Source organism: Phalacrocorax aristotelis, chromosome 4 (genome assembly GCF_949628215.1).
Source record: "Phalacrocorax aristotelis chromosome 4, bGulAri2.1, whole genome shotgun sequence".
Classification (NCBI taxonomy): domain Eukaryota; kingdom Metazoa; phylum Chordata; class Aves; order Suliformes; family Phalacrocoracidae; genus Phalacrocorax; species Phalacrocorax aristotelis.
Window position 1 is genome coordinate 70,066,534 of NC_134279.1, and position 243,793 is coordinate 70,310,326.

Below are 243,793 nucleotides of genomic sequence, written 5' to 3' on the forward strand. Positions count from 1 at the left end.
GTGAGTGGGAGAAGCAAAGGGAAAGGACTACTTCCTAATGATGTAGCCCACAATTACCCTTTTGTTACAAGGGCACATTGCTGGTTCATGTTCAATTTGGTGCCCACCAGGATCTCCAGGTCCTTTTCTACAAAGCTGCTTTCCAGCCTCTTGGCGTCCAGTGTGCAGGACTTGTACAACAGGCCAAAACTGTTACTGCCAGTATCAACCCTTGAAGTACCTCACCAATATCTGACCTCCAACCGGACTTCATGCTGCTACTCACAATCTCTTGAGCCTGGCATTTCATCCAGTTTTCGATCCACCTCACTGTTCACTTCTCTAGTCTGTACTTCAGTTTGTCTTTAATGGTATTATGGGAAACAGTGTTGAAAGCCTTTCTGAAGTTGAGATAAACAACATCCATTGCCCTTCCCTCATCCACCATGCTCATCATCTGGTTGGTTAAGCACGATTTTCCCCTTTATAAGTCCATAGCAACAACATCCATTCACCTTCTTGCCTTTCATATGTTTGGAAATGGTTTTCAGGAGGACTTGCTCAGGGATGGAGGTGAGGTTGACCAGCCTGCAATTCCCCAAATACTTCTTACCTTACTCCAGGACAGGAGTGGCCTTTTCTTTCTTCCAGTCCTTGGGAACCTCACACAGTCGCCATGTCCTTGCAAAGGACACGGCCATTGCAGAATGGCCTCACAATTGCATCAACCCTTGGCACTCCTGAGTGAAATCTGTCAGGTCCCGTGGTCTTGTGTAAGTCCAGATTGTTTAAAAGTTCATTACATGACCCTTGTCTACCCAGGGTAAGTTTTCTTTGCTCCAGACTTTTCTACTGGTCTCTGGGGCCTGGGATTTCTGAAGGCTGATCTTATCAGTAAAGATGGAGGTGAAAAAGGTAGTGAGTACCTTTGCTATGGCTTTTGCCACTAACTTCCCTTCCCTTTTCAGCAGTGGTTCCACGCTCCTGTGGAATGCAGGTCCATGTACCTGTAGAAACTCTTAGAGATTCAACTCCAGGCGGGCTTTGGCTTGCCTAACCCTGTGTTAACATACTCAGACCGTGTTCCTGTATTTCTCCTGGGTCTTCTAACCCTGATTATACCTCATGTGAGCTTTCTTTTTATATTAGAGTTTTGTCAGGAGCTCCTTGGTGAACTATGCAGGCTTTTGAGTGCTCTTGCTTTAGCGTCAGTAAAGGCATCCTCTTTGAAAAGCATGGAGCACAGGGAATGTGATGTCATGAGGAAGAGACTTACTATCTGCAACTTCCATAATATAATAGGATATTTATAAACTGCATTTTTGGAGGTTTGATTTATGGGAAGTGACTAAAATGATAAATGAACAGAGTTTCTATGAGGTGCACTGTTTTCTGCACATTTGGGACAAATTTATCTCTTAGAGTTCATGTGTCTTCCAGCAAATATAAATTAAACCCAGCAATAAACTTTTCATACTCCAGACTTACAGAGACAAAGCTGATCCTCTTGCCTTCTTGTATTACAGCAATCTTCCTCCAATTTATCCAAAACTATCTTCAGCATCAAGTAGCATCAAAATGTGTCTGGCTATTGTTAATAATAAGTCCTGAGTCAGCTGTAGAGAGGCAGATTTCAAAATCAATGAAGCTAAGTGGAATGGAGAAGAGAAAAATAGTCCACACAGCAGCTTTCTGACTTTGCAATCTCACTTGCTGAGTAGAAGTCATAAATTTGTGGACAGATGAAAAGCAAAAATGGTGAAATGCCAAAAGCTTGATTGTGAAGCCTGTTTGAATCAATCAGCACACAGTGTCTTAAGGGGGATCCTAAGTGTACAAAACACCTAAGATGAAAAGTGTGAGTTATTGTTGCCAGCGTCACTGATCTCACTGTAAATGTGCTGTTAAAACTTACATTGTAGTCAGCCAGTTTCAAAAGTTGATAGCTGTGTTTCTGCTGGGACTTTTTTTTGGTCCAGCTCAATGACTCAGATGCTGAGACACAGTGTCTGTTTTCCAGATTGAAGCAGTGAACAAGGGTTACTCATAGCTTAACAAATCAACTTGCTTCAAATAGCAATAACAAAAGGCTACCTAGGTATTTTCTTCCCCGTGCAGACTCCATGCATAAGTTTTAGCATGGTGCCAACTCATGCAAGAGTGTGCATGATAGGGAAGTGCAGGATGTTTGTGGGTGTATCTCCTGCTGCAGGTCTCCTTTTGAGTTTAGAGCCCTCTGAGATGGCATGGTCCCCACCACAGCATTGTGCTGTGGCTGTTCATCTTCTCTGTGATGAAACAGTACATCTGTATCCAGGTATCTGTGATCATCAGAGTCAAGGAACCAACAAGTTGCAACACAGAAATGCTCTTGGAAAACAGCATGCCCAAAATTGGGTGCATCTTAGGTCTGATCACTACCTATGAGCAAGGATTGTTGCAGTTTGGCCCAACTGAACATAGTGGATGATTTAAGGAAATTTCAGCACTCTGACACAGTGCAGAAAAGGGTAGAATTGAACCTCCGCTTTGGGGAAATGAAGAGACCCCAAGTTTCTTTTCTCATCTCCATGCCAGCAAGAGAAGAAAGTTGGAAGAGAAGTATTGTCCCTGCTCACATCAGATTTTACAGCTGAAGGTAATAGAACCAAATCACCATCAATGCCCAATGAGAACAGGCAATGTAAACTGCATGGCATAAAGGTATTTTACAGCACATGACTAGGTACTGAGCCTGGACCTAGGCTTTGGGTAATCTTTCAGCATAGCTGACACATGGATAGTTCAGTGGGGTTTTTATTTATTTTTCCTTTCATATGTTTCTTTTCAAAGGATTCCACAATGAATGCATCCTGCAATGCATCTAGTCCTACAGCAATTGCACTATGGCAGAACATACCACTAACTGCGCTGCATATTTGTGTAAAATCCTGGTGTTGACTATTCTACATAGTTGCATAAGAGGAAACATTACCACCTGCTAGAGCTTCCCATTTACTCGTATCAATAATTTGATCTGATCTGTACCCTGGACTCTTGATAATACCCGCCGACAGTGAGTAAGAATCCCACCTAAAATACTAGTATTTGTAACACTACAGTTAACACTTCTTGAAAATGTTGGTTCCTTTCCCTCATTTTTAAATTAGAATTGTGAACTCTGATCCTGATAGGCCTTTTGACTTTCACCAGTTGTTCAGTGGTGTTATTGTATGAAATTTCATTTGACTGCCCAGGTAGAAGGGAAAAGAGGTGTGTGCCCTTGTTGTAAAGGTTGATGTTTGACTGTACACATGCAAAGTGCATGGAGGCACTTGTATCATACAGTCTCAGTGGTGGTGGTTGCAGAATTGGCTTTTAAAGACATTAATAACAAATCACTGTGCTTTCAGAGATGTGGGTTAAACAGTTTGTTAATGTTCTGCAGGATTTCAACATTTTTTTTGGAATCCACGACTGTTCTGAAGTTATTGTTTGCTGCTGAATTGTGGATTGTATTATTTCCAAAAAGCAATTTGTGAAGCATATTTTGCTGTGACCATCAGGTCTTTGCTTCTCAATATCATGTGTCCCATATAATCCACTGGGAGATATATATTGCAGAGAATAGACTGGCCTTTCATTGGCATGACGAGAGCTTTAATAGGGAGGAAATATTTTTTCAAACCTGTTCTGGCATATGTAATGAGAGTCCATTTTAAATTTGGACCACAAATCTAGCTTTGGTCAAAAGCTTCCCAGGCACAATGAAATAGTAATCCATTTGATTGCTGTGTAAAATGCTGGTTGGCAGTAAATACAAGAGCCACTCCTAGACTATGTGAGGACATGTGGCTAAAGGCAGTGCTTAGAGTGCTGGAGAAGTAGGCTCAAAAGGCATATGCTTTATTTTTGGCACTGTCACCAATCTGTTTTCTGATCCTAGGCAGGCTGTTTATGCCACAGTGTTTATACATAGATACTAAAAACTGCATTGAAATAACTAAATAAGCAGTCTGATTTAGAAGCATCAATGCCTAAATTTAATAATGTCTTTCTGAGTTGTCAGAGGTATTATGAGTTGTAATTAATGTACATAAAACACCTAACCATCTTTTCTTTACCTGTCTACATCTTTACCCAGATTTTTATGTCATGCTGGTGAAAGATTCTAAGTTGAAGGTAATTATTATATGTATGAAGAGAAGACAGAGAAAGCCTAATAGCATAATTACCCTTATCAATAGATATTTTTGAGAGCAACTCTCTGTTGTCCTCCTCTGAAGACAGTGATGATTAGAAATTATTTTATTTGCATAATTTCTCTTCTGAATAAGACTGTTCTGTGAGGATTTAAGTGATAAAATGCCATTACAGGAGACTGGAGGAAGTGTGATGCATTTGCAGTTGATTGAGGAAAACAGTTTTGCAGAAACTGAACCACCTCTCTTGAACAAAGGTGCAGGATGCTCTTGCCTGGCTCTTCTTCCTTTCCATCCCCATTCTTTTCCCTCTGTTTAGCCAAAGTGGCTAAAAACTTTTGACACTGAAGATCATGGCAAAAAGGCAAGGTTTATATTAGGTTTATCTTAGGCAACTGGATAAGCCCATTTGTTCTTACAAGTGCTGAGCAGTGCATTGGGGGCTCGGAGAGGAGGAAGATGTGGCTCTGACCTTCTGCTTGCTCTTTGTGGCCACGGTGGAAGTTTGCTTAGCCTTGCCCCTCCTGCAGAGTGTCATGTTGTGTCATTCTTCCTTTTCCTGTATAACTTCATGACATTTTCTACCTTTGATGCAGGGGATTTGAGGGTCGGCATATGTACCCCAGGTTGCTAGTAGTTTGGTCATAGACTTTCTTCTAGTGCCCACACACAGCTTGGCAAAACTTAGGCTGCAGGCTCCTAGGACTTCTCCAGCATTACACTTTCAGATCCGTAATAAAAATGAGACAGTACTGTTTGAAAAGCATAAAAGTGCTGAGTGAAAAAAGGTGCTACATAAATGCAACTGTCTGCTGTACCCCCAGAAGTGACTGTGGCTTAGCCCACCTATGAACTGCACTAGTCAGTCATGGGCCAAGCCCAGGCTGTGCAACCCAGTGTTGTGAAAAGGCTGAAAATAAGATACTCATGGCATGCTTTAGTCTAGAACTGAATTCCTAGGTCTTAAAAAAAAAATGATGCCTTGTTATTAAAATTTCAGAGGACACTAAGGCAAGCAATACAATTTACAGCAATTAAAAGACAAACAGAACTGCTTGGGGGCATAAAATGCAAATAATTCCCAGATGTACGGCTAGTGACTGGGGTTATAAACCCAGAGACAGCTCCTATTCACTAGAAGAGGGAGTACAGAACAGCCTCACTGTATTCCTTTGCTTTCTTGACCTGATGTCTGTGTTCTGATCAAAGAAAACTTTTTGATGAACAGCCTACTTTCCAAGCTCACATCTTTCTGTCTAACTGTCATAAGAAGGCAGCAACAGCGAAGCGCTTATTGGACCTCAGAGAACTCACAGGGGAGGAAAAAAGCTTAAATTCTGCAACTGTAGAAAAAGCGTTCTCTGTATTAAACAGTGGAAAACAAACAAAGTTGTGACCTCCAAATGATATTTTTTCCCTTCCTAGGTTATTAGAAGGACTTCTGTCTGACCTTGGTTTACTAAAAATTATGTTTGTGCTTCCCTTTCTCTCTCAATAGGAATAACACCTTTTTGACTCATTTACCCAGTACTTATCTAATGGGAAAGTCATATGGAAACTGGGCAACGCTGGGGTCTGTTCCTTGGACTACTTCAGGGATTGTGTTTTAATTCATTAATATGAAATGTCTTAACAAATGAAAGCATGGTTCTTCTCCCAGGAGAACAAGTGAACAGCTGCGCTCCAAAATCAGTCTTTTATTTATTTGCTCAGTGGTAGGAACATTTCCAGGTATTGAAACATGCCTGGCTATACTCAGAAATTGTTGTAACAGTTCTGTGCACAGTTTTGACCTGGGGCAGATGCCACTCTTCCAAACAAGCTTTGGATGTGGTCTGGGAGATAGCATGGACCAGAGAACATTGCCAAAAGGCAATCTGGCTGTAGCCACCCTTGTTAGGAAGGCAAGAGTTTAGCTGTTAAGTCATGTCAGGGAGTGCCAAAGAAAGGTGCAAAGGCATTTAATGTAGGGGTCTAAAAGTAACCTCTCATCCTCCGTTGTGTCATGGCTCAGTCTGGCAGGATTAGCAGCATGGGAGCTGGGACAGTGTCCTGGGAAGGAGGAGGTGTGGATCATTTTATATAGTCCATATGAATCTAAAAAAGGTGACTCCTCATTGTGTAGTCTATCCAAAACTTGTCACTGTCTCCAGTAGTCTTTATATCTACCTGCACAGCAAATGGAGCACCCATTGTATTTTAGTATCTGTTCCTTCCCGCCCCCCCCTCAAATGCTTTCTTCATTGGATGGTAGTGAGGCCAACTTGTACTCTAATTTTCTACATTCATCTTAAAATTTAAATAAAAAAGTGTAACAATATCTCCAGGTTCTTGGAGATTATTTTTTATTTGTAATCTACTTTGTCAGAACATTACTGATAAATATTCTTTGTACACTACTTGATATTGATAAAGCCTCAGCTGGATGTCTATATTTAACTTTGAGCACTGTACTTCAAAAAGGATGTGAACCAAGTGGATACAGGTACAAGAAAGGCCACAAGAAGGGTTACATTTTCTAGACCTCTGATCAATGAAGAAAGATTGAAAGAATTGGATTTATAGAGTAGGGAGAGAGACAGAAGCCTTCAAATGTACTAACATCTGCTGCAAAGACAAAAAAGAACAGACTGATCCCCATTTGTGTGACAAATAAGGCAGGAAGCAATGGGCTTAAATTCTGAGAAGGCAAACTGAGTACCAGGTAAAACTTTGTAACAAAAGGGGGGACTGGAGTGGATTGATTCTAACTGCTGTGGGCTTTCATCTTCCAGGCAAACTGCAGTCAGGAATGAACTGGGTTAGCCAGGCTAGTCTTGGACTCAAGGGATGCATTAAGAGTTCTCAAGCTTCTTTCTTGTTCTATGATTTTGGCTTTATTTCTCCTGTAAGGTTTGAGTATTAATGAGGTAATGTCAATGTATTTCAGTCTATTGCAAAACATCTTTGGAGATGTTTTTCTTTCCCCCTGTGTCTGTTCGGCCTCAAAATCCTCTTATCTGTCTGAAGACACCCTCCTCATGGACCTGTGAGCATGAAACAAGATTTCGGAGTATATATGTATGTATTTAGCTGTCTTCAAAAGATAGATATTTTAATTGGGTTTCTGTTCATTGCTATATTATTTATCTAAGGATATACATTTACCCTATGTTAAGGAAACATAGACTATGAATATCTTTTCATAACAATATCATGGCCTTTCTCTGCACACTGTGTCTGAATTGTCTGAATTTTGGCTTAGCTACCAACAGCTCCCTTGCAGACTGTTGTTGGTGGTTTTTTTTTGTTTTGTTTTGTTTTGTGTGGTTTTTTTTTTGTTTGGTTGGTTTTTTTTACTCTGGAAGGCTAACAGTAAAATCTTGGGTTTCTGGTGATAGCAAGCCTAAAAGAAAAGTGTGAATCCAAAAAGTTGCAGAAATAAAGTTGATGGAGGTTGTCCATTGTAATTTTCAATTGCATTGCCGTACACTCAAAAAATGATAACATTTTAATGTGGAAAAAAGTGCTGGTTAAAGTACAGTGGTTAAATGTTTGTAAGGTAACATTATTTTCAAGACCTTAACATTGCAGCAAATTTTTGGAAAAATCTCTGTCAGCATCCCATTAACTCAACCCACGGATGCCACAAACACAGGGAAAGGTGCAATTGACAAATGGGCACTCCCAAATCTGGTGTTTGGACAAACTAACACTCCACTCCAAAATGTAAAATATAAAAGATCAGATTCCTCCCCAGTGCTTCATTACAGTTTTTTCTTTGCTTAAAAAAAAAAGAAAAAAGGAATTCATAAGACCATATTTAATTTGTGCCCTATTAATTAGTAGTAAGTCACATGTTACCCAGTGGAACCTCGTCACCTTAAAGATCTAATTATGTGTTCAAAGGCCACCATCTTTCCTGACTTGGGGTAGTGGCTGGAGATTAGACATTTGCTAGCCCTCCTCCCTACCCTGGTTTCACCAAAAAACAATGTATAAGTGTATAAGTGACTAGAGTGCCTACTTAAGGAAAGCCCATGTGACTGAGACTCAGACAAAAGATATGGGAAAAGAGCTGGTTCCAGTAAAATTCATAATACAACTTTTTTTGCAAAATTGGAAATGAATGTCTTTGTATAATTTTGCAGAGGTAGCCCCCAAGACTATCCCCCAGTCCCCAAGGCATTCTGACTGCCTTAGGATTCCATATGATAATATAAGGGAGAGTCTAGCAGTCCTAGGACTGCTCTTTAGTGAGGCTTCTTGCAGTTTGAGAGAAGTCTGCTAAAGAAAACCTAGTCCTAGGATGACTGCTCCTTCCAACAAACCTCCTTAAACAGGTAAGAAAACAGAACAGATGTTTTGCTTTTCTATGATTCATCCCTAATGATCAAACTGAGTGCAGTTTCTTAATGATGTGCTTTTAGTAATATTCTGCAATAACTAGGCAAGATGCCAGTTGACAAATTACAACAAATATGTCCTTAATCCCTTCACAGTCTCCCTGTTGGCTGGGGCCCTAATGAGCATGGGCTGCTGTGTTGCAGGAATAAACGCTCAGCCGCATGAATGGCTCCACTGCTCCTTATATAGCTGGTATAATAGTAAATTAAAAAGTTGGTAAACCTACTGTGTTACTGAAAGGGAGAAGTGGATGATTTCTTCGTGAATTACAAGTGGATTAGATCTCTTCATTGGTGATTTTTTCCCCTGGACCATGACAACCTGGAAAAAGATGCTGTCCATAAAAAGAGTTCATCTAATCACAAATCTCATTAAGACAGTCTGAGTGACAGCAGGTTACTGTGAACTGAAAGAGCATAGCATTGCTTGCAGCACACTTTCCATTAAAAATTACATGTGAGAGGTGAAGAGAGTCACAGCATAAACCATAGGGAATATACTTGGTGTAAAAGCACACCAATGATGAGACAAATCCGATTCTTGGGAAAAAAAACAGTACAGCATCTGCAAATGGAGGATATGCTGTCCTTTCCAGTATGTACAGTCCCCAAAGCATCTAGTTACTTTTCTCAACAGGAGGAAATATATTTGGAAGGTTGTTGGGAACATTACCAGAGAAATCCAGTCTGGATTTAGGATCACGAGTTCTATCAAAATGGACTAGGGAAGGCTTATTTACTTCAATAAAGCAGGATAAAGAGGAGTTATGAGAAGATCCATAAGAAAATCCTCTTCAAATACTCAGTTTCAGAAAGTGAGTGGCCATGCGACAGGAAAGAAGCAGGGGCAGAAGTGCCATGATTATCTGCACAGACTTTACTCAAGGTCCAGTTTTAGGGACAGAGTTGTGTGGGCTTCTGTGGGAAAGGAAGCACGTCCTGCTCTGCAGTTTGCTTGCCAAATAACAATGCAATCTTTACAACAGGCCTGTGTTTGAAACCTGTGATATTTGGAGGTGGAAAAAAGCGCCAAGAATTAACAGCTTCTGCTGCCACCTTCCAGGCACATGTACTGCCTGGTCCCTGGCTTAGCTCTGCGAACACCATGGCCTGTGGTGATCATACCACACTTTCTTGCAAGGTATGTCCATGGCTGTATTTTTATAAAGGTATGAAAAACAGAGGCTGTGATGTGGTTTTGGTACTTGTATGGAAGTGTATAGGCCTTGGTGTTATCCCAGCGCGGCTTGGTCCTCCCAGTGGTGGCTGAGCCCCTGCTTAGGGGGAGGAAAAACTTGAATGTAGAGTCTGACAGCAAACGGTTCTACTCCACCTGCATTTCTCACTGAGCCAGGGAGCTGCCAATGCTTACACGCTCTCTGTGTGGGTATCAGGCTCCCTGCCAGAATGCTAATAGGTGCCTTTATTCCAGGATATGGCTGCTGCTGAAGGAATTGGCCTTGGGTATGTCCAGGTAATGCAGAAAAAATGGTATTGATATCTCTAGAGTGTGTAGGATCTTGTACAGAGGTTGCTGGCTTGGAGAGAAGTATCCTAAAAGGCAAACTAAGCAATGATTTTTCTGATAGTAGAGCTATCTGAACTGTTGCACATTTTTGAGTTCAGCGTGCTGCTAGATCAGATTGCTGAGCTTGCTACTGTCTCTACCAGATGCCTGTAGAGACACCTGAGTGGAACCCCTGTAAGATGCCTGTGGGCAGAACGGCTCATCTAGAGGATTAGTAAGGTTAGCACATGAGGACCTTCAGGAGAGAAATACAAATTCTGACAGGCACATTCCCTGAACGTACACTCAGAAAGGAAACAAACTGGAAAGGAAAGCATTTGTTTACTTTATTCCCTCTGTATTTCCCCTGGGTTCAGAGTTTCCCAACCTTATTCTGTGGTTCAGTGGGACAGTCAAATGTGCTATAGCTAAACTCAGATTAGTAATTTCTACAGACCAGAGTAATTCTAAAATAAAGACAACCCCTTTTTTCCCCCTTCACATTTTTTTCCTTTGATTTAATGTTATGATTGACTTATTTCTGTAACAGTTGTCAATTATTTTGGTTTATACCATCAGATATTCATGGGAATGACAGGATGATAAAGGAGCTGTGATTGTCCCGCAGCCCCATGATTACAGAAGATGGGGTTTTTATAAGACATGGTGAGACCACTGACCAAGTGACCAGGGCTGGCAGTGCTGCAGATGAATGACAAGCAAATGCTACACAGGAGAGAGAGGAACCACTTCCAGAGAGGAAAGGAATGGATTCTCTGGGGTAATAGCTGCTACTTCCAAGAACATGGGGAAGATTTTTTCTATTCTTGGCACCAAAGAGATGCTGGGTGTGAAGGTCCCATGTCCTGCAGATACTGGAACGACCCATGACTCTGGAACTATTATCTGGAAATTTTATTAATCTCAGTAGCTCCATACATGGGCTGTGTCTTAAAAATCTGTCCAAACTTTTAATAGGCTTTCTGAGCCACTGCCTCACAACTTACATTCTTATAACACAGAAACAGTATTTAAAAATAATTCCACTGATTTTGTCAAATTGTTTGCAGCACAGAAAAATTCTCCCAGTAGAAACTGACACATTGTCAAATCATGCAGACACAGCAAAGTTTGCATTGCTATGGAAACAAAGCTAAAGATGGCTTATGCTGTGAAAAACAACTTGCAAGTGACTGTGAAAAGTAACTTTGTAAGAATGACACCTTTTTGGCTAATCTTGAAAGACATGATGTAGCACAAGCATCTTGGGTTAGAAGGATGTTTTTATTTAGTTTTCCACAGAGACAGTTACTTTCACCTCTATTCTTACAAGTCTGACATCAAGAACTATTAGTATACATATACGAGCTATACACTTAAAGGGTTATCTGCCAGTACAGAATTACACTTCTCGTATCAAACACTTTAAGAAAAAACAAATATCGTCCCTTCCATGCCCATCTTTTAAAAGAAGAACTTCTAAGTCAGGAAAGGATAGAATATTGATCGTAATCTGTTTTCTTTATATGAATGTAGTTATTCATAAAAAGAGTAAAAAACATCTAGTATCTAATGTTTAAACAAAACATACCTTATACATTTGGCTAAGATGAATTAATCATACCTTGCCAAATTAAAAAAATGCTCTCTAACTGTAGTTTCCCTAGCAGCTCAGTAAGTATGCAAGGCATGCAGTTAATTTCCTGCCAAGGCTGAGAAAAATGGGTAGGTCTGAGATAATATTGCTAGTGTGCTTGAAAAAGATCTTTGTTGTTAACGTGGTAGTTGACCGTGTATACATATTTTGACGCTTCATCTTCTTGAAAATTCCCCAGGTGCAGCTTTCGGGTTGACTCCATTTTAGCTGTCAATGACGGAAGGCTCAGTGGGAGGTAGAATAGGACTTTCCAAAGCACTACAGTCATCAGTGAGGAACACCAAGTCCTGGCAAAACAAAAAAGAAGGCTAACATTTATAAAGGAGGAAGACACAAGTTAACACAATGTTGAGAAGCTCAGTCCCTGATCCAGTTTTGCTTGTCAGGGGACCGGGTGGCGACAGAGCAAGCTAAAAGCAGAGACTATGTCCTTGTTGGTGCATCTTGACCTACCCTTCTGCAGTACGAGATCATGATGGTGTACAGGCTCCGGGCTTTTTCCTTCAGCTCGCTCACTTCAAACACTCCCTCACATCTGGGGTAGGCCACAAAATCACGGAGTTTTGCCAACACACAGTAATTCTGCAAAGCACGCAAAAGAGGTATGTGTAACCCTGCACAAACACAGATTTATGTTTCTCATCCACCACTTACAAAATTCTTACTGCTTCTATGTGAACCTTGAATTCCTACCTCTATGTATGTGTAATCTATGTAACCTTTGGTTAGGCAAATTCACCTTCAATATTTCATAACAAAGATGTTTGGTCCAAATAAGTGCTCGGAAAGGTGCACAGACACAGTTTTGGTCTGCCAGCCTATTTCTCACATGATTTAGGAGGCAACAGTGTCAATACAATCACATCTGCTCCTGTAGTTGGTGGATTTACCTACAGAATAGGTGCATTGTCTCCCTTTGAAATGAGTACCTGATTTAGCTGGTGAACAGATTATCAAGATCTCACAGATATGATTCTTCTGTTCCCGTACAATAGGCAATTCTGTGAATGTCAGGCAAATTTTTTTCCAGAGTAATTTTTACTTTTCATTATCAAAATAAAACACAGTGAACATTAATTTCACAACATCCTTGTGAAGCAGGTAAATAAATATCCCAGCTTTTTCCTTAAAGCAAGGGAAACTGAGGCACTGGGCTCACTTTGTTTGGTCTTTGTACTGAAGGCAGGCACTGGCAACTCTGGAATTGGGATCCGGAGAGTTCTGACTTGCAAGACTTGACGGTGTTTGCCTATAGCAAAAAGTGTCAGACATCTCTTGGTTTGTCTGGTATTTTCTAATTTTTAGTTGCTCGATTGAGCACTGGGAAAAGAAGCCAAATATGCTGGATATCCCAAGGCAGAATACGATAACATAAACTTTGTGTGCAGGAGGCTACTTTAAAGTGTCTGTGATGGGAGATGACTACTGCTGTTTTTTCTCAGTATCACACGTCCATATCCTCAGCAATCCTTTTTCCTTCTGGGTTTGACAAATAGCTATTTAAACAGGAAAAGCCAGCAAGGCATTCCTGTACTTCTTTTTATTAAAGCTGCAGTGCCAGAAGCCACTCATGATATAAAATGAGGTAGATTTATTAAGTGAAGAAATTTATTCTGCAGTTATTTTAAACTATTATTCAAAGTTTTGTTGCACTTATTTAACTACTGAAAAGGCTCTGTCACAATGAATTAATAACGTACAAGTGGTAATCACTTCAAAGTATTGATTTCCTATTTTTTGAATTTTTAAACAAGTAAAATCTCAGAAGCTCCAGAGGGATTTTAATAAGGTTCAAAATGAGATTTTTTTTTTGGTCACTCATCTCTCTGCTTAATTAAGCTTTTGTTTCAAACCACTCTTCTGGGGTACAATCTTAAGAGTTATCCTCCCTTTCCATTAGCTGCTTTTACTGCAGAGGAGTAAGAAAAAAGTTTGAAAACTTACATGTATGTCCAGGTACAGCCTGGGCAGCATCTCCACACATGAGTCCTGCAGGAAAGAAAAAGACCTGTTGCAATTTTGTTTAGAGAGAAACTTGTGTCAAAAGCAAGCAACCCACAGCGCCTTTGCAGGAGCAGTTTTTAGGTAGACTCACCACAGCTTTGGAGGTCTGCAACTCCTTAAAGGACTCCGTGATTTCTTTGCTCAGAGACAAGGCCCTCGAGTAGCAAGTCGGAGGGGCTGCGTTGGCTAACAGGACAGCAGACAGCAGAGCAATCAGGCTCAGCAGCATCTTCTTTGTGGAGAGCTTGTCCAAAGGAGGAGGAAGGGAGGAAAAAAATCACCGTTAGTGGTTAGGCAGCTACTGGAAAGTATCAACGAGTAAGTTTGACAGGCCAGCCCCCAAATAAATAGTCTCCTGCATCAGTGGGGAAAAAAAAAAAGGCTGGGGGTGGTCCAAGCAGCAGCTTGCTGCTGTTTTAAATTTCCTGCCAACCTATGAGTCTGAGCTGCTAGAGCTTTCCTGCCCAGAGCAGGGAAAGGAGGGTATGAGCGTAACAAAAACAAACACTACTGGCACTTTTTATTCCAGAAAGAAAACAACCTAGTGAGCATCTCAAGCAACAGAAATATGTGTAAGAAACATCACAGCATTATCGAAGTGTTGTAGGTCTTGATCCTATATGTGCTTTAGTACATACTCCTCTTTCTTGAGAATGTAATGTACAGCTGTGGGACTATATAGGCTGCAGATAGAAAGAAATCTTTCCAGGACTGATGTCGTATGTTGGCAGTATCAATCAGACTTGCTTACCACCCTTAGCAGGTCTGAAAGGTTACCACTATAAAGGAAACCTCCCAGGTCTAGTATCATTTTCCCTTTTAACCTATGCAGATGCTCACAATTTCTTAATCAAAACAGTAGTGCTTGTTATGGCTGCTTGGGGAGACCTGTGTATTTACAAATTCATGGTTGCGAACAGAATGAACACATCTCTATATGGCTGTCATAAATGTATAAAAACTACTTTTCTTTCTGAGTTGAATTTATGAGGTTCTGTTCTTTTATTAGATTCCAGACGGAGCTAAGAAATCCAGATGCTGGGATGCAGGTGTGAGGCTGAACATATGTTGTTCTTACATGTTTATTGTCCTGTAAAATGGAGGTACCCTTGAACGAAGAACTGGTTATTTCACAAGTTATCCCCCTGCCCGCACTTTCAAATTCAGATTCTAGATGGGTATTAACCAAAATAGTAAAGTATCTGATGAAGTACTGCAATCCCCTGACATTGCAGTAGACCAGGAAGTTTCATCTGAATGTGGGAGGAGGGGAAATGACTGAAAACCTGTAAAAGAAAGGGGCTTCCCACCAGCCATTTTAGAGAGAAAATCAGAGTCTTGAAAACCATTTTTTTGGGAAAAGAAGTAATCTATGGGTTGCAGAGGACTGCCACTTAAACCTACCAAAACACCTGGAGGAAGCAGGGAAAGAGTGCTGCATATTACTGTCGTCTTATACATTTCTTTGCTTTCATAAAGAACAATTGATTTAGTAACATCATGTGCTCCTGAAGGTTAAAGTGGTAGATACTCAGAGAGGAAAGAAAAGTTGGGAGTGCTGCTTGTGGGGAATTTAGGACTGGCCTTGGCAAATGGGCTGCCTGGTCTTATTTTCAGGAAAAGGAGTTGCCTAGACAAGTGAACGAAGAGGCCAGAGGAAGACAAGAAACATTCTGAGATGTTCCCAAGCAGCTGGATCATAAATCTAAACACAGCTACCTAGTGCACGTCCAAGGAAGATGCTACTAACTGTGAGCCTTGATGGCAAAGAAACAGACTTCTAATCACCATCTCATTACTGTAAAGAGTAGCTGAGGGTAGGAGTGAAATATTATCCTTCTATCACATTCTTGTTTGGCAAGCTGCTAAAAAGTAGTTGCTCTGCCAGAAGAGGAGTCTTCTGAATAGCATAAATGCTCTCCCAGTACAAGAGGTCAACAACCCAGCTGCTGCTCAGGATGGCTTCAAAATGAAGCATTTGCTTTTTTTTTTTTTTTTTTTTTAAGTGCAAGCAATATTATCTTTCTTGGTATTTTACTTATATTAATCCTACAGTGATGACTCCATTTCAAACAACAATTAAATACTATGAATCATGCTCTAGAAGATAGATGTCAAAGTGACTGTGACAAATGTGGCCTCATGGCCACTCTTTGTCTGGCATGAAGAACTAGCAAAACAACTCTTCAGGGCCTGTGTCCTGGCCATATTCAGGCAGCTGAAAGCTATTTAAAGGTCTCTCTCTTTAGGATGGGATAATGATAAAGATGCCAACACAAATCTGGAATTACATTATGAACTGAGCTGTACTTTGGTTGCCTAGGCCCAGAGAGGCAAGCATGTAGCTTCCTATAGCCTAACACAATAGCCTGTCTTCCAAGTTGGGGTAAAAGTTCCATGCCACAGAAGCCTCAGCCAGTGGTCACATCTGAGGGAGCCTGGACTAAGTGCTGAATGCCACCTACTGCAGTCACAACCCTCAGCTCCAAGAAGACATCCAGAGGAGGAAAAGCCCAGCACTTGCATAGCGCTGAGGGCTTATGTTTTTTGCCCAAAAAGTGGAAGACCTGGAAATCATTTCATTCTCAGTTTCTGAAGGTGCAGGTCATTGTGTTGTATGGCCATGTTCTGAGTTAGTAACAAAGGGAAGGGGGAGGAAAGGACTGCCACCTGCCATTCATGCTTTTGTATTTGAAGTCTGCCTTGCCCACACTTGCAGCCTGCACACCCATGACTCTTGTCCTAAAAGGTGAGATTTGCTGAGCCCCACACACTTGCAGAGATGCTTTGCCATCGAAAGGCATGGGAAATGATCCACCCATTGAGTTTCTTCTGCAGAACAGGGAAAAACAATGACTTGCCGAGAAACCAAGCCCTTCCTGGCCCAGAAAGCAAAGCAAAGCCTGGATCCAGACCACACCAAAACATTTAACCATATTTAAAAAAAATAAAGACTCTCTGCTTTGTGAAGGGTCAAAATTGCTGAAGTAATTTGCTCTGAAGTTTTTGCTCAGCTGCAGTATTGCTGCCTTGTGGTTTCTCTTTGATCCCATATAAAGTACCTCAGGGAAAGCCACCTGTGATGGATGTCTACTCAAATAGTTAAAAAAATAAGCTACCCTCAGAAATACTAGGAAAAAAGGGCTTCTGTTTTTGGAAAAGAAGGACCAGAGTTTAATTTCCTCACCTAAATCTTCTCCTCCCTGGGCCAGATTACATGCATAGTTGACTCTGACCCAGATGGATATTTTCCAATGTCTACTAGCTCATCAGCACTTCTGCACATCTCAGCATGCAGAATATGCAACTCTGTTCAAAAAAGACAAATACTCTCTTCTCAGTTATTTTCTGTTTGTAGCTCATCAGCAAGATTATCCTTAGGCTCTGAGTACATTCAATTTATGGTCCAGATGTGAGGAAATAACTTCTTTTTCTCTAAGAAGCTCACTGGTGACTTCAGAAGAACTTGCTAGTGACACCAGGCACTGGGAGTCCTTTCAGTCTGAGGCACCTGACATGACTCTGAACCAGATACCTAGTTACCAAAGCTCTTGAAAACCCAGACTCTTTTTAGTGACTGCTTTTATCCAGTCACTTATGCAAAACTACTTATTAATTCTGGTGCATACCCTGCCTTGGGTGGAGATGGTCTTTAACAGGGAGACACAAGTTGTTCTTAACAAAGGTTAACGGCATCTTAGAGGCAATATTCAAAATAGACATGGAGATAGTCTTCAGAGCTACAGGAAGGGAAGGGGCAAAGATCAAAATATGTTGAATCCTCAGTCAAAACTCGCCTGAGGATTGCCTCTATGGAGAAGCTGCTATTTATAGCCCTTCCAGTCTGTGCGACAGTGCTCAGGCTGGCATTAGAAGGGAGCACAGTGGGAGCCTATCAGTACCACCATATTTACAGTGAACATCATGGCATGGACAGATCCACCGCACACATATCTTGACCGTACTCCTCAATTCAGTGAGCATATGAAGACTTCAAGTGTTCAGGTCACACCCTTTCTGAGTTTTGCGTCTACTCTTGAGGCTGATAATGTCACTACAGCCCCAAGTGATATTTACAGTGCATTTTTTTACTCTTTTATAAGGAATATTCCATAGCAAAAGCAGAAACATGGGCTGAGAGGAAACTTACAAGCCTATCATGACATAACTGTGTATATTTTTTTTTAAATTGAGCTATGTTGTCCTTTTGCTTCCAAGTTACTGAAAACTCAGACAATAATATTTTTCTAAAAGTCAAAGGGCTCACTATACAGGCAGAAATTCCTCCCATGTTTGAACAGTCTACCAGGGCCTCCAACAAGTTTTGACAAAAGCTCTTTTAAGTTGCTGACTTCCTAATACCAAAATCCATTTGTTCAATGAAAATGTTTATTTTAAAGTAGTTTGGGGCTGCCATGAGACACCTCATGAAATGAGCTTCTGAGTATATTGAAAAATAGGAAAAGAAAAGTAAAATGGTGCTTTACAGAGAAAGCCCTGTGTATTAAAGAAGCAAATCAAACCCCTGTGACTCAGTTGGCTGCTGTGGCAAAGGTGTCACTTCTTGCTTCAGAGCACAGCTAAACTGCCCTGCAAGCTTCCATCTCAGCACAAGGCTTGTTGGAAACCCTGGCATTTTGATTAAGGTCTTATCTGGTTTTTGTGTTTTTCCTCACTGTGCAACAATGCACTTTGCTGAGCCTGTTTGTTAGATGTCAGCACTGAATAGTGGGATAGGGGTTGTGCAGCCTCACACATTGTCCTGGGTCTTGGGGATGCTGGTGCACAAAGCTGCCGGGTGCCCCAGTACAGAAGGAAAGCCAGGTACAGCAGCACAGTGTGCCTGCATTTAAAGCTGGGGTAATCCAATGTGTATCCTTTCCTCTTTCAGGCTAGCAATAAGTCTCTGCTGGTGATCTGCATGTCTTGGCCAAGCTGTGGGCAATGGACAAGGTAAGTAGGACCTCAGGGCTGTCACTGGGCTGGTGTTGCAATGCTGTTTCCCCATGAGAGTTAAGAAAAAGTCTTTGTTTACTCAGTCGTACAGCCTTCTTTTTTCTACACTGCTGTTGTTATTTTTAAAAATTTGCATATATATTGAGGAAACAGATGTTACTGCTCAAAAGCCTGTTCTTAGATAAATGGTTATAGAGGCAGCTAAGCCATCTGGGTCAGAAAAAGAAACGAGATGGTCTGACATCTGGAGGTCTTTGCAGCATGAACCTGGCACTGGGCACTTTCCCTGTGGGAAAACATATGGAAATGGGGAGTCCTGTGGTCCAGAATGGGCCAGCAGCATTGGAGAACAGGAATAATTTACTTGTGCTGCCTCAGACCGGTGACTGGATCATTGACACTGGCTGTGCTTACCAGCCCTCTCTGCAGGGCAGGGGATCAGGCAGCAGGTTCCTGTGTCTGCAGGGGTGTATGGGGCTCAGCATGATGGCAGTGCCCAGGACAGCTCAGAGATGTCCATATGAGTGTCTGTCACTGCGGTGCAGACGTAGCCTGGCTTGTCTGTGTCTTGGCTGCTGTCTGTGTAATGGGGATAACGGTATTTCCCACGGATGCTGTGGGAACGCAGCCATCAACACCAGGGAGACGGGAGATTATGCGGTTCTAGCCCTGTCAGTGATACCCTTTTCAGTGACTGCAAGGCTTATTGATTCAAGTAATGCAGGATTTAGAGACTTAAGCCTTCACTGCCTTGCTAAGGAAAAGGCAATTTTACCTCAGAGTAACTCGCAGACTTCTCTGGTGAAATAGCAGGGTGCTTTCAGCCAGGTTCCCTGGCTGGGTGTAGGCATGGGCAGAGCTGCCTGCTTTCCTCCTGGTAGCACACAAGTGCCTTGTCTGCACTCCATATGGGCTTTGAGACCACTCACATGTGAGTTATCTTAAGGTAATCCCATTCTTTATTAACACTGAAGTCAGGGCCTCAATAACAAGGTTTTGGGGAGAGAACCCTGTTCAGGTTTAGACCAGTGCTCAGCAGTAAAAGCAAGTTATTCATGCTTTCCTGCCTTGCCCTTGCCCTTGCTCCCCCTCTCCCTCCACATGCACATGCAAATGTAGCAGATAGCTCCAGCCCTAATCATTGCTGGTTGGCTTCCCACCCTCCCTAATTACACTCCTGATGAAAAATGAGGGCAGCCAGCAAGGAATATATCAAAGGTGATACAAATAAATGTATTCATCCACCAAATTTGTCCCCGATACAGGCCTATGGGGGAATTCAAGGGGTGAAAAAATGCAAGGTCTGAGCTATCTGCTCTCAGAGGTTGTCCCTCCAAGGAGCTATTGTCTACGCGTGGTTAACCTGCAAGAAGATGAGGGACTTAATTTTCGAGGACTGGCATTCCTGCACCTTTCAGAAGCATTATGTCACTAAGAGAAAATAAATGGATGAGACTGAAAGTGCAGCTCTGTACAAAAGCCTGGTCCAAGCCAAACAGGAATCCAAAGAGACTTCTCTGCTGAACCATAGCCTGCACAGGAGCTTTTCAGTAGCTGCTTAGCATGCTAGCAGGCTCAGTTTTCTTTCTATTCTTGCCTAGAAACCTGCAAACGTCAAAGCTAATGTTGTTGTGTATATTTCTGGATAAAAACAACAGTTCTTCCAGCAGGCTAGCACAACTGTGAGGTAAAATAAATTCTCATCTCAGCTGGCTGAAAAGGTAAAGTACAGATCCATATAATACATCACATCTCCACAGTTCTATTTTCTTTCTATACACTGCTTTTCACATTTTATATTTAGGCATAGTGGAAGAAATCCTGCCATCACTGAATTCATTGACACAAGTCACAGACTCCTGCAGATCCACATTCTCACTCCAGATTAAAACCCACATTCAGTTCATTGGCCTCAGTAGCACAAAAGCCCTGAAGCCAAAGCAAGAGTAAATCGGATGCATTATTTCTTGTGTCTCACAGAAAGCATTACCTTTTGGAGTCCTGTCTGTTGGAGTCACAACACAGGTTTAAAGCTGTCTTTGCCAGAGCCCTAAAACCAAACGATGTGATATGTACCTTGTACAGGTGTAAATACTCTTCTATGGAAGAAAAATATATAAATAGGGTGGAATAGTTCATGGTCTGCTCTACTAGACAAAATGCAGAAGTGATGAAAATAAGTGGAGTTTAATTCATACACCAGAAGGCTGTGCTGCCATCCAGCGAGACCTGGACAGGCTGGAGAGCTGGGCCCAGGGGAACCTCATGAAATTCAACAAGAGCCAGTGTAGGGTCCTGCACCTGGGGAGGAACAACCCCAGGCACCAGTACAGGCTGGGGGCTGAACTACTGGAAAGTGGCTCTGCTGAGAAGGCCCTGGCAGTGCTGGTGGGCAGCAAGCTGACCCTGAGCCAGCACTGTGCCCTTGTGGCCAAGAAGGCCAACGGTATCCTGGGGTGCATTAAAAGGACCGTGGCCAGCAGGTCGAGAGAGGTTATCCTCCCCCTCTACTCTGCCCTAATGAGACCACATTTGGAGTGCTGTGTCCAGTTTTGGGCTCCCCAGTTTAAGAAAGACAGGGAACTTCCTGAGCAAGTCCAGCAGAGAGCTACCAAGATGATCAGGGGAGTGGAGCATCTCCCTTATGAGGAAAGACTGAGAGACCTGGGTTTGTTCAGCCTGGAGAAGAGAAGACTGAGGGGGGATTTCATCAATACCTATAAATATCTAAAGGGTGGGTGTCAAGAGGATGGGATCAGACTCTTTTTGGTGGTGCCCAATGACAGGCCAAGGGGCAATGGGCACAAACAGGAACACAGGAAGTTCATCTCAGTATGAGAAAAAACTCCTTTCCTGTGCGGGTGCCAGAGCAGGGGCACAGGCTGCCCAGGGAGGCTGTGGAGTCTCCTTCCCTGGAGACACTCAAACCCTGCCTGGATGTGTTCCTGTGCCCCCTGCTCTGGGTGTGCCTGCTCAGGCAGGGGGGTTGGACAAGGTGATCTCCAGAGGTCCCTTCCAACCCCTACCATTCTGTGATTCTGTGCTTCTGTTTAAGAAAATCAATAAACTTAATAATTACACTTTTGTTCTGTCATTCATTAAAGCTTTTCTGTTTTAAATCCTTCTGATAAAAATTAAAAAGGAAAAAGAATCTCCTTCTGGTTCTGAACTACATGTAATGAATTCCCAGATGACCAAGTGTCCCTACAAGTGTATTTTTAGTTTGTATTTGTTTAAGTTGGGTGACTAAGAAAAGAATTATTTGAAGATACATCAAATGTAGCTGCATACATGAACAGTATAGTGGATAGCTCTCTCTGGTAATAAGACTCTAGCTTGCAGGAGGTTGCCCTGCCATCCCAGCAGAGGCAGAGCAGAGGCAGTGTTGCCCCCATCCCTCTGCTAGGTTAGCGATAGCAATCAACAGGTAGTTTTGAGAACATTGGCAACGGCGAGGTGCCAAATGGGCCTGTCCTGCCTGCACAGCTGGTTCTCAGGCAGCTTCCCAGAGAGTGCCGGTGGTACGTTAACCCAGCCCACCTTGGCATGGGGTGCCCAGGGCAACTGTGCCGAAGTAGGGATGGGTGTTCATGGTCTTTGGCTGAATGAGAGGTGTGTCAGATACAATGGTGTCTTGGGGGACTTTCTAAGCAACAGGATGTCTACTTACTCTCATGGTTTTATAAAGTTTCTTTTTCCCCTTATAGTTACTCCTGAAAAGAAAGATAAATAATTATACATAACAGAGTCAACATTTCAGCTGGGTAATATACCAAAGAAAGCACCAGGGGATAGCACAAAGAGAAATATTTTGAGTGAAGAATCATCCCAGTTGCAGTGTTATGTCTTTCATGTGTAGAACAAACCGAGGTCTTTAATGTCCATACTTTTAATTTTGGACCATTTAGCTAATTTCCATTATAAAACTAATCAAATGAACATTTATTTTCCTCCTTTCTATTTGGCTTCATCTTTTCTTGTTTTGTTTTGTTTGTTTGTTTGCTTGATGTTTTAGAAGGGTTGTGGCTGGAGAAGTGAGAACTTGGCTTGATTTAAAATGTAAATGCAATTCTATCAATCTTCCCCTCCACTAATAGGCTGCCTGGGCATTTTAAGGGCATATAGTGAAAAGAAAACTGTGACTGCTAAAGAAAACCCACCCCCTGCTGTTTCTGTTCATATTTATTTCACAATCAGCCCATTGAAATGGTGTGATTCACACTCTGATGCCGTCGTTGTCTAGCTGGCAAAGTCACTGGTGAATTTAAAGAAGTTTCCCAAGCTGAAAACCAGGCAAACTGCATTTGGGGCAAAAAGCAATCTTATCAGCAATGAGAGGTAGTGAGTCACTGCAGTGATCTCTCTTGCTGAGAGCTGAGGCTACCCTTGCAAATGAGAAGCTCTCTTGAAATAAGAAGCCTCCTTCAAAAAACTGTGAGAAGTGTGTTGCTTTTGAAATGTAAAGTGCCCTTCTGATATACATATACATAGAGTATACAAGAGTAAAGTCATGCTAAAGTTTGCAGAGGCAATTTAAATATTCTTTGTTAAAACATTGTTCCTCAAATAAATAGCCCAAAAAGGGTAAAAGCATGTGTGAATGCACAAGAGGAAAAGAGGCTGCCCAATTCCCCAGTAATCTTGGGTAAATACTAAAGGAAAACCCTGTCTGTTTACCTTAAATTATCCAGAATTAACATATTCATCATCTACCTTATAACCAAGCAGTTTGTTTGAAATAATGACTTCCTGGTAATACAAAGACACATGACTGAAGCATTATCTTTATTATATTAATCATGATCTATCTTTGTGACAAGTATTACCATATCCTCTTCTACTGACATACTTAAAAGTTTAGGAGCCAGTATCAATATAGAAGATCAGAATAGCCTAGAGAAATAAATAAAGATCACTAGAGACTGGATTAATGGAAATAATTACATCCAATAATATGATGCATTTGGTTATGAGTTTTTGCATAGAATTTCTACTGTAATGCAAGAGCTCATCATACTGCAATGATAGATAATGGAAAAATGTGCTATATCTTTTACTACATATTTTCTCTTTAATCTTGGGATAAATATTAGCCATATAAATATGGCCAGAATTGCTACGAAAAAGGTGAATGTAATCTTAGGATGTGTCAGAGGAGTTGTAGCCAGCAGGGACAAGGAGATATTGACACAGGTGTAAAAGCAGGGATCTGCTCATCTGGCACATGACACACACTTTTTGTCACCCATGGTTGAGGAGGATGAATTCAGACTGCATGGGGTGCAGAAAGAACAGTGAGAATATTCAGTGAGTGGGAGAGAGGGGACAATGTGGGTATTTTCCCCTTCTACCTCCCTTTCCTTGTCATTCCAGTTACTTTTCCAACAGCTGGGTCCTTGTCCTGCTCTCCTGGCAAAGCTTGCTCTCGGCTCTGTGGCTCAGGGCACTCCAGCCCCATCACAGCCCGTTTTCCCATGGCTGTTACCAGGAAGTTCTGTAATAGGAGTGGAAAGGGAGGTGGTCCTGTAGACAACCTCTCTATGCGTATACATCCCAGTCACTCAGAGAACTAGAAAGCCAGGCGCACAAGAACTGCAGAGCCCAAGCAAGCTGGAAACTCTGCTTCTGTGCTGCTCTTTGGATTGGGCACTGCCTTGATTGCTGACCAGTACCCATCGCTTTGACTGATATGAGAATCAAAGCTGCAGAGGCATAGGACAATGGTCCATGGTTTTCTAGGGGACACCCTGCCTGAAATAGAGGTTGGAGGCCTTGGAGTCCAGCCCAGAGAAGGATGTGGTAATTCACTGGCCAGAGCAGTACAGTTGCCCCACCGGACCCTAGTCTGAATGCAGCATAGCATTAAAACTGATGTGCAGGCAGTACTGTGCAGCTACATGGTGCTCTCAGAAAGGCTGGGTTTGCTCCTGGAGAATGTAAAAAGCTCATGTACAGGCAGCACAGCAGCTGTCACACTATGAACAGCACTCAGAACGTCGACCTGTTTTATTCTTCAATTGTACGCTAACAAAAAAGGTTGGCATCAACTTTATTCAAATCAAAAAGATGCAGTTTCAATTCTTCCTATTGCATAATCTAGGTACATGAGCTTCTGTAATAAAACAATGCACCGGGTGGAGAATGATGGCATTGTCCACACCATTTTCTCTCTGACACCAAAGAGAAATGGAAGGAATAGAGGCAAAGAAACCAAACAACATTGAGGAACGTATCAAAGTGATCAAAGCAGACTCTTTGATTCTGCTTCACACATGCTTTTCAAAGAAGGGTTACATTTCCAAACACAGTGCGTCAGTTCTTGGTGCCAATAAACTGGCTCTATTTAGCTTTATACTGATAGCAGTAGAAAAAAAAATCTTTAGTGAGATGCATTTTCTAAGCCTTGCTATCAAGTGCTGAACTTGATAGGAAAAGGCTAAATGCATCTGTTGCTCTCTGAGGATGCTGAGTGCTCACTGAGAGAGACCCGGTGTCAGGCCTGAGTAGCCCTACAGAGGAATCAGCCTTTGCAAGCATGAGGGCAAGCTATAAGATGATCTTTTTGTTCATCTGTATTTAATACACCTCTTTGTTAACAGACCAAGCCCCAGGGGAAAAGAGCGACTTACAAAGAACGTGGGACATGTTTAAAAAATGATTTGGAAAAGGTGCCTGGTCATAGTCCTTTTATAGCTAGAAAATATTCATAATTTTCATGTATTTATCTCCCATTCTTTTCCCGAAGAAATAGGCAAGGTTTCAAGGCTCCTGATCTAAATGCACTGGAGTAAAATATTATTCTTTGATGTTATAATTTGACCATTAATGATGTCAAGCATGAATCTTCTCTTATACCCTTGCAGGACGTAATCCATTTCTGTCTTTCTAAAATCTGATTTTCTCTCTGTGCTGCAGCAACTGTAAAGCACAAGCTGCCCCCAGGGAGGTACTTTGTTTAGCTGTGCGGACACATTCCTCCAGGAAATATTGAAGCCAAACCGCACACACACATACGCACACACAGACACTGTGTTAGAAGAATTCAAACCTTGAACAGAAAACAAACCAGTACTGGGTCTACAGTCTGAACTTCAGTGCATGTTGAATTGTGTTTTTCACATTTTTCTTTGGTTTTACGAGCTGGGGCTGTGGACCAAGACAGGAATTTTCCAAACACAGAAAGCACTGCCCAAGGGCAGCCCAATATCCTCTGGCCATGTCAGAGCTAAAAAAAACATGGAAAAAATTTTGCGTATCCAGCACTTTCTTGTTTTTCTCATGTGTGAGACAGACATGGGCAGCGGCAATTGTCATAAGTCAGAATTTGCTGCAACACGAACATCCAGCATATGTCCATGGAGGAAAAATCATGCAAGGCAGGAGTTAAGGCATAGATGTATGCTTATTCTGTAATGCATTCTTTTCTTTTTGCTCACCGAAGATAGACCTATGAGAAGAGTCAAGCTCTATTTTCTTCTGGCACCAGCCTTGGCAGCTAGTGTCAGGAACAGGACAACAGATACAGTAACATGATTAAAACTGCCAGAGTCCGACCCTCACTTAGGATGTGGCTTCTGCCCTGAAATGGAGCTACTAGTAGGCCAGGGCCACTCTTAAACTGAATGACTTCCTAGTGCTTTCTTTTTTTAGATTTTTTTAACACATTTATTTATTAAGCAATCTTCTTTATATTGAACATTTATTTATCACACTTTATTTTTAATTAACTGTATTTATTTTGTGGGTTCTGACTGCAGGAAGGTAAGGCAACAGGGAATTGTGGGATGGATGCAGACAGCTTGGATGAGCAAACGTGAGACCAAACCATGAGAGATGCCTCTGCAACCAGCCCCAATGACGGGTGTCCCACCTCTGCTGCCCATGCAAAGCCCCTCATGTCAGTGGGCTCAGGGACTGTCCTTCTTGCTGCTCCTTCCATTACCAGCTACCCCAAGGGACAGCAGAGCAGAGGAAGAGCTGGAAGGTAGATGCTCCTGTCTTAAGTGGACAAAGAGCCCAAGAGGTCCCAGTGTTTGATGCTGGAGGGATACAGAAAAATGGCTGCACTCAGAGATAAAAACATCACAAGCCTTGCAATGGATTTTGCAGCTTGTTTTGCTCAGAGGCACTGCTGAGTAGGGACTAAGTTTCATAACTCTTTTAGGCAGTGTTGAACATGCCATCATTCCTTAGCGAATGATTCTAGTAATTAGAAAACAGATACTTTAAAACTAGGGTAAGAATAATGTAAATGAGGGTGTTTCTTTCCACTTTAGATTGTTCTGCTGCTTAAGCTGACATTAAACAGTAGGTGTGACAATTATATTCTTAGAAGAAATACAAGCTAATTTTCATTTAGACAGCTGATGCTGAAAGATTCTTCATATAGAACTGGTGGATAAATTGCTTGAATTTCCAGTGTAATACATGAAGGAGTTTCAGCTGTGTCAGAGATCAGCATTTGATGCTGACCTCTTTTTTAAAGAAAGCACTGGTTAAAAGAAGATGGTGTTCTTCTTGGAGGAAAACCCAAGATCCACATCTAGAAAAACTCTTAAGAACATGTGAATTTAAGCATACTATTGAATCCAGTAAGAGCAGTCTTCTACTTGAAACTGTGTGCACACGTGTGCCAACAGTATACATGGTAAGAAAAAAAATGCCCGGAAAAAGTTGTGGACAAATACTTGCGTGCAACTGCCTAGTCAAGTGAGCTACACTTTGGTTGACTCTGTGTTGGAGTTTTTTACTGCATAATTCAGAATCATCTTTAGTAAACCATGTGGCCTTTGGTCCTTCTGAAGCATAGATGCCTTAGGGAATGTAATGATATTTTGCTTTTTTTTTTTGTTTATTCATGCTTTATTTTCTTAATTCCTTTTGTCTTTTGACTCACAGCCTCCAGCAAGGAAACGAAGTCTACTGTTAATATAACTTGTGTTTGAAGCACAGAATAAGAAGCACTACATGTGATTATCTACTATGCTGCTGAGAGCTGGAGACTAATTTCCAGATGACATATGTTGTTAGCACTGCTATATGAATTACAGCTTAGGGGGCAAAGTCATAGATCAAGACTCTCACTGAGCTAGAAGCTGTGCAAACATGTGAAAAGATGATCTCTGAGTTGCAGAACTTTGCTATAACCTCTGCACACTTTCCTGTTCAACCTACTGCTGGTTTTCTCCCAAGATTGCTTCCTTACATCCATTAATAACAATGTATTTTCCTCGTCTGACAATAGCATGCCTCGCTTAATATTTGTTTCATGCAAACAATAAATGAAAAATGTCTGCATTAATATGTTGGATTCCTCACTGTTGTGTCTACAGGCATCAATAAATCATTCCCACTTGACACAGCAGATTTAGAAGGTAATCAAATTTCTCTCCTTTCCAAGGCACACTGTGTTCCTGAACACTACCATTTCTGGTGTTAACCATTCACACAGGCAGAGCACATACATACACCTGAAAAAGTCTGTATCTGTTTTGGGCACTGTTGTTGACAGGTTTGGGGGTTTTTGTGTACATGGGATGCTCAGGCTGGCCAGCTTTTCCTCCAACAGTCCTCCTTAGAAGAACAAACGTTGCTTTTGGAGTTTATTTTACCTGGCAACATTTAGGATGAATAGCACATTACCTGCGTCAGTCTTTCTGAACAGTTTCTCCTATTTGGGTCTAAACCTGAAAAGCAAATTCCTGCTTCTTATTACCACCTTGATACCAGGTCCAAAGAAGAGGCAGCTTTCACAGCACCAAGTGCAGAGCTTGGCTGTCCTGCTCCAGCTCGTATATTCAGCTTCAGAAGGCCTCAGCTCAGTCCCTCCTATTGGTGAGCTGTCATGTTATTGTCCATAATTCTCTAATGGAGGCTCCTTTAGCGTTGGCCAGACAAGTCCAATGCCAGCCACTGGACTGTGTGTACCACATGCTTGAGAGACGTTATCATCTCTGTGGTGGCTTCCATCTTGATGAAACTGAGGACTGAAAATGAAATATTGTGAGCTGGTGCCCTGCTGAGAGTTAAGATGAAAAGCCTGAGGGCACAGGGAAGCTGGAGAGCACAGAATGAACCATGGGTGAGCAGTCACGCTGCTAAATGACCAGCAAGTTCTGCACCGACATGAATTGAATAAAGCAAGTAAGCATGAGCTGTATGTTCAATGCTGCCTAAAGAAAATGCACTGTATTTTTGGCAAGAAATTGAATGATTGCACAAAATATAGGAAGAAACCACATTCAGATGTTTGTTAATTAATGTGTGTTAATATCTGTTCAGTAACTGAACATACCACAGCTCTTTAGGTTCAGGTAGCATGTAAAGCAAAAGTGAGAACAAATGGGTTGATTGCTTCGCTATATTTTACTCTGATTTTTATCATTCTAACCATTTTTCTTTTCCGTCTAATATTCAATTTCAAAAACAGCTTTTGAAGTACCTTTAATAACTGGGTTATATCCAGTGCTTTGGTAACTACACACAGGTATTTTGGTGAATAGGGTCTACATTCCAGGATGAATGTTGCTGGAGACTCAGTTTTCACTTGGTCAGTGCAATGTAGGAGCTGTATTCTGACTCCCCTGGACATGTTACCTTCCAAACAGTCCCTGTAGTACCCTTCTTAAAAAAACAGATGTTTTCTGGCCCATTAATTTTCAGCAATCCACTGAAACCAAGTTGCTTTGAAACCATTTAAGAAGCATGATTCCCAGGCATTTTGAAAAATGGTAGATTTTGAATGCTTTTATGCTGGATTTTGAGAGGTGACATTTTCTAGCATAATCACTAGTATTGTTCTTGTTAGTGTTTATGTAAGACAAGTGTATAAGGATCCCAGTGATATAGGAACTCCGTAGTTAGTGATCCAAAGGAATCAGAAGCAATGGGAAAAGAAGAGGAACAGAAAATATTATGTGGATAGTCAGTATTTATTTGCTCCCACATTGCTGCCATGCCGATGGGCCATAGCAGATCAACACGAGGTGGAGTGATTCGGCCCCTTGCACTCTTGCTGCTGCCCCGTTCTCGGTAGTTGACTCGGATGGAAACTGCCAGGACTCCTGCAAAATCCTCACTTGTGAGCACACTCGCAAATCCTTTTGCCTGGAACGAGTTCAACCTCCCTATGTGAGAAAAGGTCACTGTTGGGCTCGTAGCAGGAAGAGTTTATATAAACAACAAGCTTCACCACCAACATGATTTTACCTTAACATTTTCCCTTCTGTGTTTTTTGTCCCCCGCCAAGGGCTGTCGGTCGCTCTATTGAAGATTCCCGTAATTTCAGCAGTAAGCCACAGCAGGGTCCTTTCAATCAACAGCAGCACCGTCACAGCAAGCAACGCCAGTTGCATTTCCCTCCAAGCAAACACACTCTGACTTCATTCAGGCACACAAATGTGCTCCAAATCCCAAATCACCATCTCCCAGCCCAGCAAGACAAAGGCTGCAAACTGAGTTGAAACAAAACAGATAAGCAAGTTGAAACAACATCTTTCTGCAGAAAAACAACCCAAATATTTGCACTTTTCCTACCTGCAGGAATCTCTGTTCCCTCCCATGGTCCTGCTGCAGTGTTCCTCCTCTCCGGGCCCAGGGCCCAAGCCCTCTGGGTGGGAAACTTGATCCTCCTTTGACCAAATTTCTCATGTTTCTCAGGAGACATGAAGGGACTCAGACTTTTGGGAACCTTGGTACCAAATGAAAGAGTTCTGAAAAGCTGCCTTCAGTGATGTTAATCAGATTTTGGCTTCAGAGCAATGGAAGCAGGAACCATGTTTTCTTCAGCCTAATTTCTTTAATTTCCAGTTCTCCAGTTGCATCACTACTTTAGCCTCATTTTCCAGCTTGAAGGCACAATGGGGCTTTCGTTATAGAAAATTTACACATAAACAGAAGAATAGGTGCCACAGGTGACGGTTGCTACTGAACATTGGTGTTTGCTGAGCAATGAAGCCAGTTGTAACTTTCTACTCATAAATGTTTGCTGAGAAGCAGAAGAGACAATCTCTTTTATATGCACCCTGAAAAGAATCCTACTGGAAGCTGGTGCCATTTCTAGGGTTCTAGTGTGATTTATTATTGTCCATGAATGTCATCATTCTCACAAATACAGTGTAAAACTATTTTAAAATATTATCCTTAAAAGGAGGCAAAATCACAAGATTCATACAGAAATAACACATTACATTGTGTCATCAGTTGTGGAAAATACTTCCAAATAGAAGGCTGCACTGCTTTCCCTCCTCCATTCTTGTTTGTGGAAGAGTATGGAAAGATAAAAAAAGAAAGTCAGGAAAAATTTAATAGATTAATAGATTTCTATTTATTTAAAAGTTTAATTACTTCTAAATTTTAAAAGTAATTTTAAATGCATTTTAAAATGTTAAAATTAAGATGTTTTAAAATAAAAGCATAATTTAAATGTGAATTTAAACCTTGACAGTAGTTTCCTTCCTGAATTTAGATATGTCGTCACACAGTTTTCTCAGAGGAAAACAGTGCTATAATATCTGAATAAAGGACACATAGCAAAATGATGGGGAACGTCCCATAATAAGGACTTATGACAGCATCAAATCAATGGCATCTACAGGGCTGCAAATACTAGGGATCCTAGAAAACCATAGATGTGATGGGCATAACTGATTTTCCACTTCTGCTCTTACTAGTCTGTGTGGAAAGATTTCTTTCTCCTTCCTAACCAAGTATGACTATTCCAAACTGGGTGTCCAATTGTACTCTAACAAGAAAAAATTGCTGTTGCGAATGTATGTTATCCTGCAGGTTTACCTCCGGGAGCCAGGCTCATTTCTCACAGCTGACTGGTTGCTAAGGGCAGCTGATGTATACAGCTATAGCCTGCTCATTGCCGGCATGTATGCACTGTATTGAGGACTTTTAATAGGATGCCTCTCCTGCTACTCTTACACATTTTTCTGTTTGAACATGGCTTGAATGTAAATTCAGAAAGGCTGGACTGTAATATAGAATTAAATGCTGAGGTGTCTGTATATAACAGAGACTTTTCTCCACCAACTGCTTTTTCCATAAGCTATGTTTTTGGATTTTTTTTTTAAAGAAGGAAGAAAGAAAGCACAGGTGAATTTTACAAAAAGCCTAATGATATGTCCATGATATAAGGGCAGAAATTTCAGTAGGGAACAATAAAAGCATGAAACAGGGGCTATAGCCTTTCTAGAGGCCAGGCAGCCAGAAGCCTGGAGTCGTCTTCTGAACCCATATTAGCAATTGGTTCAGTGCCATGGGAGCAGACTGGAGTGGGCAAGTGCTGAGGCTCTAATGGTCACACTGTACATGTTTTGGGGTTTTTTTCACTTAGACCAGGTCAAGTCAGATGCCTTGGGCTGACTGCCCAGCACCAGTCGGGGTGCACTGAGTGTACTCCTCCAAGGCACCTTCTAGTTTGGATTAATCCCAAAGGAATACAGATTGTGTTCTGAGACTGCCCAGCACAATAAATTGACTGAACTGTGAGATTTGCTTTAGAAGTGCATTCCTGTGTCAAAACAAATCAGTAATGTAGCTGTAGCCAGTGCTGGGGGAAAAAAAAAAAAGGCATGCAGTCACAGTCCTAGGGGACATGTATGTTTGTCTGGGGCTTCTTTGTAGTAGTTTCAGTCTAGGGAGAGCCTAGAACTCAAAAGACAAATATACCTTCATGGAAAGCTTTATCAGTCTCTTTTTTTTACTTGAACTAATGCATGATCTGGGGGTAAAGGAGCTTAATTGGTTCATAGAAATATAGAGACTGGTGATGACTTTGGCCATATAACAACTTTCTGTCAGAAAACTGGGCTCTTGCATTAATTGCATATGATTCCAGTAATGCAATACCAATGAGGAGCAGAATGCTTTTCTGTGCTTATGCGTGACCAAATATAAATTACAAGGTGCCAGATGCAGAACTCCTGCTATTTTTCACAAGGTGCAATTACGTATCTTCAACTTTCCAAAGCCATGTGGCTCTCAAGCACCATTAGGTCTCACTCACAAAACACATTTAAACCTATCCCTCCTACTTTGTCTCTTCTACCACCCTATTGCACTGATTATGCTCCAGTATGCATATATTAAATGTATGTGCAGCATATCTCTTTATGAAATAAGGGCAAAGAGAGATGTGGTAAAATCTAAAGAACAGCAACAAACCAAACAGAGGCAAGTATACAGCCATTAGACATCTTTCCTTGAGCTGCAGTCTCATTCTTGTAGCTTTTCCTGAAAATTATCATACAGTGGTTATTTTCTACCCTATAAGCAATTAAGGTAGTGTAAAAATGTTAAAATTACTAATTTCAAGAACACTTAGAAAAGTTTGGATTCTCACCCCACTTCTTGAGCAGACACAGGGCAACCTTCAAATTCTCTCTATTGGTTCTGTAAATTTGAATGTGAAATTTTCCCCTTTTGCTGCAAACTTGAACAATTCATGAACACACCTATCAAGGCTTGAGTCTGTTTTTAGCAAACAGCTTGAATGAGTTATTCAGCAAATAATGTTTTTCCTTATTTTACAGATCCAATTAATTTTTATTTCCTTCAGGTGTCGCTTCTGTGAACAATTGATTTTTCTTTCTTTCATTGCTCAGCTACCTGTGTATAAAATCATTACGGCTCCTTGTACGAAGCTCAACTTGCATGACTTTATCTTGTTACCTTCAGCAGATTATTTCAGTTTTCAGACCATGAGCTTATGTTTTCTTATCTGTGAGATGAGAATATATGTCTTGAGCTGTTTTAGTGTTTTATGTCCAAATGAAAAAACAGAAAGTGTAGCTATACTCCTGAGAAGAAAAGAAACGAGAGCTGTAAGTCACTCTGGCACCCCTATTTGGTGTTTTGCCTTAATAGCCCAAGTGCAATAGCTCTGAAAGAGCAGCGTCTTAACTATTCTGCTAAATATTCTGCTCCTCATCACTTGAGCTGCTTTAGGAATTCTTGAAAGACACTCTGCAGGCTCGGAAAGATTGGGAAGTCTATAATTTTGCATCAATCAACGCTACTGATATATTACCAGTCACAATGAAAGGACGTGACAAAACACAATAGGACAAGCTATTAACGGAGAATCCCCAGAGCTCCAGATACAGCTATATTACATGAAGAGGGGAAGAAAAAAAATCATTAAGCAGTAAAGCTTATTAAACAGCTAAGACTGAGGGGAACATAAACCACACAAGGCCCATACAGGCTGTGAAAGAGAATGGCTGGGCTGTTACACTGAAGGATAATGGCTGCTCCTCCGAGCATCAGAGCACCCAGAGCAGGCTGCTCGAGGATGCACAGATCCAGCCTGACCTCCTTTGAGATGTTTACTGTGGAGAGGGGCAGGAGGTATGTTAGGTTACTGGCAGGACCTTGTAGCAGTTATGCTGGAAAACAGCCAATGCAACTGCTCAGGAGACATCCTGGGGCTGTACGTCTCTCACTTTGTCTTGTTTGGCCCTGTTCTCCAGCAACACTTACTCCTACAGACCTGTTGCTGGAACAAATTTGTCTCTCTAAAGAAAGTGAAGATACTTCAGATGCTTTTATTTGCCCCTTCCTTAAGTTGCAAGAACTGAAAAAAATATTTTGTACAGGAAAACACTTGATGGAAAGATGAAGTGTGCAATGGTGAACAGCAGGAGTGGGTCATGGGAATCCCTGGTCTCAGTTTCATGCCCAAGCTGAGCATCACCATGCTCAAACACATGATGTTGCAGTAAGTTGATTGCAACAAGGTCCCGTGGTCTCCAAAGTCTTTTGTCACATATGTGTTTTGATGCCTTCAACTGGTTTAGAGAGATATATTTCCAACATCCCAAATATAAAACTAAAGACTGTGACTAAAACCTGTAGAGGCAGAAAATATTTTGTCCATGCTTCCTGTTGATGTACCTGCATGCGGTAAAGACCAATCTCTTGCTTTTTTTTTTTTTTTTTAATCTCACATTGCTAAAGGGTTGACTCTGCTTCCATCACAGCTGTTTCACACCAAAGCATTGCCATTGACCTTAACAGGCATACACATGTCCTGGTTTTGGTGGGATAGAGTTAATTTTCTACACTGTAGCTGGTACAGTGCTGTGTTTTGGATTTAGTATGAGAATAATGTTGATAACACACCGATGTTTTAGATGTTGCTAAGTAGTGCTTGTACTGGTCAAGGACTTTTCCAGTCTCCCGTGCTCTGCCGGGCGCACAAGAAGCCGGGAGGGGAGGGGGCACAGCCAGGACAGCTGACCCAAACTGGCCAAAGGGATATTCCATACCATGTGACATCATGCCCAGTATATTGACTGGGGGGATTGGCTGGGGGAAGCCACAATCGCAGCTCAAGGACTGGCGCTGTTGATCAGCGGGTGGTGAGCAGTTGCAACACTTGTTCTTTGGTTGGTTCCCCTTCCCCGCCCTGGGTTTCGCCTCTCTTTCTCTTGTTTTTGTTATTTTCCTTTTTATTATATTATTATTGACATCATTGTTTTATTTTAATTATTAAACTGGTCCTATCTCAACCTATGAGTTTTCTCACTTTTGCTCTTCTGATTCTCTCCCCCATCCCACTGGGGTGGGGGGAGTGAGTGAGTGGCTCTGTGGGGCTTGGTTACTGACAGGGGCTAAACCACAACAACATGTAATCTTGCAGAGGGCTGACACCAGGTTTCTCAAATCCCAACCATAACCATTGTGTTTTGCTTTTTCATACCACAAACTCCAAATCTTTAGTCATACCAAAAAAGAAACTTACAAAAAACTTTCACAAGTTTTCCAAGTTATTTCTGTGCTGAGGGAAATACATAATGCATGCCACGTTGAATTCCACAGAAATGGGTAAAAGCTACAAGGGAACAAAATGCTCTCTATTTTGAAGTGATTTCTGCTGTATACTGCAGTGAAAATTGCTCAAGGTTTATCAATCTGAGATTTAGTGTAACAGTGTCAAATCACAAGATAGACATAATGGACCTGATCAGTCTGTGACTGAAGCCAATTGCAAAAGCATGACTTAGTAGTAATATGCCCAAACTGGGGCCAGTAATTCTGGAGTTTTAATTGTCCCTGATCTTGGATTCCAGCAACTTCGGTTTCTTTTCACTCCTTGAATGAACACAGGAAGCTGACTTCATTTCTACAGTCACATTTTCTGAGGGACTCCAGTGGGTTGGAGCCCCTGTTTCTAGAGCCAATGTTGTCTGGAATGGTGTTTGCTGTCCATATAGGTAATTTAATCTGTTTTGGTTACTTGGCTGATATCACAGTATTGTACAGATAAAGGGTGTATGATAAGTAAGACTAGAACTTAGCGAGAAGCCTGGACCCATAGCTACTGCAGTTTGGACCTGAATGGATTCAGTGTAGTGTGGAAATGACTCTCCCCTCTTTATCAGTTTAGGGTTCTGTACAAATAAATAGTTCTAGCTTCTCTCTAATATGCTACCCACACAGGTATACTCGCTCATGTTGCCCTTTATATCCAGCACATTTTATAGATGCTGTGATGAAGGCTTTCTGTGATTTCCCAAGTTCACTTGGGATCAAACACTTTCTTCCTCTCCTGAAACAAGGCTGCACGTGCAGCAGTTCCCTGAGTAAATGGCCATAGTTGTGCTGCATTCACACTGATGCAGTGCAAGTGAAGCAGCTGGCTGGCAGCCTGTTAAAAACCTCATTGAATGCTATTGGCCCCCCTGTAAAAAGGAGGATGGGAAAAGACACACTCGCAATCTAACCATGGGATTTGATTCTGCACAACCTGCCTATTCCATACTCCATAAACTTTTCTGATGGGAAAGGTAGAGCCTCTTTCATCCTCATGCAAACCCATGCCTGGATGACCCATACTGGGATTAGTTCAAAATATGTTTGAAACTGCATTGTGCCTTAAATTTGTGCCTTAAATTTATTCCTTGGGGATCAGAGGTAGGACTGTTGGGGAAGGAGTAGTTAGGAGAGCAGTTTGGGAAGCCAAACTAAACCACTGCCTTCCAGACTAAACCCCTGCCTTCCAGCAAGGTCATAATCCTGGCAAAGTAAAGGAAACTTTGATCCTTTTTCTTGGACCTTGGAGTATGCCAGTTAGACTCACTGCTGCTCATGGTAAACCTCAATAAAACTCCAGCTTTTTAACACTATATTGATAGAACCGTAGGAGAAACAGTTTCCTCCAAATTCATCCAGGGATGAAATAGGACTCAGTCAATTTGCACAGGCTCTGACCTTTCTTGGGAACAGTAAATACTTATGCCTGAAGAGTGACTAGAGAACTGTCAGTGTGTGAGTTTCAGGTTCTTGCCTCTTGCTGTCTTCTTTAGCAAGTGCTCCCAATGCGTAAATTCCCCAAAATACAAATACAAAAGGGCAGAGAGCCTGTTCCAACAGTGAACAATGGAAAGATCAAAGTTTTTTTCTGATTTCAGCATCTTCTGCCTTTTATTATTAGTGACCTGAAGAGGATGGTGGGGATCAGAGGTAGTTTGGAAAGACAGTTTCAACAGTTTTACTGCTGTCTAATCTGCCACATGGTAGCCATAGTGAGCTTACTGTGGTCCAGTGCAAAGTGAAAGAATAGAATAGAATAGAATAGAATAGAATAGAATAGAATAGAATAGAATACAATACAATACAATACAATACAATACAATAGAAAATTTCAGTTGGAAGAGACTTACAACGATCATCTAGTCCAACTGCCGAATGGGAAAAGGGTTGGCTTAAACCACAGAGCCTGTTGTCATGCTTGAACTGAGAACTTGACTAAAGCTGAAAGTTTCTAACTTACCCTGCTTGAACTTTCTCCTGGGAACAAATCTGACCACACCACTGGCAAGCACTTCTTGGTGAGTTGGAAAAACAGTAAGAATTGTGTTCCTCTCTCACTGATATGCCCTTTAAAAATCCCACTGCCTCTTGATGAACATGGTGTGCCCTACCCTTGTCTCCGCAATGGCAGGAAGAACACCCAACAGCAAATGTGACTTTTCTCAGGAAAGAAGCAAACAGAAGTAGCCAAGTCTGTGTGGGAACCCTATTGTTTTCCAAGGAAGGGATTATATTTAAGCCATCATCTTTCCTTTTAAAGTAGTCATAATCATAAAGATAAGAGATACCATTTTAATAACTTGTTTGTTAACTCCAGGGTAGTATTCAAACACAAAAATGTCAGTGTAAACACTCTGCAATTTACAAATATTAGCATATCAGCAGGGTATGCTTTGAAATCAAGAACTGTAAGGTCACTCTGTAAGTCTCATCAGAAACATTTTAATACAAAAGCTGTAATCACAGAATTGCTGCCTTTAAACTACTGAATTCCCTAAGGGAAGTTTCATAATGCAAAGGAGTGTAATCATGTTTGATTTTCTTTATTGCTAACTCTGCATGGAGATCTGAAAAAAAACCACTATTAATCTAAGCCAGACAACATAAGCTTTAAATGAAAATGTAAAACAGTATCATAAATTGAAGTTCATTCTGACTGCAGCTTCTCATTTACAAGGGATAAAAAAAAAAAATCTATCACACTGTCCTTTTTCCCCACCATGGTTTTGCACAGGCTATGCAGTGTTTACTTGCTAAAATTAAAATGTGTTTTTAAGGTTAGAACTTGGTTTATCTCAAGCAAAACCTGATTGCCTTTTAGGAGAACAGATAAGAATGAGATGTTGGATTTGGTTCTGGTCTTGCAAGACTTACAAACTCTGACTGCTTGTAGCTTAGAAATCTCTGTCCCAGAAGAGTAAATATTTAATTGTTCTTAAAATGTTCAGGCTTCAGAGAGCTTCACTGATATGCATGATGTTATGATTTAGAATTTCAGGCTTATTTCTGATTTACAAAAGCAATTGGAAAACCACATGAGTAATTGCTCCTGAAGAGTTGTGGCTAAATTTGGAGCAGATGCAGTGGAATTCAGGTTGTTCTGGGTAGCAGTAGAAAAAAAAAGATACTGAAGTTATGCGTCTGTTTAGAGTTTAGCATGTATTCAGTGTTGCAAAGGACAAAGAAGAGTCCAGGACCACGTGCATAGGCAGCCCATATATTCAAGGCCTTATATTACTCCTATCATAGGTAGTGGAAAATTGCCATTGGATTCCTTGAGCCTTTGCTGGGCCTTGAGCATGCATCTAGAGCTTTGATGGTCTCTGTTCCATTGGACACTATTGTGAAAACAGCATTTGATTTAGCTGCAGAAATGCTGATGCTCCTGGAATCTGGTGAGTGTGGTACAAACAAATCTTTGTTCAGAGCAAAGGCACTGCAGCAATTAATACATCGTATTGCCTTCAGAACAGCAAACCCAAAAATTCTTGTGAAATGATTCTTTTTTGGTGTATTTGAATAGAAAATGACTGTGAAAGATAATGTCTGTCACTATTCAGTGCAGGATTTATAGAGAAAAATAATGTTATCAAATCATAAATAATGAATGAATGGTTCATCAATACTTTATTAATGTATGTTAATTTTTCAGATCTCACATTAACACAGCATGCAGTTTGTCTTAACCTCCTAGGTATGCTGATGTTTAAACATAGCCAGGGTTTTTCACAAACCAAGGACAAATGAATCAAAAAGCTTTGATAATCCATACAGGAGTCAAAAAGACACGTCAGCCTAGTAGGTCTAATTAATGAATAGAGACAACTCATCGCTCTGTAAAGTATTAGAACTGTTTTGGTTCATGGTGGGCCTTGTCATATGAAATCATGAAAGACATCTCAAGAAGACTTGTTAGACTTCAGGTCTCTATAGACAGAGTCAGATGTAAAAAAGAAATAGAGACCTTGGAGATAGTTTTGAGTAATTTTTTTAATGAGTTTGTATTTTCCGCATGCAAAGCAATCCCAAACTGCTCCTGCTCATCCCATGTCTGTATTCTATGGATGTGTTTCTTGTGTGCGTAATGATCAGCCTGGCATTTTACTGTACTGGCAAACTAGTTCTTCTTCCCATTATTTGGAAGGTGACTTTAAAATACTTTCACATGAAGTGAAGCAATTACATTAATATGCGAGGCAGAGGTCAGTCTCTTCTCCCTAGTAACAAGCGATAGGATGAGAGGAAATGGCCTCAAGCTGCTCCAGGGGAAGTTTAGGTTGGATATTAGGAAAAACTTCTTCACCAAAAGGGTTGTCAGGCATTGGAACAGGCTGCCCGGGGAAGTGGATGAGTCTCCATCCCTGGGGGTATTTAAAAGAAGGGTAGACGTGGTGCTTGAGGATATGGTTTAGTGGTGGACTTGGCAGTGATAGGTTAGCAGTTGGACTCAATGATGTTAAGGGTCTTTTCCAACCTTAACAATTCTATGATTCTATGATGTAAGCCCTTTGCTCAGGAAGAAGGTAGCTCTTATCAGCTGAAATGTGTTAAAGTTTAAATGCAGTCCTCTTTTGCTAATGCAAAGGGAAACACATTGACATGAAGCACCATGTTGGCCAGCTTGCCCAAAAGAGAGCTGAAAGGCTATGATTTCTATGTGCTACTGCTGCCTTCTGACTGGAGGAACATAACCTCAGTAACGTGATATTGTTTCTGCTTTTGACTGGATGACTAAATTTTTGGATGGGTGAGTAACAAACAAAAGAATAACAAAGAGCAAGTGATGCTTTCCAGACTACATTTCAGATGAATAGTCATGGCCAACATTTTGAAAACTTCCCTATTTTGCAAATGCTTTCACATGTATATAGTGGCAACCCAAATAGTTTAAATAAGGGATATCAGCGGATGATATAATCTGTCCATGTCTACTTATGGAAAAATATCACTGTGCCTGAATTTATCAGCTCTCTGAGTTTGTAGGTGCTGCAAGCTCTGAGCTCTTAGCCACACACCACAGGTTCTTACCCATTGCGTTAAATTCTAACCAACCTCTCCCTGAAAGGTTATAGCAAGATTATATTGTCTTCAAAAACAGGTGATGTGAATAACTAAGGCAGGTAAAAGCCATTAGAAAAGAAACTGAAAGTTCTACTTTAGGTAGATTTTGTTCTTGGGCTTTTCTCAACAGCTTTATTGAAAGAAGGGTGGTAGATATTACAGGAGAACATTAGAGTCTTTCTGACTGTATATATGAAAATACATCTAACCTGGCTTCATGCTCCTATTCATTCTACCTCTTCTCCCCTTGTAACAGTGGAGAAGCCAAAAATGCAACCTCTGCTGGATTTTTCATCTGCAGGTTTCCCCCACAGGAACTGCAGAGTCTTTGACTTGGGTACAATAACAATGAAGGGTTTTTTTGTTCTTTAACCTGTTTCCCTTTGGAGAAAGTTTCACAAGTAATTGTTTCTACTTCACCTCACAAGTCTCTAACAGTAACATATTTGGAAGGGAGTGGGACAGCTATTTCTGTGTACAAATATCAATAGCAACTCTAGAAAGGCCTCACTACTCGCTGTGTAACAGGTAATTCATGTTATACCTTAACATTTCTGGTAGGTTTTCCCTAATGTAGTTTTACAGTGAAGTCATTTCAAGATACACACGTTGCGGTGTATGTATATATACACACACAGAGACATACATACATATATACATACGTATATATATTTAGCGCACATCCAGGCAACCCCAAAGCTCCTCCCTCCCTTCCGCCAGGCCCGCCGGGGGGCCGGCCCCGTCCCGCCGGCAGGTGGCGGTGTGGGGCCGGGCCGGACGCCCCGCCCCTTGGCCCCGCCCCCGGGCCCCTCCCCTTGGCCCCTCCCCCGGGCCCCGCCCCCGGGCCCCGCCCCCGGGCCCCCCGCCGGGCTCTGTCTCCCAGCGCTCCGGGAGAGGCCGCAGGGGAAAGAGAAAGGGGAGGGAATTTCTGTCTCTTTCTTCCTTCTCCCCCTTGTAAACTCGGCGATGTTCGGCCAGCTGGTCGCCCCCCTCCGCGCTGCCGGCGGTGAACCCCCAGTCGAGAGGCAAAAATAATCGTCTGGACCCGAGGCAGCGCTTACCCCTCCCAGTCCTTCACCCCCTCGGGTCCCGGGAGCCAGCCGGGGCCGGGGCCGGGGCCGGCCAGCTCCGCCGGGCGGCAGGAGCAGCTCCGTGCCCCCGTCAGACAGCGCCGCCGGGGCGGCGGGCAGCGCCGGGCGCGGGTGCCGGCTTCTGTGCCGGGGAGGGAGCGGGGGCTCCGCGCTCCCCAGCCGAGGTCTGGGAGGGGGGAAAAGCGGAGGGAGGATCCGCGAGGATCCAGGTAGATCCGGCTTTTACCGTTTACCAAGAGCCACCAGCAGCAGGACCTCCGCCTCCTCCCTCCCCCCCCTCCCTCCCCCCTCCCTCCTCCCCTAACTCCCTCCCTCCCCTGCCCCTCCGCGATGAGAGACCGGCCAAGTCGTTGCGCGCCAGCCAGCAGCGAGCTCTGCCAGCGGCGGGCGGATGGCTTTCATGTCGCAGGGTGACTGCTAGCCCTGCGGAAGCTCCCCCGGCCGGGCCGGGGCCGCGGCCGGGGAGGCGGCGGCGGCGGGCGGGCAGCTGCCCCGGCGCCGGGGTGCCCGCCGGCGCGCCCCGCGGGATGCTGGCGGCGGGGGATGCGGAGCCGGCCGCGGACTAAGATGGGGGGCAGCCACTCGCACAGGGCGCCCGTCTTCGACGAGAACGAGGACGGTGAGTGGGGAGCTGTCCGCGGTACCGCGCGCCGCGCCCGCCGCGCCCCGGGGCCGCCGGCAGCACCCCCGGCCCGGGCAGGCGCCGGCCGCCCCCGCTCCCCACGGCAGCCGTTCGCAATAGGTCCGCCAGCGGGCTCTCTGCCGTGGGGTGGGCTGCCCGGCGGAGGAGAGGGAGAGCCCACCGTTCTTTGGCCGATCGCGCCCATTGCGGGGGTATTTTGCTCTTAGCCGAGCTCATCTGAAGTCTAGCACGCCGTCGCTTGGGGTTTAAGCACATGGCAGGTAACTTCACAAAGGCATTTACGAACGGGCATCGTTTTGGACGTGAATGCCACCTTTTTTGTTTCCGTTTTTAGTTGACTTTTTGCCCACCTGCCTGTTTTCAATGGTGATGTCTCTCTCCGTCGGTATACTTCTTTCATCACCTTTACTTTCCGAAACTTTTTTCAGCTTCTTCTACTAGTCCGAGATTTTTCTCCCTGTCTAGATAATAGGTCATAGTGAAGTGTATCTTGTAAAGTTTTTGGAAGGCAATGGAAAAGTTTGCATAGAATATGGTGTTTCTTCCCGATTTATGCATTTCCTTGTCATATTCATATGTAGACCATATTTAACTGCAATTATGTGACTGTGTTTCAGTGACAGTCATTTTGCCTTTTGAAGCAAATGGAACACTGCACTCTTAGGAAGCCGATATTTTCATAGTATAACTAGAAGTGTTTTCAATGTTACTTATGGGATAGATGTTGTTGCCTGTCTAGATGACTGATGCTTAATTTTGAGTATATTCCTTTCCCAGTAGTTCCCAATATATTTTATTGGGGGTGTGTGTGTGATGGTGTATCAATAGACTATCACATTGTCTTGGCTTTCTGAGGTTCATAACAAATCAAAAACATGTATGCTCTTCCCTATATTTCAGAACACATGGAGCTACTTGTATTGTTTTGGCAATAGGGAGGAAATATATTAAACGCAGGTAAAATGCTTAAAAGGGTGAATACACATTTACTAGCATTTGAGACACCATTATCATTCCCTATTCCTTGACAAAGCTTGAAGAAGTATTTGATGAGGTTTGGCTTACAAGACTCCATCGTTTGTGTGGAGAACGGGACAGATTATTTACTCTTTGTGTATTGAGGTGCAATAGCTGTGATTTTCTTGTACTGATACAAAATTTCAGTCATTTACCATAGGTTATGCTATGTAAACAAGTGAGAGAGAAAGAACCCCCACACCCTTTCCACACCTCCCCCCCAGGTAAAATCTCGATCATGTCCAATTAGTCTTGTAAACCTTGAGGTAACTCACCAAGAAATACCCAAGAGTGAAAGCATGGTGCTAATCTTGTCTGCACACCCTAAGGTAAAAAACCAGCCATGCCCTTGCCTTTGTAAGACTTGTGATTGGGGTCTCTTGAGTTAGAAGTTTCCTTGAATTATTACCACTTTCTTTTTTGTTTTGTTTTCCATGAGGCAAGGCTGTGGTCAGTTTTTGAACAAAATGGTCAAAGTTCAATAGTAAATTACTGCAGAGAAGACTACATGCCACTTAGTTCTTTTTTCCCTCAGGAAAACATTTCTGTAATGCAGCCATTATTAATACCTAATTAAAAAAGCACATTAAGTATTTATGGATTTCTATTAGGTCATTATTTATTCTTTGACTGGTTTTGTTTTGGTTTGTTCTCATTCTTTTCCCATTATGAATATTCCTAACATAACCTCTTTTTCCCTCTTAAGATATTATGCTTAGCACAACCATCTAGTTCAGAAGAGTCCATTGCTTTTGAAACAATAACATATTTCCTATACTACTTACAAATTATTATTCAGGATGACATTTTTCCAAGTACCTAAATAATACAGGAAAATATCTCCTCTCTGAGAATGTATCTTACAAGGTTTAATCTAAAATCAAGCTGTATTTGGTATTCCCACTTGTAACTACAAGAGTCACTGTTTTCCACAATATTGGGCTCAATATGATAGTAAATAATTAAAAAAAACAAAAACCACAAACCCCACCCTCCCCACCCCCCCAAAAAAAACAAACCAGAAAAACACCAAAGACCGAAGGGGGAAGTATAGCAAGAGAAAGTAGATTTGTTTCTTGTGATGGTATAATTTTGCTCAAGAATGACAATGCTTATCAGTTCAAAGAGAACTGGAACAAATGAGTTGTGTATGAATATGTAGGCATAGTACAAACTAAGCTATTTAGTGTATTGTGTGTAAAGTCACAGCTGCCTCTTAAAATGAGAAAAATGAGCAGAAGAAAGTATTGTCATTTTATGTTTGTACGTATTAATGATGGATGTAGAATAAACCACAAATTTTGGAAGAATTTCAAAGCCATTTATTGCCACTTTGTAAATCACAGAAAAGGTTACTTATTCAGTGTACCACTTAACGAAGAAATATATGGAAGTAGTACGTGAGGAGCACCCAGGTACTGCCTGACAAGCCTATATAGTATCTGCTCTGGAGCTACAACTCATGCTTTCTCTCTAATGAGAATAGGTGCTGATCCATTGAGTAGATCTAAAAAGTATGAGTTGTATGTTGACTCCCCACTATGCTTAGGGTAATAAAAAATGAATCAGCCAGAAGGCTGGACTGCATGCTGTAAATCCCAGGTTATCGCAGGCAGCATAACACATCATTATCATACACTGGTCTTTCTAAAGGCCATAATACACAGCATTTTTAAACTAGCTATATTTGTTCTCTATGTTCTATTTTTGTTAGAAGGATCTTCCAGAACTTCACTCTTTGAATGGCTAGAAGCATCTGTTTCCCTGATTAAATGATTCCTAACCTATTTATAAGATTTATGTTTATTTCAACTTTTTGTTAGCTTAAGCAGCTGTCCACCCTCCATGATTACTCCAGTGCACTGATAGACAGCAAAAATGTCCCCTCTCAATCTTTGATTTGTAAGAAAACCTATTCTAGTTTTTTTCTTGTTTCTATTTTTTTTTCTTTCCCTGTGCCCCTCATCTGCATGCATTTGAACCTGCCTTGACTGCACACAGATAAGCCAAATTGCACACAGAATTGCAGGTGTGTGCTTGAAACACAGGACCTTGTGCTTGAAACGGTACTTCCTGATGTCTACTGGAAATAACTTTCCTGGTACAGCCTATAACTACATATGCCCTTTCCATGGACATATCACGTGGATAGTTCAGTCGCCCTGTGGTCAGTTAGTCCACCAGTTCAGTAATTTCCACTGAGGAGCTCCAACCTACAGCAGAAATTTTGGGTGTTCCTAGGTACGTGATCTTGTGTTTTGCATGACTGAATTTCGGTCCGTTTCTATTCTTCATACGCCCGAAGATGATCACCCACTTCTTTCCTTGTGACGCTCTGACTCTCCATTACTTTATCAATATTTTGTTTTATCACTACTCTCATCAGCTCCATGCCAGTTATCAAGGCCACTGAATATGTTGTGTAAATATTCAGCTGGGTCATTTCCAGACTTCATCTCCTTTGCTATTAACCCCCATCAGCCTCATAATTCCCATTCCAAAATAACATTTTTTCCTGTGATATCCACCTTGCATTTTGCCAGTTAATCTTCACCTTGTTCAGCTTTGCTTATACTTTCTTATATATCACTTCACTGAATTTAAGAAAAATGAAATCTAAGCCATCCTCACCATCTACAATATAAGTTTCTCATCAAGGAAAAGTATCTGGTTACTCTTGCGCAAACAGTTTCTGGTAAACCCATGCTGCATTTACCTCTTTTTTTCTTCTCAACCTAGGTTAAAGCGCAACAACAGCTGTAAAAATCCAGAGTCCTTTGTTTGCCTAGAGCTAAAGAAGCTCAATGGAAGAATGTGTTTCATTTCATTATTTTTATTTCTGTATGGGTTGCATAGACAGCTAGCTCTGGTGTAGCAGCATCACTACCTCTAATCAAAACTAGATGTTTAATGGCATGCAACTGTAACATTTTTTGCAGACATTTAGAAAGTATTTTCAAGCTAAATACTATGCTAATTGTGTAGTCAATTCAGCACTCAGGTAAAAGGAAAACAGTTTCATTTTGGTTAATACTGCTGAAGCAAAGGAATGTTGACTCTACTTTCAGTTTCCTATTCTCATAACAACTATCCTCTCCTGAATATGTGCATCCAGTACTAATATCAGGAGAGCAAAGGAGTGCACCTTTCCTCATGTTCAATAGCAATAAGTACACAAGAATGGCAATAGAAGGGTGAGGAGAATATTCCCCATTGGTAAATGTTATTTGAAAATTCTCAGTAAATATAATAAGTAACAAATATATTAGCAATAGCCTAGTGACTGTAAAGACTATTTTTCATGCTGGATTTGCTTGAATGTGCTCTGTTAAAACTTCAGGAATATTTAATATGCAAAAGAGAAATAGTAGAAAAGAGTCATTTAGAAAAGAGCTGACTCAGGAGAGATATGACTACTGCTATCAAATAGTAATAACATATTTGCCTATATTGTGGTGCAAGATACAGAGGAAGGGATAAGAAACAAAGGTGTTGGAGGCTAGGAGTTGGCCCTGTGAAGTGGTATGGCAGTTGTGTTTGATTATTCTGGGCTTAAAAGTCAGTTTTGCTACAGATACTTTAGAAACAAGTGCACTGAACTTTTGAAGAGCTTGTTTTTGTTTTTATAGTACGTGACTACACTTAAAGCAAATATGTATTTCCAAAGAACCTTTCACTGAGCATCCTGAAGCTATAGAGTTTGAACACTCCTTTGGGGAGGTCAGTGTGACATGCTGTGCCCCAGTACTGTAGCCTTTTATGAGGAAAATGAGGCATAGCAACATATCTTGGCTTATTTCTACATGGCCAGTCCCTGATTCACTGTAGTGCTTATGTATCTACTTAACTTCAAGGAAGTGCTGAAGTTCCACTTCTTTGCCTGAGTCATAAGGCTTCATTCTGCTCTAGTGTCATAACTACAGAGCTCAATGGAAATCTTATGTACTAGAGAATATAGCACCCATCATTTGGAGTTAAACTTTAAATTCCAAGTTGTAATTTAAAATTGATTTCTACCTCTCCTTTTTAGAAAAGCCTTCAGCTTAAATGAAGGATTTTAAGTTGTTGGCAAGTTGCAGAAAAAGTAATTATTAAATGATCAACTGCTGAAAAGACCATCTTGTACAAAAAGATTAAAAAAATAGATACAGATTCTAGCAAAAAGCCCTGCAATTAATGTGTTTCAGGTAGCTAAATTCAGCTAAATAGCTGAGTTTATATAAAGTGCAGTGGAAGATGAAGATCTATAAAGTGATATAGAGAAAAATTACACACAAGGGTTTCACTTGGAGCAAATTTAAAGCAATGGTTAAATGTCAAAATGAGTCAGATTCAGAACAGAGGATGCAGTGTCCACTTATTGTCAGTGATATGATAGTGCTCATCAGCCTCCCGCCACAAAGCTGTAATGGATAATGTCTGAGGCAGTCATATGCCAACTGCAAAGAGCTCGAACCACGAGGCTAATAACATATTATTTTTAAACTAATTGTTTCATAAAATATAGCCCTACAGAACCGTTAAATAAAGGGTTTGGAGTCTAAATACCTTTTGAGAGTGAAAGTAACAAATAGAGGGTGAGATTAAAATTTCTGCTGGATTTTTGGTTTGTTCATGCAATTTCTGTGGTGGGTTATGTAGCATTTTACTTTATACTTTGCAAAGATGAATATTCTGATTCCCTTTTAGAACTCTTTTGGGTAGGAATACCATGTTGTGACTTAAAAATGCTCTAAGGCAGTTCTGTGTCAAAAAATGGATAAAACACAGCTGTTGAAGTAATTTTTTTATGCTGGACATCAAGGTCTTAGATAAATAAGATCCAAACCATTGGGTTTTTATTTTATGTTTTATGACCATGTTGAAGTATATATAATTTTATTTTCCATTTATTGAACTTTAGACATGAAGTTGTCATTATGTGTACTACAAACATTTCAGAAACCCTATGCTAGTGTCTGTACAAACACAGAACAATAGCGATCAGTGTTGAACTTGCAGTTACAACATGGTAGGAGAATACAGACAGAAAGCAGAGCACAGAAGAACAATATGATAACTCCAGGATCTCACAGGGGTACCCACTGCCAAACTGTTGTCGAGAGTTTGCATAGTCTCTTCCAAAGGATGTTCAGAAGGAATATCATGGCATTGCAACCACCATCAGCCATTATCTTCCTGACTCAGTCTTCTTAAAGCTTTTGTACAACGTACACAAATAATGTGGACCTCTTCAGACACTAAACAATAATAGTTGATGAAGTTTAATACTAGATCACAGATTTTCCCTTTCTATAGGGACCTCTAAAGAAAAGCAGGATGAACCTGGCACTTCCATTTTATCTTCTTGCTCCCTCAAATGAGCCACATCTCTGTTTCCCCATCTGACTGTCCTATAAAAGTTGTGCCATATCTGATTTACCTCATACTCTCAGAGTTAAAACCAAGATTTCAAGGGACAGCTAAAGTATTTACCAATTTTACTTTACTTTACAGTCATCCAGATTCAACAAAATTTCTGCCAGCAATGGCTTAGAGATGGACCAGATGAATTTTCAAGATCCTTCCTAAACATATTTTCTAGCATTCCAAGATTTAATTTTCTCTTTTGGTGAAAACATCTTTGTCACGACCCCTGCCTTAAACAAAGGCATCATGTAAGTCTTTGCTGCTGCTTTTGTAACCTTCCAGAATTTACACAAGTGGCTGGCACCACACCTACCTCTAGGAGTGTTACGGAATATCTTGGTGGCTTCTTGTCTAGGAAGTGTAAGTGCTCAGGAGAGGTAGAATTTTACCCATGTTGCTATGTGTGTTATGTAGTGTGTCTGGATGTCACATAGGCTTTTTTGGGTAACTAAGTGTGAATAATTCAAAGCTAACCAAACATCAAACAAGATAAGCTTGGAGACTCCTATCCAAGATGAGGGAAAATTCTGAATATGAAATAAGGTACGAGAAAAAAAGATTATTTTATAAATCTCAACATCATTGCTTTTGCAATCACTCCTTTACAAATTCATAAATTGTCTTGCATCCCTGCCCACAGATGTTTCTTGCAGTGAAAAAGTAAGGCTCTGGTCCTTCTGCTGCGCTGTTGTGGTTTTCTGTGCCAAAAGAGTAGGCTTCCAGAGAGCTGGGTTCTGCAGGACTGGAGAGGCTGAATGGTGGAAAAAGCAGCATGCTGAAAAGTAAATCTTCATTTTCCCATTGACAAATGCTGCTCAAATGTACAGGGATTTTAAACTGGCTCTGCTCCTTAATATTGGCTTCACTTCCGGTAGAGTTCAAAAGATCAGTCCTTCACTGCTGGCAGGGAGATCATGAGGCTGGTTGCACTTACTCCTCCCTGTGGGAAGGCAGTTATTTGTGAACCCTGAGTAACATGCTGTCCAGTGAATGGAGGAAGTGCAGCCCAGAATTAAATATTGTACCTGACTGAATTACAAAATGACTGACAAAACCTTTGGAAGAAAGAGTAGTAAGAAATTATGATCTTGCTCATGGATACCCAAAGAAAGTAGGTCCTATCCTACCAGGACTGTCGCTGTACAGTAGCTTCTTAATGTGGGCATAAGAACAAAAAAGGCAGGGGTTTTGTTGGATAGGCACAAGACTTTTACTTTCTTCTAGCTTCCTCATTAAGCAGCAAGGCTGTGAAAGCAGGAGCAGAAACCTTCCTGATGCAAAACCTAGTGGGCAGTAACACCTGGGACCAAGCACTGAAGGCTGGAAAAAAGGAAAAGGTTGTCAAATTCATTTTGGAGGTTTCACAGTATTTCAACTTAGCTAGAGTGAGCTAATACTGAGATGTTGGGAAACGTGTGGAAGAGAAAAGATTGCTACTGAGATCAATCAGTATGGAGCAAAAATTTCTGAGAGCATATTCAAAGGAAAAGGACAATCTCAAGTTCAGCCTGGTAGTGGAGCTCCACAGTATCCTATGATGGGAAGACATGAGGGGGGAAGGGACAAAAAGTAGGGGACTTATTCACCAAACTTAGCAGGAGAGGCATGGACTTTCTAGAGAGGGAAGAGCAGCAGTAGTAAGCAGTGTGCACATCAGGGGACCAGATCTCTCTTGAGCACAGTTCTGGTTAATTTAATGAACTAGTTAAATCTATTGCCTTAAACTACATTACTTACTGCCTAATGTAAGTAATGTAAGCCTATGCTAAGCTGTTGCTGAATTTGCTGTTGTACTTGTGAACCCTGTACATACGTGAATATGTAAGCTTCCCTGCAACAGGAAAAAGTAAAAGATTTTTTATTCTGCAAAGATCAAAAACTTGTGTTAGCAATAAATGTTCTTCTTAACTAAATAATATTCTAAGTTTCCTTGGACTCAGCCACAATTTGACATGAGTAACAAGCGGAGGGTGTTTGCAGAAACAGAACAGGCAAATATCTTGATTTTCTCTCCTTTGGTTAAGGAAGAGCAAAGATGGTTTACTCTCAGGGGTTCAGTCTCTAATACATTAACTGTTTTGAAGAATAACACTGGCTTTTATTTGTCTGCATTTGATCCCAGAAAACTACTTCCTTTATGAGAAACACCTGTTCATATTACACAGTATCTGCAGATGAGCACTGACAAGGCCCAAGATGCCTACACCTTCTCAGTACAAGAGAAGGTTGAGCGTTAATATATTTATCAGGACCTAGAACTGATTCTCTTAATACAGTATGTCATGGAACATCCTTTGACTTAATTTTAAACTCTTAGAAATGAACATTATACTGTATAAATGATACATCATGTGTCTACAGTACGATGTTATACCATACACTTCAAGATCTTACTCTTTGTCTAATGTAGTAGGTGGGCTTTTACTGTACTTCCTCTATGCAAAGTTTTTGTTTTTTTATAGATACTAGTACTGTACCTTTATAAAACACAGATTTCTGGAGAAAAGAGGCACTTGTCGCTTCACTGGTGAGTACTAGCAGGCTTTCCCTTTCAGATTCCTCACTTACCAGAATCTAATAAATATAATGAAAGTGCAGCATGTGATATGTTTTCAGGTTGGGGAAAATCTTAGTGTTATATGTTGGCCTATTCCCTTAGGGAGTCAGCATTCACCTGAAGTGTCCAGCAACAAGGGACTTTAAGATTGTAACACAGAAATGAGGAATTTCTTCTTTTTGTTCCCAAATAAGTTATTTTCCACCCCATTAACCAGAAGACTTGTTTACACTGTAATCGTCTCTCACCTGATCAGTTTGACCTCATCTTTAGCTTCCTTAATTTTCACATTGACTCTCATCTACTTGTGTATTCTCATAAGTAAATGAAACAGTCTGAACAGACAAGCTAGGATTTGTGAGGCAATTGGACAGTTTTGGTTTTAACCACTCGAAACTTGAACTCTGTGAAAAATGTTCATAAAAATCTGATGTTTCTTCTTAAATCACCGCCTCAGTACTAGAGGCTGTCAGCTTTCTGTATTTTCCAAGCTGGCGTTCTTTGTCTGTCAGGAAACCTAGCAGTATGCAACCGAGGAAAGACTACTGGAGATTTGGCCCTTAGGCACATGGTTTAGTGGTGGACTTGATGATCTTAAAGATCTTGTCCAACCTAAATGAATCTGTGATTCTATGACTTCAGTTTATTTCACTTATATTTAGTCCATCAGGGTTCTTTTTTCAGTTTTGCATATGATTGGTTTCTGCTGTAACTAATGGAAGATTCTTTCTATCTATAACCAGTTTTTCTCCTACGCCCCTTTTCTATGATCTCTGTCACAGGTCTTGACAGAAGACTATCAAAATCTATAATACTTCTATCCTTAGAAATGTTGTACCCTGTTTTCTGACATGGCTACTAAGTGCAATATAGGCATATAATTTACTTTCATTCATTCCATAATTAAGACAAAGGCATTTTCCTTTTAAATTGAGGGAACCCTTCTTAGAAAGCATTACCAGAGTTGGTGGCAGCCTATTATACAGGTTTTTAAGACTTTAATGATAACTAAACACAGTTGAACAGTCTGACATTTACTTCCCAAATTTTATATCCCCAGAAATATTTTCTTCATAATATCATTTCTTAACATAAAAGTCTTCATTTTTAATTTCATTAATCCTTTTCTACCTTTTTCTATTTTGAGAATGTTTTTTTCAGATATGTTCATCAAACCTACCCTACAGTTTGTTTATCTGACTTGAATTGAAATATGAATTAAGTCTGTGCTCTTTAGCTTCCTACCTCTATCTGGCAATAATTTCTTGCTTTTGAGTTTATTTCCACTTTCCCCTTCATTTTCTCTCTCTCTTTTTTTTTTTTTTAATTATTTTAATTCCAGTTCTTTGAAGTTAGAAAACTTTTAAGTAAGTTCCTCAGCTGATGTTCTTTTCTGCCCTGTCATTTTTAGCTTGGTTTGATAGTAAATTAAATAGAGCACTGGCTTTGTCATTGTATTGCTGTTCTCTGTAAGAGAGACTGTTGTATTAGGTAAGATAAATATACTACCAGGCAATATATTGCAATGGACAAAAAATATTTTCCTTCTTTTTCTTACTTTTGCAGTGATAAGGAAACACCTGCTGTTCCTTATTTAAGATCTAAAAATGCAAACTGAGTTAATCCTTCCAGTAATTATTATTTTCCTTTTGATACTGTTCTGCCTCCCTCGCTGAGCGATGAAAACTGTTCTTAGCCACCCCGTTAAACAGACATGCAGTATAATCACAAAATCACCATTAACCTCCTGAGTGTCCTTCACACCTTTCTGAAACTATCCCCCTTTTGCCCCTGGATTGTTTTCACTTTATATTATGAAGATTGTTTTTATGCTTTTTGGGGTTAGGTTTAGATGAATCTTTGTCCAAGCTGTAAAGCCTGCAAATATTTTTAGGGCAACACCACATTAGGGCACTATGATCTGGTACACAGAGCTTGAAATCAAAGAACAAAAGCTAATTAAAACATCCTTTCTGAGAAGTAGGAAAAAGTTATTAAGTCCAACTTCATGTTTTAGCCTATGAAAACTACAGAGATATATATCCTCTCTTATATGCGGGGCATTGCTATAAAAAAAAGTTACCCTTTACTGAGATTGATTTGGGTATAATGGGAAGAACAGACTAGCCAGAAGTCTTCTGCAGCTTCATGAAATTCTTCTCTGCCCAGCCTTGACATGTGATTTTTCAGCAACAGGTTGCCAATTATGCCATTATTTCCTACTCTTTTCCAGCCCAGTGACGTATCTTTGAGGTCTTCTGCTTAAGTTTTTAAGATAAACTATTAAGCTAAATTGTTTTAATGTACAAATAATAATAGCAGATAAAAGTACATTAGGAAGATAAATACATTTTTAGTGTGAAATTCTCTGCAAAAGTCTCAATGTTGAAAGACTCTTGCAGTATCTATGATCTTCTGTTAAACAAAAATATCACCACTAAGTGTTGTGAGATTTTGCTGGAAAAGAGTCAGAGGGTAGAGAACTTTTCCCAGTAATCCAAACTTTCAGCAGGGCAATCCTCCTGTTCATTTGGAGTTAGGGAGCTCTCTACTGTTCATCTACTGAGAACAGCTAGAGAATAGCTGCCCGGGCAGCTGTAAATGTTGGCGGTGGGAGGCAGGATGTGCAAGTGGAGCTTGTCTGGTGGCTAGGCAAATTCTAGCTGTTGCTAGGATAGCATCTTCTCTCTGAATGGCGTTTCACAAGGCTTTTCTGAGAGTGAGGAGAGGTTATGTCTGCTGTTCAGAAAAGATTAAGTAATATGTGGCAGTGAAGAAATGCCATGTTTTCAGTGCTTTCAAGCACTTATGCTGAGTGCTGCCCTGACTTCAGACCTTTGGTTCTCCTAAGCCAGAAGCCATCACTCTATCTCACAGGTGTCAGAGGGAGCATACGCACGGATTGTAAAAGCATTAATAGAAAGCTACCCTTTTAGTGTAGTTGCTGTACCTTATGGAGAAAAGATACTGCTCGTGGCATTCAGTTTTCTCATTTTTTCTAGTGAGATGCAGAGGAGTTTGAATGCTTCCCTAAGCATACAAATGCTAATGAGTAACTACAGGGTCAGCTCTCAGCCTCCTAACCTTCCTCTGCTAGGTAGATCATATAAATCTTTTGATCCCCAGACATTTGTGGATCAATGGCATCCTGATGTTTCCAGTGACTGGATGACCTGGATGTTGTTAAGAACCTCCCTCAGAGCTACATTCTAATTTTGAAAAGGAAATAGAGCCCAACAGACCACCCAGGAAAGACTGCTGACTACTGTCACATGCAATATGTTTCTTCTAGTCTTTAGTCACATTAAGCTGATTTCTAGTCCTTTTTCCACCTGTATTTGTTGACTAACACAACAACAACAACAAAGGGTAGACCTGGTGGTGGGAAATGAATTTTTTTTTGCTATTTTGAAGGTTTTCCATTCTGTACTGTGAAGAAGCCAAGGCTGTTTAATATTCTTTTCATAAACAGCCGGAGGAAGCTCTGATATACTGATTTACCATTTTATCCTATTTAAGAAAATATAATACAGGTACACATATATTTTTAGAGAATAGTTCTCTTTGTCTTTCTTTCTTTCGATATACGTGGATATTTTTATACATACTTTACTCTCATCAAAACAGATCCAGTGTACGTGGTAGGGAACTCTAGAACTGAGTCACCAATATTCATTATTTTCATCTAACATCTATAATTAAACTTATTTGAGATTCTATTTCTGTGATTATACAGAATTCCTATAAGCATATTTAATACCACCAAATGTTTCAGGCATTAACACTAACAAACCTTCTGCTACATTGAGCAATTTTATCCGCTGCAGTTCACTATTTGTTTGTGCTTTGCAGCTAATAACTTCTGCTGTTAAAATTAGAATTTATGTTCTTTCCATTAGTATCTGTCAGCTACGTGCCCTCTACATCAAATTAATCGTTTTATTTATTCCTGTTGTGTGGTGATATAAGGTAAACCTTTATACGTTGTGACTTAGAAAGTCTATTGACCTACTGTTAATGCCAACCCCAGCCATAGTCTGGGAACTGTGGCTGGCCTGAAGTCATCCTCCTCCCCTCAGCCACCTCCTTGCCAGCTGACATGAAAGCCTAGAAATGGAGACAAGGTGGATTTGGTTTGTTTTGTGAGTGTACTTATGTTTGTTTTGTTCTAAGTCAGTCATGTTTCACTCCTAAACTTAGCAGGCGATAGATAAGGCAAAACCCCTGATTTCCTTATCCAGATTAACTGTTTTCAGCAGTGCATGGTCCTACCAGCTTTGGTGTAATTGCTTGTGACATGTGAAAAACAGTGGAAGCATTTTCCATAGGCAAGTAGTGCAATGATCAGAGAGTAAATCATCACCTTCATGTAAAAAACCTTTTGCAGTTAGGTGGCCATTGTATGCACAGCAGTCAATCCATCTTTTTCAGTCTGAGTACCAAAACTACCAATTCCATCATTAAACATTTACCTGTAAACCTTGAGGCGAAGAAGTTTGAGCTGCACTGCAATTCCACAAGTTCTTTATGAATTAAATATAGCTGTTACTATCAGGTCTTTTTTTCTGCCATTTCTATACACCTTGAAGGAAAAGTCACAAAAAGTGAAGTATCAAAATAGAAAGGTGTTTTAATGTTAACTAATAACTCAGGATATTGCTTCAAGTGATGTTGAAAAGCTGATCATGTTGGATCAACAAAATTTTGATCTTGAACATGTAGGTAAGAAAATCTTTGGGACAGCTGCTTTTACTCCAAAACGGCAGGCAAAGTGAAGTTATTCTTATGAAATTAATGATTCATACAGTGAAATAGTAAGAGTCACACCTAGAATCAAAAAAACAATCCCTGTTTGGCTCCAGAGAATTCAGAAAAACAGAACTGTAAAACTAGATCCAGGTCAGTCCCTCCGGAGCCTCAGAGGTTTGGATTTGAGGTTCCACCCCTAAAATGAATTTAGTTTTTTTAGAAGTATAACTTAGTTTTAAAAATTTACAAGACCTATGAGTAAGATGCAACTTGAGTGCTGAAGTACATAGTGAAAGTCATTTAACTTCAGAGGACGGATAACTATGGGTGGGCTAAAAGATGGGGCTGATGGAGGAGGTCAGCCCTCTTTAAAGTAAGTTGTTTCTTTTATTTAAACAGTCGATGGAAATCTGGTTAGTATAAAAGGCATCTAGCTTCTGATGGACTTTGAGGTGCTTCTTTGTGGCCAGACAGTAATGGATTACTTTCTTTAACTCTTTCTACTGGAGTGCTGGCACTTAAATGTACTCATTATATGTGCTGCTAATTTAATGAAGCGCTGCCTTTTTCCGTAATGAGAGGCAGATTTTCCTGTTTCTAGTCCCCATACTACCCTCAGCTACTGCTGTGCAGCCTTACAGTTGGATCCCACTGCTGTAAAACCATGGCCCAGGGAGTAGCTCTGGAAATGCCACTATTCATCAGGAGCGGGCAGGGTGCAGATCCCCTATCCCCAAGCCAGGTGAGCAGAGCAGGTCAGTGACAGTAAGTGGGGTCAGCCAAGATCCAGAGGGTAGTTGAGGTGCATGGCCAGGCAGAGACATACCTGCAATCTAGCTCAGGTGAGGACTGAGCTGAAGCGCAGGTCAGCAAAGACATGGCAGGTCCCAACCAGGCTCCTTGTGTCTCTTTCTCACACAGCTCTTTTCATAGCACCCTCATCCAGGCCTGAGCTGGAATGGGGCTCCTGAGCCCACGGGCAGCATGGTGGTGGTGTCGCAGCGGATGCTGGTCATGGTCAGCAAGGCCAGTTAGAGCCCTGAGAGATACAGGCTGTTTTTCAAGTTGATATTTGTGACTTTTTTTGATGAGGAAGAGCCATGAGGCATAAATGCCTGCACATCTTCAGAAATGATCCCTAAGTGTTCTTGAAATTCTTGCAATTTTGATACTATTTTCAAATCCCAAAAAGTAAACCAGACCTGAACAGCCAAATTCATAGCATGCAGGTTTGCCTGCTTCTCTTGAAAGGTTTTTCCTGGGGGAACATCACTGCTATCAAACTGATGAGCTTTAATCTTACGATGACAAATGAAAAACCTGCCTACTGCTCTGCACTTCAGGCACACTTCTGCTGCAAGTTAGAACTGTCATCATTCATATGAAGCTCATGGGGTTAGGGTTAAAACCACCAAATGGGAGGCAATCCCAGTTGAAGTGTGAATCTTTCGGAACATCTGGTGTCCTTTCTTGTCCCCAGTGTTTCATATGTAGTTGTGGTTAAAAATAGAAGAGAGAATTCTTCCAGTTCCAGTTTTGGAGATGGACCCCTCATCTCTTGGGATTTGAATTTAGAAAAAAAAAGAGGACAACAAATCACATTTTGTCTCAGTTTTTTGGGGTAAAATCCTATTCACATGGCTTCCTAACCTTCCATTAACATAACACCGAGACTCATTTTCTGATGTCCTACTGTGTAAGAGCAGTGGTCTCAGAGCCACTATCCAAAGAAACCTAAAGCAAAGAGGTTTCTTAGCATCCTCCTGGTATGTTTGGCATTATAGAGGCCTCCCCATGGATAATATTGACTGACGCCTCAGTGAGAATTTTGCTGGTAACTTCATTTAAAGAATTTCCCTTCACCTGAGGATCAGTCTGGTAAATTTTATTGTAGAAGAAAACTGTTTGGTCGACTGAAATTTGACATTTTATTCCCATAGCAGCTTCCCTCACAGAGCCTTCCAGTTCAGTTATTAATGAGGTTATTCTCACAGTAACTCTGAAAGAGGTGAATATTCCCACTTTCTAGCTGAAAGAGATGCTTCATAGTCTATTATATGTTTCCTGATCTCACGGGGAAGTCTATTACAGTTAAAGTGGAATTTAGACTTTCTGTATTTTAGCAATGCATTTTCTCAAGGATTATCTTTTCTGTTGGACATACCTGTCAACCTGTTTCTCCTTGCAATAGATTTCAGAGATTCTCTTTGTCAGTTCATTCATAAGAAATCAACATTTTCAGTCAGAAACCCTATTTTCTCAATAAAAGGCAGTTATGTTTTATCACTTACAAAAGGTCTTAAAGACACTTTACTTTTGAGCAGGTCCTGAAACTTTTCTTCTTATTTTCAATGTCAAGTTTACTCTTCTAAAGAGCTATGAACAGCATGAAGACTCACAAAGGCTTCCCTGCTATTTACTGGCTGTGATAAGGTCTAGTACATCAATTCAATTGTTCCTTGATGACTTTTGATGTTTCCAGTGTTGTCACTAAACTAATAGCTTTTCTGAACCAAATCTCTGTCCTGTCACAAAACAAAACTGTTTTCATAGCAACAAAAAGGGATCTTTAATTAAAATTTTCACTGATCTTAAAAAAATAAAAAATTCACTGACTTGTGAGTTTGTAATAGTAAAATTTCATAAATTGATGCTTTATAATAGGATACATGGATGAGTGATTAAGATGATATCAGAATTCCAATTACTTTCCACTAAAAGAGTTAGTCTATGTAAAATAAAACTTTCTACTAGAAAATATTTTACTTGAATGCTATATGCTAACAGAATGTAGATGCAGTTAAATCAGTTGCAAAGACCTTTTGTTATGGTAAACTAACCTGAAGATTTGACACAGCCCAACTAAATCCTAATGATTTCGATGTGGCAGTGAGATCAGGGTTACGGGCTTAAGTCAGTTGCAATTTTATCCAATGCATCAAACCTAATAATTTCAGTTCTTTATGTCACATAGATTCAGTGCCAACCTAACTGGAGAATCATGTGCTTTCTTGTGGCCAGTCACAATGAATCCTGTGCTCAAGAAGTGAACATCTCTACAGCACTGATGTGTAACTGTTTCCAACTACCACCAAATATTTTCTGGCCTTCAGGTTTGTGTGGTTACCCAGGCTTTGGCCATTGACAGACGCCAATGATGGCTACTTAGCAAAGGTGAGAATTTTTACATTTCAGTCCATCCTGACGAACATCTGATTCCTGATATATTTTTGTAGTGCTGAGTGATACACAAATATGCAAAATCTGTGATCTGTCATTGCAGGCTTTTCACAAGAATCTGTGGCTATTTGCTGTTTGTTGAAAAATAGTAGTAGATTTAGCATTGCAAATTCCCTGTGTTTGAAGTCCAATTATCTTTTTAGCTTAATGTATGGGTGACTAACCAGTCATCATAATAGAAGACTAATGAGATGTTAACAAGGTCTGCTTTAAAATAATGCTGCTGAAGGATTACACTAAACTGACCCACATGGAAATCAAGACCATCTAGGCTGATGGCCCATCATCAGCGCTCAAGTTCTTGCTCTCAGTCTATGGTACCATATTACTCTTTTCAGACAGATCAGGTCAGTGCCCCTCCACCTCCATGGGCATGGAAGTAGCATTTGAAGAATATCTTGTCTGTTGTTCCCCTGAAAGGGGTCAGCTCTGCATAGTTCTTTCTTCTTAGTCAGTCTGAGTCTTTTCCCCACTTTGAGCCTACACTGTGCTGTAGTTCTACCCCTTTCTGAACTTGTTTTTGCCATTTGGTTTAGATGATATCCCGGGGTAGGAATTATAAATTGAATTGCCTTTTTGCAGTATGAGCCTCCATTCATTCTTGCCACTATTGTATTTTGTCTCTTTTTCCTTTTAAACTCTTTCAGCTGCTGATATTTTAAATCTTAGGTACCTGTCAAGGGAGATTTGCCTTGGTTATTGCCTGTACCATTAGTCATCATTGGGATTTCTGAAGACCTTGCATGATCCCCAGAAAAGACAAGTAAAACATATCATCCTCTGTGCTAATTTTTGCAGCTCACATCATCAATGGTGATGCTAACCAGACAGTCATTCATTTCTGTTTTATACTGCACTGTCCATGAGGACACGCTATCGCTTGGGCTTGATCCCTTCTAGATTGTCCAGCTGACGTTTTGCAACAACAAAACACATTTCGTGTTCCTTGTATTTTCTGCCTAGCTCTGCCAGGTCTATTCAACCTTTTGGGTTTTTTTGTTTATTAATAAGAAACAGTTTAAAGTTCATTAGCTTATATGAGCAGCTTTGCCTTCAAATAAGAGAAGTTGTACTTTAGATTGTATTAGCTTAAATCTTTCTGGCACAGATTGTTTATTATTATACCTACTTATTTTCAGAAAGCTAATTGGTTGTCTTCCTGGGATTGTCATCTAAGCCAAAAGATCTCCTTTGCAGATCATTTTAATTTGTCTTTACCTTTATCACCTGTGCTCGCTTACACGTGAGGAGAAAATGCAAGTATTAGAGTCAGTATATTTTAATGGGACAGGGATCAGAATTTGATCTTTACTTTGATATATCACAATTTCTGTAGAAGTAAAATACATAAACTCTGTACTAAAAAGTACTGTAACTCCCTTGTGAAGGTGAATAACTCATTCTACTGCCCTTGAAACTAAACTTCTAACAAAACTAACCTTGTAGATTATCATAAGTTGTAATGATTAGCTTAATTCAATCTAAACATCCAGCCAGCCACCAAAAGGGGTGCTCCTGCTCTCCTTCCTGTTCCTGCTGTCTGCAATGTGCCAGAGGTGGTGTCCATGTGATTGTCTCACTTTCTTGTCAGGTTTTCAAAGAGCAAGTCTTTTACCTGGATGATCATGTGCTCTTGTCTTTGCATTACATGACAAGCATCATAAAGAAGGGCTAAAACACAGTGTGGTGAGGTGGTCTTAGAGAGAATTTTGTTGTGTGTGTAAGTTCTAAGGCATGTAAGTTAAGCTCCTGATGTTGGGAAATGTAAGTATTTTCTACTTCTTCTCATTATTAGGCTGTCTGAAAATAGAAGTCTTTCCTGTGAAAAGCTAAAAGCAAAATGAAAAGTAATATTTATTGAAAAGCTCTGATATCAGCAAAAAATGATCAGAAACGCACACACACTCCGCATGGACACAGATATAAAACAATAATAGCAAACCAAAGATTGTCATGAATCAATACGAAGAAATTTTTCATTTCAGCTGAGATCAGTGAACACCTTTTGATTTTGTAATTCTTTCACTTCTTTGACCAGTGGAAAAGAGGTAAAATGGAAAGCAGGCACAAAGCAAAAAGATGAGAAAGACCCCAAATCTAGGTAATTTTCTGTTTGCTTTCATTGGAGTTGAAATCAAATTCTTAATCAAAAGATCAGAACTTTCATGTTGCAGTGTATCCTTCAGATTGACATTATTTATATAAAATAATTTTTTTTTCTTCTTATATCTTCCTACATTTGCTCAAGAAAACCATGGCAGGGAAAAAACTTGTTTTTCAATTAGTTATTTTTCCAGCCACCTCAGAGTATCCGTGTATGTCTTTGAAACAGAGTAACCTGTCTGAAGATCACAGAGGCAGCACACTAAACTCTCCAATTATGATTTTTTATGGTTAAATTTTGGACTAGTTTTAAAAAGACATAAAGCCAAGAAAATTGACTTAATTTTTTAAATCTAATGCTCCCAAGAAGGACTGTGGGAGAGATATACAGTCACAAGAGCTCTTCTGAGCAGTACAATTAACTTATGTCAGTAAATACCTATTCATGCTCAATCCTTCAGAAAGGAACGGCTAATTTCATCAAATTGGTGTTAAAATTATTGTGGAGCAAAGCAACAGCCAAACATTCCCACACCTTCCACAGAACAATAGACTATTTCCACCCCCTCACCCCCTCACCCCCCACCCCCTCACCCCCCACCCCTACCCTGGGATAACAGTTAGCTCAGTCCCTGGAGCTTCTGGTGAAGCCCTTACTAAGGCTACCACAAGGCAACCTTTAAGCAGACTTTTGGCAAAAATAAATGATAGTGTTCTTAGATCAAAATCCTTGCAGTTTACAGCTGTAGGACTTGTTGTGCTGACTTCAATGGCTTGTTGACAGATCTCTGCTACCTGAAAATCCCTCCCAGTGGCTCACAAAAGATGACACCCTCATCCCTCAAAGCATCAGGATTACTTTTCTTAGTTTTGTTTTGGTGATGTATCTCAAATTTCTCAGAGAGGTCTTAAGATTGTAGGATGGCACTCAGTAGTTTCAGTTTAAACTTCTTTCAAAGAAAAGCTGTAATGATTTACAGCTTGTTCTACTTGCCCAAGGAGCAAACTTTGCTTTACAAGTTTCACGTAGCTGCTCGATATATCTTTCAGACTAGGTGTCTTTAATGGTAGTATGATTTTATTTTGCCTTATTATAGGTATAAACATCTCTGGAGAGAAATTTTTATTTAATCTTGGGTTCCAACACATTCTTGTTTACCAAGGAGTTGCAGTTTCCTTGTGAATGTAAAATCACATCGTCATTTCTTTTGCAGCATTTACAGAATAGCATTAGAAAAGGAATTACGTTCTTTTACAGAATCAAAAGGGAAGCAAAGTTTTGAGAATCAATCCTAGCACCTTCTTCTTTAGCAGCTTGGTTGTTTTCAAATGTTAGTTTTCTTTCGGATTTCAAATTTATTTCTGGTTGTGGTAACACATGCTTGTTTTTCTAACAGTGTAAGTAATTAACTGATTCACAAAATTCTTCTAGTCTGTTTTTATAGGATTTTGGAAAATGGTAGAGTGTTGTAGTTCTTTCCAGTATTCATTTTAGCTAACACATTCAGAAAATTCCCCAGCCGTTCAGGAAAGAAAACACTTTTAACAATACAGCGTGAGGTGGATCTCACTGAATACCATGTAGAACCCCATGATGTTGACGCTGCTTTTGATGAGCAAACTGTGTGTCATTTAAATATTCTGCAAATTTGATGTGTAGCTAAATTGCATGTGAAGTGCTACCTTGTAGGAGGATTAACATAAGGAAGTAAGAATTTCTGTAATGCACCACAGCAGATGTTATTTAGCCCACTCTTACCTATGGTATCAGATATTTATTGATAGAACCTAGAAATAAGAGAGTTATAAAATTATACTTTTCCAGCACCATAGTACTGAGGTTTTCTCTCCATTTCTGGCAATCAAGAGAAGAGGTTGCTTCCTCTTCATCATGTCTGAAAGGTGACATAGACGAAAGGTAACAAGGAACTTTGCCAGTTTGTTTTGTTTTTTTCTTTTACAGAAAAGTGTCAATTTCAGTAAAATTTCATTGACTTTTGGAACAGACTTTTCCAATGAATAATGTTATAATGGGCATTTAAACTTTTTGCCAAATCAAAATGCCATTTTTTTCCTTTACAAAAATTAAGCTTTATATTAGGAAAACAAAGCTGGTTTTGAAAGTTTGAATGGAATTCAAGTTTGCATTTTTAAACTGATTACATTTTGGCTCAATTCAAAGCTAGTCTACATTTCTGTGATATGACATTTCTTCAGAGGTGTTGGAATCTGTTACTCCTATTCTCTTCTACAGATCCAAGTCTTGCCCGTTTACATCTCCCATAATCCAGTACACCAACACCTCTGAGTGAACAAAGTGTGCATTACGCCAGTGCTATGGGTATACCTACATAATGGGAGATATAGTCCAGCCAATGACCTCATCTCACAGATGGACATAGTCATCATCACAGGGAAGCACAGCGTAGTACCGAACCACTGCGAAAGAAACCACTTCAGATCAATCAAGAAGTCTGAAATGAAAATCTTCTGATAATGCAGAAATGTTTCACTTTGATTGAGGAGACTGAAGTATATATTTCCATTTGTAAGATGGGCATTAGTCTGAACTTCTTTTGGAGTTGCAGCAGGGTGGAAGCTGATTATTGTTGTAATCTGCTTGTGATATTTTAAAATGGAAAAATTTGCATTGGTTCAAAATTAAATACTTTAATTCAATTGATAAAGTAGGAAAATTATATTTTCAAATCAATAGTCATAATTATTTTGCTCCATTAAGAGCCATATCTTTTTTTTTTTGAGTGTAAACTAATATTCAAGTATCAGAAGTTCCCAAGAGACAAGAATTATATTTTCCATACATTCAGTCTGCAAACATGATTAGACTGAAATGCATTCTAAAGTTCAAAGCAAAATTAGCTGAATTTAAATAAAATTTGTTTGTCATACAAAGATCTTCAATTCCTTCTAATTGCAGATGAACTCTGGATAATTATAAAAATTTATTAACATAATTAGAAACAGTTTACATTAAGAGTAAAACACTCATTAAACTTGAAGAATTCAGACATTGTAATGCAATTTAAATGCAAAGCCCCTAAATACAATGATAGAAAACACCATACTTCATCATTAATGAGATAAAACAGGCTCTGACCCTGATTTTTTTCTTGTCCTTCAGTTATGTAAGTCCTTTCTAACTAGCAGGTTCCTCAGTGAATTAATGTATGGGAATGTCCCATTCCGCTCAGAAGCCTAATAAAGCTATAGAGATTTTGTGTTCCGTGCTCACCTCAATGATATGCCTGGCTTTATAATTCTGTCAACAAAAATTCATTTCATACTTAATTTGAACAGTATCTTTCTTTACTACTGCATTTCCCATGAATAAAGCATGATGGAATGTGACTTCTTACGACTACCCTAACCATTTTATGCGCCTAAATCGAATTTTTAAGCACTATTCATGTTTGTCCTGTCTATATCCATTCAAGCTCATGACTCCATCATGAGTACTGAATTTATATGACTGTATCTGTTTGGTTATTCATCTTATGTGTTTTTGTGTGGAAGTACAGTACCAATTTTAACAAGCTTTGATCGCCACTGAGACATAGTTAGGTTCTGTCAGCACAGCCTCATGACTTTCTCTGAAAAAGGCTGGAGATTCTGAAAAGCAGACAGACATATAAAGAAGACTGCAGAGCTAGTTTGAAATTCTAATAGCAGTGCTGTCCAGTGAGTCTCAGGTCAAACCATACAGGCCAAATCTAGAAGGAAGATCTGATTTAGTTGTTACTCTCTTTTTCTGCTTCACACAGAAGCAGGAAGCATTTAAACATCCTGAAACAGACACGCAACATCTAAGACAGTGCTTAGACTTAAAGAAAAATCTAGTTTCTTGACTGATGGCCACATCATATTTCCTTGTCTGTTTTCTGTTGAGACCAGTGAGAACGAACCTGGATGTCTTACAAATAAGACTTTACTGTACACCTCCTAATGCCTCAGTAGTCATGTTCTGGTTTTGGCTACTGACAGAAAGCCCAGATAAATCAGTGGGAATCAGCTAAAGAAGGACAATGTCTGGATTTAGCTTTGGACGTTTATCAAGCTATTCCATTTTTTTTTTTAATTGAAAGGCCCCTGATTTTTTTTTCTATGATGCAAAGCGTGTGTATGCCCTTGCTTTTACCATGTTGGGTTGGATATTTGTTCTTGGAGATACAATAATCTTTCAGGTAATTGTTATTGAGTATATTTGGACTAGTCACATATACATGCTATAAATATTCCTTAGCTGCAGCAAGAACAACAGATGTCATTTCTATGTAGAATCCACCCAATATGCATATTGCCTCTTGAGCTAGATGTAATTTACGTTTGAACAAATGATGGGTAACATGAGAATATTTTAGATTAGCAAAACTACTTTTTTGCTAATCTTGCTAAAAAATTGCTAAAAAATATGAAAGAGTAGAAATTTTGTATTCTTGTGTGATGTCATAATTTAAGCACATCACAAACTGCATTGGTGTAACAGTTCATTTGGGTTTTTTTGGTTCAAATCACTGTACCACTCATGAATAATGCAGCAGAGGTGAATGCATATAGAAGATTTCATAGTTTTAATATATATAATTTTGTACATAATACTGGTTATTTTGCCAAAAAATAAAAATAGGCATTTCCAGTAAAACTATCCAGGCATTTCCCCTAAAACTATCCAGTGTTTTTGCAGTATGGTTGTAAAAACCCAATAGTACATATTTCATCTTTCTTTAGAAAGTTTTATATAAAATGTTCGCTCTATCAGTGCTCAGGCTGTTGGAAAGATGTGCCTGAGAAATGGTGTAATCTGAAGTGGGAGCCAGGTTCTGCTCTCAGCTCTGTGGCAACTTGATGTGTGGGGTGGGAGTCAATTACCTACCGATTTCTGTATCTCCACTTCCACAGCAGTGTACACTTTTCACACTTTGAAAATTGCTTTCAGTCTTTATAGTGGTTTTATAAAGCCCTATTACCTGAATTGGCTGTTGCTACTCTCCTGATTACCTGTGTGTCTGAGCACTAAACTACCTCCTATACCTAAGTTTACAGCTGCTTAGAAGTATAATGATTCACGTTTCTACAGACGGGGCAGAAGATATTGAAGCCCTTGCCTCAGGTCACATGAGAAGGGTATGGCAGAAGAGGGATTCCTGGGTCTAAGTTGGTGACAAACCACTGTGCCATCCTTCTAGATATTCCTGATATTTTTGAGCACACTGGTGTATTTGATCAAGTACCTGTAATGGCTAGGACAACTTTTTTTTTTTTTTTAACTTTTCCAGGCAAGCAGGGAACGACCTTTCATTCAGCTTGTGAATCCCATTACCATCATCCAAGCTTTTATTAGTTCAAACACAAACTACTGGAAAAGCTCTACATGGGGCTACTTCAAAACCATGTAAATAATCAAAATAAGGTATATACAAGGCACTTAAAGCTATTAATAGAGACTTGAAGCTGTGCAATGGAATTAATTTAAGATGTATCTGAGCGTGACTAAATTGAAAGAAACAAAATACTTTAATTTGTATGCGTATATCTCATTACTGAAAATAACAGGCATCAGTCACTGTAATACAGTTTCATGCAACAGATGCCATAAATGAGGATCTATTTTCTCCCTTAGTTAGCCAAATATCTGTTTTATTCCATAATCCTTCTCAGTTTTGAATTAATGGTGACTTTTTTAGGGGTGAAGGTGGGAGATTATAATACTTCTTGATTTTTCCAACTTGATGAATATCAGTGAAACTGAAAGGAAACTCCCTCATACTGTTGTTAATGCTCACAGTTTCATTCTGTGAATTTACCTGTACGAAATATTAGGTGATGACAATATAAACTAATCCTGATTTCTGAAAAATGTCCATACTCTAAGACTCAAATTCAGATCCGATGTCCAAGATCTCCAAAGTACAGTGTGGTAATAAAATGAAAGAAGTGCTAAAAAAGTTGGAAAATATTTTTTTTTCTCTTGCATAAAGAATACCAAGAAAGCTGTTTTCAAAAGAGTAATAGTCATATTACTGTTACTGAAGAAAGTGTCCTTCTGCCCAGCCACACCATTATCTCAGTGGGGCTTTGCACTAGAAAAATGTCATTAGCTACAACACCAGGCTCCACAAGAGTTAGACATGTCATGTTTTAGAGGACAAGAATACAGTACTTGTGATATCCTTGTAGCACAGAGGAAATGACAGTGTCTGATCTTGATGATATTTTAAACACTAGAAATGCCAGAGGTCATGGTGAGCTTTAATTCTCAGAATAAGTGGTGACCCTGTACTGTTGAATTTTCACAAAAAGAGAGAAAAACCACATACAGAACCTAAAAAAAAAAAAGTGTGATGAACAAAAAAAAGCCAAAAATTTGAGTGTGAGATTAAAAACACCTGAGGAAAACACCTGAGGAGAATGACTACAGTAATAATAAGGTGGCAGTAAACTTAGCTTGACCATTGACTGTTTATCAGGGCTGCAATGCTAATGTGACTTCTGCATGGCTGATCTGTTGCTGATGGGACTGTTGCTTAAAACATCTTAGTTTTACTCAGCTGAATTTGGTATTGGTCTCAGTTGCAAAGTATCCCTTTTATTATCCTTTCCTACCATCTCAAGGGAGGAGCTTCCCCATTTTTGAATCTACAATTTGTGAGTATGTTTGAATGATCAAAAGAGACCAAGTTGCCTCACCTTAGTGAATTAACCCTTTCCAGAAGAGCACAGTGGCTACAAGCCTAGCTCATTTCAAACGTAGGCTCAGTTGTGTTTACATACTTCCACAATCACTTAAAATTATCTTTCTTTTTTCTTGCACAAAACATGTTGCAATCATTGTACCTTGGTTTAAGAAAAGGCTTATGGGACAGTGAACTATAGAAAGAAAATGTTCTTTTTCCCTAATGAAGATCTGAAATTGTAACATCCCACTTTCTATGTGTTAAACATAAAAAAAGAGAAAATTTGACCAATAGTTGTGGGTGTGTTTTTTAACCACGTATTTGACTTACTAATAATCCATCTTAAATTCCATGGTCTAATGCCTCATTTAACCATTTGTTTCTTACAGAAGCCCAATTCAAAATTAAATCCAATTTAAAAAAAAAAAACCACAAACTCATTCTAGCCATTCAGAACAATAAATGCCATTAAAGAAGGAAGTACAGAGAAATAGAATAGAAATTATATGGACAACAAAAAAATGTCCTTCTCATACCTAAAAATAAATGCTTAATCTTAGTTTTACAAAAACAAAATAATTCATCAAACTGGTGTATTTAAAAACCAGACAGGCTTCAGGACAATAAGATAGTCAAGGCTTACTGAAATGTGGCTTGACCGAAATTTAGACAATTACAGACTTTCAACAGTTTTCCAGCTTTTTTCAGGAACTGACCTCATCTGAGTGATTGCAAAATAAAGAACAAACTCAAACTAAGCTTACTTTAAGGATCACGCTTCTTAAAAAATAGTAAAATATATAGGAAACATGAGAAGATTTGAAAGCAGGGGAGTGGACACCAGCATGCTGGAGGGAAAAATTGCTGAATTTTCCCTATCAAAGAAATGAATGAGATTAACACATGGTTTTGAACCTTTTCAGTGCTGTGTTGAATCCTTACTTAAACTTAAGGATCAACTTAAAGATCCCAGTCATTAAGGTCTCAAGTCCTCTGTTCAGGGGCATGCATGTGGGAGGGATGACCTGTGGGAGCAAAATATAAGTTGATGTAGGTCTGTGTGGAAGGTGGTTTTACTAAACTGACCATCTTGTCCATCACACCAGTATTGGACCAGCAAGAACTACAAGACAGTGCTACACTGGTAAAACTGGCGGGCGGAGGCCAGCTGCAGGTTGTTGACAGACAATCTTGCTTCTCAAACATCTGGGTAGTTCTAACTCCTATGTGATTCAGCACAAAATTTGTTTTCCAGTTTCCAAGCAGCTTATAAATCCTCTGCAAGGTTATGCATTTTCTTTTTAGTATCTAATTCTAAAACTGCTATATGCAGAATTACCATCTTTTTTTGCTAAAGACTAGAGTCTGCTGCTTTCAGCTGTCAGCTCTGGATTTGATTTAGACTCCAGCGATTACCAGGAAGGTGGTTGCTACAGCTGCACTAATAAAAGGAGCAACCATGTTTCCTTGAAAACAATGTAAGCAAGCATAAATAAACAAATACTTAAATATATTATAAGTGTCATTAATAGAGTAAATACGATATTACTGGAAGATGGAAAATAAGATCTTAGCCCTTTTCAGTGGCTTGATATCACACTTGCAACTTCCTACTCCATGCTTAGCTTCAGCTGATACAACTTCTTTTGACAGACATTTAAAGTATTATTGGTTTTACAGGATTTGCCTCTTCATGATGTGAGTCACATTTTTGTTGTATTTGTTCATGTTACCACATTTTTCCAGTGACAGCCTGTCTCCATAATGTTGCTGATTCTTGCTAGGCCAATAACAGGCACATAGATAGAGGTACATGACTAAAGGCAGGAACGTAAGAAAGTTTTAGTTTAAAAAAATCCTGTTAAGTTGCACTGAACTTTGTCGACTCTGGTTCACTGAGTTTAGCTTTAAGTGTGATTCTTTTCTGACAAGTGACTGTAAAAACTGTATCACACATTGTCATGTTTGTGTTTCACTGGCTCTGTATAAATTTTGTTCAGGTTGTTGGATTTTTTTTAAACCACCAGACCTACAAATGAACCAGAGATCTGAAGGACATGCTGTGTTCAGTCTCATGCAGCATCAACAATAATGGCGTTTATGAGAAATGAATTCTTTCACTCACTTTCACAGCAAACCACTTCAGTGTCTAGGGCAGACTGTGCTGTCAGATTTTCATGAAGAGGGATTAAATCCATTTTGCTGCCAAGCTAAAATGAAACATCCCCAAACAAACTTATGCCACATCTATGAAATAGTCTTATAGTATTAGCATTATGTATTGTATTAAGGTGGCAAAGTCTGGGGGGGGTGATCCTGCTAGCTCATCATGGGACAAGCTTCCATTGCTGTAACAGAAAACGGGAATTATTCTGCAGAGTGATTACTATAACAATACCATCCTTATATGACTACATATCTGTAAGCAGATTGTGTTACTTATCTGAATTATTCAGTACTCTTTTAACAGATGTTGATCTTTTGAGAATATGCTGAGCAGTTTTTGCTAATTGCTGTGTAATGCTAACTTACAGCTTGTTACTTCGTTAGGACAGAGGTATGTTTCTTTTTCAAGATATTGGGCACTGGAGGCATTTAACCAAGATGGGTTGATGAATGAAATTCACGGAGCATATTTTAAAGCAAACCTCCTCTTTCCTAGATATTAAATATGTTTGGTGTTTTAAGAGAAAAATTTAACAGCACATGGTAAAATGACATCACTTGGAAACACTGTCATTACTTTTCTTATCTGATTTCTGATTCTGACAGCACTCTACAAACTACTTTCCTTTTCTCCTTTGTTTTTCAGTTAACTTTGACCACTTTCAAATATTGCGGGCTATTGGGAAAGGGAGTTTTGGAAAGGTAAGAATTGATTTATGTTTAGCAGTTAAAAACCTAACAGAGAATTCTTTAATGTATTTCTGACGTGACTTGATTAGACTAAGGTAAAGAAACATAGGTTTTGTAGACTTTTGCTTCATAAAGACATCAGTTCATCAGTACAAAGTGAATGACTGTTCATTAAATTATTTCTATTACAATATATGCACTAAAATTAATTGAGTAAAAATTATTACAAAAATTAAATCTCCTCAATGAGGATCAGCAGAACTTAGAAATCTGTCCCCAAAACAAAACCAAAAACAAAATAGGAGCAGGCTACTTTTTTAGAGCACACTAGAGTGATCTTGTTCTTAAATCTCTGGACTTATTCGTGTCTTTAAAATAATTGCAGTATTTTAAAGGCTCTTTACATAGAGTCAATACACTTGGGACTGTATAAACTGACATACACCGTAATTATGATCATTGAGTAAATGTTTGTTCAATTCAACAGGCTTTTGCTGAAACAGAGAAGATTAATGGTTTGTTTACACATGAGTAGACGACCTTTCTTTCCTATGATAAAGGCTATAACAAGGTTTTAAATTTTAATGTTGGCAAATACAAGGCCATGCAGTCAGAGAAAATCATATTATAAAAATATTGGAAACCGTTACTTGTAGGAATACATTTGAAGGTGAAATATAACTTCAGTAACTGATCAAGCAATAGCTATCTAGATCTTTATTTAAATGATTCTTGCATATACGCCAGCTGAGTGCCAGTGAGCTTCTGTGGTTATGTATTAAGCACATACACAGGCTTTTGCCTGCTCTTGACCTACGCAGAAAATTACTTTCATTTTACAGAGGCCTGAAATACTTCTTGCAGCATGGTCCTTCACGGCATGGTCCTTATTCAGTTCAGTAGTTTCCAAGAGAAACCCTCTTTGAGGTCAATAGGAGAATATGTTGCTAGTGCAAAATGATATTCAAGAATCCCTTAAAAATCAGCATGGCTGGAGCTCTATGATTGTGATGGAATATCATGCCAAACTAAATAGAGGTCCAGGAGCAGAAGTTAGATCCACGATAACTAGTTAAAGATATATCCAAATCATGCTGGCCGTCTCAAAGATCACCTGCACCCCTCTTTCTTCAGAGCTTCCCCATTCACACCTCTACGGTTCCTGCCCTTCCAAAGGGGCCCTCACCCTTCCACATCATGCAGGAAAGTAAAACAAGCCTACATGCATTTTGAAGGCTTATTTGTTGATGTTTGATCCACACTTCTCCACAGCATTCAGGAAACTGGTGAATGTTTCTGATATTTCTAGAAACATCTGATTTTCTTGCAGGTTCATAGAGTGTTCTTCCAAACCTGTTTTGGTAATATGTATGGGTGAGAATAAATTCTCACAACTCTGAAAAAACATGTTTAATGCAAGAAAGGACTCATGCATAAGTCCTCTCTCAACTTAAATCCTTATTTTGCAGCTGACAATGCAACAGAAGAGTCCTTGGCATAGCAGGCTTATTTCCCCAAATGAATGCTAGCTTCTGACCAATTACCTCATTTCTTCCACAGACAGGGAATTAAAGAAAACCATTTCAAAATTACCTATTATACCATAGCCAAAAGCACAACATGGTAAATCTGTCACCATTTCAAGTGTCTTTCTCTCTGAGTCAATCTTGCCTTTATCATTCATTTAGAAGCCTTGTTGTTGGCAACTTTTCCTATTACTGTCCTTCTGGAAGTACCTAGCAGCAGAAAACATCAACAAATGATGCAAGACTTCTAATCCCTATTGACTCGCTCTTTACTGCTTGGGTCCTATTGTGCTCTAGCATCCTCCAGCATGTAACACCATGAACATGTTCGGTATCCTGCCTTCCTTAAACTGCCTTCTTCCTTTATAGCTGCTCTGTGGCCTTTTTTGTTTTCTGAGACCAGTAGGATGTTTTAAGACATGCTTTACTTTTTTATTTTATTACTGTTGGTTCTCTCTCTCTCAAATTACTGTAGTTGCTACAGCAACCTTAGGCCTCAGCAGGATATTAGCGCAGGAGGTATCTGATATGGCAGGGACTCCACACAGCTCAGCTCACTCTTGTGCAGAGCTCAAGGTGGTCCTCAGCACCTCACCTCTTCCATCAGGGCTGACTGCTTCAGCAGCTACACTCTGCCCCTCTCAGCTGGCTTCAGAAAGCAGCTCCCTGCCTTTTCCTTTGGCATTTTCAATTCACACTAGCAACATTTGCCGTTACAGAAATTCCTAGGCCATTTGGTATCAAATGCTTTGTATCTCAAGAGCTTGTCTTTTCTGAGAAGTGGCCACCTGTTTTAAGCATTTTAAGCCTTAGTACATGCTATTTCTTAGGGACATGCTAAGAGCAGGTGCAGTCCTGTACACACTGTAACATCTTCCCCAGAAAAAGTGAAGATACATTACAGCAGTTGTGAGGAGTGTAGGAAATGGGTGTGGAGAGAAGAGGAACAAGGAGCATGCTCCTGTTTCCTGAAACAACCAGGCTTGCTTCTCTCCTCTTGGAAAGGCATCCTTTCAGAGCTCAGGTTGTACCCTTGTGAGGACCAGATGAAGAAGGTGAGCTCTGAGCCGGCAGAGGACCACTGCAGTCACAGCTTCTGTGCAAGCAGCAGTTCATTTGTTCAAGCCAAGTGATGTGCAAGCTATGGCAGACTGGTGTGTGACCACTCACCGAATACTTGTCCCCCTCCTGGGCACATGTATACATACCCAGTGTATGTATCTGTACATACAGACACAGGTACAGACCTGTGAGCTGCTGCAAGGGTGACAGTGGTACCAAACCAAGGTATGTGGCACTCCTCCAGGGGTAGCTTTGCTGGCTTCAGAGACCTTGCTTTGCTAGGCAGATGAAGGTAGTGCTTTGCTTATGCGTTGGTGTCCTCATATGTAACAGGAACAAATTCATATATTTGGTTTTTATGCTTGGCATGTTCCAGCTATTAGTATTTCCAAATACATTTGAAGTGGGCCAGGTCAGAAATTTTGTCCAAGCAGCTTTTATTCCTATATTAAATATTTCCCTTCTCAGTCAATTCAGAAGTAGACACTTTAAAAGACTCAAACCAAAAATCCTGAACACTGGCCTAAGTATTTATTTCTTTATACCATGTAATAACTTAAAAATGCTCTGTCATGTTTAATCTGGCTAAATTTTTCCATTTTGCTATATGTAGGGCCATCATTCTTATGAAAAAAAATTATGGCAAAACTTTATATATTTGAAAATCACCCAATAAGTACAAAACTGACTAGGAGAGAAGTAGAAGAATTATCATTGTTCTTTACTGCAAGAGTAACCATATAATTGCAGGCTTACTGCCACAAAATAATTTGTATTCATGTGAAACAACTAGTTTTCAGGAATATTATACCAATTTTCTTCAAGTTCTTTGTTCATGGGAGCAGGTATATTGAACAATCTGACCTTAAATGAGATTCAAATTATAATATGAATGTACAAATTCTTTCTCCTGGTTGTCTAAGATGCTGAGACACAAGACGTGGTTCTGATTAATCTGGTTGTATAAAACAGTGATTTCCTCTGCTGAAGTAATTGAAATTACACTGGTGTAAAACAGATGGGAGCCCAGAATCACGTCTACACTGATCGAGAGTACTTTACTAAATAATATGCAAAATATTTCAGAAAAAATATGCTGCTATCCTAAAAGCAACATAATCCACAACTGCAGAATATTAATATTTTTTGACAGTATAAACACCTGTTTTTTAGCTTGAGTTAATATGAAAGAAGACTAAGCAGATGCTTGGTCCCTGCTCCAGCTGTTGTGGTTTGCTCAGGGGAATCTGGGAATGAATCCCCATTTCAATGAAATTCCCTGGCAGTATAAAGCCAAACTTATGACATGCATTCTCCAGCCTCTTTGTGTAAATCTTTCCAACTCTGCTTGTAGGCTGAGACTATGAGCATTAATTTTTCAGAGTATATGGGTAAGAACAGAAAAGGTAGCAATATTTCAGACACATGCTTCATAGCAGATTCGCCAGTTCCCACACTGAGTGTGAAATGTATAGCTGATTTCTGTCTTGTAGTCCCCTATGTCTAGGTGAGTGTCTTCTGCCCATGAAATGCCACAGATCCTCTCCTGGGGTGTAATTACTCATGGCAGCTATGGGTGCCCCATCTGATCTACTGACCTGACGTACTTGATGCATAAGATTATGACACAGGAGCAAGGCTGAGGTGTGCACTGCAGCTGTCAGCTCTCTGCTATCAGGGACTTTGCATAGAGCAGCTTTCTCTGGCTGCAGTTTTGCATCTCTCCTTTTTTATGACCTGTCATGAAACCACATCATGTAGTTCATCAGAAGCCTAAGTACTTATACACCAAGCTCAGACCAAAATGGCTTAATTGAAACTAAGTGCTCCTGCTCCCTGCTGTGTTTTGCAGCAAGTCAAACTTTTCAGCCATCCCCATCTTTTGTTCTGGGAAGACCTTCTCTGAAGCTAACTATGGCTTCTCAGCCTACACAGCATTATGCAGCTTTCTGCAGCAAACCATTAGCAAATTTTGCCAGTTTTTCTCAGCATAGCACTCACTTCACTTACCTAGGTCTGCAATAACCCATAGGGCACTTTTTTGTTGCCCATAGCAGTCTCAGTGGCTGTGTGACCTATTAATCTGGAGATTAAACTTGACCTGCAGGTGCTCTATTTTTTGCATGTGAAATCAGAGTAAATCCAAGAAGGCAGCTTAGAAGTGGACCATAGCATATGTCACTCCTGAAAAATGAAGTTTAGGCCCAAAGCTATTGGTTTTCTTCCCCTGGTTCTGAGGGAAAGTGGCTCCAAGTCACACTCTGGTCAAATTTCTTTTAACCTGAAAGTTTTGACGGCAATCCATTGTTACCTTCTCCCAGATATGAAAAAGATACAACCCTGTGATGACAGCTAAGACATGTAGAAAAACCCTCTTTAAAAAGGAATATTTTCACAAGAGACTTTAAAAAATAAACACCATGTAACTCCAAAGGAAATTAATGAGATTCATATTACTTACACTTAAAAATGTACAACACAGATGCCTACATTCAAGCTAGTCATCTACAGTCTCTTTTGGGGACTATAAAGAGAAGCCATCCCTCTAGAGTTGGTTCCCTGTACCTATTTAGACCCGTACCTTAGGGGGAGATGGATGTGCCTGTCCCTATCTGCTGACTATGAAGCCAGATAGTTGTTGAGTTCGTGACGCTTATATTTGGTTTGAAGCATCATCTATAGAGGCTGATGAAGCAGTTTGAGCAGGGCACTGTCTGGGCTTTGGTAAATGATATTCACAGAAAAATTGAAAGAGGATGTTTTAGTAATGTGAGCGTGACAGGCTTCCATACTGATACGTGTAAATAAGGTGATTCTTCACGGATTCATTAGTCATTGCAGAATTTGCTTGTTGAGGTGCCAGAGCACAAGTCTGTTGATATTTTAAAATGACTCCTTTGGAAAGAATTTAAACCATAAACAAAAAAACCCAATTTAAACATTTCCCGTTAAGACTGCACATGTGAGGAGACCTCAAGGGCATTTCTTTCCTTCCTGCAGTCGTGGAAAAGTTTCAGCCCATTGATGTCCTGCTCAGAAGAAGAGCTAACAGCCAGCAGGTAGAAATGCCAGGGAGGATCTCCACTATGATTCAGCGCTGTCGTAGCACTTTCCAGCGCTTTTCAGAATAACATCCATGTGGATGCAGCTTGCGTTTCCTGATTTTTTAGTAGGAAGTAGCTTTAGTCTTTTAATTAAAATCCTATTGGTTTTGAAACCATGTTAAAAGATGTGTGTAGGCACACATTACTAGAAAACATTCTGCTTTAAAGCTGTATGCTAGGCAAGCTTCTACTAACAACAGAAGGTGTGTTTCAGCTGTGCCAAATACCCTTGTCTTTACTGGCAGGTAAGAGAACTGGGTGCTTTCTGGAGTTACAGTAGTGTTTCAAAACCTGTTTATATTGCATATTTAGGTGCTGTATATGATCCTAGTTTGCTGCATTGGTCAACCCTGTAACTCTCAGCTGAGTAAAACCCCATTATCTCAGCAGTCTCACTAGTCAATGGTTCAATAGGGAGGCTTTTTATGTAATGGAATAGGAGACTTCTGCAAACCTCTCAGTCTTGGCCAAGTCTCATATGAAAATCCTGCTGCAAATTCATGTAAGTGAATGAAGTTCTGGACTTTGGTTCTGAACCAAAATCCATAAACATTGTACTTTGTAATGTGATTCACTAAACTGGAGTGTCCACATAATCTCAGAGAGGATGTTAAGAATTGCCCCTGCAAATTCTGCTTATACTTTTGAAGAACTTGTGGAATCTTGAACAATTCATTTCCATCCCTCCATTTCAGTTCAGCCCCACCTGCTACCCCTTCTTTCCCCAAAAGGCCAACCCCAGTTTCCCATTGTTCTACAGACGGGGCTCTTTCCTTATAAGAGTGAACCTTTAGTTAGCTTAAGGACACCACCAACACTTACTGTGTAACACCCCAAGACGGAAAGTGAAACAAAACTTCAGTACTCACCATTGTGTAACATTGATGGGCTTGAGACAAAACATTACCATCCATGTTCTACTTAATTAGCAGAACATCTCCTGATATTAGGAAAGGTAATTAGAAACACTGCTTAATATCACCTTATCATTATAAGTTAAAAGTACTCTATTAACTCCTCTCTCTGGAGTAGATTTGAGTTCAAGGACACACTTCATGGAAATAGAGTTGCAGAGAAATAAATGTGGTTTGGCTTCACTGGCTCAGTTCCTCTTGGAGGGACTGAAAAAAGGTTGGGGATGTAAAATATGCTGATGGTACACTCCTGGAGCCTTTCCTCTGTGGTTAAGAAATAAGTAACCACACAGTAGGTCTCTCTACGTTCCTCACCCTGGTGCTGGTGGTTTGACTCCAGGTCCAGAATCCAGATGACACCCTGTTAAAGTCAGAGGTTTCACCTGTGGGAAGTTGTCTTAGTTTCTCCAGATCGTTTCCGAATTTTGAGCATGCAATTTCCTTAAAATACAACTTGAAACCAAAGGATTTATTTTTGGTTGGCACCATGCTGTAATCTGATCAATGATCACTACTTTTATGTGTGTATACTATGTGTGCATACTATAATTTTACATGTGTATAATATGGGAGTATGTGTGCATGTGTGTACGTACATAAATATACATATAAAATAATAGTGCCCACACCAAGTGAATCCAGAGTACCCTTGAATTTAGACATTACTGTGTTTGATATCTAAACCAGATGCTTCCAGTACATAGCCTGTATATGTCCTGATGATGAAAAATTTTAATTAGAGCTTATCAGTATCAGTGGCTGTATCAGTAATATAAATGTTTCACCAAAATAATATTTTCAACTAATATTCTCCTGGCTGTGAAGACACCCTAGGAGTGTCACTTAAAAAAGTCCTGATCAATTAACAGGAAAAAACCTTCAGAGCAAAAGACTGCTGAAGATATAGTTTTGCTCTGTGTGTGTATGTAAGGCTGTTATGAAGACGAGATTTACACCAGCTTTGGGGATAAGACATATTTGGGGATGAGACGTATTTGGGGATGAGACGTATTTGGGGATGAGACGTATTTCTGTGTTGCCGGAAATCATATTTAAAATGATGGTTCTTAGATGTGGTGCTGGTGACACTCTCCAGCTTCATTCACAAGGTAAACTGCCATGACAAAAATCAGTCCAGACTTTACATGGGAGTTCTCTTGACTAAGATTTTCTTCCTGCATTTACAAAATTATTTGACTTTTTTTTTCAAAAAAGGAAAACAAAGCTAAAGCAAATAAATTTACTGCCAGAGACGAAATCATTGTAATGGTCTCCTGTGACTTCAAAAATATTATGATGAATCTCCGTACAAAAACTCTTATTCTTTTCAACAATGACTAAGGGAGCATAATTCTGATATTTATATGAAATATTGAGCCTTGTGAACATAGGCTATGTCTATGATGCAGTAGACAAGGTGTGTGTATTAACTTGCAGGAATGAGGACAGTGACTGTGCAGGTTCCTAGGCAGGAGGCAGTAATTTCTGTGACAATAAAATAGCCTGCAGTTCGGGCAATTGGAGTGTATTCCTCGCAGCTTTACCATGTAAATTCTCAGAGTTATGTCACTTTTCTTGATTCCCCATTTCTTCTTAGAGAGGGTTGAGCTGTTCTTTTGTTAATATATTAATTACAATTTATTAAAAAGAATCCTGCATAGCTGTAATGTTTCTGAAGGTGTTCCTAGGTTGTGGTGTCCAGACCTGGATTCTTGAAATATCATAAAAGTCTCCATTTTTTTTTTTGAAGTCACAACCGAGCTTCCTTTCCGTAGGTACCTAACTTTGTCTTTTACTTTGCTGTCAACTAGGTGTGCATTGTACAGAAGAGAGACACCAAGAAAATGTATGCCATGAAATATATGAATAAACAGAAGTGCATTGAGAGAGATGAAGTTCGAAATGTTTTCCGGGAGCTACAGATAATGCAAGGCCTGGAACATCCCTTCCTAGTCAATCTATGGTAAGCAAACCTTTAAAATTCTGTAAAGGATCTCTCATTTTCCACTTATTGCTGAATCAGTTCAGGCTATGGAAGGCTGGAAAGCTGAAAAGTATGAAAAAAATTTCTGGTGGTCTCTTTTTTTAAGGTATCTAGTTATTGCAGAGAGTTTTATTTTTAGTGAATATTTTAAAGATGCCCTTTTGCATTAGAATACTTACACAACACATTCACCTTTTCCTCTCTGGTTTGGTTTCTCTCCAGATTGTTACCGCAGTGTGTGGAAATCTGTTGTTTTATCCAGCTTCACAATTTTTTTTTTTTACTATACCTGGGCTAAACTTCTTTGGCAAGGCTGTGAAATAACAAACCCAATCATTCAGTTAAAAAATTTTCTAGCTGATTCAGAGAAAATTCAAAACTGAATTACTCTTTAAAAATGGCTACCATGGAATAAGAGAAAAACATCTTTTGTCACCTGGAATTTCTCTTATCTTCCCAGTGTTAGGCACTGCAGACCTCAGTCAGCTATGAGTGTGAGAAAATGTTGGTCAAGTAATGACTAGCTTTAAGTACACCACCAACATAAAATATTTTCTGGTTTTTAAGAAGTGATAGTAGTAATGGGATGCAGACTTTTCCTTCCTTAAGTAAAAATTACCTATATAATAAAAAAAAAAGGGGGACATAAACCATTATATGAAAATTGTCCATTTTATGAATAGCTGGATTGGCTGCAGGTGTCACAATGTAAACAGACCTTCTGTTTTGTGAGTTCTACCTGTCTTACCAGAGGTGAAAACCTCTAGTGAGGTTTTCACTAGAAAACCTACAGGTTTTTGCCCATCCTTTAGTTCACTCTTGACCTGTACAGGTGAAAAATTTCTTCTTGCCAGTTTAGCATCTTTCACGAACCAAAAGCCAAACTGTTTTCTGGCTTGAATTAACACAGCTTTAGTATAATTGCACCCACTAATACCAGCAAAGGGTTTGATCCAAAAATTCACTCAAAAAGGACCTAATAATAGATATATGTCTTCAGGTGTTCTCCACTTGACATGAATGCTCACACTTGAGCTAATCTAACGTCCTACGGAACGCTTAAAGAAAAATATATAGATATTGTGACTGTAATACAAAACATTCCCGGTATATTTTCCAAGGTTCCAGCAACGTGTATTCTCGTGATTTCTCTACCAAAAATGTGGTGTCTCTGTGCTTAAGAGCCTCTGGATTTTTCTTTCTTGTGTCTGTCCAATCTCTTTTGAACTCACACAAACTTTTGTTCTTTAACAAGGAGCAGCAAAGATTTCCACTGTGCTAGTCACTGTGAAGATACTATAGGTTAACATGATCTAAAAGATACTTCAGTAAATGTAACAATGCTGAAGAAATAAAGCTCAAATATTTATTGTGAAACAAAAAGTATGCTAGATTCCAGTTACTGAATTATAATAATCTAATGAATATTCTTTCTTGTTTTCTTTTTTTCATGCCAAAGATTAAACCTGAAATAAGCAATACCTTAAAATGTGTTGGATAGGATGATGATTTTTATTGTAAATAATTAATTTAGTTTTCTTGTGCTTCTGAGATACTGTCACAAGACCTCAGGACTCAAATATGTTATATGTGCATATGAGAAAGGTAGAAAATGACACAGAAATGTAGTACTCTAGAATTAACAAACCATTTCAGGCAAAAAGGACACTATTCAAGATGCCCCAGTGCACTAACATTCTATATTCAATGTCTCTAGCCATGTTTATAGCTTCTCTCCCATGTGAACCAGCCCCGTCCCAAATAGCTCCTGGGATAGTCCCAGAGTCACAGTCTCCCATGGATCAATGTGATGTGGCCAGTGCCCTTCGCAACAAGGATTTCCTAACAGCCACAAGCTGCTCTCTGCCAGCTGGCCTGAGTGCTTGGAAATGTTCCCCAGCATGTTTCATCTACTACAATAATCAGAGGGGCTAAATGTTAGTAGGATATCCTCCTCTAGAGACCTCCATCCTTCCTGTTAAAGCTGGGCAACTGTGTAGTCAAACGCCAGATACACGAGACTCTACTGAGATTCAGGGACTTGGACATAAGCAGAACTATAGGAATTTGTCCAAAAAATAATCTCATTGACACTTAGTATTTTCACCTGAAGTGTTCGCCTCAAACATTACACATTCAAATGTCTAGTGATTCACAGCCCTGATTACAGTGTGAGCTACTGAACTACTGGACAACCTATATTTCACCGTGGGCTAGCACAGCAAAGGAAAGTCTTAAAGCCAAGCCTCCCCACAATTAATCTAGCCTACCCCAAATAACTCATTTTTTTGTTACAGACCCATAATCACAAAATGGTAGGGGTTGGAAGGGACCTCTGGATGTCATCTCGTCCGACCCCCCTGCTTGAGCAGGCATACCCAGAGCAGGGGGCACAGGAACGCGTCCAGCTGGGTTTTGAATGTCTCCAGGGAAGGAGACTCCACAGCCTCCCTGGGCAGCCTGTGCCCCTGCTCTGGCACCCGCACAGGAAACAAGTTTGTTCTCACATTTAAGATGAACTTCCTGTGTTCCTGTTTGTGCCCATTGTCCCTTGGCCTGCCATTGGGCACCACCAGAAAGAGTCTGATCCCATCCTCTTGACACCCACCCTTTAGATATTTAAAAGTAGCAGTAAGATCCCCCTCAGTCTTCTCTTCTCCAGGCTGAACAAACACATGTCTCTCAGTCTTTCCTCATAAGGGAGATGCTCCAGTCCCCTGATCATCTTCGTAGCTCTCCACTGGACTTGCTCAAGAAGTTGCCTGTCCTTCTTAAACTGGGGGGCCCAGAACTGGACACAGTACTCCAGATGTGGTCTCATTAGGGCAGAGTAGAGGGGGAGGATAAACTGTCTCGACCTGCTGGCCACACTCCTTTTAATGCACCCCAGGATACCGTTGGCCTTCTTGGCCACAAGGGCATGGTGCTGGCTCAGGGTCAGCTTGCTGCCCACCAGCACTGCCAGGGCCTTCTCAGCAGAGCCACTTTGCAGTAGTTCAGCCCCCAGCCTGTACTGGTGCCTGGGGTTGTTCCTCCCCAGGTGCAGGACCCTACACTTGCTTGTGTTTCATGAGGTTCCCCTGGGCCCAGCTCTCCAGCCTGTCCAGGTCTCGCTGGATGGCAGCACAGCCTTCTGGTGTATCAGCCACTCCTCCCAGCTTGGTATCATCAGTGAACTTGCTGAGGGTACACTCTGTCCCTTTGTCCAGGTCATTGATGACTATATTGAACAGGACTGGACCCAGCACAGACCCCTGGGGAACACCACTAGTGACAGGCCTCCAACCAGTCTCTGTCCTGTTGATCACGACCCTCTGAGTTCTGTTGTTGAGCCTGTTCTTTGTCCACATCACTGCTCACTTATGTAACCCACACTTCCTTAGCTTGTCTGTGAGGATGTTATGGGAGAGTGTCAGAAGCCTTGCTGAAGTCGAGGTAAGCAACATTCACTGCTCTCCTTTCATTGACCCAGCCAGTCATACCATCATTGAAGGCTATCAGGTTGGTCAAGCATGATCAACTGATTCTGCCATTGGTAAATCCATGTTGACTACTTCTGATAACCTTCTTTTCCTCTACATCTCTGGAGGTGATCTCCAGAATGAACCATTACATTGCTTTTCTGGGGATGGCGGTGAGGCTGACTGGCCTATAGTTTCCCAGGTCCTCCTTGCCCTTTTTGAAGACTGGAGTGAAATTGGCTACCCTTCAAAACGCAAGCATCTCTCCTCCCCTCCATGACCTTTCAAAGATAATGGAGAATGACTCAGCAAGAACATCTGCCAGCTTCCTCAGCATCTGTGGGTGCATCCCATCGGGGCCCATGGATTTGTGAGGATCCAGTTTACCTAAATGGTCTCTGACCGAATCCTGATAAACCAAGGGGAAGTCCTTCTTCAGATTTTCTCTCTCACCTCTGGGGTCTGGGATGCCTGAGGGCCAGCCTTAGCAGTGAAGAATGAAGCAAAGGCAGCATTCAGTAACATGCCTCCTCTGCATCCTGCATCACCAGGGCACCCACCTCATTGAGCAGCAAGCCTATATTTTCTCCAGTCGTTCTTTTACAACTGATGTATTTAAAGAAGCCCTTCTTGTTTTCCTTGACGTCCCTTGCCAGATTTAGTTCCAGGTGGGCCTTGGCCTTCCTCTTCACATGTCTGCATACCCTGACAACATTCCTGTATTCCTCCCAAGTGGCCAGTCCCTTTTTCCACATACTGTAAACCTCCTTCTTCTGTTTGACTTTTTCTAGAAGCTCTTTGCTCATCCATGCAGGCCTCCTGGCTCCTTTGCTTGACTTCTTCCTCACAAGGGTGCACCGATCTTGAGCTTGGAGGAAGTGGTACTTGAATATTGACCAGCTGTCTTGGACCCCTCTGCTTTCTAGAGCCGTAACCCATGGAATTCCTCCAAGCAGTTCTTTGAAGAGGCCAAAGTCAGCTATCCTGAAGTTCAAGGTTGTAATCCTACTTGTTGCCTGATTCTGCCATGCAGGATCCTAAACTTGACCATCTCATGGTCACCAGAGCCAATGCTACCCACAGGCCCTCACATCCTCAACCAGACCTTCTTTGTTTACTAGCAACACATCTCACCTCGTTGGCTCCTCCACCACCTGTGTCAAAAAGTTATCCTCAATGTTCTACTCAAACCTTCTGGATTGTGTGCACCTCATGTGTTGCTTTTCCAGCAAATATCAGGGTGGTTGAAGTCCCCCATGAGAATCAGGGCTTGTGATTGTGAGGCTACTTCCAGCTGTATGTAGAAGACTTCATTGACTTCCTCTTCCTGACCAGGTGGCCTGTAGCAAATGCCCACAACAGCGTCACCCATATTTGCCTGCCCCTTAATTTTTACCCATAAGCTCTCGACTTGTTCTTCCTTCACCCTGGGCAGAACTCAATACATTGCAGTTGCTTCTTCACATAAAGAACAATTCCCCCACCTCACCTTGCTGGCCTGTCTTTCCTAAAAAGTATGTAGCTATCCATGACAGCATTCCAGTCATGAGAGCTATCCCACCATGTCTCTGTAATTGCAATGAGATCGTGGCCCTGTGACCACACACAGATCTCTAGTTCTTCCTGTTTATTCCCCATGCTGCGTGCATTGGTGTACAGGTAACTGAGGTAACTGAGCATGCAGGTTTCCCTGGAGGGGTGCATGAACACCCACTATATCCACGCACATCCTTGAGGCAGTTGGTCTTCTGACTGTCGTCTCATGAGGCAGCTAAGGCACCTTTGTCACTGCTCTAGTTGTCCTGGCTTATTCCCCTGTCGGATGTGATGGCATTAGCATTGCCACTTTGGACCCCACCCCCTGAGTCCTTCAGTTTAAAGCCCACCTCACCAAGTTGCCCAGCCTGCTGCCAAAGATTGCCTTGCCCCTTCTAGACAGGTGGATTCCACCTATATTATGTTTCTGTAATTAGCCTTGCAAAATCCTGAATGAATTTAAAATAGCTTCTGATTTATTTCTGGAGTGTCTACGCTTGCAGACTGCAGTAACATGTTCCAGACCTCTGAATGCTCTACCTCAACTTCTGCCTGAATTTCAAGATGTTTTACACATTGTCTTCAAATAATGTCTTCTGTTACTGAACAGCAACAAGGGCAAAACACAAAAATCACAAGTGACCCATGAATAATGGTCACATCTGTGCTATTAACACTAAGCCATATGAAGCTTTTAAACATATTAATTATATTTTATTTTTAAATAATTGATTATTAATGTAGTTACAAATAAAAATAACTGCATTTTATTTATTTACTACCATGAAAAAAGGAACACTGCAAGTACAAATGGAATATTCCTTAAACATATTTTACATGTTCCCAGCGATAATTTCTTAGAAAAAAAACACTTTCGTTGATTGTTGGTGAAATAGCAGCTTGTTTAATGTATTTTTACTTGCAATTTAGAAGCAATAATAGTTTGCATCAAATACATTTACATTGTGGCTACAACTTAACATCAGATGATTAGCAGGAATCCATGAGATTTCCTTTTATGAGTCAATTCCTGGCATACTAACGGAAGGAAACAGTTGAAGCTCATTTCTTCTATAGTAATTGCAGCTACATTTGTGTTTAATTTTTCTGAATTAGAGTTTTTTCTGTCAATTTTTTAAAATGCACTGTAAATGTACAAATGGCCTATAACAGGAGCTACTAACTCTATCTTGTTTCACCAACCAGAATGTTAATTTAATGAGTAATAGTTATATCATGGTCTATGGGCAATGACACAGCTGCAGCTTATCTAAATATTGAGTTTCTTTTGACAAGCTGTTTTGGACTGGTCTGTCTTTCTAGGCTCTAACACACCCTCTAAGGGTGTGTATTAGTTTTCAGAAATCCTGCCCAAGGTAAGATTTTGGTGACTAAAATTCAGAAATCCCATCAGCCTACTGAATTTAATTGGCATCTCCCTACTTAGTTGGGGTATCCAACTTTGATTTCCCAAGGATATTCAGAAGTAATTATTCTGAGAATGTAACTACCGATATGCCATCCAGAGCCCTGCCGTGGCCCCCACATCAGTACAGAGCAACTGACACTCTGTTAACTGAAGAAACACTAACGCTCCTACAGAAAGTCAGAAATTCAGTTGTAGGCAGGACCCAGACTAAGATGAGTAGTGGTACACAACTTTTCCAAAATGGTTTAATTGTGGTGTGTACAGTTTACATTAGATGGTCATTGGATAAAAACTGAAAACAGACTTTCAATTAGGAACTTTAGTAAAGTATGTTTGCACGAAACACTTTGCAGGCTCGTGGTTAAACAGTCATGTAGTCTGTGAAGAACCGAGGGCCCAGCTCCCCATGCTAAGGGGAGCTTGGAGCTCATGTCTCCTGCTGTCCAGACGAGCTGACTACTTGTCTACTAGAGAAAACATGATGATAGTGCCAAGAGATTTGTTTATATAAATGTGTCTATCTTTTTTGCCCCTTGCATCTCAGTGAAAAGTAATTAGCTGGCTGGGCCAGTCTGGATGACACTCCAAAAGTCTTCAGAAAAAATGACATGTCTCCATTGATTTGGAAGGGAAATTAGGTACTTATTTTGGTTGCATTATGCCTTCCCCTTGATTCTGCCCTCCCCTAATCCCCAGTTATATGAAGCAAGACTTAAGCTTAGGTAGGTAGCCTAGAGCTGATCTGCTGTTATTTTGTCTGGAAGGGATATATATGATGAAAAATTTAGGGAATTTTATTATCAAAATACTTGCATTTTTTCAAAGTATCATTTTCTATAAGAACAACTTCAGTGTAATCAGAATTTACTTTTTTGCTTTTGGATAAATTGAAATGAAATCTTATTTCTTTTAATTCAAAATGTCAAATCCCAAATCCATATTGAAAAATGTATTTGGAGGAAATACTGCTCATTAAAATCTTTTCATCAGTTTGTGGAACTGTCCCTGACCAGAACAGTTGATTTTCAAAAGTTAATCATGTGGACCTTCACAATAAATTTAATATAGTGGTAAATCTCCCAACAGTTCCTTGAATGAAAGGGAATACTAACTGAGAACATTTATCTTCCTTTGAGGAATTACATCATCAAAAAGAAAAGTTGGCAACTCAAGAAACAAACATGAAGACTGGAAAACCCTTTAGTTAGGCATGATAACTGCACAAAGAAGTAATGAGATATGTGTCGGCAATCTGTCATCAGTTAAATTCTCTTGCAGAGAAAGAGAAGAGGAAATAAGGTAAACCTTCTGTAGCGGGTAATTCTGCTGGCACCCATCAGTAACCCCAGCATACACAACAATACGGAACAGCTAATATAAAACAAGGGTAGCATCTCAACTACAAAAGGTCTATATTAAAAAGCTTTTTGAGGCTTATGCATCTTCTCTGAGCTTTATTAAATTTAACTTCACAATCTCAACTTATAAATCATATTATTTGAAGTACAAACTGTCTTTCATAACATCTGACACAGAAAAGAATCATTCTTCCAAAAATGCTCACAATAGCTTGGAGAATAACAGTGTTTTTTAGGAAGGGCTTGGGGTTGATTTATAACCTTCACTTTAGAAATGAAACTGAATAAATAGTCAAAGATATGTGAGCCTTGTAGCCATGTTTATCACCATTAGAGGCATTTCTGATAATAGAGATTCCTTCTTAAAATGAAAAGCAGTCCTGTTTTTTATCAGCTCTTTTTTATGTTGTGTGTTTCAAACATAGATGAACGAGCTGTAGAAATGTCAACTCCTAACATGGTCCCACCTTGAGACTACAATGTGCCCCTCTAAGATCCAGCATTTTAGCCACATTTATCCTTCCCCAAATATCTGGTGTGTCCCCTGGGCAACATGCATGAGGGCTGAGCCAAGAGCCAGGTTACTGCCTATGTACCAATGTGGCTAGACTTGTCATTATGTGACTTGTCTTCAAACACGAGTAGATCTACTGGCTGCTTGGAAAATAATACAGCTTACCACAAAAGGCAGAAGTTTTTAGAAAAAAAAAAAAGTATTAAAATGGTTTCTCTGCTGAGATTTGTGTTTTCCTCAAATTTCCTCAATTCATCACTGCATGAATATAAATCTGGAATAGGTAAAGATATAGTTTTATATCTAAGACTGAAAAAAAAAATCTGTTCTCCAGAGCCTTAGAAGAGGTAATGATGGAGGAAAAAGGGCAGGAAAAGGTGATGAGGCAGCAGGAAGTGTAGGATGATTGGAAGAAGAGAATATAGGAAAGATTTGTCTTGAGTTGTAAATATTCAGGATATTATTTCTGGCTGTGGAAATTACATTAGACTCAACACTGCCAGTTGGTAACCTCTGGATGCTTGTTCTAAATGAGTGCTAGCTGTAATATCTTCATGGACTGATCAATGCATGATCCATCAGTTACTTATTTTTGTGCTGATTTTAATATCCTGAGATACTAATTGCCAGTATTGGAACACTGTCTCGAGTCTTCCTATACTGAATTTTGTTCTGGTGACTAATTGTTTCCTGTGAGAAATTGCTGTCACCTTGAAATATATATCGTTGGACTTAACTTTGCACATTCCTCATGAAAGCAGGAATTGGCCTTTGGCATAGTTTAAGTTTTAATCTTTTTGCATTAAAAACTGCTGCAATAGATATATCATGTCTCATTGCATCCTGGGACCTTTCTTAGGAGCCTGTCTTCTGCATCATTCTTACTGAGGCAGAGACTTTATTTGTTGACCCACAATAAAGTTTTCTCACACAAAGCTTTCACTGCAAGAGGAGTTTTATTATAAATACCAATAAATATCAAACTGCTGGGAAAAATAATCCCTTTTGTTTTAAGAATGTTCAGTTTCAGTAAAGTTCCTCTTATGAATTCACGATTATTGCCTCATTCTGCCTTCACAGCTGCTATCCAAACTAGACCCTCATGAGCTTGGGGTTAGCCGTGGCCATGTCTCAGGTCTGTGGTGTGGATAGTCACAATAATTCTCAGCATGTTTGTGGCAGGGATGAGTATTCCTTTTTGGCCAGAAGCAGAGCTCCAGTGCTGCAGCAGAGGTATTCTCAAGGGAGATTGCAGGGGAGCAGGGTTTCAGTGCTATCAGCCTAATGAGATAAGAAAGAAAGAAGAGAAGCCCTTAGACATTGCTTCAGACTCCTCAACTGACAATTTAGGCAAACAGTCCTTTTTCCCCTTTTTTCCCCCTCCCCTTTTTTCCGTTATTTTCATTATCTGCTTTAAAGGTTATGAATGCCAAACATGATAGCTAAAGTGTGTAATTAAACTGATAACCAAGGTCCTGTAGGTAAAGTGGTTCTCATAATCAGTGACAGAGTAATGAGTTCATCATGCAAATGTACTGTTTTCAGGCAGGCATGAGCAATTCTTACCTATGTTATGGAAGCTGGGACTGAAATTAGTATCTACTAAAAGCTCTGCTAAAGTAGGCTATATAAGAGGTAGCTCAGCACAGCATTAACAAAGCTTTACAACTGTGGGATAGCCATCAGACTGAAAAACTGTCTTGGACGTATGTATCTGTAAAATCATCAATAGTCACCCAGAGAGTGAATGCAAAGTAGGTGATCACTACAGAATAAAAATAAGTGCTTAATACTTTCACTGCAAAATTTTGATACTGAACAGATCTTACAAATCTACACCTAGTTAAAAGTGTTAGTTATTCTTGAGGACTGCTGGTGGTGTAATATGGCTTGGAAATGATCCTTTGTAGTTTACTTTAGAATATATTTGAGCAATTATATTTTTAGTTCAAAATAGAGATGAAACACATAGGTGAATTCCTTTTTATTTATAGCATGTTGATGTAAAAGTCAGGGCAACAATATTCAAACAAAACAAAACCAAGCCCCAACAAACAAAAAACCCATCAACGAAAAAACCCACCATGGAACAAGCAAGGAATATAAAATAGTGATAACTGAAGTAATGTCTGTGTGGTTCACATAGTATGGTAGCTCTTCAAGTCAGTTCTTTCCTTTTTACTTCTGCTAGAATGCCAAGACTATTTTTCATGTTGCCACTTATTAGAAGTTGGGGACTTTTTTGGCACAGTGTCGGAAGACAAAATTCTTAACTATATAGATATGAGGTGTAAATAAATAAATAGTAATAAAAATCTTGAGTGTAAGGTAATTTAAATTTTGCATTGTAAGAATTGTGTCAAATAGAGTGGATTTAAAATGGCAAATAGTGGGATTGAACTAAAGCAGGAAGTTCTGTAATGCATTATTGTTTCAATAGTGCCTGCTTTGGGGACCCTTTGCCTTGGTTCATTAAAATTCATCAAAGCTTTATTATTTTTACAGCATAAGTGTGCACTTAACTCCATTTTATTGAACTAAAATGATACTTATTGTACCTGTAAAGTGCAGTGAGAAGCTGATACTAAGACTTCAGAAAATGATTAATGGTATCTTGTTTCTAAATTAATGACAGTTTTGCAGTGTAAAGTTCTCATTAGAAAATACTAACTCTCATGTTTCATAAGTACACATCACATAAAGGAGGATTTAATGTTCCTTTTCTACTGATGTACTTTTTACAAACTATGTCCTGACCAAGGAAAGGTCATGGGCTATGAAGAAGATGACTATTTAAATTCCTCTGCAAAAGAGTTGTGGCCAGAAGTAAAATTACTTCTGCCCGTCAAATTCTCTCTAACTACCTAAACTAGAAGTTATCCAGGATGCAGAGGGTAAATTCTTTCTTGCAAAAGCCAAGGTGATGGGATTGAGTCTTGATGGCAAATCAATAAGCAGAATGGAACTAACAGAAGTAACTCTTCTTCTTGGCCATGGCTTTCACAGTCTCACCAACGGATGGGTTGGGAGAAGGGTGGGAGAAAATAACAATGCAAACACAAGTGATAATGAACCTGGTGAGGGATGTCAACTGTGGCATGAAAGGAGAAGGTATTTTTCACCTTCAGTGGGTACCAAATCTTACCTAATCAGAATATGTAACCAGTATTGGTGCATAAGTCACATTCTTTGAGGTCTGAACTTCCTTTACTGATATTTGAAAATAAAGAAAGCAGAACAGGAAGTTAGGTTTTGTTTCTCAGGTCTCTCCAAAGAAGAGGAGACATGAGCTATAGACCTCATAGAAGCTGAAAACTCTGCAACCCTTTAAAAAAATAACCAAAATATTTTGTTTACCTTGAACTAGAACACTTGAAATACTCCCTTCAGAAAAATATCCTTTCTTTGAAGTCAATATTGAAAACCAAAATATTCATTGATAGAGAAAATAATTTGGTAAATGATAAATGATCAAATTATATGATAAAAATATAATGTCATATTCTAAGCTATTACCTTTAAAAGGAATTTTAGGAGTTAAGATTCATAAGGTAGTAAAAAAATGGTGAGATATAATTTACAATTTAAGATATTAATATCTGAGAGGGATAAAATACGTTATGCTGGTCTTAAGTATTATCCTTATTATTATTGATCATCACTTAGTAAATAGTGACATCTGTAGTTTTGATTGATAGTACAGTACTTCATTCCTTAGAGAAGGGTAAGCATTGCTTCTTTCCAGTTAGTACAACTAGCCCTATATAAATGATAGGTAGTATAATTTTCACTTCTTGAAACAGCTTTACTGGATGATCCAGTACTCATATGTGAACACCTGCATATTCTTACCTGATCTGGGAAGCCTGGCATAGCAACATCTTCCATTTGTCTTCAGCCATGGTCTAGCTGCCTGCATTTAAGTAGTCTTTAGTGAAGTATGGGCTTAGACAAGCTACCTACAGTTGTACTGCCACTATTCTAAAAGCCTTGTAGCATCTGATGTCTAATAAGGCTCCTGTGAAATAATAAGGACAAAAGTCTGATTCTGATCCATATTTGGGTTCACTAAATTACAAGATTGTACCAGTGAAGCACAGGGTTTTCTAGCATTTGTTCAAGTGGAAACAAGAATTTTAGCTGTACAGAAAAACTGGCACTAGTTATTAGGATATAAAGATGTAGAAAGATTGATAAGGCAGGCTTTTAAAAAGGAATGAAACATTGAAGATGACATTGTCAGCAACTAGAGTCACAGAGAGCAGCATGTCTTTGGGACCAGCTGTGAGGTGGCTGCCTCACGCACATATACTATTGAGAAATGAACCGCTCTTCTTCCACATCCCAAGTAAAAGGCTCTAAGATGAGCAAGTTGCCAGAGAAGCTCTGTGACCAACAGCCACCTCAGCAGCCTGGGACAGCTGAACGGCACAACGTGATTCACTCAGAGTAACAGGGGAAGCAATACTATTTTTATGACTCTCTAACCCAGTTCAATGCTATAAAAGAAATTGAACTTTTCTGTTGGTACTGCCTTGCCAGTGAGCTTGTATTTAATTTTCCTTTGAGCCCTTAAACAACTCCATACTGCATCTGTATCCATCCCCAATCAATCATGTTAGGCCTTTTTCTGCTCACCAAGGTCTATCACTCACTTGTGACACACAGAGAAATGCTTGCTCATATACAGTCTCCTGCGTTTCCTCCCCCATTCCTCTCAGTCTCGCTCTGCTCTGGAGTCATCTGGCTGGCAGTCCATTTTGTTGTATGAAGGTTGTTGATGTCTGGTGAAATCTTTGAAATGCTTTACTTTATTTCCTGAAATGTGGCTGGATAAAGTATTTTTTAATGTCTCTTTCTTTATTTTTTCTTTTTGTAAATAATTAAAGAGTATCTTATGACCTTTTTAATAGTGTTTTGATATGCAAGATTCAGGATGCCCCATCAATAAATATTGTGTTGTCTGTAGTTCCTTCTTCTGCTGTCTATTTAGTACAACTGCTGTCGCATGCACATTAACTGCATAATTAGCAGCAATGGCTGATACTCCAATTCAGATAAAAAAATATCTTTAATTAGTGTTATCACAACCTTTGACAAGTATAGCCTGCTTTAGTGACATCCTACATTCATTATTCTGTAACTAGTCTAATGAACAGTTTCATTTCACACTCTGGAAAGTAATTTTTGTTTGCTTTTATCTCTCTTAATCAGAGGACATCTGAAAACTTTGCCTGTCACCAAGGCTTTTGTGCTCTCTTGAGTCGTCTGTGCTCTTTCCCAGACACAAGACAAAAATGGGGCCCTTCAAATTGTTTTTCAGCCTCTATTCAGGCAAGGAACCCTGGCTGAACAACACCTTCTACAACCTCACAGGCATGGCCCGATTTTAAGCTATGTGTCACAAGAAAATAAGGGTGCCGTCAGTAGCTTCAGAATATTGGAGCTGTCAAATGCAACTGGTTTGAGGAGCAGTGCTGTGCACAGTGTTTTCCAGCCCTGTGCACAGAAAAGGGCAGGAATCATGGCCGAGGTCCCAGCCAGGCTAATAACGTGGGGCAGCTGGCGCTGGGGTCCCCTAACTGCTGCAGCCAGCCAGTTCGGTGGTACATCAGCAGAAATTTATATGGTCCCTACTTAGACGTGTTTTTTCCCTGTTTAATCAGTCATGTGTGAAGCGATTCAGTTTAACCTTGGGAATATGCTTTGTTTTGTTCATTCAAAACTCCCAGAAGTGGAGGAGGTATAGTTATAGAGAAATTAAATGATAGTGTCCAAAAAGCATCTGCTTCCCTGAGACACGGTGGTTTTTGTCACAGTCTAGAACCAGTGGTAAAGACAAAATCCTTTGATTAACCTGGGGGGAAAAAAGTGTTACTTTTAATCTCCTGTCCTTTCTTACTTGGAGAACTTGATTAAATAATAAAAAGTCCCAATTAAGCTTACAGGACTTTCACCCATGCTATTGTCTACCCTTTTCCACATTCTCCCTGAATGCTGAATTTTTAACCTGAAGCTGCAGCAGGAGCATAAAAGCATCAAGCATACCATCATGCCTACAGAGCCTTCTTCTAAGGACCAGTATAGAAAAGTAAGATGTGGTGGTTCCTACCTCATCAAACACTGAGACTCTGGGGAAAAAATCAGATCTGTAAGTAAACCACAGAGAGACCACAGTACACAGATCAGTGAAAGAAGGCAGGTGACAAAGGAATGTTTAATGAGGAATGATTCCTCTTTCTCAACTATTTACATCCTCTCATCACCACCTTGATGCTTCCTCCCTCTACCAGTGCCTGCACCCTGGTATCTCCTCTCAAGGCAACCTGACAGGCTGTTGCTTCTAAGTTGCTCTTATGGACAAACTGCCAGGCTGTGGGGGGTAAATAAAGGGTAGTTCAAAATGGCCTTTTCTCCTTTAAATCTGCCCTCCAAAATATGTGAGCTAGGGGAAATGGAGGATGGAGGGAGTCTTTTCTATCCATCTTGTGCTTCTGACTTCTTCTTTATATGTGTTTATATTTTTATAGGAATACAATTTTTTTTGAGCAGCAATTCTTCAAGTATGCATTTGAAAAGCATGTTGTGGGTGCTTCCATAATGTTGCAAATAACTGCCCAATACTTCTGCTGTACAGAATATGCATGGGACATTAATTAGGTTCTGTTATTTCTTTGCCTTTGATTTAATGTAGGTTTCCATGACGGCAAAGGGAGACAAATCAGTCAAAACTGACAATTTTCATTCTGGTCACTAGCCTTAAAAATGTGACGTACATTTAAATAATTAGATTGTCTGAGTGTTTGGTCACACATTATACTGCTGTCTCTTCATTTACAGCAGTCTTCTGTAAAAAAGTGAACTATTATGGGATGCTGATCTGCAATTCTGACTCTGCTATTTACAGAGAAGTCTATTCAAATCCAATAAGGGTTTTTATCTTAACTAATGCAGTAATAGTAGTAATAAAAGCAAGGTGGGAGCTGTTATGCTGTAGCCTAACTCTATATTTATATGAAAGTTGTATATAGAGATGGCTGAAAATAGTTTTAACAGAAAATTTAACAGAAAATTGTGTATTGACTAAAATTTTTTCTTTCTTCTAAATGTCTTACTTCTACTAGAAAAAAATCAGAATATCCAGAAACATCTTGACTCTCTAATGTTGGCTTCGATTCTCCTGCAAACTGTAGTCTGATGCATTTGCTCACTGTTTCATTCAAGAGGCAAAGACAAGAGTTTAGGCACACCCAACAATCTAGTTTACATACATGTACATACATTTTTAGAGAAAGCTTTTCTCTTGCGCTAAGAAGTTTTTAGAAAAAAACCTTCTTTAAACATACAATTTATATTACTGTTCTTAGTGATTAATGCTAGCCTGTAGCACAGATTTTTAAGATAGTTGCATGTTTCACAGAATCACAGAATGGTAGGGGTTGGAAGGGACCTCTGGAGATCACCTTGTCCAACCCCCCTGCTTGAGCAGGCACACCCAGAGCAGGGGGCACAGGAACATACCCAGGCAGGGTTTGAATGTCTCCAGGGAAGGGACTCCACAACCTCCCTGGGCAGCCTGTGCCACTGCTCTGGCACCCTCACAATATAAAGCCATTGTAAATTTTCCTAAATGCTGGCAGAGGAGAAATTTGGTTTGAATACCCTGTTGCTGTGAAATGGATCTGATTTAGGCTTACAAAGTAAGGTAGCCTTCTCCAAAATGGTCAGCTGACTTTGTATGAATAGTGTCTCCCACTTTAAACTGCTATTTCTGTTTTGTGTGATGGAAAGCGCTAACATATTTTGTTGAAACACACACATGCAGAATAGCTCCTGTTTTCATCTGTCTTTCTGGAGCATCAGGGTCTGTGAGTATATCTCCTAAAATAGCTCCAAAAGTAAACATGAGGTTCCATCTGTGTCTCATTGGCACAAGCCAGAGAAGTTGTTGCTTTCTCTTAGAGACATCTGAAGCAGCAGAACCTTCAAAATACAAAAGTTGGGGTCAGACACCTGTGAGGCAGTCATCACATTTTATGACAAGCTGGACAAAAGTTTATAATTCAACTATTCAGCATGTTTAGTTGAAAAATACTTACCAGCAGCTGGGGAGAACTGGCTGAACAGACTCTGACTTGATAAGACACCATTCTTAGTGATATGCAGATGATGATCAGATAATGAAAGTTGTGTGCTCCACCCCCTCTCCAAACACCCCCAACCTCACCTTGAGTCCTTCCAGAGGTAGTCTTATAGATGCCTATGAAGACTCAAGCAAGTGACTTCAGTATATCTTACAGAGAGCTAGCCTAGGTACATACCTACCCTGCTCCTCAAACTGCTAATGTGCTATGCATAAGCAATGGGATTTCTACCTTACACCCCTTTCTGCATGTAGCAGAGTAGGAGAGATCATGTCACAAATGGCAGAAAACTCTGCACAGCTTAAAGAACAAAACCACTAAACAGCACAAGGATGTACACTCTGGAGGGTGTTTGAGAGGTGGAAAGAGGACTTGCCTGTTTCCTCTGGGTCTTTTAAAGAAACCAAACACTGGAAACAACTGCAGTGGAAGGAAGAGAAGACAAGCTCATACCCAGGACTCTTGAGACAAACAGTCTCACTGAAAGGTTTAACTGGGATGCATGTTATAAACTTCCATTGAATAAGTAACAGTGGACTGGAATAAGTGGTTGCTGTTATTACTCGCCTTCAAGGAAAAACACCAACCAAAAATTGATTTATTTAACTCTGCCTTTGACAATTAAAATGTCCACTTTGTACAAGAAAGGTTTGCTTTGGCAAACCTGTTACTTCTGTTAACATTTTAGCAAAGCAAAGCATTGGCTGCTGAAGAAAACAAGACACTTGTAAAGCCTGAGGATGGATGTAAGGATGAGGTAGCTATGTGAAAAGGAAAACTCTGAAAGTGGGTTTGATGTGTAAAGATGTGATGAGAGTAAAATGAATCACAAATGAAAGCCCAAACTGAACCTCCTGATACAGGATGTATTGGAGAACTAGGTCATTACAAAAACGGTTGGATTGAATAGGATTCTGATTACGGTGGTGACGGCCTGCATTCAAAGAGAAGGAATTACAGGAGAGTGTTAGAGACTGGTTCATTATTTGTCGGGATACTCAAAACCCTCCCCTTTGGCTCAGTTTATATTAGATAGTTCTTCCTCTCCCTCTGTGTACTGCTGACATAATCTGAGTACAAGACAATTTGAAAGGAAAAATAATGACACTGAGAATGGTAATGGGACTTTCTAGAAATAAATAAGTGTGGTGAGTTGACCCTGGGTGGATGCCAGGTGCCCACCAAAGACACTGTCCCTCCCCTCCTCAGCTGGGCGGGGGGGAGAAAATATAACAAAAAGCTTGTGGGTTGAGATAAGGCCAGGGATAGATCATTCACCAATTACTGTCACATGCAAAACAGGCTCAACTCAGGGAAATTAGTTTAATTTATTGTCAGTCAAATCAGAGTAGGATAATAAGAAATAAAACCTTCCCCCAATCCCTCCCTTCTTCCCAGGCTAAACTCCACTCCTGAATTCTCTGCCTCCTCCTCTCCAGCAGTGCAGGGGGGACAGGGAATGGGGGTTGTGGTCAATTCATTACTCATTGCCTCTGCTGCTCCTTCCTCCTCAGGGGGAGGAGTCCCCACACTCTTCCCCTGCTCCAGCGTGGGGTCCCTCCCATGGGAGACAGTCCTCCATGAACTGCTCCAATGTGGGCCATTTCCATGGGCTGCAGTTCTTCACAAACTGCTCCAGCGTGGGTCCCTTCCGTGGGGTGCAGTCCTTCAGGAACAGACTGGTCCAGCATGGGTCCCCTGTGGGGTCATAAGTCCTGCCAGCAAACCTGCTCCAGCGTGGGCTCCTCTCTCCACAGGCCCACAGGTCCTGCCAGGAGCCTGCTCCAGCATGGGCTGCCCTCAGGATCACAGCTTCCTTTGGGCACATCCATCTGCTCTGGTGTGGGGTCCTCCATGGGCTGCAGGTGGATATCTGCTCCTCCATTAACCTCCAGGGGCTGCAGGTGGATATCTGCTCCTCCATTAACCTCCAGGGGCTGCAGGTGGATATCTGCTCCTCCATTAACCTCCAGGGGCTGCAGGGGGATATCTGCTCCTCCATTAACCTCCAGGGGCTGCAGGGGGATATCTGCTCCTCCATTAACCTCCAGGGGCTGCAGGGGGATATCTGCTCCTCCATTAACCTCCAGGGGCTGCAGGGGGATATCTGCTCCTCCATTAACCTCCAGGGGCTGCAGGGGGATATCTGCTCCTCCATTAACCTCCAGGGGCTGCAGGGGGATATCTGCTCCTCCATTAACCTCCAGGGGCTGCAGGGGGATATCTGCTCCTCCATTAACCTCCAGGGGCTGCAGGGGGACAGCCTGCCTCACCATGCTCTTCACCTCAGGCTGCAGGATAATCTCTGCTCTGGTGCCTGGAGCACCTCCTCTCCCTCCTTCTTCACTGATCCTGGTGTCTGCAGGGTTGTTCTTCTCACATATTCTCATTCCATTCTCCAGCTGTAATTGCTGTTGTGCAGCAGGGTTGGGTTTTTTTTTCCCCTTGTTAAATACATTATTGCAGAGGCACTACCACTGTCACTGATGGGCTTATGGGCTTGGCTTTGGCCAGCGGAAGATTGCTCTTGGAGCCAGTTGGCATTGGCTCTATTGGACACAGGGAAAGCTTCTAGAAGCTGTGTAGTCCCTCTGCTACCAAAACCTTGCCACACAAACCCAATACAGTAAGTCTTGGAGGTGAAGGATGAATTATCATTTTGACTGTAAAAGGATATAGAAAGAGCATCTGGAATCCTGTTCTGCTGGATCCAAGAGACTGATCTGGCAATGAATATGCATAAAGGCTTTAAAGGATGTGGCAGTGTGGTGCATCTACAAAACTACTGCAGAAAGCACAAGCCCCAGGGGGATAAAAAAGCATGGAATGGGGCAGAAGCTTGGGTAAAGAAGTAAATATAATTCTAGAATCCTTCAAGTCAGACAAGGTATAGCAGAGACCTGTGCTACAGGGGCCCAGGGAAATGGGACTGCCTCATATTTAGGCCAGGAGCGTATTTACTATGAAGAGAAAATATGCTCCAGAATGCAAGAAGTATGCCCAAAGAGTTGGGAAGCAGCAGGTACCTAAGTACTCTGCAGAAGCAGCCCTCTGCCCCTGCATCAAGTTATCCAAATGCCTAAATGGTTTGCCTCTAGCAGACTCTATGCAGACTTGGATTTTAAAACAGATACATCTTTGTCAGGAAGCTGAAGTTTTATGGTAACTTGAGAACAGGAACAATCATAATTTCAGTAAGTGGTACCTTCCACAGCAGTAACACTGTTTTGGCCTCTGACATAAACTAGTATAAATATCTCTTAAAGATTATTTTGTCTTGACTTCCTTCTTATTTGCCAAAAAGAAGGGAGAAAGTAGGACAACATAAAATGCTATGTGAAATGTACCCATGCCTGTAACTTCAATATCTCCTAATCCTTGCAGAAGTTTCTGGAAAGGAGGGCTTCTGTAATCCTCTCCTCAGCTGCCTCTGTGGTGGGGCAAGCAGGTGGGAGGGCTGAGAAAAGACCTCTTCTGGAGGAAGAAAGAAGCTTCTTTAGTGTGGTGGTGGTGGGAAAAAGTTGTGTGATGAAGTGAGCAGTGTATAGCTGAAGTCTAACTCTGGTGGGAAAACTAAGGATTCTGTGCAAAAAATGGCTACTGGCTGAAACAGCCTTTTTTTTTTTTTTCTTTTTTAAGGGGCTTTTATATACCTTGTTTCCTTTGCTTTCCAAATTATGTAGACCATCCTGACTTGTGTTTCCCACATGAGATATACCTGTCAAAGCACCTCACTGACTCACAGGTAAAACCACCTTAGACAACTGGACTAGGGTTCTGTTTGGATAAAATATAGGCAGGAATCCTATTTTAAGTGGGATTTTTTTGGGGGGAAGGGTTTTTGGGTTTGGTTTGGTTTGGTTAGGTTTTCTAAGGTATTGTTGCAAGGCAAAAGGTGCTGTAAAGCTGCCTTCTACTCTTTTGGATTCTTAGGCTCATAAATGCATTACGTTCTTCACTGTGGAAGAAAAAGGTTTCTATCTAGATTGGTAATGCAAATATCCTCCTGCACTCAAGTAATCATAACTTTCCTTCATGACCTTGAGAAAACTTAGCTAGCTAGAGTTCTTTCTTGTCTTTTGAGTTTGAAGTTGTCCTCTCATCTAAGTTGCAGTGGGTTGTTCTGCAGATGAGCTTTTTTTGAACTAAGAATTCAACTGAAGCTAGCATCTCTTCCCTAGAAAAATGTGAGGGGAAAAAATTTGCGGTATTTGAAACTGCTGGAGTAGCATATTTTTAGTATGGAGGCCAAAGCTCAGTCAGTCTTCCAGAACCCATGGGCTCATTAGCTGAGATCAGTTTTGGTGGAGAATGAACTGAGATGGCCCAAACTGGAATGCATTGGTCCTTATTATAGAAATTTAAAATGATCATGAAGAGGTAAATTAATTTATCCATAACACAGGAGTAAATGCCAGTCCTTTCTGGAGAAAAAGGAAAACTTTGCAACCAACAGTCAATAGCAGAGACGTAGCTAAAACATCTGACTGCATCATATTGAGTTCTTTAAGGCTGTGTCTGTATTAGCAAGGAGCACACTGTTTGAGCTCTAGGAATGGATTTCTAGAGTAAAGCAATTGTTGCTGAGGTTCTAAGATCCATGCTGTGTTCATTTCAGGGTGCTTTGCTTCGGACTAAATCTAGTTTGGGCTTCTGTACTGAGTCCCTGGCAGAGTGCACTAGGTGCATCTCTAAGGAGCATCTTCTAGTTCCTTCCAAAATGAATCGGCTCTGAAACTGCTCTGGAAAATTTATCCAACCACAGTAACCGGAGATGTGGGGAAAATCACATCAGAAGTATGTTCCTCGTCTAACCTAAAGTGTTAATTTAGACACATTTTGTGCTATCTCCTGGATTTCAGTAGTTCTTAAAGTAAGTATGAGCTTCAGGCTTACGCCACTTAGAAGGCATTCAAAATCACAGTTGTAACACTTTTTTTAGACACTGAAATCAAGAGCCTATCATAAAAAATGGAAATAACAAAGCTCTTCCAGTGGACACTCTGATGTCCAAAGGACCAACAATATGTTGCACAAAAAGTTATAGACTTGCATGTACAAAGCTTTACTAGCAGGGTCCATAACTTATCCCATACATTGACTTCAAATTTACTTGAGAGAGTGGGGGCATGGGAGCGTGGCAAGGAAAAGGATAGGAAAAAAGAGAGAGGGGGAAAAAACTCAGTAGTGGCCATCTGGGAGAAGTGGTAGGGTCCCAAATGAGCACCTTTACCAGTGCACTGGTGCTTCCCAACACTGTTCTGTGGGAGTTTTATAGCTTTCATCAGGACCCCCTCAAACTCCCTGCCAGTTTGTCATGGTTTATCCCCAGTCAGCAACTAAGAATCACACAGCCACTAGCTCACTCCCCCCTGGTGGGACGGGAGAGAGAAGCGGGAGAGTAAAAGTAAGAAAACTCATGGGTTGAGATAAAGACAGTTTAATGGGTAAAGCAAAAGCCATGCATGCAAACAAAGCAAAACAAGGAATTCATTCACTGCTTCCCATGGGCAGGCAGGTGTTCAGCCATCTCGAGGAAAGCAGGGCTCCGTCATGTGTAACAGTTACTTGGGAAGACAAACGCCATCACTCTGAACATCCCCCTCCCCCCTTCTTCTTCCCCCAGCTTTATATACTGAGCATGACGTCTTATGGTATGGAATATCCTGTTGGTCAGTTGGGGTCAGCTGTCCTGGCTGTGTCCCCTCCCAGCTCCTTGTGCACCTGGCAGAGCACAGGGAGCTGAAAAAGGCCTTGACTACTGTAAGTACTACTTAGCAACAACTGAAACATCTCCACATTATCAACATTGTTTTTAGCACAAATCCAAAACACAGCCCCATACTAGTTACTATGAAGAAAATTAATTCTATCCCAGCTGAAACCAGGACACAGTTTTTCTTGCTTATCATGATATGAGCACCCATTGGGGCACAATTCTTCAGGTGCATGTGTTGTATGCTGACTGGCTGCTAAGAGTTGTACATCCATATTGATAGTTAATATTTTGGGATACATAAATGATAATGTTATATGTTATCTATGGGGCTGTAAATTTACAAACTAGAAGCTGCAAGGGGAATGTGAAAACTATGGGGTTACAGGCTAAAAGCCAGAAGGCCAATCCACGAACACAGTGCTGCAGAATCTGGCAATGCAGTACCATGGAGGCAAAGGCACTTGGAATGCTTTCCCTTAGGGTGAAGGCACTGCCACAGGGTCTTTGGAATGTGCAAGTAAAAGGTTACAATTGAAGGGTGGGCAAAATAACTGGAAATGAAAGGTCCTTCCTCAGTATTACAGTAGTTAAGGCACCTAAGACACCATGCAGCAAATATCATTTTGGAATCAGTCTCCAAGGACCTAGTACAGAGCAGGGTAGAGCTTTAACCCTCATTAAGCGGTGAGCACCCTACAGTTCATACTGTAGATAACTATATCTTTGTCCTTTCAGACGTCTACTACCGATTTAAATGCCATTGTGTTCAGAAAAGTCTCCTGCTAATTGCTTGTCTTAAATATCTGCATTATGCTGCTTCCAACCACTGTGTGTAAAATTATTTGATCAGTATTTTATGGTGGTGGCTTCTTGAAAGGCAGAACCATTGATTCTGGTAGTTTAAATCAAAGAGGACTGTCATCATTCAACAACAGTAATTACCTCATCATAATTAGAGTTAGGTACTTAGTAATGACTAATAATGGTAGAATACAAAAATGATAACTGGAGGATTTTATAATTAAAATTGCTAATGGTGAGTCATAAACAGCAACTGAAAGAGAGGAAATGAAAGCTGCATCTGTGTGGCACTTTCAGCAGCCAGCTCTGTTTCTGCTTAAACAGGAAGCAGCCAGGTTATCAGAACACTATTTATCTTTCAGAGAAATAAATAGCCATCTGTAGAGGGAACTGGTACCTGTCCTTCCTTCGGTGAAGCATGTGTCTATCTGATGAAGCTGGCTATGCTTTCCTTTCAACTGAAGTTCCTATCCATATAAGAAAAGAGAAGGATGCATCTGTAACACCAAAATTATTTATCCCTGGTGGAGATAAAAGATCAGGAACTGTCTGTGGAGAGAAGAATTATTACCCTTCATCTAGGCTTTCCCCTACCCTTGAATTTCCCAGGTTTCAGGAGTCCATGGGTGAGTGCTATCACACACACTGTCAGTACATCAGTGGCATTTGCCTTTCCTCTAGGTGTCTGCTCTTTGCTGGGAATATCACACTTCCCCCAACCTTCTGAAGAGTCTTGCAAGGAAAACGTACCTTAAGGGTTATTTAGCCTCAGTTTCCACAACACTAGAAGACACATATATATGCAACAAAGGTGAAAATTTCTTCCACTTCAGTAAGAGGTTCTTGAGATCCAGTGAATTTACTACTAGCAGTTTAGCAACTGTAATTTTTGTCTTGCACTTAAAGTTGTGAACAGCACAGAATTAATTTACATACGACAGACTTGTAGCTGAAGTCTTTGCTGTTTCCAGTTCTATATAAATTTCCATAGAGAATGGGTGTGAAATGCTTTCATTCATTTGTGACAGCACTTTTACAGGAATTAGCAACATTCTTGCTGCCTTTGTGCTGAAGGAAAGGATTACAGCAGGTTAAAGGCAAGAAAGTATCAGACATAGCTACTATATATTTTGGCTTTTATTTTGTGTTCTAATTGTATGGATGAGAAGATTTGTATTAAGTCTGAGTTGTATCACCAGATTTATACCAGTGAAACTTTCTGAGTTAGTAAGGCTACTTTAATTTTGCTCTTAGCTCCGAATACTCTTTCTCATCTCTCTTTCCTCAAGATCAAAATCTGAAAGTATAACTTTTTACAGAGACAGGTTTTCTATGTATTTAAAAGCCTGCTTTTTCCTTATACTTGCTTTCTTCCTCCTTTTCCTTTTGGTCTCCTGGGTGTTGATTACAATGCAACTAAAACGTCTTGCTGTGGAAGCCAGGGTTAGACTCAGAATGACATCAGTAGCTGTCACCACCCAGCCCTTCTCTGTTTTCAATAGGTCCTGAGACTTTTTGGCTAGGCATTTGTAAAGTTGAAAGTTGTGAAAGGTACAAACCTCTGTCTTGTGTGCCATTACCTGGAGCAGTCTTCAGAGGAGCCTCAGGTCATCCAAGTGTAATGGGTTCATGCTCTGGAACTGACAACTTTCTGCCTTCCTTCTTATCATGCTTTTTCTGTCCTCTCCCTGCCTGCTCCTTCCTCCTCTTTTCTTTTGTGATCTTTCTTTGTTTCTCTTTCAGCTGTTTGCTCATATAACCCTTCCTTTTCTAGTAAAACTTTTTTTTTCTACTTATTGACATCAACTGATTAACTGGCCTTTGGAGGTAAATGAAAGCAGCACCAATAATACCTACCATTCTTGCATCCATTTGTAAATAGGATGCAAGGAAATATGACCTCCCTTTCCCTATGCTGCAAATGTCTTGCCACCCACACATCAGCCTGTTATGCGTATTTCCTAAATATGCATATAGGACTAAAAACATTGTACGTGGCCTATTGCTAGCAAAGAATCTAGTGAATGTAGGTACAAGGAAAGACATATAAATATCTGAGAGATCATTATATCTACTTTTAAGGATCCATTTCTGTTCTTCTGTCCTACTGTTTGTTTCACCCTAGTGTTATTACGGTTGACTCCAAGGTACGGAGTTGTGTGTGGACCATTGTTTCTGACTGTCCTTGCCTTGTAGTCAACACATAGTCTCTGATAGCTACATACCTCTGTGGGGTTTTTTGTCCATTCGCAGCTGATTTACAGCCTCAGAGCCCTTATCCATAGAAACATTCAGTACTAAAGCAAAGGTCAGTACTATAAGCAAAGCTTCACAGAAACTAATTTCTTTAATGTGGGCTGGTTTTATTATGGCTAAAACTTTCTGAAGATTTTCTTTCATGTAGGCTAGTGCCGTGGCTGTCTCAGGAATACTTAATTGATTGTAAGAGTAATTGTGGCCTGTAGGAGGAAAATGTAAGGATTCTTTGCTATTTTAAAAGAAAGTAACATCTGAAAGACCTGGTTGAGTAAAATAACCAATAAACTGACCAAAATAACTTTCTCAGATTTGAGATTTGCTGATATTCCACTGTACGAGTGAGGTTTTAATGTAGTACAGGTGTTTCTGGGAATTAAATTTGTTCCTTTGGGTTATGCTGTCTGTAACACAGATCATAATAAATACATTCAAGTTATCCAAAAGTCTAAATGGTTTGCCTCTACCAGATTATACACAGACTTGGATTTTAAAAGGGATGCATCTTTGTCAGTATGTATTTTTCATTCTACAGTGGGATGTCCTCTAAAATCTTCAGATCGGTGACTAGTTGACAGAGAAGCTTTAGGTAATCTTTTTGTGAGAATAATTCATTGACAAACCTTCCAATAATAAAGTGTTAGGTCAAAGTTAATTTGAATGTTGCACACTGAGATGTCATTCTTTCTCTGCCTTAACTCTTCACGGAGAACACAGTACTGCATTAAAGCAGCTTAATAATACTGAGTTGTGTCCAAAGTGTCAATGGTGCTCTCCCGTGACTTATTACATTTCTGCTTCCTGATGGCTACTGCAATCACATGCTTTGTTTTCCTCTAGTAAAGCCATGCTGGTTTTGGGACACGGTCATTTCTTCTTGTATGCTCAAATCCCTGATTTTGAAGACTTCTTTGTTATGCTACTGTTTCAGGGTGTTTTGTACTTTTTAGTAAATTTAATGTTTAATTACAATTATTTATTAATTCTTTCTGTAGGCCCCTTGAACTCTGTTAGAAGTTGGAAAACAGTATCACTTTAAAAAAATTGTTATATTATTATTATTATTATTATATAATGGAATATATAGCAATACAATATATAGTGTTCTATATAATATAGATCTATATAATAGCATATATTTTTCAGTATTTCAATATTTCAGTGTTCTGAAATATTATGTATTCAGTGAAGAAAATGTTTCTATATTGAAAATTTGTTTAATGTACAATATAGGAATAAATACCTGGGTAGAACTGGGTGGGTCAGGCCAATTTCTGAATGACCCTGTAAATATATAAGGACAATAATAGAAGGAATGGCCCTACAACACTTTCATTATACTGTCTCTGTATGATGCATGTTTCAGGAATCCCACAGGAAAGCTTTTGTCATCATTGCTGGTGCTGCACTTGTAAAGTGTGCCCTAAAAGGTTTTGTGCTGCAGATGGATAGCCATAGTACTGGCAAAGTCACAACAGTCCGATGTGTTAATCCTTTCCAGATGAGTGTTCTGGAGTAACTGCTGAAAACATTTTTCTGGATCGAGTTGGTTGCATTCATGGTATTATGATTATGTGAACTATCTGTGTGCTGGAATCTCTTTGGTATTCAGTCATCAAGTATTGGCCCATGACTCATGGGTCCTTGATCTTAGAGAGATAATCATTCTTCAGGTTAGCTTATTTTCTGATTCCTCTCAGGAAAGGGTCATTATTCTGTAGAAGTCTCTTAACTTTAAGAAACTGTAAGCCAAATACCCTTTTTCTAGTGCAACAGATCTTTTTCTAGTAATGGTAAAAGAACAGTATTTATGTCTCTCCATGAAATAAATTACTGATATAGATCCATTTATTTTACATGACCTGTAATTTTGGGTCTTAAAAAAAAGTATAAACTATTATCAGAAACTGTTAAAAAAACCCACAACCCAAAAATACAACATAAAATATTCTCAAACACCCACCCCCCTGATACTCTACTTAGAAAAGAAAGTATAGGGTACCGTGTAAATGACAAAATGTGGTGGAAGAGAAAGTAGTGCATTAGCAATGCTCATGGTTGCCATTTTATATAAAAATATAATTTATTTTTCTGGACAGAGTCAGAATTTTGTCATCTTCTTCAATCTTTTACTGGAAAACTTAAATGTATTCCTTGAAGTTAGATATATTTCATTGGTTTTGACCAAAAAAACTGTGAGAAAAAATGAAAATTAAATACAGATGTTTCATGAGATTTTTGCTTGGTTATAATATATACAGGTTGTAAAGAACTTCAATAATTTTAAAATGTTGTACTACCAGTCAAAATAGTTCACGTTAGTTGCTTCTCAAAACATTTCAAGAATTTAGAGATGTCAACTCTTTGTTCAAATTATCAAATAAGAAAAGACTTTATTATCTCTACATATTTGATGGAAAGACCATTTTTCAGAAGTGATACTGCTCAGTTGTTCCTCAGACTGTGTTTATTTTTTCTATATTTAAAATTGTATCCTGACACCATTGATTTAAAAATTTGCTTTCATCCAAAAAAATGCCAGCTTGTGGCCAAGACCGTTCTGATGCAAGACATGGTCCTGAACCAAACTAAAAGGGTAATGTAATCACAGCCCCTGCTGGGAGCTTATTGTTCATTTGCTAGTCATTCGAATACAAAAATAAAGGACAGGGGAGTGAAAGTCCCTTTATATGTATTTTAATTATAATTCTAGCTAAATACTGTGACAGGTTTGCTTTTTAGAAATGTAAAGCTAATGACCCATGTAATGAATAAATTAAATGGTTTTATTCACTTTGCATATGTTTTCTTACAAAATGAATCAGAAATGGAGAAGCTTGTTTAATCATGGAATGTTGTGTTGAAGAGGATGTTTATCAGTCTCCCAAATGCAATATTTGCTGTCAAATCTTCCACACAAAACGTGTTTGTGTTTGGCTTTCAATGGAAGGGGTCGTAACTGAGCAGCCTCTTATAGTACTTTGCCACATCTCTCCTCAGGCAATGTTTGTCTGGAACTGTGTTATTGCTATGCAGGGTATGAGGGTGTCACAGTTAACTTTTTTTAAGAGAGACTGAGAATGTCATATTTTCATTGGGACATATGTGCCCCACAGACCACCACTCTCCCTTGGGAGCCAGTAGTGATTTGAAAGATAAAACTGTCTATCACTGATACTTCCTTTGTTTAGCAACTGCTTTGATAAGAGGGTTGAGAGACTTTAATCTGATGTTGAGCTTAAAAATTACTTGGACAGTGTTACTAACTCCTACTGTTACTGTAATTTCATTTTTTTTCACCTTGATTTCTGTCCTTCAAAGCAGCAGGAGGAAGAGGCGGGTAAAGCGAAACCTTACAGATAACTCCATCAATGTCTGTTTAGGCTTAAAAAATTGAGGGATTGATCATATAGTCTCAGCTTGGACCTTTAGCATATAAAACCTATATAATTCCATTGTCTGATGCAATGCAGTGTGATGCATGCACATTTTATTGCAGTGAAAGTTAGTGGGTTTCTGAATGTTGCCGGTTATTTACTCAGTTATAGACTTAGGATATCTGATTTCAGACCTCAGCTTTTGTCAGATCGGTCTAAATTTCCTGATGAAAAGCGGTTTCTGTAGCAAATTTTGAGAGAAAATTTAACTTCAGCCAGAATAACCATTATTGTTTGCTGTACATGCGTAACTTCAGGGAAAGCCAATTTGGCTGAAACTGTCTTTGTTTTTTATCTTCTCTCTATACAATACATATTGATCTCAGAGTATCACAGAATAGAAACTATGGTTTCTTTCTATATTGAGCATGCGTTTGCTTTGAGGTCTTCAAATCTACAAACCCCATGTAGATAGAGACTAATGTATTAAAAATTATCCATTCTTTTTTCTTTATGGAAGCCCGAAAGCGAGAAGAAAAAAAGGGTTTCCTCCTTTTTGCTTTAGGTTATCTGGATTAGGTTTTCGATTATTTATAATAAGTCTGTGTTTTTGCAAAAAAGGGTATGAACATTTTCGGGGCAGGATGAACTCCATTGTGTTCAGTTTTCACATCCTGTATCAGAGATCCAATATCACTGATACTCTAAGAGCAAGGGTGTGTTATAAGAAACAAAACAAAGCAGGATGCTTCTAATGATTAATCAAATACCATAAACTGCTTGCAAGAACTTTTTAATTATTTTCAGCTTTTTTGTACACACTGGAGAACTCTCTGCATTCTTTCATGAATACCATCTAATGAGTAAGCCAAATTTGTTTAAATGCCTGCATGCTGGTTTATGTAGTCAAATACAGGTTATTAGACCCAATATATGAAAGCTTGACTAAAATTGTTCTGACCTATGTTGTGCAATAGGCTAGGGGAGGTAATCCACAGGTTATTTCTAAATCTAAGATGTATGCATAGTCTAAAAATAAAACAGGACATATTTAATGAATTATACAGTATTGAAGAAAGAAAGTAGCTGAGCATCTAGGATGTTCTGTTTTCCTCTTGCACAGCTCTTTAAATTGCAATGAAGCTGGGAAGTGATTGCTCACAATCAGAATTAATTGAATTCTGAGATTTAATCCCCAAGACATTGTGAGAATGCATTTGTATAGGAAGCCTGACCATTTTTATTGACTAGTGGCTTTAGGATATAGGGAAACATTTTGTCTTAGAGACAAACCGAAATGCTTTAATGTCTCTTCCACAGAATTAAAAGTAGTCCAACAAACATGCAGCAAGCAGGAGTAACACAAAGAGTTATTGTGTTGTGTTTTCCTGATTGAATCTGGCCTGCAAATGTGAAAAAGTAGAATTTCAATCCTGCTTTAAATGCAGATCACAGCATAGCAATAGAAAGCAATCACTACTGACTCTGCTTAGTTTGATGCGCATGTATGTTACAGAAGGGAATGGCAATAGCAAAATAACAACTTTGTCTGTGCCCTGAGCGGTTGTGGTTACAAGATACAGTTAGCACTGGCTATGGGTGCAGTACCTATCTTCTACTGGTAATTAAGGTTTAGCTCATCTAAGCTTTTCACTCAGGGAACCCTGGGTTTTTCTCACTGTTACATTTTTTAGGAACTTAGGAATTTCTGGTAAATTGCTAATAGCTCTGGTTGTGTCTCAGTCTGTGTCTTTGGGTCTTCACAGAGAAATGGGGGCCCTCGGGGTAAGGACTTTATCATTGGTGAGGCTCCTGGTTGTACTGGTGTTGTCTACTGTTGGAGACTCAGGGCTGGGGCTTCCTAGAGGTCCTGCCACAGACTAACTGTTGCTTTGGCCAAGCAGATTGCCTGGGGCTGGTGTCCTGAGGTCTGGATGAGCCCTCCTGAGCACCCAGCAGCCAATGAAAAGCAGCTCAGGTACGTGACAGTCCTGGTGTTCCTGCCTTGGGAAAGTCCTGGCGGAGCTGGGGACTTGGCCATCTGTTCAGTGAAATCAGAAGAGCTGGTTTCAGCACAATTTCTGACTTGGCAGGAGTTGAGAAAGTGCACAGTTTTGCATGATTAGGTTTGAAATAAAATGTGCAAATGACAAGTCTGGTCACGAACATAAAACTGTGGTTTTTATCTACCCCCTACTAATGATCTACAAACCAAGCTGCAATCTTAGGTACAGCTCACATCTACAGTAAAGCATGGTGTTTATACCAAACAGGTAAGACAAGAGTCTCTTCAACTTGAGGCCAAGAGAAGTGAAATGTTTTGCCAGCAGTATCACACATTCTGATGCAGAAATAAAACCAACTTTTCAAATTCCCTATCAGGTACTTGACATCTCAAGTTGACAGGTCAATTTCCACCCCTGTTTTTCCTTAATCTGCCCCAAGCACCCAGAGTGTTGTCAATGCCTTTGTAAGATCATGACCGGTACTTCACTTTTCTATTAATGCAATGTGAAGACTGGCTATAGTAGTTCCAACTATGTATGCTGCCAGTTTTCAGCTGGTGGTGATAATAATGTTTCTTCTGTTTTCACAAAACAGATCACTTGTTTATAACAAGTTTACAACTAACATTATATGAACTGCTATCTCAGTATCTGTCTGTGGCTGCCTTCTTTATAGTTTCTCACCGGTCCACCTGAGTAGTTAATTTAGCATCAGGGACTTCCCATGCAAGTGACTGAGGAGGAAAGAAGACAGAGGAGCTACGTGGGGAAAAAAAAAGGCAGGGAGAGGCAAAATCACTGCAGCCATCTATTGACTAGTGCAGTTCCATTTCTTCATGCTCAGTTCGTTGGCACAACAATGAGGTCTATTATGAGCTTTCGTGAGACGCAATCTAGTAAGGTCCTTTGTAATTAGAAATCTCTGTTAGTTCAGGAGTATCCTCGTTAATCTTTGTACAGCTCAACAGATGCTAGAGTAATTTAGAGCACATGGTGTGTCTCATGGAAATAAGGGATCATTGTTTGTTCATCTTCCTAGCACTTTGTGAAGAGAATAACAGGGGTGTCCTCTGCAGAATTAAAGGTAGAAGAAATCAGTTTGGTTTGGAGGTGGGTTTTTTTTTCATTTCTTCTAGTTGTAGAGTGTTTTGCAGGCCTGCTGGACCAGGTTCTCTTCTTTTCTGAGTCTGAGCAAACGACTGTTTTAGGACCTAATTCTCTGACTCTGCTTTGCACAAACTTTTATGATTTTTGTTCTGGATGCCTTGGATTCAAGGGAAGACTATCATGACAGTCCACCATTACCAGCTAAATACTGTCAGAAGGTGACTTGCTGGCAGCAGGGAGAAGAGGAGAAAGGAGCAGTCTTCACCCCAAGGGAGATCTCTTCCTCCTTAGAGGAGTGCTTTGGCACAAATTCTTCTCCCTCCCTATGGAGGCTGTGTGCACCCCTGCACTACAAGAGCGCAATAACCCGGTCTCGGACTGGAATCTTTTGTTCCAGCATCTACTGCTGTGCTAAGAAAGAATCCTCTTTAGCGATCACCAGCAGTGTTCACCAATTATTCTGAAAATATAACACCTCATCCAATCAATAATTAAAAAATGCAATGAACAAGGGCAAAATGTATTTGCAAATTATTTATTGAAAGCAAAAGGTCAAAATAAATAAAATGGACTACTCTCACGATACTATCCCTGTTAGCAGAACACCTGTAAGAATATTAATATGCGCTAAAGTCTGGAAAGTAACAGTTAGATCATGTCTTTTCTTATCCAGATTTTGCAACTGAAATAGCATCAGTAAATGGGCTTGGTAAACAGATCTGTCAAATGCAAATAACTGGGGTTTTAGAAGTGTCCATGTTTCACTACATAATTTTAAAAGAAGTCTGGGCAAAATCTTACTGTCAGTGGTGTAATTTCTCTGCTGTGAAGGTGAAATATCACTGTTTCTGTTACGGGTTGCCAAATCTGGTAGTCCAATAGAGCTCCACGCCTTCAGGTCTCACCAGTAGTAAGGCTGAACACGTATTCCCAATAAGCACGCACATAAACACACTCTGCAACTCATACACACACATACACATGGCCAGCCACACAGATTGGCACAGGCAGAAAACAACACTCACAGCCACCTATGGCCTTACCTGGGATAAAGGTCCATTACTGGGAAATACATAAATATGTATAAACACAGGGTGGATCACTTTGGAAGCTCAACTTAGACTTGAGTGGTCTGTCTAGTAATTGACCCTGATCCCAGTCCCATCCCTGCTGGCTCCTGGATGTAGAAAACCCTGAGGCTCACAGCCCTACTCTGCTTACTGATACTGATGCCGACCCTTGCACACAGCAACGTATGTACATGCACACACACACTATGGATCCCTCCAGTGAGTGCCCTTAGATAACCTAGTAGCTGGGTAGTCTGGTATACTTCTTAGCTGACCCATCTACCAGGTTCTGGATCCTCATGTCTCCCGCTGCCTTGAGCACAGAGGCACACACACATGCAAACAGCACCTTTGGTCGTCCCACAGATCCCACAGTCTCCCTGGCAGTTGTCTGGGAACTCCTGGTCTCTCAATTAGCCAACTCCTCCTGTTGTCTCACTCAGAGAGATGTGTATGTTCAGTGCAGACCTACGGCCTCTTCAATAACCAGCTCTCAGGTTGCCTATCCTGCTCCCCTTCCCTGCATCTTACGCCCCAGGGCATTAACTCCCCTGTTCACTCTGAAAGGTCATCCAGAGAGTGTCTTGCATTGACTCATGGTGATGGAATCAAGCCCAGCCCATGAAGCTGATGGTTCTCCTGTGATATACCCCTGGGAGCAGCCAGGTGAAAGAACAATTTGGTTCTCCCCTGCTTCATTGCTCCTCTGGGTTCTTTTGCATCCATGCGTGTGTGGAGATGACTCTTTCATCACAGAATTTAATGGTTTCCTTACTAGTTTGATGAACTCGTGAGGAAAGGTTTGTTATTTCTACTAAATATTAGCTCAAGTCTAGATGACTGGCTTGAATTGTGCTTCAAGCATGGACCAGCAGTGATGTTGCAGCCCCAGGGTCACATTTAAAAGGGTGTCACTGTATACTGACTAGATTCAGAAGAATGGCTGGGCATGGAAGTTCTACCAGAATGATCCCACATGCCAGGGGGATTGATGGAAAGTCATTTCTACATGGATGGAATATGGATCAATCTTATGGCTGTATAAGGCACCAGTACAGGAAGGGTCTTTTGGCATGTTAGCATAGTGTGGGCTTATTTCTCGTCTCCAGGAAGAGACATCACCTTCTCTCCTAACCATTAATGTAAAACAGCTGCTGTCTACTAGCTCTACACAGGTGCCTGCATTTTGAAATTCTCCTTGTACTCAGTGGACGAGAACCTCATACCTTTTCCTTTGTTTGTATGTCAGCTCTCACAGGAAGGTCAAACATCAGAGTAACACCATGAGCAGACAGGGCATAGTGGGGCGTTTTTGGTTTTTTGGTTGTTTTTTTTTTTTTTTTTTGGTTAGGGGTTTATTTTGGTTTTTTTTGTTTGTTTTGTTTTTTGAGAAAGGGGGATTGTTGAGCTTTTCCCTTTTACTCCCATTTTCAGGAAAAAACTCCTGTTTACAATTCGTCACCTGTGGCTCCCTGTTGGAGCCTCCTCCACAGGCTCCATGTCCTGGACCTACTTGAAACACCAGAGGGTTCAGAGCAGGCTTTGAGTAAACCTTAAAAATCTTGTGTCATCTCCCCCTTTTGAGCACTGAGCAGCCAGCTAAGAGTATAATCTCTGAGAGGAAAATCTTCTTAATCTCTCCTCTTCAAGGGAATCCGTAAGAGTAGTGGTATATTGGGCATATATGAAAGCAGTAAAGAAAAGAAGCAATTTCTCTGATTTGAGGATGAAATACTAGCCTGCACTTGCAGTGTGAGACTCACAGTACCACTGCTTGAAATGTGGGATATAAGCACTGCTTGCTGAAGATCAGCTAAAATGTGCTCTGTGTCTACCAGAGGTGTCTCAAGATGTTTAGTGTCTTATTTATTAACTGAGACATTTGAAGTTCATTTAAACAGGTAGAAAATTACCTGTTCAACAAACTTGTGGTATTGTTCTCCCCAAAACACTCTCCTTGTGCTTTATTCTTTGTTTGGGAACATCATCCAATTGTTAGGAAATAGTTGACTTGTTTCGTGTGGCGCACACTGACTAGTTTTGACAAATAACCAAAGAATTCCCTGCTGAGATATTGTTCTCCTTCATTGCTCTCCCTTTATGTATTTTCATGTGTTGCTTCTTTCTTCAAAGTACTCCTCTAACATATAAATTAAAGTAATCTTGCTTGCTATGTTTTGTTTTCTAATCTTCCATAAAAATTGAAGAGCTTGTAAATTAACTTCTCTTGTGTACTTTGATTCTGTTGCAGATTATTAGCTGCTACTTTGCCTTTCTCTTCATGCAAAGATAACACAGCCATCCATAACTCAAAACCCAGAGTTGAGCTTGAATCACATTCCGCCTCCTGCTATAATTCTCTTTCATTTCATTAAGTACATAGTCAAGTAGAAAAGTTCAGAAATAACAATGCAACTGTAACTTTGCCACTCTGAAGTTAAGTATGAAACTCTGGGATATATCCTTTCTTTGATTCATGTGTGTATGTCCTCCAAATTAAGGGCTTAGATGTTCTGATCAAAGTCAGAATATGCAGTACTTCGTCATGCATTTTCCACGTCAAGTGGAAGCTGAGTTTCAGTAATCAGTGGCTAGCAAATTTAACATCTTGACCGCAAAAACTGCAACCATAAAACCAGCAACCACTTCAGTCAAATATAGTTCAGGAATATTTCTGATGCTCTTTAAAAAAAAACAATAGTGCCCAGAGACAGTTATTTGCTAAAATGTTTTTTGGACAAAACATCTTTTCACCAAAAAGAATGAATAGTTGAGTAGCATGAGTCTTTCAGAAACAATTCTAAACAGTAAGGGCTTTCATAGGAGAGAAAATTAAATACTGAAGGCTGAACCCTGATAATGTATTTGAGAAAATCTGGGAGATGGTGTTTATTTTTTTCATGTGTTGTTTTTATTTATTTATCCATTCCTGGAGCTGAGGAACTGCTGAAACACATCACTTAAGGTGTGACTATCGTGTAGCTGTGAAGAATTCAAATATATTAACTGAAAGTTTCAAAAAAAAAAAAAAAACAGAAGAAAAAGAAAAGCCTGAAAAGCATGTTTGTTTATTTTTAAATTCACAATATTTTTATTTAAATATCATGGCTCAGGAGCATGTGAGTGTCTCTGATACATCAGTATTGTTGCTATTCCCTACTGCCTAAATCCTACTGTATCGTCTGTGGGCTTAAGGGAGAAAAATGTTGTTGATTAATGAATAAAATTAACTTTGGAAGTTTTTTTACTAAATTTTATTCCAACAGTAAAATTCCCTTAGCACTTTCAAACAGCTTACTTCTGAGAGAGAGAGAGTAGGGAGTGAACATGGCACCATCAACTATCCCTTCCTAAATGTGAAAATGGGATCTTGCAATCACTTCTACCACAGGAAAGTTCAGCTAACTGATTTCCCTCAATCTCCCCCACGTCCCCTCCAAACATCTGCAGAATACCTACTTTGACTTTGGTGGGCTGAAGAGATTAGATTTTTGCATATAAAATGGGTGGTTTAGATCACTTGAAATATTTGTTCTTTTAGTTAATGGTCTACAGGTGAGCTGACAGTTTGTTTCTTTGACAGACAGACTCTCACAAACCTGACCCAAAAGTTTTTACGTTTTGTAAAACTCTCAGATACTCTCTGTAAATTGTGTGAAACATGATATATACGCTGTTATTGTGCCAAGTACTCATCTTAATTTCTTATTTCTACTGGCTTGGGATAATTTTCCTGAGTAAGAGCCTTTTTTTGACAACATTTGCTGTGTTTTCTGTGATATGAAAGCACTTAACATGAGTTGAGTGGTAAGAAATAGCATAAACTGTTCAACTAAAGGCATGTGCCAATCTTAGTTAACCACTCATGATTCAAAACGGACATCCCAGCACCAGTAGGGAATTATATTTGCAGATGCAATACCCTGAAAACCATTCTGGCAGAACAGCACTCACGCTCCTAGGAGCAGGAGCTGACAATTATTGATTCTACTGATTAAAACATCTGGTAATTTACCTAAAGAAGCAGCACATTGTTTTCATTAAGTCTAACAAATCTCCATTAGACTTCCAAACTCATTTGTCTCCCATATCACTTCTTTCATCAGTGAATTACAAATGTCCTGACTCTTACATCACATCAGTCTTTCAGAAATTTGCCATAATAGGCACATTAAAAGGCCATGGCATTACAGCACAGATTCAGATAGTCTTTCTGCAATAAGCATTAAAATCTGAATTTTGATCATGAAATTTTCCCCCTTTTCTTTTGAATCATCTGAAATATCAATATCCCAATTTTCTACGAGGGTATTTAAGGAAGAACTGCACCTGTGACATACTAACGAGCTGGTCCCTAATTAAAACCAGCCATTAGAGAGAGAAAGGCAATTACATTCACTGAGTTAGTATTTTACATAATCAAATGATACACACCAAGCCACTGAACTGCATTTTATTTCATTTGATGTTAGAGCTGAGCTGAGCTCTTATGGCAGAGTGTGCCCCTGATAGATATTGGAAAATCCTGACCTTTTAATATTGGGTTCCTCCACTGAGGAGAAGAACAGTTCTCAGCAACTTTAGGTTATCTTATTGTTTCAGATATGTATTGGTAGAATGGAGACATGAGTGTAACCCACATAATTCACAGGGATGCTATGAATGCAATTAGAAGTCACCAATCAGTATTTCGCTTGAGACCTATTAATTCTTTAATTCATATTAATGTGATATTCCTTCTTTTTAATGACATTGAAGATTTCTCCCTCTTCTGCATGAAGATGACTGAAGGAGATTTGCTTTTTCAGGGAGCTCATACCTTTTCTTCTGAAAAGCTCAGCATGTTTATGCTGTGTCTTGTGACTCCAGATGTACAGGAAGGAACTACCCTACACAGGAAAAGAAGGACAAAGTAAACAGTGGATTTACACAGGCAGCTTTTCTTCTGATATCAAGTCCAACCCTGCAAAAACTAGCATCCCTGACAATACTGTACAAATAAACTGCTCACACGCTGTCACAGGTTGCCACTGTGTTCAGAGGGCAATGTGAACAGGCAGAAGGAGGGGATGGAGGAGGTCGCACATGTCCTCTTCTTGTGGACATGCTGTGGTGAGCTGAACTTCAACTGCTGGACAGCAGCAAGGAAAAAGAAGGATAGGGTTTGAGATGAAAAATTAGTTTCTGGAACATATTTCTGGGCAGTGACAATAACCGTGAGGGACAATAACTCCCATGACAAGAAATGGGTCTTCTGTTCTGGGGGAGGCGACAACAATGATGGTTTAACAGACAAGATTAGTGCTAAATGAATTGTGAGCACTTTGGTTTTATTTTAACCAAGGGATTGATTCCCTGAATTAGCACTATCCCTGAAACTGGGTGTTCTCAACTGGAGTGGGAGCTGGTTGGAAAATTCATGTATTTTAAAGTTTGGAACTAAACTAAGAGTGACCGGTGTGCTGATTTAGCAAAAACAGTTCCTTAGGAATTTAATGTGGCATTAAAAAAATTATGTTTCTCACTAATTTGACATCAGAAAATATATTGAGCTAATATTAAATCTCTTTTTTTCCCCTGCTTCCTACCATGCTTCATTTTGGCACTTGTAGGAACAGTAACTGACATGACCATGACAAAGGGAAGTAATGGTAGCTGCTAGAAAGTTTTATCATTCAGAGTTCCCCTAGGTTACAAAATTCAGATTTTGACCCACTTTATCATAATGCCAGAAACAAAAGAGCAAAAATAGACCAAAAACTGGTCAAATACAAATAAGAAAAAATCTCTACTGGGAATACCCAATATGGTGTATTAACTATATATAGGCTAAGTCATAAAAAGCAGAATTGGATACTTATCACTTGTCTAAATGTATTTTGGTTACTTTCTTGTTTAACAGTATAAGGAAATGCTAGAAAAGACTAATCCAGTAGTAAGAGAGGTGAAATTGCTAACTGTCTGAAACACTATTTTATTCCACAACCCAAAACCCCCTACCCCACCTCCCCCACCCAATTCCTAAATCTGGAAACTAGAAAAATAAGAAAAAGACTTTCTATAGCTTGGGGGGGAAAGTGCATCTCTCAGAATATTTGAAAGATTCAAATGTACACACGTCAGCAGCTTTGACAAATTTGTGAGCCAACCATTTTGAGCCAGCAATGTGCCCTTGTGGCCAAGAAGGCCAATGGTATCCTGGGGTGCATTAAAAGGAGTGTGGCCAGCGGGATGAAGGAGGTTATCCTCCCCCTCTACTCTGCCCTAGTGAAACCACATTTGGAGTGCTGTGTCCAGTTCTGGGTCCCCCAGTTTAAGAAAGACAGGGAACTGCTTGAGCAAGTCCAGCAGAGAGCTACCAAGATGATCAGGGGACTGGAGCATCTCCCTTATGAGGAAAGGCTGAGAGACGTGGGTTTGTTCAGCCTGGAGAACAGAAGACTGAGGGGGGATCTTACTGATACTTTTAAATATCTAAAGGGTGGGTGTCAAGAAGATGGGACTAGGCTCTTTCCATAGTGTTCAATAACAGGACAAAGGGCAATGGGCACAAACAGGAACACAGGAAGTTAATCTTAAATGTGAGAACAAATATGTTTCCTGTGCGGGTGCCAGAGCAGTGGCACAGGCTGCCCAGGGAGGTTGTGGAGTCCCTTCCCTGGAGACATTCAAACTCCTCCTGGACGCGTTCCTGTGCCCCCTGCTCTGGGTGTCCCTGCTCAGGCAGGGGGGTTGGACAAGGTGACCTCCAGAGGTCCCTGCCAACCCCTACCATTCTGTGATTCTGTGTTTCTGTGATCAATGGAAAAAATTTGCTACACAGAATTTACTTATGCTGCTGATGTGGAAAATGGCTGGGGACCTGTAGAAAGTAACAAAAGTGTAACTTTCTCAGGTGTTCAACTGTTGATCTGGAAATATTTAGGTACAGGTGTCCACTGGCCTTTTTGTGTGTTCTTTGATGAAAACCTGGTGCTTCAAAGAGCTTCCTTCCAACCTTTTAAATATTCATTTCACATACAATTTATGCCATTGGCATGTAGACCAAACTTCAGTACTGCTGGTACCTTGATGACTTATGCTGCCATCACCTGACTGTGCAGTTTGTACCCTTTTAACATTTGACTAATTGCTGATGCTCTTCTATTTGCTTTCCCATTCCCACTGGATCATCTTTTTGAGAACTGGTTCATCAGCGATGCCAATAACAAAGCAAGCTAATTATAATAGTGGCAAAGAAAGAAACAAATGGTTCATCATTCCTTATAGGTCTTTAAATAGATCTTTTAAAGGTACTTTTTTTCTTCTGTAGTAATTGCTTTTATTGTTTTTATCGAGTTCTGTGAAGTTTTGTGCAGTGAATGTGAACACAATGCATATTTTTATAATTAACTAATTTTCTTCCATATTGTGACAGAAGCCTTGAAGCTGTGAGGTAAGGTTATTTACAATCTGGCATTTGGGAAAATAATTGTATTAGCCCACTTCCATTCTTAATATTACTCCCTTGATGACTCATCTGAGGTGAATTTTTATCTCATACTCTGTCCTTATCTCTCTGAGCACAGACTGTCATCACATATGTCACATAATAAATGCCACGTTACAGATGTGATCCCTTTTGAGCTTTTCTGATTAGTGATTTTCTTTCCTCATTTCATAAGTAACAAAATGCTAGTCAATTATACTCAAAAACTATTGGGCTTCTTTTTGAAAGACCTGCCTCCCAGCAGGTGAGAAGGCTTGCTTTAAAGACTCTTGTTTGGATCTACTTCTTTATATGAACTAATGCAAATAGTCAAGCCACTGCTCAGTGATTAAGTCAGAGATGGTTCACAGGAAAGCAATTTAGGTGGACGTGATTTGGTGCAGAGCCAAAATGGAAGGGAGATACTTTAGTACCGAAGTGCATGATATAAATTTCTACAAGCAGAGGTCTGGGGCGGGGATTTCGGGACCCATGTTAATGCCAGCAGGGAAAGGAAGGGAGGAGATGATTTGGAGCCTGCAGGCTGGGTGTGTAAAACCTAGTGGGCAGCATCACAGCCCAGACTGCTCTCCTGCATGTTGGCAACTGGAGTCTTCATTTCAGAAGTGAAATGGGTATCACCTGGTAGTATAAGTGTTATTCATTCTCCCCTTTCTATGTAATATAAGCTGGTGGGTAAAGCTGAGGAAATTTCAGATTGGTTTCCTCATAAATATCCATCTGAAACAGACTTTAATCACAAACCAGTGCTGACTGATTGCTCCTCCACTGGGAAGCCAGACTGCAAAAATCTCTGACCCAGAGATCCACCCCTGCGTAGCAGAAGAGCTGTGCTCATGTTAAAGTGGGATGCTGTTGACAGAAAGCAGAACAGTGACAGAAAACCAGTGTTTGCCTTGCCCATGATTACAAAGCCACCTCTTCCTTTTTTCCTTTCAATTTCTGTTTTACAGAGCAGCTACACCTACAGCCTGCATTAAAATTTACTTTCCTGAGGCAGAGACAGAAACCAGAACGGTAGGCTGGCAGTCTCGATAGGGTGCACATGATACTCTGCACCCATCGTTTCCTCCTCGCTACAGTTCTGTGAGGCTGCTCAATATTGTCATCGTTACAGAGAGCGGGGAGGTGACAGATTTATCCCACCGGTCTAATGCTCAGGGGTATATAAAGGTGAATCCATATTTACACATAGATGAATGAGTCTATAGACATAAATGATTTCCTGACTGTTTATGTGCCTATTTAAAGTTGTAGCCTAAGAATTACAGAAGGATGTGAGACTGAGAAACAAATTAATATTTTTGTCTTTGCCAGTCTTGTATTTAGGCTGTTACCCAGCTTCATTCACAGAATTTCGGCTTTCTTGACTGCTTTCACTGTTTCTGAATCTCTACTCAAGACAATAGTTAACACGTGTTCACAAAGGATGATTTCTACAGCTGTTTGCCTCTCTCTGTCAGAAGATAAATTTACAGCTTCAGTCTACATACTTGCACGCAAAAGTATCTTTCTGCCCTCATTTACTATAGTATATAAATAGCTGTCAACCTCTGTTAGAAGCCTGTGTACAACAAAGCCGTGTTTCTTCATCCCAGTCTCAACCCAAAATGTTTTTCAATCTCATACTAGTTTATTAAAGGAATATATTGTTTCCATAGCCCCGTCCAATTTAGCTACAGCTCCAGCCTGAGCACCAAGAGTCAGATCCACAGCAATTATTGCTTCAAATTAAGACAAATACAACTTGGGGGGACAGCTTATAATGGTTTTGTCTTAGTGTGCAGTAAGATAAATTTACTATTATTGGGGCTGGATGAAATTTTTCCAGGGGAACTGTTTTCTGTGAAGAAAACCTCAAATAAAGTGAATCACATCTTCTGAAGACATGTGCCAATTAAGACAAAATTCTGTTGGAAACCTGCCCCCTTGTCTTGCCTGGAGGACTGTTAGCCAGCCAGTCTCTGGACTCCTTTGCTGGTGGATTGTGAAGAAGAAAAGGCACCCAGGATGGCTTTCTGCCTCCTTCCCCCATATGCAGACTGCTGGATTGCCTGAGCTGGAAGATCTACACCCAGCTTGCTGTCCCGACTGCCCAGCTCTGAAGCTGTCACATCAGCAGGCTGTGCCTCTCCTGCACACCACAGGAACAAGCTCTGCAACAATGCGGAAACTCAGAAGCTCCTGCTGCAAGATTTCTTCAGGAAATATCCAAAGGAAATACTTGGGTTACTATGTCCCCAGAAACCCTTTCCACCTCTCCCTTTGTATCCTGACTTACTACTTACTACTACTACTACTACTTACTACTACTACTACTACTACTACTACTACTACTACCACCACCAATAACAATGATAATAATAATAATAATAAAGTGACAAAACTTTTGTACTCTGGCTGTGGTAGTATTTCTACCAGCTTTTGTATTGCTTAGGCACAGGGTTAAAAAGTGAACCAGTGAACCAAATTTTTAACCACTAGTTGCTTAAATTTCCTTCCCCCTCATATTTTATTTTTAAAGAAACAGGTTGAGAGAGATTCAGGGTAAGATCAGGCCATACATGTGCTAGGGCAGGACAGGTCAGGAAAGGAAGTTACAGTGGATCCTGTCCTACTGTGCCACAGAAAAAGCAACCATTCAGCAGTATATATAGAGAAAGGATTGTAGCACTTCGGCTGTAGATTTGGGCATCCACAACAACTGCATCCAACTTTTCTGTGTCTCATCTTCTTGACCAATAACACGTGTCTCTGGCAGGAGGCCTGTAGTAGTATATGACATGCAGCCAGGAAAGTCTTTCTGAAAAACACCAGTAAGTCCATTCATAGCTGCTGTATACAATTAATATCTGCTCTATTTTGTTGCATTCTTAATATATAAATAGTGATTCAAGAAGCCGTACATGGGGAAGCTGGGAAGTAGTGCATACAAGGAAGTATGCGTGCTTTCAGTATTAGTCCTTCTTATCTGCTCCTGTTTGCATCAGGAGACAGGATACCTGGTGACTTAGGGTCTGGGGACAGCCCTAAAGTTAATGGTCACTCCTTAGAGCAATGTTGTTTTCAAAGGTGATCTTTGCTTTCATTGGGGTCTCTCCCTTGTTCCTGACAGTTTTACATGCTCCTCCTCCCTGCGCCTCCATTCAGCTAAGCACTGTTACCACAAAAAACATAATTGCCATGTTAAAATTAAAAAAAAGAAGAGTAAGCATTGAAGGCTTGACAGATAATTTTGCAGAAAAAATTTAAATATTTGGGGTGAGATAGAATGATAGTAGCTGACAACTGATGTTCCTCCTTCGTTATTGCTCTGAATCAACTTGATAAACTCAACCGTAAAATAAGAAGGAAAGAGTTATCCCTGTTTTATAACAAAAATTAACATTTATTATGACTATAATTAGAATTGGGAAAACAAGATGCTGAATCTAGGGTTAGCAGTAAGATCTGATTATTCATTATCTGAAATAAAATTCCACCATGACAAAAATACCACTCTTTGGAGGCAGTTACAATAAATAAAGAACAGCAAATTATTGACAATATTTCCCAGGAAATTTAAAGAGAAAACAGGCAGAATGAAGTTTGTTACTGTTTTCATGTGATAAGATCATAAAATCCCATTCTTGGGCAGACAGGCCCAAGACACACATGTTCTCTATCAGGTATATTTGTGCCAGGTGCTCTGCCTGGAAGATGGGATGGGGATACCTAAGCTGGGAGCAGCTGCCATTGTCCCAGCTGTTCTGCTAAGAACTGGACTGCAATACAGTGCACTGGCTTGTGCAGAGCTTTGGCTGATTCACAACACCGAATTTGGATAAAGTAATGCAGTAAAAGTTTTTTTTCCCTTTTTCTTTAGAGACATAGCCTTCCCCAGGATCTGAGGGCTGTATTAAACCTCTTCTTTCCCAGATGAGAGCATGGTAAAATTTTTCCAACACAGTGCTGTACATTTCAGAAAACAAAAAAAATCCAAAACCTCTTCTAAGGGAAGATGTTCTACTCCGCATGCGGAGAAAAGCAGGGGACATGAACATGTGGCACATACACTAAATACTGATGGAAGTCCCTCAGTTCCTGTTGAGTGGCACAAGAGCTGCCATGAAACAGAACACTAAGAATCTTGGGTTTTGGTTATCTGACTGCTTGCATTCAAATTAATTTAGTTTAAAATGTTGCCAGCTGAGAACTAGCCATATATACGTCCTAGCCTGCATCCTTAGGCAATGCAGGTTACTTTGTGACCAGCTGTGTGTCTGATCACTACAGTTTGTGTGACAATGCAATTGCTTAGCAATATATGAGAGTAAGATGTGTTAAACAGAGGAGGTTTTTGAGCAGCTTTTCTTCCTTTATGTTTCACTGATATACTGGTATTAACTTGGAGACAGCAACTTAAAAAGAATAAATAACAAAAAAAAAAGCACAGGAAAAGTACTTATGGTTATTTAATTTTAATTATTCCTATATTTATAACTGCCTTAAAGTATCTCCTTCGTACTTCAGGATTCCTAACCTAAAGGCCTTCTCACTCTTTCCACGTGTCCTTGCAGTAAATCTTGTTCTTTTTAAAGAAGAAGGTGTCATTTACATAAAATTGAACATTAACCAAAAGCTTCTTCAGAATAGGTTGAGGAACAGAGACAGAAGATTAGGGAAGTTTTTGTTATTTGCCTTTTTCCTGGATTATGCATTATAAAATATTACATTTGCAACTTAATACCTTTCCTTTCTTTTTAATGTGAATATATGAAGGTCTGTTTTCCTGGAGCTAAATGTAAAATCAATTAAGTGATCAGAAGCAAGATGCACGCCACATTTAAAGGAAGAAACTCAGCACTTCTAAGACAAGCATAAGTCAGAAACGCTATCTTATTTTTGCCTTTGCTGATCAAACAAAAACTGTTTACTGCCAGTCATATTTATCAACCCTTCTGTAGCAGCCAAAATGTACATGCAAATGTGATGCCCTGATCATGTTAGGGACTTCCCAAAACAGAAAAGACAAGCCCTAGAGGACTTGCATTCTTCCCAGCTGACTTCAGATATCAGCCTCCTGCTCTTGGGCTACTGCTGTAACTAACAGAAAAAAAAGGGAATCTCTAGAAAGCAGTTAGCACACCTATAGTCAGGACTGTCTACTCACTACACAGCAATCCTAGAGAAACTACTCCTCTAAGCCAAAGCATGTTAATAACATGCCTGAAGGTAGTCAGGGCAAAGCTAGGTCTAAGAAGCTCAGTCTAGTAAGTTGTTGAGTTCTTGTCTAGGTGGATTTATGACTAATGTCCTAGAAAGCAAACCAAGACCTCTTTGTTTCTGTATTTTCCAAGGTTTCTCTCAGATTTGGGGTATGGTATGTTATGGGTATACAACAGTAAAAAGAAAAGGTTGTTTTATGTATGCTCATGCTGCTTGGGGAATCACTTAAATCACACTGCTATTTTACATTCCTTCCAGAAGAATTGATTGTAAGCAAATATTTGTGGGGAAAAAAAGTTCCAACTGAAACAAGCTATCTGTCCTCAGTTAAAATAACAGAGAGAAAGTAAGCTTGATTTGGTCTGTATTACATTTTTCACATTACTGTTCAGATTTTTTGCTCCACCTTTGGGCCTGGAAAGCTTGCAAAATATCCTGTATGCCAGTTAAGAAGGTGAGCCTGAAATAAGCCTGTAAAGATTCAACAGAGTGAGCAGTGTTTTGGTCCAACTTGTTTAATTTATTTTAACATTTTAGAAAGGTTGACAATTAAAAAATGGTGTACATCATGCTAATAGAAATACTTGGTTTCACTGAAAATGCTAGCAGGCATCTATATGTGATTGAAAACACTGTGCTTCAGCACCACAGTTCTAAATTAACTGATTTATTTACAGAAAATAGGAGTAACTGCTTGGGTGAAACCTTCTGAGTAGCTGCTTTTATTCACCAGGAGTAGTACCAGAGTGGAGGACATTCTGTGGAAAACTGGCTGAAAATTGTTTGGATATTTCTAACAAAAACAAAAGAAGATGAACCATTCATTGCAGTATCAGAGAGGTTTTAGTCTACAGAGAAGTCAGGCAGAGGGAAGGGTGTAATTGGAAATCTGTCCAATTCCCGTGAGACAACTAGCTACAGAAAGTGTACATGTGCAAGGTAAGCATGTAAAAAACAAAGGGTTTTGTGTAGCTCAGATGAAAACCTGGTTAATGCCTATGTAAATAAAAAAGAAAAATACTATTTTAAGCCTCTCAATCCATGCAGAGTGCCTCATGCACACAGATACATGTACACAACCACTGCAGTGTCTGTCATGTACAGCAAAGACTTATGCCTATTCTTAACTCTAAAATGTGTTCATTTGTGTTTCATTCAGTGAAGTTTTTCATGTGCTGAAGGTTAAATTTTGTTATGATTGAAGCTTAATGGTGAGTGCTGCGACTTTGATGTTTCTTTGCTTCATAAACCTGACAAAAGACTCTTATAAAGCTCTCTAAAACAGAACAGTGTTTGAAGTTAAAAATAGAGAGGGTTTGGAGATCATTTGTTGTAATCTATAACAAGTTTGACTGCTGAACTTTGGGTTCCACCAAAGTATGAGTCCAGACCTGCAACAGCTTTTTTCCAATAGCTGCGGTTGCCCTGCAAAACCTTATTGTTAGATATTATGAAACTTTAGGTTATTTGGTCTGGCTAAAATCCTTGTTTAGTAATTAGTGCTTATCTCTATTTAGAAATGTTGGTAACAATTCAGTTTTTTTAAATCTTCCACTAAATGAAGTGTAGTGAACCTCAGATAATAAGGTTGTGAGAAAGAAGGAAGGAAAACAGAGGAAATACTCCATGAGACAAATATCTGCTCAAACTCTGTTCTTCAACACTCCTGTTATTCTATGTAGCCCCAGTTTTTGGAGACCCAATCAGTTAGCTGGTGTAATGAAAATATTGCAGAATCACAGAATTGTTTAGTATGGAAGTGACCTTTTGCGTTAATCTAATCCAAACCCACAGCTCAAGCAGAGTTACTTAAGGCAGGCTGCCCAGTTGGGATTTTAGTATCTCCCCAATGAAGACTACATAGCTTCTCTGGGCAACTTGTTCCAATGTTTGACAACCCTCACAGTAAAGAAGTATTTCTTTGTGTTTAGATGGATTTCATATGTTTTCATTTGTGCCCATTGCCTCTTGTCCTGTCACTGGGAACCGACGAGAAGAGTCTGTCTCCCTCTTCTTCATTCCAGCCTGTCAGGTATTTATACACATTGATGAGATTCCTCCCCCGAGCCTTCCCTTTTCCAGGCTCAACAGTCCCAGCTCTGCCAGCCTCTTCTCATATGAAAAATGCTCTAGTCCCTTCATCATTTTTGTGGCCCAGCACTGGACTCTTTCTTGAACTGGGAAGGCCAGAACTGAATGCAGTACTCCTGATGTGGCTTCACCAGTACTGAGAAGAGAGGAAGGATCACCTCACTTGACCTGCTGGCAGCACTCCTCCTAATGCAGGTCAGGAGTTGGTCTACTTTGCTGCAAGGGCACATCGCTGGCTTATGGGCAACTCGGTGTTCATCGGGAACCCAAGATCCTTTTCTGCAAAGCTCTTTTCCAGTCACTCAGCCCCAGGTGCATGGGGTTGTTCCTCCTCAGATGCACATTCCACCTTGTTGAAATTCAACTGATTTCCCTTTATAAATTTGTGCAAACTACTCCCAGTTACATTCTTATCTTTCAGGGGAAGATCATCCTTGACCAACCTGGTAGCCTTCTATGATGGTGTGACTGGCTGGGTTGATAAAGGGAGAGCAGTGGATGGTGTTTACCTCAACTTCAGTAAGGTGTTTGACACTGTCTCCAATAACCTCCTCATAGATGAGTTAAGGAAGTGTGGGTTAGATGAGAGGACAGTGAGGTGGATAGAGAACTGGCTGAACAACAGAACTCAGAGGGTCGTGATCAACAGGACAGAGACTGGTTGGAGGCCTGTCACTAGTGGTGTTCCCCAGGGGTCTGTGCTGGGTCCAGTCCTGTTCAATATAGTCATCAATGACCTGGACAAATGGACAGAGTGTACCCTCAGCAAGTTCACTGATGGTACCAAGCCGGGAGGAGTGGCTGATACACCAGAAGGCTGTGCTGCCATCCAGCGAGACCTGGACAGGCTGGAGAGCTGGGCCCAGGGGAACCTCATGAAATTCAACAAGAGTAAGTGCAAGGTCCTGCACCTGGGGAGGAAAAACCCCAGGCACCAGTACAGGCTGGGGGCTGAACTACTGCAAAGTGGCTCTGCTGAGAAGGCCCTGGCAGTGCTGGTGGGCAGCAAGCTGACCCTGAGCCAGCACCATGCCCTTGTGGCCAAGAAGGCCAATGGTATCCTGGGGTGCATTAAAAGGAGTGTGGCCAGCAGGTCGAGAGAGGTTATCCTCCCCCTCTACTCTGCCCTAGTGAGACCACATTTGGAGTGCTGTGTCCAGTTTTGGGCCCCCCAGTTTAAGAAAGACAGGGAACTGCTTGAGCAAGTCCAGCAGAGAGCTAAGATGATGATCAGGGGAGTGGAGCATCTCCCTTATGAGGAAAGGCTGAGAGACGTGGGTTTGTTCAGCCTGGAGAACAGAAGACTGAGAGGGGATCTTACTGATACTTTTAAATATCTAAAGGGTGGGTGTCAAGAAGATGGGACTAGGCTCTTTCCATAGTGTTCAATGACAGGACAAAGGGCAATGGGCACAAACAGGAACACAGGAAGTTAATCTTAAATGTGAGAACAAACTTGTTTCCTGTGCGGGTGCCAGAGCAGTGGCACAGGCTGCCCAGGGAGGTTGTGGAGTCCCTTCCCTGGAGACATTCAAAACCCCGCCTGGACGCGTTCCTGTGCCCCCTGCTCTGGGTGTGCCTGCTCAAGCAGGGGGGTTGGACAGGATGATCTCCAGAGGTCCCTTCCAACACCTACCAATCTTCCATACAGGGGGTGTTGGTTGGCAGCCAGCTGAACATGAGGCAGCAGTGTGCCCAGGTGGCCAAGGGGGCCAACAGCATCCTGGCTTGTATCAGAAACAGTGTGGCCAGCAGGAGCAGGGAAGTGATTATCCCCCCGTACTCGGCACTGGTGAGTCCACACCATGAATATTGCATTCAGTTTTGGGCCCCTCAGTACAAGAAGGACATTGAGTTTTTTGAGCCTGTCCAGAGAAGGGCAACAAAGCTGGTGAAGGGTCTGGAGAACAGCTCTGATGAGTCTTACGAGGAGAGTTTGAGGGAACTGGGGTTGTTCAGCCTGGAGAAAAGGAGCCTGAGGGGAGACCTTACTGCTCCCTACAACTGCCTGAAAGGAGGTTGTAGTGAGGTGGCTGTTGTTATCTTCTCCCAAGTTACTAGAGATAGAACGAGAGGAAATGGACTCAAGCTGTGCCAGGGGAGGTTTAGATTGGATATTAGGAAAAATTTCTTTACTGAAAGAGTGGTCAGGCATTGGATGAGTCTGCCCAGAGTGGTGGTGGAGTCACCATCCCTGGAGGTATTTAAGAGACATGGAGATGTGTCACTGCAGGGCATGATTTAGGAGACATGGTAGTGTTGGGTTGATGGTTGGACTTGATGATCCTAGAGATCTTTTCCAACCTTAAATGATTCTATGATTCTGTGATTCTGTGATATGCTTGGAATTTATTTCCAGGATCAGTTGCTTCATCCCCTTTCTAGGGATTGAGGTGAGGCTGACCATCCTGTAGTTCTCCAGATCTTCCTTATTTCACTTCTTGAGGATAGGAGTGGCATCTGCTTTTCTCCAGTCTTCAGCCACCTCTTCCAGCTGCCATGACCTTTGAAAGATACTTGGCAGCAGCCTTGAAATGAAATCAGCCAGCTCCTTCAGCATTCATAGTTGCAATCCATCAGGCCCCATGAATTTATATACATCCAGATTGTTTAAGTACTCCCTAACCTCATCCTCCTCTATCTAGGGCCTTTCTTGCTCCAGTTTTTCCTCTGGGACCTGGGATTCTTGATTTGTGGTCTTACCAGTTGAGATTGAGGAGAAGAAGGCATTGAGCACCTTGGTTTTCTCCACTTCCCCTGCCTCATTTAGCAACGGACTGATATTTTCCCTACTCTTCCTTTTTCCGACTTGTAGAATCGTTTCTCATTGCCCTTCACATCCCTTGCCAGACTCAACTCCAGGTGAGCTTTGTCCTTCCTAACTCTATCCCTGCAAGATCAGACAGCAACTGTGTTCCTCCTGGGTCACCTGCCCCCACTTCCACCTCTTGTACACTTCTTTTCTCTGTTTGAGTTCAGTTAGGATCTTCTTGCTCATCCATGCCAGATTCTTACTGCCTTTGCTTGATTTTTCTACTCATTGGGATGGGCCATAAGTTATAGTATTTGCAAGTTGAAGACTGAGCTCTGGACTTGCATCCCAAATTCAGTCCATGTTTTTAGTCTGCTATTCCCAACGAACTTTTTCCTTGTCCACTTCTTTCCCAAGAACCTACTTTTCTTGGTGAGCTGTTTCCTGTATTGACAGTGGGGCACTTGTTTGTGTAAGCCGTTTCCCTGAGTTCTTCACATATGCTGCCTGTTGCTTGCTTTAATTGGATATGTTTGAGACAAGCAAGGGAAAAGAGAGGCTAGTTGGCACTATACAAATAATTGTTACTGCTGTAGTGCCACGTGCATATGTGATATAAATTGGCAGTTATAATAACACAAAATGACAATGAAGAGCTTGGTGAGCATTTGCTAAGTATGAGGATAGCCAGTCACAGCACATCTCCAACACAGCTGAATGGATTTTAGAGACTGCATTCAGCTGAGAATAACAGCAAATCCGGAGTGCCTTCTATATATGCTCTCATTCACTCAACTAGAATAGAGCTCTCGTGTAATTGTGATGTAGCTACTGTAAGGAAGGCTATACATAGAACAGGAGACAGAGGAGACTTTTCTTTAATCCCTCAACAAAATACATATGAAAGATAAAACACTTGAAAAAAAAAATTGGTGAAGAACAAAGCTGACTTTGGACTCAGAGAGTAAAACTGAGAGAACTTAGTAAAAGCTGCCATGCTTTCTGTGATAGCAGAAAAATTAAAATGAGCCTTGATGGTGTTGCATCCAAGATTGCTAAAACTCCTAAACAAATAAACTGAGACATGAGCCTATTATACATTCATTTGCAAGTCTTACTCTATCATTGTCTAATAATATTTGAGAAAATACACACTTTATTATAAGACTCTGCCAATAAGTCTACAAGTATATGAACAAAAGAGCCAGAAAGATAATTAATTTTCTCCTGAAAAAAAAATTATCAGAAAGCACTTTTAGAGACGGACCTGGAAAAAAGGATCACTTAATATATGGGAATAAAAATATTGTCAGCGTCATAGTAATTGCTGGCAGTGCAGCTGTGTAGTAGTTATTCTACTTTCAGTCATTCATAGTACAGAAAAGATTCTTCCTATTTGCCTAACGTTTTCTAGGCCTCAAACAAATGTTTGTGAAGGGCACTTGTTGTCTCAGAAGTTACCTCCTGCAGTGGTCTTTCTTGGAATAAGTTCATCCAACCCTTGTCTACAAGATTTGGAGAAATATCATTGCTCCTGGATTAGAGAGCAGAGCTGGGACATGACGCTGCTGAGCTGAGGACGGGAACTAATTGCAGGCTTCCACTACCCAAGGGCATGGTGGTGATGGCATAAAGATGACAGTATCTACAGATGAAGAAAAACTCTTTTTGAAATAAATGTACACTGAAAAGATGAGTGACACAAGTGACAAGGTGCAGCAAGAGAAATCCCAACCAGATATAAGCAAAAAGTCTCTTCAAAACTCAATGTGTGGCTGGAACACACTTGGAGAGGCTGTGGAATTTCCATTCTTGAAGATTTTCAGAACTGCCCTGGACAAGGCCCTGGGCAACCTGACCTAAGTTTGAAAATAGCCCTGCTTCAAGCAGGAGGTTGGCCTTGTTGACCTCCAGAGGCCCTTCCATCCAAATTATTCTATGCATCTGTCCTACTGTTCAGTGAACACTACCCAATCACAATGTAAAGATGTGTATCTCATGTGATTGTGGGCCATATGCAAACCCTTGCTGTAAGCTCTTCACCCCCAGACTAGAGGAACACAAAATAGTCTAAACAGTAGGAACTTTTTCTAATTTAGTAGATAAACACCAACATTTAATCACGTGGTTTCTCTACCATATCAAAGAAGGCACCATGTTTAACAATAAGGAAAATATCTACAGTTATTACCATAACCCACGTCTCAAATTATCTCATCCACCACTAGCATGTGCAAAATCAGAGGAAGACATACAGAAGCTTCCTTTAGAGGGAGCAAAACATTGGCTGATTAGAGCCAGATGAAGCAATAAAAGAGAAGCTGCTCTAAGGTAAACCCTCCCAAATGATCAGGACTTACAAAGAACTTAAACCGTTCAAAACCACATTGATCAATAACCTGTTGTATACACATGTAAAAATACATTAATAAGGTTTATTTCATGAGGTGAAAGCAAAGCATGCAGTAAAACAAGAAACAGCAGTTATTTGTTCTGTGTTTTGCTTTTATGTTTAGTTCATTGCCCTTCCTTGCTGTCTGCCTGTTGCATGGTTGTGTAGCTCATGATGAGCTGAGCCAAATGTTGTGGCACTACACATGGAGATGATGAGCAGCTGGTTTTTCAGGTCAGAGAGGGTTTGTGGCCTTATGTCTTCAACCTCCTGGAGGGAGAAAAAGACTTTTCCTCCGTGTGTGGATGAATACTAAACTGCGTCTAAATGACAAGCCTTAGCTGGTTGGGAGCTAATATTAATTGGTGTATTGGTGGATTATTGGTGGAATATATACTATGCTAATAAGTCTGTAACATGTCTCTTGCTATCTTTGTTGAGACAGAAATTCTTGGTATCTTTAATTTCTGGCTATTTTTATTTAGTAATTTTTCTTAGCTGTCCCTTTGGTCACATAAGAGCTAAGTAGAATTTGGGAAGTTATGTCAAATAAGTGTAAACAACTTAATTCTTTATAGAAGAGTTTTCCTGTTCTCAAAAGGTTTTTTTACATAATCTCGAAAGATATTTTTATATATTTATAAAGAAATAAAGGAAGGAATTGTCCTTTGTTCTTAACAGCATTTGGAAAAAATTACTCTTGTCCTGAGTTTAGAAATAAATGCATTTCCACTGATTTGCAACAATAGACTTCTATTAAATATTTTGCAAGCACAAATTGCAGATCCCAATAACCAAGGCTTATCCATTTTCCAAAAGGACAAAAGAAATCTATAGAAATGTAAGTAAAACAGATGTTATGAAAGAACATTTCCAACATTCCTTCATAACACTTGCATACTTGTATTTATGAAGCTCATTAATCTTGGCAGTTTGTCTCTTGAGGCTTTTCCTTGGCTGGCAGAACACACAAACTTGACATTACTTTGATTAGCTTGAACATCTCATTTTATAAGGTACATAATTCAAAGATAAGTATTTGTTATTCTCAGGCACAGTGGGTAGAAGAGTTTTCAGCATACCTTTTCATCACAGGTAGGTTTGTAATGATTTGGTCTATGAATGAACCTGCCTGCTCTCTCTTGGACAAGTTGAATTGGCTTATGGAGGTTTTCCCTGCTGGGATCTGCCTGTGTTTGAAAGGTTCTTCAAGGCTTTGCTAATCCAGTCCAATGCTGAGCAGCTCTGCAACAGGAATTGAGAAGGTGTCACAGAAGGAACCTCCAAGGCACCGAGACACAAGGCCAGTTCTTTCCAAGCCCTTGGTGTTCTTTGTTTGACTGCAAAGTTAGGAACTAATGCACTGTTACAGTTCTCTGCTTTGCACTGTTCTGGGACTTCTACATCTACACTGGGGAAATCTACAGTCACTAGGGTGTTCATGTCACTAAAAAAATTACCTCCTCCTTTAATGCTACCAAAGGAAAACTGGGAAAGATCCTTCTTTAAATTTCTAATTAGGAGCTACTAAGACTTAATCTTTTATCATATTTGGTACACAGCAGAGATATTATATGAATATCTGAATTGCGCATAACTTCTTTTAACTGGTTACCTCAGATTTATGAAGTTTGGTTTGGGTATAATGATGTAATTTTTCTAATGTATTTTTACTCTTAAATTAGTCACATATAAAATATCCATCATTATGTCCTTTTCCCCAGGTAATACATATGAAACAAGAACTCTGTATAGTGGGTGCTTCCTCTGGCAGGATTTCAACAAAAAATTACCCTAGCTAACTAAGATGAAGGAATGCAAAGGGGAAAAATTATCTTAATAATTCATCTGTAACTGCCTTTGTGAAGAGACAGAGCCACAAATAATAAATACAAATATGATATAAATACAAAAAATAGATATTATTAAAGCAAATATACAGATATAAATATGGAAACAGATATAACTTATTCAGAAAGTGCTTTGTTTAAATTTGTTTCCATGGAGGATTTTGTTCAATGGTAGTTTATCTTCCAGTCTGAAAATAATAAAAAATCCAATTCGCTGTTGCTAGAGGCATTATTATTTTATCTTAATTTGGTGAAAGCTCATTCTAATGCATTAAAAGTTTTCTTCAAGCAAGAGAAAGCAGACACTAGCTCTATAATTAGTACTTTTTTCCTATGACTTGTTCATGACAAGTATAAGTATAAGAAACAAACAAAACAAAACAACAAAAAAGAAATTTACTCCAAGTTATTTACCCTTTCATTTCAAGGAGGAATAAAATTTTGCCTTTACAGTAATTTAGTAATGTATTATTAGTATTCAATATGAGTCACAATGCTACAATTCATTCATCAGGCATTTCTCAGTTACCTGGTTAACATAAAAATCCCAAACCTCTGATTTTACTTCAAAAACCAATCAGCCCTTTTGTATGCCGTTTGCCGTTGAGCAGATAAGAAGCTTACAAAAATAAAATTATGAAACTTACTCAAAAGACTAATCTTCACTGGGCTGATTTGCCACCAGCCCCTCCCCAGACTGCAGCAATATTTTCAAAGATTCATTTTTCCTGTGGCAAATATTTCACTTGTTGTCAATTTCAATTCTTAGACCAATAAATCAAAACTACTTATTTGTTGGAATACTGAAAAAAAACAAGAAGCTGAAAAATAATACCTCATTACTTGTGTAAAGAAAGAATACTGGATTTGTACAAGGGAGAGAGGCAGAGGGCACAACTGCTTGTGACCGTGACAAACGAAACCGGTCAGGACACCAAGTCCTGCAAATCCTTAGCGCAGAGCAGGAGCAACAGCGTCCAGTACCCAGCTGCACAGCAGCACCTGGAGCAACTCCTGCTCTGCATTCAGTAGCTTAAAAATTTGTAGCTGCAGGAGCTACTTAGTGGAGCAGCCATCAGCTCCAGGGAACTCCGCTATTTGCCACGCCCAAGATCTCCTCTAGCTTGCAGACACATCATTTCACTGGGATGAACTCATTTACCCTCCAGAAGTTCTCTTGGAATGGTCTTTTTTTGCAGTACCTTTAATAACATTGTGGTCTGGTCCAGATAGTTGAAAAAATGCCATCCACACAGGTTTGACCCAACTGGTTTGACTGTGCAAGGAAAACACCCATGCCTCTATGCATATGATTAGTATAATGATGTGTGTCAGGTGTGATAAAATTTAGAGTAGTTGAAAAATTCTGCTGATATATGAACATATCCATCCACAGCATTGGTTCTTTCGAACTTGGCCTATACAGCTTATAGCTTAACTACACCAGTAGTCAATTCTTCTGGCAGGATCAGCAAAGTTACCACAGATATATTTCAAAACAAATGAAATAAAAGTCTGGCTCCAAGTAAAAAAGAACACTGGAGAGGATGTACAGAGCTCCGCAAAAGCTATGTCTCAGTGTGCATCATTCTAGCTGTAATGTCTAAATGAAACTGGCCTGTGCCCCATTCATGTCATGATAGATTCAGGAAAGTTGATAAGTGCAAACATTAGCCATACATCTGAATCTCTGCAGGTTTGGGTTTTTTTATTTTCTGCTTGGGTTCAAAACATTTTCTTCTAGGGGTAAAGTAATCTCTGAAAGTTTGTAGGGACTGCACTTACCTTAGTATGTTTACCTGAGAGGCAAGGTACAGTAGCAGGAAACCAACATAGCTAATTGGTCTGACAGGTCCCAGGGCAAAACCCATCTCGTCATCCTAGCCTGGATTCCCAGAGAAGCCAAACAGAGTCCCAAAAAGTCCTGAAGCAATGAATGGGTGGAGGCTGGCTGAGGCCTGGAGTAAAGCTTTATATATCTCCACACTGTTCATTGTTCATCCCTGAGTGTCTGCTCTCTGCTGTCTGCCAAGCTGGATATATGTCTAATCCGACCTGGTGTGGTTGCTTTTATATTGTTATAGAGTGTGAGTAGAAATAACATGCAACCCTCTGCACCTGGCTGTAGACATGCTCTTCTATGCAAAGAGTATTATTTCCAGACGTAATGAAAAGGGATAGAGTACTCTCTGTTTCCAGTTCAACTTTTTGATCTCTCTTTCAAATCATTCACAATTTGCAGATGCACTAAAAGCTTGCTTGGGACACACCGCTCCCTACTCACAAGCACAGGAAACCAGAGTGCATCCGCAGAGACACATGCTTGGAGTGAAAACGCAGTTCCATCAAGTGTTATCCTTCACCTGCATGTGGACAAGATTTCACATTTATTTCTGAATTGTTCTGATGGCTCTTTTATCTAGTCTAAACATTCATGAGTACACTTTGAAACACGCTTATTAGTTTCTCGGAAACTGAATTTAAAAGCAAGTTCACAGCAGTCATTCTTTACCCTGCCTTCACCCTCTGCCTCGTGTCTGAATCACTGAAGAAATGACTCAGGACATTTTCCTTCTCAAGACCAGAGGTGCATCAGAACCTTTTTTACTGACATGTAATCATATGATTCTAGGCACCAGGAGAGCTCTTTAGTCCCGGACTAGACACAATATTCACTTACACATTTAAGTAGAGATTTCAATCTGTAACATTTAATTTAGGATTTTTTCTATGTGAGAAGGAACCATACAAAAGCTACACTTTACTCAAGCAGTAACTGAAGGAAAAAATAACATCTCTCATTACATCTGCTCAATGCTGCAACTACTCAATTTAAAATAAAAGCAGTGTTAAAAAAGAAAAAAAAGATATTAAACTTAGCTATGTATTTAAGCTTTCCTTTTGCAATTGCTCCAGGCTTAGTAACGTGCAACATTCAGAATTATTTGAATATAATTGAAGCCTTCTCTTTTTTAATGTGTGTGTGTTATGAGTTTCTGAGTTTCTGGAGGTGAGTAGACACCATGTGCCACCTACTTTACTATTTTACTTCAGAGATTTGAGTTATTGAGAATTAAGTTTAATGCAAACAAGCAGGGCATTTGGCAGCCATACAGAAACGCAACAGAAGAGCACAGTACCTAGAGGCACGCGCTTCTCAGAACTGTGTTTGGAAAGAACAGAAAACATTTAAATTCAAAATGAACCATCTGTGACAACCCCCAAGCAGTGCCTCATTTCAGAAAGTGCAAGCCTGGGAATGAAAGTGAGACTGTACATAACTGTCAATTAAAATAATCTAATATAGACTTTTCTGCCTTTGGGGGGAGGGTGGGCACAGATTTTCTGGAAGCCCACTCTTTCTCATTTCCTTAGCGTATATTTTACAGTTCAGAAGAACTAAATCACGTCTGTAGCCGGCATATATTACACACCTCATGGGATAAAAGGTGATGGAAGAGGCTCTATCGTTGCAGATCACCTCTCAGCAGTTCCTATTCACAACTGGTATAAGCTAATATAACTTCACATCAAAATTAATTCTAAAACAATTTCTAAGAGAAGAGAGGCTTCATATTAGAAATGAGGTATTCACCATTCCCCATTTGGGAAATCTAAAATACTGTGTCTTAGGCAGTTGCATTCAGAAATGAAAACCAGAGAGTTTCTGTCAGTTTATTCAGATCAGAAATAAACAGAGAAATGGCAGCATAGCCAAGGTAAGTAGAAACACATGGAAATTCCTGCTTGCCCAAGCATTATATATACACTATACATTGGCTGACTACACCTTTGGATTTACAGGATTTAAATCAGATCAAAATTTGGTCCTCGGAGTATTCAACAGGCAGTTCTGGGAAGTGGTCCAGAAGAATTCAGTCAGTAACCATGAAGACTGTCATTTTACAAGATATAAGTTGCAGACTGAAAAAATATGTATTGTTAGGCAGTAAAATTACAGTTTTATTTCTTATTGAATTTGGAGCGACACTGCAAGCTATAGAAACTGCTCAACTAATAGAACATTGGGTATATTTACTGAATCTGGAAAATACCCTTGGGACAGCAGCTCTCAATCCTGCCAGGATACTTTCCACAGGCACTGAACTAAAGTTGTACATGTCTGAATACCAAGTGTGTTTCAAGGCCTTCCATTTTATCACTGCTGTTTAGCAAGCCATTTTGTAGACTGAATGAGTATATGGTTATTTAAAAATGTAAAAAACCCAAAAGGCATTTTAAATACTGTTTTATCAACATTCAGGTGTTAATCTATGGTTAAAACAAAATAATAGTACAGCTGCAGTTCAAGCTCTGCTTGCCTTGGATAAGCAGAGACTCCCACCACAATCAAAGTCTGGTCTCAGGGATGGACCACAGCAGTGAGAAATCAGTGTATGTCATTTGAGCAAATCATGGACTTGCTGTGAACAGATCTACTTAGTGAGAGCTACCCCAGGGCAGGGATGTGGCTGCATCTCCAACCCTGAGATCTCAGCTGAAACTCTTTATTCCAGGTATTCCTTTCAAGACGAAGAAGACATGTTCATGGTGGTTGATCTCTTACTTGGAGGCGATCTGCGTTACCATTTGCAGCAGAACGTCCATTTTAACGAAGGAACTGTTAAGCTGTACATTTGTGAGCTGGCGCTTTCCCTGGATTACTTGCAGAGATACCACATCATTCACAGGTGAGTGAATTTTATTTGAGGAATGGGCTGCTTTCTTCTGGCAGAGCAGCGGAATTTCATCACATATCTGATTACATGGATCTGTGTTCAAAAACCTCTGAAAAGTTTTCATTGTTATCCAAGGGTGGAATTTGGCTCTGAAAATGTTTTTTAAAGTGTTTCCTTTCTGCCCTCAGCCATTCAGTAGCTCCCATCTCCTTCTCACACTGCCCTTTTCTTGTTTATCTCACACAATGATGTATGTTTTCTACTATGGTCTTTAAACACTAAATACAACCCGTAACAACCTCCTGGCTGCTTTTAATTTATTTTTAGTTCTCCAGTGCCCCAATGTTCCTGAATGCAAAAATGTAATGCAGTACAACAGCTTCACACAACAGCATCGGGGAAAGGTCACAAAACCAAAGGCTGAGGATAAAGAATAATTCGTTTACTTGCAGAATCTTCATGAAGGTCAGAAGAAGGAAGAGAGGTGGGGAAACAAGAGAAATAGTAGAAATAAATTGGAATAGTGATAGATGGTGCATCCTTTTACACTTCTTAGATTACAACAATCTGTTATTTTTACTGCCTTACAGTGGGAAATCATAGAATTTGTGTCAAAAAAGGTGTCAAGCATCAGTGTCTGTTATTCTTAAACAATTTGGCATTTAACTGAAGCAGCAGGGTAACTTCTCTTTTTATGTTAACACAACAACTGTGAAATTATAAAATGATGGGCTTGAGCTTCTATTTTACTCTTTTTAGACTACATTGAGGATATTTCTCCCTGGTTTATCATGGTCTGAATACAAAAATAATCAGTTTTGTGTGTTACCAAAGCTGGATGTGAGTTTCAGAAACCAAACTAAAATAAGCTGTGCCACAGATCGTCCAGTGTCCAGTATAAATAAATTCCTCCAAATACATCAATTGAGAGTTTTCATCCTATCCGCCTACCAGAGCTGTCTCATGATTTTGTGATAAAGGACCAGTAAAAAGTATCATCTGACTTTCTGAAGAGGGAGGCTCTATACAAAATCTCTTTGATCTGAGGTGCAGTGGAAGATGGGTGTTCTGTATTACTGAAACTGTACAAGACAGAATTCATGTAAACATTGCAACAGATTTTAGGCTTGCAATTAAAACTCCCACAAGTGTTGTAAGCAATGTCTGAAATTTTGTATCTTTAGCACACTGTTATTGTTTTAGTACAGTTCCATGTATTTTACATATGTTTTCCTTTCTCAGTAAATATTTTAAAAGGGGAGCTCAGAATTTTGGCTGACATTTGTTTCTATGCCTTAAGGAATGTTCTTCGTGAAAAACAAATTGTTGAGCATTTTTCTCACCCTCATTTTCATGACAAGACATTTTGTGCAACTAGGCTGTCAAAACATTCATGAGAGAATCCAGTTTGTAATCAAAACTTGTACTTTGCTACAAGCCTGCGACTCAGTGTTTCACAGAAAAGTCTGAAAGATGGCAGATGTCTTGTGAGAATGAAGGACTGGATTAAGTCACTGTGGTTGTTTATAGCTTTTTGTGACAGTGTCTACATTGCCATGGCCCAACTGTGAAATTGGGCAAGACACTGTTCTCTTCTGTATTACTTCATCATGACTAGTAAGCACTTGATTTTACTTAATCTTCTCATTTACACTGGTTGTAGCATAGAGTAACACCACTGGTTTCAACACTTCTTGATTTGCACCAAGGCAGGGAAAGACGTGGAGGTCCAGAGCTGGCTGTTGGCTCCATTTGGAGGCAAGTTCTGGAGTTTGGTTTTTGCTTTCACTCTACACCAAAAGTTTGTTTAGGATAAAAAAGATCTGGTTCAGGACTCCACTGTGTTATAGAAGATATGTTTATTTTGAAGCTGGCAGGCCTGAGATCTGAGCATGGCTCTCCCACTTCACTGCTTACTGCCCAAACCACCCAACTGTGGCACGATGAGCCTTTCATCTCTTATCTTCCCACTAACTACCGTAAAATCCCAAATGATCCACACCAGTGAACATGTTACTTAGCCAGGAGAGTGCCAGCACATTCTGCCTTCTGCCTCAATGCTACCTGGAACAGCACAGTGCAGGACGGGGCTTCAGCTGCCATAAATCTTTGTAGCATGGCTGGCGTCAAGAGCACGATGCTGATTTAAATTGGCTCAGGAGCTGAGCCAGCAGTGATGCACAGTGAGGAGACATGTAGCCATTGCTTTACTGTTGCAAGCACACTATCTATCTCAGTCAGAGATTAAACCAATGAGCTGGTTGGTGTTTATACTTCATGGTAGCAGACCACAGCAATATCATTGTGACCAAGCCCTTCCAGCCAGCGTTGACATGCTAGCCTACAAAACTGTAGTAGACCTTTCACTTTTAAATGAGTGTATTAGCAGTAAAAGGGGAAAGAAAAGGTTACTGAGTCACGGAGTCACTGAGAGAACCCCCTACTCGATTTTGTTTGTGCTACAAAGAAAGAATAGTTGAATGATTCGTCAGACTGGGTAGGTGGATTTTCAGATTGCGGTACTATAAAAAGCTGAATATATGATGTGTGAGTCAGGAACTTAACTCCTCCTCAATATTTAGAGATGTGTATGAAATATGTTCCGGTTTCCATTACTATTGCATCTGGCAACATGACAGAATGTTTTTTCAAGATTAACCTGCGGCCCCAGGAGTTTGCTATAAAAGGAAGTGGTAATGAAGGAGACAGGAATTATCAGGCACGTAAGAATGGATGTGCAAATGTCCAGATCAGTGTTATGCCAGTTCCCCTTGGAGATGCCATGCAATGCCTCTGTATCTGCTGATGTGGATAATGTTGTGCACTTTGAATGTATCATTTCAGCAATAGAAGTATTGTTTCTGCAGGGACAACTGTAACCATAAATACTGTAAAAACCACTACTGTTCTGGTGCATTTATGAAACTTGTAATTTTTATTAATCACATCCACATGTATAAATCCATATTTGTCATGAACAATCCTGCAATAGTGGATTTATTCATCATGGCACAATAATGAATGCTGCACTGTGTATCTCACTCGCAGCTCTAGTGTAACTGTTTACATTTGCATAGGTGTTCAGCCAGAATTATAAAAACTTTAAAAAGAAAAGCTGTAAGTTTCAAGATATGATCTGAAGACTATTCTGGGCAATTTTTTCACTTAACTTACACAACAGCTAACTTAATATTGAGATATTTCTAAACTGTTAGTCACAGGTAATGGCTACATCACAAAACCCTATTCCTCCACAGCCCTGCTGTAATAATAATCTATCCACATTTCTTTATAATTCTTTAAAAGTTGGGTGAGCAGTGTTTATTGTAGACCCTCAGATCCAGTACACACAGAAAGGCTTCTGACAATTCACATGGTCTCATTCATTCTCAAATTTTGGAGCGAATCTGGCATTCTGCATTAGCGGACATCAAGTTTCACGATGTTATGACTAAACACATGCTTTTCATCACTGCTTGTATAATACCAGTGAATAACATGTTGGACAAAAGTTTTCCCATCAGAGGATGAATAAACTTATTTCAGCCATGAGTAACTCAACCTCCTCCTTTCACAAATGTTGCTCTTCATACATTTCAATAAAACCACCTGCTTCCTCACCAAAGTAGGCTGCCCATTTTCATTCAGCAGTAGCTCCAGGGCTGTCTTTCCCAGGATGCTCTTGCAGCTAGAGCACTGGCTTGGAGCAGCACTGGCCCTGCGGTGCTGCGGCTGCTGCCCAAGTAACACGCTTATACTGATAAAATCACATTTTCTCTTTCTAAGGGGGCAAGTGTTAACTGCATTGCCCTTACAACTTTTCATCATCGTTAGGCTCCATCGGTTTTCATCTGCTCAGAAAGGAGGCTGGATGTGGCAGATGTCTGGAAAGGAAATTGCAATAACCTTCCAGCACAATTTTAGGATACTGGACTAGCTGTTTGATCTGTAGGCCCAGGACTTCTTTATCTCAGTGGGGTTTTTTAATGCAAAACCATTTGGGTGTGTATATGTACATATAGAAGCATAAATATAAATTTTGGTCAAAGCACAATACTACTGGAATCAGTCCAGCTTGGCAGGTCTGTGCTGCGTGGCTGCTGTGATCACCACTCTGTTTTCCATTCCCCCAGGTTCTGCTTCCAATGGAGAGTAGCACCAGGAGGTATTCCAGCTCTGAACAGCTACTCAGCAGCAGTGCAGGGTGGGAAAAGCTAATGGAAAATGGTGACAAATCGAGCATTACATTTTCCTCTGCCAGCTGATCCACTGCAGAGTAAGGATGTCTTGCTGCTACCAGACAGACAGGATGTACTCTTCATTCAGCACTGCTAGGCTGGGCTGTGGCATAGGAGGCTCCTGTTTGTGCATTACCATTGAGCCTTTCCAGGTGTCAGCCATCTGGTGAAATAAGATAATTTGTCTAAATGATTAGGCCCTTCCCAGTCTCACTCGTGACACCATACAGCAAAAGAAAAAATTCTAATTTAAAATGTTCCCTTCATAACACTGTCCATTTAGTATGTAAGCAGTAAATAGGTTTGGAAATTATTTTAAAATGGAGAATTTGCCAGTTATTGTTTCTCACAGTTGTCACAGGCAGAATAGTGCCAACCTGAGTTTTACCAGGACCTATTAAAAAGGCACAGTTCCATATGGATTTCAGTAATTTTTTTCTTGCCGGTAAGCATCTGCAGGGGAATAAGAAAATGTAGTAGAGTCTGGAGTTGGTGAAATGCAAAAAACCCCAAAACCATAATATGACTACTATTCATAAGGACTATCAAAGACCATGACAGGTCAAGAGGCCTGTCCATTGAATTTTCTTAATTTGCCTTCCCATGTCTCTTCCATGTCTTTGTATTTTGTTCTTTAAACAAGTGAAGGCCCACATTATTTCCAAGGTCAAATTGCAGGAACCGATCAATGAGTTACGTAAGAGAAGCAAATTAGAAAATGTACCAAAACCAGACAAAAAGGAAACACCATGTGAACAACAAAGCACAGGAAACCTGCTGAATGCTTATGAAGCAGCACTGATCAAAACTAAAGTGATTCAGAAATTCTAGGCACAAAAGATATTTAAATTTCAGTTGTGTCCTTAAAAAAAAGAATTAGATATCACAAGATATGAAAATGCAGAGAACAAGCCTTTCAACTTTTAAACAGAGTTCTCTACCTACAAGAACAAATTAATTTTACTTCTGTTTGGCAACAGCAAAAGAAAAAGTTATTTGATGTACCAGATGACTTACTGCAAATAAACAAAGTTGGTTTGGAAACACACTGAGATTTCAATATTCAGAGGCTAGATTACTAATGAAGTAAAACCGCCTGTACTGGGGAAGAGAGACGGGGAACACTCTGAGACGCGTGCTGCTCAGTTGGGTGCTCCAGTCCTGCCGCTGGCACTGATAGAATCTTTTCTTATGGGCATAGTGTGCTAGTCATTATTCAGGTGAAATATCAGAAGACACCCACCACACCCTCACTCCTTTCATACCCCATTGCTGAGGGAGCCTCATTGCAATCAGCAGGGGATTGCTTGGTTCCTTAGAGTTTGCAAGTGAGTAGATGAAGTAGACCCTTGGCCCTTTCTTTCATCCTCCTTCTTCTCATTAGTGCAAAGTTGTAATAATGTGCTTACACAAAATATTTTGTTTAGCCAAGGAAAAGTCGTCTCACAAGCTCTACATCATTTAAAATTAGGTGTCCGGTCAATGTTAGGAGAGTGAAGACTCAAACTGCAGGTTGTTTGGCCAGCTATCTTGCATTAGGTGACAAACTTCCAGTGGCCAAAGATAACCTAACTGACCCCATCCTAAGTGTTTGTGCTGTATACAGCTCTAGAGAACAAGTACCCCTCAGTAAAATAAAAAGGTTCTGTGATTGTAGTTGGTTTTATTATTCCTTGCTTCTCTGTTTAAAAACAGACATTCAGACAAGCATAGGTATGATCTAGACATAGACAAGTGTAAAACACACATCTAGAAGAAAACGTTACGTATTAATTCTTATTAAGTCTTCTATAATGTAACTAGAAAGAATTTCAAATAATTTTATCGGAATTCTAATTTTTACACACAGATTTAAAGGTTTTCTTTAATCCTTTCTTACCTCACTGTCATTTAGCTGCAACAAACAAAATAAACATGAAAAAAAATCTTGTTTTTTCTAAAACTCTAAAATCACAATACCATCACTAGGGTGTTGTGGACTTATACATGTCTGATTTGCTCCTACTAGTTGCAGGTCCATACTCCTCACTGCCAGAAAACAGCTCTCTTGGGGCAAGATAGAGCATTTCCATAGAGGGAATCAGCACTTCATACTGTTCATGGCTAAGTACACAGGAACGGGAGGCAGTGTAGAGAAACTGAGACCCAGGCAAATTCAGACTCTCTGTCATGTTAGGAGGTACAAATCTTTTTTAAAACAGGCAGCAAAGATCTGCTAGGGAATTACCTTGTTGTAGAACTTGCTGCTGCAGTGAGTGTGGTTGTCAGCAGGTCCACTGATGCCTGGGCTCACCACACCCTTTTCTGCGGAGTGCGCTCAGAGGGAATATATTAAGTCCATGTAGACATTATACGTGAGTTTGCCAGTTCCATGCTCTGCATCTTGAACTTTCCAGTCACTGTGGCAGGGAGTACGCTGTTGGTTTGGCTTTTTCATCTACGTCTGTCTTCCAGAGGGCTGTCTTAAAGCCCATCCTTACATTTATTCTAGGGTTATAATGACTTGCTTCTCTGAATTCCTTCTAGTTTCTGCAGAGTGTACCCCCACTTAAATCAGCTGCCATCACCTGCCTGTGTTACTGTTTTCCCCCCTCTTCCTGGTTTTCTTTAATAATTTGTTTACAATAACCTACCTTTTAGGAAAAGAAATCTCATACAAGCAGTGTTCAGGGCACATGATTTGTATTAAAGTACTACACATCCCTTGCCTCCACAATGTATCACCCTATTGATAGATAATGAAATTAAAGGGTTTCCTCCCTTCCTTCCTTCCATGCCCCACTTCACAGTGTTGAAATTTTGATCATGAATCATTTTCAGAGATTTAGACACTGAAGCTGGAGATGCTGACAGAATTGAAGCAGAGCTCTATATTCAAAATTATCTCAGGTCTCCATCCGCAAATCTGATCTGGTTTATGCTAGTTTCTGCTTTAGTATATTGCCAGTTTCTTTGTGGCCAACGCAGTGCAAGTGTTATCAGAGCCATCTTTCTTTTACAGAAGTCCATTACAAATTTCTTGGTATTGCTTTAAAACTTCAAGTGACTTCAGTATAGGCATCTGCTGCCAGCTTATGTGTACTAGCAAAACAACTGTATTAATAGAAAGTTGATATTGTAATTCTAAATCTAAGAATCAAGAGTATTAATAACTACATTTAAATAATTTCAATAATTAATTAAAATTATTAGGCATTCCTTCTGGAGAGGCATAACAGTATCCACAGTATTAATTGCCTGCCTCATTTGGCACTGCCTGGGTTACCCTGGTTTTCTGACCCTCCACCCCCCACTTGCCATCCCAGGGCGGTGCTGCTGTCTTGACCTCCTGGTGCCAGCTGGGAGGGGAGGAGAGGCTGAACAAAAGCTCCTCTCACCAGCAAGATCAAATTAGCAATGAAGTGAAGTCTTAATTAACAGGGGAAAGAACAAGAGCCAACTGCCTCTGATACATTGATCCTTTTTCCCAAACCTTTGGTGTTAATGTTATACTAAAAGTATTCTGGTATGTTTGTATCTTAGGAATTTCACAACATCATGACTGTGTGCAGGCATATTGTCTCCACTGAAGTGGCAGATTTGCATGCAATGTGCTTGAATCATTTTTTTGTTTGTAGTCAGTGGAGAAATTAAAAATCTTTGATTAAAGTATGCAGATGGGGAAAGGAATATGTAAAAAGACTGTAAACTTCAGGCTGAGCAAAGTATAAACTGATAGCAGCATATGGAAAATCGCTTCTTTCTCCTGCTTCTGCTTTAATGGCTGCAACACTTTTTCAGCTTGGATGAGCAATACATACATAGAGTATTCTATCATTCCCTTGGAGATCTCCTCACAATGAAAGTTTTGTTCAAATATATGGCAAAATAACAAAGACTTAAGACAAAAAGTGCATGTTTACATAATTTCCTCATGAGTGCAATAGACTTTTATATCTCAGGAACTGAACAGATTGTCCATGGTATGGTGGAATGCATTTCATTAAAGGATATTGCAATTTAAGCTTCCTTCTTGCCTTAGAAATGCATTCAGCAGCTCTCAGTACAGCTTTCATATTTCAGGTAAGATGTGGTCTGCTTTGTACAATTTTTGAGTTAGCAGGTATGCAGGGGGTTGAGAAGGAGTGGGAGTTGTAACACTGATCATCTGAGAGTTTCATCTTTCAAAAAAAATCATCTGGTGGACAGGAACTGTAATTAAGATAGAGAGTGCCATGAGATTTGTTCTGCTGAAGTTGCCTTCTTGACTTGTTTTCTCTTGCATTTATTCTTTATACCTTTTTTGGGGAGCTCCTCAGGGCATTCCCTCGAGGTTATTTTCAAACATTTCTATATCCACTGTGAACTCCTCTCCCAACTCCTCTGGATGGGTTTTACAGAGGAGAACGCACAGCAGCTCAGAGCTTTGATGCTGTGTGACAGACAGTTGTACTGATGAGCCTCCGCTTCTCCCAACATGTGTGTGCACAGCTTACATTCATCCCTCGGGGATTTTCCTACTGACCCACTGGAGATAACTGCTCTGTCCTCCAGCAGAGGAGACAAGGCAAGCCTGCCATTTGGCAGTGGTGGTGCTCTTGCACATGCAGAACTGCTGTTGGCAGGGAAAGACCTTAAAATATGGTGCCAAACTGGGACTTTGCAAGGTGAGAACAGCACGTGGTAGATTGTATACTTTTAATGAATCAAAACTTACTAAATTAGATTCTGGTGAATTTGGTCATTCTTTACACTGATGATAAAATCATCTTTACAGTAAGAATAACAATGAAAAATAACCTCTCTCTGGTGGCTACTGGTTTTCTTCAGTCATTTATCTGTTCATCTTGTTACACACGTGAAACTTCGGTGCTGTTCTAAATAAAGAGGAGTTGCTTTCTAGTCTAATGATAAAAACAATAAGTTAGAGCTTCTCTTTTTTTTTCCTTTCACAGTGACTACCCTGTGTCTAATCATGTTATAGTGTCATAGTTTATTTCAGTGATATTCTTATTGCACATTTCACACTTTTTTTTTTTTTTTAGATTTGGGGGGTTTCATTATGAGCACAGGTAGTTTAGAAGATAAATATGAGTTCCTTATGGTAAAAGTGGTTACCCTCTTTCTATATACAGATACCATCTCTATTCTGCTGTCAGGTTCAGTTCAGACTGTAAGTGTTTTGAGGTTCAAACCATATTTTTCTCTGACTATATTCAGCCCTCAAACTTCACTAGGTTTTAGTAAAAACCAACACTGCTTAAAATCTCATCTTTCTCTGTAGTTACCATTCAACATCAAATGAGGTGCAATGGAACTGGAATGATAAAAGACTTAATGAATAATAAAAAACACTACAATAAAAATAACAGCACAGAAGGTATCAATTTTTTAAGAGTGTCAGAAAAACAAACTGGTTGGACAGTCTTTATGTTGAGCTCCGAATGTGTGACCCATGAGTTCACTGTTTGGACCTTCAGTGAACATGCCTGATTTTTCAGCCAGCTGAGCAGCTATACTTTGGAGACCCAGTAGCAAGAAAAAGAGAAATTGGTGGTAAGATAGATGGACTTGAGGGTACCAAGAAGAAAAAGGACATCATCTCCATGCAAAATGTGTGGAGGAGATGTCCAGAGGGGCACTAAGAGGGCTGAAGAAGAGACTGGGGAGTGCAGAGTGTGATGTGGGGTGTGGGCAAGGGAAAGCCACTGTGAAGAGGAGCAGAGAGTAGAGAACATGAGAGAGAGGTGCCATGAAATTGGAGGGTGCTGTAACAGGGGAAATTGTGGGTCAATGCCAGTACATGAATGCCAGGTCAGAGGGGTAAGCCTGAGTGGTTTTGAATATGTCTCTCTTTGTCATTTTTGGGGACATACAGCTTTATTCACCAGCTGTGAAAAACCTTGCTCAGAGTTCTGCAGATAAGAATTAATACACTGACGTAAAAACTGTTCTCTCTGTACATTCATAGAAAAGATGCTGATGTGGGGAAATGGAATCTTAGATTTGATATGTTGCTGTCTCAGGTTGCTACAAAAATTAAGACATGGTCCTCTTTAAAAATGTCACATCAATAGGTCTACTCAACCAGTGTCAGGTCTATTCTGAATGCAACTCAATAAACAGTAATTGACTTATTGTCAATAATCAATAACAATTACTAATATAGTTACTTAGCAAGACTTGCTGAGTGGAGAACCTATTCCCAGAATGCTGCATTTCTCAGCTTTTATGATAATTAAATGTATTAGTTATCTAGACTTCTGCCTTTAAAATCTACAGAGACTCACTGCTTGCCTCTTAATTTGAGATGTTGCAGAATTCTCCCCTGATGGTGCACCTTCAGTTGCAAATCTACTCAGCCACAGAAACACTCTACTGATGGACTCCAATGCAGACACATGCACTTACATATATAGAGAGAGTTTAACACTAATTAAAGTACCAGCTTATTTCCCCGAGTCCCAGACAACCTCTTCTGTTGAAACTAAGAATTATGAGCATATAGGTAAGGATGTCCGTTTCCAGCCAACAGTCTTTTATCCTATCATTATTGTTTAATATTTGCTTTTGGAAGCTACAGTGCCAAAAAGGAATAGCATATGAGATCTAAAGGTGATTGAATTATTAAGCCTTAGTTTTCTAGATTTTTGAATATATACATCAAACCAGTGTAATTCTTAAGTTAAAGGGAAGAATGGCGGTGTTCAGTCACTGCCTGCTTTTCCCCCCTAAGAAATACTTGGTCAACAGTTTCCTTACATCAGAGAAGATTTTATCTCCCTGAGATGAAATGGGCCCCCAGCTGTACAAAAGCAGCTCTGTGTGGCAGCGCCAGGTTCTCTGGATGCCACAGACCTCTGGGCCTGTGATGGCCAACTGTCTGGAGGCAACCCCTGGGCTCCTTCCTCAGACACCCCCCTCTTAACCTCACCCAGCTGAAGACCATACAGAACCTAGAAGCTTTCATGCCACAAATGAGGAGGATGTTTTATTCGATGGCACCAACTAAAAAAATTCTTAAGCGTGCAAGCTATTTTAACTACAGCACAGTTTATCATATATGAAGGATTGCATTCTTCATAGTGTGAGGTGACATTAAACAAGACAATGAAAGCCAGAAGCGTGACTCCTGCAAGAGGCTTAAAACCTGCCTGCGCTTCTTTGATAACACATTACAATAACTTGGCCTGAGAATATCCCCAGTTGCTTTTGTAATTCCACACAGCATGTGAGATATTTCTTCGATGTTTAAAAAATTATTCCACAGTTCACCAAGGTCTAAATGCAGAAGTCTATATTTTTTTTTAGTTGACTGTCCAAGCAAGTGGATACCTAGTCAACACAGCCAAATGCATCTAACAGAATAGCTAAAAAGCTATTCAGCTTATCCAAAACTAGACACTTAGTCATCTGAATGGCTCTTTACACACCAGTGACCGTGTTGTTTATACATCCATTGAGTATAAATGGGAATATAAATGCCTAATTCACAATAGATCCTAATCCAAGTATCTTAATCTGAGAGCTGAATCCCATCTCTATTTTAAGATGAATAAGTAGCAAGAATAATCCTTATAATAATTTTAGTACAAGTAATTAACTGAAATAGCAGTTTCTCTGCACAGAGTCTAGTTCAAAAACACCTTCACCAGTACTGTATTCTTGCCCAGTAATCTTAACCAGGATCTTGCTACTAAAGTCTGCAGACTCAGGTAGTATTGCCAATCTTCATTTCTTATCCAGGTTCATCAAGAGGAGTTGGAATACTTGGCTGTTTGATTCTGAGCAATATGTTGTTGATAACTCTTAGAATAGGGAGACTTCTTAAAAAGGTGGTCTACTGGAATATGAGTTGTGGTTTGGGTCAAATGTATCCTGTCGAGTCTCATCTATCTGAAACAGCAATTTCCAGGAACACATATATTGATTGCTCTGGGAGTTCCTTTGTAAATATTCCTTCTTAAAAGCATCCAAAGTTATTCTTAGAAGTAATTTATTACATTCCTTTCCAGGATAGGTGAGGCTGGAGGTAGAAAAGTGTCATGAGATTTCTGTTCAAAACATAAAAGATTGGTTGGAGGGAGCAAATGCAGCACTAAATCAGATATTTGCCTCCCAGTTTCAAAGAACTAATCTATCTGTTGGTGGATTTCACAAGAAGACCTGCCAGCTTCTACTGACATTTCAGGTAGTAGCAGGTCAGGTTTTTTAATCATTTACCAAATACAGTTTTCTTTTCAAGCATAGACTCTGCACCTCTCAGCCTAGTCTACTGCAGCTCACTTTTACATATATTAAATTTATAAAACCACCCAGGAGGGGAAGCATATGCAGGACATCAGAGCTCACTTCACTGTGGAACATAATCAGCCTCCTCTCTGTGATATGTCCTGGTTGCGTACATTACAGAATCTGAAGTAGTCAATTTGAAGAATAAAAGCCCAAATAGTTATACCCATGGCTCTCATGTCACAGGCATGAGCCAGCACGAGCTGATGGCAGTGGTGAGGGTGATGGGGTTTCACATCAGAGCAAACAACACAGCATCGCATGGTTGTTTTCTGCTTACTGGTCTGCAGCCCTTCTCCCAGCTACGCTGGACTGCTGAAACTTGGATCAGCAGAAAATTTACTTAATGGGAAACTTTGCTGCTGTGAAGCTCACTGCCCTCTGCCCAGGCACTTGCTGAAACCTGAAACCTTTGGAAGTTGCTGTCACCTTCCTTGGCCTGCACACGAAGTCCACCATGTCGTACTTTACTTTAATTGCCAGCTAAGTCAGCTGTAATTAATTGCACTTTGGTACAGATGAGGGAAACAGTTGTTAAACAATGTGATATTATTATTGTGTATACTGCTGTTCTAACAAGTGTCTGATGAACTTTTATGTATAGAAGTTGGTAGAGTTTTTAAGGCAAATTTTAGGGATATTATACAGTAATTATACACTGTGAGCAGTGGCTGATTTAAGCACGTGTCTGTTTGGAATTCTGTATATTTTGAGTTTGTCTGATAAGCTGAGCAAACTCTTGGAGATGTGATACATCTGAATGGATCTATTCTATATTTCATGCAGTGAAAAACAAAGGAGCAGCTATACGAATTTCAGCCATTGCAAAACACCACACTTTTGATGCTAGCTTTTTACAACAGATAAAGGCAAACATGCTTATCTGTAACAATGCTTTCCTGATTTATCTTCAGACAACGGACAAATGTCATAAATTTCTTCTCTTATTTAGTTTCACACATGGATTTCTGCCTGTGTATATTGGAAGAGGACCTATGCCTTTTACTGGAAGGAGACTGGTACCCATGCAATTGCGGGCAGAGTACATGCTGAGAACATTCTCCCCTTTTTTCCTAGGCAAAAGCTCTCACATTATCTCTGAGGAAAGAAGCATTGCCATTGCACTGTATATGCTTTCCTGCTGGACCAGATGATTTTTTCCAAACACCACACTCCAGTTAGCATCTAATGAGTCATGCACTTCCCGCAGTTATCAGAGATGTCACCTGTTCTTGAAAGCTGATTCACACATGACCCTTGTACTTGTATGCATGGAAGGTCTCAGCAATACTTGATGCTACAACACAGAAAAGATTAAAGTCATTGGCTGTGAGATTATCAACAAATTACTGCTATGTGGTGATTCTGCATGACTCCTCCATGCGATGTGGAGAAGCACTTGGCTGAAAAGACTTTTTATTTGAAATGTGGTGATGCTTTGGCATCATCACAGTGTTAACAGTTGTTCAAGGTTCCCCTCGAAGCTACCCAAAAGTGCAAGGGCTGTAGTCATGCCTAGTGTTAGCTCTAGAAAGCAGTTCTAACAAAGGAAATGGCACATTTGGCATTACTTTTCGTCCTTCAGGAAAGATGAAAACTAACCATTCAATTGCCTTTAAGTTGTTTGTACTGGTTAAAGTTCACTTGGAAAAGAACCAATGTGTCCGCAAGAGGAATCCTGGATAGCATAGTCTGGGCTTTGTTATGTAAAAGCTCAGTTTATATCGCCTCAGTGGTACTTCCCAATCCCAGTCTTAGAGACATCATACAATGCAACACAGAGGAGGCAAAGTACATCTCCTTTGGGCAAATCTTTCTAACTTTTATCTTCACCTATTTTTCTTGCTATTGCAGTATATAATTACCTTTGTGATAAAGTCATAGTCGATCTTCAGGAAGAACAATATAATGAAACATTCTGTGTTTAATGTTTTTATTTTATTTTGGCATATATGCAAATTCAGGAGCTGAACCTAACCAAAGACGACTGTTATCTGGCTATATATACCCAGAAATGTGAAAGGCTCAGTATGGGATTCCTGTTTTTAAAAAGGTCATTTTCTTCAACCTGGGATAGCAATATCTACTGTAACTATTTCTTTAATCTAAAATTGACATCTACGGTGATTCCAAAGACCACTGGCCATTCAGACAACTCTAGATATCGTTACTGCCACCTATTGTTACAAGTAGAGAATTGAAAATATTTTCATAATTGTATTTTTACAAATGGAGCTAAAATTGGAAAATAACAAGCTTGTTCCTGTTGAGGTATTTGTGAATAAGCATGTTTTGGTGCCTTATTTGACAAATTTATTTTCAGAGCTATATAAAATTGGCTAGTTAAAGTGCTAAGAAAATCCAAGATCTCCATGGACACCTGGTAAAAAGTATTACTAAGCTAAAAAAGAACCACAAGCAGCATAATGGTTAGCATCACAGTAACACATTGCGATATATCTAGGTCCTACAATCCCAACACTTGAGACAGGTGTCCAGACAGTCTTTAGAGGTACATAGCAAGAGGTAGGGTCTTCAGAGGCCTTCGTCAGTGAGAGCTTTTTCAGTTGTCATAATTACTACAGCAGTTATATCTTGCATAAGTACTAGAAAATGGTCTTGTTGCCACGTAGAAGGAAAAGGCTCCACAGGGTGATAATGGGCTGGGTGACAGGATTCTTATTAGTACCATATAATGCATGCTACCAGATAATTAGTTGGAAGTAGTAATGGATTTTTTGTTTCTGCATTAAAGCCCCAGGAGTAGGAATTGTAGAGAAAACAGAAGATTTCAAATAAAAGAGAATATTTTAGATTGGAAGACCCAATAAAAAGATTTGGGTTTTTTTTGCAAGGTCTACTGACTTGTTGAGTACCTCATGTTCATGAATAATGCATCACAGATTGTATAATAATAAAATTACATATTTCTGATTGGTGATAAATATATTCTTTGGAATTGCACGTATAGAACCTTGTCAAAGGTGTTCCAGTTTTATGGAATGATTTTCAAATCCTGAAACCTTTACTCACTATTTTCATACAGAATTCTGTGGGATTCTGTTAATTTCTAGGTGAAAAGGTTGCCTTAATAAGCACTGTGATATTTGAACATACAATTAAAATATCATAAAAATATCAAAATACTGTGATAAAACAGATTACCTTTCAAGTTCTAACATTTGTTAGTCTGAGCCTTTCTTGAAGGAAAGACTTGATTTTTCTTAAACATCAGATATCTCTCTATCCATATATATATACTTATTTGAAAAAATAATTTTCTACTGGAATTTGGTGATTCTGAAACTGTATCTGGTAAATCACTGCAAAACAGATTTGGCTCCATGCCTTATTTGGAGTCTAAAGTGCAGATTTTTATTTTTTTCTTTCTGGATGGAGATGGGGCTGACTAAGTAAATTCCACTGGATGGAACTTAGACCAATTAATATTTTAGGCTTTTTGACATTTCAGACTAGGAAAGGACACTGGAAGTGATGCCCTTTGACACTGCAAGTCTTCTGTGTATAACAGGCTTAAGAAAGTGCAAATGGAAATGGCTGAGTTCATTGAATAAATTATTGTATCCCTTGCTTCTTAGAAGGTAAACTTATGCAAGGACATCCTAGAGCAAAACTGCAGTTTATTTTGCTTTCAAACAGAATTAGTGGAGTTCAGCTCTGCTGGAATTTTCTCCTTACTCAAGAGAGAAATAGCTAAAAAAGATGCATTCCTTTTTATTTTTTTCCTATGAACAGCTCAACTCAGCAAAAGCCACACAAAAGTAAATTACCTGTGCAACTTGGTCTCTGGTTGCCAGTGAATTAGCCCAACTTTAAATATGTAAAGATCAGGACCAGTACTTTAATTTTTCATCATCTCAATCACATGTTTCTGCATTTGCTGTCCACACCTATGACCAGTGGGTTTTAATAACAGATGTTGTTTCTTCATTCCTGTTTTTAGTCAGGCACCATGACCTGTGGAAGCCTGTTTCTGAATGTAATTATTCTGGCTTGGGTGTCAGATGTGGTGCCTTGTGGAAACATATCCAGATTTGTACAAACAAGCATCCACAAATGTTTTTTTCTTTACAGATCTCATAATTTAACACCACATCTTCTCAGCTAATTTCCAATTTTACTGAAGTCTTTAAGTTTCAGAATTACAGTGATTCACGGGATCGTGTCATGTCATGACACTCATTAGAGCAGGAAGAGAAGGCTCTGAAGGTCTTCTTATGAAAGGACAGTAAGAGGTGGCAATGGCTGGCGAGATCTGAGCGAGCGGTATGTGAACTGGCAATCAGAGGTCTGGAGTAGTCAAAAGTCTTTCACTTCTATCCATCTGATAGGAAATAATGGTAAAGAATTCTGAGATTCTTACTATGATTTTGTTTTAATACCATTGAACATTTCTTGAAACTAGGAAGGATGTTGGTCCGGCACAAAAAACCTAAAAAGATAAAGGAGTGACAAGGTGTTGATGAAAGGAATTGAGGATGCATCACTTCATTAAGGCTATTTCTCAAGCAAGCGCTCTTGGTGGGTACTCTGCACAGTTCAGCTCTGGGGCGTTCGTCATTCCTGTGCTGCCCTTACAGAAGCAAAACACCCCTGACCAAATTCACCTCTTGGCTGTATAGAGGCCAGTGTATATTGACTTTTCCTTCATCCAAATCTTCAAAAAATTTGCCATAAGAAAACATCATTATGTATGCACTCACTTTATGAATTGCATGTCTTGGGCATGTGTATTATTTGTGAATCTAAATATCAGATAGGAAGGAAATAAGGTCCCTATCTGTGAAAATCAGAATTTGTTCACATTTCTTTCCATAACCAGGAGAAATCCCTTTATAATATATGATATGGTTCACTTCAGTGCTCTGATACAGTGATGTCTCATGTGAATTCAGATAATCCGTAGCTGAAACTTATATTTCCCTACTCATTGCCATTTTTATGGCTGTTAAGAACTGTTATACAGATAATATTAATCTCAATAAAAATTGTCCAGAACTACTCATGTCACATTAGTTTATTATTATGTGACAGATATATGTCTGTGATTTAAAGTGAAACATTGGTGTGACTAACTAAAACAAAATAAATCCTAATAAAAAATAAAAGGCTCTGGTCAGGTATATTCTGTAGCATATAAATGAGTTATGAGCAAATAATTGACAATAATTTAATATCTGAGAGAATCAGGTACTCAGTAAACAGAGGTTATTGGAATTATCCCTGCATGACTTCAGGTTGTTATCCTTAAGTTGTTGCTTCTTACTGTGCTTTTTTTTAATGGTAACAGCTGTCTTCTATACTTTAATGCTTGCATCTAATAGTCAATGCAGACTCCTAGTCTTCATCTAGCATTCCCTGTATCCAAGAATACAACCAATCCTCACTTTCAGTCATGACTGCTGGGACTATTTTGGCAAAGAGAAGGCAAACAGGATCATGAAAGTCATTGTAGGTTAAAAATGGTTAATGTGACATTCTGTGATCTTAACATGATTTTCTTTTTCCCAGTGAAAACAATAACTTCAAATTTCTTTTTCTAGTCTTCAAACTTCCTATTTCTGCATAAGGAAAAATATTAATATAAGAAATGAGCTGCATAATTAAGAAAAAAGCCTTTAAACTCAGTATCTCAAGGTTTACCCTACACAAAATACAGTTAGATTGTCGGTACCAAAAAGAAGAGAGTATGAGAACTTTGTTAGGGTTGAAAAAATGTCTGCTGAAGCCAATGTAATCCTTCCACTGACTTCAAGGGCCTTTGTCTGGATCTTGCTTCTTTTGCACCCTTGTGAGAATGCAAAATCCATGTAACTTAATTCCTCTGTTGGATATTTTGAAACAATCTGGGAAAAAACCCTTAGCATTCTGCAAGGGCATAGGCTGCCTTGACTGTAAGCCATTGAATTTTAGTGATACACATGTAAATATGGGCTCACCATATCCAGACTGAGACAAGCATTTCTTGTGACCTATGGAGTTTTATTGTCAATAGGCTTTAGAGTGAAAGCTTTCCTTTATAGCCAGTCTGAACCTCTCTTGTTTCAACTTACACCTGTTGTTCATACACTAGATTCTGTCTTTTGAATGAAAGTGAGCACATGTCTTCTGTGCATTCAAACAAAAACAGTTAAGAGCTGCTTTCAAAAATCTAAGACTCATTCAATGAGTTTGTACAGAACTGAGTTTTGTCTGTAAGTTACCTTTGGTTAATGAAGGGTTGAAACCTCAACAGTTCTCGTTCAGAGGAAACCAATCATCAGTAAAAAGTGGAAATACTCCTAAGAAGTCATGCTGGTAAAACTGCTATCAGCTGAAATGCTCATAGATGTTACTGTGGGATTTCAGAAGCTCAGGAGAATGGAAGTGTGATAATACATTAAATTGTGCTGTGAGCCAGCAAGGCAAACAGTGAACTTCGTCAGAGGTAAAGTTGAAAGAATGTACTTCGGATTTTTTCTGATACCAAATACAGGGTTAGAGATTATTACACCTGTGAATTCAGTGCCATCCAGAACTTTTATAACTGAAATATTTCCTCTGATCATATTAAAAATCTACTTGGACTGGCAAAGAACAGCTGTTCCTGTGTTGGAAACACATGAAACATTTGATGAAGTAAGGAGAAAAGACAGGCAAAAGCAAAAAATCACAAATTTAAACGTGACAGAAACCAAGCCTGTGGTGTTTGTATGTTTGCTGCAAAATATGAAAGCAGAATAAAACAGATGGGCAGTGTGAGCTTTTCAGTTCTCACAGGTTTAAGGAAAAGCATAGATCTTGTGTTCGGCATTATTATTGATGTGATTCAAAAAGGTGAAGGGAAGACAGCGTCTGTATTTGCTGTAGAAGTGTTTCCCTAAATCAGATTAATCTTAGCTGGCAGAACTCTAGCTGGTAGTTCTGTTATTCACATCAGTGGCTAAATCTTTGCTTAAGCCTCTGAAGCATTTTTATACAATTGTGTCTTGTAGTAATCAACTTAAGTTTAATTCTCAGTTGTATAAAGAAAACCCTGTTTGTTTAGTTCACTTCAGTTTTCTGAAATATGAAGCTTGATTTCATGTTCCAAAAGCAAATAGAAAAGTTCTATTGACCATCTACATGCTATTTATTATTTTATATGCCTGTCACATTGCATCTTACAGATCTCCTCTGTTAACTAAACAACCTTAATCTTTTTGTTCAGGGAAATTTTTTGTTCAGCCTTGCCCAGATCTTATCTTTTTTGACTGTTTTCTTTCAGATGCTATGAAATCAGGTAACCCAAAGGACCTACCTTTGTTTTAAATTACAGCATACCTTTTTTTCAATATTTTCCTGTAACCTGTTTAGAATTAGATGTTATCAATGTGAAGTGGTAGCCAATGAACCTGCCATTACATTTTTTCCTTGAGAAAACTGAGCAATTCATGGTTGACTACACCAACCATACATTTTTCATTTCTAGGTGGATGTTTCAAGCCCAGCTGATACCAATAGAGACCAAAAGTTACGATGTTCTGGTTGCTAATTCGTAGCAGTACACATGAAACTTTTCTGTAGATTTTTCTGTATTTCAAGCTTTAGAGCAAATGACATCGTCACACATCTTTCAGTCTTCTTTTCTATGAATCTTTGATCTACATAAGGAACACAAAAGTGTGACCTCTGGAAGGTTTTTTACGGTTATTAATCCCAAAAAGTAATTCAGATTCTCCCCTTCTGCTGTACATATATAATTTTTGTCTATTCTTCATTTTATCTGGCACTGTCAATATAATGACCTAGTTTTGCTCACTCTTACTGAGATTTCTTAGAGTCCTCTTGAGCTGAAATAATCTTCATTCTTTTACCACTTCACATAGCTAATAAATATTGTGTTACACCTCTCCACTGCTGAACTGCAGAGGATTTCAATTCTAACCTCCTTTTGTGCTGAAGATGGGATATTTATTCCTACTATTTTCTTCATGAACATTCAAGCCCCATGACAGAATTTAACATGTGAAAGCTCTGACTAGCTTCCAGCTGCAATGGACTATACCAAAGACTCACTAAATTCCACATATACAGTTATCTCCCAGGTACCTTCAATCTTTCATGAGCTTCCTTGTAGCCAAAAGGAGGGGGAATAAAAACGATGGACTTTGAACTTGGATATCTTATTTTCCATAGACTCACAAACCAATTCAGGCTGGAGGGGACCTCCAGAGGCCTTTAGTCTAATGTTCTGCCTGAAGTAGGGGCAGCATTAAGATCACACCAGGTTGTTTGGGGATTATCCAGTCAGGTCTTGAAAACCAACCCCTAAGGATGAAGACTGCACGACCTCTCTGCTTCTTAATTTAGAAATTTGCTTCTACCCCACTTATTAACACCAGAAACATTGATGGAAGCAGTAATTGAAATGCAGAGTATTGAACCTGAGTCCTTTATAATCATTGTGAGCCTTTCCACTGAGTTCAGAGGACTCTGACTGGCATACGCAGTGAACATGAGTCAAGCCACACGCATGGTTTTCCTCCGTGCCAAGGTAGTATCTTCAAGCACTAGGTGCCCACTTGGTCTAGATTTTATAAAAGTTACAAATAGTTTATTAATCATCCTTTTCTACTTGGAAATTATATACAACACCTTCTTACTGTACTTTCATCCTTCAGACAGTTTTAGTTTGACAGTTGTGGCTAAGGCAATTCATAGAATCATAGAATTGAAGAAACCTAGAAATGGTTTCACAGGCAGTATCAACAAGTAGCAATTAAACTGTGTTTTTTCCATTTTTTTTCTCATTTGTCCAAACCTCTGAATTTCTTGGGTCAGCTCTTATATTAGTTATGCCTGGTCCTGTCACTGAGCAAAGACTTTGAAGGTTTCTCTACACCCATTTCTATGTTGCTCTGATTTTACTGTGTACAAAAAGTGTTGGAGTAGCACTAGTACAGACTGGAAAAGTTGTGTTTATGAAATCAATGTCAAGGTCTTTGCCACAGCTTTGCTGGTCATTGCTTAGTGAATGGTTCAAGGACAGCCCAGGGCTCTTCTGAATCCAATCTGTGAGTTAGCTCCTTGCAAAAGTCCTTCAATTTCTCTTATGAGCTGGTTCAAAATACTTGAATTATGAAAGAAGTCTTTCAATTAATTTTCTTAGCTGGGGATATGCATAACAGGAAAAACCTGAAGTTAAGGTGCTGAATTTCATACCCTGTTGTTTGAACATGCTTGCTAAGCGGAAAAATGTTTTCTGAAAAATTGATGTGTAGTCAAAACAGAATTTCACTTAACATGTTTGAATTTAAACTGCTTAAGTAAAGAGTTTTTATCTTTTAAATCCACCTTCCTTCATAAACAGTGTTTTTACTATTTAAATGACTTTAGCTAGAGTATTTATTTAAAGGAACTAGCTGTCTTTTGTATAATATCTGCCAGAAGCCCTCCATTCTGAATATATTCAGTAACTTTAACTGCAATGCTCCTAGACCTGCCAAGTTGTCCCATTGACTATGTTAAAACCTCCATGTTCTGTACCCAGCTGGCAGTGGTCAGTGCAAAGGCAGAGCCGTGGCCTTGCTCTTCTGCAGTCCATGGAGCTTTCAAGAAGCTGCCTTGGAGAGGACATCTTTTAGTGCCATGCTGTACACTGGGAATAACCACATAACAGAGTGCTGCTGGAAGGCAGGCACTCTTTATGGTGACCTTGCACTTTGCTTTCTCACCTGCCACGTGAATGTATATATCATGTGTGTCTCCAGGTATGTCATCCTAAACCAGCAGCATCTTACTTAAAAAATTTGTTCACCTTCTGGCTTAAGTTATCCCATGGATTTACTTGCTGTAAAAGCAGTTTAAAATAACCTATTTTGAGATTTGAGGCATGGTTATGAGTCTATCAAGTTGCCTCAGGGACTGAGGGTTTGGGCTGGTCTGTGCAAGGTGGTAAACCCTGTTGTACCTGCCCCCAGCTACATTCCTGCCTCTAAGCAAAATAAGCAAAGTCGGCAGAGCCCATGGTGGGGAAGATCGCTTAGGTAGGAAAGGCTTTATGGTCTGTGTGCATCTGTATCAGGTATCAGCCACTGCCTGAATTAGTCACAGAAAGATAAGCACAGATCTAATTTTACCACTCGGCTTTCTGAACATTACAGACACAACTGCATGAAGACTATATTTGATGATACATACAGTTATCAAGTAGATTTGTCAATTTCTTTTCTGGTCACAATAGAAATGTATAGTCTATTTAATGGTGCAATATTATAGCAGATATTAAAAAGATAGAAAAGGCACAGTCTTATAATGAGCAATCCCTGGACAATGCATTGTTGTACATGTGGCAGTAGCTCATAAAGCTGAATTTCTCCTTTTGACCAGTTTTACCCTCAGTGAAGTACTAATGATTGTACCATTCCAATTCTTAATTTTTATTTTCTTAAACTGGGGAAAACAGTTTGGAGTGATGTTGAATGTATCACTGATTTTAGGAAGATACAGAAAGACCCTAATGTAGTTGGGTGTGACCCCAATCTTTTTACCCACATGAGAAGTGCAGAGTCAGATTGTGCTTGTTAAACTTCACAAAGACAAAGTTTAAAATATTCAATTCATCAGTCAAAACTATGCTGTGCTTTTCTCCATTGAAAGTCATTGCTGTATTTTCAAGTCATGGATCAACCACAAAGACTATTCAACATGAAATCAAAATTCCAACTCTTATCAGAAAACAGTCATCAAAACCAAGAGATTGTTTTGTTTTCAGCAAATATATTCAATAACAGCTGAACAGTAGCTCTTCCAAAAACTGTCTCATCAGTTGAAAGATTAGATATAACATTACATATAAAAATGTATAGAATTTCCTACCATAATTCAACTACAGAGAAGTTTTATAATATAAGCAAAGATATTAAATCCTACAGTTTGCCTCTACCTCACAACTTCACCCATATGAAATCAGGGGAAGGAGAGTTTTTTATATGGTAAATGATATGACAAGTGACTACAGGGGAGAGGAAAGAGACAAGTCAGAGTCTGGAGTCAAGTTAAAGTTGATTAAAGAGCTATCATTGCAAACAGCTGGAGTTTGTCCCTGGGAATATTGAAACCAACAAAGCTAAATAATGTTGGGGTTTTAAACCATCTAGAACTTCAGGAATTTAATGTTTCAGACCCATAAATGTTAATGTTCCCTAGACACAAGTATCAGCAAATAAGCATGAAACAGAAATCTCTTTTCCTTAAGTCCTGGGTGAATTAAAGATGTCAAAGGCATCATGAAATTACTATGAGTAATCTCTGATTGACGGGCTCTGAAGTCAGAGTTTGGAGGCTTGTGGATGACATGGGCGCTAGGAGATTTCCTCTTACATTACACATATAACTAGAACTGCTGCTGAATCAGGCAATTGTAGGTAGCCAGTAGGTTGTGCAGAAGAAATACAGTATTTCACACTGAACTACTGGTATAATTTTAACTTTCCATTCCAGATGGTAATTCATAGTGAGATCCTTTTCCTTACACAGACACATACAGATCCTACATTATTTCCAAACATGCAGGGAATGATTCAAAGTAATTTCTTATTTATCCTACATTTCCCCAGCTGCTGCTACACAAATTACAAACATAGTCTTAGTGTGCTTCACAATTTCATGTGATTCTCAGGAAAGGCAAGAAAGTGTGAAATTCAGAATACTAAGCTGTAAACTTCTTTCTTTTGTCAATAAATGTGTCAAGTTTGGATGAAGATTGATCTCACAGCATGCAAGCAATATAAGTTTTATAACTGCTATTGCTATCTTATTCCTTTATGATGTTTCCTTTAGAAATAATTATCAAATTTAAAAAAGAAGAAAAAAAAGGGTGTTCTGGTGTAATACATTTTGCAATATTTCACTTTCTTCCTTATTTCACTTATGGGCATACTGGACAAACTTGTTAGTGAAATCTAAGTATATATTACTACATATTTCAGTCAGGATAGAATTTTCTAAGAGATGTTTGAATTGGAATAAGCAAGTCATCCCTTGGCTAAAAAAAATTACACAGGTGGAAGTTCTTTGGAGTTCATCTGAAGACTCATTCAACAGCCTCTTTTGACAGTTTACTGTGTCTTCTCGTTAGAAAGCAGTGCAAAATTCAGCTCAAGGGGCAGATGTTTTTCTCATGGTGGACTGATGCACCTCCTGCTGTGGCAACGCCACACCAAGAACATGGCTTCAAAATTGCATTAAGCACAAGTTGCCGGTGAAAAGGCAGTGCCACACAATGCTTCCGCATCACAGTCACTGACATGCAGGGTGAGCCAAACCAGAGCAGATCCAGGCTGGCAAAGGGAAGAGATGAGTTTCCCCCAGAACAGGTCTGCTCCATGAGTAATGACACTGGGGCAACAAAGAGAGTGGGAATGCCCAACAATGGTGAAGAAAAGCTGTCTCCATCCCTCCTGACAGCAGCATGGACATAGGTCAACAGAAAATGATCCTGCAAGTGCAGCTCGCTAAGGCAGTGTTGTTCCCTTGTGCTAAGAAAGGCAGAATTGAGCTGATGCTTCAGCACATTATAATCTCCATCCTCCCTTATCCTCGCTCCTTTCCCCAGTGAGCTACCTGCCATTACAGACAGCCAAGTGGGGACTTGCGGGCTAAAGGAGAGCTGCTAGACTTATCCAGTTAATGTCAGATAGCTAGCAGGACTCTACAGTATGTGAGTGATCATGCATGTGAGAATGGCAATTTAGTAGAAAGGGTAAATCACCAATGTTTCTAATTAAAAGATTTCTTGGGTCTGTCACAAGCGTAGTCCCTGAGGCACCTCTTAGATGCAAATCTTCCATCTTGTTCCCGCTGCTATAAAGAATAAAGTACATAATCTTGAAAAAAAAATCCATGTCAATGCTAACCATATGAAAAAAAATCCACATGAAATGGAGACCTAGAGAATCTCTTTAGTATGCGCGTTTTCCATGGGCAGTAAAAAGATGTAGATAAAATCATTTGCCTTTGTGTATGATATGGTTTTCCTTGGTTTTGTAATGATTTAATTGACTTGGCCTTCATACCGAGACGGGGAAAACAGGTTGCAGGTTTTCTTTGGGTATGAAATATAATGCATTCCTTTCCGTATTTTACAGGGACATCAAACCTGACAACATACTACTGGATGAGCATGGTAAGTGAATCTTAACTGCTTTCTCTCAGATATCTCGAATTCTTGAGATCTCAGTGATATGCTCATGACATGCTTTGTAAATCCGCCTCAGATGTTGGATTCCTACCTAAATCTGGACTTTCTGTGCAAAGTCCCTCTGTCTACCTTGTGGATTTTGTAATTTAGCCTCCTATTGCAAAAAAAAAAAAAAAAAAAAAAAAAAAGCTGATCTGACACTTGCAAGACCTGAAAAAGAAGGAATTTAGTATGAATTGAGAGCAACAGGGACACCTGATAAATATAAGTTAATATTTTATTAACAAGATTACTGTGAATCACCATAATCCCGTTTTAGGGACCTACCAGTAGAACAGTATCAAGCACTTATTTTCTCTTCTAGAACTTCTGAAGGGCTGAGAAATTTTGTATAGCAAATTATTTCTCAAGTATGTATCTGACAGATGTCTGTACTGTGCTCATCACCACAGGCTTCCTTTCCAGATAACTGAAAGACAGAGGCATGGTTTCAATCATCTGATCTACTTTGGATGTCTGCACTATACACCAGTATCTATTTGTCTTTGGTGACTAATACCATAAGTTTTGAGTAAAGATATAGATATCCACCTTACAGATGTATGTTTTGCAAGATGAATGTTACCCTTGAAGTCCATAAAAGCTTCAATTAAGCCACAACATAGTAACATAATTTTTACAGAATCATCAGATTTCACTTAATGGAAAAACATGCTAAATATATGCACCATAAATATGCTAGGCTGTAGAGGAAGCATAATGAATTCACCTAAAATGAGTCTAACCAAGTGCACAAGAAGGAACTTTGTTTTAGCCTGTGGCCTCTGAGATGGCACAACAGTTCCCTATATGCTTGACTTTACCCCTAGGTCTTTCTTACAGTTCATTAAGCAAACTGTGCTTACACAAAGTATCGTGGAATTGCATACACACAACATTTAGGACTGAGAGTTTGTCTCAGTGAGTTAGATTTCTTTGACCTCACTGAAGAAACCTATTTTGGCTGAAGTCAAAGTGAAGTGTTATGCCCTTCACATTGCCTTACACCTTCAAGCCATTAAACTGACTGACTTTCATAACATATACCAAGATTGTACATTATAGATATTTCTGCTCCTTAAAACTAGTTTCACTAAAATTTATCTGTATGGCTTAGGGAACATAGCTCAGGAACACAGAAGCAGTGAAAACAGGAGATTTTTCTTAACTCATAAAAATGATCAATCTAGTTTACAAAGAAAATAAACCATGAAAATGTATACAGCATATTCAGAAACATTCTGGCAGATGAAGCCTGAATTTTCCCGTATATTTTTCAGCAAAGTCACATCTCAACAGTGCTGAGCACAGGTTCTGATGCATCAGTGGAAATAGGTGCTTGATGATCATGAGAAGCATAATGCTACATGAGAATGAGGTAATCAGTGTCTTAAAATAGTCTTCAGTCCCTACCAGATGATTGCCTGGTCTCCTGGAGAGATTCTCTGCCCCACAGGAGAGTCTCATCTGAGGAAAGCAGGGATGTTTTCAGGTTTCACTCTCTGAATCAGACCTCTCTAAGGAAATGAATGCTGTCTATAAAGCTCTCATTACATTTCCCCCTCAGCTTTTCCATAAAGCTCTTCCTTTTACAACTAACACTAATCTCTAAATTGGGTAGTAGTGCTCTGTTTTGCTAACATGCATCTGAAACAGAATTATTCTAGTGATGGCTGAAGGGACTACCTGATGGTTCAGGATAGCTATTATTCTTGTATTGTACAGAGAAAAGCATTATAGAATACTCTTCATGACAGTATTCGGCTTCCTGTACTATTCCTTCTGCTTTAATGGTTTAAAACACTATAACTGAAATAATAGTGTTTGGAACTGAAAGCTGGCAAGTCTGTTGTATTTTTTTCTGAAATATCAAAGAATTTAAAGACGTCTTTACATCTTTCCATGATCTGTTAGTTATAATGTCTAAAGAGATGTGGAAAGCATTAAAAGCAAAAAAACAAACAGTGGCAAACTGATTAGTATATTGCCTTTTTTCAGAGATGATAACATTATTTCTACAGCTATTTGGTGACAACATTGATATTAACATTTCCGGTCGTTCTGCAGAAATTACAAGGCTCTACTTCAGCATCCAGGTTCTGCATTGTGCAGAGTGACCACACCGTTATTAAACTCTGTTGACAGGAATTTTGCAAAGGTTTGATTTCCTCTGAGGCAGGTTTTTCAGCACATCATTTCATAAGACCCAGCAAGGTCCCTGCTTGGTTTCCTGAGGAAGAACTCCCTGCTGGATCAGACCCAAGGCCCAGGCCAGTATTCTGTTGCAGCCAGTAGCAAGAGGAGATACTATTCATGGAGTGTGCCCTTTGCCACTTATAGTCATCAAATGCTTCAGTGCTCCTTATCACCCACAGTTTTTGTATTAGGACATTAGGGTATCTCTGTAGATTCCCCTTTAGAATCTGGATAAACCTTTGTCAATGAGTTTGTCTACTGCCTCTTTGAGGCTGCTGCTGATATTGGCCTCTACAACCTCCTGGAGCAACAATTTGTAGAAGTTTACTGTCCTTTGTGAAAAAGTGTTTTCTTTCATCCCATTTGAAACATTCTCCTTTCAAAAAAAACATCCTCTAGTTCCAGAATTGCAGGATTTGGTAAATAATAGCTTACAGTCACAATCTTCGTCATATTCAAAAACTCCTTCAGTGCTTTCCTGCCTCAGCTGAAGAGCCTCAGCCTTTTTAATTTCTCCTTACAAGACACTGCTCCGTTCTCTTTGCCCAACTCTGTTGCCATAGACAGTGTTATGGATACACAGGCTTTCAGTTTCAGAGCAGAAGAGCAACAGTTCTGTATCAAAGATGCATCTAGTTGAGTTTCTTATCTCCAAGAGTTGCCAAAAGTGAATGACAGAGCAGGATATAAAACAACGCAGGTTTTTGTGATACTTCCCCATGTACTCACCCAACCTCCAGCCTCAAGCATTTCCTGAGCTTGGTATGGTTTCCACTCATTTAATAACTTTCAGTGCTCTTTTCCATGGTCTTTTATGGTGCTTCATTGAGTGGAGGGAACTTTCAGCATCCTTAACATCTTGTGGTAAAGTGTTCCTTAGCTTAAACACAGATTATGCGAAGGCTCACTACCTGTTAGTTCGTTTTGAAGGTACTATCTGCTAATTACACTGAATGCCTCCTACTTCTAGTGTTAGAACTGCTTCCTCATGGTTGTCCATATTGAAATCACAGACCAGATATTTCACTTTTGGCTTTAATAGGACTAATTATGTTTTATTAGGTTTGTGGGGGTTTTTGGACTGGATTTTTGCATCTGCTAGTAATAATTTTACTCAGTAATTGTTTCTCTTATGAGACAGCAAGGCAGATTCAAGCCAGCACCTGTATGTGCCTCTTCATATATGATTATATTGTTTTATGGTCATCAAGGTTTTCCTTGAAACTCTATTTCCTTGATTACATGAGAATCTCAGCTCTCACTTGAAAACTAACAGCAAAACTGGAAAATGCAGCAAATAAGCAATCCTGGTCTTAAAACCAAAAACAGGGTTAAAAAACCCGTGCATAAATTCAGTATTTAGAACCCTGATGTTAACGTCTGAACAACAGAACTGGCAACATTATTACTCTATAGTCATGTTTGGGAGACATAAAGTCTCCACTAAAGATGTACCTCTGGTGATTGCATTAGGGCTGGTCCTCGTCATACCCACAGACAATTTTCAAGGACTGTGTCTCATTTAACCAACCGACGCTCATTAACAAGATGAGTGTTTTGAACATAATTCATTCACCTGAAGCTATCTACACTTTGAGAATACATTTGAAACTTTTACATGCCTACATGGCCATTAAACAGCCTCCCCTTTTGAAATGCATAGCCTTGCTGAACCCATCTATCGCAGTACAAGGAGGTTTCTAACAGTCTCCCTCATGATAAGCAGCAGACTTCCAAGTCATGACGAATTCACGTGGATACAAGCTTATGCTCTTGTGCATAGTACAGCTGAAACCAGATAGATGCTTTTTAAATTATTCAAAAGGTTTGACCTTCTAAGGGAAAACCAGATCTGAATTTGCTCCAAAATGTTACTGTGTTGAGACTTCCCATCAGCTCTGATGCATCCTGAGTTGGTGGCATTAACTCCAGGCTGGTATTTCTTCTCTTTGCCCTCACATTCACCCCTTTGGTTTCAGATTCTGAGATATTCAATGAGGTTTGAAGTCCTGTACATTTTCTGCTGTTAAATGTTAGTCAGCCAGCCTCAGACACCTTTCAGGACTTGTTTTAATTGTCATTATGATTTGTTCTCTTTTAACAAAAACTAAATAATAGTCCAAAGAAAGACCATTTGCTGTTTACCTCAGATACTGGGATTTCAGGCCACGTGGAAGAGTAAGGCATAAAAGTGACACAGCACTTCTGAAGTGTATGCATAGAGATCCTCAAAGTCATATATATACACTGTGCTGTAGGTATTAACTTAGAAATGTTTCTGATTAAACCCTTAACTGGAAGCTGACTAGAGGAATGCAATTTTTGAAATAATTTGCACTGAGATACTTTCTGCTTACAATGTGCATGTTGGCGTACACAAAATCAGTGCAGTCTGGGATGATTTGAAAAAGCCACTGCAGAGAGCCAGAGGAATGTGGTCATTTGCCTTTTCTTCCCTCTCTCCACCATTGTCATATTATCATATGGGGTCATGCAGCCATGGGATTAAGCAATGAGCTCTTTCCCTGGGATACTTGAATTTAGTTAGGTACTGCTGAATTATTTGTGCTTCACAGCTCTTAAAAGCTAAACCCAAGTGGCACTGACATACTGCTTAGTTCAATATTGTACCTGGTACCTGAGATGGGAGCCAGGGTACAGGCTTGGTTTTGACATTTAGTTGTTCACAATAATATCCAGAAAGGAAGATAAAGTACAAGGTGTGAAGCTCAGATGGGAAAGTCCCCATGAATTGAAATTTTGGAAACAGTATGAAGTAGCTAGTATCCCAGCATATTTACTGCAACAACAGCTACCTTTCCTTTTCCTATATGCAACAGTTGCAGTAAAAAGATGTATTAGAGGCTGATTAGAAAGACTCCTACAGAGAATTGGGGTCTAACTGTCTCTTGAAATATTCACACCAGGAATGAACGTCTTAAAAACAAAACAAAACAAACCCCCAAACAAACACTGTGTGCAGTGCCTGGGGCAGCACAGCCATCTACCTGCCTACCAGGACACCTTGCTTTCCCTCCATAGCCAATTAGCAGCCCTCTAAACAACAGGCAATATGGGCCATGGGGTGGCCATGTGATGGGGCAGAGCAAAGGTGGAGTTTTTTCAGTGGTACCAACACAGCTTTGCTGTGCCCTGCTATGCATACAGGAGCTGCTCATTGTTGCTGTACCAGCAGCAGGATGCAGAGGAGCTATGCAGAACCTTCCCAATCGATCCCTTACCTTGTAGAAAGGCTTTTTTGACAAAAAGCTTCAACCAGTGTATGCAACACTTCACGTGTGCTATTTTGGTTTTGTTAAATTAGAAGAAATCTAATAAAAGGGAAAGAAAACAATGCACTGCAGGAGAGGCAATTGTCATTGCAAATCAACTGTTTGGATCAGTCTGAATGGATATTATGCGGCAGGTGTTTTGCAACAGGCTATCATGCCAACACTCTAATAGGAAGCATCACTTACAATGCTGTCATTTAAATGACAGAACTTTATATTTATCTGTCAAAAAAGAGAAAGGATTAGCCTGCCAAGATTCTTGCAGCTTTTCATTCTACGGTGCACACAGAATTGCTTAAAACTACTGCCATGAGGTGGCTTAACGTGGTTCAATTATCTTTTTCAAGAAGCCTTCTGCCACGGTGTTTTATTATTGCAGAAATAAACTGCAAACATTTTATGGTCCAGCCACCAGGAAGGATGAATACCACCTTTAAATCTGATGGCAGGCTGGGCTGTGAACACTAGTTCTTGTTATGGCAGCCTAACACCTCCCACCCCTCATAAAGCAATTCACTGCTCAGCGTTCTTGTCTGCCGTGTGCAGATGTCTTCCTGGGCTGGGGTCTTAGGAGGAAAGTGTCAATAAAATGTAAGCAGTTTGCAGGAATATCTTTAGTTTTGGGAGTGGGATGTGCCTTCTTCCTTCTTCCCTTCAAAACCAGCTCATATCTGGCTAAATTAGAGGACTCACTCTGAGAATTTCAGTTCACACATGCATGGCTGCAGACTTGTTAGAGGTTGGCAGATGCATTTCCTGGGGACTTTAAGCAGGATCTGAGTTAGAGTGTCAGAGCAGCATAATCTTTTGTTGAGACTGCTGTTCCTCAGTCGGGCACTATGGTAACATTCAACATCAGTCATTTGTTACACTCTTTCCACCTTTGGCAGCAAACATGAAAGCAACTTCCCTTGCTTAATAACTGCATCATGCCTAAAGCCTACTCCACTCTGTGCACTGAATGAGGCTGAGATCTTGAGCAAAAAAAAAACCATCACAGGAGCCTGTCGTTCAAGAATCTAGTTCAACACACACTGTATTGATCCTGATATGAGTGCAGGGCTAAGCCAGGGAAGGGGGTACCTTTCCCTGTATTCTGTCCTCCAAAATGGCATTGCCAGATATAATCACATACAACAGAATGTCTGCATCACTCCACAGTATAAAACTAAACCTTAAGTGGAAGATGCAAAACTAACAGCAGACTTACCAAACTAAAAGTCTGCAGATACATTTTCAGGCTGGATTTGCATTCAGTTTACCTGCCTACGGCAAGCCATGATTAACAACTATTGCTTTGCAGTGGTGGAGCAACTTAACCTATGCTTGTTGTAAACTAGCCCAGGAAAAAAGTAATGACAGCAGGCCTGGGCCATCCAGCCCGATAGTTCCGTTTAAATCAGCTGTCTGGCTGCTCAGGCAGCAAGTCCATATGCTGACTTGTGTCACTTGTCTTTCATCTTGCAACCTGCTGTCAAATGAATGACCATTCGGGACCTGCTGCTGTTACATACACACTCTTCTGCTACCATGGATCTAATTTTATAGTTATAATATGATAAAAATACCCTTTTTCTTCATGGCTCCCTTTTGCCTTGAGGAGGCTCAGAAAGAAGCCGGACTGAAGTGGATGTGATAACAGACTGGTGTCACGAGTACCTGAGAGTGCCAGGGGTGGCTCTGCTCTAGAAGAGGGTGGTTACTGCTCTAGAAGACGGTTACTGACCCTAACATTCACAGCAGGAGGTGTTTGGGGTGACCAGCCAAAAACATTCAGCACTGCAAGGAGATAGTGGACACAACCATACAGGAAATTCCATTATTTTGCTGCTAAAATGATTTTTCTAGTTATGAGCAACATTTAATAGTAAGTTTCCACTAATTGTTATGAATATTTCCAACTTAATTTCTTTCCATTATGACCTAAATGTTAAATAAAGGAAGGAATATTTGTATGATGTGCTGTTTTAACTTCTGTTTTTCCTTTGTGAAATTGCAGGACACGTTCATATCACTGACTTTAACATAGCAACCATAGTGAAAGGTTCAGAAAAAGCTTCTTCTATGGCTGGCACAAAACCCTATATGGGTAAGTCTTCAAGACCATTTTAAAAATGTAAGAAAGCACACACATTAATGTTGACTAATGGTATACTGAAAGGATTTTAGGTTGTAAAAGCATAAAATAAATGTGAGCAACTTCCTTTTTTGACAGTACATGTGTGTTAGGAATAGAAAACTTTGGAAATGGAGGAACTGGGCAGGAGCTTGATCTCCACACTGCTTTTAGTCAGGTTCTGTTTGGTTTTGTGAAGCAAATTCAGGGGATTTTCAGCTGTGTTACTTCCTGCATACACCACATCTGGAGACAAGAATATATTACTATATTTGCACCACTGTGCTTATGATCTAGCAGAGAACATGTAATGTCAGTTTAAAAATATCTAGGCACATCCTTAATTGCTTTGCTATGCTGAGTTCCCCAAAAATGTGTCTGTTAAAAACCCCTTCGGCACTTGACCTATGGCTTTTAGGGGCATTTAATATGTTTTAATCATGTAATTTAAATGCATAGATAGATTGAAGGCTGGGAGAGTAAAATTCTGTTCACCTGTTCTCATGTGTTTAAATGTTGGCTAAGTTAATAATTCAAAATTCCCCTGGAGTTGAAGGACAGAAGGCATCTCCTGGAGGTCATTTCTCCCACCAAAGTTAGGTGAGCTTCCATGACTAATAACAACTGTGATTTGTCCTGTTTGTGCCTTCCTACACATCTGCTCTTTCAATGCTGTCTGTATATGTAATTGCCATTGCCTGTGGAGATGACTAGCTTAAGACTAAACTTATTTGGCTTCTGGAAACCAGACTAAGAGATATGTGCGTGTGCAAGAGACTTTCTCTAGCAGACATGCTCAGAGCACATCTAACACCCATGCACTGGTAAAATACTGGTAAATTACCATATTCTGATAATGTCATTCGGGGACACAATTCTGCCTATTAGTATAGGATTAAAAGCATGTGCCCAAGAAATAGGGATTAACACACATTTTTCAACTCACAAAGAGCACTGTACCAACCTGCACATGAAGCAGGCAAGCGTCTGCATGGTGCCTTTGCACCAGCTGTGAGACTGTGTCAGAGCAGTCCCAGGCACCGGAGCAGAGTCCTGTTTTCAGAGGTGATGTGGTTTGGGCATGAATCAGCTCACACTCTCCCAAATAATTCCCAGGGAATTACCAGGGACCGGAGTCTATTCCTCCTGAGCAGCTTAGGCATAGCTGTCCTATTTTGGCAGTTAATAGGATACAGTAATGTGTGTAGCCACACTGTGCCACTTGGGCTTGTGACCAGTGCACCAACGTGAAGCTGGTTACTTTACTCTTATAAATGCTCTCAAAACAAACCAAGAAACATTTTCTGTAGTCCTGACCCAAGCACTTAAGTTATGCAGAGGAATGAGGTTTTAGATGAAAATTTTGTCAGCATTTGTATTGGTTAGCTCTAGCTTAGTGTCTTCAGTGTTGTTACTTAGATGAGATGAACACTGCACAGGCATCAGATATAGAGCATTAGGAGACCAAGCCTGGGTACTGAGCTTCCCCTCGGGCCGGTACCTGAGCGATGTTGCACCACAGGTTCTCTATACAATGTGGTGAGAAGAGAAGTGAGGGGATGATGCAATCTCACTTACAAGAACAGCTTTAGTTTAAAAAGAAATTTCTTCAAGATGAAAGTCCTGAAGGTGCAGGAGCAGGCTGTCCCCAAGTGCCACAAGAAAAACTGATGGGGAAGACGATGGGTCTGGCTGAACAGAGAGCTTTTGCTGGCACTCAGGAAAAAAGGAGAGTCTAGCTCTTTTGGAGGAAGGGGCAGGCAACTCAAAAAGAGTACAGAGACCTCGTTAGGTCTTGCAGAGAGAAAATTAGGCAAGCAAAAGCTCAGCTAGAACTCAACCTGGCCACTGCTATAAAGAATAATTTAAAAAATCTTTTTACAAATACATTAACATCAAAAAGAGAGCCAAGGAGAATCTCCATCCTCTATTGGATGTAGAGGGGAACATTGCCACCAAGGCTGAGGAGAAGGCTGAGGTACTTAATGTCTTCTTTGCCTCAGTCATTAACTGCCAGACCAATTATCCCCAGGGTATTCAGCCCCCTGAGCTGGAAGGCAGGGACAGAGAGCTGAATAAAGCCCCCATACTCGAGAGGAAGCAGTTTAGAACCTGCTGAGCCACCTGGACACTCACAAGCCTATGGGGCCAGAAGGGATCCACCTGAGAGTACTGAGGAAGCTGGCAGAGGGGCTTGCCAAGTCACTCTCCATCATTTATCAGCAGTCCTGGTAACAGAGGAGATCCCAATGACTGGAGGCTTGCCGATGTGACACACTGGCATCTTACAAGAAGCTATTCTACAAGAAGGGACAGAAGGAGGATCTGGGGAACTACAGGCCTGTGAGCTTGACCTTGGTACCGGGGAAGATTATGGAGTGATAGAACCTGAGTGAGTTCATCAGACATGTGCAGGACAGCCAGGGGATCAGGCCCAGCCAGCAAAGGTTCATGAAAGGCATGTGCTGCCTGACCAACCTGATCTCCTTCTATGACCAGGTGACCCACCTAGTGGATGAGGGAAAGGCTGTGGATGTTGTCTGCTGGACTTTAGCAAAGCCTGTGACACTTTCTCCCACAGTATCATCCTAGAGAAGATGGTGGCTCATGGCTGGGATGGGTGCACTCTTTGCTGGGTAAAAAACTGGATGGCCGAGCCCAGAGAGTTGTGGTGAATGGAGCTAAATCCAGTTGGTGGCAGGTCACGAGCGGGATTCCCCAGGGCTCAGTGTTGGGGCCAGTCTTGTTTAATATCTTTATCAACGATCTGGATGAGGGGATTGAGTGCACCCTCAGTAAGTTTGCAGATGACACCAGGTTGGGTGGGAGTGTTGATCTGCTCAAGGGTAGGAAGGCTCTACAGAGGGACCTGGATAGGCTGGATCGTTGGGCCAGCGCCAACGGTATGAGATTCAACAAGGCCATGTGCATGGTCCTGCACTTGGGTCACAACAACCCCATGCAACGCTACAGGCTTGGGGAGGAGTGGCTGGAGAGCTGCCCAGAGGAGAAGGTCTTGGGGGTGTTGGTTGGCAGCCGCCTGAACATGAGCCAGCGGTGTGCTCAGGTGGCCAAGAAGGCCAACGGCATCCGGGCTTGTATCAGGAATAGTGTGGCCAGCAGGAGCAGGGAGGTGATCGTGCCCCTGTACTCGGCACTGGTGAGGACACACCTTGAATATTATGTTCAGTTTTGGGCCCCTCAGGACAAGAAGGACATTGAGTTGCTGGAGTGTGTCCAGAGAAGGGCAACGAAGCCGGTGAAGGGTCTGGAGAGCAGGTCTGATGAGGAGAGATTGAGGGAGCTGGGGTTGTTTAGCCTGGAGAAGAGGAGGCTGAGGGGAGACCTTACCATTCTCTACAGCTGCCTGAAAGGAGGTTGTAGTGAGGTGGGTGTTGGTGTCTTCTCCCAAGTTACTAGTGATAGAACAAGAGGAAATGGCTTCAAGCTGCACCAGGGGAGGTTTAGACTGGATATTAGGAAAAATTTCTTCACTGAGAGACTGGTCAGGCATTGGAAGAGGCTGCCCAGGGTGGTGGTGGAGTCACCATCCCTGGAGGTGTTTAAAAGATGTGTAGATGTGGCACTTCAGAGCATGGTTTAGGAGACATGGTATTGTTGGGTTGACAGATGGACTTGATGATCCTAGAGGTCTTTTCCAACCTTAATGATTCTATGATCTTATGATCCTATGTGGTGGTTTTATTTATGGAAAAAAAACCCCCAAACCAACAAAAACTTAGGCACTTATTTCCTCTACAAGTAATTTGACCTCCCCCCGACGCATACAAATGAATAGCTGTACAACTGACATGTGAAACTAATCACAATCATGGAAGTGCCCTTACCTACATGAAATTGAAATGTCTTTTAAGATTCCAACATTTTTATATGGTAGTTTTGCATTTCTGTGTTAATTTATGTCTCAGAGCTCACACATTCTGTTTAAATAGCTGCCTACAACCTTCCATCAGCCATTGTCATTAGAGGTGCAAATTCTTATTACACAGATTATTCAAAAGTATCCTTGAAGAATAGACATTTTGCAGGAGCTCATATTCAGAATAGATGTTTTCCATGTTTAAATGTGATGGTGACAGCAGACATAACAAAAGAGTATTTTCTGAGATTTAAATTGGTTGTCAATCAAATGACTGTTCTGATGTCCTTACATTTTTAATCTTGAAGAAGCTGCACAGTTTTACATTAGAAAACATAATTATTACAAAAGCAGAAAAAAATATGAGTACTTGCTTAGGGGTCAGTTAGCATTTTACCATCTGTCTGTCATAGTATGAATGTGTGCAATGAAGGCATTGTCTGGTGGCTAATGATCAAAAGCAGATTAGTTAAAAGAGCTGTACAAAAATATATATGAGTATTCTCCAAATATTTTGCTGAGAGTTAGCAGGAACCTTAGTGTCCTTTGGAGCATATTTCATCCCATCTGCACACATAGGTGGACTGCCACCTTCTTAGTTCATTAGTGGTCTCTGTTGGCAGGTTTTCTCACAAGAAAAAACTTAGCTTTTAACAGCCAAGAGCACAAAAATATAGAGCAAGTGCCAAACATGACAATTTGGTATTTTAAGGATAAAATTATGGAAAAATGATGCAGTCCTTTTGGAATCCCCACCCTCCATTCCCACCCCAAGGAGGAGGAGTATTTGTGTAGCTGATGTTTGCCTGGAGATAGTACAAAGAAGGGAAATGCTGAGATTTATCTTAGAAAACCTGCCTATTTGATGCAGAGATGTTCAAGTCCAGTCCCTCCTGCCTAAAGTTTGCTTATGTCCCTTTGCATGGTATTCTCCATTTGCTAGAAAATTCTGGATTCCTTGTATTTAGTAGGAAAATACCAATCTCCAGGATATAGATACATCCCTATAGCCTTGCTTTCTTGCAATCATTCATCAGCTTAAACATCATGGCAAATAGTTTCTCTGACCTAAGTTCAGAGTGCTGTTGACAGCTGAGGATCATTGCCTTCCCAGGGAGATAAACGAGCTCCTGGAGGGTCCAGTAAGAGCCCAAGATGACCCAAGGAAGGAGGTAAATTATAGACCTGGAGTGGAGGGAAGGTGGGAGATGGGAATAAGGTTTTAACCTCACACACTGGTGAACTGCTGTCTTGGTTCACCTCAGCTTATGATGCTGTTCTGCCCCTGAACCCTCCTTCCCACTCATCACGTCTTCCCCATATCCAAAATCTCACAACAAGAAGAAACAGAACAAGAAAAATGCTCTCTTTCCCTTTATGAAGAGATGACTGCACCATCCACCAGTGTTTGCTGCACTTGTCAGAAGAGTGATCCTTGCATTTATTTGGAGCTGGAAGAAGGCAGGAGATCTTTTAGAGCTGTAAAAATACTCTGTTTCAGGTGAACAGTGATGGGTGATCATTCTCTCTGGCACAGCTTGGACATCAAAGCCTCAGCAAACCTCAGATACTAAGAATTTGACAGATATGGCCAGACACTCACTCACTGGTGCTGCTTTTTCCTTTAAGTGCATTAATTTCACTTCCTTTCCTCTTTTAGTTTACACCTTTAATTTAATGTAGAATTATATCTTCAGTGAAATGCTGCAAAACTTTTCTGTTGCAGTGCTCAGATTAAGAAAGTTTTGGGTTCACTCCTGACAGTTAAGTCCATATGATTTCTATCTTTAAGGCTGTATCACAGACTTTCCTTGTGGCTTTGCTAAGCCATTTAGATAATAAGAAAAATAGAAAAAAATTCTTGAGGAGGTTGGCTGTATGGTTGGTTGTAAGCTTTCATTATCAGGAATTTAAATCACACTTTAACCTCAGTGTACCAAGAAAAAAATCACTTTCAATTTACTTGCTGGGCACCAGAACCAAGGAAATTTAGTGGTTCCTCTAAGACATACCTTATGCTTTGCTGGTTTTCATGACGATGAAGGTATGAAATGTGATGAAAGGTTTTTGCCCCTCTTCGAGGTTTATAAAGGCTTACTCACATGTGGATCCTGTTACGTTTAATCAGATATGAGGGCACTCCACAGCCTTTCCCTCAGTAGAAGTACTTAGAGGATTTTTCACTTCTTCCGATGGCCAATTTAAGGAAATAAACAGAAGAATGTTATCTCTAAAGCCTCCATTCCCATTTGAAATTGGGTGAGAAATTGCTAGGGAGTGATTTGCTCACATGCAGCATGACTGCCTAAAACTAGTATCCAGGAAAAAATGCAGTGAATTGATATTGTGTTGTAAAAATACACTAGCTGTTCTGATTAAGATACCTATCTTGTAATGCTAAGCATGGTGTGGGTCAGCTTTTGAAGCCTTTGCTTAATCCAACTTCACATTAGCTTTTTTGCCCCAGAGTCTTTCTCAGCCTGAAATTTTCCCTGCCTATGTCCCTATTTATTAAATGGTTATGCAGAATGCAATGTATCTGGACCTGAATGTTTTTCCAGAAACCCTGGTAATTTCTCTATGTTCCCCCTTCCCAGCTGATTCATTCAGATAAGTAAAATACCTGCTACACATAGGCAAACAAAAACATGGACAACAGTGAATTGGAAAGGAAAGAGTCCAACAGCCTGGCAGGACAAGCTACTTCCAGCTGCTTCTGCAGTTTTACTTCTCAAAGACATTGACATGAAATGCTGAAGTGAAATCTGCTTCTTAGGGTTCAGGGGTCTTCAGAGTTTCTGCCTCGTACTGTTCAGACAGCTGTAGCTGCAAAATACGATGTGTGCCTTAATCTGGTTTAGGAAATTTGTGTGTCACCTATGCCATGTGTAATGGCACCCATGTAATGATTTTATCATTACAAATTCACTGCTCAAACCTTCTGCAACACCTGTGATTGAGGGTGTGGTGAAAGGTTTTATTGTAGAAATAGCCCTTTGAAAACTCATTAGTTTTCAGGCTGTCACCCTCCTCTGGCAGCCAATGCAAAATATCCTTTGAGACCTAGCTGGCTTTTGGCAGGTGTGTCTGCTGCCAACAAAGAAACGCAGGCACTTGTGGGGGATCCCCCTCCAGCCTGCACTGGGATGTGGGCCAGGAAAGCCAGTGCAGGGCAGGGGACAGCCCCTGGCTGCAGCCTGCGCCTGGGATATTCAGCTGTGGCTCTTTCTTCCTGCAGAGGCTATTCATTAGGTTTCTTGTGTTTAAAGAAAGTGTGCATTTGCCTGGCTGGAAGCACCTGTGTAAGTGTTTTCCATTTTTACCACTGTTCAATCTTTCTGAGTGGGGAAAAAAAAAAGATGTTTCTTATATTGGTCCCTCATGCAGGCTGCAGGAAGCACCCTTGTGTCTCAGAGCATGTGCTCTGTGCTGGGCACCCATCTGCAGTAATGGCCCTCTCCCCTGCAACAGGTTGGTCAGCCACAAAACAAAATGTTAAATACTAAAATATATCTAGAAAACATTATCGCCTTTTGTTTATTTCTCACTCTGGCATATTTTAGATGTATTTGAGTCCTATAACACATGCTTTTACTCATTGAAATGTTTCCTTTTTGAATGATCAATTTCCATACATCTGTACATTATTGGTCAGTGTTTCAAAATCTTTCCATTCACAGGTTATAAATTTTGGGGATTTAGGGTTTGTTTGAGGTTTTTTTCCATTTCTGGTGGTAGGAGGGTTAAAGGTGTTAGGTAGAGCTTTGTGATATAAATAGGCTTGACAAAAATCCAAAGCCAATAAAATCAGCCGTAAATTATGTAAAAAGTTTCAGCTACCCCATTCCTATCATACAAGCTTCTTATCTCAGATTTTCACAGCTGCTTTCATAGGTTTCTGTCATGGTAAAGAACGGCTGTATAACTGAGATTACCAGAGGAGTGTGGATTTATAGAGGTCCACTGAACTTCTGAAATGTATGAGTCATCCATATTTATTAATTAATTAATGCTGTGTGGGAGTACTACTGGGGTCAGAGGAAAACTAGTGGATGTCCTGATATCAACCTTATAGGTAAAGTAAAAGTATCCTGCAGGGCTAAATTGCTTCCTGAGGCAATACAATACAGCAGGGACAAATTTGGAGTTGGGTTTTCAGGTGTTCAAACTTGGTCTTCCTTGCACTGATACTAAACAGTGTCATAATTAAGTAGTGTTTTGCAGCTCGTTGCTTTTTGTGTACAGTTAAGAAAGTAGTTAGGTTTTAAAAAATCCCACCCTTTCCTACCAAGGGTTTGACTGCCTATCTGCAGGCACTGGTGATGCGCTACCTGCCCTTTTGATCCCAGGGAAATATCATAATGCCTGCATGAGCCAGGAGGCTTCTGTTTGTTCTGATAAACAATAACTGAGAGCAGTCACGTGAGGCTTTGAGGTGCTGAATAAACACTTACCATACTGATGGAGTTTTCAGCTTGTGCGAGGAGCACCATGGCTGAGGAGATTAAGCAACTGAGCTGCAAGCGGGTGTTCAGGTTTTGGATCTGCTCTGACATTAATGAGTAGGTACACAAGCAGCTGAAAAACCTCAGGAGATCAGGTTGCTTGACCAACCTGATAGCCTTCTGTGGTGGTGTGACTGGCTGGGTTGATGAAGGGAGAGCAGTGTTGTCTATCTTGACTTCAGTAAGGCATTTGACCCTGTCTCCCACAGCATCCTCACAGGCAAGCTAAGGAAGTGTGGGTTGGATGAGAGGACAGTGAGGTGGATAGAGAACTGGCTGAACAACAGAAGTCAGAGGGTCGTGATCAACAGGACAGAGACTGGTCGGAGGCCTGTCACTAGTGGTGTTCCCCAGGGGTCTGTGCTGGGTCCAGTCCTGTTCAACGTATCCATCAGTGACCTGGACGAAGGGACAGAGTGTACCCTCAGCAAGTTCACTGATGATACCAAGCTGGGAGGAGTGGCTGATACACCAGAAGGCTGTGCTGCCATCCAACGAGACCTGGACAGGCTGGAGAGCTGGGCCCAGGGGAACCTCATGAAATTCAACAAGAGCAAGTGTAGGGTCCTGCACCAGGGAAGGAACAACCCCAGGCACCAGTACTGGCTGGGGGCTGAACTACTGGAAAGTGGCTCTGCTGAGAAGGCCCTGGCAGTGCTGGTGGGCAGGAAGCTGACCCTGAGCCAGCACTGTGCCCTTGTGGCCAAGAAGGCCAACGGTATCCTGGGGTGCATTAAAAGGAGTGTGGCCAGCAGATCGAGAGAGTTTATCCTCCCCCTCTACTCTGCCCTAGTGAGACCACATTTGGAGTACTGTGTCCAGTTTTGGTCTCCCCAGTTTAAGAAAGACAGGGAACTGCTTGAGCAAGTCCAGCAGAGAGCTACCAAGATGATCAGGGGGCTGGAGCATCTCCTTTATGAAGAAAGGCTGAGAGACGTGGGTTTGTTCAGCCTGGAGAAGAGAAGACTGAGGGGGGATCTTACTGATACTCATAAATATCTAAAGGGTGGGTGTCAGGACAATGGGACTAGGCTCTTTTCAATAGTGCCCAACAGCAGGACAAAGGGCAATGGGCACAAGGTGGAACACAGGAAGTTCATCTTAAATGTGAGAACAAACTTCTTTCCTGTGCGGGTGCCAGAGCAGTGGCACAGGCTGCCCAGGGAGGCTGTGGAGTCCCTTCCCTGGAGACATTCAAAACCTGCCTGGACGCGTTCCTGTGCCCCCTGCTCTGGGTGTGCCTGCTCAGGCAGGGGGGTTGGATGAGATGATCTCCAGAGGTCCCTTCCAACCCCTACCATTCTGTGATTCTGTGAAAGAAGTTACTGTCTCCAGCTGCTTTTCACTTCTCTGTGCTCTCTGACCTACTACCATCCTTTGAGATCTTCCAGCAAAACTGTTAGTATAATAATTTCTTTGATTATTTCAGTCAAACACCCACCACCCTCAATGCAAGTCATAGTTTTGGTTTGGTTGATTTCTGTTTTTTTTTAACCTGCCTGAAAGGGCCTGATCTGATGTGGAGTTCTGCAGTCAGATCTGAGGGGAAAGAGACCGCCAGCAGAGGTGGGAGAGGGGGCAACAAGTGGGGACTTCCAGCAACCCAGCAGGATGTTTCTGCCCCCTGGATAACTCCTGTTCTTTGCTCAAGCCATGTAATGCCCCCAGGTCTTTGCATGCATAAACTGTTGCAAATACTTTGCTAACCTGGTAGGAATATGTGAGGCAGGAGCATGTAATAGTCCTCCTGATCCATCAGGCACACAGTCTGTCTTGCGAATCCCCAGTTATGCAGATCAGTTTGTTTCAGCACCAGGGCAGAACAGCTGCGGTCCATGCACTGGGCCAATCTTCCAAATAGCAAATGGGTATTTTTGGACACAATCCCTTCAACAGTTTGCTAGAAAAATTAGCACTGCAGCCACCATGAGCTTTTGAATGGAGTAAGGAAGGTACTTCTGTATAATTTCATATTCAGTAGTAGTTATGACACATTCATTGTTGCTGGGCTTTATTTCAATGGGGCTAGCAACTTGAGGTTTCTTCTCTGAGGTTGATCCAGATGTTCAACCAGAAAGGGTTTCTCTGTGCAAACACAAGCACAAGAACTGGGTTCTGTTCAGTGGTTGAGTAATGCAGAGGGTTTTATGAGGACAGCACTTGGAGTAAGGGCAAGAGAGGCTGTATAACCATATGGCAAACTAATAAGGCATTCTAAATGCAGTGTCTGTATTCAGGTAATGGTATCTAAAATATTTACATTGATTGAATAATTGCATTAAATATGAGTATTAAAACTATTGAGGTGTATTATGTGAATAATGGTACAAAATCTGTTACATTATTGTAACAAGTCTGGACTTCACACTAGAAAATTGCCAGCCCAGCATGGTCAGGCTTTAAGCAGCACTTTGCCTTGTACAACAGAAGTTAGCAGTTGAGTCAGAAAGCCGTCCATTATAATTTAGACCTTTTTAACACATGAGAAAGTAAACACTAGGAGGTAAATTGATAGTTTACCAAGTCCATGTTTATATTCAGGGAGAGGGAAGTTGCTTTCTTTCCTTTTGTTCTTAAAACAGCTTCTCCTCCAAACAGATGATCTCTTGTCTTCACTGTAGTTTGGTTTCTGTTTTCTATTTGAACCTAGAAGAACTACTGACCTCAGAATTTACTTTTCAGGTAAAAGTGAAAATTAATATTTTCTCGAAACAGTGCTGAGAAAGCAGTTAATATTTCACTGAAGCATCTCAGTCCAAGGTTCTCGGAATATTGTTTAAATCAAGTAAAAAATCAAGTAAAGGCCACTTGAAGAAGTGTCTAGTGTGCTCATCTCACTGCACTGTCCCTCTCACCAATTTTGCAAAGTTTCAAAGCAGCCTATGGAAGTCGGCAATGCTTCAAAGTAATAACTCTGTAAGCTTCTTAATCAACACTTGGCAGCCTCCCGGGTAGGCAAGTGCACCAGGCACTCTTTGATTAGCTCCTTGCTAAGGAAGTGAAGCTTAAATCAGTTCATCAGAAACTAAATGCCACATTGTGCTATTTAGGATTCGTACCAAAGCCACTCTAAGCTCTTCATTTTAAGATTTATTCTGATGAATTATCTTTATGATTAAACCAGTATGCTCCATCAAAAATAATAACAGCTATTCTTTGTGCCAACCATTCCAAGTGATAGATCTTGAATTGACTATTTTATCTTGGACAGCCTTTTCAAACTGACCATTGGGCACCAAATTAAAATGGCCTGAATTTCAGAGACCTGGAGCACTTATAGTTTAACTATGGAGTTAAGTGATAACTATGAACACTAGGCAGATTTTACAAACCCTACTTAAAAGTATTTCATCCTATGTACAAAATGCTTTTTTACAGTACGAACAAATAGTAAAAACTGGGTTCAGTATTATTTGCACTTACATTGATATTCTCTTCTATTTCAAGCTCATGAATCATGAAATCATATTGTTAGATACTGATTATCTTCCACAAATAAGGTACAAAATTACCAACCAGTTAAATAAAATTTCAGTTTCATACTTTTTTTTTTACAGGTCTTTAGGGAAATACACATACAATATGAGATGCATCCTCTTACATAATTTACAAGGCAGATCATCTGACTGCTGTGACAATTGCAGTGGGTAGCTGTATATATGAATTGATTTGTCAGATGTTACCCTCTGTTTCACAAAATTATTTGGAGTATGGCTAAACCCATAGAAAAAGAGTATGGATATCCCAGGAAGCCACTGCTTCTGAGATGGATGCAAACCCACCAGATTTGCTTTCATGTTCACTTTTTTTATTAGCCGTTCTCCAGTATGGTTTTATTTTAAAGCAAAATAATGGTTTACTTACTTCATTGGAATCTTTCTCTTGGTACAGAGATGGTCTACAATGATATGGTGTTACTAGAAAGATACAGTGAAAAGCATCAAAAGACAGAGCTCTGAATAGGATTTATTCTAATTTATTATTTGGAAAAAACCCCGTTAACTGGAAATACATGTTAGGGACAGCCAAAAAATGCACTGAAGCACACTTAATGCAGCACAAAGGTAGGTTCATTTTATGCCATTTTTCAAGAAAGCAAAGCAGATAAACAATGAAAGCACAGAAAAATGATATAAGAAAAAACAATTGGAGGATTTTATCTTGGTGAGTTGCTGAAGTTAAATACATGTATTTACTCATTATCATACAAGACACAGAAGCATTCCTGATTTTATTGCTTGCCTTGTTAAAATTAGCACAGATGTCTCAGCTTGGAATGGCATTAGTTTTAAAATGATCTGTCTGTAGTTACCGAAGCCTTCCATGGATCACACTTCTTCCACACATGAAGAGTAATCTCCCAGACCAGAAGAATACCCTGCTCTGAGATACAGACTTTCAGAAGTCCCCAGTGCTTTGGGTGGCAGGTTTTGCAGGTGTCTGAGTGAGGATGAAGAGCCCATGCAGTTCGTGATGACGGTTGCGAAGGTCCCACTGAGACTTCTGGCCTTAAACCCCTTCATCACCCCACTCAGACAGACTTTGACAAGGTGGTACTTGACCTTCATTAGCATCACAGGATACTAGGATGATTCACATTGACAGGGGCCTCAGGAATCTCTAGTCCAATCTCCTGATCAAAGCAGGGTGAGCAGTGAGGCTGGACAAGGTTACTTCTGTTGAAGGTGCTCTTTTGGGCAGCTCTAGTAAAGCAGTTGTCCATTATGTCTTTGATGTTTATTCACAGGGGGCTGTGAAGACCTGTAAGACCTACTGATAGCATCGCTTCTGCACTTTGAATTCACTCTTGCTGCTGCCAGAATTACTAATACTTGATTTAGCTTCACTGTTTAAAAGCTGTGTTCCCACCATGCAAACTTCCACCTGCCTTCAATCTGCCTGTTATAGTAATTACAGGCCTCAGCCAAAAGAATCTGCAGGATCAGACCCAGTAGTAAAACCACATCTTTTCCTGAAAAGCCTTTGTTCAGTAGAAAGTTTTTGAGGAAAAAGATCTGAAACTCTCTTTCTCACATGCACTTTCTCACTTTTGTTCACATGAATGAACTTTTGCAGGCAGAATCCTTGCATTTAGGTAGACACACAGGGTAAAATATGTAAGTATACTTGTCATCTAAAATCTGTTATGATAGGAGAGGATTTGTGCCAAAAGGGTGCACACAGCAGAGCTGTTGCCCTTGCTGCAAGGTGGGAAGCTCAAATCTTATCATCCTTTGGCAGAACCTACCCACAGCAAGCTGCAGGACAGCTGTCCAAGCTGAGCCTGAAATCAAATTAAAATTTTAAAAGTTTACAGATAGTCTATTCCAATAACACTCCTAAAGAAAATCAATGTAGAGTTTTAATTTTCCTTTCAGATTTTTTATTTGTTTTTATCGTAGCCAGTTTGCACTCAGAATTGGTTCTCCTGACATAATTATTTCTTACAGCAAAATCTAATGTTATGTTTTATATTTCACAGCTCTAGTTCTTCAGAGGTCAGCTAACCCCATCACCTGGAGGACCTGCTGTCTTTCTGTAAAATCATGCTATGTTTCAGAATGAGCAGGCAGACTCCAGAAGTCTGCCATACAGGTTGGGGCCTTCGTTTGGGCCTAATGTCTCAGCTCGGAAAGGCTTTTACACACATTAATCACAATATTAATGTGAGATTAGTATTTAACAGCCTTGCTAAACTGGGGAAAGCTCTGTTGTCTTCAGTAGGGTTGACATGTCACTCTTAGAATAAACCTATACATAGGATACTGGAAATCATATTGTACCTTCTGTCGGTCTCCCCTGTCATCTTGCAAAGCTGCTTCAGATCTTGCAAAGCTTCGCTGCAGATGACTGAGCACAGAGAGTCTGTCCAGCTGGACTGTAAATAATTTTGAGATAGCAGGGGAAAAGGGGCTATCTGCCTTAAAAATCAGAAGCCTAACTGCCCATTTTCTGATCTAAGGATGCTGTCATCAGCTTCAGGCGACAAAATAGAGCCTCAAACCACCAGGGACACTGGGCAAAAGAAAGCATTTTCTGCTGATCTGCTTAATGTGGGATGAGTTGACCTTGAAGCTTTTAGAAGAAGCAAATAAAATAGAAGTGGATAACTCAGTCAGTGGATTAGCAAAACAGCTGCACTGTTCTATCAGTGTTGTAGGTTGCATCAATAAAGTACTTTCACCTCTACCTCTTCACGGAAATCAGATAGTGATCCGTCACATTATTACAATGTTAAAGCTATAAAAGAAAGAGTGAAACCAATATTATACCTATATAGCTCAGTAAAAAAGTCCTCAAAGGCTATTTTCTGTAATGGGATATTATACATCATCTAGGCACAGTGGGGAAAACCCATAACAAATGTGGCTAAATAAAGCAAACCTTTACTACAAAGTACCTGGTACCTTGTGCCTGATGTGCAATTTAGGTGCACTGATCCATTGAAGTAACACACAAAATCCTGCCTACCCTCTTAGCATCTATGTGATAGACCATGCACATGTAAGTTGTGTTGACAGAGATCCCCAGCAGCATGCAAACAAGCTCTGAAGTACATCTGAAGATATAACATGCCAAGTGAACCTATATTATCTGGAGGTGAGACACAGATAACTCAGTGTGATGACTTTTATGACATTGTTGATTCACGCCATACTGGATCACAGCACAAGCTTACCTATGCCAGAAATGCACTGATCAGCTATCTTCCAAACACATGTACTCTGGCAAAAATATTTATTTAGGTGCCTGCAGTTCTACTACCAAACCTATTTAGAGATGATCCTGCTGGGCAGAGAGTACAGGAGCACTTTCATTCATTCATTGCTCTTCATTCTACAGATTAGGGTTTTGCCTCATCTAATTCATGGATGCCAAAATCCTCTACTAGGTTGGGCTCTTCAAGACTTTTTGAACTCAGGCCTGGGGTTACAAACTGTTAGGTTGCCATCCATAAAGGTTGCCATCCATAATGATGCAAGGACTGCAAAAATTCCTCTGAAAGGAACGTCTTTCTTTTAATTAAAGGTGCTTATTTAAATGCCATACATAGTCAAATCCCAAACTGCCAGTCAGTAGTAAGTGTGACCAGACTACATTATTCATTGCAGTATGCCCATTAGAAAGTGATGCAATGGTAATCAGGTGGTAATGTGATACATTAGACTCAGTGTCATGGCCAGAAGAGGCTGACATGGTAATTGCAATCTAGCATGATGTTACGGTTGGTGATAGTGTTGTTTAGAAAATCCCCAGGGAAATGTTGTTTTCACAAAGTGTACTGAGATTCTGCTATGAAATAATTAGAAAAGCATGACTGACTCTTCATTTCATATCCTTTCTTACTTATATATGGTTTTCTGAAGAAACTACAGTGGCATTATTTAGTATGTCTTTGTTGCTGAAATTAGCCAACTGGATCTGGTTTTGAAAAGATCTTTTTTTTTCCCCCCAGGGAAGTTATTTTTATAGAATTCATTACTTTGTTTACAGTGTGTTTACTTCCAGTCAGGACAGAGATTCTCACAGCATCTAATCAGTGTCAGGATTTGTATTTAATTACCATTTTCCTATGTTGAATACCTTTAAAACCCATCTAATTAACTCTATCCAAATGTAGAATAAGGATGAGATTTACCATGTTCAACACCTCCATCAATCACAGAGAATCACCTCGCCTATATATTTGTCCCATAAGATGTCTGCATTCCCCTGAATAGTCCAAGTGATGCTTCAGTTCAGGTATTCCCTTCCTATTACTTATTTTTATTTGCATAACATAAAACTAAAATGGACCAGGTAGGAATTAACATAAAATTATTGGCTTTTGAAAAACCCTGACCAGTGAAGTTCACTTGTTGCCAGCAAACCAATGCAGTGAAACTGCAGCCTGAAAATGATGTGTTTACATATGTATTTAGTTCCAGTGAATTATATCCTTATTAATTTTTCAAATACCAACATTAATGATCCATAGTCTAAGCTTAATATAATGCTTTTTTAAATTTAATTTATTGTTTTAGCTCCAGAAGTGTTCCAGACCTTTATGGATGGAGGTCCAGGATACTCGTACCCAGTAGACTGGTGGTCGCTAGGAATTACAGCGTATGAATTACTGAGGGGTTGGGTAAGAATGATGGCATTTGTTGTTACTCATCACATTGACTGACAGAAGTCCCAAAGTTTGCTGTGCCCCTGAGTGCATGATAAAATTGGAATGGATGAGGCTGCAGTTCAGGTCAGGAATGCTGTCCTGATCCTTTCCAGGTGGAGACAGTCTTGGGGAAATTTCACTCCACTCTCAATTACATTATGCAAGTTTGCCTAAAATGGACATAAACTACGGTGGGCACTAAGGAAAAGCCTAATGCTTTAATGAGTTCTTAACAATGCTGAATTGGAAACGATGGTATTTTTTTCCAAACAGAAATTGAGTTACTTCAGGTTTTATTATATCTCTAATTATCTTGGCTAATACCTTAAAAGAGTTAATGTAATATCCTAAGATGCTTGGCCCAGCTACAGAAAATGCTTATCTGCCGGTGCACTTGTTACTTATCTGATCAGTTATATGAATAAGCTTAATGAAAAATCTTCCTGAGCATGGTCAAATATCACAGAAGATAATGGAAAATTCTTTTCCAGTTTGGTTCAAAGGATTGAAGTTGGTTGCTTAAATATTTACTGTTCCCTGTGGAAAACAGTAATTTAGATATTATTTCAGGATAATGACATAGTTAAAGTAGCTGGGATTTCACTTTTAATTCCTATTTTGGAAAGAGGATTTTATTGCATTGCTGTATGCTGTTTTTAAGGAAGTATTATTTGTTATCATATGACACTAACACAATATTGCTATCCTGTCCTGGTAGGCACTTTGTAATGTGAGACAATGCATCCCGTAAAGATCTCACAGTTTCATGTAGGGTGACAGACAAAGAAAACTAGAAATAAATAACAATTATTATTCCCATTTTTAGATGGAAAACTACATTTCAGAATGTCTGCGCATTGTTGTTTCACTCCAGAAGTCACATTTTTCAAAGGCCTAAAACTTGGCCAAACTATTTTGTCTTTCCATAGAAATGGTAAAAGTCATGCTCCTGATACAAATATCTCTCCCATGCCAAATCTCAGCCCTGCTCTGAAAACACAGGAGTATTAAAAACCTTTTTAGAAAAAATAAAAGGTCTTTGCAATTTTCTCTGCTATCACTCTCAGGAATTACTGAGTGTTTAAGCTGACGTTCTTCCCAGGATGGAAAATTTTAACCTAAACAGTTAATTTCTGGCAGTGATAAGCATAATACATTCTCAACCCTAGTCACAGACAGTAGTGCTGGCTGCACATATAATAAATTAAAAGAACATCCTGCTGTTTTTATATCAACCCTTTCACCAATGAGCGTCTCCAAGAAAGCAGCACAATGAATGATTGTGTGAGGAAAGCTGAACTCCCTAGACAAATCGCAAAAGATACCTAGTCACTTTAATAAATTAAAATTTATGTAGAATAGTATCCATTTGCCAAGAGCTGTACAGTCTTCTCTGAATAAGTCTATCTGGCTACAGACAAAGCAAAGCTGAGACTGGATCAAATCTTTTTTTTTTAAATAAAAACATTGCCGTCTCTCCATGCTCCAGTCAACAAAGCCAGCTGCTTGTTTCCTCCTGAAGAGCAGCTCTTGCCCACTGAGAAAGCCAGAGGATGGCTTGGCAGCCCACGCCTTTGTATGGACTAAGAAAAAGTGTATTTTTTCCTGAATTGTATTTCTAAATTTTTCTAGTCTACACAAGGCCTAAACTGACAGGAGTGATGGCAAAAGAAGTAACAGCAGATTGAGGAAGTGTGCTTAAGCAGAGGCATGTTGCTGTCTGCAACAACCATGCGCTCCATCTGCTGCAGCAGCCCTGTGCAGATGGCTGCAAAGAAGCCGCTTGTGCCTACGAGGCTGCAAGCTAAACCTGCAGGCAGGCAGCCCCCTCCTCCTCCACTCTCCCACAGCACTTTGTTTGGTGGTGAGAAGAGATCCCCACTGCCACAGAGCAGATGGGCGGGCGCTTGGTGCAGCCCACCAGCCTCTGCTACAGCAGTCCTGGGGAAAGAGGAGGGTGTTGCACTGGGCAGAGCCACCCAGAGATGAATTTCTGCATGCATGGTGCATGCTAGTGCATGGAGAAGGCAGGATGGAAGGAGCATTAGAAATGAGAAACATTACGGTTGGACTTGATGACCCTAGAGGTCTTTTCCAATCTTAATGATTCTATGAAAATTGGATCATTTTCCACCTCTGAGCTGTGCATAGCGTATGATGTTGCCTGCCTGAGTTCAGGAGCAGCTAAGTAAAGATGAGCTGCTTTTTACCAAGCTGAATGCTTGTTTTTATTTGCCTCTATTTGCCATTTGAGATGGAAGAGTCCTCAGAGAAGGCTCAGGGTGCTCAAGGCATTATAGCCATTCTCATGACTTGCTCCCTGCTGCCAGGCAGCCAAGGCAATGCATTGCTGGAAACAGGACTGTACCTACAGGAGTAGGTTACATCTGGCACAGAGCTGTCTCGACCGTTTTTTGATAATCCACAGTAGCGCTAGCATTTCTCAGTATGTTGCAGGCACATTTCTCTCCTTAGCCAGCTGTTGATAAAAGACCTAACAACCAAAAAAGTAAATTTATAAAGCTTTGCACCAAACGTTGATCTTTTCCCCAAGTCCATGAAATTAAACTGGATAACACAAACCATGACACATGTCAGTCTGTTCCTAAGCTAGACACAACTGCTAAAATATTATAATAACTGTATGTACTATGCCCTCAGCAGAGACAGGGTGAAGGAAAGAGGTAGTAGGTGGGATTCTTGGACTCTGACTTTCATTGTGATGTGAACAGTTTACAACAAATTTTGGTAAAACATCACAAACAAAAGCAGACCAGATTTTTTTTTCCTTTTTCACAAAAATCCCAGAAGGGATCTGACTCTCAAGTAGATTGAATAGCTGAAAAACACGGGAGATATAGGTGTGAAGGACCTCAAAAGACCAAATTTATAATTGCCATTTCTTTGAGTATTTACAGTTCAAGTTAGCTAAGAACAATATTAAAAATCTTTGCAAATCTCAAAAAATCAGGTAAGATTGCAAAATGCTAATAAACTTTAAAATAAGTTTTTAAAGGATTTTTCTGGGGAGGAAAAAGGCATGTGCAGAAACATCCTTAACAGAAAAACTTTCTTATTTTTATTCTCACTTTTTACTTCTTTCAAAGAGTCATCATTCTTTCAGGTTGCTGTTTTTAGAGCTAGGTCACCATTTTCAACAATTGGTATAAATTCTGGCTCAATTATCATATTGGTCACATTATTATACCAAGTCTAAATCAACAGTAGGTTACTTCTTGACAACAGACAGAATGTTAACCTTTCATTTTTAATAGCTGTTTCATGGCAGCATTACCACAGGTAGGAAAAAGCATATGACAGACTATTTCAAATGACAGTTTTGAACCTGATTCAAGAAAATTATGCATTCAGAGAATGCATTTAGGTCCTATTGAATTCATATGGACATGATACAGCTAAATGACAACAGACTAGCTGAATGTGAATCAAAGCAAAAAGCTTTAAGCAATCCTTGGATTTATTTTTAGAACATCCCAATTCCTTGGAATGAATGGACTTGGTTTCATACACATGTTCAAAGTTAAACATGTTCATGAATCTTCTCAAAATAAGAATGTTTATGAAGAGTGGCTCCAATTCGCCATCAGATTATGTAACTAACATCTAGAAATATTCTTAAATTTTAATCTTGTACCAGGACACACTGGCAAAAGACAAGGGATAATTCAGATCTAGTGAAGGTGATCAGTGTCTGCTCTTTGATGTTAAGGGTATTGGATTAAAAGGTAGCTCTGTGGTGTATGAATTATGATGCAGCAATTTGCACATTGCTGCTATGATGGCATTTGACTGCAGACCTCATATCACATATTTCTCACCTGCTGGGTACAACTTAATTCACAAGCAATCCACACTCTATCCTTGTTTAAAAAAATACATCAACATAGAGTAACATTCTAATAACTTGCTTCGCAAATGCAAGTCTTTAAAAAATATGTGCACAATAATTAATAAGAATACTGGTTTATATGTAGTAATTTCATTTCCAAATGCTGTATTTAATAAAAGATAATTCACAGCAATCTTCATGAACAAAGCACTGTGAATGCTAGAGCTGCTCTTCACCAGTAGAAGAATTTAGACACTACTAACACAGGACAGCAGGTCTATATAATGCATAGGTCCATGTAATTAGTCGATTGTAGATTTTAAAAAGGGCATCGGAGGGTTGGGATTTGGAGTCTACTTTTTTACTGTGGTTCTTACACAGGGTTTTGTAAGCATTTTTTAATTTCTCTGTCTACCACTCAGTAAAATCAGGATGACAAATCTCCCTTCAGCCACCACTTTTCCATTTTGTCAGTTTAGATCACAAGTACACTCTAGTACTACAAGTAAAAAATAGTAAATAATCCACATTTCACATGGAATGCCCCAGGAACAAAATTATTCAGCCATCTCATTTGAACTGATACTTCTTTTCATGAGAGAAAAATTTGCAGAGGAAATGCATCTATGAGTAATTACATTCATTACGACCAAAGAAAAGCACACATGCAAAGAAGGATTAGCCTCAAAATTGTTATAACATGTTTTGGTGGTTTTGATATTTCCAGCATAAACAATACTGAGCTCAGGAAAGCATGACTTGTCTACACTCTTTTATTCCTTCTTGCTGATTTGATATTGATTTAACTTTATCCCAGAGGCCCTATGAAATTCATTCTGCCACCCCCATTGATGAGATACTCAACATGTTCAAGATAGAAAGAGTTCACTACTCATCTGCATGGTGCAAGGGCATGATAGCACTACTGAAAAAGGTAAGAAAGCACAAACACCTTCTGTCATCTCTTCTTTCCTCTTCAAAAAGGCCCCCCAACAATGCAGAGGCATCAGGCAAGCACATGCTTTAGGTAGTCAAAATTTCAAGGATAAGAAAGCAGTGCTTATTTCTAGACTTTTCTGAATGTTAGTGGTGCAGTATTCTCTCTTGAGAAGCTGGATTATTCTTAGGCTTAGACTCAGGCATTTTATAGCCACAAATAAATAGAAATCTTTTTTTTTTTAATCTTATAAAACTGATTCACTAGTGATAGCAAAACTCTGGGGATCAGTAATTGCCACTCTGTGCCCTGGCCCCATCACCTCCAGCCCTACTTGTTCATGTGGGAAAGGGAAGAAGAAGCCACTCTGCCCTCTTAATTTCTGCCACAGTTTCCAGCCAGGGAGCTTAGAAGTGAAAAGGGCTGTATCTTTCCCTGTCCCATGTTGCTATAGTTGCAGCAACAAAAGTCAAGCCACTTTGCTGTAAATGTCACTAAGCTACAAGCTGGGGTTCTTTCTGAGTGCATTACGACCCTGGAAATAGCTTTCTTCCCAAAATCACAGGGTTTCTTTGCTTTAATTTTCTGGCCATGCTGCAAGGATCATCTGCCTCTTTTAGGTATTTCAGATCATCAGTACTGATACTTGAGCAGGAATTGTTTGTGAACGTGTGACCAGAAAAGCAGGAGATCTGTTCCTTTTGCAGGAGCGAGCAATCTATTTTTGATAGATGGAGCAATGAGGTGTTTATTTTAATTCATGCCAGGATGCTCAGTGTTACTATATCTTCCAATAAATTAAAGACAAAACACAAATTGTTGGGTAGCATTGAACTATGATGTTTCATGTCACTTGGACTCCTGTGTATTTGTAAGCAGATTTCTGTTACTAATACATTTGTATACCTCATGCCTGCAACAGCCATCTGGTGGCAATTAAATTATATTAATTTCTTATGAGATATTACTTTTATTTTTTTAGATTGGGCCTTCTAGGAGCTGTTAGAGGATTCCCTATCCATTTTCTTACTCTAAATTGTGTATCATACAATTTATGTATAATATGTTTACTCTTTTTATATGGCAACTGGTTCCTTAGAAAATGCCTTGTGTTTCATCACAGCTCCTCACTAAGGACCCAGAGTGCCGTCTTTCAAGCCTCGCAGACATCCAAAGCTCTCCATACCTAGCTGATGTCAACTGGGATGCTGTTTTAGAGAAAACTGTGACCCCAGGCTTTATTCCTAATGTAAGTCAATATTCCAGGTGAACTATGTTTGCAAATTCCAACTTTAATTATCACTGCTGTTTTATTTGTTTACGTTTGTGTTTATTGCTCTTCAGTGATTTACTTCTCACAGAAGCTTTACTTTGGATTCTGCTTTCATTTACTCAGTCACAGCTAAAGGAAAATTTGGCCCATTTCATTAGATCACAACAAAAACTAATTAACCGTGGTTCACTTTTTGTTCCTTTTCAAATAAAAAGCATTTTCCAGACTTTGCATTTCAGTTGTTAGAGCAAATGATTGTCAGAGTTAACTCCGAGCCAAAGAATACCAAGACGACTGTTGCTGCTCTGAAAGTTAGGAATCTAAGCATTTGCAAAACTTTATAACATCCCAGTATGCTGTTCCTTTTTCACTTAAAAAATGTTGTTTCAAAAGACTGACCTATTTCCTTTGTGACAGTTTCCTACACTAAAACATTTAGATTCTGTGAGAGAATCTGGTGGGGTTTTTTTACTGTGGTTCGATTTTGTTGGTATTTTCTGGATATTTCCATTTTGATCATTTGTAAGTTAAATGGACTTGAAGGCCATGAATAAAAAGCAGTGACTGTGGTGTTGACGTGCTTCTCCACTTTGTTGCTTGTCCATTTTGCGGACTTGGCAGTACTAGGTTTATGGTTGGACTCAATGATCTTAAAGGTCTTTTCCAACCTAAATAATTCTATGATTCTATGTTCAGTCATATTGCACCATAATTCTCCTCCAAACAATAAATTTGTAGCATTCCAAGGATTGTTTATGTCTTTTTATGCAACTGTGAATAAAGATGAGGAAGGGGGAATAGCTAGACCCTATCCTCATCCAGGGTCACGTTAGAGTTCTTGTTAATCTTATGGGGACAGGATCCAGCCCTGCAGAAGCTGATGGAGAGAGAGCATTGACTAATGGAGCAAAGGCAGCCAGGTGGGTTGCCAAGACAGTGCTGGCAGTGTTTGCTGTGCTTATTGGCATCTGACCAGAGCCTTTCCTGGAAGCAGCATCCTGCAGTACAAGAAATCTGCGGGTGGGCAAGCAGAGGTGAAATTCCTTCCTTTCACATTTTAGCTCAGTACTGGTGCAATCTGAAAGCTTGAGAGGTGAATATCATATCTACCAAACCAAGGCCAGGACTCCTTCCCTGTTACTCAGCATCCCTGTATCTGGAATAACTGCTATGTCATGCCAGGCCCTTCCCCTCTGCTCTCCCAGGTTGCTACCCTAAACCAAGCACTGCAGAACAAAGCTCCTCCCTGGCCTGGCGGACCATGAACTCCATTCTCCAAGCTGGCATGGATCTATAAGATGAATGGAGACTGCTTTTCCTCGTTTCCTTTTTTTTCAAGTGAGAGTTGCCCTCTGAGATATCGGAGGCACGGGGTGACTCTTTCTCAGACAAAACCAACAGATTATTTAGACCTCCAACTCCAAATGAAAGTTTAATCCACAACTATCAGCATGTAGGAAACTTCACAACCCTGTTTGGTATTTTAAAAGAGGGATCCAGTTCCCCATACTCAAAGGTACAGCATAAATGGGGTCCAGGAGCGTCCCAGACTCTACAAAACCCAGTCATGCCTAGATGCATGTCTTAGGACTTCAAGTCAAGAGGACTTCAACCTGCTTCAGCAAAACTGGCTACTGAAACCTGTCTATGGCAAGTCTGTTCTCTGATCCTGTACTCCTGTTGCGTCCCCAGTGTTCCTCTTTCCCCAAACATCTCCTCAGTCTCCTCCTTGCTTGCATTCAAGCTTGAATTCGTAGGGCCATATCTTCGATCTTCACTCTGCTTGGATTGGACTCGAGCTAGCTTTCATCCTGGAGCATGCAGCCAACTAATGCAATGTGTGCCACCCTGCTAAGCCTGCCTCCTTAGCAATGAGGTATGGCAGTCTGGCTGTAGTAATAGGACCTAATAAAGGGACTGCAAATTTTCTACATTCGGGTGGTTACATCCAGCCTGCCCAAAGCTGGAGCACAAGAAGTGCGATGGTCTGTGTCTGGCCATAAAGGAGTATCCCCAAGTCCTTAATTCACAGTTCTCATGTGGCTGTTTGCTTCTTTCCATCTGGTTGTAGGTTGTTTTGAGGGTACCATACTCCTGTGAGAGTATAGATAAGTTTCCTGACTTCTAAGGATGGTGAAAATAGTAATTTTAAACATAATTTCAGAAGCAATTGTGGAACCTATATGTCTGGTAGTGCTCTGTTAGCCAGGTGGCCTGTCTCTGTGGCTGATGTTGACAATGGTGGACATAATGGAGACTGAGAAAAGAGGAAGTCCTCTTGAAATACTTTTAACCATCTGCCATTAAATGTGTCTAAACACAGCTATTCTTTTTCTATTTGGATTCACTTAATTTGTGTTCTGGAAGGAATCTATAATATTGGAGTGTAATTTATAATATCAGAGGAAAAATAATTGTCTACGTTTAAAAGAAAACAGGAGTAAAAAGTTACTTTTATGTACTCAGATTAACTGGAAAGTCCCATTACAAATTGTACTTCAGGGCAGAGGCTGATATTGCCAGGATTGGTCCACCTGGTTGATCAGGTTTGTTAGGAAACACAGTGAGAATGTGAGTCAAATTGTCTTTTCTAGCACAACACTTGTTTTTATAGTAAACTTTACTGTTTCATGAGACCAAGTTTGGCCAGGAATTTTCCAAGAACTATTCTCTCTGTTGGCCCAGCAAAACCTTCACTGATTAACTGGGGCTACACCACAAAATATTTCTTGTTTTTCAGGCTTTGGATAAGAGGGCGAACTGGGGCCAAGATACACTGTGATCTGGGGAGAGTTTTATAACTAGAGAGGTTTATGACTTTTTGACAGCTTGCTGTTACTGCCAGGAGCTTGCCTGCCTTCTGCAGGCAAGCGGGCATGCAGGAGGCCTGTGGTAGGAAGGTCCCATCATTTAATTTCTCCCCATGTAGTTTGATTCGATAAACATCATTCTTATTTACCTAGTACATGTGTTTCTTTATGGGTTATCTAGTTTCTTTATATTCAGCTTGGAGTCATAAATTGTTACAAGCTTTTATGTATTGTTAAATATTTGATAAAGGAAGCAAGAAATTATTTAAATGCATTTTGTTTTCAGTTTTAAAGCTTCAGAACTGAAGCGATGTATTTTTTAAGTGGTCAGACAAATCTTAAAACTGTACATGCTCAAAAAATGAACTGATATTGATCAAACATAAAGAAATATTTATTTATAAATAAATATAAATAAGCTATAAACCTCCATTAATAAAAAACAAATGAATTTTACTAAACCTGACTGGATAGTATGGAGGAAGAGACATCAGAGGGCTTAATATTATACTTTGAGTGTACAGATTTCATAGGAATAAAAATGATGGAGTCATCTCTAAATCAAATGTTTCACTGTAGGACAACACAAGTTATACAAGCGATTTCGGATATGTATTTTCTGCTTAGTGCCTTTGGTTACTAAATATCTGCCATTATATATAACTTGTCTTAGTACTTCCACCTTGATGGTGACAATGATGTGATTAAACTCCCAGAAGTCCCGGAGGAAAACAGGCTGCTTTTAAGATCTTCCATCACACAATTCAATTTGTTTGCAAATATTTTTTTAATGCTTTGAGAAAATGAGCAGAAGAAAGGATCTCATGTTATTCTGATTACAGGAGTGGCAAAACACTGATCCAGTAATTAGGATGCCAAACAGTGACTTTTTAAAAATTTATTGAATTCAGCTGAACCATAGATTTTCTGACCATACCCTGGCTCTTATCCCTAAATAGAGGAACAGTTCATCCCAAATGTTGTCACAGAATCACAGAATCATTAAGGTTGGAAAAGACCTCTGGGATCACCAAGTCCATCTGTCAACCCAACACCACCAGGCCTCCTAAACCATGCCCTGAAGTGCCACATCTACACGTTTTCTGAACACCCCCAGGGATGGTGACTCCACCACCTCTCTGGGCAGCCTGTCCCGATGCCTGACCACTCCTTCAGTAAAGAAATTCTTCCTAATATCCAATCTAAACCTCCCCTGGTGCAGCTTGAAGCCATTTCCTCTTGTTCTATCACTAGTAACTTGGGAGAAGACACCAACACCCACCTCACTACAGCCTCCTTTCAGGCAGCTGTAGAGAATGGTAAGGTCTCCCCTCAGCCTCCTCTTCTCCAGGCTAAACAACCCCAGTTTTCTCAGCCACTCCTCCTAAGATTTGTTTTCCAGACCCTTCACCAGCTTCGTTGCCCTTCTCCGGACACGCTCCAGCAACTCAATGTCGTTCTTGTGCTGAGGGGCCCAAAACTGAACACAGTACTTGAGGTGCAGCCTCACCAGTGCCGAGTACAGGGGCACAATCCCCTCCCTGCTCCTGCTGGCCACACTATTCCTGATACAAGCCAGGATGCCATTGGCCTTCTTGGCTGCCTGGGTACACTGCTGGCACTGGGAAAAGTGAGGAGTGCCAAACTCAACTAGTTTCAGTAATTTAAGGCACTTACTGCTATGCTCATTAAATATTATAACCTCTACAGCCCATTTCCAAAACCTGTTCTTACTCTGAAAAAAGTCCAAGGGTGCTGAGCACATTTCCCCACTTCCAAAAAGACAGGCACTTTTTGTGGGTAGGCAGTGGCAACCAAGTTCCCCCAGTGAAACACTGAAGAGAGCACCTACCTGCTTTCAAGTGTCCACAAGAACAGGGCAGTTCCTCTAGGGAAGCCAGGGAACAGCAGGTCCCACCAACCCTCCAACAAGCATTGTCATGAGATGGCTTTGCTGCACTAATGAACAGAGTTAAAAAAAATCCTTGAGGCATAACTATGCTCCTGTAAACTTTTATGCTGAAAAGATCTGAAAGAATCAAGAACCTGAAAAGAATTAAGGAAGAATCTGAAAAGAATCAAGGAAGGAAATGGCCCTATAGAAATAGTGTTTCCAGTCATCCTGCTTAAAAAAGAACATCCTGATACAACAAAGAATCCTAAGATTTGGTTAAAGCACCACAAATCAACGTAAAAATTGAGAATCCAGAATATTTACGTAATGTAAGTAATGGGTAAGAAAAAGCATAACAGATCCATTTTTTTTATAAAAATGCTGCTAGCCAAAAAAGGTCTGTTCCTTCCTTTGTTGTCCTGTATAGGAGCTAGGTAACTGAATCCAGCTGCAACTCTTCAGAAAATCAGATTTTTACAAGTAAGGTCTTAGAGATACTCCCCATCCCTCCTGCACCCTTGTCGTTTATGTTCTACAGCACTAGACAATATTACGATGAAGATCTTGGGCCAGATTAATCTCTCTCACTGGGATAACAGAATTGTAGCCACTCTAGGAGTACATCTGTATACAACTAGGAAGAGGAGCTAACTCTTTGTAATTGCTTTAAGATATGGGTTTTTTCTTAACTCCCTTATGTAAACTTCAAGCATCACTCCCAGCCTAAAAAGACAGTTTTCATTTTACAGATAAGGCTGGGAAGCTGGATCATTTTTAATGCTAATAACTCTTGCCGGACAAACTTAAAAACACAATGATGCTTCAAAGAGTAACTTTGAATCCTTTTGCACCAGAAAGGAAGACTGAACTGTGATCCTACATTTGAACTTGAAGAAATGATTTTAGAGTCCAAACCTCTCCATAAAAAGAAAAAGCGACTTGCCAAAAACAAATCCAAAGATGGAGCTAAGGAAACCTGCCCACTGGTAAGCTGGGGACTGTGACGGCATTCAGTGGCATTTAATTTACATTCTCTAATCGAAAAATCAGTTAAGTTCAGTTTTATCATCTCTGAAAAGAGACTTGACCTCTATGTCTGTCTTTTCACATACAGCATAAACCATCTCCAAAGTAAGGTGAAAGCAACCATGTATTTCAGTCAAATATTAACAACATTTTTAAGTTGTAATAATTTTTAAGATTCTTAGAGATGCTCATTTAAGTATGAAAAGGGTTGTCAGTTGGCAAATACTCCTCCCACACATGGACAGATAGTTATAAGGAGTATTTATCCTCTACTGGTACCAAAAATGAAAAGTACGCACAGAAAATCTAATTATTTATAAATGTTTTAAAGCTGTCTCTTGCAGTCCTGACTAATGTGTCCCACACAGGAAGACACTTTGTATAAACAGTCTAAATTTCTGAGAAGACCAAGAAATAACTATTTTCCAGACTTGAATTTTCATTTCAGTGAAGGTTTATAAATTCTGTTGCTAACTTTAATGATTTTGAATGCTCATGCAAACTGTTCTTCTTAGAGCTATCAGATGTAAAAATCCTCAGGAATCCTTCATGGGTAACTTCTTCCAAAACAAAGAAGGATTGATTGTGCTTTTATGGCCCACTTTTGGAGAGTCTTTAAAATGCCTTTTGATTGTATTCATTCATAAGCTGGTTTCTTCAGTATCGTTTCTGTTGTCATTTTTGTCTATGATTTTCCATCTTTTTTAATCAACCTGTTCATGCTGTTTTTCAAAGAATGTACACCTGCAGCAGTGCTTGGAAACCGTTAGGAAAGAATTCATCATATTCAACAGAGAGAAGTAAGTGCATTTCTTAATGCCTGTTTATCATGCACTACTGATATTAATTTGAGAATGATTTTTTTTCTCCCAGTGTAAGGAAAAAGATTAATGATCACAGCAGCGGGGGCTAAAAGGCTGGATTTCATTGATTTCCTCTTACAGTCTCTGGTGTGATGGTTTTGTAGTTCCATCTCTGAAAGCAAGCAGGACTGCTTGTGGTGAAAGTATGTTAGAGAGATAAGGTAAATGTCACCGAAACTCGCCAGAGAAACCGTTAGCGATTAAGCAAAGGGAATACAATACAAAAGGCTGCTTTTTCACAACTTGAACAAAACCAACGGAAGTGATAACTCATGAAATTTTAATGATATGAACTGCAGTGTTCTGACTTGGGAAGTCTATTCGTACTTCACCACATAAAAGAGGTAATTTCAACATCAGTTATTTTGAAAGAGCTAAATATTAAAACTCTATCAGGAAGGAAGAACCAAAACAGGAAGGAAATGCTTAATAGTTTAAACATCAGCTAAAATCCGTAGAAACACAAATCTGAATCCCAGGGATGTCAGTAATCTTTCTGGTCCAATTAAGCCTCTGCATTTCACAGAGTCTACTGTGTTTGTGTTGCAGCTACTATGGACCTGTTTGTATTATGGATATAGCTTATAATAGGGGAGTTTTTTGTGTCTTTGGTCAAATTATCACATTTCATCCAAGTATATTCAGTGGTTTTATTTGACTTAATTATATCTGCAAGCCTTTCTAATGGAGCTGTGCATTGTTAGAAATTAATTAAAAGGTTGTGAATATTTTACTCGATGGTTATAGTGCAGGTAATTACTGTCTTCTTTAACTAAAACTGTGAAAGGGATTGTCAGCTTTGCACAGTTGACATGATGTCACGAACGAAACTATGTCATGGATAAACCCATTTTCCTGTTATGATTTTTGGGACATATCTATGCTCAGTACTGACTGCTCACAGAAACTGCAGCAAGGACTTACCAAGAAAGAGAAGGTGCAACAGATTCTTCATGTCATTTTGCATGATCTCTAGCACAAGAGAGCTGTATGTTTATGTAAGAGACGTAAACAAGAAAAGCCAGACCAAGTCAGCTCACAAAAGGTTTTCAGAAGGGCCTTGGTGTACCTCTCTGAATCAGTACTGGTGTCAGTGAACTAGGCAATGCCTCAACTCTTTGAGAGTTTTATTAACCCACAAAAATAAAAATTATTAAGACTGTAATAAAAAGCTTAGAAAATACTACATTGATAAATTAATTGAATGTATTTCCAGTAAGTTGTTCATACAACTAGTCCATTTCTAGATATGACCCTCTCACCTACTCCAGAATCATATATCAAGGAAACCAAATATACAGCATTTTTTGAAAGAGAAAATAAAATACCAGATTTTGTTAAAACACTTTCAAAATCCCATTGTGCGTATGCACTAGCATTGAACAATTCTTTTGACATTATTTTACTATGTTATTCTTAAATCTTTTTTAGCAGTGCATAGGAAGGTTTTTTTCATTTTTTCCATATTGCACAACTACAGTAACAACACAAGCTATAAAGGACTCTGAGAGGCTGATGAGAGATCAAGGAGAAGTTTAAATGGAGTACAAGTGAAATGGAAGCAAAAGATAAAACACATGTACCTCATTCAGAACAGCATGTGTTTTGGTCATTGCTTGATTGGCTTTGACAAGGTAAAGGAAAAATATTTAGTATAGATCTACAACAGATCGTGCATTGTCTTAAGCCAGATCACAATCATTTCTTGTTTAAATTGTATTAGAGCTGAAGAACGACACGGATAGACTTCTGTAATACTTTTTAAAGACAATAATGTTGATAAGGGGGGAAGCAGAGGTCAAATTCTTGAAGTGCAAAGTGAATTCAAGTTAATGGGAACAAAATAAGAACAATGACAGACACGGATGTCATTATACCAGAGAGAAGAGGCTACACAGTATACACCAGAGTAATTCATGGTGGGTTTCCTTAGACCTTTCTATGCCCTCAAGGATATACGTACAGGCTGAGGCTGTATTTATATGGATTTCCAAAGCCACATGGCCAACCAAGCTCTTAGGAACAGCTGCAGATGCTGAAGGACATGAACTGTTCCTATGAACACAATATCCAATAATATGTGATGTACCATTGGGTGAGGTGTCAATCCCAAGCAGGACTTTAAAGTAGTCTTAGATGAATACAGCCAGATATTTTGATATTCCTCCATGTTCTACACAGAGCAAAATTGCTTATGTAGTCTAGCTGTTTGAAAAAAATCCACATACTTCCTTAGATATTCATTATATTCAGCTACAAAAAGGTACATTTTATTGTGATTTAAGCCTTCTGCTCAGTTTACTTCAGTGGCACAGAAGACTACATAAATCCTAAGGAAGTGTGAATCAAAAATTTTAGCCCATCTTTCAAGAGAAAAGATGAGAATCCCCAAACTAAAAGGATTCTAGGCAAAATTACAGATGTTTCGAGTTGAACAACAGAAAGTCATATAGTAACGTGTAGTTAGAATGTGGTGTTAACCATTCCAGTTCCACAGCATCTTGCAATCCAATACTTGTAAAATATCTGCTATGAAAAGCAGATTCTGTTTTTATTGAATGTCTTGCTAATACTTCCAGGCTGTGTCTCTTTTTCACTATATATCTTTCATCCTGCAACAGATCCACAAGTCTTGACATATGCCATATTTCTTTTCTTTCCAGGAAGCTTGGGAGAGTATCAGAAACCCTTAGACTACAGTTAAGGGTGGCAGGGGGTGGGGCGGGGTAGGGAAAGGCTTACTAAGCTGAAAAAAAAAAATAAATTCAAGAGATTGAATGAAGTAACTTACACTGTTAAGTTAGTGCTGGAAAAGACAGAAGATGCACATTTTCACTTCTCTATTACTTTCTGCAGTTAAAGTAATAGGAAACTGTTATTTATAAGAATGTTTTAAGCAAGATGCGTGCATGAGGAAGACAGAGGCCTTTTTAGCCAAGCCAAACTTTCAAATGAGCAGGCTCAGTTAAAAAGGCTGGTGTTTTTCCAGATGGCTTTACCAGCAGCATTCAGGCAACATACCTTCTCAGTAAGTCTTACATTGTCCTTGAATGTAATTTATTTGGTTGGACTATAGTTTAACAATATAGCTGATATCTAAGGTTCGAACAGTTATGAGATAGGATAAAAGATTTGAAGAATTAAAAAGAATTAAAAAGAAAATGGAAAACAAGTCTTATGAGGAGAGTTTGAGGGAACTGGAGTTGTTTAGTCTGGAGAAGAGGAGGCTGAGGGGAGACCTTATTGCTCTCTATAGCTGCATACAAATGGCTTCAAGCTGCACCAGGGGAGGTTTAGATTAGATATTAGGAAAAATTTCTTCACCGAAAGGGTTGTCAGGCATTGGAACAGGCTGCCCAGGGAAGCGGTTGAGCCACCATCCCTGGAGGGATTTAAAAGAAGGGTAGACATAGTTCTTAGGGACATGGTTTAGTGTGGACTTGGCAGTGTTGGGTTGACAGTTAGACTTGATGATCTTAGAGGTCTTTTCCAACCTAAACGATACTATGATTCTATGACAGAGCAAATGTATTTTGTTAAAATAGGAATTAGGAAAGGAGAACTTGGGGCTGGATTTTTTATATATTAGATTTAAATGTACAGGGCTTCCTGGAAAAAGAAATGTGTAGACAATGATTATCAACAGTGGGTAACAGAAGTTAGATTTGTATATCTTTACTTACTCCTTATCACACAGCATCTTCTATTGATACTATTCAGCATTCACTGGGGAGATGAGGAGGAACGGAGGGAGGACCAACTATTCCCAGCATCTATGTAGAAAAAGCCAGAAAATGAATCTATCAAACAAAGAAGGTTGCAGAAGATGAAACAAAACCATTTTTCATTTTCCTAAGTTTTGTATTAATCCAAAAGACTGTCCTGTGTACTAAAAATGACAGTTAAAAAGAGAAGCCTGAGTGTAGTTCTGTGCTTCTGTTTAGCCAGGCCTGTTCTCATTACTGTTAATCCTATAAAAGAGTCTGGGAAATTTGTGAAATCTGGAGGGAATACTGCTTTCATGTCTCAGTGTTCCAAAGTCTTTCTGTGATCCAAGTCAACAGTTTTTCCTACCATACACCATTTCTTCTAATAAAAAGGAAACTGGATTTGGGCCATGATCATCCTCCACACCCCACATAATTTCCTCTTGGGACAGTCATAGAAAACTCCAAATCATAGAACAGCATACCAGGAGCAGCTTTAGGGTTCTGTAACATTTATGGGTTGAAAATACTTTCTACTTCATGTAAAATGGCTAAGCTGTTCTGAAGAGGTAGCTTGATACCTTAATCTTCATTTGTGCGGGAAAACATGAAGCATCCAGAATGAAATCCCTTACACCAGAAGTAGATGTTTTCTTGATTTTATTTTTTCCAGTGTTCCAGATACCAGAGTGGTTCAGGTGTTACTAGATGGAAGGCTTTGTTCTTATTTACACTGATATTTCAGTGGATGTGAGCTACAAATTAAAATACATGTGTGTCTTTTGACATGACACAGGTGTATGTCATCTGTCCACATTGACAGTATCTTGCAGTACCTTTAAAAGAGGGATAGACAGTGTCCTGATCCAAAGTAAAATAAAATAGAAAAATCCTTTTACAATCCAAGCTTGAATATGGTGCAGGAAATGTTTACTATTCTTCTTAAAATGTCAGTAAAATCTTTTACTTACTTTTGAACATATAAATTAAATAAACTGTGATCTAAAAATGGTCCACATAGCGGGCCTTAGTTGCAGAATATGATCTGATATTGATTTCAGGGACTTGTTTGGCTCCTTTTGCTGACAGATGATTTTTTTTTCTGTTTTTAAATATATTTCTATGGATAGATGCCTTATTATATCTAGAAATGCAGCATCAAATGTTCTGCAGTGTCTGAATGTGTATTCCTACAGACTTGCCAGCAATTTTTTGAGAAGTTGATCTTATTTAGAAGCTGTAGGCTATATTTCCAATTTCTTTGGGAAGGAAAGAAAGATTGTACAGATAAAGCCGCACTGTTTGTTCGCAGCTTTATTAAAAAGCTGAGCAGAGATTATTTTGCTATTTTTGTGCTGTTATCTCTAGATGAATCTTCATGTACATCTACATCTGTTTATGAATGTCCAAAACCTGAAATAGCCATAAATGAATAAATAAGATTCAACATTTGCTTGTAGTGGAGTCACATTTCTCACCCTTTATGGTTCCTGAGCCTCTTCATCTCCCTGAAAGATGTCTTTAAGATAAAAGAGGTGAGCAAACAAAGTACAGAGAAGAAAACACAGGAAATATCTGCTCCTCTGGCAGAATAATTCTTCAGTTAGATGGCTCACAAACTTGTCATCAAAATTATGAGCCTGATAATGAAAGAAAAATCATATAGCCACATTTTACTGAGCAGAATATGTATTTCATATATATAACATATGTGAAAGTGGGTTAGAATTCTGCAGAGTTAGTTTAATAAATGGGATGGAGGCATGAAAGAATATCCATATTTTTAACAATTTTAGTGGAAACTTTAACAAACTTACTAATGATTTTGAAGTTGGAAGGTTTTTTGCTTAACACTAGTATCCTGCAAGAGCATTGCTATGATATTCAGCTGTCTAGCCCCCACTGATCTGAACAGGCTTGCCCATTTCCTAGTCTACTGGTACACTTTATTTCTCTTCTCAGTATTTGTTCGATGCAACCACACTGAAAAATTCTGCCACAAACCAAAGCAGTCAGATAGATGCTGCACATTCCTCTCTCTTTTCCTGCTATAATTGCTACAGTTTGGCCATACCTAGTTCTTTCCTAAAAGGTACTGAACAGCACTAGGTGAAGACAGCTCTCTCTTCCCAGAATAACAACAGAAGTAGAGAGAGCATATTTTAAGTATATTAAGATGCTTAAAAATCATGTTGTCTGATTTTGTCCGTATCATAGGTGAAAAGCTTACTTAATATTCACTGCATTTTTTATAAGGTAAGATTTATTATCGCTTTTTCCTGTAGTTCCTTTCCTTTCAATTGTCTTTTCAGATTCAAATCCAGAGTCCCTGAGTGCTCTTTTTCATGTCAATTTGACTGGAATTGAATATTCATAATGATTTGCAGTATACCTCATTGAATGTACTTTTCTTAATAGGTATTTTATGTCACTTAGTGTCTCTGGAGATATATTATCATAATCTCCATAATATCTGAATGTTTTTTGGATGAGGCTACAGCACATCTTTTCTTTTCTTGCCACTTCTGCTGACCTTAATTCAGTTTAAGTCCTCCTCTTTCTGAGTACGTTAAGTGGTTGCCCTGCTCCTCACTGATCTCTTTCTTGCCACTTCTGTAACGGGTATATCTGCTTTTGGAGATTGCTCCTGCAATCTCACCTAATTAGAAAGATGCCGTTCTGAACATGATTAAGCCTAGCTTGGTTTTGGGCACTAATAACTTGCTGCTTGGTCACGCAAGCCCTTTCACTTTTGCCTTTGATTCCTGCTCATTATTATTGGCTTAAAATTACCAGTCCAAATGTGACTCTTTGCTTAGTGAGCCAAGCTGCCTAAAGATTTGAGCATAGCAGGTCCCAGTTGGTTATTTTTTGTAGGTATACCTTCAAATTCACTATTTTTGATAAACCAGTGGTCATACAAAAGCCATTATTTCAATACTGTGTTACCTTCATAGCTTCCTAGAGAAAAAAAAAAAAAAGGCAAAAAAGCAGCTAATGAGTATCTGGAATCTCATTTTTTAACCTACTAGGAAAAATAGCCAAAGTTTTCCCAAGCAAGTAACTGAATCATTGTAGTGGCTACACTTCACGGAATAAACATCCAACTTCAGGAATGAAAGTTTGTGTGAGGGTGCATATATCAGAGCATTCTCTATGCAGAAATGCGGTTCTGGAAGGACCTGAAAGTATCAGAATAACAGATGCAGATCCTCAGCACTGCAGGCCAGCAATTCTTTTCCATTTACAGAAAGCTAAACACAAATACACTGAAAGAAAATGAATCAAAAGTCAATTCGTAGTCAGAGAAAAGAAAAATACATCTTTATTTGTGCATCATGGAATCTGGAGAGGAGCCAAAATGTATGATTCTGAGGACTATGTAAGATTTTTTTTTTAATAGGTTATGTGGGAAAAATCATACCTATGCTAAATGAAGGCTGCATAGTAGGTCATGACTGTTCAGTGAACATAGGGGATTAACTCATTATATTTTTTCATTATTCTTCATGTCCTAAACTAGCACAAATTCTCAGTTGTTAGGAGTCGCCATAAAATAAGAATGAGTCTTGAAGACTGAACTCTTTGTCTTGTTTTAGGAAAGCATTTTGGGGCCAGTTGCTGGAGCAATGCAGAAACAAGCCATGGTTATTGCTAGTCGTTCTGATACTTTGTGTGTCTGTTGAATATATTCATAAATGAGTTGGAAAGTCATGGTTGTGAGTTGCAGGGTAATTAAAAATGTCAGCTGAAATTCAGTACCGATAAATGCAAATATGTTCAGGAAGAAGATAATCTAAACTTTACCTTTAGCACAATAGACCTTAAATTAGCTTCAGTTATGAAGGAGAGAGATTTTGAAAAGACTGTATAGCCCAATACTTAGTGGACAATTAAAAGGTGTTAATATGCTTAAAATTGCAAAGAAAGCTATAAAGAAATTAACATAAGGATGTCATTGTGCCTATACATATATATGTTCATATATATACACCTGCATCTTCCATTCTGCGTACAGTTCTGATTCCTTATCTCAGAAAAAGATACATAGGACTTGGAATGGTTGCAAAAAAAAGGAAGCCAGTGTTGAGCAGAGGGGTGGCATGGCTAATGTTGAAGGATTTCATAAACTTGAACTAGTTTGAACTCAGAGAAGAGGCAACTGAAAAGACAGAAACAGGGTGAATAATAATATGTTACAAAACTTGTTGGGAAGGTGACTAAGCAATGATTATTCACTCTTTCTGGTAACTCAGGGTCACAAAGTTATCAGGCTACAGGTTTGAAAGTAAACAAACCGTGCTTTTCTGTGCAATGCAGCACATTGCTGAGTGGTGTTCTGGATGCTAAACTTTTGCTAAGATTCAGAAAAGGATTCAATAAATTCATGGACAAAGGGCATCAAGGCCTTTCAGACATGAGACCCTTAATGCACTTCATTTGGGAAGTCTGGAAATGTCAGAAGAGAGGAGGATGCCACAGCAGACATTTGTCTCCATTTGGGTTGTTCTTTGACAGTGTCCACTACTGTCTGAAATGGGCCACTGTGAGAGGTGGGAATCTGTGTTAGATGGAATGGCTGGGTATGTGCTTTTATGCTTTCTCACTGCATATAAGGTCTCCATCTTCATATAGAGTTTTCATAATAGCACAAGGGTTGCACAGTAAAATGTATGTGTATATATGTGTATGTATGCATATATATATATGTGTGTGTATATATAGGTACTTGCATATATGTATATATACATGTATCTCCCTTTTGGAAGTAGGGAAAGTAAAGCAGACTTAGGGCAGTAGGAGATTTAGGTAAGGTTCAGGTTGTCCCTTTCTGTGTTTCAGGGGGTGTCAGGCACACATCCCCAGGGAAGACCTCAGCATTATGAAACCCAGCTGGAGATTATTTTCCTACGTCCCACCTGAAGCATAATGTATATCTCTGCTGTGGATGCACCTTAGTGAGTAGCCAAGGCGGCTCGATGTTCAATACAGTGGTTTCCATGGATCCCTGTGTTAAGCACCCATTTTCCCCGTGCATATTGTAGGAAGGTCTGGTGATCAACCAAAGGCTGTGAATTACACTGTGCAATCACAAGTGAACTGCCAGCTAAGTCTCCTTTGCGGGGGTGGGGGATCCCTCCTTCAGGGAATGAAAGGGCTGAATGGTTAACCAGGCTTCTTGTGAATCTAAATTTTGGACTTTTGCAGAGAAATCTTCCATGAGGCACAGGTGGAGAGAGATGAGCCAGCAGAGAGGTCAGTGCAGGCTGCGGTTGCTCCCTGGAAACTCACAGGCTCTGATTCCTGGAAGGCTGCTGCTGTGAGGAGAAGGGTAGGGCTGAACCAGTCTCCTCCCAGACGTTTATTCCAGACTAAGAATATTTATTGTCAGGTCCCAATAATCAGGCAGAGGTAGACTGGCTTTCCACATTCCTTAATTCTTAAGTTATTGGCTGTACAGCTCCCATGGAGCTGCAGTTTCTACTAGAGATGCCACATTAAGGAAACTGGTGCTGCTACGCAAATAGGTTGTCTCAGCTGATATTTTCCACAGTCACCTCTGATCCAGAATCCTTTCTCGGCACCAGGGAAGAGGTATGAAAAGAAAAGAGAAGAAATTAGATGGGATCAAACGGCCATGTTTCGGTGATGGTAGGCCACCCTTTTGTCCAGTCCTGCTTTGCTGTGGCAATCTGGCACACCAGTTCACTGCCACAGAGCTTCAGGCATGCATCACCATCCCTGCAAAGGCAGCAGGCATTTCACAGGCATCAGATACTTATTTGTCTTTCAGTTCTCAGTCTGTTAGCGAAATTTTGCTTGTTGTTGTGATCTGCTGGCTGTTAACAGGCCCATTCACTCCAGCTCCTCTGTAAAAACTTCCTGCCCTGAAGTCCAGGGTCTCAGTGGGGGTGGCAGTGGCAAAGAATATGTTTCCATTAAAGTAGATCTAGTTCTAGATGCAGATGAAGGATTGTCCTTCTCCCCATATATTTCATTTGGAGGTGACCCAAATGATCACTCTACCTTGAAACTTTCACCGGAAGAATAAACAAAGAGAATATGTCAACAAAACTCCTGCAATCTGCTGACAGCTTTACAGAAGGGTGAGCCTGCATCCGTCAGGATACACACCAAAGGCTGGCTAGGAAACAAGTGTCTTACCTGAGAATGAGTGTTCGCCTATCCAATAAGAAATATCTTCATTCATGGGCAAGTGCCTTTTAAACTGGGTTCTGGCTAACAGGAAAGATTTCCTTTCACAGACTTTCACAAAGTCTAATAACCAATACATTACTGGGAAATTTTATAGCTGCTTTCCTGTTGCTTGTACATGTGGATCTCCTTATGCATCTAAGCTAGAAAAAATAGTTCTCATTTTAAAATGTGGCTGAACAAGACAGATACTGTTTAGGATGCACCTGGTCTTGGACAGACAATAACCCACTTCTGTGAGACACCTATTTTACTAGTCTGAACATGGCTTTATGGTAGCGTGAGTCAGTTGGTTTAGTTTCATTTTCTTAAATGGTTGCACATCATTTGAAGTTTTCATTTATTTACTCCATCTCTTCACTCTTATTTTGCTTTATCAATTCCCAGGGTAAACCTGAAATCTCAAGACATTGCAGGTCAACATGCTACAGCATCCAGCATAAGTTTTCACTTGACTTCCACATACTAGTATTTCACATGTCACTCACGCTGTATGTGCACCTGAACCAATTATGTTGATGATAAATTGCTAGTTAATAGAAAATTATATTCACAGGCATTTACTGGGTGTAATTACTCAGCAGGAACTATCAAGCTGAGTCAATTACCCATGGTGTAAGCATACTTCCCCAAGGATTTTTAGAAAAGGTGGGAGTAAATGTCATGAGTGTCAGTTGTACAAGAAGACATCTGTGCTACATGAGAATACTTCCTCCAAAATTTTACTTTTTCCATTCAGCTATAAAAAAGCATAACTTTTAGTCTGTTCCTCAGTCATTTAAATTTAAATGGAGTTAAAACAGAGTTATCTGAATGATTACACAGTAATCTACTGAGCTATCAAAACACACACGTCACAGTGTATTAGGAAAACAAACTTGAGATTATGACTGTTGCTATCAAAGCAGTCAGTACCAAGAACACTTTTGGGGTCAAAGACAGACTGAGTTAAATATTGGTTAGACGCAGAACAACTCCTATCCCAAAGGGTGTATACAAGATTTTCAAAGGTATCTGAAATAAATGGGAATTAGATGACAAAGTATTTTTCAAGATATAGGCCAAATCATGCAGAAAAAACATTGCTGGCAGACCCAGAGCCTGAATATGCTATAGGCACGTCAGCATGGATGAACAAGCAATCGCACCCCTGTGCTCCTCGGTGACTTCATTACCCAGCTCTTGGCAGTGTTTATTGGCGTGTGCTATGTACCAGGCTGATGGGACTATTCAATTTCTGCACACCTGAACAGTGTGGGTGTAAATTAGCTCTAATCCAGAAGTAAATTGGCTCTGCTAAGCAGTGCAGTGTGGTGAGCTTATACAGCTACTAGGCAGGAAAGGACTTGAATCTGTGGTTCAGATAGGGAAGGTATCTCTATTTTTCTAGAGATACAAACAAAACTTTATTCCTTTAAACTAATCAATTTAAAAATCATTTATTTAGTTTAAGGTCATTTAGTAGCCAGTGAGGAGAGACTTGTATCTCCCAAGGTTGATCTGTGACACATATATTAGGTAACTTAGACCAGAACTAATTAGCCTACATTAGTACCTCTATCTATCCTGTAGAGAGAGCCTGAACTGATCTTTCCGTTATCTCTAGTTAGCTGGCATAAAATCCATCCCACAGTTGTGGTCTCAGTTCATTTCTGCAAAACTAAATGCCTAGCTGCCAGTCCAACAGGCACAGGTCATCTATGGTCTGCTGCTGTGTCTGCCTGTTTTCTCTGAGTGTCAGGTAATTAAAGGCATCTTGTACAGCACCAACCACCACTTGTGAGGCAACCACATTTGAGCCACTTGTACCTAACCATAGGGGCAGGAGGCCAAGAACAAGAAAATTATAAGTGTGAACATTATCAAGGAAAAGCAACAAACTCATAACATCCACCCTTGCTAGTGATTTGATGAGGTTACTACTTGGACCAAGTCTCCCAAAACACATACCTGCTACCACACAAACACACAGTAGCATTACCACAGAATCACAGAATGGTAGGGGTTGGCAGGGACCTCTGGAGATCATCTCATCCAACCCCCCTGCTTGAGCAGGCACACCCAGAGCAGGGGGCACAGGAACATGTCCAGGCGGGGTTTGAATGTCTCCAGGGAAGGGACTCCACAGCCTCCCTGGGCAGCCTGTGCCCCTGCTCTGGCACCTGCACAGGAAAGGAGTTTGTTCTCACATTTAAGATGAACTTCCTGTGTTCCACCTTGTGCCCATTGCCCTTTGTCCCGCTGTTGGGCACTATTGAAAAGAGCCTAGTCCCATTGTCCTGACACCCACCCTTTAGATATTTATGAGTATCAAGTAAGATCCCCCCTCAGTCTTCTCTTCTCCAGGCTGAACAAACCCACGTCTCTCAGCCTTTCCTGATAAGAGAGATGCTCCAGCCCCCTGATCATCTTGGTAGCTCTCCGCTGGACTTGCTCAAGCAGTTCTGCATCTTTCTACATTTAAAGCTGCTCTGTACATGTTGTTCTCTTGAACGTGGCAGAGGGAGACATTATTTGAGGTTACAGACTTAATTTTCAGTTTGGAGTTGTGTGACTTGGTGCTGACACTGCTGAGTGATGAGCGTTGAGCCTGCTCCAGTCAGTCCTAAAGTCTGCCCTGGTCTGCCCCAAGCCTCCTCTGGCATAAAGCAAGATTGTGCATTCCTTGTTTACTTGGAAATGCTTAGCAAATTCATATACTTTTCAGTGATTTCTGTTTTCCTGAAAGCACCACTGATATCATTCTGTGCACAAGCTAAAGAAAAGCAAAGCCCACTATTAATTCTGCCATGGTTACTTCTCCTCTATTAGGTGTACAGAGTGTTTTTTAATAAAAAAGAATATTAGCTATATACAGCTCTCTTTAAAGATAGTTTTAATTAGCTAAATAATTAACTATTTTAATTAATTAGATCTCCACTTTTGGTATTATTTTGAATCCTTCCTCATTTTTTCGGTGTTTAACACCCCTTCTTCCATTTCTACATTTTTTTTTCTTAATCGGCATTCTTCACCTTCATTGTTGCTTTCTGCCTGTTTTTTAAAGACAGAATACAGGCAATCTTCCATACGGCTCAGTTGTTAGCATGGTCCCTGCCATAATTTTTCCCAGGCCAAAATCCCTCTCTGAAGCAATTCTTTTCATGTTTCAGAGGTTAGCATAGACCAAAGCCTGCCTAATAGGCAGCTGGAATACAATAATTCTGGTTTGAAGATTAGAGAGTTTAGCCAAAAGGATGCAAGCCAGCCTGTGCCGCTTAGCTTCCAGCCATCAACCCTGCACCATTTTACCTTCTGCTGCAAATGTAACCGAAGCCTAAAACACAGAAATGCCGTTCCCATGCAGAACTCTGGTGCCTGCCATTGAGCGCCCTCCTGGGCACCACTGGGGAACGGAAGTGCATGAACAGTTGGGCAGATGTTCAGATTATCAGGTGCTCAGATTAAGCATGATTATTATATCAAGTAGTTCTGATATATGGTGGTGTGAGATCCGAGCACTTTTAAAATTGGGACTTTGGCAGAATTTGGCCAGACATTTACCTCTATTCACGTGTCCTAATCTTATGCCAGCTCCTCACCCTGCACCCCGCTTTCCTCGGGAAGGAAGCCTGAGCATGAAAGGGCAAGATGGGATCTGCAACTCACACCAGCAGGATGTAGACAAAGAGTATCCTATTTATTCTTTTTTGTTAGTATGTTTCCTTAATATTTACACTAAGCAAAGGTTGGTGTTTTCTTCTTTATGGATGAAGTATAAAATAATAAAATTTCCTGAAGTTCTGATCAACTCATCAGCTTATTTTTGTTACCTTTTTTAAAAATAAAAGAGATATAGGAATTTTCACTCCTTCCTGATATATTTAGTGGCCATTTTGTTTTGAAAAGTAAAAACACTCTTCCCAAATATGCTTATTCAGTTAAAAATAACCTGATAAAGATGCTTTGTTCACTACTTTCTTCTTCTTAATTTCACCTTTTCACTAAAAAATGTAGTTCAGTGAAAACCTGGCAGATGAGAACTAGTAAGCAGAACAATGAAGATATAAAAACAAGAGTAACACTCATTTACAATAGTAAAATACTGCCAGCTTCTTCAATTTTTACAAAAATAGAACAGAGAAAGAACCAATTTACAGGAGAAACCTTTAAAAATACAGGCAGAGAAGTATTAAGTGTCCATGTATCAAATTCAATTCTTATTCCCCACAGTGGCAGCCAGGTGACAAGCCAAGCTGCTTATTGTCCCAGAAATCATGCTCAGTTATCAATATTTCTACAGTCGTTGCCTGCAATTGATGTTAAAATGCAGAAAAATAATGGGGGAGGTTTTCAAAGTGGAGTATAAGATGCACATGCATATAACCCGTTATTTTTGAAATGACGTGCACACTGTAGGACCTACATATTACTGCCAAAAAATCACCCTGATTTTGTAGTATGTGCACTTTTACTGATGAGCATGAACTCCTATAAAGCTTAAATAAGAGATTTTACAAAAGATAAGGTTTTGTATAAGCTTGGGGAAGTGATTCAGGTTTTCTGGCTAAAACATGAAAGATTTTGGGTACCATGAACATTTTTACTGAGTGTTAAACCAAAGGAACAGAGTCTTCCTGGGGCTGCTGGGTGAGCTGATCCAGAAAATGAGCTGGTATGACCAATATTATTAGCTTTCACCTGTCTACCACCTACTTACCACTGAACACTCATTATTTAGGTTGGAGAGATAAACTAAAACATATGTCTTTTCACGATGGTTATGCAGATATATAAAGTTCAAGATACCCAGCAGCTTTCTGTTTATAATTTCTATCACACTCCAGGTTACGAACACCAAGAGTGATGCTGGACTTTGAGGTGACTCTGAGTCCTTTTGAGTCTTCACAGCCCAAATCCTTCTGTTCTTTCTCAGGAAAAGTTTCTTTGCATAAACCACTCCAAAATGAGAGGAACACAGATATGCTCCGTACTTTTTTCACAAGGATCACACAGTTAGACTCCAAAATCCCATTAAGTCTTTTTACACCTTTTAACTAGAAATAAAGGCTCTGGAGTGTAAATTTACAAAAAATGCTTGAGTTGAAAGTTTCATCTGTGTTTTGTGTGTAACTAAGCAGAGAATCCAGTTCTGGTGAGGGGGACAACCAGCCACTAACCATCAAAATCTCTTTAGAAAGCAAACCCTGGGCCATTTGGTAAAATAGTGCTTAGCTATCATCAAGACAAATTAGTTATCATCAGGGACATGCAGTGGTGGGGTGGGGAGAGTGAAAGCACCACCACCACCATGACCACCTTGAGGAAGCAGTTGTGTTGACCATGTCTAATTCTTTCACCCAGGCATCTTTTGCTTGGTTTTGTATACAAATTTTGATGCATCATTACCACAATGAATAAAAACTAAAACCAAAATCAAATAGAGGGCAATAGCAGTTGGCACTAAACTGACACCTTGCCTTCCTTCGGTGCGAAGATGCCTCACTTCAGCCTTGGCTATCTACAACTAGCCACTGTCTTTGCTAGATATGATAGGTACTTCCAGCTCTGCAAGTATCCATGTGAGATATTGCTACAGTAGGGCTCCTCATGCTTTACAGCATCCACCTTTATGACATTATAACACTCTGTAAAAATTATTTTCAGTTTGGGTGGAATTTTTACAGCTTCAGCATATCCAGTAATTTTAGTTTTACAGCATAACTTCCAGATTTATATTTTCTATGACCAGCATATAACAAAACAATGCCTATGTCTGCCACTTTCTGGCTACTTCTAACTCCTTTACAAAATTTCATTGCTGGATATTGAGAATGAAAAGTTTTTTAGTGCAGTATTTTGAGAGAATAGTATCTTTCCAAGAGCCCATATTTATATATAACAGATATTCTAGAAATATGGTGTTTAGACATAAGGGTCTTTATTGTTTTTCAGAAATCTCCCTTGTAACTTCTGTATCTGTTCCCTGGTAGACAAACCACAGTGACATGTAGCTGAAACAGTTTCTTTCTGAGCACAGTCATTCCCCATGATAGATCAGTTATTTTTTTTCTCCTGATTAGGAGATATTCATCATTAGCCTTCTAGCAAGGCCATCTGGACAAGACATCAACATTACTTATGTGTAACTGCTAAATCATAGAACTAAGTTGGGTTTCTAACTATTTAGCAAGCTATCCTCCAGGATTCATGAATTTGAAAAGTTAGCATAGACATGCCCAGTCTTGTCTGACCTCAGACCCTCTTCCTTGTGAAGAATAACTGGGATAAATATTCCACAATTTATCTACTCCTCAGAGCTTCTTTCAAGGGATGTAAAAGTTTCCATTAATAGAACGTCTCATGCAATAAAACTATAGTTTCTGAAGCTCAGTCCCAAAGCAAAAGCAAAAGCATCTGTTTTCTCCAGCAAAGTGTTTGAAATATCAATAGGCCAAGGTAAAATGATAAATCAAGAAATGGGAAAATAAATTCCACTGCGCACTCAGACCATTTTCTTTCCTTCACACCTAGGATGCTGGGTTTGCAACACTGGCATTTAGAAATTTTCTGTAATAAAAGAGTGTCTTGTAGGACCTGGTATGTTTGGGAGTTGTCAGAAGAATGGTAGTTCTGCCTGGCTTGATTTATCTTTTTGTCAGTAGAAGTTCTGTCCTCGATGGTTGCTGAGTGTGTGCCCACTTCTTGAAACATTTCACATTTCTGAGGCCTCAGCTGCACACCAACAGCATGGCAAGACCCATTGGTGAGTACCTCAGCTGCACGAAGGTGTTATTGTGCACTGAGGTATTGTCTGGCTAGAACAGGCAGGCAAGAGTGACAGGCAGTGTAAAAGCCTCCATACAGCTCTCAAACAGAGCAGCTACTGATGCCACTGGTCTAGTTTTTTTGGACCAACAGTTTTTCCCTGTCCTTTGAACACCCTTCCACTGATGAATATCTGATTAAAGACCCAGCATTGGAAATCAATACTGCAGGAACTCTACTGTAATATCTGAGTATCAAGACAATAAGAATCTCAAAAACCTTTCCATAGCTCACACAGACACTTTCTCCTTACCAAAAATACTGATGAAGCCCAAGACTTGACTGAAGGCTCAGTTACTTTTCCTGACACATTCCTGTAGTGGTTAGTACAGCTTCTTTCTCCCTCGCTGCTGGAGGGGAGGTTGTTCAATGCTCAGTGTCACACACTATCGATGTTGCATGGATCAATGCAATGGTGGGGGGGAGGAAAACTCAGTTTACCTCTTTGTTAATTCAGGAGAACCACTCTTAATTCCCAGCATAACTGCTTCTGAGAGTACTTATGTATCTGTACAGAATTGTGATGGAATAAATGTAACAGACACTGTTCAAGTTAATTTTCATGCTCTTTTTCCTGCAGGTTTGGTTTTGTTTTTTTTTCCATATGACATTCCACTAGAACCAATTGTTCCCTTTTTTCATTCACAGCTGGCCATTTTACCATTTATTTTCAGTCAATAACGTTCAGCAAAGGAACAGCTACCTGGTTCAGATCCACAACTAAGTCCCCATCAAGCCATTCATTCTCCCTAGGCCTTTATCAAGTTATCACAGCCTGTGGCTGCATCAGCTTAAAGGCAAGATAAGTTATTCACTGGAAAGCAGTTTCCCACAAATGATCTATTGCACTAGTGCCATTTTTAAACAGAATGTCCCAGACTGCAATTATTTTGTTACAATTACAGGAACCATGCATACAACACAGGTACAAGGTACCCATGTTTTTGAAAAGCTGAGAACATGCTGAGAACATCTATTGGAAAAGTTGTCCAGCTCTGGCACCAAGGAATCAAGAGATAAATTTCCCTTCTGTGACTGTCCAACATTTTAACTGAAGTGACTGCTTGTTCACACACAGCTGCTGTGGTGAGATCTGTCTAGGTCTTGATCTGAGTCTATTTGCAGTTTGGAGCTAGACTGAAATACAGATCATTTGCCTGATTTTATTTTTGCTGAAAGTGCAGTGGTTTGAGAGGAGGCCTTAGTCTCCTAGTAAATCTGAAATTTTCAGTCATGTTGAATGTACAACTTTTCATGCTTTTTCATTGAAATTATCCGACTAAGCAGCCTAAAGAAAAACTTCCAATATTTCTTTTCATCCAGTGAACAAAGCTGAGCTGTAAGCTCTTCCCTGGTGGTCCCCAAGTTTGCTAAGTTTGCTACTGGGTTTCATTAGATGTTTGTGATTTTCACTCTGGCTGCCATAGTTGTAGCAGTCTTTTTTGCTTCAGTATTATATTTTCCATATTAGCTTTTAGCCAGTGTGCTTTCTTTACTTTTGATTTTTATATATTCAATAATGTATAGATGCATAATTACATATGCAGTATAATTACATTTTGGTTGATTATATATGCCACCTTCTTTACTTAATCATCACAGACACCAGACTCTAATTCCTGTTTCATCCAGACCTGTGAGGCACAGAGCAGTACTTAGAGGCACAGAGCTCTCAGCTTCCATCCTTCTCAGCGGCAGCAGCTGCCTCAACATCTGATGTGCAACTACGAAGACCCACATTGCTTGGCATGTTCCTGCTTATTGCATCCTTTGCCTAATTGAGAGCTGCAAGTACAAGCCTATACGTGCTCTGTCACCAGTTTATCCAGAAAAATTTCCTGTGGGCATGGGATTGATAAGAGCACAAGGTGTCATCAGTCCAGGCATGGCTTCAATGCTCTTTTTGCTTCTATTTTTTAACCACAACTTATCCAGCTGAGATTTATGAGTAGCTCCAAACCATCTGAGATTTCTGGACAAGTGTAATTGCCCCTCAACTTCAGCCCCCAACATTGTCTCCACTTGTCAAAAGAGAAGTTGAGGCACAGCAAAGGGCTATAATTTGCCCAAAGGGTGACAGAGGTAGAAACAGAATCAACATCTCCTGATTCTTCGTCCAATTCCCCAGCCCCCAGGATCAGGTAAGCAGGTGCCCATTACAGCCCCTTATAGTGAAGTCTCTAACGTAATTTTAATCACTGAATAAAGTGATTGATAAATTATTAAATATTTAAATAACAGTTACATTTTTACTACATCATCAGCTTAATAACCTGTTGTTTATTTTGATAGTTTGTAAATATGGTAGTGAATCTAGATATGGAAACAGAAAAAGTCTGAACAGGGAATACAGTGAAGCACTGCTAAACCAATGTATTTCTTTAGCACTTCCAACCCCCCCCATAATCTAATTATGGTTCAATAACAGACCTGGGCAGCAGGGACAGCATAAAAGAAAATAAATGGAAATCAAGAATAGAAACCATCTCTGTAGAGAGTGAGAAGTTCATGGCTGGTCAGTGGTATCTTTTGAACTCAGCATGGGCTTCATTTCTCTCCTTTCCCGCTGTCCTCCTTACATGATGCCTTTGTGCCAGTTTGAGTAGTTTGAAAAAAAAATTAGTGTTTTCCTGCTTTATGCTGTTACTGAGAGACTTCTTAAATCCCCATTAATTTTAGCAGTACAGTAAATGCCTTCTTTTTCAGCATTTTACCAACCAACTAAATATTAAACAAATTCAGGGAGAAAGCACTTGCATGTCTTAGACGAACGCAGTGATTCCTCAGATTTCCATAGAGCCAAAATTGCACAGGTTTGCAGCCCACAGTTTGCAACATGTTTCCAAGTACTGTAGCCTTTTCTGTTGATGCCTACAAATACCTTAGTTTCGTAAGGGCCAGTAGCTCAGACCCTAAGTTGGTTCAAGACTTTGTCTGGTTCAATTACTCTCGTGGTAGGCCCCTATATCTCTTTTGAAGATCTTATTAAAAAAAAGAAATGCCATCACATTTGCTGTCTCCCATTCCTCGGTGCTGAGACAGCTTCAACAGTAAGCTGCGTACTCCATTCAGCTGTGCAGAAATTATATATTTCAATTTTCTTAGAGCTCTTGGGTGAAAATCCACTGTCTTGATGATTTGTCAACATTCATTTGAATGACTGGTTCTAAAGCTCTTTGATGGTTTAACTGGAGATGATGGACAAATTTCTCATAAAGAAAGGAATGTCCCTAAGCTCATTTGTCATGAACGTTGAAGATAATTCATTTGCTTTACAGCTAGGGACTCATATTTCTTGCGCTTTCCTCTAATATCTCAGTCCTCCATTGGCCTGTAGACACACTGGTAGCCTTCCTATTTCTGGTGCACTTGAAAAAATTGCTATTAGGGTAACTGCTTTTAGCAATTTGTTTGGCTAATCTGTTTTTTCAGTCTGCCTTAATGTTTTTTATGTAATGTGCCAGTGTTTGTGCTCTTCTAAATTTAACCTATTTGGACAGTGCTTCCATTATTCTTACTTTAAATAGCCTCCTTTATTTCTCTGCTTATCTCTGACAGATATTTTATGTCCTTTCACATTCTCTTCTGAGTCTTCAGTATAGCATCTTTACAGTCTTTATGCTATCTGGAGGTATTTTACAATTTGAAACTGACCCTTTACACTTCATTTTTGCATGGTTTTCCATTATTGAGTATTTTCTACATATTCAATGTTACTTGAAATGCTTTTTTGAGTATGTCATATATACCACTTATGATCACTGTAACAAAGAGCTTCTTCCATAGTGTCTCTGGTGCCAACTCTTGGTGCGTTTTTCAGGAATACATCAACAGCTGTTTCTCATTTTGAGAGAAAAAAAATTGTTCTCTACCTCTCAGCTTCACCATGAATCTTTACACCCTTCTTGAAAGTACTTACACTGTGTCTGTGTTTGGAGAAAAACACTGACTATCACATGAACCACAGTAAAATCACAGAAGTTGATACCAATGTTGAACAGAAATGTTGAGAAGCCTGATGATAAAATGATTGGTGGGGACTGCAGGTGCTGCTAGGGCTGTTGCTGTTGCCTGGAAAATGATGTCAAAAGAAGATGACTTCGCAGTCTTTAAACAATGTAGGATTTTGTTGTTCTCCCTTGAAAACACCTAGGAGGCTTTGACAATGTATGAAGTAATAATAAGAATAGTGAATATACTTTAATCTCATGGGTTTTTTCTCTGTCCTGGTGGAGGTTACTGATAATTTTGTAGGACAGCAGAGAGGAGCAGCACTTACTGTTGTTGTGTGCCCAGTCAACAACTCTTATCAACCTCGAGCTACTTGGAGGTTTTGTCAAGTTACAGTCTGAGCAGAGGTGCTAAATCCAGAGAAAGCACTTGCTTCTGCTGACTGATTATGATAGGTTTTAATGGGAGCAGTATTTTGACAAAGACCCAGCTGCATATATTTAGGAGGACACAATCGTCAGTGTTTAGAAATGGCAGCTATAAAGCTCAAGGAGTTAATATAGATCTAATGGTGCAGGAATCCCTTTTATACACAAGCATGTGTGGCTATCGACAGGACAGGCAACAGCTGTCATTCTGTTACAGTTATCTGCACACAATAGCTGTATCAGTGTTTTTAACCTTTGGCAGATTAAGAAGACAGCAAGATCAAAGTGGACAGACTTCCAGCATGGACAGCAGAGCATCCCTTCAGAGCCACGAGAAGCTCCAAGATGGATGTAACAACAATTTACTGGGTCACGGCTGCACAAGAGGCTGCAGCAGCTAGTGAGCCATGGCCCCGCGCACACGTCTACCCTGGCAGGACGAGGAAAGGTCCTCTCTGTGCATGCCTTCATCTTCGCCCCTCGGATCCCAGAACATCTGACTCCTCTAAAAGCAGGTTCCCCAGACAAGGACAAACCCACAGAGCACACTGGCTGAGCCTTTCCACATACAACCCTGCTCTTCTTTTGACTCTGCCACTGGAAAAATGACCATCAGCAACAATATACAGTTTTATAAGTGTGACTTTCCTTTTCAAAATCCTGGAAGAAAACTTGAAACAATTCATTAGGCAGCCTCTCAGAGATTGCCATGTTTCTGGCTACTTGCAAGAGACAACGTTATATGGGGCCAGCTTTGTCCTGAAGGCTTTACGTTACCCTCTCTGTCTCCGTTAATTGAAGTGGTCCAGTTCGGAATTTTGTGAAACTGCTGGACACAGCTGTTTCTGAGCAACTGCTGTTGAGTTTATAACAGATGTATATGATGTAAATACGTGAATGTAGTGTCAAATAGGCCAAACACTGAATAATTTCATTTAAATACCTGAAGCCCATTGGAAAAGTTGCAGCATGAATGTATTCACATTGTTCTTCAAATTCATGTGTTCTGCTTTATTGTAAAAGATGTGACCCTGGCCAAGTCAAAGTTTTGCTAGTGACTTTAGTGGGTGCGGAATCAGACACGTCAGTGGTGTACGATAATCATGACAAAGACAGACCTTTTTATTTGTAACAATAGGCTGACTGAGACAGAGTTGAAAAGCAGCTCAGTAAGGAGAACTAAAAACATTAGAAATTTGCTCAGATCCATAGTTATGTGTTGTAAAATGTGAAGAAGTTACATGTGTCTCTGTTTTCATGGGTCTATTCTGGATGAGAATCATCTAGAACAGAAAGAAAAATACTTTATCCAAAGTATTGCTGACATGAAAGCCATCTTTTTTTCTTAAACAGCATCCACATTCCAGACATTCATGTTATTTTAAAACTTGTACATCCACATTTTGATAATAAATGCATGCTTGTTCTGTCCTATTGTGCTTTTCTTTTTAAAGGTTACCATCCATAAGCAAATTTCATTTCAACTTTTTTTAAAAAATAAGTTAGGCTTTTGAAAATGAAAAACATCTTATCTGTAATAATCTATTTTTACTGTATTGTTTCCATCCTATCTTTTACAAAACAAAATTCTTTGTAATTGAATCTATTTTTAAATTTGGTTTCACATTATATGTAATTTTTGTCAAAAATTTTTCATAAAATACAGATTTTTATCGCTCCATGAAATGATATGGTGTTCCTATCAGCAACAGAGCAGGTTACAAATGTAGTAAGGTAAAGATTTTACATTTGTCATGAGCATGGTGTTGGTCTACTTGCTTAATTTGGGCATAGACTGAAATAATCATAAGGTCAAGCAAAGGACCAGAGTTTCTCTGGTCTTGCGAGGACACATTTCATTGCCCAGAATAAATTGGTTCATACCCATCCCTTCTTATAATGACCTTTTTTTCCCTTAATATTGGTTTCACTCGGGAAGCAGCAAAGTGGATAATATTTCACATAATTTCTGAAAAAAAAACTATTGCTCTGTTCATTCAAAATGCATCATGGCCTTAGATCTCTACCCAGGACCTTGATCCTGGAAAGAAGGGTAAGATTTAATTTACTTGAGTAATTCTACAGAAATTAAGGGCACAAGGCATAAGTAAATGCTTGTAGGATCCATGCTGTGTTGAGTAATATAGATTAGACCAAGGAAGTTCCTGGAAGCAGGGTCAGTAATATAATATGATTTTCAATGCAAAATTTTCTAATTTGAAAAAAAAATTGGGAAAAAAGGCTATTGCACATTTTGTTTTTTCCTATGATTACAGTTGTTTTGAGCAAGAAGAGTTATGGGTTATCCTGTCCAACATCAGCCGCGTAAGGATGCAACTATACTAGCACCTTAATTCAGGCTGGGAAGGCATTTTTGAAGTTAATGACTCCACCTTACAGCCCTGCTGCATTTTGGTTCATATTGTAGCACCCAAATCAGACTGGTTTTTTTGAATGACACAAAAGCAGAAAATGTGCTCCAAAAGAGCATTTAATGCCATCCACCCAGCCTTGGGCCTGTAGACAACAGGAACAGATTAGAGAAAATGTGAAATTAAATTTCTCAAAACGTGCCTCATGTGGGTGTCAGGTCTGCATTGCCGACCGCTCTGCTTTGCAAAGCCCCTCCTGTCAGGCTGCTCTGCCTGCTAATGCACACACAGCCATCGAGAAGCGTGGGTTTATAGAATGAAGACACCTGATCCACAGCCTTTAGAGTACAGGAATTTCATCAATGTCTATATTAAAAATTGGGGGATTTCCTGCAGATAGAATTTAATTAGCAGCAGGATACTACCAAACATTTGCAGTCTGATCTGGCTGACTGCTGGGTGTCTTTGCCAATGGTTTACTAAGCTGTTTTTGAGAGAAGCCTGGTTATTTGATAGACGTACCTACTAGCAGTAGATAAGGCATCTACTTAAATACGTTTGCACAGATTATTGTACATGAATGTAAGCTCACATGCACTTTAATTTCACGCTTGTTGCCACACGGTCATTTCTCAAGCAACACAGCTGCTTGCAAAAAAAAAGAAATCAAGGGACCAGTCAGCCTTACCCAGAGTCCATGGCACTTCCAGTGACTGCAGACTGAACCTTATGCTGCATATAGTTATTTTTGTCTACCTATTACACAGGTCAGAGAGTACCCTCAGCCACATCGTGGAGACCCAACATACTCGTAGTTATTCTTTCCTTTCGACCAACGTAGCTGTAAGGAACTGGCCTGTCATGGAAGGCCTGATAATGGTACAGAAGAAGAGAGTTCATTCTGTATAGTATGTGCTTTGCAAGGACAGAACAAGTACTACAAGAAAAGTCACACAGCCTGGGAATAAGCCTGAGAAGTGCTTGGTTGGGACTTGTCTCCTCTAGCATTAAACATAAGAAAAATGTACACGTCTGCAGCTGAATTAGCCAGAGCTAGGCTCAAAAATAAAGGAGGAAAGAAAATAAAGATGCTTTTAGGATGTGATGCACTTCCTCTGTCTTGACTGTCTCTTGGAGCAGATGGTTCTGCCTGTAGCTCTGCCTCCATGGAGTACAACATCAAGGTACACAGTTCAGATGTGTACATGCACATTGTGCACTGGCATTTAGTCAGATAAATGTTGTTTGTGATGGCATGGACAATTTGTGGAGATGCAGTCTAATTCTTATGAAAAAATGTGAACACTTCTGATCATTTCAACAGGAGTAAGATAGAGCTGTTTAAACAATTTCGATCCCTATGTGCAAAAATAGTATTAGAGGGCTGAGAAATTACACAAAAACAGACTCTTGCAATGAATACTGCATTGCTTTCCAAATTATTTCCAGCAGAAACTGAAAACAGGGAAGGTAACCTAAATAAGATGTGGAAGGCTTTTACAAAATAAGAAATACGCAGTGAGATGGAGGGGAAAAACAAAGCTGGGCAGTCATAAAACCAAGAGAAACTCCTTGGGACTCATTTATTCTAGACAGTTTTACTGCCTTGCAAAAGCAGTCAGTGATCTTAACTCCCAAAGTCTCATCTGGTTTCTCCAAGTCATTTTAAGGGTAAAATATTTTTCCTCATTTCTGTTCCAGGGAAGAGGGAAGGAAGTCTAACACAGCTGGAAAAGCGGTTTGCTGCTACATTTTATTGCAATGCCACTTACTCTCTGGTGTTACAGTTCTGATCACACATGCACATTCCCACAGCATCACTCCATGTTAAACTCTGCCAGATTTACCTTCTGTTCAGTTTCCCCTCCTTCTACATTGTGTATTAAATATTGGCACTATACTGTAAATGTTTAATTACCAACTGTCATGAAATACAAATGACTCCTGTCATCTTAGTCTTGTCAAAAATGATTAATGAAATATTTCCAGAATTTTTCCCTGTGGATTTGGGGGGTGTGACGGTAGGTTATAGAGCTTGGCACACTATTCAAAATGACATCAAAGTACATAATAGAGGAAATACATCCATCCTTTCCATTCATTTAGAAGTCTTCTGCTTGCAGAAGTAGTATATGGTTACAATTTCAAGCTGATTTCTGACAGTTTAAACTAAACCTAAATATTGGTGTATTAGGATGTACTGAGAAAATGTGGTTGGCTGAATAAGACCCAAAGCATTTTCCTGTATTTCAGTTGGGTAGCTATGACAACACTTCTACCATGAAAAAAGTGTCTGCCAACGTAGGAGAAGCTTAGAGGTTTTGGACAGGTACATTTATAGTTTTGGTGGGAGTTGGAAAGCAAGGAGATATTCAAAGTGCATTTAATTTAAAAACCACAGGTGTCCTCTTGAACCTCTACCACTCTCGCACCTGCCTCAAGAGAAGACCTGGAACAAACCACTGTCCTGCAAATAATTCCTATTATTTCTAAATCTGGCCCAGATTTCATCTGTGGCTAAATAAGTTCACTTATGCAAGCTCTGAATAAGAAGAGAGCAAAGGCAAGACCCCACCTGTTTGTAGTGGTGGACTGCTCAGACTCTGCCTTGTTCTACAGCAAAAGAAACAACAACTTAGAGCAGCTGCTGGAGCCAAAGTTATCAGCCCTGCTAGGAAAAACAGAAATTATTTTTTCCTACACAGCAGTTGCAGTTCAGTCCCTTAGCACATGCTGCCAACAGGCCCCGTGGTAAATTTTGAATGAGGAATAATGTAAAGCTTTTATGTACCCTTCTGGTGCCACACAAAAACCTCTGTGATAGATTGGTGTGATTTTTAAATAACAGCTTTGCAGTTCTTCTTCTGCAGAGCATACTAGCAGCTAAATAACTAATTTCCTATGCACATTGTGCTTAATCATGTTAGCTTCCATAAGAGTAGTTACTTCTGTTTATCTGAATTTTAAAGATTGGATCAACTACTCTGTGGCCAGCAGGGAAAAATGTTTTGATATTTTTAGCATTTGTTTAGTGGTGCAAATTAGCTTGCTATAATTGTGTTTGTGAGAAAACACACAGTACAACCAGGACCTTGATAATGACTGATATTAGCTATGCTCTATACACCAGTGAACATGGCTCAGACTCACCAACTCCCTTTTTTTGTAATTTTTAATTGGGAAGGAGGAACATATCTAATCAATTAGAGTACTTTTTACAAAATAGCCAAACAGTTCTCTTGAGTCCTCCTAAAGACTCAAAATCATAAGATCGAGCAGAAAGCTTTGTTGTTTGATGTTTCGGGTTTTAAGTCAATTATAAATAATAAAGTAAGCATATCAAAACCTTTTTAATTTTCACTACCCACTAAGAGAAATACAACTGAGAACAACCCTAAAATCCAAGTCCTTCTAAAATGTTCGCCCATGAATATAGAATTATGTAAAATCATTGCCCTTTGAATGGAATTACCGGAACAGATTTAGTCATATTTTCATGGGCAAAACCAGGTTGGGACCAGTGCCTAGAGAATTTTTTACATCTTACTTTTTCACTGTTTTGATGTGTGCTATATTACATCCCTGGAATTTTCCCACAGTGATTATTTTGTACTTGAAAAATCCCTCTTGGAGGAGTACTATACAATTTAATTAGTAGTTATAACTTTTCTATACAATTCTATAGCAAGGATAATATTCTCTAGTCAACGTGCTAAGATATTGAGGCAATTTTGGTGTGGTTAATTAGTAATGAGAGAATGCTTTAAATCTTGAGCCCTATCATGATAAAAACTATATCCACACATTAAGATAAGTCAGACACTGCTGCAAGGAATTTACAGCTTGAACTAGCTTTATAAGACATAATTTGAAGCCAGAGATAAACTGGAGAAAGCATTCAGGGAAGCAGGTAACGGTGAAATCAACTTATTAAATGTAATGAGCAATCGTATAATGCAGATTTATGGATTTTTTTCTCCATTAAATCTTATGCAACATCTCCTTTAAGACCAAAGTTTTCCCTTTTATGTTTGAAAGCTCAGGCTATATAATCTTGGAGAGTAGGGAAAGGACTGAGGGAGAGGAACAGAGGCGGAGCTGGCTGTAGTGACACCAGTGGCTGTGACCAGTGCCTTGTCCTCTGTCCAGCTTAGGCCAGCTAGAGCACAAGAGGCTAGTTTCACTAGCAGAAAATATCTGCAACTGCAGAATCAGACCAAAGAGAGCTGTGAAGAGTTGAAATGAAGAAGTATGCAAAGAGGATGAGAGCTGTCATCAGAGCTGGCTTGTTGCTTCTGCAACCCCTCATGAGAACCAGCATGGTTCTCTATAAACCCTGCCTTTCCCGTGGCCTGGCAGGGGCATTCGTTCCTCTGGGCTGTGGAGTGCAAACATCCATGTGTGAACACTACAGCACAGAAACTGACGCCTGCTGAACACCATTTTGGCTGACACAGATCAATCACTGCCTTCCTGGTGTCCTGCCAAACACCACCCACAGACATACATCCCCACCTCCTTCTGTCACCGATGGACCTGTCAGACAAAAGACCCAGTTTTCCACTTGCACTGTTACTGTTGAGTCTCAAACTCCAGGAATTAAAGGTCTTGGAAATGCTTAGAGCCCGTTGAAACCACACCAGGTCCACCAGTCAGAGGGCTGCACAGGGTTTTCTTGTAGCCAGCATTCCTTTCATTACAGTACTGGGCTTAATTTTACATTTTTCAGAGAGGCACACATTAATACTGAACAGCTAATAGAAAAGGAAGAACACTGAATAGAGCAAGACACCAGCAAAGAGCAAGACACCAGCAAATCAAACATGTATTTTATAGAGATTTCTGAAATATGTTTTTGCCATCTTGTAAGCACAGCTATTGAAATAAGCAATGTAACCTTTTTGCAAATGAGAAGCATGATCACTCAGTCTGGGAAGAGAAAAGCTGCTAAACATATGTAACTGATAGTGTGCTCTCATATTATAGCAGTAACTTCCATTGCTTGCTTCTCATTATTTTCTTCGAGATAAATTATCTGCTAAAGCTTGTAGTAGTGACAGTGAATCCTACAGGTCAAACTATGTGAACTATATTTAAAAAAAATACCATTTCATACTATCAGTCTTTACTTTTATTCCACTTTTTTTTCTTTCTGTTTTGAGGATGAATAGGACCACACAACTAGCTTTTTCTGGATCCTTCATTGCTTCATATTATCCTCACTTGTATTCATCTCCTATTTAAACACACAAACATTCCCCTGGCAACACACAACACAAATAACCTCCCTTCCCATGGTTTTCAATCTTTCCCCACAAATGAAGCTATGTCTCTACAACATCGTGCTGTCCCTCTCTGGAAAAATTTTCTGTGAGCTGCGCTGATGGTTTACAATTCCCCCACCAGGACTGTAACTTATTCATATTAGGCTGCATTATCATTTTTAAGATGCATGAACTTGCTAATATTCCATACTATCATGTTCATGCTACTGCAGGGTCTTGGGAAAAGGGTTTTTTAGGGAGTTAAGGATTTATTTTTTTTTTAGTATCGGTATGCATTGAGCAGCTATGTACACAACAAAGTACTGGGCCATTTTATTGCATGGTTTTAGCATATTTGTACTACAGCAATGCATCTAACTCCCTCGGTTTCCTCCTTTCAACCCTGAAAGTGTCAATATTGATTTTCACCTTCCACCCTGTGGTACTGGTGTCTCTGTCTCTTACTGGTAGGACCAAGATTATTGGTTTACTGATCCAGTATCTATACCAGCGACATATCCCTGCTTTTCTTGAAGAGCATACACATGTATGAACAGATTAATGGGCTGGGTTTTTCTCCTTAAAGAAAAAGGAGTATTTACTTTATTTGTACTAGCTGAGAATAACAAATTAAACCTTTTCCATTTAGCACACTTCAAGTAAAAACTTTTCAAGTCAGTTCAAAAAAGAATGTTATGAGATATAAAATGTATTATCTGCTGAAAATGTTTGTTTTTCTTGAAGATATTTATTCCAAAACTCTTTCCATAGAAATAATGCAACCACCCCTGTGATCATTTACACTGTGATATGCTCATTATGTGGCATATACATATTAATCTATAAATAAAAGGGTTGGCTGTGAGAAGTACTTCTGCCTCATGCTCACCAACAGCTTTGAAATGTATATCACTTTACAAGTGACAAGTCAAAACACGGATAAGAAAAGATACACAGGAAAACATTTGTAGAATAAAAAAATTATTTTTTTCTGTCAATGGGTGGCAGAAGGCTCAATCCTCCAAGCTAAATAATATGCTTAAATATGAGATATAATGCAGCCACATCTGCAAATGTGTTTGAAAACAAAATCTTTCTTGTTTTCTCTCCAGGCATTTGAGATCTGCAGATTTCCTGACAGAAAAAATAGAAATGGATTTAGAGTAGGCTGGAGAGAAGGGAGTGCTTCTAGGAGACAGAAAACAACTCTGGCCCAATATTGGGAATCTCATAATGTTTTGTTGTTAAATCCAATGTCTTCCTGAATAAGGATGCATTCCTTGACATAACAAGGCAAGACTAGGCAAAAAACAAACATCTAAGCGCATTTGTGTTGTTCCAACCATAGCTTATTGTTACCTGGATGTACCATATTAATAGGAAAAGCTTTTTGCAACAAGCTTGCACATGATGGGCTTTCTCTCATGCTATCATGAGCTATTATAGACAGATAATTTTCTGTCTGTTTCCATCAGAATTCTCTGAAGCTTTCTGTACTTCCCTTCTGCACCTCTCCATTTTTGCCTACTTTCAACACCCATGTGTCAAAGCCCTTCTTCCTCTCTCAAGAATTTCAGCTGAACTCTGAAGTGAGCACCTCTGCTCCCCACCAAGTCTTATCTTCAAGTAAAATATACTTTTTATTAGATTTAATGACAATACTTCCTTGTACTTCAAAGAAAGATCTTCTTTAATCATTTCTGCCATGAAGATATGAAATGACTACTTTGGCAGTCCTTCCTAGACCCAGGCTTAGCTGTATCTTCTGGATCTCCTGGATCCAGAATTATGAGGTAGCTCTAATAAGGGACTTGAATGGTTAAAATATTCAAGTGCTGTAAGTTTAGATGCCTGAACTACAGATCCCTGGGAAATCCAGAACTTTGTGCTTAGAGCCTCCTCTTTTCTTTTTCTTCACAAGGAGGCCTCAGGGTACTTCACAGGGAGACCTCACAAGCACCTCAGGGACCTGCGCAACTGTGTCAGACATACAGAGCTCACCAGTCAAATGTCCTAAGCACTGGGGTATGTCTTAAAATCCTACCTCTCTTGAGGCAATGGGGCCTCCATCTAGCTCAGATATACAGCTGGCCTAGGGATAGTATACTCCTAGACTAGCAATACCTGTGACAGCTTAAGACTGAGAAAATTCGTCCAGAAACTGAAAAACTTGAGTTTGAAACTTTCCACAGCCCAAGAAGCTTAAAAGATGTCCTTCCAGGAGACTGGCCAGACAATAGAAAGAAAATCATCTCTCTTTTTCCCCCAGTCTCTGAAGAATTCAAGATTAACATGACCATCTCACAAATCTTCAACTAGGGAAGAAAAAGGCTATGAAAGAAAACAGGATACCATTACCTAGGGGACTGATAAGAAGAGCACAATGCACACAGTACACTCAACATAAAATTCAAAACCACTATAAATACCTGCTGTTCAAGTTCCACATCTATGTTACTTGCTCTCAAGGTCAGCTACAAAAGTTATTGCTCTCTAATCAGTATTCATATGAAAGTGTTCAAACTGTAATTCAGGACCCTGAGAGGCTGGAATGCTTCTCAGTTCCATCTTTTTAAAATATGAATGAATTGCATTTCAGTGTTAGCTTTGATGTATTTCAGGCATTTTTTTCCACATTGGTTGAAGGAAATTATTTGCTCCAATGAATCTTAATTTCTGTATGTTTTGCGTTTTGTCTTTCACTATACTGTTTCTTAGATGACAAACATATTTTTAGGAAAGTCCAACAATTTTATGAAAGCACATTTTAAAATATCTATCTCCTGGGTTTAACACATACTAGAAATAAGGCTTGCTTTTGAATTTACATTGTTCAAAACACGACTACGTTGAATGATCCTTTTTGTTGCAGGAAGAATTTGGCATAGTGCGTGCGGTGAGAAGGAAATCTTTTTTTTTAAATACAAAATACAATTGGCAAGAGCTCTTCATTAACAGTCATGCAGAATTTTATTTTGCCAGAAGGACAGAAATGTGCATCGCAGGGGAAGACGGGGCATGTAAGGCTAAGAAGATTCATTCCATTTACTGCAAAAACTAATTGGCAAGTGAACACCATTCAGCCAGCCTGTAAGGTAATCCATCAACCACAAAATGTAGAGGAAAGAGAGGAATGTACAGTGGGCCCAAAGTAAGGACATAGTGTCCCTTGTTCTTTTATCAAGAAATCATGTTACCCAAAAAGGTCTCTTCAATGTAAAGGATGCAAGGGAAGCTACTAGTGCCATTACAGATTAATTTCCATTGGAAGATCAAAACAGCAACATAAAAGCAAGTGTCAGCTGAAGTATTTTCTTTTACTTTCAAGGTAAAAGGTAAAAGCTGAATGGAAATCTATCAAAATGCTTTCTTCTGACATGTTGATAGTAGTTATCATGACTAATATTAACCTTGTTAAATTGCCATCAGTGTCTGCTAGAAAAGTGCAGAATGAAGTCCCTCCTTACAATCCATCGAAAGGAAATATGGCCAATAATGGAAAAGACAAGTGTTTTGCTTACTACTAAACACAAACAGATGCATAGACAAACATCATTTATACTGGAAGTAGGTTTTGGTCCCTTGCCTACCACATCTTACTTTCCATAGGTTAATTCTTTCTCTAATTTTAACTACTTACTGATTAATATTTCATCCCAGTCTGGTATATGGCTCAGGTTGATTTACTTTTAAGAGAATTTTACCTTTCTCCATTCCCCCCTTTCTGAGGATGAAGACAGAGAACTATATTTTGCTTTACTCACCTTTAAAGAAGCTGCCTTCATTGCTAACACCTTTCTCACTTGCTCTCTCCACAGCTGCAAGCTGTTGCAAAGAAATCATCACAGCCCAAAGTCTGGGCTTCTCTACAAAGGCACAATCCAAACACACATGGCACCTGATTGTAATCCCATGTTCATGTCGTCTAAAAATTGGGTAAAATCAAAGCCAAGTGCTCTAAATCCTCAGCCACAAGCAGTTCTCGGAATGCCAGTTTATCCTGTTCCTTTGATAGATTTTGCACCCAAATAAAACCAAGTTATGGCCAGTAGTCTGGGCAGAAGGGACACAGGTCACAGAGTGCTTGATCCTTTCTGTGATAAGAAGACCCACTAGTGTGTTGCAAGAAATTCAGTAAAATGCTAAGAAACCTAAAATCAAAATGGTGTATTATATCAAAGCCTTCTTTGGTATGTGGTTCACTCAATGCTGACATGTTGTGTTTGAGAGCAAAGAAAGTTGGACTGGTACCCATGGAGGAGAAGGAGCAATGGTGGTGTTAGTGAAGCAGAAAAGAACTGAATATACCTTGGCAGAAAAGCTGAGTCTGGAAAAATAGGAAGAGAAAACCACAGAAAGAGGCTACAGGCTGAGATTACATGAAGAGACTAGGCTGGAGATTAGTGTTGGGACACAACCAACGGATGGTCATGACCGGGAGCCTGGGACTGCTGGCAGATCTCAGACAGGGAGAGGCAGCGCAGATGAAAGTGCCCAGGAATGAGTAAGTGGAAAAGAGAGGTAAAGCAGAAGGAACAAGAGCAGGGAGAGACATGGGATGAAAGTGGTTCTGACAGGGCAGAATGAAACATATTCTTGAGTGGATGGAAGAGTTGGTGCCCAGAGGGTCGTATTCTTTTTCAGAGACCAGATTTCTCACTGTCCCTCTGGTGTTAGAAAACACTGTGAATCCTCCAGCAAAACACACATCATCCCTCTCTAGTTCCCATGGAGAAATAAAAGGAAATAAGGGGAAACAGAGTTACAGGGAACAGAGGCCTGTGCAACAGAGCCAGTGCTTCCAGATTTGCTGAGGAAACATGTGAGTGCCAATGAGGATCAGAGCTCACTAGCTCCCAGGAAAACTTTTTTCCAAAGATATCATTTCAGGACCAAAAGGTGCATTTGTTCACTTCAAAAGAATTGAAGCACTGTCACATCAGGGGCTTTTGGTACCTTTAAAACTGGAGGGCAGGAAAGCTGACTGCTACAGGTGCCAGGACTCGGGGAAGTGGGGAACTGGCTGGCAGGAAAGGCTCCCTTTGGCATTTCATGGAAACAGATATTCCCTTGGAACCTGAGGATTTCTACAAATCTTCATTATCTGACAGAACATATTCTTCTGAAATATTTCTACCTGCTCAAAACAAGAAGGGAACCCTGGTTTTCTGCCTTCTTGACAGAGCTAGTGATTTACATACAAAAATATTATTGAGATGGTTATGGAAAATTTAGAAAGTGCCAGTAAAAGGAGGATTGGCACAAGAACCCACCAAAAAAAAAAATCCCAGAATGAAAGTCCAAAGGCAATTTAGCAGACTCAGTGGAAAACTTGTGATTTTCTTTTTTAAAAAAAACAGCAGTATTTTTCAGAAAGGTTTTGTCTGTTCTACAGGGGATTGTTTAATGGCCAGCAATTATGGTCAGTGTTTCTATTATCCAAGTAATGAGAAAAGCAGCATCCCAGATTTATAGCAGCAAAGATTTTCAGATCCTCAGTAGGATTTAGATGGAAGCAGGATGTGGTAAAGTCCCTTTCCACTGTCAGCATCCTCTTTTCTCATTTGCCCATCAGCAGTGGGGCTCCAGTGAGAGTCCTATCAAATGCACCCACAGAGAAAACTTTCCTTTGTCTATGGTTAATGGCCTTTCCTTTAATCCTGGATTAAACTGTCCTTGGGCAGAGGAGAGCACCAAACAAGCATTTCTCCCCACTTCATGTGAGCTTCCCAATCACTGAGTTTCTGAAGGGGAAAAACCGCCTTCACCTCGGGAGAAAGGTTTTAAAAGGAAAGGTCTCACCTGTGTGGTAGGAACACCTGACCTTGCCTACTTGCAGTCCGGTGCTACAGGCCCTGAATGAGAAATGCATGTCCCTGGGATCCTGAGGCAATCAGATCCTGCAAGAAGCCTGTTGAAGGTAGTCATTGCGCAGATTACGCACTGTGAATGGATTGCTTCAGAAATCTCATGGGTGCACATTAGTTTTGAATCAAAAAATGGAAAAGAAATGGAGTTTGCTCATCTTTGATTCCATTTTCTGTGGAGACTGTGTGTTCTCAGTTTTTCTTTTATTTGTTTAAGATCATGCATTATTTCAATAGTAAGCATCTGGTCTCAAAAAGCCCAACAGAAACTATTTACAAAAGCCAGCAATTCCCAGACTGCAAGTGCCATGGGACTTTGTACTCTGCAACAGAAAAACATTCCAGCTCATTAAAATATACTGGTGGGAAAGAGAAACCACAGGCAAGAGCTGAGCCCCGGGCCCCTCCCAAGGCAGAAGATGTAACAACAAAACTACACTTGCAAAATCCCACAAACACACTGTGCAATAAGGTACAACAGTCCTGTGCCTTGTGAAAATGAACACTTGATAGATAGTGATTTGGAACTATTTTCCTGTGAGTAATGTGCAGCCACTTAACCATATGGTCGGGCTGTTGCTGGGCCTCCTACTCAGGGAGAAGCGAGTGCTCAGGCAGCTCAGAGAAGGGACCAGGCACCCAGCTTTGGTCTAATGGGAAATGAGCACTGTGCTGGCTGATGCCGTCACACCCTAAGTAAAACAGGAGGAGTGTGGGATTTGTGTGTCTCATGCTCTTTTAATCAACGTCTGGATTCTGCAGGAAGGGAAGTGAAAGAAATCCCAATTTTCTAATCTTTCTTCATGGTGATTTGATGAGGTTTAATGGATAAACATTGGTAGTCTTTTAAGTATATCCATGTAAAGATTAACTTCCTACAGTCTTGTATTTTATGAAAGTATTCAGCACCTGCCTCCCTCTAATTTTAATTCATTTTCTGAAGAGCTATTGCACCTTTTCATCTTGCTTAATTATACATTTTTATCAAAGCTGAGACATTCACATGGAAAGAAATCCACAAGGAGGAAAGACTCCCAGGCATTGGCAGTGCCCCAGTGGACAATGAAGGTTCAAGTGCATGACCAGATAATGTTAATGTCTTGTTTAGGAATCTGACTTGCGCTTCAGGAGCAAACATTGAAGACTGTTGTTTTTGAACACAAATAGGTAGCTCTTAACAGAAGCCCCACCAGCAAGAACACAAACACATGTCTAGCAGCATGCAGCAGATTTTGCACGTAAACGCTTAGAGGTAAACAATAGGGAAGAACTGAGGCAGGAATAAAACCAAAAGTCTTTACCTACAGCTGCAGAAATCAATTCCTTTTACACACAACAGCACTCTCTGAAATTACGTGCTGGGTGCCCACATTTTACCTCTTCCAGCAGTCTGGTAGTTAGAACTCATTCTGAGGCATGAAAATGTTTGTGCCTCAGCCTAAGGGAGGTGTTGAACTTAGTGAATGCTATTTAGCGAAAGGTAAGATTTGTCTTCTCTTCAGGCTATGGTATGGAATAAAAAAGTGAGCTGACCCTTCATAAAGAAATTACAATGCAGGGTCTGAGTCCCTCCTCCTCTCCATGTGGGCTGATGCTGGTCCCCACCAGCATGCACGCTGGCTGGGCTGGAGGATCCTCCTTCCCCAGCCCCTGCTCCCCCATGCTGCACAGGGAACTGGGGGGAATGCCTCTGCAAATCCAGGCATCTTGGATCTGACTGCTAATGATTTATTCTGACACTCGCTGCCACTGTAAGCCAATATTAATAACACTTTCTTAACTGTGTGCCTGATAATGCATTGTTCTAACTTCCTGAGTTACCATGCACTCATTATTGCCCTGTGTTCAATTACATTAAGTGTCACTTCGAAATTCAGCTGCAAAGAAACCTTTAAGCTCTTTTGAAAAAGGTTAGCGACTAGGGAGCAGTTCTGTATTTCTGTATTTTGCTGGGATCAGCATTTAGTATACAATAGAGTTCTTTGTCTGGATCACACATTTCTGCTAAGCTCAACAAAGGAAACCAATGGAATATTGAACTCTCAGATATTTAAGAATTTTTGTGCACACAGACACAACTCTCATGTCCTTCCATGTATTCTTAAGTCTCACACTTGCCTAGATTAGATAGTATTTCTAGGTTTTGTCCTTCCTCTAAGGTGCAAGGCAACACACTTAATGGAAGCTGAAAAATAATTATGACAAACATTTTCTTTTCTTGTACTGTTTTTTGTCAAGTCATTGCATTTACTGTTTTTATACACCCTTTTAAATCTTACCTTTTGCACATTATCATTTTTGTAATATATCTTTATGTTTTTTCACAGTGTTTTCTGTTTTTCTTCTTATGCATGCTAGTTGTAGCCAACTGTTGTAGTCACACGACAGTGCTCAGAAACACTGGTATGGGGATTTTGACTCTGACATAAGCTAGGCGTCATGGACAATTTTCTCTCTTGAGTTACGTTAGCTGAAGAGGACAGCTTTGCTCCATGATTCCTGCTAGCTCTGGTGCTGTTGACTCCTTCTCATAGCTTATTAGAGTCAACAGGAACCTGACATATTCTACTGCTAATGTCATCTTTCAGAGAGAATTAAAGTTCAGCTGTCATTGAAGAACTTTCAGTATTTACAGCAAAAGAAAGTTTTACGGCTGATTCCCACAGGATGAGAATTTCACTCTCCCTACTGCAGAAACTGTATTCTGTCCTGGTAACCTTCTCCCTGAACTTTAAAAGCCTAGGGGGATTTACAATATCCCCTGGGAGGGTATGACCTACAGTACTTAACTAGAAATTGGAAATGGGCGAGGAGGGAATACTAATCCAGAGATGTGACATACAAGGAGAAGCCAGAGACCTTGCAGAACTCAGCTGTAGGAGTACAAAGCCCTTTGATGCTTCAGGTCCAGCTACTGGTTGCCAAGAACAAACAGTTAGCATACATAGGAGAGCCTCCGTTTGATCACACCACAAAAACCCAGTTTAAACACCACTTGTGAACTTCAGCTGCACATAATTTGAATTTACCCACTTCCAATGAGAGAAACAGAGACTTTTAAATCTTATCAGCAATAACATTCCTCCTATAGTAATCTTGTATCTAGGAAATATTCACATTTTCATCATGTTCCAGAACAGTTACGTGGTAGATGAGGAAAATCCTGATGACTCAGTTTATGTTGAGCATGAAACCCAAGCAGAACCAAGCATCAGTACTATCACTGGGCTAGTTTGTTTTGGGGATGGATTCCCTAGAGGATATTGTTATATTTTAAAATATTTCTTGCCATTCCTACAAAGAATTATTGGAATAGTAGGTGTCTAGTGATCACAATTGCTCTTAAAATTTAAACAAATATGGCATATTCTAATAATATTAATATTTAAACAGGTTTTGCTGGAATTAATTCTGTATTAATCTTTTATTTCTTAGAAATAAAATTCACAATCTTTTTTCACTATAAATAGAGATAAAAAGGTGGTGCTGAAAACCAGATGGAGAAATCTACAGCGGTTGATGGCAGATACTATGCTTCTGAATTAAATATCTTCTTTTCAGTGGAAATTCTAAGTATATTATTGCTCAGGGAGCTTCTAGAAGAATACTGGCAGGTTTAGAAATCAAACTTTCTCAGGAAATATGTTATATTATTCTTTTCTTTAAAAAAGATTTTTCATAATTCTTAATTCTTTTTGACAAAGAAAAACTTCGGGTTTTGTGTTTCGGGAAGAAGAAAAAACAAACCGAGGCAACACTCAATAGTTTTGGTGGGGTATTTCAAAATTCAAGACACAAAGTAATTGAAATAGAAGAACATCCTATAGAACGTAAACTATGGTTAGAAAATTTTCTAACTAGTTCCACTAAGTAATCTCAATAGTTACAAAACTCCAACTCCAAAATTATTTTAGGTATTTAGCATACTGAGATTCAATTCTTCGGTTTATTGCTTAGCAGTGTTAGCAATGGTCCACAGGTTCCATAAGCACCTACACTTTTGAAAAAGTAGTCTCATTTTCTGCATTTCACTCCTTCAAGCTCCTTCTGAGCTAGCTGATTACTGTAATAACTTGGCCTCATGCTATCACAAATTTGCCCTCAGGCTAGTCTTATTAAATTACAATTTTGGGAGCTGTGTTACACAAGAGCCTACAATAAACATGGAGCAAGGTCTGGTATTAGAACGAGTCATCAACTAAATTTATTTAGAGTGTGTGTTATTTAGAGTTCTTCAAGTCTTTTAAGCATATAATTTTTCTTTTTTCTTTTTTCTTTTAATCTGCAAAAGAATACTAGAATGTAATAAAAGGAATGTTAGTGTTCTTACCCCCAAAGCCTTAATGGCTATTTATACACCAAAAAGCTGATATTTGTATTGTGGTTTGTATTCTGTAAAGTATCTGCTAGAGACACCACCCAAATCTGTGGTACTGTTGACCTTAGTTAGATGAACGTGGCCTCAGGAGGTAACTCCTGTTACCAATATATTAAGTGCTAAAGGGGGAATATTTAGGGCACGAACATTTGCATTTGGGTGCAGGTTCATCTGCAAGTTTGTCACTGTTCACGTATGATCCTCTAAGAATAGCTTGCTGTTAAAACCCCTCCATTTCAGCCATGACCTCTTTTATGGGGACCTTAGGACAAGAGAAGAAAAAGTTAGCTTTTAGTTGTAGAGAAAATCAGCAAATGTCTTAAGCCTATATGGAATAAACAGAAAAATAATGTAGGCAAGACTTACACTTAGTAACCTGTGTCAAAACTAAATGAGACTTACCGCTAAGAAAAGTTTGGAATTTGGGGACCTGGAAGAAGTAAAGAATGACAGAAATAAAAAGTATGGACCTGGAGATTCAGTTCTTGGATCAGTGTTTTGAAATAAGCCATTTAATTAAATGAATTGAAACTCTGAAATGAACTTCCTGTTGTAATAGATTTTGTAATACTTTCATCTGAACAATTTATTCACTCTGTTTGAGGCTTTTATGCAGTTGATTGCTTAGTGAACAGTTTTGCAGTTTAATAGTAAATATCTGTAGTAGCCTGCATGATTCAAAGAAATCAGTGCTAACTTACTATGAGACCAAAAAAGATGGAAAACCATTGTGTTTCAATTGTTGCGCTTGCTATGGCTGAGTTATACAAATACAGGAGCTACCATCTCTCCAGGAACAGTGGTAGCAGTTAGGAGACCTAACTGTGCCAGGCACTTCAGACTGGCTGACAAAATGTTTCAAAAAGATAACAGATGACCAGACCCAAAATTCTCTAAATTGAATGAAAACTCTCCCAATGTCATTAGGAAATCCTGAATCAAGGTCTTTGTTTCACTATTAAATTTCAGGCAATGGTTGTGGTCTATCACATTTCAGAAGGCAGTAATTCTTGGTGAACACTGATTTTTTTTCAGTAGGACCATTTTTGTTCAGGATTCACCGTGCTAGATTTTAGTACAATTAACTAGCAGTTAGCCAAAAATATAGTTTTGTTTAAATTAGTTCTGTCCTACTATTCCTCTTGTTTGCAAATACATGGGTAGTATGATCTAAATCCACAACAATATTTAACAGCAAGATCTGCTTAGCGAGAGTTATGATCTATCTTTCTGTGACTGCTATTTTTGCTAGCAATCCCTGCGTATTTCTCATGACTGTTTTACCAGTGTTCCTCCAGGAATCCATCATCCGTGCTCATATCTCACACCATGTGCCCTCCTCTGGAACTGTATCCAATCTTTAAAAGGAACTCAGAAAAACGTCTGTGCTACTAAACTTTTTCACTGAATATAAATATAGTAATGGAGTTACTCAACTGAATCAGGAAAAAAAAAAAAGAAAAATTCACAGTAATGTTGTAGCCTATTTTGTGGGAAGATAATGACACTTCACCCTGGTTTCAGCTGGGATAGTTAATTTTCTTCCTAAAGCTGCTATAGTGCTGCGTTTTGGACTAAGTATGAAAACAACGTTGATAACACACCAATGTTTTGGTTGTTGCTGGGTAGCGCTTGTACTAGTCAAGGGCTTTTCCAGCTTCCCGTGCTCTGCCGGGCGCTCAAGAAGCCGGGAGGGGAGGGGGCACAGCCAAGGGAGCGGATTCAAACTGGCCAAAGGGATATTCCATATCATGTAACGTCACGCTCAGTATGTGAACTGGGGTGAGTTGCCCGGGGGGGCAGTGATCGCTGCTTAGGGACAAGCTGGGCATTGCCAGTGGGTGGTGAGAAATTGCATTGTGCATCACTTGCTTTGTATATTCTTTTGTCATTATTATTACTATTTTCTCTTCCTCTACTGTCCTATTAAACCGTCCTTGTCTCAATCCATAGGTTTTACTTTTTTCTTCCCAATTTTCTCTCCTACACTGGTGGGGTGGGGGGAGGGTGGTGAGTGGCTGCGTAGTGTGTACTTGCTGACTGGGATTAAACCACAACACATTTTAAAAATGACATCTCATTCAGTACGCTAGAAAAAATAATTTGATTGCCCTGCAGAGAAAATAAACCAAAAGAAGAGCTTTGAGAACCTCCCTTTCTCTATTGTTTGCAAGATCAGAGTTAAAATAAGAATGAGAGGACAACAACTATATGACATTTCTTGGTCACATATAAAACTCAATTTTACAAGGTCTGTTGCCACAAAACCCCAAATTATTAGAGGATTATTTATCACTGGAGAAAACCTTTAACAAATTTAGGATGTATAAGTAGCAGCAAAATACAGTACCTTACCATATGTGATCTACTTCAAGAAAAGACAATAACAGTCTGATGTTGTCAATGCTTTAGATCCCAAGAGAAAATGAAATTTTATCAACGTTCATTCACCCGCTGGCCTATCATTTTGGAAACTGCACTTTCTAACTGATTGCAAATATTAAGCAGAAAATACATTAATTCTGACAAGTGAAAACACTCAAAAAACTGGAAAGATAATGAAAAAGAAGGAGAAAATGGTACAGAGGTTAAAGTATTGAGCTGTTACTCTGTTCCCAGCTCTGCCACAGACTCCTGGTTTGACCTTTAGCAAACAGGTTTGTCATCAGCTTTCCCAGGTGCTAGACCAGACCTTGAATGTCTCAGCTCTCCCTTCATAAAGGAAAGATAATCCTTCCCTAGAAAGCAATTGTGATGATGTATTGTGAAAGGTTTAGACACTGTGGTGATAAGCACTGTACAAAAACAAACTACAGCAATATAAAACTTGTACTGTCAGTCACCAAACTGCTAGGAGGTATTTTCTGAATGACATTTTCATATTATTTATTATAAAGAAGGGAAATTTTTACTTCTCTTTTCAATTAGCATAGACAGCCATACTACAGTAAGCATAGTAAGCATAGACAGAAATAAGACAGCTAAGAGTAAATGTGTAAACTCTGAGTAATGCCATGTGGTGCTAAGATCCATATTCAGACCTCTTCCTTTGGCACCCACATGAGCTGAGGAGGAATGTGGCTCCAAGAGAGCAGGTCTTGCCAGAGCTGGAGATGAAGACAGACAGACTGCAGAAAAGGCTTGCTTTGAAGAGACTTGGCCTATGTCAACTCCTGTTTACACAAAACAAACAAAATGATGGGCTGCTTAGCAAATAGACCGTGGAACTCGATGCCAAAGGATGCTGTGAGTGCTAAAGTTGCATGGGTACGAGGGTGGAGAAATAGATGAAAGAGAAACCCACTGAAAACATAGAAAACATCCAAATGCCAGAGAGCTAAAATAGTTGCAAACTGGGCAAGGATGATACCTGCTTGCCCAGTTCTTGTTTTTCCCTTGGCACTAACTTATAGTACAACTGGGGACACAGCACGGACTCCAAAAGACTTTTGGACGGACCAGTTAAAGCCTTTCTTAAAGCATTTCAGAATAAACTTTCCAGGACACACACATTTTCTTGTTGCCAAGACTTAA

General features: G+C 39.9%; 2 protein-coding genes across 2 annotated transcripts; one reads left to right on the forward strand and one right to left on the reverse strand.

Annotated features, from left to right (window-relative positions):
• Positions 1-11,317: 11,317 nt before the first annotated feature.
• CYTL1 (cytokine like 1) lies at positions 11,318-14,033 on the reverse strand. The gene is made up of 4 exons (XM_075092463.1): positions 13,805-14,033; positions 13,654-13,698; positions 12,163-12,291; positions 11,318-11,996 (listed from the first exon to the last, which is right to left on the reverse strand). Exons 1-4 carry the CDS (start codon positions 13,940-13,942, stop codon positions 11,913-11,915), a joined length of 396 nt encoding a protein of 131 aa, XP_074948564.1. The 5' UTR covers positions 13,943-14,033; the 3' UTR covers positions 11,318-11,912.
• A 27,972-nt stretch (positions 14,034-42,005) lies between these two features.
• STK32B (serine/threonine kinase 32B) lies at positions 42,006-223,846 on the forward strand. Its single transcript, XM_075091882.1, has 12 exons — positions 42,006-42,264; positions 70,868-70,923; positions 79,329-79,480; positions 138,579-138,752; positions 164,380-164,417; positions 171,960-172,049; positions 188,486-188,589; positions 193,284-193,400; positions 194,527-194,652; positions 200,235-200,366; positions 201,142-201,206; positions 222,641-223,846. Exons 1-12 carry the CDS (start codon positions 42,189-42,191, stop codon positions 222,777-222,779), a joined length of 1,269 nt encoding a protein of 422 aa, XP_074947983.1. The 5' UTR covers positions 42,006-42,188; the 3' UTR covers positions 222,780-223,846.
• Positions 223,847-243,793: the final 19,947 nt, after the last annotated feature.

What these genes read in the sequence shown, in the direction of transcription:
- CYTL1 (XM_075092463.1), bottom strand. Translation starts at nt 13,942, where the DNA reads ATGCTGCTGAGCCTGATTGCTCTGCTGTCTGCTGTCCTGTTAGCCAAC. An exon ending in TGCAGACCTCCAAAGCTGTG is followed by an intron (nt 13,699 to 13,804) that starts GTGAGTCTACCT and finishes TCTTTCCTGCAG; the next exon opens with GACTCATGTGTGGAGATGCT. An exon ending in TGATCTCGTACTGCAGAAGG is followed by an intron (nt 11,997 to 12,162) that starts GTAGGTCAAGAT and finishes TTGTTTTGCCAG; the next exon opens with GACTTGGTGTTCCTCACTGA.
- STK32B (XM_075091882.1), top strand. Translation starts at nt 42,189, where the DNA reads ATGCGGAGCCGGCCGCGGACTAAGATGGGGGGCAGCCACTCGCACAGG. An exon ending in TGGCACAAAACCCTATATGG is followed by an intron (nt 172,050 to 188,485) that starts GTAAGTCTTCAA and finishes TTATTGTTTTAG; the next exon opens with CTCCAGAAGTGTTCCAGACC. An exon ending in CCCCAGGCTTTATTCCTAAT is followed by an intron (nt 194,653 to 200,234) that starts GTAAGTCAATAT and finishes CTTTTGCACCAG; the next exon opens with AAAGGAAGACTGAACTGTGA.